Source organism: Cavia porcellus, unplaced genomic scaffold, assembly GCF_034190915.1.
Source record: "Cavia porcellus strain 051 isolate PalLab524CR breed Dunkin Hartley unplaced genomic scaffold, mCavPor4.1 scaffold_21, whole genome shotgun sequence".
NCBI lineage: Eukaryota > Metazoa > Chordata > Mammalia > Rodentia > Caviidae > Cavia > Cavia porcellus.
Window position 1 is genome coordinate 7,476,564 of NW_026947504.1, and position 201,949 is coordinate 7,678,512.

General features: G+C 40.9%; 2 protein-coding genes and 1 long non-coding RNA gene across 3 annotated transcripts; 2 read left to right on the plus strand and 1 right to left on the minus strand.

Moving 5' to 3' along the window:
- The first annotated feature begins 17,669 nt into the window (after positions 1–17,669).
- LOC106025123 (uncharacterized) lies at positions 17,670–20,951 on the plus strand. The gene is made up of 3 exons (XR_010041615.1): positions 17,670–19,078; positions 19,823–20,012; positions 20,132–20,951. It is a non-coding gene; the product is annotated as an uncharacterized LOC106025123 (long non-coding RNA).
- Positions 20,952–30,710: 9,759 nt separating this feature from the next.
- Positions 30,711–97,461, plus strand: Cystm1 (cysteine rich transmembrane module containing 1). The gene is made up of 3 exons (XM_023560468.2): positions 30,711–31,024; positions 47,479–47,666; positions 96,982–97,461. Exons 1-3 carry the CDS (start codon positions 30,855–30,857, stop codon positions 97,086–97,088), a joined length of 465 nt encoding a protein of 154 aa, XP_023416236.1. The 5' UTR covers positions 30,711–30,854; the 3' UTR covers positions 97,089–97,461.
- Positions 97,462–98,946: 1,485 nt separating this feature from the next.
- Pfdn1 (prefoldin subunit 1) lies at positions 98,947–178,418 on the minus strand. Its single transcript, XM_003477145.5, has 4 exons — positions 178,263–178,418; positions 175,448–175,614; positions 136,508–136,592; positions 98,947–99,345 (listed from the first exon to the last, which is right to left on the minus strand). Exons 1-4 carry the CDS (start codon positions 178,416–178,418, stop codon positions 99,262–99,264), a joined length of 492 nt encoding a protein of 163 aa, XP_003477193.3. The 3' UTR covers positions 98,947–99,261.
- Between the last annotated feature and the right edge of the window lie 23,531 nt (positions 178,419–201,949).

Below are 201,949 nucleotides of genomic sequence, written 5' to 3' on the forward strand. Positions count from 1 at the left end.
AGGTTCTTCCTCCTCTTCCTTTCCATCCTCCTTTTTTGAAACAGTCTTACTATGATGTTGAACTCATGATCCTCCTGTCTCAGCCTCCAGAGCACTGGGATTACAGATGTATGCCCTCATGCCCAGCTCTTATTTAACAAGTTCTATTAGGATTTTGATTGGGGTTTTATTGATTATAGTTGATTAAATTGGGAGTTTATTTCTTTACCATATTGAGTCTTCAGAAACATCTCAGCTTCTCATTCAGAAACATGTCTTAAAGCCCCAGGAGGGACATTTTCTTGTCTCCTGATTCCTGTAGTCTCTCAACTTCCCTGACAGAGTGCTCTGAGCTACCACATATTTGTGTCTCTGTGTTCTATTATTCTAGTTTACTCATTCCCTCATTCCATCCAGAGATCGATTAAACAGTTGAGCATTTGGTTTTGCTCAGGAGTTCTGAACTTCGGTTTTCAAACCCCGAAAGAACTCCTAGAGGGAGCGTCTCATCTCTTTTCTCCCCTGCTTATACCTCCCATTCTCAGAATGTCCTTCTTATCTTGCTCCTAAAGGAGTTTCAGTATTTCTAATCTGGAGTAGGTCAGCCTAGTGTTTACTTTAGACTTCCCTGAGAATCTGGTTGAGCTGAAATGCAACCCCTCCTTCAGACCTTCTCTTTCGTCACATTGTCCCATGTCATTCCTGAGCATTGCCCAAGTGAGATGGTATCTTAGAAGAGAAAAGCTCACAAGGCACTTGGGAGAATAGCACTACTATTGGTATTCATAGGCCAATTAGCACCCTAAAAGCAAGTGCTTATGATCCCAGATTTTCCAGCAGCACTGGCCTGTGACACTTGTCACCAGCTTGAACTCCATAGAGTATCTAGAAATTCCTAGGTTTGTTTTCTAGTGCTGAAGGATCAAATCCAGGACTCCTACATGTGAAGTAAGTGTTCAGTCACTGAGCTGCATCCTCAGCCCCATGAATATGTGCACTTATGTGTATTTCAGCAGTACTGGGGATGAAACCCAGAGCCTTTTCCCTGAGCTATTTACCCAACCCTTTTTCAGTTTTTTTAAACAGTCTCACTGAATTGTTCAGGCTGGGCTTGAATTTGGGATCCTCATGTCTCAGCTTCCAGAATGCTAGGATTACAGACATGCACCACCACAACCAGCTTCGGCCCTTTTATTTTTTGATTTTGCAAGATGTTCTTGCTAAATTGTCCAGACAGCCTCAAACTTGTAATCTTCCTGCCTCAGCCTTGTAAGCAGCTGGAATTACTGGAATGTATCTCTGTGTCTCTAGGCATTTTTGGTCCCTGATTCTGTCATATGCATCAGCCTAAGAAGCAGACTGCTTATGTCAGCTGACTGCCAAAGGCCTAGGGATGAAGCAAGAAGTCCAGGCCCTCTAATCGAATCCCTTTCAGGGACAGCAGTATCCCTTGTTTTATTGCCAGTGTGTAAGCTGAAAGGACCAGAACTGAAGTTGTGTGGTTTCTCAGACCAGATATGGCAGCCAAGTAGTAGAAAAGGAGGCCAACCCAGGTTGGGGTCTTGCAGAAGTGTTACATGTGCTATAAGGCTAGATACAGTAACAGTGGGAAGACACAGGGTGTTTATTTGAAGCCTTTTGTATATTCACCTCCGTACCCAGTAGGGCCACAGAGTCCAGACACCAAAACACTTTGCCTGCCTGTGTGTCACTTTCATTTCTTCACTGGCTTGGCTCTCCCTGCACCACCACCTTCTACTCCTAGTCTCCACTGCTACCAGTACCTGTTACCAACAAACTATTCTACCTCACCTCGATGAATTTCCATTGCTACCCATGTAGGGGACAAGACTTTAAGGCAAGAACTGGCGTTTATGACAGTAATTGGAAAGTGACTCTAACATAAAACTATTGCAGAAAATTATTCCTAGACATTTATGTTTCAAAGGACAGAATGATCCACTGTCCCAAGAGTAAAACAATTTCAGGCACAGGAAATCTGCCACTGTGGCTGAAAAGTTCTGGTAATAGGGCTACAGGATGACTCCTTGAGATCTGCCTTCCAAAGACCAGATGCTGTGAAGATTTTTCCACAGTCAGCCCCCTCGCTCCCCGCCATCATTCAAGACCCAGCCAGCCACCCAGTTTTACATGTCTCAATCCGAAATCAAAGTCTCAGGCAGGGAGCAGGGTTGTCACAAGTAATTGTAACATCCCACAAGAATTTGTTTGGGAATTAAAAGGAGCCAAACCTGGGCCTTATCCAAAGCTTGCAAGTCTGAGCTTTTTGAGAACCACATTTGATCCTTTCAGTGAGTTGAATGTAAACGTTTTTCTTATGTCTGGTTGGCAGCTCTAGGGAACTCTGCAGGCCTCCTACTGACCCCCTGTGGTGACAGGTGTATCTTTCCTATGGAGAGAACAGATTGGTAAACTGCTTGTCATGAGCCACTGACCCCAGGGTTGACCTTTACCCTGAGTCCTGTTAGAACACTGCCTAGGGAAGGAGGAAGGATGAAGGCTCTGAGAAGGACTGATCCCTTGATAGCTCTGGGAGGACATGGATGGGAGGAGAAAAGGCACAGCCATCCTGCTTCACTCTTATGTCCTTTCTCAGCAATGCTAAACTCCGCCTTGCCTCACCCTTAACCTTATCCCATTTTATTCCTACATGTCACCATCATAGACATTAAGATGATCCTTTTCTGATTTTACATATGGACAAAAGCTACCTTTAAGCTACACAGTATCTACTTTATGTCTCAAGATAGCTTGAAATTAGTGGAGTTTGGTTGTTATTAACCATAGATCATCCTAACCCTAACCATAACCATAACCATAACCATAGATCATCCTCATCCTCATCAAATAGCAGTCACTTACTAGGCCCTTACTTCATGCAAGACAGCATTGGTCCATTCGTCTCGAACCCTGGCAGCCCCCTCACGAGGCCAATATTGCTGTTTCCTCATTTTACAGAAAAGGAACAAGGCCTCGAAAAGTTAAGTTAAGGCCTGCTGTGTGTCTCCTAGTTGATTAGAAGGCCTGAGTCACTGCTACAGCTCAGTTTCTTCTTGAAGGAGCAGAATGGAAGCAGTGCACACACTACCCCCAACAGTCCAGACCTGTCAGGTGTGGTGGGAGTGGTATTCACACCATGTCTTTCCTGTGCATCTCAGGCCTCCACCAGCATGTAGGAACACGCTGCCTCAAAGATGAGGAGTGAAATAGGAGTGGGGCAGGGAGGCCCGCAGGTCTGTGTTGGTTTCTCAGAAAACTCCATTGTGGTCAGAGGTGTGCAAGATCTGAGGGGCGTCTGAACCCTGCCTCCCTCTGTGCTTTAGGAGCAAGGCTTTCCTCTAAGAAGTAGAATTATTCCGCATCGACACCACTCTAGTCATGTCTTCAAAGAATTGGAATTATCCCCAGCCTAATTTCTTTTCAGCACAGCCTAGTGTCTCTCTCCCCTCTGCCGATGTCCATGGCAGGTTTAATTAGCCAGAGGTGAGTCAAAGTTCCGTCCTCAGAGCCAATTAATATTTACTGGCCACCACATGGTGAGTGATGCCAAGGTTGATTTGTATCAGTTTAGGGGACAAACCACCCTTTCCTGCCTAGCTGGGACTGGGAACCTGAGATTTAGAGGTCCCTGCTGACCCAAACCCCACTCCCACTGACCCCTCAGACAGACACCTACTTTTCGGCTTCCTCCCCAAAAGGCTTCCTGATCTTTCCTTTTTCTCTAATCATCTTCATTCTTTTAATCTTTTCACCTTTGGATCATTCTGCAGGTGGCAGCCCCTGGTGTGTGCAGGCGCCGCCAGGGGGCGAACGACGTACCTGCCAGTTCCTCGGACGCCCGGCGCACCGTTGCCGGCTCAGCAGAGGCCGGCCGGGCCAGGCAAGACCCTTCCTTACACCCGGCTAGCCCAGCCCGGCAGAGGCTTCCAGCCCCACTCTCAGGCCGGCTCGGTGGTGCTGTGCGCCCAAGTCCGAAGTAGAGAAGCAGCCACCACTGGCAGGCACAGGTGGCCGGGCCCCAGCATGCTCGACTCAGCGCGCAGCAGGCACTGCCCGCAAGCCCAGCGATCCCTTCCCGCCGCGCGGGCTCTGCTCATGCGGCTGCCCTCATTTCGGGCGGGGTCGCTGGTTGACTGGGCCGCAGTCAGAGCTCAGCACAGGGAGGACACTGTAAGAAGGGCCGAGGGAATGCGCAACTCTCTTCCCCTCTCTCTCCACCCCTCCTTCCCCGGCCAAACTGGGTCTGCGGGCCATCTGGGTGGTCAGGCCAGCTGACCAGTGTGGAGAGAGAGAGCCCGCGCTGAGCCCGCCTCCACTACACAGCCCACCTAGAAGTCAGACACTTTCTAAAGTGGCCACATGTAGCCTTAAATTCTAAAGTGGGATGGTGAGTTTATACAGTAATTGCATTAATGGGCACCTCCCTCGGTCAGTCCTGGTATGGACCCCGTTTTCCTAAGTCTTGCAGGCTGCTACCTAACACCCCTGCAGCACAAACCAGTGACCCTATCCCAGGCCCTGACATCCCTGGCATCATCCGACTTGGTAAGATGCTGATTCCACTGAGAAATACTCTGTTCCTAGGATCCCAAATCAACTTTGATGAAAGCTATCAGGGTTAGTGATAAGCTAACCGTTTTGTGTTTAAAACAAAAGATCTCTGTGTTCACACACTGACCTGCATCCATTCTAGGCATTGCTACCACTGAAGAAATACTTCCTTACCAGAAAAAAGTCAAATTTATGCTTAATTTCAAAGAAAGTCCTTGAAACAACAGCTTTCTGCTTGCCTGCTAATAGTCATTTACCCTCACTTCACTTTGGTTTAGATTGAGGGAGTTTTGCAATCCCTGGAGTTAAAGATCAAATTAATTCTAAACCTGCACATAGCTGTGGCTTTAAATCCTAAAACATTTAGCAGAGGTTTATGAGCTGGAAGTTGCAGGGCTAAACTCTATGTCCATCCTTGTTCTGATTCACACTGGTCAGCTGGACACTCAGAACCATAGATCTCAAATCTGTTTAGAACCTGGACCTGGACCCCTAGGCATCTCCTCTCCCATTTATCCAGCCAATGATCTCCTGGTCAGAGGTCCCAGGGACCCCACCCCTGAGGAGAGCCTCACCCCCCAGGATACAGCTATGCAACTACTGACTGCTGGCAGTGCAGGGGAGCTCCAAGCCCACCCAGCACAAGACCCTTCTCCTGTTGTCCTCAGTTCCCAGATGGGTCTGAGGCTTCCTAACTGCGAAGACAAGGAGAGCCTCAAGTTCAGAGCCCACGTGACCTCAAGACCTTCCATGTCTCAAGAGTGGCACTTGCGACAGTCCTGGTCCCAGTCCTACAGTCAGGAGGCTCTGGTGAGGTAGGTGGGTAATGACTGTGTGAGCCTGGCCTCTGGCCCTGCTCTGGACTCCTTCTCCGCTGCCGTCCCCAGTCTTCCTCATTTTATCCGAGGTGAGTGCGCTAGGTCTGGCTCCACTAGAGTTTCCACATTCACCCCACAGCAGCCTTCCTGGAAGTGTCTGGGGACAGTCCAGCAAGACCTTCTTCTAGTCAGCCTGCCTTCTTCTGCCTTCTCAGTTCCCAGGAGAGCCACCTGGAGGGGGCCAGATCATGTCTTCCCTGTCTAAGGGTCGGAAGGAATAGATAGGTCTGTAGCACATCCGAAGCGGCTTCCCTGGACTCACCTTTAGCCTGAGTCTTCCATCCCCATAATTTAGCCACTTTGTGCAGGCACTGGGCCAGGTGTTGGGGATATAAAAATAAACCAGAGCCCATCAAGGTGGGTCACGCCTGTCCCAGCACTCAGGAGGCTGAGGCAGGAGGATCGTTGTGAGTTCCAGACCAGCCTGGGCTACAAAGTGAGCTCAAGGCCAGCCTGAACTGCATAGAGAGACCCTGTCTCAAAAAGACAAAATAATAATAAATAAATTAATTAATTAAAAAAATAAAAATAAAACTCGAATCAGTCTTCCCAAAGTTCATTATGTCTGATGGAGGGATTTATTCTTTAATTCACTTATTTATGAAATGCACACTGAGAACCTATTGTGTGCCCAGTCCTGGGGAGGTACAAAGTGCTGGACAGACCATGATGAAAATAAATATAGCCCCTGTCATCCTAATATACCACCCTGTGGACTCTCCTCAGGGGATACAGATATCAAGCAACAACCTAGCAAGTGGAGAATCACTATCTATGATAAAGAGTCACAGAAGCTTCCAGCACAGATAAAGGGAAGTCGGGGAGCCAGACTGGATGAGCAGGGAACTGGGAGCAGACAGGACCTGGATACATGCCTGGAAGCACCTGGTTTGGAACTTCTTCTCCTGAAATGGACCCTGGGGAAGACTGCTGCCCATGCCCTGTGCCCCTCCAGACACACATCCAGGAAACCTGCCAGCCCCTCCTCATGGCCCCTCCCTCTCTGAGGATGCCAGGCGCCTTTCCTTGCCGCCTGTTAATTGGTGGCTGGAGGTTGTACTGCTCCTTGTGGTCACTGACTGAAATTTCCATGCTGCCGAGGGGTGGGGTTTCAGGCTGTGGGGCTGTGGTGACCCAACCTTCTGTGCTCCACTGCCATCAGAGGAGGAGCTAGAAGTGAACAGTTCATGAAAGAATTCCTAGGAGAGGAGTGATGGGGTTTGGCATGTCAACATTGACACACTTCCCCCTCCCTCAGCCCCATTTTCAAGACCTGGCACGGCTACATCCCCAACCCCCATCCCTCAGAAGGGTGGCAGGGCCTGGGCAGCAGAGCTCTGGGTCTGGGGCCCATCCAACAAAACAGCCATTCCAGATGCCTGGTCCTGCCTGGCTTTGGCTTCTCTTACACTCCACAGTCTGCTGGGGACCTAGGCGGGACAGGCTGCCCAGTAGCCAAAGGCCATCCTCAGGAAACACCAGTACCCAGGAGGAAGCAGTTTCTCCAAGGCCCAACCCTGCACAGACTGGCTCAGAGAAGGGTGAGGATCCTTCTGTGGATGGGATACAGGATCCCTCGACAGGGCCAGCTCCTCAGCAGGGTATCAAAGTGCTGGACAGACTGTGAGAGAGGATGCTGTACCATGCTGGCAGCTCGATCTAGGCCAAGGGGCCTTAAGGAGTGACAATGTGGCCACAGTCACCAGCTGGCCTAAATTCTTGTGATTAGCCTCAGGGTGGCCTGTCTGAGACTTCCAGGGTCCCTCAATGAGTATACAAGTACCCATGCCAGTGTCATGAGTATCAGATACGACAGATATGAGGGGAAGTTTAACCCTTGAGTTGTTCCATATGGTGAGGAACTTGCAGAAGTGCTTTCTAAATCCAGTTTCTCCTTCAGCTAGGCCTTTGGGGATATGGGTCTCTCAGCCTCCCCTCCCTGCATCACGCATTCTACACTCAGCATGGCTGCAGAGCTGCATTTGGTTGCCCCTGAGATCCTGTCATAGAGGTAGGGACCCCTTCTACCAGCAGTGTCCTTGCGCATGGGTTGTTTCCATGGAGAGAAAATATTGAGCACTTTCTTTGGAAACCAAAGCACAGCACCAAGCAGATATGGGGTCCTTGTTGTCACTTTTCTGCCCAGGCATCCCTCTTACCCCTACCTCCACTGTTTAGCCCCTAGCTCCACAGCCTCTAGGACAGGAGACTCAGTCCTTGGATGGCACGGCTTCCTACCTGCCTGAGTGTCCCAGGCAGGAAAAAAAATAACAAGGTGTCTGCAAGCTATCAGCCATGGGAGGACTCTGGATAGTCCAAAGAACACTGGGTGTCATGGTAGGTGCAGGGGTGCAGGTGGTGATGGAATCTGGGGATCTGGAACCTGGGGGCTGCCTTTCTCCCCTCATCTGAGTACAGTGAGCTTCTTTTTGAGGTACTGTAAATGTTAAGCAGATTCACTCTGTTAGGTTGGACAGCATTCAAGTATCCTGGGTAGATACTGGGAACACAAGCTAGAGATGGATAACAACAGTATATAGCCATTTTTTGTTCACTTAATATGTACACTCAGAAAAATGAATGAATTTGATTTAAATATTTCAAATTATTAATCCCATTTTATTCTTTAATCCTTGTAACTATCTAAGAAATAAGTGCTATTATTGCAATTTCAGTTTAGGAAACAAAGGTGGGAGAGATGAAGTCTGTCGCGCAGTGCACACATGGTTAGGTACACGGGTGCACACCCTGCTTCCGGGGCTCATACTTTCATCCCTCTTGAACCCACCCCAGGCTTCTGAGTTTGGCAAGAGGGGCACATTGGGGAAAAGGGTGCCCTGCTAGCCTCCACTCTTGCCCAGTTCCTCCTACCCCCATACAGATCATCTTCCTGATCCTGGGTGAAGGGCAGCCTGAAGGTGGCCAGGGAGGCTTCCAGATGTCAGGGCAGGGAGGCGGCAGCTCCCTGGTTCTCAGATTCCCTGTTTCTGGGGCTGAACTCCCCAGGCCCCTAGCCTGTCTGCCTCCATTCCCCACGTTAGGACTAAGTAATGATGCCCACACGCCCCTGGCACCTGACAATCAGCATAAGACCCCCAGAGACATGCAGAGACAGAGGTGCCCTCTGAGGCCACTCATTTGTCTGAGGAGCTTGCCCAACATGCCGAAGCCACATGTCCCAGAGCACCCCCAGAGAGCCTGTCAAGCCACCCTAGGGAAGGGATGGGAGGGAAAGAAGCATACAGAACTGCTGCAAATAGCCTGCCAAGCCAGACCCCAGAGCTGCCCTTCCCACAGCAATCCCAGCTCTGCAGGGTGGAGGTTGAATGGGTCGGTCACAAGGGTCACAAGTCGTTCTCAGCATCCTGAGAGCCTTATGAAGAAGGTGCTAAACTGTTTTACACAAAAGGAAACTTAGGTCAAAGTCCCTTAACAAGCTGTGTCCCCAAGATTTATCCCTCTCCTGTACCAACCAGCTTTTATCAGCTTGGGACAAGGGGCTGGAGTTGAGTACAGGCAAAGGAGACCTAAAATTCAGGGTTTAGAGAGCAGGGATAGCCTCAGGTGTGGTGTGGAAATGGTGGTTTGGTTTGGTTTGGCTTGGCTTGGCTTGGAGACACGGTGTTACTGGGTAGTCTAGGCTGGCCTTGAACTTGCTGTGTACTCTAGACTGGCCTCAAACTCGTGGCAGTCCTCCTACTGGGATTACAGGTGTGCAGCACAACACCTAATTGTGGAAAGCATTTGAGAGAAATCTCCCCTGAACCCCCACTCATCTGTAAACTGTGAGTTCTTTTTTTTTTTTTTTTTTGATAGGGGTTTGATAATTTGCTAAATTGTCCAGATCAGACTTGTGACCCTCCCACTTCTGCCTCCCAGGATGCTGGGATTCAAGGCTGCACCACCATCCCAAGCTAACTGTAGACTGCTAAAGTGTCCAGGCATGAGAAATACTCATAAGTCTGTTTGATTGGGAACCTGTGACTCTCAGGTTCCTGGAGAGAGATGACACTCTCTCCTCCCTTGGCAGTTGCAGTGGTAAGAGGGGCTGATACTTTGCTTTGTGAGGCAATTGCTCTAGAGACAGCGTATTGAATGCCTCATAAAGAAGGCTCTGGAGATGAGAGGACAAGGGAGGGGCAGCCAGCTCAGTGGGAGTAAGGGAGGGGGAGGCTTAGAGAAAGAGTAGAATTATCCGGTCAGAGAGGTGGTGGTAGGGATAGATTTCAGCAGAAAGGAACACGTGAGCCTTGCTGCTGAGAAATGGTGGGTGAAGCAGACACGGGGAAGAGGGGAGCTGTCTGTGCCTCGGGCAGAATGATGGACCCTCAAGGCAGGACCTTTATATGTCCAACCTGAAGAGCCTGTGACAACCAGACCTTTGCACCATCTCTCCTGACCCTGGAACATTCCAGCCTAATCACAGCTCAGATCGGCAGCTCTTGAGGCTCCGTGCCTTGGGACCGTGCCTGGGGAGCTGCTCAGGGCTGGCTACCTGCTGGTGCTAGAGCTGCGGTCCGGATTCCCCAGACCCTGCCCGGGCCTGGGTTTTTTCCTTTCCAGATTCTGAGGGAACTGAGGAGGACTGAAGGGATAAGGGGTCAAAGTGGAGCCAGAGGCCCCACCTGTGGGAGGAGCACAAAGACCCTATCTCTGGAACAACTTAGGAGTGATCTTGGTCCTTAAGGAGGCCCTGCTCAGGCTGCTGTTTCTGGTGAGGGCTGAGGGACAGGATTTCAGCTCCACTCAGACCCAAGCCTGTGCAATGCCCTCTACCAATAGGAGAGGACAACAGCCTCCCAGTCCTGGAAGGAAGAGGCAGAGGGCCAGCTGGACTGAGGACTCTGTTACTCTTCAAAATGTTTTATTTACCTGTTAAAGCTTCCATTCCTCTATTATGCTCTCGAGGAGAGCCCTTTTCCTAAGAGGGTGCCAGGAAGGCAAGGACAGACACCTTAAATGTAGGACCTCAGATGGAAAAGAGAGAGGCCAGACCCTTTTGTCTTACTACATCAGGAAACCTCCTCAGCTCTTCACCCTTTATTTTAGCCCAGCTCCTCTGTCCTCCTGCCACAGGGAAGCAGGTCTCTAAGACCCACAGAGATAAAAGGTAAAGGCATCCCAGCTGCTGGGGAGGCTGAGGAGGAAAGTTCATTGGAGCACAGTTATTTGAGACTAGCTGGAGCCAGGTAGTAAGGCTTGTAGAAAGACAGAAAGAGACAAAACGCTGCCAAATGTGGTGGCACTGGCTTGCAATCTCAGCACTTGAGTCCAAGGCAGGAGGGTCACTGAGTTAAAGACTAGGATAGGTAGTGAGAGTTCAAAGCCAGCCTGATCTACATAGCAAGACCCTGCCTCAAAAGCAAACAAACAAACAAAAAGTTAAAGGCAAAGAAGCAGCGAGTGGAATGGAAAAGAAATTAAGGTGAGGAAGACAGTGGCTCTCCCTTTCAAGATCTCTGAGCTTCTGTCTCAGGCCCAAGGACCAGGTGTCAGCAGCCATAGGACTGGGCCAGGAGGAAAGCCTCCAGGTGACCTCCAGACCTGCTGGAGGCACTCGTCATGACTCAGCCTCCCCACAGCCACAGCCACTGAGATCATTTGCCTGTGCTGCCCAGGTTTTCATTCTTACCTTTCTTAATCCTCTTCCTGAGAGTTAAATAATCCCGTTTAACAGGTAAGGTACCTGAGGCTTGGGGAAGTGAAGTGACTTGTCAGGGTCACACAGTTTAAAAGTGCCAGAAGCAAAAGTCTGCCTCACTGAACCTACAGAGGGGGATAAAACTGGGCCAAAATCACCGCTTCCCCCACTATGCCAGCTCATCCCAAGTCCAAAGCACTGAGTAGCATCGTACGCACAATCCATGTCTCCCAGCCTTGCAAAGCCCTTCCACAGCTGCAGAGGGAGCGGGCTGGCCTCAAGAAGGTTCTACAATCTGACACCCTCATGCTTCCCAACACTGCAGGACTGTTTGATTCCAATGTCTGAAAAATGAGGGCCACTTGTATTTTCATGGGTAAAGGAGCAGGCTGCAGGGCCAGTGTGTTTTGGCATATGGCAAGAGGCTAAGTGCCGCTTGGCACAGTGACTGGGGCACAGACAGGCCAGCCTCAGCGTCTCACAGTCAAGAGTGACCATGGTGGCTTTGATAGTTGGTATTACTCATTCAGGAGGGAGGAAGAGGGAAGGAGGGGTCCCAAAGGAGATACAGAAGGGAGGGGCACTGCCAACTCCTCGGGGTGTGGATGAGTGGAGATTTATAGCTGGAGCTGCTGGAGAAGGTATGCCAGGTCCCTGCAGGTCACCTCAGCATTGCTGCAAGTCCTGGGACTGAGTGCTTACCCGCTCCAGTGGTATTCTCTCCCTTCCCTAGTCCTGCAAGATCTGACCCTGTCATGCCTGAGGCCCCCAGGACCAGCAGGAGCCCTGCGTGACTCCTGCTTTTTGGAAGAAGGATACAAACTCCACTTTTATCCAGAAAGATCTATACCCATCTGTTGAACCAATGAAAACATGATTTAACAGGCAGCTATGGATCTGTTCCCTCCCTCATTTGTAGAGGCAAAGAAACTTGGGTGAATCCCAACTTCTTCACTTTTAGCTATAAGGGGGACCCTAAGCAAATTATTTACCCTTCCTTAGTCTCAAGTTTCTCATTTGCAGGTTGGCAGAGTGTTGTGATACAACACCCAGTGAAAGAATATGTAATAGCAACACCAGTGCCTATCAAGTGCCCAATATGTTCTATGATGTTTTGTGTATTATCTCACTAAATCCTCAAAACCACTCTGCAACACTGATGCTAGTATATTGCCCCCATTTTATAGGCAAAAAAACCAAGACTCGGATTAATTGCCAAAGCTGGCAAAGCTGGCTGGACTCCTTCTCCCAACAGCCTGGCTCTCTGTTCACCCTGCTCTCAGCTGGCCGCACACTCTGGGGGCTGGTGAGGATGGGCACTCACAACCACTGCTGGCTCCCTGCTGCACTCCGCAGCAGCACCCAGGAACACTGCCCTCCAGGGCAGCTCGCTACCTGGGCCCCAGGCTTCCTGGACCCTGTGATAGACATCCTGGCACCTCCCTGAAAGGTTCTGCCTCTCCCCGGGCATAGGGCTGTGCTGGATATCATTCGGGTGTGTGCAGGTGACACAAATGATGGCAGCAGATTCCAGGAGAAAGCTGTGGCCTCCAGGTTCATTTGTTCTCAGTCTCCCTCCTGACCACTTGCCCTGACTAGGAAGAGTCTGCATTCCATTGGTCATGGCAACATTCCCTAGGCGTGGCTGCTTTAGGAGGAGGTCATGGATTAGCTCCCCCTCAACCTCCAATTCCCAGCCCACAAGCAACTTCATCCAGTAATGTCACCCCCACACCTTATCTCCTGCCCCAGTTAAAATGAATGTACCATTTTTCTGTGTTGCTGTGATCATCACTCCCCCCACCCCCTACACATACATGCAGGGCACTTCTTCCAAGCAGGTTCTAGATGGCTCTGCTTATCACTGTCCCTGGGCCTTGGCACAGCACCTGACACATGCAGGTTCAAGGAGTGGGTGAGCTGAAGGATTTTCTAGGGTCCCATGTCCCAGAGAGGCTGAGGGGCAGAAGGTGGGTGTCCCCAACAGTGACTGCAGCAGAGATGGGTCTGATCTTTAACCACAGTGAAAGATCTGTCACCCAGAGAGAGGAACTAACTCCACCAGCTTCAGCTTCCTAGACCAATTCACAGAAGAAAGCAGACCAGGAGGGCTACCAAGCAGCAGGTGTCATCAGCAGAACAGTCACTAGCCCTAGGAGCCCTGGACCTGTCACCATAGTTGGCATCTGCCTTGAACACTTTTAGCCGTAGGGAAATTTCCTTTCTCAGTCACAGCACCAATGGCAATACTAAAAATGACCCATATCAGCTCTTGACACCCTCACAATGGCCTTTGGAGACAGTGGAAGTTTTATTTCCATTTTACAGGTGACTCTAGAGCTCAGAAAGGTATGCAGGTGTGCAGAGTGGCCTGGCATGTGATGGGTGGAGGTAAAACTTTGAAAACAGACAGTCAGAGCCCAGAGCAGATGTCTTAATCCCATCTTTTTTCCTCCTGGACGTGCTTCTCTAATTGGATGGCGAGGCCAGGAGTAGTCTGCTAAATGTGGCTCTGTCCTTGCCCTGTTCACACGTGCTGAATACGTCCACTCCCTTCATGCAAAGGGCAGCATGCACTGTTACCCTGCATATTCACTGAGTGCTAGGCCTTGTACCAGGTGCATTGGTGAACCGAAACAGATTTCACCCAGCGTCTGTTCTACTGGGAAATAAGGAGACTTGACATGTCCAGTTACGAATTGTGATACACGTGCAGAAGACAAACGACAGCCATCTCTAAGAGAGAACAACTGGGAGGACATAATATAGACGGAAGGGTCAGAAGTGATAGTTACACGCACACAAGCCATCCTTCTCCAGTTGCTTAGTCCTCACAGAAAGCCAGTCAGGGCTCCGCCTGCTGGGATTCTGGAATAAAGGAACTTCTCGATTTGCTTACTATCAAGGAAAAATGCCATTTTGCCATGTATGCAAGCAAGACGTTTTGAAATCCCAGGGTCCTGTGACTTCACAGTAAAAGGCAAAGGAAGGCGAATTTGACTTTGTGTTTTGTCGCTCTGGAATAAAACAGGAAGGGCAGGGTCCCCAGCCAGGGTCAGCGACAGAGTTGTGGACCTTGCCTCGCTCCGCGGGCTCGAAAGTGCGGTGCTCTGTCGCCACCTGGTGGAAGGATTAGATAATGCGAGGGGCGGGCCCCTCTGTAGGATCCAGAATGCGGTCCCTCCGGGCGGAGGCTCGTAGAGCTCAGGTTTGGGTGACTTCCTGGCAGAGGGCGGGTGAGAAGAAGGAGCGAGGGTGGAAAGGGAATTGCTGCTTGAAAGTCAACTGACTGGAGACCGACAATGGCCCCATTGTGTCCAGAGCCTTGACCTTGATTTCCAGCCACTCTCATCCCCAGAGTGGCATCACTCACGTCTGATTGGCCGGGAGTCCGCTCGGCGACGGTGGGCGGGCTGCGCGGCTGGACACCCGGCGACGGGCTCCCGAAGGCCGAGACGCCGGGCTGGCCCGGTCCCCCTCCTGCCACCCTCAGAAACGCGGGAATGGCTGTGGGAAGGGACCGACTCTGTCATTTCTTCGCAGCTGTCCGCCAGCAGGAGGCGGGCGTCGCAGCTTCCTTAAGGACTGCGCAGCTCGCTGCTGAAGGCCTGGGACCTGAGGCCCGTGAGATCCGCCCCCAAATTAATTCTGGGATCCTTGGCACCACCCACGTTTTAAAAAATTACACATTCTCTTGTAAAAAGTATTTCGCAAGACAGTAAAACCTGAAGCTTTGTCATAGTCAAACCTCCTGGGACAGCTATTATTGTTCAGTTAATGTGTGTCCTTCCGGGCCTCGTTCAGTATTTGATAAGGGCTATGTGTACATATGAGTATACAGGCTCTGGTGTACTTGCTTTCTGGGTCTCAGTTTCCTAATCTGAAAACAGGGGTGATAACAACAGGAAATTGCGGAGTTACCAAGGTTGCCTGAGGACATTCATGTAGAAAGCTCAGCGCGGTACCTGACCCACTGTCATTCTTGGCATTGTTGCAGCCTTTATTGTCATTGTCATTGGGCCCCCTCCCCAGCTCTGAGATCTCTATTGGTTGCCCTTTCCTCCCTCCACAGCCTGTCCTTCCGTTCCTCCTTCACCCCGCTAATGAAGCAGGCTCCCGTAAGAATCTGTGTTCCCTAATGCCTGTCTGTGTTTTAAGTTAGAAAGAGCACCTGGTGCTCTCTGCGTGTTTTCCCCTTCCCTCCCGTCTCTCTCGTATTTGAACTAGATGGGGCCACTCGCTCCTCCTCGGAGACAACGATCCTATTCTGAGTCAGAGGAAAAGGCACTCACGGGATGGCAGGACCCACGGTGTCTCTCCGCACAGGCTCCCTGAGGTAGAGAAGGATGCGGACTGTGGGAGAGGCCGCCTGAGGCGCAGCAAACTGCGGGATCTGCTGTCCGCGCACAGAGGAAGCCTGCAAACAGATGCGGCAAAAGGCCAGTCGTATCGTATCACGTCTGAGGTTTGGCCTCTTCATCTGGATAGCAAGGTATGACAATAGCTACTGCTTGCAGGTGTGGGGCGGGGGTGGGGCTCCTAATACGTAGTAGTTATTATGTTGTAAAAGGACGTCTTATTTACTTAGCATTTCAACTTTCAAAGGAAATTGATATCTTTCTTCTCTTTAAGCTAGTCCTGGCTGTATGAAAGAAGTCTGGGTTTGATTTATAGGTCTCTGGAGAAAGGTAATTGACTTCACCTGGAGTTTCTGTTGAAGCAGCTGAATACCAGTGTGAACTGTTGCTGGTCCCCTAAGACCACCCACAGAGCTCCCTCCACCCAGAGGTCACTGGGATATCAAAGAACCTCTCTGTTTCAAAAGATGCTACAAAAAGATGACATGGGAAAGAATCAGGACCAAGTCACTCATTCAGCAAGCACCCACTGGATGCCTGCTCCGGGCCGAGCCTGAGCACTATGGTACATCACAGCCAGAGGGCCCTTGGGACACCACACATTGATTTAGTTATATTTGATTGTTAATGTTTATTCAGTGTTTATTAGGTACCCACTGTTTCATAAGACATCAAACAAGTCAAGATGGGGAAGAGTCTTGCCCTGGAGTAATTTATTTTCTAAACATGCCTTGCACATGGTATTTTCTGTTTGGCTTTATTTTTTAAGTATAATTTACACACATTAAAATTCCTTCTTGGCAAACAGTTCTATGAATTTTACCTGCCTTCATTTGTATGTAGAATTCTACATACTTCTGTGAATTCTACATACTTCTTTTTTGGTGGTGGTACTTGACAGGGAAACCAGCATTGCTTTGCCACTGAGTTATATTCCCAGCTCTTGTTTATTTTATTTTGAGACAGTCTAAGTTGCCTAGGCTGGTCTTGAACTTATGATACTGCTTCCTCTGCCTCCCTAGTATCAAGGATATCAGGTGTCTACCACTACACCTGGGGAGTTCCCTGTACTTTTATCTTACATATAGGCTTGTACAGCCACATTAAGAGGTAGCTACTACACCACGGAACGCCTTAGTGCCACCACTTTGCATTCACGTCTACACCCAGTTCGTTCTTCCTGGTTTCCCCAATCATTCCCACCCCTACCCCACTCCCACCTCCCCCCACAAGTGTCTGTTCCCCAGCTCTCCTCCTCGCCTCATTTCCTTCCAGTCACAATGGCTTCCTTCCTTCTCCTCCTCCTTCTCCTCCTCCTCCTCCTTCTTCCTTTTCTTTGATACTGGGAGTCGAATTCAAGACCTTGCGCTTGCCAGGTGGGCACCTGTGCCACTGAGCTATATCCCTGGCCCATGACTTCCTTTCCTATTTCACTCACTAAGCACGTTTCTTCCTCAAGGCTCTTCACTCCTAGTTCCCTCCCCCTGGAACCTTCTTGCCTCGCTATCCCCATAGCTCAGTTTCTCCCCTTGTTTGATCTCCATCTACTGTCAGCTCAGTGGAGGCACATGGACCCCCCAAACCTCACAGCTCACCCTCACAGCTCCCTGTTAATCTTGGTCCTATTTAATCAGAGGTAATTAAGCATTACCTCAGCTTGCAGTGATATGGAAGCAATGGTTGACGTCTTCCTACCTTTCTCCCCTGAGTGAAGTTTGGTTTTTTTGATGTTTCCAATGCTTAACACAGTAGAGGGCACATACCAAGGACCAAGAAGTAGTTGTGGAATAAACGAGTCCAGGAAACTTCCTGTGACCCTCTCCTCATACCTTTGTTCTCCTTTCACCCCGCTGTCATTGTGCCAACCAGGGTGTAGCAAGAGGAAGCTGCTTGGCCCATCTGTCCTTCTCAACTCTCGCCTCTTTCCGGGTCTTTTCACTGGTCTCTTGTACTGGAAGCCTGAGTAAGCCAACCCTCTGCGTCAAAGTCTGACTCACAGCAGCTAGAGCAAGTACGGACGCGCTCCTTTCTGACGCTTGGACAACCCTGAGGGCCACTCCCACTGTTCCTCGGCATACCCCCGTTGGATCCAGCCCTAGTGGTCCCCCAGTGTCGATCATCTCCACAGACACCATTACAGAGACCTTCTTGGCTCCTGTTCCTGGATCATGTTTTGAACTAACTTCCGAGTGAGCCCTTTCTTTGCTTTTTCTCTAACTAGGTAAGTAGCAAGGATGGAGATTAAACTAAAACAAAAACATGGAGCTTTTTAAATGGGAAAGGCCAATAATGATAAAGGAAAAGGAAATAAAATTTAAATAACTACAGTACAAGTGGAGGCATAGATGTATAACCAATAGAATGGGAATAAATGAAATCAATGCAGTTCAAGCCTGAGTTCATAACATGTTTGAAGTGGATCAAAGAACTAAATTATTTTTAAAAATTGAAAACTGGGCTAGGGATTTAGCTCAGCAGTGTAAGCACCTGCCTGGCAAGCGTGAGGTTATGAATTCGATCCCTGGTACCAAAACTAGATAAATAAATAAAATAAAAATTGAGAACTATAAAACATCTGAAGGAAGGAATAAGAGAGAACTTTATGGCCTTGGGGTGGGCAGTAATTTCTTGGCCCATTCCTTTCTATGACCCTATTTCTGTCTTTTGAAATGTGTGAAGGAATCCGACCATTGGCATCCTGGTCTAAGCAGAGACCATTTTAAATCTCTTCCCTGATGTACGTTTGTTTATTTGTTTGTTTGTTTGTTTGAGTCTGGGTCTCACTATGTAGCCCAGACTGGCCTCAAACTCATGGTGATCCTCCTGCCTCAGCCTCCCAAGTTCTGGTATTACAGACATGCACCACCATGGCCAGCCTCTGCCATGCCTTCATACCTGCTACAGATTTATAGTCCTGAGTCAATAAGGCCCAGTAAACACAGCTGCACCATATCATTCCCAATCGTCGTTCAGTCCTGCTCTTGACAAACAACATAAAACTCCTTGTATGTTCCCACCTGTCTTGGGTGGATAACCACAACTATGTCCTGAGCTCTCTGCCTCAAAAGTCCCACTGTGACTCTTCCTTCAACAGCTTCCTCCACCCACACCCCTTTTTTTAAACACTCACAACCCTATAAAAGATCATACAATCTGTCCGTGGCATTGAGAAGCAGAAGAGGGAGAATGGAGGCCAGTAAGCCGCATGCATAGAAATATGCCACTGCCCACACTGACACAGGAAGACTCCATACTTTGCAGGCTGCCAATTCAGCCCTTTGGGGGTTGGCATAGGGAACAGAATGGGTACACTTTCATCTGAACTGTGACTGAAGCAGTCCAGAGATCCATGTGGAGGTGGCATCTAACAAAAGGCTCTGGATGTGATAGCAGCTTTCGTGTCCACTGCCACAGCTGAAGAATTGCAATACAGTGGCCCTGGCCATTGTGTGACACAGTGGCCCCTGATCATCTTTTCAAGAAGCACATGAGTAATGGGAACATAGGTCTGCCTTTTCTCTTTCAGGTTGTGCATGGAGGTGACAGGGACTCACTCACTGGAGATAGTGAACTGGAGAACAAGTTCTACGCAAGACAGCAGCTAACAATAGCTCTCTATGGCTGATCCTATTGTTATTCCCACTTTACAGGTGAGAAACTGAGTCTTAAAAGGGTTCAGTAAATTGTGCGGGGCCCCAAGGTGCGGAAGGAGAACCGAGGCTGGAGCACGTATCTCTGCACACTGATAACCATAACATTGCCCTGCCTCCCTCAGAGTGGCAGAAGTCACTGCATAATCATAAATAACCTTCCAAATAAAAGGAGGGATAAATACAAACTTTCTTTAGCTCATCCATTCCAAAAGGCATCGATAAGTCTTTCTTGGGGATCCTCCAAAAAGGAGATTCCTAAGACCCAGAAGATCTGGAAATTAGAGTCTCATGCTCTAATCAAACTCACAGGGACTTAGCCAGGAGTACTTGCCTGGGTCTTCTAAGAATCTCTCAACAGTGCCACATGCCTCAGTTTTATCTAAGCAACAGAAGGTGGTGGTGGAGGCGGCAGCGGCGGCAGCAGTAACAGCAAATCTGTCCCTGGTGCACTAGAGTGCTGCTTTGCTCTAATGAAACACACATGGCATATGGTTGCAAAGTTACTATCTTGAGAGCAGATAGAAATGGGATTTTTTTTCCTTGTGCCAGATTTCACTTCCTTTTCTGAAACAATTCTTATAGTAAACAGAGGTTTTCTGATCTTGTTAAGAGCCTAAGAATGGGAATTCCTTTACACTTTTTAAGTAAGAATATTGTCTTAGAGTGTTTCAGTCTGGTGATGGTGCAAATGTTTTTTGAAACATGAAAGTTATCTTGTGTCCTTTCCCTTTCCCCATAAAGGCCAGGATGGGAAGGGGAGCTGCCTCTGCCTGGTGACCAAATCCATTCCAGTTACAGACCACCCGGGTGATGAGCCCTCTGAATGTGTGGTTCCGTGGCTGCCATCCCATGGCTGGGGAAAAGCAAGGCTTGTTGAGGGTGGAGGCCAGCGCGTGGGGCCACCGAGGAAGGACCAGGAAGCCAGTGGAATGTGAGTTCCAGGAGGAGAATTATTTTGAACCAAGTCTTGTGCACTGACAGCATAATGATCATTATTAGGGCCTCAGATAAAACACGAAGCCCGCCCTGAAGTTAAATTTTCCCTTTCAGATAAGCGTGGCCTGTCAGCCCAGTGTGAGCCGGTTCTGTGGCAGCCTCCTCCACGACAGGGGGCGGGAATGCTCCAGCTGTTCCCTCCCTGGCACCTTCCATTAAGGCCTTGTTTTGTTTTTTTTTTAGTAAATAAGGGCCCTATTTTTCTACTTTAGTCTTTTAAAATCAACCTGAGAAACACTGCAGAAGCGGATGTATCTGTAGTTCTCTGCCCACATTTAGCTTCAGGGGTATGGTCTGAAATCTTATCTCCCCAGGGACCTTCCTAGACACAGTGAGACCCCTACCAGAGGGAGGCATCTGTGGCCTGAATTATGCCTAGAGGATTTGGGGAGGGGGGTTAGTAGTGTTTTATAAGTTGGTTTTCATATCAAAATCCTGTTTTCTGGCTTCTCCTTAAAAAAAAATTAGAAAACCTAGGCACACTGAGCTGTGCGTGTTCCTTAGGGTAAGTGCCTGGTGCTGAATCATAGTCGCTGTCTTTGCGACTGTTTTGTGGTTCATCACAGTCTCCACCACTCCCCGTCATTTCCCTTATAATCTCTTAAGAGCAGGTATAAACTAAAAGGCAGATATCAGTCTATGGGTTCCAGCCTTGGCCCACTGCTTACTTCCTGTGGCCCCCGACATGTGTTCACCTCTTTTTGAGGCCTGTTTTTAATACTTAGAAAGAAAAGCATAATGAGATGATGTGTGTGGAGCGCTCCAGAGCCTGGCGTAGAAGAAGCCCTTGCTGAGGATTTGCCACGCGAGCTTATTGGTGTACACTCTCATTTCCTGCCAAATAAAGTAAAACTAAATATTTTAGTTATTCATATATCCCTGAACACATTATTAATATAGTCCCTGGCACATGACGCTCAGCAAATATTTGAATGAATATGTGGATTTAATGTTTCTCTGACTTTATTTTTCTTATATGTCAAATTATTATTCACCTATTTTATAAATATAAGTGCAAATGGACTTACAAGTTTATTTTTCTTTCTTTCTTGTTTGCTTTTTTGAGACAGGATCTATCTATGTAGTTCAGACTGCCCTCGAACTCACTATGTAGCCCAGGCTGGCCTTGAACTCGCAGTGATCCTCTTGCCTCAGCCTCCAAAGTGCTGGAATTATGGGCAGGTACCACCCAGCTCAAGCTTTATTTCTAATTTTTAAAAAATTATTTCTAACTTATATGTGCTGATTTTCTTTCTGATTTTTTAGAACATTAAAAAGCAAGAATATGCTTCAGAGTTGATGAGAATTTCATTGCTATAGCCTGGGATAAAAATGTTTTTTCCTCTAGGGCTGGGTTTCTTAAACCATTATCAGAACTCTAGCCCACTTCAGGAATCAGTCCTTCAAAAAGTCACAATTAGAATCGTGCACATTTATGTGGTGCCTCTTGAGCCTTCTGGGTGCTGTCCAAACACATTTGGAGCACTAAGTGCTCCTTGAAGCATCTTTCCTGAAGCAATACGCTCCCAGGAGAGTACACTTAGGTAAAACCTATGGCAGGTCCTGTTCCATCTGCCTATAGGCTTTCTCTCAGAAGTCTGCACCTCTTTGGAGGCTCCTTTCCTGAAAGAAAAAAAAAGAGCCAGTGATGGTAAGTTGGCTCCCAAGTGAATCTGAGCCTCTTGGAACTTTAAACTGAGCCTGCAGGAACTCTCAATAGACTTGTGATTTCAGTACTGGTTGCCTGTCAGGGTCAACTGTGTTTCTTGTTTACTCAGCATCCACTTCTCCTTCTGGGAAGACCTAAACTTCATCCTTTCTGTACTTCTATCTTCAGATTTGGAAAAAACTAAGTTCACTTCCAGCTCCAGGAGAGTATGTGTAATCAGCCACAGTGTCACATCTCCTGACCATAACCAATTCAGAGGAAAGCAAGTTCCCCAAGCCAATCCAAACACTGAAACTCCATTCTGGAGTTTTTCTAAATATCTTATAGGAGAGGAAAAATGTTTATCTTTTCTCTCTCTCTCTCTGTCTCTCTGTCTCTCTCTCTCTGTCTCTGTCTTTCTGTCTCTCTGTCTCTCTCTCTGTCTTTCTGTCTCTCTCTCTGTCTCTGTCTCTCTCTCTGTCTCTGTGTTTCTCTCTTTCTGTCTCTCTGTCTCTGTCTCTCTGTCTCTGTTTCTGTCTCTCTCTCTTTTTTATGGTACCAGGGATCAAACTCATGACCTCGTGCTTGCCAGGCAGGCGCTTATGCTACTGAGCTAAATCCTTAGCCCTGAGAATGAAATTCTTACATGCTCTGAGGGACTGTCTGAGAATGATGTCATGTACTGAAGAGCATAAAACAGAGAGTTCTGTTAATGGCATTTGAGTGCCTGGATCCTGCTATTCCTGAAGCTTAGATTCACTCCTGGATTTTTGGTTTCCTGAACCAATATAGTACCGCTCTGTCTTAGATTTGCTTGAATAGTACTTCAGCACATGCAATGAAGACATTCCTGATTAGCAAGTTGGAATTTTAATTTTTTTTAGCAAGTTGGAATTTTTAAAATGTAGATTGATTTGGACATGGTAGTACATACCTGTGATCCCAACACTTGGGTGGGTAAGGCAGAAGGCTCACTGCAAGTTTGAGGCCAACCTTGGTTACATAGTGAGTTCAAGACCAGCCTGAACTACATAGTGAGGTCCTGCCTCACAAAACCAAAGCATATATATATATATATATATATATATATATATATATATATGGGAGAAAAAAGGCATCAGACTTTTGAGATCCACTGCTTAGAAACAAACTGATGACTTTGCCTCTCCACATGAACCTCAAATTTCATTAGAACAATGTGCTAGGAAGCAGTATGGGCAATGTTATTATTTTTTTATTTCCTTAATACTTCTACATGAAAGAAGATCCACCCATTTTTCTTCATTTCTGTGCACATTCACTAGCTTTCTTTTCCAGATCTGTTTCCACTGAAGTATGGGGAGATATTGAAGTAAGCCAGAGGATGGTTCTTGGCAAATTTCTTCAATGCTCTAAAACTCTCTACGTTTGACTGAGGGGAATTCTGCTAGTATTTGACATTGAGACTGTGAGCACCAATTTGTGTAGATCTTACTAAAGACCTTTATTTAATAGGAGCATAACACTTGGTTCAGTGGATTCATTCCTTACCTTTCTACTGTAAATTTGTACTTTAGCATAATAGTAGCCAGCTGTGTGTCTCAGCACCTCTCTCTGAGGGACACAGGAAGTAATCTATGTGTTTACCCACTTGGTATGATGAACAGCAAGTTGTGTGGACATGTGCAAAATGGAATTTTTATCCACATTATGCTCTGGCTAACTCATTTTGCATATGTTTACCTGAGCATCACAGAGGGTCCAGGAGACCCACACCACTTCAGGATTTGTTTTGTTTTTTAAAGTTTTCTTTTGATTTTTCTGATATAAGTAGTCCAGTTCAGTACAATGCACATGAAACACTTAGATTTTCAAGTTTTGGAGGAGTTCAAAAGTGAATCATCAGTTTGCTCATACATGGATGATGATGATCGATTATGGCAAAATAACATGATCTGTTATGCTTTCATAACAGAAGAGTGTTGTGGGTGGATGATAATGATGACTTTGACATTGGCCATGGGAGCCAAGGTTCCTGTGACAATGTAATGGAGCAAGAATTGGCTGATACAGACAGAAGGAGTTGACGTCTTTGATTCAGACAATGAAAACAGCAATGTGAATACATATTTGACTAGTTGAAATGTTTCAAGAAGGCCTTGCAACCAAATGTAACAATTCTAGTTAGAACTAGATCTGAAAATATAGTGAGGGGTCTTGGCACAGGTGAGATGTATTGGACAAAATGCCAGCATTTCCATTTAGTGTTGGAAATTATAACAGACAATATGCTACAAAATACACAAAAGCTGAAATGCAAATAAAATACTGTGTGTACCAATAGCCAAATACAAAAATGTATTTATTATGACACATTAACTGAACTGAAAGCCTTTATAGGTCTGCTGTACTTAGCAAGGATTTCTCATGATGATCACAGGAATGTAAAAGACTTATGGAAAATCAGCGGATCAAAATATGGCATAAAAATGTATTCCCTTGTAGATGTGAAGACTTATTATGCTTTCAGTTTAGACATTTATCCTGGTACTCAGCCATCAAGTCTTTATTCGTGTAGTAATAATCCAAATGAGGTTGTGAACAGACTGGTTGCTTCCATCTCCCAAACTAATTAGAATGTGACATTTGACAACTAGCTTACCAATTTCCAACTGATGGTACATTTGCTAACAGAGATGTTACATTTGACCAGCACAGGAGTTGTATACAGGAACAAAGCAGAAATTCCAAATGAAATGTTGCAATTTCAAAACCAAGAATTGTATAGTATGATCTTTGAATTTCAGAAAGATATAACATTGGCCTCCTATATGGCAAAGGAAAACAAAATGGCACTGCTGATGTCAACATTTCACTAGGATGAAAATATTGATAGGGAAACCCTGACAAAATGGAAGCCTGAGATAGAAACTTTAAACAACAAAATCAAAGGTAGATTAGATGTTGATGAGTTATGCAACTATGATGTCACTTAAAACACAAAGCATTGACCATTACTTTGTGTTTTACTCAATCCTACACATGTGTGGCATAAATAGTTTGATAGTTTAGAAAGAAAATAACAAATGCAAAATGTCATGGAGAAATTTTCTTAGAGAATTGGAACTGGAGCTCAAAAGAGATCATTTACCACCGGGCGTGGTGGCTCATGCCTGTAATCCCAGCACTAGGGAGGCTGAGGCTGGAGGATCATTGCGAGTTCGAGACTAGCCTGGGCTACAAAGTGAGCCCAAGGCTAGCCTGAACTGCACAGCGAGACCCTGTCTCAAAAAGACAAAAAAAAAGAGAGAGAGAGAGAGATCATTTACAGTGGAGAAAAAATAAAATGTTTCTGCCTACAGAACTACACAAAGAAATTGTGGGACACATTGGTGAGCTGACAGGTAAACAGGCAGGCACAGTATCACAATGACCTACCATGACAATAAGAAAACAAAAAAGGGCTATAGGGCTATAAGAAATGTAGACAAACAAATAAATATACAAGTTATCAGTGTAAGCGATACTTACATATGGAACATGCCATTTTCATATGTTAAGACTGCCTTGGGAATGACAGTTGAAGCAAAGATTATTTCTGTGGTAGATTTTTGTTTGTGTTTACATTGTAGTTCACACAGGCTTTTTGATGTTATCCTTTTAGGTTTTGTAAGCAAGTAAACAGCTGATTTGTAAATGCTGATGTCTATTCTGAGCACTCACTGAATATTTGATATTTTATTTTATTTTATTGATATCTTATTTCCTTGCTAAGTGCATGTTATACAATATAATAGGAACCTCTTAAGAAAACAGTAAGACCACTGAGATGTCAAGTGTGTCCTACAAGAAGGTCAGGAAAGCTAAGCACATTTACTGCCTAGTGTAAGTGAATGTGTGCACAGAACATGCAGTTGTCATGTATGAAGACTGCCTTACATGTGATAATTGAAGATTATTTTTTGTAAAGTGCTATTGTTATTTTCATTGTAGTTCATATAAGGATTTATGTTATTGTTTAGACTTTGTACACTGAAAAATCAGTCGATGTTGAAATTTTGATGCTTTTTTATGAACACTCAGTAAATATTAAAGACCCAATACTTTATTTTTGTGCGTTTTTTCCCCATGAAGTATTCACTGTTTAATTAATAAAACTCATAAAATTAAAACAATGCATCAATAGAAACATACTAAATACTACATGTGGGTCTGACAGACCCATGGTTCTGTGCCTTTCTGACAAAATTTTGTTATGCTTTTACTGATTCCATCTGCATTCAGATTGTAACGCCACACGTGGCCCAGCAAGTGGGTAGGCGTTCTCCTTGTCTCGGGAGGGGCGCGTCTAATCTCCGAGCAGCCCTTCACCGCCATTTAGGGCTGCATTTTGCTGTGCTCCTACTTTCCCTCATGACCCAGCCTGAATACTGCTGCCAAATGATGCTTTACCAAGCACCTCTTTCCATCCCCATTTCTCTGTTGAGGGACCTCAATGATTCATTGTAGTTTTTATATGGAATCTGTTTTCTACTCAGCCCTTGATGAAACTACTACTACTGATAAAAGCTAACACTTTTAGAGCTCTTACTATGTGCCAGGCCATGTAAGTTTCTCAGTTGGCCCTGAAAATGAAACTGTGAAGCTGACATTAATGCAGAGAGAGCTTGATCAAGGTCAGGTGAATGGTAAATGATAGAATCTAAATGTATCCCCTTAATGTGATCACAGGCGGGGCTTTCCAGAGAAGGCTGCCCCTAGGCTGTGTAATGCTGGGATTGAGTATGTGGTGCTAGGATTTATTCACCAGTGCTGGGTTAAAGGTGTGAGTGCTCCCGGTCCTAAGGGGGACAGATAGAAGGGACAGAAAAAGCTGCTGTGGATTGCTTGTCACTTCGTTGCTTCTGCTTGGTTTTTGCTCTGTGATGCCCCTCTGCCATCCTGCTTTGAAGCCAGCCTATTATGGACTGAAATCTCTACAAACTGTGAGCTGAAATAAACTTTTCTTCTTTTAAATTTGGGTATTGGGTATTTTGTCTCAGCAATAAGAAAAGTAACTAAGACAAACTGTCATTTAAGCTCACAGTTCCAGACTCTTAGTAGAATAATTTGCTTTTTGTCTATTTCATTCTTCTCAAATCTCTGGGTTCCACAGTCCCCTTCAGTTAGTCCTGTGGCTATCCCCAGGGTTCTGTGTTTATTTTCTTGGCTTACTTGTTCAGTCACTTAATCATTCATTCAACAAACATTCATCAGGCTGATCTATGCCCAAGTAATTTCATGGTTATCTTCGTTCACTCATTCATTTATTTATTCATCCAACAAATATTTTCTTTTACCCCCAATCCTCCAAATGCTGCCCATCTTTCAAGACTCTGCTTCAAGCCCTTCCTTTCATGCACACTCCCCGCCCCTTCCACGAATGCTGAAGTCACAGAAGAGCATGACATACTTTAGCATTCAATTTCACTGCAGCCTGGCAAGGTCATCTTTGGACTCATCTTCCCATCAGGGGTCAGCACAGGAGCAGCCCAGGACAGACACTCCTTTCATATCTATCACAGTGTTGAGTGCACATTAGGAATCAAAGAACACTATTTCACTTTTGGGGGGGTGGGCTATACCTGAACTATAGCTTCAGAAACACCTCTGCCAGTTGAGTAAACAAATAAGATATAATAAAAATGCAATGGGTTTTTAAATAGCCTTTAAAAAATATTACCAAGGAACTGGAGTGTTCGTAATTCAATGAGGGAGCACATACTTGCCTAACATGCACAAGGCCCTGGATTCAATTCTCAGGACTGAAAAAAAATTGTGAACCTAGGTTCTCTTTCTTTGCCCTAAAATTTACTTGAAGTTTATGATAGTCTTGTAAAGTAGGTATTATTATCCCCATTTACAAATAACGCTGCTGAGACTTGCCCACATTCACAAAATGATAAATCTCAGAGCATTAGCTCTCAACCCCTAGATTGTGCTGCCTCCACAATCCTTGGGTGGGTCTCCTGAGTGAACATATACACTGAGAAGCCTTTATGTTTGTGGCTAATAGATTTTCATGGAAAATAAGCTTTGCTTGTACCCAGACATCTGTCATATTTCCAGACACGGAAATGCCCTACTGTTGTAAAGATACTTTGTGAAATTCCAGCAACTTGGCTTAGCCTACTGCTTAATCTTGGAACTAAGAGCAAAATCCTACAAGAAAGCCATGTGAGATGCATTCCTTGGTCACATCTCTGATTCTTGGATGCTGCCGGTGACATTCTCTGACTTTCTACCCACGTGAAGAGGGACAGAGGTGGCGATGGGGATGAGGAGTGCTCTGTGTTTTCCTCTGATGGTTACACCCTCACCCTACCAACTCAAGAAAAAGGGAGTGGCTAGGGACCTTACTGAAAATGTGCTGAGCATCTTTTCTACTCCAGCAAAGCTCCCATATGTCCCAGCTGCCATATCCAGCCACCGTGAGCCATTTCCCTCCCTTCCAAGGCAATTATGTCCCCTATACATTCATTCTATGTCCACCTTGCTTGCCCCAGATTAGAGGCATGTACCTCGGCCCTGGAAACCCCTCCAGCCTTCATTCAGTCAGTGTAACTACGATTGTGCCTACTTCTGCTTTTCCCTCTGTGTTTGGAAAAGGGGCTCTTACCCTACCCTGGTGATACAAAAGTAGTTTTGGGGTGTACACGGATGCCCTTTATTCCTCACAGGCAAACAAACAATGCCTCTCTTCCCTGCCAGCCCACTGCCTGGTCCTGCAGGGAGTCAGCTGCCTCAAGATCATCACATGTGCTGCTTCCTTTCTCTCAACCCTCATGTCTGCAGCCTCTCAGCCTCCCTCCCGCTAATGCTGTTAAGCACTCCTTTCTAGGACTCTCTTTACTTTGCCCTCCCTTTCCAAACCACTTTGAAATCCCTTCTCCCTTCTCCTGGAGGAACCCCCAAACCTCGTTCTAGCCCACCTGCCCCTCCTCACCCTTCAGCAGGAGTTCTCCTGAGATCTGCCAGGCTCCCATCATCTTGCTGCCCATTCTTTTCCACTCCTTGGGACCTGGGCTCATATTTTTGATCTTTTCTCTCCTTTTAAATTCTGTCTGGAACCATGATTCTTTTTTTTTAAACTGTCCTCTTTCCCATTTATATTCTAATTTAGGTTATCTTTTGCTTTTTTGAGACAAGATCTTGCTATGTAGTTCAGGCTCACCTTGAACTCATATGTAGCCAACACTGGCCTCAAACTCAGTGACCCTCCTGCCTCAGCCTCCTAAGGGCTGGGATTACAGGTATGCACACCACCATGCCTTCTGTATACATTTATTTTTAAAAGAAATTAGAGTAGGGGGCACACACCTATAATCTCAGCACTGGGAAGGCTGAGGCAGGAGGGCCACCAAGAGTTCAAAACCAGTCAGGAGAACATACTAAGTTGAAAGCCAGTCTGAACTGCATAGCAAGACCCTATCTCCAAAAATATCCCCAATAAGTAAATGAATGTAAAAAGATGCCACCAAAATAAAACAAGTAAGTAATAAAGAGTACAAGCCATACTTGGATACAAGAAACATAACCACTGTAGATTAAGGTAAGCAGTGGCTATCAAACTGAACCTTCTATGGGGTGTTTTATTTTCATTTGTTTATATTTTTATGGTCTGGGGAGACAGGAGAGTCACAGAGGTGTACACATACCATTATAGTAAGCAAGAGAAGAAATTTGGACTGAAAATAAGCCTCTCTCTCCCTCCTTCCCTTGTCCCTCTGTGGTACTGGGATGCAACTCGTTCACTGGATCTTAGAAGACCATCAGCCTGGCATCCTAGAATGATTAAAAGTTAATTGTAAAATAACTGCTTGGTCTAAGATAGCATATTCTGAGAGAAAAAGACAATATATAAGAAACCTCCATAGCTATGTAGGTAGTAGAATAAAACTGAAAGTCAGCAAGAACTGCAAGGATGAAATAAGTAGTGGTCTGAACCTAGACCTCCGTGAGGTATTTTATCTTCATTTGATTTGTTTGCATTTTCACGGCCTATTGGGGAATACTGGAATGTCAAAAAGATGTAGGTATTATTATAGCCAGAAAAGTTTGAACAGGAAATCTGTTTCTTTTCTTGTTTTTGTTATTTGCAATGTCGAATATCAGAACATGGGCTTCACACATGCCAAGGTAGTGATCTACTACTGAAATACACCCAAGTTCAGAAAATCAATTTCTAAAATTAAAAGTTAAGAAAATCTCAAGCAGAACTTGCAAGCTGATCTAGGCTTTGCTCCAGGAGCGGTTCAGTGATTTCCCTCCCCGTGGGAATAGGAGACATTCTGTACTGAAGTTCTGGCCTGGACTCAGCCCTTCTCCTTCTCTCTGGCCACGAATGAAGTCTTAATTACATCCTTTAGCACTGGGCACACTATTGGTTTACGGAAGTTTAGAGAAAAAGTTAATCAGCTTCAGTCCTAGTCAGTTCTCTGTGGTGCAGCTCGAGGGTAAACCCTGAGTCCAAATTGATAGTGACAACGCAAGGAGGCAGCAGCCCACAGGAACCCGCAGGGACCTTGGCCCTTCTCCCAAGCGCCAGGGCTTGTGGCGAGGGATTTTGGGCTGGAGTCCCGAAGAAGCGATCCAACCCGTGGGGGGCGCCTGCCGGAGTCTCGGGTGTCAGCTGCAGCGCAGCGGGAGGAGAGACCCTGAAGCCGGCCTAGCCTGCGGGTGGCGCCCGCCGAGCCGGGAGCACTGGCGCCGGCGCCTCGGAGGTAGCGGCCGGACTCGGCTCGCCCTGCGGCTCCGCGTGCAGCCCCGCCCCGCGCGCGTTGCCAGGGAAATCAGGTGACTCGCGGCTCGCAGCGCTCGGGGCGGCTGTGACGTCAGGAGCGCGGCTGCTCTTCACTAACTCGCGGCAGGTGCTTCGCTTTCAGTACTGGCTTGTCCAGTTTCCGTCGGCCCCCACTCGACCAGTGTCCAGACAGTTCGTAGAGAGGAGCGGAGAGGTAAGGCGAGGCAGACCCGGGCCGGGCTCGGCGGGCATCCGGGAAGGGTGAGGCGCGCGCCCTGCGCTCCTCACAGGCGCTCCTCACAGGCGCGCGCGAGGCCGGGCAGTCCGGGGCGCGCCGGGAGAGCGGCCGCCTGCCGCTCGCCCACCGGATGCCCGCGGCTTCCTTGCGGTTCTCCCGCCCGCCTGACTTCCGGGCGGTGGACTGCGAGGCTCCTTGTTTTGCGGTCGCGCGTCGCCCCGCCGTCTGGCTGAGAGCGGGGCTCGCCGCACCCCGTCTCGGGAGACTGCCGCCTCTGGCTGCGAGTTCTGGGGCGCTGCTGTACGTGCTCGGAGCGGCGCCCGCGGGAGGGCGCGGGAGGCCGCTGCGGGTGGGAGCCAAGCCGGGTGCGCTGGACGGAGGGGACGTCGAAACGTTTGGGCGCCGAGTCCCCGCTGCGGCTCGGGAACCTGACCGCTACCCGGGGCGCGGACTTGCGATCTGGGAAGCCCTGTTGGAGACGCGAGGTCTGAAGGGGGAAAATGTGTGTAGGCAGAGAGAGGACCTCCGCGGCTGGGGACCTTGAGCCCTAGCAGAAACTCGGTTTGGTCACTGGGCCAAGTGCTGGGTGTATCTGAGGGGGAAAATGAGTATAGAGAATTATGTCAGAGCCAGTTTTGAGGCCTGATGTTTTACTGTGCTGTGGGAAGCCGTTGACTTCCACCCCCAGCCCCTACTAGTGGTTGAACCCAGGGTCTCGCACAAATACTCGGCAAACGCTACGCAGGGCTATACTCCAGTCAGCCTTTTAAATTTTATTTTGATATCGGTTACCCCAAAATTACTCTGACTGGCTTCGAATTTGAGATTCTTCTGCTCTGGCCACCTGAGTAGCTGGAATTACACACGTGTGCCACCATGTCCAGTTTGAGCCATTGAGATACTGGCTGGATTGGGGTAGGGTTGGTGTGACAGTCCAAAAAGTGACAACACCCAAACTCTTGTCTGATGGGACTCCTGAAGTATTTATTCCAGACGCATGGTGGGGTGCAGGCAAGCAGGTGCCCCTTAACGAACCAGCCATTGTCAGCAGATATTTTAAAAATTTCTTACGCAAAAAAAATTCGTATGTGAGAGGGCACACCCAGCAGCTTATTTTTCTTGTATCTCATTTGAGTACATTAAATAACTGGCTAAGAGCTGTGTTCCCCTCCATATTCATGGAGATTGTAGTTCCACTGCACTTTGCCCCTCAGAGATTTCAGTGTCTGACATCTCTAGGGTGAAATTCAAATGCCAGGTGAGTGGTAAGAGATATAATTAAAAGAGAATCAGAGTGCTGGGGTTGTAGCTCAAAGAGAGAGAGAAAGAAAGAGGGAGATCAGCACCCAAAACATGAATAATGGGACATTGGGTAAATGTAGTTGTAAAACAAAAATTTCTAGCCCAGTTCCTGCCATATTAGCTTCTCTTTGTGGGCTTCTCTGTGAATTGCTTAAATGTTTCTTGGTTTTTTTGTTTGTTCAGGTTGGTTTGGTTTTTTGTTTGTTTGCTTTTTGAGACAGGATTTTGCTATGTACTCTAGTTCAGACTGGCCTTGAACTCACTGCGTAGCCCAAGCTGGCCTCAGGCTACATAGTGAGTTTGCAGCCATCTTCTTGCCTCAGCCTCCTAAGTGCTGGGATTACAGGAACAGTCTCTTACAGCAGGGCAAGATTCGTTAAATGTTTCAGTTTCTTGAGAAACAGGAAGAGATGTTTTTGTTACATAAGGAGGAGTGATTTGGTGATTTATAGTTGTTACCATCCCTGAAATATATTGTTCCGTGAACAAAGATCTACCCAGGTATCCATTTTGTATTCATACTTTAAAAGTTTTGTTTTCTGAGGGGACATGAAATGGCTGAACCTTGCATTAATTTATACTGTATTTATTTGCCTTCAGAAAACAGAATTGGACCTTCAGGAATCATGTACAATAAAAGACAGTTTAGGGAATTGCTAAGAACTTAGGAGAGTGACTACAGCTGGTCTGTGTATAAATGTAGAAATCAGCGCAGCACTCCAGGGAGACCAAGTCCAGAATGGAGAATCCTGGGGAAAGGGAACTTCCAGGCAGGTCAGTGATCATTCGCTATACAAGAATCCCCAAGATAGGTGATTTTAAAAAGTTCCAAAGGATGTAAAGATTCACAGTGGTTTATAAGGGCTTACATAAGCTTCCTAATATTCCCTGGAAATTAGATATCTTTGCCACTTTTTTTAATGTTTTTTTGTTTTTTTGTTTGTAGTCCAAGGTGGCAGGATCACGTAAGCCCACTAGTTTAAAAATAGGATGGCCCACAGAGAAAGGCTCCATCTTAACAAAACAAAACAAAACCAAAAAAACCACCTAATTAAATAAAGAAAAAACTATAAAATAATTTTTATTAACCATTTTCTAAATCTCTTTGATCATGTTTGAATTGGACAACTAATTATACTTCTCTGGAAACATTCCACCCCTTCCTTCCCCAGACACAGTGACTATGTGCTGTCAGAGCAGTTAAGTAGGCCAAGAGTTTTTGGAAATTTTCCCTGCTTTCATTCACCCCCCACAAGTTTTCTCATTAGTAAAAAAGTTAAGGCTTCATTGTCAGAAAAAAAATGTTAGTGTGTTTTCCTAAACGCAAGAGATGATAAACAACAGGGCCTGCAAGGAAATGGTCTCTTGGGCGCAGTTGAAACCAAGTGGGAGGCATTGGTGTGCCAACCTGAACACTCAGAGCCGTCATCTTTGTCACTCGAAGCCATGGACAGGGCACACCTTTCTTGGCACAGAAACATACCTTGACCTTCAACCACATAATGATCAGAAATCTTAATAGGGGTAACAAGGGAATTAATGAGGAAACTGTGTGAAGTCAGCTTTGACTTCCTCGGAAGCAGGCTGTTTTAATTTTGGAGTGAATGGTGTATTTTGAGGTAGAAGTTATAAATTTATAAAAGTCTCATTCAAATTCTAAAGCATTTTTGCAATTTTTTCCCCCTTCGAGTCCATAGAGTCAGCCTATATCTGGATGCCAGGGGTTAAGTGAATATTTGTATTCCTGTATAAATAAGCTCAGTTTGTTCAGTACTTTTTAGTCTGGTCTTGGGTCTTTCAGAGTGCCTACTGTGAACCAGTAATACCATAGGCTGTTAAGTTGGTAGCTTCCCGTCCAGCATCCTTTTAGTAACAGTGTTATCAAAAATTGTCTCAGCCCTGAAAAGTGTTAGTCATGAAGCTTGTCAGAGACAAAAATAAAAATAATGCTCGCTAAATTGGGTAAAGTAGTAGTCAAGCCACCAGTCCTGCTACAAAATTTAGTAGACTTTCAAGTGCTTGTTGAAGTACCAGAGACTATATGGAGCTATGAAACCATCTTTTAGACTTCTTGGTCAGGTGTAGCTCACTCACCTGAGGGAAGTTCAGATGAAGACACTTCCTGTTTTTCTCAAGCTGAACTGAGTAATGTATTCTAGACCTCCAAGCTCCCCAGCTTGAGCAAGGCTACTAATTGGCTTGGCTATAAAATGGGAGTCAGCAATTAAAAAGCAGAATAGAAGCAAGGGAATTGATGTGAGTTGACCCTCCAGTCTTACAACCAAAAAGATTCACACTGCTTTGAACACTGTATATGAAGGGCTCTTCAAAAAGAAATGAATTTGGACTGCTGTCTTTGTAGCTTTTAGGAGACATATGTGAAGTATTAATATCTCTGACTTACAGTGGTTTGACATGGAATTTTTCTACTTTCTGATGATGATGTACGCTTACAGTCATTTGATTTTTTTACTTATTTAACAAATAACAAATATTTAACAAATAAAATACTTACTTTACTATTTAACAAATACTTTTTAATAAAGTACTTTTGTGCTTATTTAACAAATAGCAAATAATTAACAAGTAAAATATTTAGCATTTTATCATAAAATAGGTAAATGTTCTGAGTTAAATAAATATTCTGAGCATGTTGAAGGTAAGTGAGGCTAACCTGTGGTGTTCAGTTGGTTAGGTTAACTACATTTTTTATTTACAATATTTCCAAGTTATGATGAGTTTATCAGGACATAAGTCAAGGAGCCACTGTAGTGAGTCAGGCCTCAAAGGCAGATCTACGGAACTGGTTGGGTCTCATATCTAAAGTTAGAGACAGATGGTATAAATCCAGTCTTTGTAGGCAGCAAGCCCATGGTATGACTTTCCTGCAAACAAAGACTGATTTACGTATTTTTTGTGCTCTCATTAGAAGGTTTATGGGAGTGTTGGTATTTGTAGTGTGAGGTGAGTTACTTTATCTGGATTTACTCAATAGAGAGTAATGCCTTACTCAGTGATGCCTATCAGTAGTTCCCTGGTAATTTATGCTAAAGAATTGTTAACTAGTTCCAAGACTGTTCCAGAAAAAATACATCAAACTGAAAACTAGATACACTAGGTTTTCAAAGAAAGGCAGGGGATTGGTTGAACAGTAAAAGTATTTAAGGAGAAGAGACATGAAAACATGCTAGACTCTTGCTACATTTAATTCCAGTGCTAAACATTTACGAATCAGCCTGAAGTACCAGGGCTTTAGGGGATCAATTGGGGATATTATGTGTGAAGAAGGGGACATCTGTAGAAACACCTAGCGCGTGAGTCCTAAGCCTAGTGCCTGCTGCCACTAGTCTCCTGGACAGTCTGGGGTCTGCCTCCGTGCCAGCCTTTCCTCCCAACACTGTCCTCTCTAAAGCTGATCTAAGCTTCCATCACAGTGTCTGCATCTTTTGTCCCTGCTAATTTTGTGGGATATGATTCTTGTTGTTGTTGCTGTTGTTTGTTTCTGGTTTTGTTCTGGGAGGGGTGTACGAAAATTGAACCAAGAGCCTTTATATTGTGCTACATTTTTAATTTCTGATTTTGAGAAAATTTTGTTAAGTCATTCAGTTACCCAGGCTGGGCTTGAATTTGCATCCCACCTGCCTGAACTTCTCAGAGGGCTGGGATCACAGGACTGCACTGCCAGGCCCAGCTCTGGCTTTGCTAACTATGTTGAACTATTTAGCAATCTTTACTATTTGGTGGTGGCTACATGGAAACTCTAGTGAGAAGTGGTTGTATTTACGGTAAGGAAAGATTCCAAATGTTTCTCACACTTCGTTTATGTTCCATTTGCATGATTTTTGTCTTACCTCTATACTATCTTAAGAAATGCTCTTTTTTTTAAATCCTAAAATTTATTTTAAAAAGAAAGTGCATCCTTGTCTTAAATCGCAAACTACTATATCACCTGTCACAAATAGAAGGTAAATATGAAAAGTTAAAATGAAGTTGTTTGTTAATGCTTCTCAAATCATGCCACATAACCCACATGTAGAAATACTGCCTGCACCTGTAGGTGTGACTCACTAATAGAGAGCAAGCAGCAGTAGCTAGGTGATAGGGATGATGATGGAAGGCAGGCCTTTGGACAGTACCCCTTGAGTCCTGTCCTAGGACTCGGGTTTCTAATACTAGGAAGACCACAGAATCTAGGAGCTAAAAAGAAATGAATACAATGCAAAATCACTGGTGTTTTGATACAGAGTTTACCAAAAGGAGACTGAGGAGTGATGAGGCTGTAGGCTACATTAAATTCAGGGGCCTAGCTTCATTGGTACTGTGATATATTATTCTTTCTTTGCAAATGTGCTCTTAGAAAACTATTTTTTCTTAGAGGCTGGAAGGATGTCATCTTTAAAGAACTCATCAGTTCCCCAAAGTACTTTGAGTCCGTTGTCTTTCACATATAGAGGACTGGAGCCAGGTGTGTGGTGGTGAATGCCTATAATCCCAGCACTTGGGAGGCTGAGGCAGGCTGATGGCTATGAGTTTGAGGCCAGCCTGAACTTCATAGCAAGATCCTGTCTCAAAAAACCACATATAGAAGACTGTCTTTGTGGATGTTAGTTATGACAAGAATCTGAAGTTGTCTCCAGCTTTCCAGCTGTTTTCCATAAAGCCTGTGCCTTTAAAAATTCTATGAAAACAGAAGAAATGGAAAGGGTGAGCTGCCTGGGGGTTGTATGATCTTTTAGGGTGCCATGTTGGGTAGGCAGGAGTGGTACTTGTGCTGTAAAGTGAAAATTTCTGTTGTCTGTTAAGAGTTGCCTGCAGTGTTAACTGGGCTGTAGCTCCCTGCAAGGGTCAGGAGAGTGTGCTTTTGTGCTGGATCAAGGTTGGTAATCATCAGAAACCAGGTGTGCTTAGTTGAATTGCTAGTGCATTAAGCCATGGGGGCCGTTTTCTAAAGCCAGCAAGATTTTAACTTTCCCACAAAGCCTAATCTAATGCCCTGGGGGGGGGAGGCAGAACCTGTCTTTTAGGGGCGATCCTGGTGGGGGACTTTGCCTGAGAAGTGGCCTGGTTGGGCTTGTTGGAAAGGATGGCCTGTTCCTTTCTAGTGTGTGCTCTCAACTTGGCAGGGGGCAGAGTTCTTCCCTTCTCTCTCATGGCCCTAACCTTTCCTTTTATTTCCCCAATTCACTTTTTGTTAATAGCTTCCTCCCTTTTCCATTCCCTTCTGCTCACTGCTGCCCTTTCTTTTGATGTTTCTCTTGCTGGGCCTCATTTTCTCTCCATTCTCGCTTTGAGGGTGGACTATTTGAAGTTCCAGACTTATATTGCTGACATGTATGTCGCACTGACTAAATGTAATTCAGAGGCCCCAGCCTTTTTTCTGAGGAAGAGCCAACCTTCGCTTCTTCACTGACTTTTAGGTAGCACCACTGATGGGGTACTGAGTGAAGACCCTGAGTGGTGGGTAAGATGGGGCATGCCCAGGGGGCCCTAGCAGTATGTTGGGTTGTATGTGTGCATATTTACTGCTGGAGCTGTCAGTAAAGGGGCTGAAGTCCCTTTGGAGACTCCTCCTTTAAGCTGAAAGCAGAAGGGAGTCTGAGTTTAGGCAGTCCTCTGTGCTTTGCTGAGGACCTGATTTATAACTCTGCCTCTGGACCTGTGAAAACCACCTTCAGCATACCTGTGAAATCTGGGGAACTTTGTGCTTTTTCTGATAACAGATTAATGGGATTTTTAAATTAATTATTTTGAGACAGAATATTGCTGTGTAGTTTAGGCTGGCCTTGAATTCATTGTGAGGCCCAGGCTAGCCTTGAACTCCTAGCAGTCTTCCTGTTTCAGCTTCCCAAGTGCTGAGATGACAGACGTATGCCACCATGCCTGGCTAATGGGAGATATTTTTATTTTCATATTTTTCACAAAATAATGTTTAATGTTAAAGTTTGTTCTTAACATATAGTTATTTCATAAATATTGTTGAGTGATTATTTACTAATATTGTCTGACATAGCTTTAGCTTTAGCTATGTGACTGCTTAATAATAACTACAGAAGTAATAACTATAGAAAATAAAAGTGCAATGATTTGAAAACCCACCCACTTATGGGGCTGTGCTGACCATCACCTCATCCATGGCATACTGTTCCATCCTGCAGATGCTCTGCACTTTTGACATTGCTGTTTCTGGTGGAAGCATGAAGATTGAAGTAATCTGAATTTTACCAAAGCTGTCAGTGTGGTCATCATTTTCTCCTAGAAGTTGCCTCTACCTTCCCCAACTAGTCACTTGTGTACTTTGTGTGCTCACAGGACTGTGCTTCTGTCTTAACTTGATTTTGTGATTGCTGATGTTACTGTACACCTGTCTTGATATCTGAATGGGGACTGTCTCTTTCTAGTCCTTGTTCTAGTAGTGTCTGGAACCTCTAATGCTAACATATAGTCAGTGTTCCTGGAAATTTTCATGAAATGAGTAAATGATGTGTGAATGGAATAAACTAGTATATCAATGCTGAAATTTAATGAAAACGATGAACCAGACATGGATGATATGATAGCACAAAGTTAGTAATTCAAATGCAATTTTTTAACCTAACAACCCACATTCAAAATTATGTCTGAGATTCAAGAAAAATTGAGGACCCTACAATATAAAATAATCTATTTATAAAGGCCCTATGTAAAGGCCATTTAAAAGAGGCTGTTTTAGGGCTCTGGGTTTTTAACACATTCACAAGTCCATAATTCCTATGTCTCACTGCAAGTTGGCTTGAACCACTAATTTTATTAGTAAAAAGACCAGGAAACATGATTATATCCATTTCTACCGTCAGTGGTACAAGCTGCTTGAAGGAGCAGCCAGTAGAAACTTGTTAAAATTAAAAAAAAAAAACTTTTATTAGTACATGTTTGCAGTACACGTGTGCATAACACATTTTAACTTTATTTTCCCTGCTGCTGTCCTCTCCCCATCTTTGGTCCTCTTCCCATTGGCTAAAAATAGGTGTTTGTTATTAAAAACAGCTGTGTAAGTAACAGAGCCCGTATTTAAGGGTGGGGGGATATGCATGACTTCATGCTTTGATAGTAAGAAGGGTTGGTCCAAAGTGGGAAAACCTGTGTATAACCAAAATAAACTTTTGTTTCACCCATTATACTCAGCCAAGTGATCGCTTAGTTTGAAACAGAAAGAAAACATTTAAAGACTTTAGAGGACCAATGTTTTCTTGTGAAAAAAAGAATGACAGGTATTAAAAATCACAGCAAAAAATAGATGGAGGCTAGATTAGCAAGAAATTAGTAATAGTAATAAAAATTGGTGTATTGGAAATGGATAAATCTAAGGAAACAATCTAGCCATTAAAAAAAAATGAAGGCAGCATAAAAATAATAGAAAGCATTAGACAACTGCTCCCTTCCCTATACATGGATTCTCCTATTGAAAATTTCAGACACATAGATGGGTGTAAATATTAAAAATTGTCCGTAATTTCAGTACCCAAAGAAAACCACTATAAGTGCTTTTTTCACTGTTAGCTGTGGTAGCACACATCTGTAATCTCAGAACTCTGGGAGCCTGAGGAAGGAGGATTGCAAGTTTGGGTCTAGCCAGAACAACTTGAGACAATCTCATAATTAAAAAAAAAAAAAAAAAAAAAAAAAAGAACCTGTTCAGGTTAGAGTATGAAAATCTTAAATGTCCAACTCTATAAGTTTATAGCCTTTCTGTACACAAACAACAAACACACTGAAGAGAAATTAGGAAAGTCACACCCTTCACAGTAGCATCCAAAAAATGAAATATTTAGGAAACAGTCTAACAAAGGAAATAAATACCTATATATTGAAAATTATAGTACTCTGAAAAAGGAGATTTAAGAGGGTGTCAGAAAATGGAAAGATATTTGTGAGTGAAAATGACCACACTTCCAAAACTGTTAAACAAATTTAATGCAGTCCCGGTAAAAATACCATAAGCATACCTCACAAAGCTAGAGAAAATAATCCTAAAATTCATTTGGAACCAGAAGAGACCTAGAATAAGGGGACAGGGATTTAGCTAGGTAGCTCAAGCACTTGCCTGGTAAGCGTGAGCTTGATCCCTAGTACAAAAAACAAAAGACCTAGAATAGCAAAGGCAATCCTGAACAACAAAGGCAAGGCAGGAGGTATCACAATCCCAGACTTGAAATTATACTGCAAAGTTACTGTGATAAAATCATCATGGTACTGACAAAAAAACAAAGTTAGGACCAGTGGAACAGATTAGGAGATGAGGACACAACTACAAATACACTCAGCCACCTTATTTTTGACAAAGGGTCAAACATGTTCACTGGAAGAAGGCCTCTTTAATAAATGGTGCTGTGAAAACTGGCTCTTTACATGCCAAAGACTAAAACTAGATCCATGTTAAACTAAAGTCAAAGTTAACCAGAGATCTAAGTATTAATAAATCTGCTGGAAGAGAAAGTAGGTAGAAATCTCAAAGACATAGCTGCAAGTGCAGAGTTCATGAACCCAAGACTGCACAGGAAATACTTCAAAGAATCAACAACTGGAATTTCATCGTATTAAAAAGGTTTTGCACAGCAAAAGAAATCTGTGAACAACACAGTGAAAAGACAACCCACAGAATGGGAAAAAATTTTAACCAATTGTCACCTAGATGAAGGACATGTAAAGAATTGAAAAAAAGTCAGACCTCTCCCTCCAAATTCAAAGACTCAGTCAAAAACTGGGCATCTAAGATGAATACACACTTCTTAGATGAGGAAAAATGGCAAATATATGAAAAAATGTTCAACATGACTGGTCATTCAAGAAATGCAAGTTAAAACCAACATTGAGATTCCATCTCACCTCAGAAATAATAGCTGTCATCAAGAAATTAACCAATAACAAGTCCTGGAGGGGCTTTGGGGAAAAAGGAACTCTTCTTCATTGTTGGTGGGAGTGTAGACTGGTGCAACCACTGTAGAACTCAGTATGGAGATTCCTCAAAAAAACTAAGATTAGAGGTCCCATTCTACCCTGTTATTTTCCTTCTATCTTACCAGAAGCATTAAAAATATCATACCACAGTGATATATGTGCACCCATGTTTATAGCAGCACAATTTATAATAGTTAAATCTTGGAAACAACCCAAATGCCCATCAACAAGTAATGGATAAAAATGATAGGGTCTTTTTTTTATACACTAGAATACTACTCAGCCATAAAGAAGAGTAATCTTGCAACTTATAATAAATGAGTGCTATTTGAGACCATACTCATAAGTGAGATAAATCAGACTTACGTGTGTAAACATCATATTGTATCCCTGGTGTGAGAAACTGAAAGAGTAAATAAGATCTAAAATGTACAGTAGATATTGTGAAATGGGAAGAAATTATTCAAAAGGAAAAAGGAACTAGGATGGGTAAAGGGGGTCAGTAGGGGAAAGGGGGAAAATGCAAGTCAGTTATTAGTGTCTCATTAAAAAGAAAGGTTTGTGTTAATATCATTTGGAGAAATTTTTATGCCCATATCTCGTACACAAAGTAACCATTTTCAAGATAACAACATATAATGTATTAGCTATTATTATTCTCTTACTACTTTGTTAAAAAATTTTGTTTTATCTTTTTTCCATAAAAAAGTTAGTTGAGTTTTGTTGTTTGTTTTATTTTTGATACAGAGTCTCTCTATGTAATCTAGGCTGTTCTTGAACTTGCAACAATCCTCCTGGCTCAGCCTCCCAAGCACTGAAGTATGCACCACCATGCCCTGCTCTTGAATTTGGTTTCTTTTGCTTATCTTTGCTTAGGATTTATCCATGTTGTGCGTGTAGTAGTCTTTTATTTATTGTTGGCGGGTAGTTTTCTACTGTATAAATATACTTTTATCTGGCTTGCTGTTGGTGACCATTTGGATGGTTTCCTATTTAGGGCTATTTTAGCTTCAGCTACTTTGAACAGTCTCATTTATGTCATTTGGTAGATCTGTGCTCTCACTTCCCTTCAGTATATCATTCTGTGCTGAATGCACTATGATCCATAGCTCAGGATCCCATAGACTACATTGTCTAGTGACCTGGTACCATCTTAGTTTGTGTAAATATATTCTGTGATGTTTGTACTCAATGAAATCCTCTAATGATACATTTCTCAGAACATATCCCTGTAATTAAGTGAAGAATGTATACCTAAAAGTAGAATTCTGGGGTTATAAGGTAAATTCTGCCAAAGTCATGAATATATGGTATGCATTTTTCTAAAGCTTGATTTTTAGCTTTTATTATAGTCTGTCATACTTTGTGAATTTGTGTGTGTGTGTGTGTATTATAAGGGTAAGGACTAGAATATCCAGTTAACCCAGAATATTTTTTAAAAATACTACCTTTTATATTTTTGAACTGCAGTGATAGATTTCTGTTAAAATAGGTGATTATACTGTATGGGCTTGGTTTAGGACTCTTCTTTCTGTTATATTAATCTGTTTATCAGTATTTGTATTAAAGGAAGTTTGGATCAGGCTGACCATATAGCTCTAAAATTTGTTCAGTGATACTGAAGATTGAACCTTGGGCCTCATAATGTGTTACATCTCTAGCCCGTGCCTCCCCCACACCAACCACTTTTTAATGTGCTGTGTGTGCGTGTTGGTTTTGTTGTTGGTTGATTTTTGAGGCAAGATCTTGCTAAATTGCTCAGGCTGGCCTCAAACTTGCAGTCCTGCTTCCTCAGCCTCCCTAGTAGCTGGAATTACAGGTGGTGTTGAACCTCACTGCTTTCAAAGTTTTCTTGCATAATATTATATTGTACTTCAAAGCATACATTTAAAACAAGAGCTGGGAGCATAGCTCAGTGGTAGACCATTTGTTATGGCATGAGGTCTTGGGTTTAATGCCTAGCTACATACACACAAGTTGTATGCAAAAAAATCCATCAGCTATTAAATGCATGTTACCATAACACCATAATTTTAAGTTTTTAAAAACTTTTTGTACATGTGTTATTTTATTTTTTAATTTTATTTATTTATTTTTTATATATGGTCTAGCTGTGCAGTTCAGGCTAGCATTGAATTCACTGTGTGAGTAAAAGAGTAAGTTGAAAGAGACAGCTATTTGAGCTCACTGTGATAGAGACAGCTATTTGAGCTCACTCTGATTCTGCTGGCCCCAAACTTGTGGCAGTCCTCCTACCTTAGCCTCCCGAGTGGTAGCATTATAGGCGTGCAGCACAGCACACACCAACTGGACATGTAGGATTTTTTTTCCTGTTTTATTTTGGTCTTTTTTGTTGGAGGCTTTCCTCCTATGTCTGATGATTGTTATTCATTAATGTATGAAGCAATAAAATGTTAATTAGAAATTCTGCACACAGTGGCTTTACTTTGGGTAATTGGATGAATCATTTCTTTGGTATTCTCCCAAGCATTAATAGAAGTAAGTTTCTGAAATTTTATTTTTCCACAGGAAAATTTCCATTTTATTGCCATCAGAATCAATGCCACTCTACTAGGTAGATTGTAATTTAACAGTTTTTCCAAGTTATTTTTTATTTCCTGGATCTCTGTTCCAATGAGGACTTCAATAGTGTCCTATCTCCATGAACCGATTTCACAAAGAATTGATTCTGTTTCTCATTGTGTGGTTGAATGACTGCTAATCCTGTGACTTTGACTATGTCTTGAATGGAATCGTGGGATAGCACTGTTCAGTAATCTATTAATGACTTTTGGCTGCTGTGATATTTGAGCTGTTCCTTTCAAAGCTTTGATTTGTCTTTAATGCTACATTCTCCACTGTTTATATTTGATCCTTGATGTAATGCTCCAGTATAGTAGGGTTTGCTTTTTACCTGACCTAATTTATAAGGGAAAATGCTCATGTTACAAAGTTCAGTATCATATCTTAAATTTAAAACTTTTTTGTATTTTGGTTTTGTTATGTAGTTTGCACTATACTGCATCAGTGTTAAGGATTCTTTCATACTTTGATTTGCCTCTTTACTAGCTAGGGAATAATTGATTCACACTGGGTGAGGTTCTGCTTTTCAAATACTAGCCTAAGATCTTTGATCCAGCTCAGATGCCTTTTTCTGTGACTTTTGCTGTTCATTTTCTAGGACTTTTTCCTGCTTAGAAGAAACTGAAAATAGAACCAAGTCTTTATTCCTCTGAGATGACAGTTTTGGGAATGCAAGAAAGGCATATATGTGAGAGGGGGTCATGGTGGCTGGAGCACCTTTGGGGTTTATCCTTTTTATTAGTGTCACTGTGAACAGTGGATGAGGCCTTTCCTCTAGATGTTTCTCAAGTCCTCAGACACAGGGGAAAAAGCACCTAATAAAAATAAGGGGGAGGTGTGATTGAAGAGAAGGATATACACTCTTGAAAGAGATTTTGGGGCCTTCAGGGAGAGAACCACTCAGAATAGTAAGAAATAGATGCAAACATGTGGATCAAGAAAAGTTAGGCAGCTCAGTGTGTTGGCATACCTTATAATCCCAGTAATCAGGAAGGTGAGACAGGAGGATCAGGAGTTCAAACCCAGGCTAGGTTACATACCGAGTCCTTGCCTCAAGAAAAGAAAAAAAAAAGTTGTGAAACATGGAGACCTGAAGTCCTAATTTTAAACCTTTCATTGTTTTTTCTACTCGCTGCTTGCTGTTCTTAGAACATTGTCTTTAGAGAAATGTAGGTCCAGACTTTGTGCAGAATGAGAATGATCATTACTACAAAGTTTTGTTAAACTAAACAAGTTAAACTACATTTTTAATGAAATTAGGTCGCCAACATAATTTTCATGACATAGTAGTTACGAGGGCTGAACTTTATTTCTGTGATTTAAAAGTAAATAATGAAATGGTCAGATGGAAGGTTAATGAGACTGATACCTGTGTTAATCAGGGCTCACTAGGTGTTTCTATAGAGGACAGAAGAAATAAAATGCAGATATGGCTAACATTTACCTATGCCGATTCAGCTGATGATAGTATTAGTCACCGTGAAACTTTGATTAGGAAAAGGGAAAAGGCTTCCTTGATCGCGGTGTGGTGCTGTGTTGGTGCATTGTAGAGATCAGAGAAGGAAAAGACCTCTTATTTCTTTTTTGAGTCCCTTTTAAAGATAAAGAGTCTTGAAAATGGGGGCCAGAATGCATCTATGGTAAAAAGAGAGACTCTAAAACTAGCCTGATTCCATAATACAAACTTTTAATTTCTTCCTTCAAGGGATTCTCTTCACCCCATTGTCTCTTACTGTTTTTAAGGCCTTATCCCAGCAGTCAATTCACCTCCTTTTCTAAAAATCATAGTCCTTTTGGTTATCTTCCCAACCACTTGCTCAAGGGAAGGATTTGAGCCATATTGATACCTTATCCCCACTATGTAGCCTAATGTCAGGACACTGAGTCAGTACTACGTAAGTGCAAGTTCGATTAAGTGTTAGTCATAAGGGCTCATTACTTACCTTGCCATTGGTTCCCACAACTGGGAAACTTTATAGAAGTAGATTGGGTCAGACCGGACTTCAATCTTTGATTTATGAGCAGTTAAAAATGATCTGGAATCCCATTTCTTTGCTTTTTTCTACTGTGCCTTTCTGAAGTGTTCATTTCATCTTAAGGCTGAAAGGACTATAGATTAATTGTCAGGAATTTTGTGGACCATGTCTTTCTAGACTTTGTATGTACCTGTTTTAAGAAGAAAGGAAGATAGTGTTAGAGTTTTTTTACTGATTGAACCATTTCAGAATCAATCCTAGTGGTCAGGGGATGCTGCTCATGTTTGGCTGAGTCCTTTTTCCTTGAATTAGTCATAATGGAAAAGGAGAGATTGTGACCTGGATTGGTTGATACAAACATGGTTTGCTCTAGAGCTGGAGTGTGATGAAGCATGTGAGCCCAGGAAGAATGAATGCATACCTACCTGGAAATCTGACTGCTGTTAGGAAGGGAAGATATGGATATTCTGTGGGTATTCAACAAATTCCACAATTAATTTTCACTTTATGACTATTCTTTCATATGAATTCACTTAGTAATTTATTGATTGTGTGCTGTGAAAAGAATAGTGAAATTAAATGAGTGTGAGACTTTTACTATTTAGCTGGTGATAGAAGACATTTAAATTGGTAAAATGTTACATATGAAGACACATTTATGGCAGCAGTATGACAGACATCATGTTGAGTGAATCGTATGTAGAGTGTATATTTTATATTCCCCAGGATTATTTGTTTGTTTTTAATCTAGCAGTCACTGTGGAGATGAGACAAGTGGTGGAAACAAAATGTTGGCCCTCATCTTCAAGGCCAGTCAAGAGAATGGTTAACAGGCAGGGACTGGAAAGCATTGCCTTCTCACAGAAGCAAGCTGATGAGGACTGGACCCACTGTAAACACAAGTGAGGGTTTCCACTGAGCCCTGCAGAGTCCTGGAAGCCTGGATGGTTGGAGGAGACACTTAGCATTCTCCAGAGGGAGATTTGCCCAGCTGCTCAGAGAAGTAGATCTAGGGAGAGCAACTGGATCACCCTGGTTCCCAAAGCAGTGGATACAGATTTGATTGGTCACAAGTGGGTGTCTGTGAAAATGTAGGTGTACACGTGTGTAGTCCTCTGTCTGTGACCCATCTCAGTTTACTGGAGGGTTTCTAATGCTGGGTCAATTTTGACTGATCAGATTCATAGTACTATTAGACTGTCACCTTAAAGCTCTCCATTCATATTTATGGAATTTCAGGGAATTTAAAAAACAAAATATCTTGTTTTTCATTCAGCATGTCTACTCATGGACCTGCCTTGGTGCAGACACAATGCAAGGCTCTAGGGATAGGATGGTGATTCAGACTGTTTAGTAGAAGAGACAGGTAACAGGCAAGTAAGCCGATGCATAAAATAATTGCCAGTTGTAGTGATGAGAAAAAAACAAAATGAACAGAGCTGGAGATTACAGAACTCTTAAGACACATTGAAGGCATATTTTTAAATGATCACATTCATAGAAAAGTTGTACCTGTACATGATGTAACTTATTTCTTCCCCCAACACTGGTATTTTGTAAATGATCTCATGGGTTGGAAATCTTTTTGCTAATGATTTCCATAAGTTATCATATTCCCACCAGTTTGAACCATCATTGATACATGCAAGACTGTTGTATTAGGTGCTATGGGACAATTCAGTTGCGTGGTACAGGCTGCACAGTGGGCTACTTAGGCATGTATCGCCAATGGTGCTAGCCACTCAGTGGGACAGTCTTACATGTATGGCCCGATAGTGAACATGTTAAATGCAAATAATTTGGGGGCTGGGGGTTTAGCTCAGCGGCATAAGCGCCTGCCTTGAAAGCAGGCAGTCGTGAGTTCGATCCCCGGTACCGGTAAAAAGGAAAAAGACCAAAAAAAAAAAAAAAATGCAAATAATTTTCATTCCTTTTGTCTCTTGTGTATGCCCTTTGCAGGTCCGTGATGAACCCAGAGCATCCTCCACCATATCCGGGCCCAGGCCCAACAGCCCCATACCCTCCTTATCCACAACCAGCAATGGGGCCTGTGGGGGGACCCTACCCACCTCCTCAGGGGTACCCCTACCAAGGATATCCACAGTATGGCTGGCAAGGTGGACCTCAGGAGCCTCCTAAGACCACAGGTGAGTATCTGTGAATATGTAGAAGAGTGTGTGTGTGTGTGTGTGTGTGTGTGTGTGTGTGTATAGCCCTGTGTCACCAAAGAAAATGTTTATATGGTTTCTTTGGCAGAGAAGAAACTGTTTGGCTTGTGGTTAATATTAATGGTGATGGCTGCAGGTGGCTTACCACTAAGAGACCCAAGTCAGTTCTGCTGACTTCTTTCATCCTGCCATCTCTGGGATTGATGACTTCCTGGCCAACAGGTTCGCAGGGGGTCACCCCCTGTAGCATTGGGCAGGGGTTGGAATACTGCCCTGATTCAGCAACCAGTTTTACATTTCACCTTTCACTTGTTGGGGTTATTTTAACTGTCAACTTGTTGACCCTCAAGTCATCCTCTTGCCCTGTTATTGGGGCTGGTTTTCTTTACTAAATGTTTTCATAATTTAACCTGCTACTTGAGTTTTTAGTCATCTCCTGAGTCTTTCTTGTGTGCTAGAGCAGTGCTACTTAGAGTTCAGTCTTGAGAAAAATGCCAGTCTACAAATTGCCTGTTGCTGGATGATGAAAAGTATAGAAAGTAAGCATAAACATTTAGAAACTTATAGAGCAGTTTGACATTTCTGTGATGTTCAAGCATGTAATCTTGCCTTTTACAAAAAGTGAAGGATTAAAAATAAAATATCTCGAGAAGCACTGTGCTAGATGTCTTAGTGACTATTTTGTGGTTTTTGTTTGTTTGTTTGTTTGTTTGTTTTGTCTTTTTCCTTTTTATCGGTACCAGGGATCGAACTCATGACTGCCTGCTTGCAAGGCGGGTGCTTATGCCACTGAAATCCCCAGCCCCTCTTAGTGACTATTTTGTAACCCTTGAGTTTGGATAGTAACTGCTCTCTGCTTTTTAAAATGGCTGATACATTGAGTGCCTATTTTTTTGCTAATCATCTAGTAAGAACCTTATATACATATGCATTTAATCCTTACAACAATCCTCTGAGCTTATTCTCATTTTACAGTGAAGTAACTAAGGAATAATGATTAACACAAGGTTACTTAACTAGAAGCAGCACATACCAGATTAGAATTCTGATGGTTTGCGTTATTAGTGTTTCATTGCTATGACCAAATGCCTGAGAAAATCAATTTAAAGGCAGAAGGGTTTATTTTAACTCAAAGTTTCAGAGGTTTCTGTCCCTGGTTGGCTGACTCCACTGTTTTTAGGCCCATGATGAGGCAGAAACATCATAGTGATAAAATGGCAGGGGAAAGCAGCTCACCTCATGGCAGCCAGGAAGCAAAGAGCAACAGAGAGAGGGAGGAACTGGCCAGGCAAAAGATATAGTAGTTAGTTGTTTTGAAACACAATGTTTGGTAATCAGTGCATTTTGACATAGAAATTTTCCCCATTACTCCTCGTTTATTTGCTCTCTGATGCACAAACTAGAATGTGTGTCAATTGCCTGTGACTTGCTGCCTTCTCCAGCCAAAACAGTTTGTGTAGTACTTGCTGTTGTCTGTACTCATGATTCCCAGAATCAGTTGAGTACCAAGATATCACTATACCTGAGGTCACATTACCATAACCCACTCCCTTCACCTAGGCTACACCTCTCAGTAGCCCATTCAACTATGTTCTTTCATGGCTTAACTCATTCATAGGGTTAGCATTCATAATCCAGTCACTTCCCTAAAGCACATCAGTAACCAAGCCTTCAACAAAATGATTGATTTCACAAAGGCAGTTGAAAGCTGTTCAGCATTCTTTCCCTCAGATATACCCAGGATTTTCTCTGTCATTAGTTTGTGAGTTATTAAATGTCTGGTCCAGAGCCAGGCGTGGTGGTTCATGCCTGTAATCTCAGCACTTGGGAGGCCAAAGCAAGAGAACATTGCAAGTTTGAGCCTGGACTACAAAGTGGACTCAAGGCCAGCCTAAACTGCATAGTGAGACCCTGTCTCAAAAAGAGAAAAATAAATAAGTAAATAAATAAATGTCTGATCCCATTCTGCATCCACACATAGAAGGTGATATCAGATGGCAAATTTTTCTCTCATCTGGGGGGTCCAGATTTTGTGATTAGGTCCCTTTAGGGGTGTAGGCTCACTAAGGAATGAACCCTTTGGGGAAACAACTTTATTCCTTGCTCTTGGGGTTATTTGGGGATCTCCAGTCAGAATCATGTATTCTCATTCAGTGTGTTTGAGCTCTGTTTAGAAATTTAAATTTTTTCTCTTTAGAAGGATGATTTTAAGTTCATGTGCTACAGACTTTTCCCTGCTAAAGTGTAAGTTTATAATACTTTCTGTTAATGGTTACCCAGGTGGGAATGATTTCTTTTTTTAAAAGGAGGATTTCCTTCAACCTTTCATAATGATGTCTGATAATTACTAAGGGCTTACTAAAGTGCATGAATTGGTAGGTGAAGAAGATGGCAGAACCTTTTTTGGTCATCATTTATGACACAGAGTTCATTTTTCAGATATTGTAGCCACAAAAACAAAACTGAGCACTTCTATTTGTCTTGGGTAACCATGTGATTGGACATAATTGATGGTTATGAGAGTAAGATTTGCTAGAGGGCATACCTGGAGGTTATGTCAAGGATATCCTGGACAGTTTGTAATACTAATTATTCAACTAGTGTTTCTTGAGCACAGGGATTAGAATTAGCCTTACATAGTAGTCACAATTTTGTAGCATCAGTCCCATGTTAAAAGCTGAAATTCAGCAAAGTTGTGTTTCACTTTTGTATTGTATAACATGTTACCCCAAAATTTAGTGGCTTAGAACAACAATGATTTATTTCTCTAGATTTTCTGAGTTAACAAGGAAGTTCTTTGGCTTCATGTGATCTCCACTGGGGCCGAGAGTGTGCCAGACCTCAGCCCATAGTATTATAGCTCTGAGATTTGAATGTCTGTGCCTCCTTGGCTCTTAGCATTACAACTCCTGGGGGCTTCCAGACATCTTTAGCTCCTCCATACTCTGGGCTCATAGCCCCTTTGGTAGCTTTCTGAAACTCTTCCAGTAGCTTTCAGTGACCCTCTGAGGCTCTCTGTAGGTCATTGCAAATCTGCACATCACTACTGGTCTCCACCAGTCTCCACTGCTCTTAATTCTTTCTTCCACCACTCTCTGGAGCTCTTCAAGGGTAATAGACTTTAATGTTAGTATCCTGCTTAGCCTGCTCTACCCAAGATAAGAATCTTTAGTAGGCAATAGAATCACTGGAATGAGGCTTTTATTGAGACTACAGCACAGTGAGGAAGTGCATAGGACAGGGTCCTCTGGGACTTATCCTAGGAGTGTGTGAGAATCCGGCATATGTAGAGAATAGTGGGTCATGCATGTGAAACTCTTCATATTTTGCACACTTATTTGGGGACTTCTGAAGTAATGACTGAAGGGAGTAGGACCATCAGACTGCATGGCTGTCATCCAGAGCAGCTGTAGGGCACAGTCATCTGGAGTAGGTCTCTGTTTCAGGCTTGCTGGAGTGAAGGCAAATATCTCCCAGAGCAGCCATGGGGCATACAGGACAGGCTCATCTGTGATGGTAATAGCTTTGCTGAGTTGTGGGAGAAGCAGGCTCCACTGACAGTTTCTGTAAAAATGGCAGGAGCTCTAATTGCATCTTCTGCTTTTGAAGACTCTCTAGGAGGGCTTGGAGTGCTGATCATGGCTCATTGGGATTTGGGGACTTGGAGACACCAACAGTGGTCCCCAGTTACTCGTTGATCTTTGCTTTGTCAGGTGTGATCCTCCATATCTCCTCAGAGAGGCAGCAGGAGTGGTCCAGAGCTGTGGGGAGGGAGTTGTGCGTCAAGACTGTCAGCCACACTGTAGCTCTTGTCAAGGCTGCAGAAAGGCAAGTCACTCCAGCTGTCCTGGGGAGATGAGAGAAAGGGATATTGTCTTGGTTGCTGAGACAAAATACCTGACACCCAAAATTAAGAAAGAAAAGATTTATTTAGCTCACAGTTTTCAGTCCATAATAAGCTGGCTCCAAGGGGCAACATTTCAATGTGGCAGAAGATAGTAAAGGCAACAAGAGGAAAAAAGGGGGAAACGAGCTTTCTTTCCTTCCTTATATTGTAAGCAGACTCCCCCCTCCCTTAAACTTCTAAACTTCTCAAGTTGACACAATGAATCAACCATTACTGTGATGGCAGTTCATCAGATGATGATCCTGATCCCTCGCTGGCCTTCAAAAGGAAAAAGGAAAGGTTGAATTTCATTTTTCTATCTTACTCTCAACAATTCACATCCTTCCCATGTGCAAAATATGTCCACTTCCAAAACGACCGTATGTATCACCCAATAAGTACATCAGCTTAAAATTCATCATTTAAGTAGTTTATATGTAGATCAGGTCACTAACCTGCCATGCTCATGCATGCACCCTACCTGTGCTCTTCTGCTCTTTCATGCCCCACCTCTCCTCATTGCCACTCTGCACCACACATTTCTGGAGACTAAAGTAGCTTCTCCATGAAGCTCACCTGTGGCACACTCCAGTAGAATTTGTCCCTCCCTTTTCCCTACTTACACGTACACAGATTTCATTTGAAGCACCTCCTTTCTCTCCAAATTCAGTTAGTTTCCACTTTAGTTTATGTCTGAATTCAGTCAACCTTGTTGTTATTGGTATGGTTTAGACTTTCATCATTTTAAGGCCACAAGTGACAAAACCTCAGCCTCGAATATTTATTTTTATCTGCAAAATTTCATTTCCTACCATTGATTAATACTGTACTTTTTTTTTTTTTTTTTGGTCTTTTTGAGACAGGGTTTTGCTATGCAGTTCAGGCTGGCCTTGGACTCACTTTGTAGTCTGGGCTGGTCTCAAACTTGCAAATGATTCCCCTGCCCCAGCCTCCCAAATGCTGGGATTACAGGCGTGTGCCACCACTCCCAGCAAATACTGTTCTTTTAAAAACATAAATATGATCTCATAATTTGATACATCATATAACATATTTTAGTCTTATCTGGCCCTCTAATTGCCCTTCTTTCCACCCTTATTTACTTCTTTTTGCCTAATATTAGTATCCCTTCTACTGTCATACTATCTTTGTAATTTTATATTCCATATACTAGAGGAAACACATTTGTGTTTCTAAATTTTTCCTTAATATGATGCCCCTAGTTCCATCCATTTCCCTGCAAATGTCAGAATTTCATTCTTCTTTATGAATAATAATCTGTATTTTATTTACTTTTAATTTTTAAAAAAATTAGTATTTCTCATCCATAATGATCACATCATCATAGGGAATTTGTACCTCTGCATGAAATTTTAATTCTTGCTTTTATTCCATTCTATTTCCCTCCTTTCAACTCTTCTTCACCTTCCAGTTCACAAAAGCTTTGTTTCCATATTTTTCCTTCCATTCTTTTTTTCCCTTTTTCCCTTCCTTCCCTTACCCCTTCCTATTTAGTATGTTCTTCCTACTTCCCAATATCTGTTTCCCATTATGTTCCTTATTTGCCCTTTTAGGTTTCTGATACCAGAGAAACAATGTGATATTTATACTTGTGTGTTGTACTTTTTTCACTTAAGATTCTGGCTTCAGGGTGCATCCATTTACCTAAAAACTACTCAAGTTTATCCTTTATGTCAGAATAGTACCCCGTTGTATATAAATACCACATTTCTTTATCTGTTGATGGGGATATGGGCTGTTTCCAAGATTTAACTATTATAAATTGTGCTGCTATAAACATGGCGTGCATATATCACTGAGTTATGATGCTTTTAACTCTTTCAGGAAGACACCTAGGAGGGGAACTACTGGGTCAAATGAAACCTCTGGTTTTAATATTTTTGAGGAATCTCCATACTGATTTCCAGAATGGTTTTACCAATTTATTTTCCCGTCAGCAATGTAAAAGTGTTCCTTTTTCCCCACAGCCTTGTAAGTACTTGTGGGTTCATTTCTTGATGATAGTCATGCTTTCTGGGGTGAGATGAAATCTCAGTGTAGTTTTAACTTGCATTTCTTGAATAACCAGTGATGTTGAACATTTTTTCATATATTTATTTACTGTTCATACTTTTTGATCATCAACCTTAAATATAACTAGCAACAGAGAATCAAGCACCTGAGTAAAGAAGCTTCTAGAATGAAAGACGGTGGTTCAAATTGCATAAGGGAACTCTCAGACACCCATTTGATACCCAGGTCTTTACCAAACCAGAATTTTAAAATTTTTTGCCAGTAGTAGAAGTTTGATGTATGTTTCAGTTACCTATTGGTACGTCACAAACCACCCCAATTCATAGAAATTGGAGGCTCTAGACTTTAAATAGGGCTTGCAGGAAAGACTGATGAATCTCTTCTCCATGTGACTTGCACTAGGGGTAGGACATAAGTGATACCAATCAGTGTGCTGGCTTGGGTATGTATGTGCCTTTTCTATCCTGCTGTAACAGTCATACACTTTCATGCTGGCTGCTGTTGGGTTAACTTACACCTTCAGTGCAGAGAAAGAAACCTTTTGAATTGGCAGCCTCTTCAAAAGGCGAGGGATGGGAGCCTGAGGGCAGACTGCCTGTTGGGAGTCCTCAGAGGATACCTTGCCAAACTGCTGTTATTCCTGAATGTGTTCCCAACCAGAGTTTGATTTATTTCACTTATGAGTATGGTCTCAAGCTGTGTCCATTTATTTATAAATATCTCAATGTGATCATTCTTTATAGCTGAGTAGTACTCCATTGTATAAAAATACCACAACTTTTTTATCCATTCTTCAGTTGATGGACACTTAGGTTGTTTCCAAGATCTGGCTGTTACAAATTGTGCTGCTATAAACATGGGTGCACATATATCACTGTGGTATGATGCTTTCAGTTTTTCTGGGAATATGCCTAGAAGTGGTCAAATGGGGCTTCCAGTCCCAGCTTTCTGAGAAATCTCCAGACTGACCTCCACAATGGTTGTACCAGTCTACAATCCCACCAACAGTGCAGGAGAGTTCCTTTTTCCCCACAGCCTCTCCAGCATTTGTTGTTGGTGGTTTTCTTGATCTTGGCCATTCTTTCAGGAGTGAGATGAAATCTCAGTGTGGTTTTAATTTGCATTTCTCTAATGACCAGTGATGGTGAACATTTTTTCATGTATTTATTTGCCATTTGTATTTCTTCATCTGAAAATTGTTTATTCATCTCAGATGCCCATTTTTGGATTGGGTCTTTGAATTTTGGGGGTCTGATTTTTTTTCATTCTTTATATGTTTTAGACAGAAGTCCTTTGTCTGAGGGGCAGTTCACTAAGATTTTTTTCCCAGTTTGTGGGTTTTCTTTTAACTATGCTGGAGATTTCTTTTGACATGCAGAAACTTTTTAATAAGAGGCGATCCCAATTATTGACTCTGGGAAATATTTCCCATGCGGTTTGAGTCCTGTTCGCGTCTTCAAGGTTTTTACCCAATTTGTCTTCCAATAAATTTAGTGTTTCTGTTTTAATATTTAGATCTTTGATCCATTTAGATTTTATTTTAGTCCATTTATTAAAGAGATTGTCGTTCTTCCAGTGAACATGTTTGGCTCTTTTATCAAAGATAAGGTGGTTGAGTGTGTTTGTAGTTGTGGTTGTATCTTCTAATCTATTCCACTGATCTTCGGCTCTGTTTTGGTTCCAATACCATGTTGATTTTACTACAGTTGCTTTGTAGTGTAACTTCAAGTCAGGGATTGTGATACCTCCTGCCTTGCCTTTGCTGCTTGGAACTGTCCTTGATATTCTAGGTCTCTTCTCGCTCCAGATGAATTTTAGGAGTGATTGCTCGAGTTCTATGAGGTATATTGATGTATTTTTATCGGGAGTGCATTTAATCTGTATAAAAGTTTTGGGAGAATGCCCATTTTCACAGTATTTATTCTTCCTATCCATGCGCAAGGGATGTCTTTCCATTTTCTGAGATCTTCAATTTCATTTTTCAGTGTATTATAATTTTTCCTGTATAGATCTTTCACTTCTTTCGTGAGAGTAATTCCTAAATATTTCAATTTTTTGATTGTTAGTGTGAAGGGTGTGGTGTCTCTTATTTCTTTCTCTGTGACTTTGTTGTTAGTGTATAGGAATGCTACTGATTTTTGAGTATTGATTCTGTATCTAGCTACATTACTGAATTTATTTATTGTATCTAGGAGTCTTTCAATGGAGTTTTGGGGATCTTCTATATAGAGTTTCATGTTATCTGCAAATAATAATAGCTTTACTTCTTTTTTTCCTATCTTTGTGCCTTTTACTTCTCTCTCTCGTCTAATTGCTCTGGCTAGTATTTCCAGAGCTATATTAAATAAGAGCGGTGATAAGGGACATCCTTGTCTTGTACCTGATTTTAAAGGAAAAGCCTTCAATTTTTGGCCATTTAGTATGATATTGGCTGTTGGTTTGTCATAGACGGCCTTTATAATATTGAGGTAAAGACCATCTATTCCAATTTTCTGCAAGGTTCTTATCATAAATGAATGTTGGACCTTAGCAAAAGCTTTTTCTGCATCTATAGAAATGATCACGTGATTCTTACTTTTGGCTGTATTGATATGGTGTATTACATTTATTGATTTATGTATATTGAACCATCCCTGCATGCCTGGGATGAATCCCACTTGGTCATGGTGTATGATCTTCTTGATGATTTGCTGCATCCTATTTGCCAATATTTTATTGAGGATTTTTGCATCTGTGTTCATTAAGGAGATTGGTCTATAGTTCTCTGTTTCAGTTGGGTCCTTCTCTGGTTTGGGTACTAGAGAAATATTTGCTTCTAGGAACGATTTAGGAAGGATTGCTTCCCTTTCAATTTCGTTGAAGACTTTGAGGAGTGTTGGCATTAGGTCTTCTTTGTATTTCTTGTAGAATTCTGCAGTGAATCCGTCTGGCCTGGACTCTTCTTTGTAGGTAAAGATTTAATTACATTTTCAATTTCATTAATAGAAATTGGGTTATTCAGTAGTTTTACATCTTCATGACCTAGCTTTGGTACTTCGTATGCTTCTAGGAATCTGTCTGTTTCCTCTGTTATCAAACTTTTGAGAGTAGAGGTTTTCAAAATAGGTGTTGATGATCTTCTGTATTTCTGTAGGGTCTGTAGTAATTTTGCCTCTTTTATTCCTTATTGCATGAATTTGAGCTTTTTCTTCCCTTTTTAAAATAAGGTTGGCTAGGGGCTTGTCAATTTTTTTCAAAGAACCAACTCTTTGATTCATTGTTTTTTTTGGATTGTTTTTTTAGTCTCTATTGCATTGACTTCTGCTCTGATTTTTATAATTTCTTCTCTTCTTTTGGCTTTGTGCTTGACTTGCTCTTTTTCTAGATGTTTGAGGTGTAACATCGGGTTATTTATTTGTATTCATTCTATTTTCCTGATGTGGGAACTCAGTGCAATAAATTTTCCTCTGAGGACAGCTTTCATTGCATCCCACAGATAAGTTGTATTTGTGTTTTCATTTGTTTTCAGGTGTTGTTTAATTTCTTCTTTAATTTCCTCTCTGACCCACTGATTACTCAAGAGTGTGTTATTCAGTTTCCATGTGTTTGTGGGATTTTTGCAGTATCTTTTATCATTAATTTCTAATTTCATGGCACTATGGTCTAATAGCATGCAAGGGATAATTTCAACCCTTTTGCATTTATTTAAATATGTTCTGTGAATTAATATATGGTCTATTTTAGAGAATGACCCATGTACTGCTGAGAAGAATGTGTATTCTGTTGTTGGGTGGAATACTCTGTATATGTCTATTAAGTCCATTTGTTCACAGGTGTCATTCAGTTCTTTTATTTCTTTGCTGATTTTCTGTCTGGTTGATCTGTCCATTGGTGTCAATGGTGTGTTAAGATGATCTGTTAGAATTATTTATGTATAATGTAGCGCTATACCGCTATAGCACTAGATTCTAGGGTAGGGAAATTGGCTTTACTCCTGGATCTAGGTAGTCGGTAAAGTCACTTCGCAAGATGGCACACATAATGGGAGATCTTTGGAAACACTACCTCAAGTGTCAGAGTTAGGTTAGTGATTTCCTATTCAGTGAAGCAGTCTGAGAAGCAGCTAGATTCTTATATTTATGTCATAATAACAGGACTAGAAAAGGCAAAGATTTAAATATAATCACTAGTCTTATATCAAAATATAGGCTCTTTAAGGAAAATTGTGTCAGTTGCTTAGAGACTCATAAAAGAAGGGAGGTTGAAATTCTATCACCAAAGTAAAATGACTTTCATTTTTTATTTTTTATTTTTGTACAAGAAATTGAATTCAGGATCTTGCACTTACCGGCCAGCACTGTGCCACTGAGCTATATCCCCAGTCTGTGACTCCTACTTAGATACCTCAAATTATTAAAAATAAAGGACTCTTCAGGTAACCAGCCAGGTTAGTCACCCTTTTAACCCCTTGGCAGACATTGCTAGTCACACTATCTTGTGCTAGGAATGAATATGGTTTCAGAAGCCTTCTTACCAAGCATTCTAGACAGCTGCTAGGAGTAGGTTTGAATTGTTAGACAAGATAAAACAACATGAAGGGTTAAACTACTCTTATTAAGTTAACGTGCTCTTTTTAGTGCTAGAGACTTAGTGACTTGCCAAGCTCAGTGAGATGTGACTAGTATGGAAGGCTCCTGACCCCAAGCTAAGTGCATTTCCAAGACTCTGCAGAAATTCTCAAATATCTACCAAAGTAAAATAGCTGTTTTTCCAGCCTCCTCCCCCTTTTTTGTAACTGGAACCCTTCCCCACACAAAACACTAAGCTACCTACAAGTTAAAGCAGGACTCAGTTTTCTAGAAGACAGAAGTAGAGTATAATATAAAACTAGACTCAGATCTCTTTATTCAGGACTTGGGAAAGTTGCTTATTATCCTGGGTCTTTGAGTGTACCCTGATTCCCCCTGGAAGTCTGATATAGGCAGAGCTTCCTCTGCCCTTCATCTTTCTTTCCATAGTTCCTCAAACAGTGCTGAGCACATGATGTATAGTATATACTCAGTAATTGTGTGTTAGATGAATTGAAATACTACCATAAAGGGTGGTGGTGAAGTCACAGTAGGCATGTGGTTCCCTCATTTGTGTCCCTTTGAGATCCTTCCCTTGCTGTGTAACTCTGGTGAGTCCATAGATTGGGGTTTTATACTTGTCTTTCTGAGTGAGGACTGTGATGTCTGGTAATATATTGACTTAAAGTAAGTTGTGCTAAAGCTCAGTTAGCCTTTGAACCAGTTTCTAAGTTGGAAACTACACAGTGATCCTACTTAGCTCTTTGTAATTGAAGAAAATGGAAAGAGTGTGAATATTCAGAGGGCCTTTCTGGGCTGTGAGGCCTAAAGCCAATAAGCAAGATGTTGGGAGAAGGCTCTTCATCCCACAAGTTAGAGATTGTGAGGAGGTGATAGAATACTTTATTTCTCCTTCTACACAGACAGCATTCTTGGTGTCTCATGCAGCTTTCATCAGTCATTATGAGGATAGATGGGAAGGAAATGTAGTGGTCTGGCATCTCTGGTTAATTGACCTGCGGTGTAGAATTACAGACTGGCTCCTTTGAGGCTTTTATGCCTTCTTTCATCAGAAACTCCACTTAATCATTTGCATTGCCCTGGGCCAGCTTTCCAGCATTTCACAAGACCAGTGCCTCCTTTCTTTGCCAGGTGTCAGGTGTCAGAATGCCCCAGCAAGGACACTGCCACATGCTGTCAAAAGCCATGTTAGCTTAGGAATCTAGAGTTCAGTACTCTGACTTGTAGGTAGAATTCAGTTCTCTGGAATTTTGCTTATTTTTCTGTAAAGGGATTATAGGGCCACAACAAATAAAGGAACATATCTTATATAGCTATGACACCTCTGTGGCCAATGAGGATAAAATTAGTGCTCTCACAAATTGTTACGTTTTTGCTTTGTGGGTAGGTGCAAGTGAAGAATTATAGGAAGCTCTCAGGAAAGGAGAGAAGACTGATTGCTAAGGGTCACTATGCTCTACTCTGAGAGTCCCAGCTGGCCTGAGGCAAAGAGACAACTCCAAAGCCACCTCTCACCTGTAATCATAGCCGTGTAACTAGAATCCCTTCTTCTGCTTATGTCCCTGCTGTGTCTTCTAGCTAGATCTCATAGTAGTCCCTCATTTCACTTGAGTAAAAACCTGAGTCTTTGCAGCGACCAGCAAGGCCCTGTGTGAGCAGAGTACTGCTGTCTCTCTCACTACGCTGCTGGGCCACTTGCTCGCTGTGCTCCACCTTCTCAGGCTGTCTGGGACACTCACTAGGACACTCCAGAGCCTCTGTGATGGCCACTTTCATCCCTCAGGCTTCTACTTCATGGCTGCTTGCTCAGCTGTGACATAGCCTGAGAGGCCTCCCAGCCACTCCCTCTTCTCCTGCCCTTTGAATAAAGCACACAGACTGCACCCTGCATGCCATTCATTCTCTTCTCTCCCTTGCCTAACATGCTGTGTTTCCTTGTTCCTAGGCTGCATTTTTTTCTTCCCACTGGACTGTCAGCTCCTTGAAGGGAGGACATTTTTTTTTTTTTTTTTTTTTTGGTACCAGGGATTGAACTCATGACCTTATGCTTGCCAGGCAAGTGCTTATGCTGCTGAACTAAATCCCCTGCCCCAAAGGGGGGACCTTTTGCCTTTTATTCACTACTGAATTCCAAGTGTTTGACCCATTCTCCTGTTGTATTCTGGCTATGAAAGATATCTTGTGTGGCACTTCCTTTAGGTTCATTTTCATCTCATCTATATGGAATCTGTGAATTATCTTCCTGTGTCAGTCCTGTTGCTGATCACTGTATATCCTTCATCAATTCATTGACATGACAGTTCCATCTTGAGGAAGTGGATCCTCTCAAAGTAGGTAACTTTCCCAAATTCAGAGCCAGTAAGTGACAGAGCAGGTGTTCTGATATCCACGTTTGGCTTGAAAACCTGTTCTCAGGGCCAGTATTGCATCATTGGCCCCCCCTCTAGAGTTCCTTCCAGGTCTGACATTGCTGCTGTTCCCCGTCAGATGTGGCTAAGGGCCATGTTTGGTGTATTTTGTGCCTCTTTGGTGCTTCTTCCTTTTTGGCCTCCTAGTTTATCTAGGTCTCTGCTTTCTTAAGCAAAAGTTGAATATTGTGTAAAATATTCCTCTGTAGCTGATCCTGATTCTTTGTTCAATCCATTTAACTTCTTGGTATATGCGAGATACTGATTTGAATCTTCTAATGGTCAACTGGAGTTTTTCATGGAATGCTTTGAAAAAATGCCCCTCGGTCCCACATGAGTCTGGATCAGTGTCCTTAAGACATTAGCTGGGCCCATCTGTGGTGCAAGAAGCTTGTGGTTTTTGACCCAGCAAGTAGTTCTGGATGCATAAACCTTCCATTAGGTGAGGAGATGGACAAAGCTTTGGTGACCACAGGACCATCTTCTGTGGCTCAACTCAAAGATGACAGACTGCTAATGGGGTCCTGCTGAGGTTTGTGGCTCTTGAAGAGGGCTCTAGCATCAACTGCTGCTCTGTCATCCTAGGGACTTTCTTTCCTTAACCCAAAGAAGGCATGGGGCATAGAACTTGCTGATCCTAGGTGTGGAGTGAAGTCATTTCTCTTTCCTTGTTTTAAATTGGTATGTTTGTGATACATAACAATTACACTCACGATGGCAAGTTGGCACATGGACTTATTACATCTTAATCAGTTTTACTTCCCCTTCTCCTGACCCTCCCCACTTTTTGCCTTCTTTCCTTTTTGCAGTATCCTCTTGGCCTGCATTTCATTTGGAGGCCATACTGAGTTGCTGTGTGATAGGCAAGAGAAACTGTGTATACTACTGAAGGGTTTAAATGTTTTTTTCTGGCCCCCTTAGAGGTTTTCTGTTATTCTTAGAAGAAATGACTAGCATTCCAAAGACCTTGAGGCCCCTCGTAGTCTGGCCCTAATACCAGGTTTCAGATCCTCAACCTCACCAGGCAGTCTCTTCCACATGCCATTTGCAAATGCTGTTCCCTCCATATGAGTTGGGGAATTTTTCATGAATCTCTGAGTCAGTACAGATAACTTCAGTGCATCTTTTCCATTTACTCATGTGTCCCTTTGGTGACACATGTGATACTCCCCACCTCCCAGTCTAGTCAGGTTTCTGTCCTTCATGGTGCTATATTGATTTATAATTTCATAGTTTTGATTCTCATTATTGAATTAAATGATTTGTTTTGTTTGCCAACTGAAAGATCCACGATAGGAGACTTTGGTCTAATTTGACTGACCCAATGAAGAACAGTTTAGACATATTAGGGGACAGGACAGAGTGAGGCTGGCCCTTGCAGAAAACACTGCACTATTTTTCCTCCCTCACCTTAGTCATTTTTTTGGTCTCAGAGTGGAGCATAGTATTCATTGTGTATCACGGGGCTAGCGTATGTCACAGTACTGGCTATCATAGACATCTGAGTAGTGAGAACTGAACAGTGTAATGTGGGGCCACTCTTGCCTCCACTGAGTTCTAGCCCTCTTTCTCTTGTCCATAAACATAATAATAACACACAAACAATTTTTAAAAAATTCCACTGATAATCCAGGTACCCTGTGATTTCAAATCATGTTATTTCCTAGTCAGTTCTTCCTGACATGCACGTGATGTGGTGTATGGCTCATTTTGTATAGATAGCACCACATATCCTGTTGCATCTCCACCCCTAACATATGCTTCATTAAAGGAACCTTTCTGTGGGGCAGTTTCAAGAGTTTCATAGTCTCAACACTGCTGATATCTGGGCCAGAAATTTTTCTGTTATAGGAGTTTATCCTGTGTATTCCAGGATGTTTAGCAGCATCCCTCGCCTTTAGTCACTAAATGCTGGTGGTGTTCTCTCAGTTATGACAGCCAAAACTGTCTCCAGGCATTACCGAATGTCCCATAAGGGCCAGTATCAACCTCTTGAGAACCACTGCCATACAATCTGAATAATTAAAAACTTAAATGGATCATTGCTTTTGAACCTTGTGAAGGAAAAGACAGAGGCCATTCTAATCAGCTTTGTCAGCAACTGAAAAATGCATGGCTTTCTCTGGTGGCCTGCTGAGGGAGCTTCCAGAATTTAGAACTATAAAGAACTCCTTCCTTTGTTTCTGAGTCTCTCTGTAGTCTGGGACTAGAGTCTGGCTCTTCGCTACCAATTCCTCTATAAAATGATCAGAACATAAAGAATATGATGCTGGCGGTTTAAGTCTCTTAATATTAAATATTACATATTTATTAAATAATATACTACCTAAAAGCTAATATTTGCATAGTAGTTACTGTGTGTTGGGCATGTTTATGTATTAACTCACTGAGTCCTCAGAACAACCTTCTAAGGTAGAGCTTGTTATCTGGATAAAGAAACTGAAGTGTAGAGAGCTGACTTGTGTGTGGACACAGGGCCAGGGACTGGTGGAGCTGAGAGCCAGAGCCTGCACCTTGACTTTAGAGCTTGTGCTCTCAGCAGTGACCTTTACTGAACACCTACTGTGATGCCTAGAATTGAGCTGATGACTTTGTAGCTTCCAAATTTTGTAATTGTCATTCAGGATAAGTGATACTATCCCAGATTTTACAGATGTGGAACAAGATGTTTAGAGAAGCTATCACATCTTGCCTGTGGTCCCCCAGGTCTCTGATCCAGAGCCTCATATATTTCCATGTATCATGTAGTCTCCTATGTGTGAGTACACATTTTTTATAACCTTGTTTTCCTTTTCCCTATGAAACTACCACTCAGTCATTCAACAATACCAGTTAAGTGCCTGCTGTAATTTAGTGCCAATCACTAAACAAATGCTACCATTTCTAAACAGACCTTAATTAGGTGCTTTGGATACATTATATTATTTAATCAGTCAGGAGCCTGGTAAGCATCCCATTTTAGAGATTTGGAGACTAAGATTCAGAGATGAAATAACTTCCCTAAGGTCCATTAAAATAGTAATTAGCTGAGACTTTACTTAAACCCAGGTCTGTCTGGTTCCAGATTATATTAACTATTGTGCTCTTTTTGCATTCTATTAGAGAATATTTTTTTGAGACTAGATTTCACTGTGCATTTCAGGCTGGCCTGAAACTCACATCGATCCTCCCACCTCAGCCTTGCAAGTTCTAGGCTTATAGGCTTATGCCACCACACCCAGCTATTAGAGAATATTTTTAAAGTACTTCAAAATGAGTAGTAATATACATTGTTAGCAGTGGTAGAGAAGGAGGACTCGATGTGTTCGCTCTAGCAGCTCTCAATTATAACACCTCACAAAGACAGACAAGGATGGTTTTCAGTGAGTATACTGGGGACTTGATATGAACTTTGGTTGCCTTTCTACTTTAGGAGAAAGTGGGACTTCTGGCCTTAACTTGACCACTCGTTAGCACTTTGATGATGGGCACCCTAATGACTGCACTCAATCTCATGGACCTCTGAGTCATATGAAGACAGTCTGGTCATGAGAACACCAATCTTAAAGATTGCCTCAGCTACTTGCATCTTCTTGAAAATAGAGACAAAATCTGCCTTGGTCAAATACTTTGTACCAGTGATGGTGAACCTTTTAATGCTTTCAGTGATAACAAACAGTCTGCTTTGGCATGCATGCCATAGATTCACAACCACTTCTTTATACAAAACATTCTGTTTTGCCTTTTTAAAGACCTTGGCTTGCCCAGCACTCAGAGGTACTGGAGTATGAAAAGACGGCTGCTGTTTGCAGATCCCATTTCCTTAGCTGGCTGTTGATGCCCAGTAGATGCTGGCTGAAGCAGCTTGGGTTGGCCAGACCTGGCTGGCTTAGAGAAACAGAAGGTGTTTTTAAAATCTTACGCTGCTTCCAGACCAATTTCTCACTGTTCTTTTTAAAAAGTCCCCTTCTACCCAGTGGAGTCTGGGTTTTCTGCTCTAATTCTACATTTCCCAGTCTTGAAAACATGGCACACACATTCCCTTCACCTCTTGTATAACTTTCTTTAGTTAAGCTGATATAAACAATGAGGACATAGATTTGGTGGGCAAGAAAAAAACTGGTTTGGGTAAAAGGCAGCTAAAGAAATTAGAAAGTACAGGTGGGATAGAGTAGGTCAGGATCAAATGATCATGGGTGGGAGGGACCACTCTGAGGATGTTGCTGTGGGGGATACCCAGGGAGGTGAGGATATGTACCTGTGATAACAAAGAGGCATTAGCTATACCCAAAGGGTCCAGTTTCCAGGGTGTTGTGACTGTCACCACTCCAATTGCTTGTGTGGCACAGTGCCTATAGTTACCTAGGGCGGTTCTCCCAGCGGTCAGCATGGTTAGCCACATGGGAAGCCAGAGGAGGAACCTCTTGACAACTGACAACCTATTCATTTTCTGAAGCTTCCCTTGGGTTTTCATGGTAGTCACTCTCAGAAGAACTGGCCATTGTGGTATAAGTCGGTACCTTTTTTAACAGTCTGCAATTCTACTTATAGCACGGCTCCCCAGAGTTGAGATGTTCTAAAAATTAGGATGTGACACAAGATAATTATAATTAGACTATTGACAGTGAGGATGGAAAGAATTGGTATCTGTGCTGTGGATAAGGACACCAGACTATGACAGAGTGTGAGGACCATGTCCAGAGTGATCTGTGGGCAGAATTATTGGTTCATTCCCAACTCCTGCTTAGTTTAGCTCTGCTAGCACTCAAGAGCTTCTGCTTCTGGCTGCACTCAAGTTCCCACTCAGTGGAATCTGGCTACTTTCTAAAAATTACTTTACTTAGGTGGTAATGGGGATCATATCTAGGACCTTGTACATGCTAGGTTAGTGATCTTCCAACCTTAAAAAATGCTCTCCTCAACCCTTAAAAAATTTTTTTAAAATTTTGAGACAAGATCTCCCTAAATTGAGCAATCTGGCCTCAAACTTGTGATCCTCCTGTTCCAGCCTCCCAAGTAGTAATATTGTAGGGTGTGGCAGTGTAGCCCAGTAAAAGTGACTTTTTAAATTACAACAGTGTATTTATTTTCCTGCCGGAAGGCTCGGGGGTAGCCTAGTGGTAGAGCATTTGCCTAACATGTACAAAGCCCTAGATTTGATCTCTATCTAGTACCACAAAGAGAAAGAAAAAGACAGTGTGGAGAAGGACAGATCAAGGAAAGATTTCTTCCTTCTGGAAAATAAGTAATACCCATAGTTTTACTACACAGAAATAGCAGTTAGCATTTTGGCATATATATTTTATGATGCAATCCTTTTTGGAATTCATCTAGCGTGTCAGTCTCTGTCTAGGGGATGTATTTGCAGACAGTATAATGGTACATAAAAGTATTGTTGGGTATTCTGATGTTTTTGTTTTCATTGTTAGTTCTGTTCTCAGCTGCACCTTGGCTCCTGAGGATAGAAGTCTTCAGGAGTGGATATTGGTTTTCACTGAGGCCTCCATTTTAGATGTCAGTTTCACACTGCTGACTTCATGTTGTTTTAAATCCCCAATTTCTTGGAGGTTTTGTTGTTTTGTTTTTGTTTTTGGTGCCAGAAATCAAACTCAGAACTTTGAGCTTGCCAGGCAGGCACTGTTTTGTTTTTTAATCTTAAAACAGTGTAAAGCTCTATAATACAGATTGCTTTTCTTTTTAGCCTTTTATTAATTTAGTTTATAGAATAATAGCAATAATAGCCACAATTTATGGTCTGTTAATTATTGTGCCAGGTACTATGCTAACTACTTTCTGAGGAGTAGCTCTTTATAATCTAAGAGCTTGAGAAAACTGAGTCATGCACACAGAATTTGCTACTTAAATGGATTATACCTGGTGTAATATAACCTGTAAATCCTAGTGCGCCTGCATCGGTAAGAGCTGGACCTTAGGGATACAGAAATGCAGAGGACCCAGCTTCAGCCCCATGAGCTGCCTCATTGGCAGGAGCCAGAGTTCCATGGAGACTGGTCCAGTGAGCAGATCTGGCAGTATTTGAGTCCCCTACCTGGTCTACTGCTATTACAATCTTGCCTTGGCTCCTTGGGCAGGTGGATCTGTTTTCCAGGAAATATTTTCTTACCAACCCTTATAGAAAGTCTTATCAGCTTTTACTAGCAGGCCTGCTGTGTACAGTCAGGATTGCAGCCCTTTGGTTTTGAGAAACTAAAACTGTTCTCCTCCTTTACCTTTTTTGCTGTGTTCAGCAGACTTTTCCTCACTTGATAAAATGATCCTGATTGGGTGTAGTAGCATGTTCCTAGGATTGGTCTGACCCTTGATTTACCTTAGATTATAGAGGTCTTCTGAAGTCAGAGCCCTTTTCTGCCATACACGCACATTCTTGTTTAGGAAGTGGTGTCTGAGCTTTCTCTTGTGGGATGTAGGCACCACTTTTCCCAGGGCACACCAGTTTAAAAATTATGGCAGTAGCCTAAAAAAGATTTTGATGTCTTTGAGTTGTACTTTTCTTAGTGGGTAAAAATCTCCTTTAGGGTTCTCGGTTCTCTCTGAGCTGTAAGGATTGATCTTAGGCCCTCGTGCAGACTAAGCAAGCACTCTAACATTGAGCTGCACCTCCAGCTTGCAAACACTTGCCTAGCTTAGAGGATTTTAGAGAGATGGTGTAAAAGTGTATTGTGACTTGTTCTAGTGAGTTTACTAATGGATATTTGCTTGTAACAATACATGTATTAAGGTTCATTTATAAACAATCATTGTTCTTTCTCCTGAGCCTCCAAAAAGCCTGTCAGCCTGTGAATAACCATGAGCTGTCCAGGGACATGGGAAGGATGTCCAGGGATGAAAATCTGAAGGAAGCATTCAAAAGCAGCACCTGTGGGAATGCATAATTCTGTAACCATAGGACCCACTCTCACTGGGATACTTTGGCTCAGGACTCTGAGCTCCCTTTGCTTGAATTTTCACCCAGGATAATTTCCTTGAAAGGTTCTCAATAGTATAATGATGGCCCTGATGCCAGGACCTTATGTGCCCTTTAAGTTCAAGGTATGCGATTGATTCTCATTTAAAGGATTTGAACTGACAGAAGCAGATTAACTTTTTTCCTTAAGAATTTGAGGCTGATGGATCTTTGTGTTTTCTCAGTTATTTCAGAAACTGGCCAGCTAATCCCATTGTCTGGAGGTTCCTTACAAGACAGGCTCTCAAAATGCCTCTTCCAACAGGAGGTAACCAAAGCAAAGCAGATTATTCATTTGTTTCTTCATTTGGTGTCTCCTTTGTGCCAGGCCTACTAAGTGTCCTGTGCTAAGCAGTGGTAAGTGGTGTTGGAGCCCTTAGCATTTTTTCCAGCTAGAATTAGGAGCTGAAGGTCACTAAGGTTCCTCTTGAAGATCAAAAGGTATTTCTGAGTAATACCATTCCCCCCTTCAGGCATGGGAGATTAGTGAGAGTGGGGTTTGTAGAGGGGCTGTTGGTAACAGCCAGCCTCAGCCTTCTGGTGTGGTGAATATAGGTAAGAAGGATGTCTGTCTGGTTGTGAAAATCACTGGAAGGCTATGTGCCATACCCACACTGCTTCCAGGTGTCTTAGTCATTGAGAACCTCTGTCTTCCATCTTTCAGGTCTCTGCTTTAGAAGTAATAAAAACAAAAACAAAAATAAAAACAGCTAACACAACTGAGTACTTACTCTGTTTTAGAGTAGCCTATGTAACTAATTCAGTCTTTGAAGAATGCAGTGAGAGAACAGGTACATTTTACTAGAGAAGAAATTATACCTGGAAGAGATTGTCACAGCCTCAAGGTGTCAGTGAGACCAAACCCTAGGGTGCCAACTCCAGTGCTTTCTGTGCTGCTGTCTCTGCATTTCTTCCTTGATGGGCTGCTTGGCCAAGAGATTAGTTTTGCTGCTTAATATTGTGATCTGGATAGATGATAACAGCAGCACTATACACAGACTGTCTGAGAGTATACCCTAGTTAGAGTGTGTGGCATACTGGGTTTGTAGAGTCTGCTGAGAGTGGTATATCTGGTTTCTCCAAACTAACTGGTAGTAATGTAAATAAACCCACTACTTTGGGAAGCTGAGATCTCTGCTCAATAGAAATCAGATGCTTTCCGGCCTTCCTCGCATTTTGGAGGCTTTCTATGTATCTCCACCTACAAGGTCAGGCCCACTTAGTTTTTTACCATGGATAGCCTGTTTGCGTAAAAAGATGGTCATGATATTGGAGGCTTTTTCCATCTGCCATCAGTGACAAGCTGTCCAGAACTGATAGAGTTGACCGTGGAAGGAAGTTGTTTCCCAAACTCTGACCTCATCTAGAGTTCTATTCAAGCCAAGCACTTCTCTCTCCCATCTCCACTGGTGGAGTCTCTGACCTTGCATTTTTCCAGAGGGTACAGTGGTGGTTTCTAGGTCCTTTTGCAATTAATTTTTAAGTGGATGTTTGCTTGCTGTAGCAGTGTTGTGAAACAAAAGTAGTTGCCGTAAATGATTCGGCAGAACCCAAGCATCCCACCTGCCTTTCCAATCTACGCAAATAGCCATTCTTTCTCTGAGATGGTGGGCATGTACTCAAGAAGAGGAGGGGAAGCATGGGGACAGGACTTGGACTGTCTTCTCACCACATTCATAAGGAATGTCATCATGTCCCACTTCTGGCCTCAGAATGTACTGTGTCCTGGGCTAAAAACTGCATTGCGTCCAGGAGAAAACAGCTACTTTTGCTGTCATGAAATTAAACCTGGTGGTGGTGGAGGAAGAAAACAGCCTGCAGTGTTTTGCATAAATGTATCTGCTGGAGCTGTTAATCAGTAACACAGGAATCTGGTACGGGTAGAAGCCTGTTGTGGTCTGTATACCTAAGATAAAACACACCTTGTGCTCAGTAAAAGTGATAGGGCAGTATTTGCCTTCTTAGAAAATGCAGTAAGTACTATTTGAATGAGACTCCTGGGGCCTGCACTCAATATGAGTCAGGCTGACATTGCTGATAGCAGAGCAGGCTGTGCCCTTCTGTGCCTGGACACTGATTGGCAAACTCCAGCAGCTTCCTCCTTGGTTATTTCTGCCCATTTGGGTAAGTTTCAAAGGGCCAGCTCTCTAAGTAACCAGTCTGGTTTTTTCCCCTGTAACCCAGTGCTTGATAATCTGTTCAGCCTTCTAATGTCGGGGCATTAATTGTCTTACATTCAGAGCCATTGACATTGGGATTTGCGGTCTCTGAGTCACTTTCTATTTGTGTTCCAGTTTTCTTTTCTTACCTTGCGGTTTCCTTATGTTCCCTGGTCCCAAGCATCTTCCCTGCTACTAGATAAGGTATTATAGTAACAAGTTGCACATTAACCACCCTTACCACCATTCCACTTCTGGGAGAAAGGGGCCACCAGGCCATGTTGGCCTCTGGGTCACAAGAAACCAAGTTATAAAGGCTGGATGTGGCAGCCAGCAACAGTTTAAGGACATGCATATTTCTTGGTGAGCCACTCAGTAACCATTATTTACTTAAATTTTGTTGTAGTTGCGTAGGAGAATAAAAAGGAGAGTGTCACATTTATAGGGCACAGTTTGTAATACCCAAATGTCAGATACTGTCCAAAAGCCCATCAACTGATGAATGGATAAAGATGATGTGGTTTTTTTTATACAATGAAATACTACTCTGCCATAAAGAAAGATAAACTTGAGACATTTCTAGGTAAGTAGATATACCTGAGATCATACTTTTAAGTGAAATACATTAGATACACATGTAAAAACTTCATTGTTGGGCTGGGGATTTAACTCAGCAGCATAAGCGCCTGCCTTGCAAGTGCAGGGCCATTAGTTTAATCCCTGGTACAAAACAAAACTGCATTGTTTCTCTGGTGTGAGAAACTGAAAGTGTAAATAAGGTCCAAAATGTATAGTGGGTATTGTGAAATAGTAAGAAAATGTTCAAATGGGGAGGGGAAAAAGAGGAAAGGGAAGGAAAGAAGGGAAGAAGCAAAGAGTAAAAAAGAAAGACAAAACAAAAATATGGGAACAAAGCTTTTGTAAATGTGGAGGGGAGGAGTTAAAGGGAGAGTAGGAAAATGGGGGAAAAATCAAGTTATATTATGTACAAGTACAAATTCTCTGTGATGAATGTGATCATATGTAAAGTGTACCAATAAAGCCAGGATTAGCTGCATCAGGAAGCAAGAGGGCCCGTGAGGCGGAGGGGGAACAGCAGATATCTGCAGCCTCAGCTTTTCTCCTGTGAGAAGTGTACTGGATGGGAGAGATGGGCGGAGCATCCTCGAAGTCCACGGGCAGCAGGGCAGGTGGGCCCCCAGAGTGGACTTCATTTTTTGTGACCATGACATGTCCCTGACTGGCTGGAATCCCTGCTCGCTCCAGGGTCTGCAGGATTGATCTGTGCTACTGAACTGGAGAGAACTGAGGCGTGTGACTGGATGAGGACGTCCCTGAGTGCAGCTTAGGGTTTTGCCTGCCAGGCAGCTAGTGCTGGTGTTTCTCCTCCCAAGGGTGTCGAGGTACCCTGGAATCCTCATGACTCAGCAGAAGATTAAATTTGTTTTTTTATTTTTGTAGTAGGGATATTGAACTCAGGGTCTTTTTGAGGCAAGATTTTGCTAAGTTACCCATGCTGGGCTTGAACTTCGATCCTCCTGCCTCAGCCTCCCAGACTCTTAGTTGGCATGGTAGCACACAGCTGTAAACCTACAAAGTTATGATGAAGTAAAATAACACAAAATGCCATGCCAACTATAAAGTTATGTATGAAGTAAACTAACATAAAATTTGATATTTTAGCCATTTTTAGTCTATGGTTCTTTGAAATTAAGTATATGTACATTGTTTTTTGGGTTTTTTTTGGTCTTTTTCCTTTTTATCGGTACCGGGGATCAAACTCACGACTGCCTGCTTGCTTGCAAGGCAGGTGCTTATGCCGCTGAGCTAAATCCCCAGCCCCAAGTATATGTACATTGTTGTACAGCCTTCACCACCACTGATTCCAAAACATTTTTGTCTTCCCAAATTGAAACTCTAAACCATAGCTCCTCATGCTCATCTCCCCCAGCCCCTGGCCATCAGTATTCTGTCTGTCTCTATGAATTTGACTATTCTAGGTACTTCCATTTAAGTGGAATCACTCAGTATTTGCCCTTCTCTCACTGGTAGATAATGTCTTTAACATTAATCCAGGTTGTAGCATGTCAGGATTCTCTTCATTTTAAAGGCTGAATAATATTCTATTGTATGTATATATCAGATTTCATTTATCTGTTCATCCCTTGACAGATGATTGGGTTGCTTCTATCTTTTGGCTGTTGTGTATGTTTTAGTGACATGGAAGTACCAACATCTGTTCAAATCCCAACTTTCAGTTTTTTGGGGGATAAGGATCTTAAAACATAAGGAGCAAGTTGTTTTGTTTTATTGATCAGCCTGGGGATAGAAGAATCCAAGAGAATTCTGCCACTGAGTTACGTCCCTGTCCATTTTTATTTGGGGACAGGGTCTTACTAAATTTCCCAGGCTGGCCTTGAATTTGTGATCCTTCTGCCTCCTAGGTAGCTGAATTACAGGCATATACCACTGCACTTGGTTGCAAGGTAAAAGATTAGTTGCTGATGAATCACTTTCTTTGCTGAGAGCTGCGCTATCTAACCAAACACTAGCTTTACTCACCTCTAATTTTAGAGACTAGCATAACAACCACTGGTCACTCATAGCACACTGCATTTGGATATTTGATAGGCTTTCACAACACGTTACACTTTCAGTTTTGTGTATCATCTTTCATTGCACTTTACTCTGCCCCTTTCTTAAGACTGCAGAGGCACCCTTATTGGGATAGTGGGATCCTATTGGCTTTGACCCTCTTTTCCTGACCTGAGTAGGGCTGATATTTTGCCCTTGTCTCCAGATTTGGCTCCATTTTGGAATCTGAAACTATGAGACTGCTGAAGATTGAGGCCACTTGTCTTCCACTCATGGCTGCTTTATGCAGACATGATATTATCCTCCCCTGTTTGGTGGCTCTGATAATCTGCTTTTGTTTTATCCAGTTCTTATACAATGTATAGAGTTACTGAAATTATGTGTGAAGTTTTTTTGGGGGAAAGTAAACTGTATTTCTGATGAAATACCTTGGCATTTGGAATAGCTACTGGACTGAGTTGTCCCGCACTAACTACGGGCACACTTAGGAGATAATAGGCTCTTGATGGATGCAAAGCTGGCTTGTTATGGGTCTCAACCTCTAAGTGAGGCTCCCTTGTACCAGTGTCTCTCTGTATTTGATGGACAATAAGAAAGTAGAGAGGGATGGTTATGAAAACTTGTTACAATGGGCATGCAGTTATTTATTGTGTCAATTTCCTATGAGAAGTTTCTTAAACTGACAAATGGACCAATTTGAACAACTTTTGCATAGCTATGGACACTAAGAACAGCTGTAGTACCCTGATAGACTTTGAGCCCATGGAATGGTAAGGAGCCCAACTTTGGGCCATGCATCCTTTGTGAGTGGTGCAGGGACCCTGACATTGCCTACTTAGTAGCCACCTTTCCCTGGTGCTGTATTTGTAGAGTCACACGATTCCTGCTCACAGTTCCTATCCATCTCATGTTGCCTTTTCCTTGCCTCAGGCCCTGTGGGAAGCAGGTGGTAAAAGTTTGCAGCCAGTATTATTAGGAGGAGCTTAAGAGTCTGATTAGTGGGTGTAGAGATAGTTCTGAGATGGTCCTGTTTGCTTGGTTCTACTCCTGATGACAAGAGTGAATAGGAATACACCACTGACAGTTGAACGCAGTTTGTTCTTACTCCCAGCTCTTTTCTTCTGGATGGTGTACAGCATGGACTGGCCAGGAATCCATCTTTTTCCTCTAGATAATGGCAAACCTTCTAGAGCTTTCAATGAGAAAAATAGCCCACTGCAGCTCACATGCCATAGGTTCACCATCACTGCTCTAGGTACTTGTACCCTCTCTGACTTATTCTTCTATTGGTGATACTGCATTTGAATGATGGCACTCAGAGTATACAGGCAGGAATTCTGAGTCAGAGTTCTGGCAGGCGGGGGAAGATCTGGAAAAGCATCCTGGAGCCCACGGTGGAAGGCAGGATCCTGCAAGGTGAAGAGCAGGAAACAGAATCTGCCCTGCCACTGCTCTGTTCTGCTCTCTCAGGAAGCAGTCCCTTCCCAGCCATTCTGGAAGGGCAGTAAGGGGGAAAGATCGGGTGATACTTTGTTACCAATACATTTTCATCCTTAGGCCCTCATTACAGGGACCACTATCCCACTTTTTACAGGTGAAGACACAAATTTTGAGAGGTGACAAGGATGAACCACATCAGGGCAGAGCTAAAGGAGAGTATGAACAAGAAGGACCGAAGGAGTGTCAGCCAGGTCTGAGTTGGAGGAGCTGAGACAGGGGCCAGCATAGTACCTGCTCAGTCACAGCTACTTTTACTTCCTGCTGGCTGCTTTGTTTGTTTGTTCTGGATATGGGAGGATGAAGGATGAAGCTTGCTTTCAGAGGATCCGGAAATTGGGGCTAGGGGAACCTTTCCCAGCTTTAAGCTGGCCTCAACCTGAGAGGAGCCTAAGAATGAATCAGGTAGCTGTTTTGGAGCTGACACAGAAGGGAAAGGGGTGCTTTCCTGCCCTGGGACAGATAAGCCACTCCTCTGCCACAGAAAGGAAAGAGTTATTGAAAGGGTACGCAGCCAGACCAGTTTTTAGAGGTTTCTGCCATCTCTGCCCACAAAGTGTCACTTCCCATTCAGGATTCGTGGACGGTCAGCAGGAAGTTCAGAAGGCACGGTTAAACCCATGGTGCAGCTTCCTGCTGGGGTGCGCACAGCTCCTGGGTATTCTGGTCTTCAGTGGGTGGATAAGGCGCAAACTGGAATCCAGGTGGAATCTGTGGCCCTCGGCTGTAATCCCTCGCTGCCCTCCTGCTTGTGCCCATGTCGCAGATTTAGTATAGGGTCTCCCTGTCCCCTAACCTTGGAAATCTGCTCTGCCCTGGGCCCTGGGCTTCCCAGAGTCATATTTTCGAACAATAAATCACCTGGCTTCTGATGCCAATGTGTGGTTGGTTGAGGCCAAGAAAAAGTGACAGCAACTTTCTGTGTGCGCATGAGTTTGGGGTGAGAAGTATAAATAGGCAGGGCCTTAAGTTTATGGCAGTCCCTTTTTTAGCATTTTTATATTCTATTGCCGTGGATCTGTTGGTAAAGATACAGACTTGCTCTGGTCAACCTCTCCCTCTCCTCATGGTGGCTTTTGGCATATCTTTCCCTCACACTAGACTCTGTTCCCTTTAATGCAGCCTTCATGCAGTAAAGGGCTAATTGGTCTTTTGCAGGCCCTTTTCTTTTAGAAAAGTCTATGGTGTCCCCTCTTATCCTCTTTGTTTCTTCCCTCCTGTTATCTAGGTCTGTCTAAAGGCACTTTTCCCTGGGTCAGGGGAGTGGTCTGCCTGAAAGGTCATAGTCTATGAATAATAGTAATAATGTCTGTGAACATTCATTCAGTGCTTTTCAGTACTACCCCTATTTTAAAGCAGAGAGGTTATCACCTGGTCAGGGTTACGCGGCCAATATAAGTAGATGATCCTATATTTAAATATAGTTTGACGTGTCTTATTAAAATTCCTATTTTGAAACTGTGGTACTTCCCACTAAACTGGGATAAGATGTCTTTGGGAATTTTAACTTGGCTGAGGATATCACCTGTGTCGGGGGGAAAAAGTGCCTGTTTTTCTTCTGCTCCCTCACCGCAGTCGGCACAGAAATGCTCTGTGACCTCATAAGCTGTGAGAGCTTTTCCCCACCAGTGAGCAAGCAGCAGCAGACACCAACTTGGGTGTCCTCTAATCCAATTCAGTTATGACACTGTCTACTGAAGAGTGCATCCCATGCTACGGAGTCCCCAAGTCTGCCCCTTCTGCTGCCATCTCAAGCCCCCAGTTGTTTTATGTGTACAGTACTTCTGATCGACCTGCGCTTAATCAGTTTGCCTAACTCCCTCCTTGGATTCAGCTAATTTGCTTGAGTGGCTCACAGAACTCAGGCAAACGCTTGTTTATATTTATTTTAAGGAATGTAGATAAAGAGGTCATAGCAGGAGGGATGGAGACAAGGGCACACATGCTTCCCTGCCACCTCCAAACATACCACCTTCTGAGGACCCGTGGGCTTGGCTACCAGAAGCTCTTCAGACCTTGTCCTTGGGGATTTTATAGAGACTTCACGGTGTAAGTGTAACTGAAGCATAAATAGCTGAGTGGAAATATGACTGGTCAAGAGAATCTGATCTGGTGCTAGTAGGCAGAGTGGAAAACCCCAGGGTTCCTGTGTCTGCAGCATTCCTCCATCCAGGGTATGGGACAGGACTATGGAATGAGGAGGGGCTTATGACTATGCTTGGTCAAGAGTTTCTTTATGGCCAGTTTCAAGACAGAAGGGTAGGGGAAGATTAGAGTTTCTATGACCAACTTTAAGACAAATTCTAGCTTCTGTGGCCTGCCTTGAGGGAGAAGTTATGAACCAGGTATCATGGATAAAAAACCAAATATGAGGCCAAGTAGTGTCACATCCTCCTACACAAAGGTAAGGAGGATTCCTTCCCAGTTTTTTCCTGAACTTCCTGGCACCAGAATTGCATGAGAACCTCTGCCTCTTCCACCCACACTCCACCTACTACTTCCTGATGATCTTCAGGTTCCTAGGAAGAGATGAAACATCCCTGTGTTGAGAAGAGCTGTGGAAATAGGGACAGATTTTCTGAGAACAGAGCCATGATTGTCTTTTTTGTGGGTTGCAGGGTGGGGTGGAGGGTTTGGCTGTGTCCAACAGCCTTGACCTTCTGCATGCCGGGAGCTGGTTCTGCTAGGCAGTCCGTGCCCACTGGAGGGAGGTGCAGGTGCACACCTTTCCTGCCACAGCTGTCAACATTGTAACACTTTCTCTGCCCCCTGAGTCCAGCTCCATGTAAGCTCCTACCTTCTCTGGCACAGTTGTCCTCACTCAGTTCTCACTGGGTGAGGCCCCAGAATTCTGTACCCTCCAAGAAGACAGGACTTGGCCCTTGATGGAAAAAGGAATTTTATCACTTATTCTGTTTGGATTATTAGCCAGGTACACTGTCTTCTCACTGTGCATGTGCCTAGAATTCAGTTCCTTGACTTAGGCATTCTCTTCTGCCTTTAGCGGAACTGTTGCCAGCCACCTTAGGTCTGTGCTGTGCTGCGGAACCTGCTTTGTGGGGCAGGAAGGCCTGATCCACACCCTGCATGTGCAAGGGAACTTGGCTCTAGGGAATCTTGAGTTCTTGGTAAGCTGCATATGGTTGTTTACTATGGCCAGAGGGACACCTATGGCCTCCATGGAGTGTGACTTTGAAACCTGAGTGATCCAAGGAAAAATGCTGTACAAAGGAGCCTGGGTATTTTTGAGCAAAAGAGTGTGGAACAGTGGGCCTGTGCTGCCATGGAGCAGGAGACTGATGTATGAATGGTCCCTTTTAGCTGACTTTGGATAGACCATGTCACCCTCTCTGAAGCAGATTCCTCTTCCATAAAATGGGCCCACAGTGTGTTTTCTGCCTGTAAGTGTGTGTGTGTGGGGTCTACAGATGTCAGTCCAGCGGTGAGAAGAGTGATTAAGGGTGAGTCCAGGAGCAGCAGGCAGCTGCTCTGGCTGTGAACATTCAGTCCCATATACTGGATTTCCAGGTGGCACTGGAGGGTCCCAAGGGAACAGGCAGAGGAGACTCCAGCAGAGAATAAGTACAGGTGGGTTACTAGTGTGGTACAACACATCTTTTGGGGGTCGGTCAGGCAAATAGCACTGAGGATGGGCACTGCTGAGGTAATGGATGAGCCTGAGGCTGGAGAGCAGCAGTGTGGAGAGTCGAGGTGTTCTGCTAAGAACTGCCCCCCCCCAAAAGAACGTACAGGTCGTGCTTACTGGGGTGGCAGAGAGGGTGAGGGAGCCAACGACCTAGGATTGGCCCCTGGAGAATCCTGAAAGCCTGGTCATGTGGGCTGCTCACTCCTGACCAAACCCAGAGAAGAGGCTGGGTTGGTTTGGTTGTCAAGGGTGAAGTGCTGCAGGCTAGCACTGCTGGAGAGGGAGGAGGGTGGAAAAGGAGTGTTGGGAAGGAGCTGTTTGGGACACGGCATAGGTGGAGATGCTGCTCATGACCCTTAGGAATGGCACCAGTGTTGTGTTGTGGTGCCATCTGGATTCATTGAAGAAAGGAGTAGTGGTTTGATGACGGCATCTGCTTGCTGGATTTGCCTAACAGGAATCCTGGGAGAGGGCCAGGACCAACAGTACTAGCCAGGCCTGAGCCCAGTTAGAACTGGATTTAAGGCATATCTGAAGGATGGGCAAGTTGGGTAGTATAGGACCCAGGGGGGTGTCTAGGTAACAGTAACTTGGGAGGCAGTCCAGGATGGCCACAGCTGCTTGGCCCAGGAGGCCCCGTACGGGGCACATGTCCCTTACTGGGTCAGCACCAGAGCTGACCTGGAGCTGGCGCTTGCAAGAAGCTAGAGCAGGCCAAAGCATGCTAAAACCAGGCAGCACTCTGGCCAGCGGGACCCAGCAGGTACTGAAGAGGAGCAGCTCTGAGTGTGATTTTAGAATCAGACATGCTTGATTTGAGAAAAATGCAAAATACTAAGTGAAACTACTACTCCCACACTCTGACCTTTACGTTTCTTGTATTGTTTCAGAAACATATATGTGTTTGTGACCTTTTTGTACAAATAATACAAAAGCACTTCCTTGCTTTCATATGTACTTAAATTATGGGCCCCACAGAAGAAGCCACCTAGTTCTAACAGCTGTTTGGTGTCCTGTTGAACCCTGGTGGTGAAACCTGTGGTACGTGTGCTGCAGCAGGCTGTATCATTGAAAGCCCTCAAAGGTTCACCATCACAGGATCTGCCTTAATTTGGCTAACTGGACTCTGGTTGATAGGTACTGGGTTTGTTAGTAGTTTGGGATGATATGGATGTAGCAGCAATCATACGTAATCTTTGAACACTGGGACAATTATTTCTGTAAAATCAACCCTAAATAGATTTTACTTCCTCTCAAATTCTCTTTCAAAGAGTTCTGCAGTTCACATCCTTGTTAACAGCACATGGGAGTTAACACTGGGATGATAGTGATATGGAGCTGTTGAGGGGATTAAATGAGCATTGCAAAACTTCCTTCACACCCAGCTGCTGTGATGGGGTTAGGACAGTTTCCTTGCAGATTGGATCACTCTAGGCAGCATAAGGGAGGCCACAGGTTGGATTTCGCAGCTTGAGGGAGGAGAGGTGGTAGGAAACAGTGAGTACCTACTCTGCCTTTTCGGGGCTGATAGTCTCCAAGTAGCATGGTGAGTGCTGCCAAATCACTTCGCTGCAGGTCCCCTGACTGGGTGTCTCTCTCCCCTGCCTGCCTCTGCCTGTCTCCCAGTGTACGTAATGCAACAGGAAAGGAAGACGGAGCCCGGTTGTGGGTGTCAGGCACTTCTGGCCGCCTGCTGGGCCACCCTGTGCTGCTGCTGCATCCTGGACAGCTTGGACTGAGCAGCCAAGACCAGGTGTTCCCTGCAGTGCTGCTGCCTCCGGTTACTGCAATAAACAACTAGAGTTGCACAAGTTCCATTTTTGTTCTTTCTTTGAAAAAAAAAAAAAAAAACACCTAACCTGGAGACTTTAAAATCTTAGAAATTTATAATGAATGTAAAATATCTCAATTTTAATTTGCCTTTCTGTATCACTAGTGGCCTTAAACATAAATATATAAATTTTGGAGCACTCAAGAAGCAGAGGTTGGAGGATCAGGAGTTCAAGGCCAGCCTGGGCAACATAATAAGTTTGAAGCCAGCCTGAGCTGCATACCAAGGGACCTGTCTTCCATTCATTCATTTATAAATAAATTTGTGCCTATGTGTTAATTGTATATAGTCTCTGCTGATTTATTTTTTTCTTCTTTTGATATGTAAACAATTATATGTTCTGCACACTAATATTTGTCATTATATAGACTTGTAGGTATCTTCATATCAAACCTTAACCTTTTTCATTGTTTTTAATATGCTGTATTGTTTCATGGTACTGGGGAACAATACATCATGGTCTTTTACCCTGAACTATGACATACCATGAGCTATGTCTGCAGTCCTTAGTATGAAATTTTTATTTTATTTTATTTATTTTTATCGGTACCAGGGATCAAACTCACGCCTGCGCGCTTGCAAGGCAGGCGCTTATGCTGCTGAGCTAAATCCCCAGCCCCATTATGAAAAATTTTAAATGTCATGTTTATCAGTCTTTCCCTAATGCTTTTAGTCTTTGAAAAATCATTTATTGCAAGGTGATAAAAATAAGTATATTTTCTTCTAAAAATGTTTCACATAAATCTTTACCTGAATTTACTTTTGATCATGGCATAGGATAGAGGTCCTGGTTTCTTTTGCCATTTTTAATAGTTCCAGTCCTTCAGTATATCACTGTGTAGTTAGACTCTGCTCATTTTCTCTTCTACAGTCTCACAACACAGTCTGCTTCTGACACCAGGTGTGTATGGGTTTGCTGCATGCTCAGCTGGCTCTGCAGCAGGACAGACACCGGTCCAGTGCTCTCCAATTCAGTTCTAATGCTGCCTGTTGGGAGGCGAATGCTACAGGTTGGGAGCTCAGTTCCACAGATGCCAGCCACAAACCTTACACTGCTTTACTTGTGCTTCTAATCCACTGGCTCTAAATCAGATTTCACACACCCTCCGTGGGTTCCACAAATTTTCTCACAGTACTGAGGGAAACATGTTTACTGGCTTATTATAAAGGATATTACAAAGGATACTGATGAAGAGAGACACAAAGTGACATAGAGAAGGAGTGCAGAGCTTCTGTGCCCTCTCTGGGCACCTACTTGGAAGGTCTCCAAACCCTGCCCTTTCAAAGTTTTATGGAAACCTAATTGTAGAGGCATAATTGAAGCTTGGGCAACTGTCCAGAAATGTAAGTGAAAAAAAAAATGATGTGATCTAATGCTAACGGACTAAGTAAGGAAAACTAAGACGCCCTGACCAACATCCTTGTCTTTCTTAAGATCCATCAGGCTGGGGATTTAGCTCAGTGGCACTGCATCTGCCTGGCAAGTGCAAGGCCCTGAGTTCAATTCCCAGTACGCTCCTCAAAAAAAAAAAAAAAAATTTCCCAAACTAGATAGATTTCTTTTTGGCCAGCTCTAAGACAAGGGAATATTGCTATCAATAAACCACCTTAGGGAGGAAGAATGATAATTTCTATGGCCTGCTTTGGGATATATGTTGACAATATCTGTTATTCTTTCCTTACTTATCTGAAATGAGATTTGTCACTCTCCAATTCCACAAATGGCTTAGAATCAGGAATCTGTTGTAGTAAGTATCCTCCCTATCTCTAGCACACACATAAACACATACCCTGTGTTCTTCATAATAGTTTTTTGCTATTCTTGGCCATTTACTCTGGATTTTAGGGTGCATGTTAGTTTCTACAGAAAACCATGTTTGATCTTGATTAGAATGACTTGTATTTATAGAGTGAAAGAAGAGTTGATGTATTTACAATATTGTCTTTATGGTTTATTTTTATCTTATATCTTTAAATTTAATTTTGTAACTTCCTTATGTATCTATCACATTATTTTTTTATCAGTACCAGGGATCAAACTCAGGACCACATGCTTGCACAGCAGCTTATGCTGCTGAGCTAAATCCCCAGCCCCCTATCACATTACTTTTAAAATTAGATTTCTACCAGGCATGGTGGCACATACTTGTAATCTCAACACTCAGGAGGCTGAAGTGGAAGGATTTCTGTGAGTTTGAGACCAACCTGAACCACATAGCAATACCCTGTCTCCTTTATCAAAAAAAAAAAATTCTTCCCAGGTACATTATAATTTTAACATTATTGCAAACTGAGTCCCTGTTTTAATATGTATTACAGTAAAAAACACATTGCCATTAATCCCCACCTCAAAGTCCTTGCTTCAGATACACTTATTTAATTGTTCTTTGCACTTTCCAAAACAATTCTGGAGGTCTTAATTTGTGTCTTTAATTGCATTGTTGTTTGCCTTGATGTCCTCATCATTTCTAAATGTCATGACCATTTTGATTTTGTTTTTTTATTTATAAAAAATGTTTTCTTTTAAAAATACATTTTATTCAAACATAAAAAGAAAATATATTAAAATTTCAGAGCACATCAATCAGAGGTAATAATCATTGCACATTGTCATCCCAAAATTGTTTTGATTTCTTTGGTACCAGGAGTCAGTCTCACGTTTGCCAAGCAGGCGCTTTGCTGCTGAGCTATATCCCAGGACCTTAATTAAACTGTTCCTTAATTAACAATGGGCATACTTTGTTATTGTTGCTGTTGCTGTAGTTTTTGAGAAAGCCAGGTATATTCCCGTCAATGGGAGGCCACCCATGTTTAACTGAATACATAAACTCCTTCTTTAAGACACGGGGATCTTCTCGGTTTCCTGCCCCCCAACACAACCTCTTCTCCAAAAGTCCTAAGAAGTTGTACTTTGTGTGATGCTGTATTTGTTCACTTTTCTTTGGTCTTTCAGCACCTTCCACCTTCGGTAGCTGGTTCTCACACTAGCTTTTTCCATGACACTTTTCCTGCAAAGAGACATAATGCCACTGAGAATGTGTAAAGCTGGGGACACTGGCACAGTCTGGGAGGGCTTCCCAGTGGAAGTACGTGTATGAGCTAAGACTTTAAAAGTGAATGGGTATTGTAGGGGCAGTGGGTGCAAAGGCTGGACAGCAGGAGAAAACAAGGTTCATTTGAGAAACTGGAAGAGGATATTGCTGTGGTGAGAGAGAAGCATTGTGTTAAGAACAAATGAGAAATGGTAGCCATGCCAAGTTTTAGGGATTCTGGTCTTTATCCTGTTAACAGTAGGAAGCTATTGACAGATTTTAGGCAAATAGATTATAATCAAACTGAAGTCTTGATATAAGGAGAGCTCTTTGGTTCTATGTGGAAAGTGGTTTGGGGGGGGTACAGGTACACCTAATGTTAGAGGGAAATAAATAATTTTAAGTATTTGGAATCAACAGGACCTGGTGATGGATCAAGGATGAAAGTTAGGAATTACTCTGGCTTTTTTTTTTTTTTTTTTTTTTTTTTGTCTTTTTCATTTTTATCGGTACCGGGGATCGAACTCACGACCGCCTGCTTGCAAGGCAGGTGCTTATGCCGCTGAGCTAAACCCCCAGCCCCCAGCTAAACCCCCAGCCCCCTACTCTGGCTTTTGACTGGAACCGAACGCTAGCTATCAAGTTGGGTAGCAACAGGGATGGGAAAGAAAAAGTAGCAACATAGGCTTGAGGAATTCTAGATCTGTGTATTATGCAAGAGTTGGTAGAAAGGCAGGAGAATGAGGTTCTGGAAAGCTGACGAAGATGTATTGAGAGGAGTAATCAGTAGCATGTATTGAAGCAGAAGATGTATTGAGAGAAGAAATCAGATATTGTTGAGAGGTTAGGGAAAGTGAGCACTCAGATGTCCGTTGGCCGGTGTGCCAGCACACGCTTGCAATCCCAGCACTCACGCTTGGAGGATGGAAATTCAAACTCTGCCTGAGCAACTTAAGACTGTCTCAAGGTAAAAAAGGTGAAGGATATGTACAGCACACAGGCCTTGGGTCTAATCCTCAGTCACATACGCCCCTACCCTTACTCCCACCCCATCTGTTGGCATTAGTCACACTTTCATTTAGAGCACCTTCTCTCAGAGAAGGACACAGCAGAAGGAAACACAAGACTGCAGGGACCAGAAGCCTGGTTTCCTAGACATTTGAATAGGAATGAAACCGAGCTCAGAGGCATAAAGGCCAGATTTTCTGGAAGGATGCATGCTTTAAAACGCCAAGTTCCAGAAAGGTCAGGCACCAAGCAAGGATTCGGGCCAATGTCACTTAAGCTGAGCTTGGGTGGAGAAATTGTTCCTTTGAGGTAACTGCTGGGGGATACTACACCCATGTGCTAAAGAGCAGCATCCTACATGAACGCCAGTGTAGATTTTGTTGATATAAATCTTTTTAAAAGAAACTACAGACATCTTCATTCTGGTAAATAGACACGGGATTGCTGTGGCTGAGGGAAAGAACTTCTTCCAGATTTTATGGGAGCCCTGGGGATTGAAGAATATGTGTGAAAGCTTTTGGTTTTTTGGAATTTCCCACTACAGCTGGCTGAGGGAGATTTGGAGTGAAGAGGTTTCACTCTGGAAATGTCACACTGGAATCCTGCCTTGCAGGAGACTTATCAGTGTGTAACTGCTGATGTGTTCTGTGAGGCTCGCAGGTGCTTTATTGCTAGGTAGTATTCTATTGTGCAGAGGTTCATTCGTCTGTGGAAGGACCATTTGAATTGTTTACTCCTTTTGGTGGTTATGAATATAGCTGCTGTAAACATCTGTAAGTAAGTTTTCATTTTCTCACTTTTTTTTTTTTTTTCTTTTTTATCGGTACTGGGGATTGAACTCACCACTGCCTGCCTGTAAGGCAGGTGCTTATGCCACTGAGCTAAATCCCCAGCCCCAAGTTTTCATTTTCTAAGGTTAATATCTAGGAGTAGAGTTTCTGGATCATATGATTATATGTTTAAGAAACCACCATTTTTTCGAAATGGCTGTAGCATCTTACATTCTGGTCAGCAATGAATTAGAGCTCCAGTTGCTCTGAGTCCTTGCCAGTACTTGATTTTATTGGTATTTTTTATTCTAGCCATTCTGATGGATGTGTCATGGTATTCATGGTGACTCATTTTTCTTTGTACTAATGATACAATGTGTTCAGTTTGCTCTCATGTCCTCTTTAGTGACATGCTGCATCATCGTTTGGCTTTTTTTTTTTTTTTTTTTTTTTTTGGTGATTCTAGGGATTGAACTCAGGGCCTTGGCATTGAGCTGCATTCCTAGACCTTCCCCTCCTTTTCTTGCTAATTGTACAGGGTAAGCTTGAACTTGCAATCCTCCTGTCTCAGCTTCCCATACTGCTGGGGTTACAGGCATCTGCCTTGATGCCCAACTTGCTCAGACACCTATTTTCTTTTTTGGTACCAGGACTCAAACTCATGACTTCATACTTGCCAGGCAGGCTCTGTGCCACTGAGCTATATCCTTGGCCCTTCAGACACCTACTTTTAAATTATTTTCTTTGAGCTTTGAGGCCCTTCGTATGTTCTAATACAAATGATTTACAATATTTGCTCCAGTTTATAGCCTGTCATTCTCTTAACTGTATCTTTCACAGAGCAAAAGTTTTTAATTTTTATTAAGTCTAGTTTGTCTTTTATATTGAGAGTACTGGAGATTGAACCCAGAGCCTCACACATGCTAGCCATGTCCTTTACCACTGAGCTACATCCCCAGCCCTTTTTTATACTTTGTGATAGTAGGTCACGGATGTAGCTCAGTGGCATAAGCGCTTGCCTGGCAAGCGTAAGGTTGTGAGTTCAATCCCTGGTACAAAAAAAACAAAGACTAATATGTATACTTTGTGACAGTCTTGCTACATTGCCTAATGTGGTTTTAAACTTGCAATCATCTTGTCTCAGCTTCCTGAGTAGCTGGGATTATAGGCATGCACCACTACTCCCAACTTAATTTTTTTTCTTTTATGGATCATATAAAATGAATCCCAGATCCTGAATATTCTGTTTTCTTCTGAAACTTTTGATCTTTTTATAAAATACATTTAGAGCTATGGTCTTGGGTTACTTTTTGTATAAAAGTATAAGATTTTCAATGTTTTTTATTGGGTTGCTATCAATAGGCTGTCCTTTCTCCATGAATCACTTTTATATATTTGTCAAACCAGCTATGCATGCTTGTGTGGGGCTCTTATGTACTGTAAGCCCTGTTAAGTTCCTCTGATCTGTATGTTGGAATACAGATACCACTTGCTAACCATTAACTGTCTTGACTACTATATATTCAATTTTGTTTTAGTTGCTTTAGTTCTGTTACCTTTCCTTGAATTTCATCTCTAGAATTTTTTCTGAGATTTTAATTGTAACTGCATTAATTCTGCAGGCCATCATAGGTCTGATGGGTATTTTAGTGGGGTTCCAAGCTTACTCTTACATGCCATAACCTTTAATGACACAGGCACTCTGCTTTTTCATTTGCTGTGTTGTAATTATTCCAGAATTAAAGCCCCACATTGTGCCTTTCAAAACTTGGCAGTAAATGAGGTGTGGTCTTCATCAGATTGAGTAGGAACAGCCATTACAAGATGGCTAGGATATTGAGGGGCCTGTGAGGCAAGTTATGCCCTGGTCAGTTAGCCTGGACCAGTCATACATAGCCTTAGTCTCTTGTGTCTCACTCCTGAGCGGATTGTGAGCAAGACCAGGCACGGTTTATCAGCCTCTGGAGGATTTTCCCTGCCTCAGGGTTTTTATGTCCTTGTCACATGTTACAAAATTGTGTACTAAGCACAAGGTTTTTTCCCTGTATTCTCCTTGATTTTTTTCTGCCTAGCCTAACAGCTCTTATTTTTCCAAAAGCTGCATTACAATATATTACAATAAATTGCTTCCCTACCTTCTACTGTAGTAACGGTACCCATGACCTTGGGTTTTCAGTACCAGAAAAACATTTTATCCATGTCTCAGAAGCACTTGGGGGAATCTCATATGTGTCGACACCCTTCCTATCATCACATCTTTACAGTGACATCTCTTGAAGCTTATATCTCTGGTGTGGGGTCTGATCTGGTCTGTCTGAGGCATTGGCATAAAAGGGTTTCTAGGGGAGTAGTGGTGTGCAAAGAAATTGCTGTTTTTATCCCATTCCGTGTTCTTTCCCATTATTGCCCTTAATTTCTGTACCAAGTATCCTGGTTGATAAACGGATAAAAGGAAAAGTGCTTTCTGATCCAAAGTAAATATGAAGTTTAGTTTCTAAAGCATCACTCTCCCTTGAGGCTTAGCAAATTGCTTACTAAGGACTTGTGCAAGGGAAATGGACATCAGCCCGGGGAACTGTTTGAGGTTCCATTTGGAAGCTTATTTCATTCTTGTGCCAAGAAATTCTTGTTTATCACCTCAGATTTTAAAAAGTGAAATGAATTGTCTTATAAAAGTATAGGCACGTCTTTCATCTTATGACTCATCTGGACAGAGTTCCAGCTCCACATCCAGCTGTTGAGGTGCCTGTTTTGATGGGCCTGTCCTTGCACTCTGGCCGTGCCCACTGTTGCAGGGCTCACAAGGCTGAGCGAACAGGATGTGTACACTACCCCAGAGCAGGCCCCTCACGCTCTCCACTGATAGTGGAACAGCTATCAAATCATGAAGCATAATTTGTTATCTCACTTTTAAGAAACCCAATGAGGAAACTTTTCTGTGTGTGACCTGAGAGCTTTCATTTTTGACTCATCTTAATATTACCTTTTGTCCCATCAAAACATCTTGCTGTTTGTTACTCCAGGCAGCAGCTTCTACATCAGTTGTCTCATCCTATAGTGGAGAAAGCAGAGGCTTTTTAAAGAGGAAACCCAGCTCACGTGGGGCACTCGGCAGGTCCAGCTCAGGTCTGCTCAGCTCCCTTCGGGATCAGAGAGACCCAGGGAACGTGGGTCCTGGTTTTAACTCTTGTTAGTCACTTAACAAAACAAAAAACAACTTATTTTCTTGAACTGAAAGGGTAAGGTACCTGCTTATCGAATAACATGGTCTTTACTAGAAAATACCAAGCATTTCTGAACCCCCGGCCACTCACAGCACAGCAGTTTGGCCCCACATGAGAACTGGCAGGCGCTCCCTGCTCTCTCACATTCACCCTGCTCGGGTTCCCAGCAGCCCCTCCTCCAGCAGCCCCATCTGGAAGGTGGAAGCCGCCAGACTTGACTTCAGCATTCCGGACTGTGGATAGAAAATGCTATCAGCTCCCTCATCACATTTCTGCAGTTTCCCTTACTGGAAAAACAGACTGTTGGCAGCTGCCTCTGAAGGTGCTCACTCATCCCCAGAGAATTCAGTCCCTTTCTTGAGACTCAGTGAACAAAGCTGCAAGTCTTGACTGGAATTTTTCACATTCATTTGTGCACTAATCACATTTGGCTTTTTGTTTTGGTTTAAAGAGCAAAACCTTTCTCTTTACAATCTTTTAAATGTCTTGTGACTTACCATCCTCTGGTTTCACATTATCTTCTGTGGACCTTATTGACTGTTGTCCTGATGTTAGTGGCAGATTCATCACACCTAGGAAAAGGCTTGCATGTGTCCACATGAGGTGGTTCTTCCTCCCTTTATTAAAGCCAATCAGATGGACGTGCGTAAATATTTTGCCTTCTCAATCTCTGAAGGGTTTTAAACAGCAAAAGCTTTGAGAACTCCCCCACACCCCGTCCCCACCACACACAAGTCACCCTTTGCCACTCCAGTGGTCACACTTCTTCCTTTCCCTCCTCCGGGAGCAGCAGCACCTCACCTGGACAGCTCCTTCCTCCACCCTTTTCATTTTGTACTGATTTAGAGCCATGTAAACTAATAGCAGTTTGGGTGTGGATTGGCAGGAGCCCTCTCCTCATACAGACCCAGAGTAAGAGAACCTAGGCCTTCGTGATCCCTCGGTGGACTTCACCATGTCGTAGCCCATGTGAAGCCCTCCCTCTTTCATCCCTATCAGGTACTGCCAAGCACTTTATCATCTCAGCTTTCTGTCCCAACAGCCCTCTCAAGTATGACATCTTCTTCCATTTTGCGAGTGGGCAGAGTGGAGTACAGGGAAGCTGTGACTTATTCCCTATCACATGGCCTGTCAGCAGCAGTCAGGACTGGAACTTAAGTCCATGTACACAACCATTGTCCCCAAGGGCACCACTCAACCCAAACCCAAAAGGTGGGGTAGCCAAGGCAAGTCTGAAGTAGATCTCTTGAGGGCCCAAGTCCCCACTCCCCCAACCACCCAGTGCCTTGTTCTGAGCCAGTGCCCTCGCTTGCCATGCATGCAGGACTTCAAAATCCACTCCCATCTCCCAGGTGGCTGCTGGACCCAGTCATTCACAGCTGACGAGTTCTGACTCTTCAGGACAGGCTGTGGAACACAGATGTCTATCCTTGACTTCACACATAGACCTTGGCTTTAAAGGGAGCATTAATAGGGGTACAAAAAAAAGAAAGGGGCCTGATACCCTTCTGCACACAGCCACATCTTAGGTTCCAAGCAGCCATGCTGCTGTCTGGTTTGAAATGAGCAACTGTAATGTGCAGAGAGTGGGGTGACACCCTGACCTGCCTTTAATTCACTGTGTGACCTTTTTGAGCTCAGCACCCTCTTCTTATTAGTAAGACTGACCAGTGTGGGCTGGAGATTTAGCTCAGTGGTAAAAGTGCCTGCCTGGCAAGCGCAATGTCCTGACTTCGAGCCCTGGTACCAAAAAAACCCAAACAAACAAAAAACTGAACAGTGTGATCTTGAAGGCAGTTTCTTCTGCAGCTCTAGTTATGAGTGCCCAGTTGTCCCAGTATCTACAACCCACACTGTCCTAGTAGCCCCAGCAGCTCCAATCAAAGGACAGGGATTTAGTAGAGTCCTACTTGTTAGGCTGGTATACTTTGCACAGGTGTAGTAAGGTTTTGTTGTTTATCCAGAAATGATGCTATCAGTCTCTGTTCATAGGGCTGTAGGTAGACAGGACTCAAGAGCAAGATTACCTTGTGGCTGAGCTGGGGCAGAGGTGGTTGGGCCTGGGGCTCATCTAGATGACCCATTCACTTGGGGTTCCCTAGGCCTTATCAGCCTGTCTGACTTGGTCTAAATTGTGGAATAGCTGCTTTCCTCACAGGATGGTGGCAGCTGAACTTCTGGAGACCTAGGAACAGAGATCCACATACAGATCAGCAGGCTGCGTCACCCTTCTCAGACAATCCATTGTAAACACTTATGTGCTCTCTATGTAAGATTACAGGTTGTGTAATCAAAGAGGTGGGAGTAGCCAGCACCCAATCTAGACTGCCTTGGAGTGGGTATCTTGGGACACTGAGGCAGAGAAAACAGGGGCCCGGGAGACCTGGTCTCTTCTGACTCGGCTTCTCGATAAAGACTGAGGCCAGAGCTGGAGGCTGCAGAAGGTGGTTTGAGGAATAGCCACCAGCGGCTGTCGAGGCTGGGGGGCAGCCTGAACTCTGTAGGCAAAGGCAGCTGGCCAAGGCAGGTATAAGGAAAGAAGAAAGTGGAAGAGAAGGTCTCTAACCTCTATTGCCTTAACCTTCCATCTTCAAAGTGTTCAAATTAGAATGCTACTGTGCCCAGATAACCCTGGGAGAATGAAAGTTGGACTAGGTGCCCCCTGCTGTTCCTGGCCATCTCCACACCCTCACCAAATACCTACCTGGTGCCCACCAGACTTAAGCAGATGCCTTTAGGATATTTTAAGCAGTGCAGCCTCTTTGTGCTGGGTAGTAAACAACCCCACTGCATGCAAACATCCAAGGAGGGGTGAACTGAAGGCTTAGCAGGTGTTTGTTCTTTCCACTTCTGCATGAGGGGCAGGCGCCCCCTTGTCTTGAGGTTTTTCTCTGTAAATGCTTGAAGATTTCTCCCTCCTTTCCTCCTCTTGGTTGGTGAAGTAGAAGGCTATTTGGTGTCACCTGAAACCTCCCAGGAGGCTGGCTGGCCGGCCTTCCTCTGGTGGTCTAGAGGCCCAGCGTGGGGTGAGGCAGTTGAGACGAGAGGTCTTCCAGCTCCTGGAAAAGCTGCTATCTCCACCAGTGGCACTTCTCAGGAGATACTATGGCTGTAAATCATCCTAACAGTTCAGGGCCATGAGGTGCAGAGTGCGGCCTGCTTTCGCCTTGAAGCTCCTTGCTGCTGCTTGTTGAAAGCTCTAGGCATTAGGACCCTCTTGGGGGGCACCACTTTCTGAATGTTTGTTTCTCCTCAGCTCTCTTGGGTCAGGACTGTGTACAGATGCACTAAGGAACTAATGAGGCTGTGTTACCACATCAGACATCTGATTAATATTTAAAAGTCCGATCTAAGCAAGTGAGAGTTTTAGATGTCAGACTGATGAAGAACTGGAGCCTTTACCTCTGCTCGTATTTCTTGCAAGTCATCCCTGCCCTGGTCCACTTGCCCACTGCCTGCCCAGAACCTGAGTAGCCAGGTAAATGGTACCTCTGGAGCTGTCCTAGGTCCTGGGAACAAGAGGCCATGTTTGATGTGCCTGGTGGCCAAAGTTGCAGTAGGCACTGGTGGGCCTGTAGAAGATCCCAGGGCGGACTTCCGGGAGAACATGGCGGACAGATAACAGCAACTACCGGAGGCTCTCTGAAAACTAGGCTCAGAAACCAGGTATGGTGCGGACTAAAGAGACATAAGCAGGTGGAGTTATGCTCTGCTGACTCAGGAACGAACTCGGCTGAGAGAAACCAACTTGGAATGCAGTCCTGGTGCTAAAACAGGAACAGAAAAGCCTCGCTGCTGAGGCTGGACCCCACGCCATTTGGGTTTCCCGCCGCGCGGTGGCTGGCTGCCTCTACGTCGGCTCGGCAAGGAGAGAGACGCACGGAAACTCTGAGAACGGGAGTCTGTGAACAGAGTCGAAAACAGGACAGGCAGGGAGGCATGTTCTGACTTGTGGCGAGGTGAGTGAGAGAAACTGACACTCCACCACAGTTTGACTCCAGCGGACTTTCTGGGCCCGGGCAGTCCTGTGGGAGCAGGGCGCGCTGGCGACTCCAGCCACACATTCCCCTGTCGGGCGGGATTGGTGAAAAGTGCCTGGCCTGCGTGACGCTGCCGGCGGACCCCGTAGGCTGGCCCAATCCAGATCCCAGAGCCTGACGGAGGCCGGGAGGCTGCCTGGTGTGCAGCAGTGAGTGGAAACACCTAACCGGCGCAATTCGATCAGGCTGTGGCTGACAGAGAGAGAAGCTAGGCCTCTCATATAAGCTTGCATATATAAGGAACAGAGAATATGGGAAGAGGCAGCAACAAGAAAGGCTCCTCGGCCCCCAATTCTGAGAAACAGGCAATAACAGACACCGCACCATTACACATAAGGCGCCATATAGAGAGCCTCATAGACCAATTCAGGAATGAAGTTATCAACGACCTGAAGCTAGAAGTATGCAAAATAGTTAGAGAAATACTAAGCACCACCCAAGAAAAAACAGATGGTGGAATGGAAGAACAGAAAAAGAGGGGAGAAGTGTTTGATGGAGAAAACAGGGAAAGCATAGAATACGTGAAGCAGGTTCAAAGGGACTACCAAGAAACTAAGAAGTCTATCGAAGACTGGCATAACAGCTTGAAAGAAACTAAGGACAGACTATCTGAACTGGAGGGCAGAATTGTAATATGGGAGAATGAAATGAAAAACTTCTTAAAAATAACAAAGAAACAAACAGCAATAATACAAAGACAAGAAGATGATAAGAGGAGCCATAACTTAAGGATTAAGAACATAAAAGAAGAAGTAGGGACACAAACAAATGAACTACAAAAGCTACTCACAGAAATAATCCAGGAGAATTTTCCTAATTTAGCAAAAGGTAAAGATACTCAGATGTATGAGGCATATAGGACCCCAGCTACCTACAACCCAAACAGAGCAACACCCAGGCATATAATAATAAAAATTCCAGAAATTCAATACAAGAACAGAATATTAAAAGCTGTCAGAGACAAGAAGCAGACCACTTACAAGGGAGCACCCATCAGAATTACAGCAGATTTCTCTGCACAAACCATCAAATCACGAAGAGCGTGGGGGGAAATAATTCAAGCTTTGAAAGATAATAATCTCCAGCCAAGATTGAGATATCCTGCACAACTGTCCCTCGAAATTGATGGAAAAACAAGGTGCTTCCAGGATAAAGAGGAACTGGGGGAATTTGCAACCACCAATTCAACTCTACAGAGAGTATTGCAGGATATTCTAAAAAAAGAAAAATACAAAGAATCCAGAAATAATGGAGGCCACAACGAATGGAGCAGAGAACAAAGTGAAGAAGACAAACTGACAGCTACTGACAGAATAAGAGCTCAACAGAAATGAGGCAGAGAAGATTGGATGATAGGAACAGCTATTTTGGAGAAAATGACATCTTAATAGGTAATACTGATTTAGTATCATCTTGTTTTGAAGTCTCATCTAGCTTTTGTCCTTCTGTCTCCAATGGTCCAAATAGGTTGTATCTTACTGGATTTTATTATGTATGATAGTATAAGCAAAAACCTTTTAAAGACAAGGAGATAATACAGAAACCATTGTTCATTTTCTGTTAGTCGATTCTAAATACTCTGTAATGCTGTCATTCTCTTGAATGGTTTTACATTGTTTTGATATACTTAATGCTACAGTATACGAAGTTGTACTCAAGGATTTCAAGGAAAGAGATAATATGGTAACTACTTTTAGGTCAGGATTATCTGGTGGTGAAACACTATTCTGCTTAAATGGTTATGTTTTGATCTGTGCTGTTTCGTTGTTATGCCCTCTTTTATCTCAATCTCCACTCCATTATTTACTTTTTTATTTTTATCCTTTTAATTAAAGGAAAAAAATAGCAGGATATATTATAGTAACCCACTTTGACTTTCCATTACCTCGATTTAAAGCCCTGTATTACTCTCACCATCTGGTTTTTAACTGATGTTCCCCCATTCTGTTTTGCTGGATAGTATCAGGTTCGAAAATTTAGGCATCAGCTGTGAAGATAATGAGATTCATTATAACGCCCATTCTCATTGACTTTTATCTATTTTTGAAGACCTACAATGTCTCCAATGTTTTGGTTTTGTCGGTTTTATTCTTTACAGTTTTGTTCAATTGTATTGTAACTAACAATATAGGCAATTCTATTAGAGATAGCGGGAGGCATTATGGTAACCATTGTTGATCACCTTGTATTATGTTTTCACATTATCTATTATGTCCACCCTTTTGACTTGACCGATTCTGTTCTGTTATGTCACATTTGGTTTTACTCTCTTCCAAAAAAGTAATAAGAACCATGGGAGCAATGAAACCCAAAATGTGTAATAGTCATTGTACAAAAGAGAGGAAAAGAAAGTGCTCTGTACTATATAACTGCATGTATATTTAAGTGTATAAGATAGAAAATGATATCACAGAGTTCTATTGGATCATTGAACAGAACTGTTTGCAGTATCATTGATGGAATGTCCACGTTACAAGCTTTAATTTTGTGACTTGAACAATTATTTCTAAGATGACAATATGTAATCCATTAACTAGTAATTTCCTACTGTTCATTTTTTTTCTGCAAATCTGTATAACTTGTACCCTTTCTCTGCTTTTTTTTCTTTTCTCCTTAAATAAAATTTAAAAAAAAAATTAAAAAAAAAAATAAATAAATAAATAAATAAATAAATAAATAAATAAAAAAAGAAAGAAGATCCCAGGGCTTTGCAGGTGGGCAAGCAGTTAGCTGATCAAGGAGACTGTATCCCTCTCAGCATCTTCCATCTGTTTTTACTTCTAGCACAAAAAAGCAAGAAGGCAGTAAATGCCACTGCCAGAAACAGCTCAGCTCCTCCCAAAAATGCTCTGCACCTGAGATACAAGGGTTCTCTGGGCTTCTGTGGCCTGGTCTGGGCCTCTAAGTTACCTGTATGATCATCCTGTCTCTCCCTGCATGCTTGCTCTGCCATCCCCGTCCTATCCCTATCCTTTCCCCTCAATTCTTGCATCTTTGTGGCAAAGCTTTGTGTCTGCAGACTCCACACTGGGCTAGAGTTGAGCATACACAGGGTTGTTTCAAATGAGTGTTCTCAAATTAAGAGAGGCAGTAAAAGCACCTCTGGCCCTGACCCTCATCCTGTCTGTAGTCCCCCATGAATACAGTCCTTTCCATCCCTTCCTGCATGGGGGTGAGGGTACAGGCCTCTAAAACTGGTTGAATGGGGTAGTTGAGACACTAGATAGTAATGGGAGGTTAGCCTTTAGCTCATGTGAATAGTAGCAGATCTTGGGCCCTGCATCCTTTGTCTGCAGGCTGGCCACAGGGGGTACTTGATCACTAAGAAGGAGCCAGAGCACTACAGGCAACCAGAGCATCTTCACTGACAAAAGAACTGACCTCTGATCTGCCCAGAAGAACGCTACCTGCATCACCACTACCCACTACTCTTCTGATCCCTTTTTCCCCCTAAAAAGCAAACAAACAAAAACAAAAAAGGCATGGTGACACACATCATAACCCCAGCACTCAGAAGCTGAGCCAAGGGGATCATTGTGTAGTTCAAGGCCAGCCTGCACTACACAATGAGACCTTGTCTCAAATTAAAAAGAAAAAAACCTTATATTTAAAGGTACTATTAGACTTACAAAGATAGTATAGTTTGTGTAGACAGTTTAATATCTTACAAAAGCCATGGCTCTGCCCCGCTTTTAATAATTTTCTGCTTAGCAGTTGAGGAAGCAGCTACCAGGACAGCCGCTCTGGTCTGGATGTGGAACCTCGGTTGGAGCCATTTCTGATCCTGCTCCTGTAAGGGACTATGGCTGCCGGCTGAGTTTCTGCACACTGCACACTGCGTACTCTGATTTTATGTACCCCGGGTGTCAGGGCCCAAGACCCAGACACTCTGAGGTAGATACTGGTTGGTGAGCCATGCAGTGTAGTTTTCAGATTTTCCCACAAAGTAGTGATAAGGGTGGTGGCAGAACAGAAGGCAAGGAGCACTGAAGGCCAGGGCGGATTAGGGTCCTGGGTGGGGACAAGGCCTTGCAACTAAGTGCAGAGGGCACCCTCCAGAGACAAGGCATCTCACTCCCAGGGGTGGACTGGGCACCTAAAAGATGCTAAGATTTGCCATTTCTGGGCCCCACAGCCTAAGGTATGAAAATTTGGCCAGTTACTCTCTGCTTTGGATGACTTGAAAAGCAAGGTAAACCCAGGCTACCCACCCCATCCTCCCAGCAGCTGGGAGGGTCTGTCTCAGCAGATTAAAGGGAGAAGTCACAGTGCTTCCAGGAGTAAGTGGGTTTCCGCGGGGCAGGGCCCTCACCTGTGTTACTGGTGACATAGCTCTCAGGACTGATGTCTGCATTCTGTAGCTGCCCACTATTTCTACCCTGCCAGCATTGTTTGAGAGCAATGAGGTCGAGATCCTAGAGTTCTCAGGTTTCTGAGAATATGATGAGAAACGAGCACCTACAAGAACAACCTTGGCTGAGCTGGAAGAGATAGGTGATGGGTAAAACAGCACTGGGACAATTTGTAGTCTGTTTCCCCATCTCAGCTACTCAGAGTTTAATATTCTAGCAAAAAAGGACATGACTGCTGCCGTGGCCCTGTCCCTGAGAAACAGCAGGGAGATGGTGTCCAGTGCCTGTCACACAGGCTGGTTGTGAGGATTGTGAGGGACCACTCGGAAAACCCCAGGTTGCTCCTGGCACTTCGGTAAACAGCAGTGGACAACATGGGACCTGTCACAGCAGCACAGCCCAGGAAAGCCTGGCTTCTAATCCTGCCGTGCCTCTACCTGGTCTACCTCTACCTGTGTGCTGAACAAGAGATAACCTCTGAGCCTCAGGTTTCCTCCCAGTGCACCCTGTCTCAGCACTCAGGTGAGGGTGAAATTGGGAGCCTACTGAAGCCTCAAAATAAACAGGTCAGCCTCTCCTCTCTGACCAGTCCTCCATGGTGTGGATCATCTCTGAGACCCGGATGCCCCATTTGCCTGGGTTGCTGAATGGGGCCACGTGAAAGTGAGCTGGGTTTAAGCCTCTGCCCCAGACTGAGCGTGGTGGCACAGACCTGTAAATCCAGCTGTTTTAGAGGCCCCGGCAGGAAAATCAGGAGTTTGAGGCAACTAGGCAAGGCCCTATTTCCAAAAAGCAAAACCTATGCCCCAAGAGAAGGAAAACAAAGGACTCTGTAGAGTGAAGGCCAGTGACACAAGGGGTGGAGTTGGGAAAGCTCCATACTAGGCCAGAGCATTCTAGCTACACCACCACCTCCAGAGAGCAGTTGCCAAGAGAGGAGATGTAAAAATAGATACAAAATATAAAAGAACTGCCAAAAGACTGGTCTCATTTGTGATTCATGCATTCATGAGCTCTGAAAAAGTTTGAAATCCTTAATGCTTATGAGTCTGATGATGCTGTTTCCCTAGTGCTCATTCCTGGGAGATATGAATGTCCAGGCTGGGGGCAGGGAGGAGGGGAAAAGCAGTTGATGAGCTAAGCCATTCTTCTATTGCTGTGGAGTAGCAGGAAGAGTAGAGAAGCTGCCCAGGAGCTGCTTAGTGACTGCTGCCTGGAGCCGCACTCCTTTCCCCCAGGGAGGCTGTGTAGGGCCAGGGTTTGCAACAGCTCATTCTCACCCTTGCCCCTCTCTCCTGCAGTGTATGTGGTGGAAGACCAAAGACGAGATGACCTGGGCCCATCCACCTGCCTCACGGCCTGCTGGACTGCTCTCTGTTGCTGCTGCCTTTGGGATATGCTCACCTGATCAGCTCAGCCCACCTGCCCTGCCAGCTCTGCCACCACCTCCCATAGGTGTCCTGCCCCTGACTCTTCTGATTGCTGTAATGAATGACTAGCTCCACACAAGCGCCTCTACCTTCAACACTGGAATTGTAGATTAGGGATGGTTGCTGTTGTTTAATTCAGTGACTTGATCTTTTTAATGTTCAAAATCCATTTCTTATTGATCTGTAACAAATGTGCTAAATGACTTATATTTTTTTGGCCAAAAGCTTCATTATGAAATATATATTTATAATTTTAAAATTATACATTCTAGGTAGTGGCAAGATGTAAGACACCACTGAATGATTTCTTTGCTCACACCCTGTATGTTTCAATAAACCTGTCCAAAATTTCGTAGTCTGAATTCTTTGGGATAATGTAAACATCTTGGGTCTGTGCTTCTTGCCTCCTGAACTCTTACTGCTTCTAACTACTCATCTGCTCACTAAGGCCTGGAAAACACAGGTATCTTAGCTCGTGGCCATGGCTCAGTACATGAGAAGCCTCTAGCTTTTCTACTTGGCTCCTTTACCAACAGTGTGGCTGTCACGAGGAAGGCAGGCTTTGAAGCTGGGTGTCCTTAAGCTTAGCAGTCTTGGCAAGGATTTAGCTCAGTGGTTTAAGTACCTGCCTGGCAAGTGCCAGGTCACAAGTTCAATCCCCAGTATCAGAAAACAAAAAAAAACCCTAAGTAGTCCACCTCAGAGATGAGCACCAGAAAGAGCATTCGTCAGCATAACTCAGACTTGCTTTTTACCAGGACCTCAGAAAGGGGCTCTTGGTGAATGAGGGATATCCCAGGCCTGTTTGGAAACCCAGGCTCCCTCGGTCAGGGAGCTTCCCAGCCCCAATCCAGTTAGTCATGCTGCACACTTCACCTTTGGCCACGGGGTGGCGCTAAGCTGCCACAAGTCTGATTTGCTGCTCAATAGGCCTGTCCAGCAGGCCAGAGGCTGCTGCTGGCAGCTCCCAGCTGACCTCAGCCTGCCACCCTCAAAGCAGTGCTGTATGTCACCTTTTAACCACTAGTCTTCACTCTTTAAAAAGAAAAAGCCATGACTGATAGCATCTCCTATGTCTGTAGTGTTAAGTTCTCTCACATGCCACGACTCAGAAGCGCAACATGAAATGCTCCCACCACCAAGGTACAGTGACTTAATCCTGACCTTTGGTGCACACACAGTGGCCCATATGGGATATTAGGAAAGGATACATTTCTAAGTTTACATATTTGGGCTTTTTGTTTTCTGGTACTGGGAACTGAACCCAGGGCTTTGTGCATACTATGTATTACTTTTTAACAATAGCTGAATTCGCCACGGATGTGCCTCAAGTACACAGCACTTGCCTTGAATAGGCAAGGCCCCAGGTTCAATCCCTGCATGGCTCCAGAAAAACAATGGCTGTGTTCAGCAACTGTCTGGCAACAAAATTCCCCCCAGCTACATTAATCTGTTCTCAGACAAACCAGCTCTAGCACACTACTGCCCCTAAGCCTCCAAGAGACCTCAGGATCTGTAGTACCCATCTTGTGGCACTGGCCAAAGGAGACAGACAACCTTGGAGGTGCTGCTGGCTATTGGTGTGCATGGGAGGAGGCAAGGAAAGGAATCTGGAGGCTGACTGCCACAACAGCTAGCGGGACACTGCAGCTACGAACTTACCTCCTTTCTGCCTCCTCTGTACCACTTGGAGGCCCAGAAGTCAGGGGGCTCAGTCAGAGCAGCAAAGAACACTGCAAGACCCCACTCCCCAAGGAGAGAAAACCTCTAGCACAACGGAGCACTGCCAATCATGCCCTCTCTTCTTGTTCTGGTCTCAATAAAAACAGACAGCAGAACGAGACAGAAATCTTTTATTGGCCTATCTTCTATGGCAGGGTCACCTAGGCCCTGCCCTCTACCCTGGCTCCTATCTTCCCGCTCTGGGAATTTATGGATCACTTCAGAGAGATAAGCATCCAGGACAGCAAAGCTGGGGGAATATACAGAGCAGAACCCGAAAGTGGCTCAGGGCAATACAGAAAATGTAGGGTTGGTTTCTGGCCCAACCAGTTGAAATGTCCACTTGGGTGAAAAGAGGCTGCCAGGCTGCACAGGTCCTTCCACCCTTGCCAAGACGACAGGGGTCTAAAGGGAGAGTGTCTTAGAGGCTCACTGTGCTCTTCGTGCCATCAGCATCTCTCGGATGTTGTCCTCAGCTTCCTTAACACTCCGCTCCAGGTAGGACTTTTTCTGCTGCAATATAAGAACAAAAGGTTAGAACAGGTTAGGTTAGCAATGCAGCTTTTATGTGCAAAGAGTATGGCATCTCTGGTGATCAGTGACTTCCAGGGACATAGTGTCAACTGGAAGCCAGGTACACCCTGCCACCCCTGGGCTGACTACCAGACAAAGGGTCCACTTGTGCAGACAGCAAAAGTCTTTTGTAGAGGACAGCCAGTGGCAGTCTTCTCCCACCAGGAAGTAGCCTTTAAAAACAGGCATCTTGATATATGAAGTTACACCAGACAAAGGCCAGGAAATTCCCAAAGCTCCTTCTCCGTAACAGACTGTCTCTTTTTCAAGGTTTTCCATAGCCTAGGCCAGGCACCCTAGTCCCTGGTACTGCAGAGTGGACAGTATACACTGGTCTGTCCAGCAAGCTGCAGGCTGCCATGAGTGCTATGAGTCTGATCACACGTCTCACTGAGGCAGATGAGTCAGGGCAGAATCTGCTTTTCTAATGAAACCAGTGCTGCCAGGACAGTGACACACCAAGTAAAGTAGACCTTTTCAAAGTTTACTTCCTGCCCCATCTGGGTCCTACATTAAAAATCTCAACTTGGTAAAATTTAAGTACTTTCAGAAGCCACACTGGAACCAGGATTACAAAAGATTAAGTCAAAGGAAATGATGTGTGTGCATAATTTGTCCTTTGCTCACTCTAGAAGTATGGTGGCTTCACCACACTGGTCCCTGCCCTGAGGACATAGTTGTGGCTATATTCCCGCCAAGCAGACATAAAATGAAGGCTCTCTTTTAGAAGAATACTAGTCATGTCTCGAAAGAATACTGAAAAAGATCCTCTCCACAGTGCGCGTAAGTGACTAAACCAGACTGGAGCAGTGCTATGCAGCCTGGCCCAGGGAGCCCAGGTGCCACCAGTGCCCTTCTCTCAGCCCTGTCTCTCTTCACCCAAGTACTGGAAGTGAGCCAGGAAGTGAGGAAAAGATGCTTCAAGTACCTCCACAGCCAGGCAATGACTGCCAGCCCTGAGGCAGGAAAACTGAATCCACCCTCTATGACCTTCACCATTACATCGCTCTGGCGCCTGTGCACGTGCTGCTTTTAACTTCCCCCATTCTCTGTCCATACATTTATTAAATGATACAGTCTCAGGTTTTTCCACACAGGAGCCAAATATCACAAGCAAGATGTAAATCGTCACCGGTTCTTGTAGAAACCTCTGACTCCTCTGTCCTTCCCAAATTTCCTTATGGCTAGAAACAGCTCTATCTCTTTACTCACCTCCCATCTGCCAAGTTGCACAGACTTCCTTACAACACAACAGGAACTCCATAAAACTCATGGTGTCTGTGGTAACACAATTCCATGGCCACAAGTATATACTGTTGCTAAGAAATTTTGTTTAATTACATTTACTAAAGCTGATATAATCCTATCGTCGTAACAGCAGAGTAGGAACTTGAACTTCCTTTGATAAACAACCCTTAGACTTTACTTATGAGCAAAAAAGAGGTGCACACTGACAAACCACTGAAGAATGTACACGCACTGGATGTTGCATAAGAAGGGGGGCAATAGCCAGACAGCACCACACACCTCCGAGGCACCTGCTGGGCCCAGCCCCAGGGGAGGCAGGGCTAGGCTCTGGAGGGAGCAGGTGCTCTCCTGCCGTAGCCAGTGCCTGGGGACGGAGCTCTGCTGCATGCTATCTCTGCCAACTTGCTAACAAACCGTACACTTGGAGCATAAGCAGCAAGGGCCTCTGTGCCCTAATACCCAGGCTACGGGCCAAATTCATGTGTCACTCTCAGTTTTAAAACTTCTTGATCCAATAAAATCTCTTCCTTTACCCTCTACTTCCATAATCTAAAGTCACCTCCATATTCTAAAGTCTTCAACTTTTCAAACAATACAAATGAACAATCTATTTTAAGTCTTTTAATTTAAATGTAATGAATAATTCTTCTTAAAAAATTAGTTCCCACAGATGGAGCAGCCATAACGTAGTGAGATCTGTTTTCTAATAATTTTAATGTTCATCCTCATTTCCAAACACACCTAAGCCCAGAAGACCCCCCGATTCAAACTCAGGCCACTGACTTGGAACTGGTTGAACTGTTCTCTTCACAAAAACATATGTTGAAGATATGTTGAAACCATATGTTTATGGTTTATAAACATGACCTTAGTTGGAAAGGGGCATCTTTGTATATGTAACCAAGTTAAACTGAAATCACCCTGGAAAGGGTGAACACAAATCCAGTGTTTCTATGTTCTTAAAAGAAGGCCATGCAAAGACAGGCCTGTCGTGTTTTCCCTCTGTGTGGCCACACACAGGGAAAACTCTATGAGCTGACCAAGGCAGACTGTTGTGCTTTTATCTATAAGAAACCTAGAAGAGGCAGCTAAGGGAGTTGCCTCTTAAGTTCACTCAGAGGAGTGTGGCCCTTTGAGTTTATACTCTAAGCCTCCAGAACCTGAGAGATGAAATGTTTGTTGACCTGTTTAAGTAACTGTTATGCAGGTAGGAAACTAACACAGCCTCTGAAATGAGGAGTAGCCCCAGTTACAGAATTTATCCCAAGGCTCTTTTGGACCCAAAGGACCCTATCACACTATCCCTCTGACCACAATGAACTGCAGAAGCCTAGGTAAGTATCCCTGAAGTTTATATGCTAGGATCATGCTGATCAAATAAGTAAATAACTCACCCAAGCACAAGTGAGGCTGTTAGGATGAAGGAAATTAAGGAACCAAGATTAAGTTCACCATCTTCTTCACTGACTCTCTAGAGCTTATTTCTACAACTATTAGTCAAGTCAGAAACTCTGAGGACCCCAATCTTCTCCATTTCTGTAAACGACCCTCCATTCCCAGAGCTTTTCCAGACAAAAATCTTTTTCCGTACCCAATATCCAGCTAACCAACAAAATCTATTAACCCAGTCTCAAAATATATCCAGAATATGAACTTAATAAAAAGCCTGTTAAAAAGTCTCTTATGCTTTTGATCCTGTTTCTTTTCCACACAGTGGCCAGTCTTTGTTAACACTTTCTGCCTCCAATGGCTTCCCATCTCAGAATAAAAAGCAAACTATTTCTGTGGGCTACTAAAACAAACTACCATAAACTGGGGAGCTTACAAACAACAGAAACGTATTACTCACAGGCTAAGCCCAAGATCAAGCCACATTGGTGTCCAGTGAAAGTGTGCTTTCTTGTCCATAGGGGGCACCTCCTAGCATGGTGGAAGGGCAAATGAGCATCCTTGGCCTCCTTAACAAGGACACTGATTCCACCTAACAGGCTCTACCCTTATAACTTAATCATTCCTCCAAACGCTATATCTCGTAATACCCTCACCTTTGAAATTACGTGTTTCACAGTCTAAATTTGGGAAGACAAACATTCAGAACATAATGTTTATCAAGTGTCAGGAAGCCAAGCATGGCCCTGGTCTCAGCTAAGTCTCTGACTCAACTTCTTCTCCCTCTTAGCTCTAGCCCACCTAGGCACCTTGACACTGCCCTTTGGCCTTTCTATAGGAACCTACTCCCATGAACACTCACCTTAACTTTCCTCATTCCTTCAGGCCTTTCTCAAGTGTCACCTTATCTAATATACCACCCTATACTCCCTATGCTCCTTACTAAGGTTTTCTCCCCAGCACTTATCATTACCCAAAACACTTGGGTAAGTCTGGCTGGCTTCCCTTATGAGAAAGTACACAAGGGAAGCACTTTTTTCAGTCCCAAGATACAGTCCTAGTATCTAGAAGAATGGCTGCGTCAAAATAGAAACTTGTCACTTCTTGAATACAGTGCATTATGGAAATCACACTTACGACTGCCTTACAGATTTGCTCTACAGACAGTGCTCCTTCTTAGTTTTCCCTCCCAACGGAACTGCCATGCTTCTTCACAGTAGCTCTCAGGTTTTGGCACTCCCCTCTAACACTGTGCTCCTTGATAAACAGATCTGATACTATATCTCACCGATCCTGATGGGGACATCAAAGCCTTGCTAACAGACAAACCCTAAGAGTGAGAGCCTTAGGCTCAGCAAGTGATGCAAAACAAGCCATTTCAGTTTCCTATCTCTCTGACTCTAAATCCTAAGAAACTGCCCCATTCTGGGTTAGCCCCAGGGCTGTGAGCCATGCAGGACAATGAGTGCTTTATGAGCTGGGGGGGGGGGGGGGTGCAGAACCCAACCCTCAGCAGTAGCCCAGGAAGGCGTGTGCCGCCCTCCCTGCAGCCTCTGTCCATCTTGTTGAGCAGCTCTCTCAGAACTCTTGCACTGCTTCCCTAGGAAATTCTCTAGTGGCATCAAACCACAAGGCCCTGAGTACAGGAACATTTTTGTGGAGCTGTGTCCTGATGAGAAATCCGGAGATTTCCTGTGAGGCTCAACATGGCCAGAAGTGACACTCACTGCCAGAGTCATTGCTCATCAGCCCAATGTTCTTTTTCTGGGAGACAGACCGAGAGACTGGCATTTCATTTTCATCTCCTCACAAAGGGAAGAGGCTCAAGGCCCTAGAACTTTAGCGACATGACACAATCTCTCAAATAGACTTCTGAGGTAATTCATCTTATGATGCTACTTCTAGAAGCTTTGTTCTTCTCTTTATGACTTTTACTTCCACTCGCCTCTACATTAGTACTTACTTTCCTATTTGTTATGTCTTGGGATACAGAAAAGATTTTTTCTCTGTCTGAACCTCCACCTTTCCATTTTAAAGTGAGGACTTAGATAATACCAGTGTATCCTGGCCCACTGCACTCTTCTATTTTTATTTAGTCACAGACTCTTTCTTCAAATTATCTCTGTATTAAAGACTAAACAAATTTAAAATGGGTACAGTGAAACTTAGGAGAGACAGGAGGATCAAAGCACCTTTTTTGGCTGATCCCTATCTCCAATCCAGGCGCAGGGGGAACAGACAGGGCAGTCATAGGTTCTTTCCTATGTCTTATATTCTGAGACCTCTGCTCTGAGTCTGACATACCCTGGCCAGACCCTGTTCCCTTAAAAGGAAACCATGCTCAACTTCTGCAGACCTCTATCAACTTTAGGGTTCACTACTGATCAAAAATTCAAAACAAAGGCACCTACCTTTTTCTCATCGTCTCTGCCATGCCTTCTAAATTAAATTAAAAGCCCAACAGCCTCACTGATTCGCACCTTCCCTCAGCTGAAAACTGCAGATGATCAGACTGCCAGCTGCCCACCATGGGTAAATTTCGCAAGAGGCCAGGAATTTGCTGGCAGTCAGGAAGCAAATGTGGAAGGCAGGGAAACAAAAGGGATAAAAGAAAATAGGCAACAGGAGAGCACAAGCAGAAGGAAAGAGAAGAGTCTCAACCAGCAGGAGCAGCGTAGAGCTGAAGCAAGTGATCCTATGACTTGTATAGTGAGGTACATTCAGTAAAGGCAGGAAAGGACCACAGATTTGAAGCTGGAAGAAAGGGTTTAAGAGATCCAAGGGCATGACCACTTGTGAACTCATCCACATACATTTACTTCTCTACTGAGGACACACTAGGCCAGTGTTGGTGAACTAAGGCATGCATGCCACAGTGGGCCATTTGTATTACTGAAAACTCTAGACTAGAAGGTCCACCATCACTGCAGGAGGTAACTCTATCTGTTAAATCACAGTATAGCTGAAAGAGAAAGCAAAAACTTAAGACATGGAACAGGAGGCTAGAGAAAAATCTCAGAAGTCACTGCCTTTCATTTTCCAGAAATTAATTTTAAGAAATAGCCTTCAGAAGTCTCTGCCAAAAGACAAGGGCAAATTACTCAGTTTACCTAAGAACAGATCTCAATCCACTCCCAGGTCTGGTTTACCTGCTGCGATTACTGCACAGGGTCAGGCTCCCAGCCCTCCTGGCTACCACCCCCAACCCAATCTACAGTGCTTAACCAGAGGACATTCAAAGCCCAGGGAAGATATAAAGGAGAAAGATATCTAGTGCAAAGCCAGGAGAGGCAACTGTTCCAACCATATGCCACTGATTAGTCTTCACCCACAGAATCATTACCATTTGGGGTCACCAGGCTTAAAAGATACAATGACAAGCCAGTAAATTATGTCAACTGATAGGTGCTGAAGAAGACCCTTGGTTCAGCCAAGATTAAGGGAACAGGGAACCTGACCACCACCTTAACATGTTCTCACCATATGCATATGACTGTCCCATCAGGCAGCTTGAACTACTGGTGGTTAACAATTTAATAACAGATGATGGAATTCAAATCAGAAGCACCTAGAAATACTACATTTGAATTATAGGCCCCATCATGAACTTAATCCTTTTATGCCTAGTGTTCCATTTTTACAACGCCTATAACAACAGAATACAATAAATTTTTTTCCTTCAAATTGTTGTTTCTTAATGTTTTCTAGGTCCCATATATGAATTACTTGCAAAAATTCAAAAACACAGTCTTCAGCATAAATGGGTTAAATCTCTAAAAATTGACTCTTAAAAGTGTGGTTCCTATTTTAGAAATAGCAGTATCATCTGGAAACTTTGGGCCCCAATCCATACCTGCTGAATCAGAAACTCTGAGGTACAGTCCAGCAATCTGTGTTTTTATAGCCTTTTGGGTGATTCTGAGGCACACTGAAGTGTGAGAAGCATTGTTCTAAATCAGCAGTCAGCAAACTTTCTATAAATGCCCAGATACTAATATTTTAGACCCTGTGGGATTGTTTCTCCTAGTGTCCTTTGACACTGGAGCATAAAAGCAGTCATACTCAAGGGCATAAATCAATAGGGTTAGTATAAATGATGGGTATGATTGCTCAAAACACAAAAACATGCAGCAGGCTGGATCTGGCCAGCAGGCTGCCAGCTGCCAATCTGTCTTCTTTAAAAAGATGGAGTATTAGGCAAGTGAGGCAGCACATAACCACAGGCCCAGCTATTTGGAAGGCTGAGGTGGGAGAGTGGCTTAAACCCAGGAGTTTGAGACCAGGCCAGGCAACAAAGCAAGACCTACTCTTAATTTTTTTTTTTTAAAAGGAGCCTTAACAGGCAAAACTAAGTATACAAGACAGAAATTTCTGAGATTTTTTAACATTCAGTGAAAGCTGTCTATTGAAAGTCTTACTTTCCATCCATCCATCCATCTTTCCATTATATTCATTCAGTTCACTGCCAAACCATTTCTTTTTCCTTCAACATTGGTTCTTGAAAGTCATAGCATCACATTTTTCCAGCTGATTCTCCCTCACCAACCTGAATACTTGCCCTTATTCATCAACAATTCTCCATCATATTCTGTACCACTGCTGTACCAAACCAAGATGACTTCAACCAGAATGCAAAGGATCCATCCAAACCATGCCCTCTTCTCCCCTCATGATATCTACTTTACCCAGTCAGTCCTACTCTAGATCTTGCCAGCAGTACTGACTGCATCATGTCCAAATTTTCACTTTTACCACCACTGCTGCATATTCTTTCAGGTCACGTGTATCTGATATTCTCCTTCCAGCATTTCTTCAATGTCTTCACTCAAGTTTTCATTATCATCATGCTTCCGTGGCCTTTCCCCCTCCTACCCAGCTTAACTTCCCCAAATCTTAACTCATTTTTATTCCCTTTGTATATGCTTCTTCTGTGCTTACCTGGCAAATGCCATCCTAGGTTAAACCACATCATTTACCTATTCATGCCTACACCTAAGTGCTGGATGCCCCTGGAAGAAAACACTTACCTGTGCTGAATGGTCTCACTTGAAATTCAGGGCCATGAACCTCAAATGGGCACTCCACACTGGAAATCCTATTAAACTTCCCTAATGTGTTCACTTGTCTGCTCTCCAAAACAACTATTTCACACTTTGTCATGTCCTCTCAAATCACCTATATTCCTTCTTCCTCTCAGCTCATAAAGAAAAGCAATCTGGTAACTACTCTTTTTCCCACTACCCCATCTACTAACTGGTCCACACCTGTATGGCCTCTTTTCCCTGTTACTGACAGGGATGGTGTATTTATAGGAATCACAACACAACTTTCACTTAGCCAAGAAGTCAATCCCCATGTGTCTTCTCCCATCATTATTCTGTCTCTTTCTTCATAACCTTCTATTAGGTTCACTCAAAGATCTTTTTGGTGAGAAAAATCATTTAAAAGTCCTTGTTTGACCTCACACTCCCTATAGCTACTGCCCTCTTTTCTCCCTTTCCCTTTGCAAAACTTCTTTAACCAAACTTTTAGTGGCTGTGCCAAAAGCTGCAACTGTCCTAAATCATATGGCACTGACAGGTCTTCACTCACAGAATAGTTACCATTTGGGGTCACCAGGTTTAAAAGCTCCTCAGCGCTCTCCAATCACATGTCCATCTGCTCTGCTAAACTGACTGTGCCCCAGACCCAGTGATGTTTACACTGCCAAAAAATAGTGGGTATTTCTCTGTTATCTTCTTACTCAATCTCTCAACAACACTCAACACAATTCTTGAAATAGTTCTTTAGGCGGAGAACATGGCGGACAGATAGCAGCAGCTACGGAAGCTCTCTGAAAGACCCAGCTAGAATTCAGGAATGGTGCGGAGTAAGGAATCATAAGCAAGAGGAGATATGCCCCACTAACCCAAGAACGAACTGGGCTGAGAGAAACCAACTGGGAATGCAATCCTGGTGCTATAACAGGAACAGAAAAGCCTCAGTGTGGAAGCTGGAGCCCGCGCCATTGGAAGCCGCGATTTGGGTTTCCCGCCGCCGCTGCTGCGTCTACATCGGCTCGGCAGGGAGACGCACAGAAGCTCTGAGAACGGGAATCGGTGAATGGAGTTGAAAGCAGGACAGGCAGGGAGCTGTGCATTGACCTGCGGTGAATGAGAGAAACTGGGACTCTTCCACAGTCTAGGAGACTCCAAAAGAGGACATTCTGGGACGGGGCAGACTTGCGGGCACAGGGCGCTGCAGTGACCTCAGTCACATATCCCCCTCTCAAGTGGGATTGGTGAGCAGTGCCTAGCCTACGTGACGCTGCTGGCTGAGACGCAGTAGGCTAGCACAGCCCAGGTCCCAGCGCCTGAAGGTGACCTGGAGGGGCGGGCCTGCATAGGCTGCCTGGTCTGCAACTTCCTGGTGCACTGTGGTGGGCGGGAACACCTAGCCAGCGCAATTCAATCAGACTGTGGCCGACAGGGAAGGAAGCTGGGCCTCCTATATACACTTGCATATATAAGGAACAAAGAATATGGGAAGAGGCAACAACAAGAAAGGCTCCTCGGCCCCCAATCCTGAGAAAGAGGCAATAGCAGACACAGCACCAATAGATACAAAGTGCTATCTCCAGAGCCTCATAGACCAGTTCAGGAATGAAGTTATTAATGACCTGAAGCTAGAAGTAAGCAGAATAGTTAGAGAAATGCTAAGCACCACCCAAGAAAAAACAGATGGTGGAATGGAAGAACAGAAAAAGAGGGGAGAATTGTTTGATGGAGAAAATAGAGAAAGCACAGAATACGTGAAGCAGGTTCAAAGAGACTACCAGGAAACTAAAAACTCTATCGAAAACTGGCATAACAGCTTGAAAGAAGCTAAGGACAGATTATCTGAACTGGAGGGCAGATTTGTAATATGGGAGCATGAAATGAAAAAATTCTTAAAAATAACAAAGAAACATCAGCAATAATACAAACTAGAAGATGATAAGAGGATCTATAGTTTAAGAATTAAGAACATAAAAGAAGTAGGGACACAAACAAATGAACTACAAAAGCTACTCACAGAAATAATCCAGGAGAATTTTCCTAATTTAGCAAAAGGTAAAGATACTCAGTTGTATGAAGCATACAGGACCCCATCCACCTACAACCCAAACAGAGCAACACCCAGGCATATAATAATTAAAATTCCAGAAATCCAATATAAGAACAGAATATTAAAAGCCGTCAGAAACAAGAAACAAATCACTTACAAGGGAACACCCATCAGAATTACAGCAGACTTCTTGGCACAAACCATCAAATCACGAAGAGCATGGGGGGGAAATAATTCAAGCTTTGAAAGATAATAATCTCCAGCCAAAATTGAGATATCCTGCACAACTATCCCTGGAAATTGATGGAAAAACAAGGTGCTTCCAGGATAAAGAGGAACTAGGGGAATATGCAACCACCAATTCAACTCTACAGAGAATACTGCAGAATATTCTAAAAAAGAAAAATATGAAGAATCCAGAAATAGTGGCAGAGAGGCCACAATGAATGGAGAAGAAAACAAAATGAAGAAGACAAGCTGACAACTAATGACAGAAAAAGAGCTCAAGAGAAATGAGGCAGAGAAGGTTGGATGATAGAAACAGCTATTTTGGAGAAAATGACGTCTTAATAGGTAATACTGATTTAGTATCATCTTGTTTTGAAGTCTCATCAAGCTTTTGTTCTTCTGTCTCCATTGGTCTAAACAGGTTGTATCTTACTGGATTTTATTATATATGATAGTATAAGCAAAAACTTTTATAGACAAGGAGATTATACAGAAACCATTGTTCATTTTCTGTTAGTTGATTCTAAATACCCTGTAATACTATCATTCTCTTAAATGGTTTTACATTGTTTTGATATATTTGATGCTACAGTATACGAAGTTATACTCAAAGATTTCAAGGAAAGAGACAATATGGTAACTACTTTTATGTCGGGATTATCTTGTGGTGAAACACTATTTTGCTTAAATGGTTGTGTTTTGATCTGCGCTGTTTTGCTGTTATGCCCTCTTTTATCTGAATCTCCATTTTATTATTTATTTTTATCCTTTTAATTAAGGGAAAAATAAATTTAAAAATAGCAGGATATATTATAGTAACCCACTTTGACTTTCCATTATCTTGATTAGAAGCCCTGTATTGCTCTCACCATCTTGTTTTGACTGATGTTCCTCTATTCTGTTTTGCTTGATAGTACCAGGTTCGAAAGTCTAGGCAACAGCTGTGAAGATAGTGGGATTCATTATGATGCCCATTCTGGTTGAATATTATCTACTTTTGAAGACCTATAATGTCTCCAATGTTTTGGTTTTGTTGGATTTGTTCTTTACTGTTTTGTTCAATTTTATTATAACTGATGATATAGGCAATTCTATTAGAGATAGCGGGAGGCATTATGGTAACCATTGTTGATCACCTTGTATTATGCTTTTACATTATCTATTATGTCCACCCTTTTGATTTGACTGACTGTTCTGTTATGTCTCATTTGGTTCTACTCTCTTCCAATAAAGTAATAAGAACTGTGGGAGCAACAAAACCCAAAATGTGTAATTGTCATTGTACAAAAGAGAGGAAAAGAAAGTGCTCTAAATGATATAACTGCATGTATATCTAAGTGTATAAGATAGATAATGATATTACTGAGTTTTGTTGGATCATTGAACAGAACTGTTTGCAGTCTCACTGTTGGAATGTCCACTTTATAAGCTTTAATTTTGCAACTTGAACAATTATTTCTAAGATGACAATATGTGATCCATTAACTAGTGATTTCCTACTGTTTATTTTTTTCTGTAAATCTGTATAACTTGTACCCTTTCTCTGTTTTTTCTTTTTCTCCTTAAAATTAAAAAAAAAAAGAAATAGTTCTTTATTTCCTCCTACATCACTGGCTATTCTTTCTGAGTTCCCCCTCACTGATGGCCCTACTCTGCTCAGCTCTCAATGTTGGCAGTTTCTAGGAAGCTGCCCTGGAACTGCTCCCCAGCGGCACCAGCACTTGGCCGCCTACTTTAAACTACTATGACTTCCAAATGTGTATCTCCATTCCTTATCTCCTTTTAATTCTAGATTTATGCATCCAATTCTTTACAAAACATGTCCTCTTTTTCTTGTTAAATTCACAGTTAACATGTTTAAAACAAACATAACTGGTTTAGTCACCCAACTCCTCTCCCAGTCTTCCACATCTGTGAGTGGTACAATCCAACCATTCAATTTAAAAAATACAGTTCTGTTCTTTTCCTCGAACCCCATCTCTCCCATCAGAAAATATTAACTTACTTCCAACATTCATCGATTTACTTCCAAATATATTCCCAAACTATACACTCTTCCCATGTAGCTCCACTATTACTATCCTAGCCCCAAGCTTCCTTCACCTCACAGTTAGTTTCTGTTGTGGATATCTTACCATGTAAATCAGGTTAATCTCTGCTCAAAACCCTCTGCAGGGGCTGGGGATTTAGCTCAGCGATGCTTAAAACCTCTGCAGGCCTCCTATCACTCTTAGCATAAAACCCAACTTTCTTTTTTCTTTTTATCAGTGCCGGGGATCAAACTCACAACCATGTGCTTGCAAAGCAGGCACTTATGCTGCTGAGCTAAATCCCCACCCCCAAATCCAACTTTCTTAATCTGGACACTAAGGACCTACATGATCTGGCCCCTGCCCTCTTCATTACCACTCTGTACCCCACTCCCAACTCAAACAACTCCACCATACTTATTCCTATCTTAAGATACTTTATTATGTATGTCTTCCAACCTGGAACATTCGTCCTTGAGACACTTTTAAGAGGCTGATAATTCTTTTTATTTAGATATTGACTGAAATTTATACTTTATAGAGAGGGTTCCTTGAGAATTCAGAACTCAGGCAGTACTCAATAACTCTAAATGGTCGCCTGAACCAGATGCAGTGCTGCACACCTGTAATCCTAGCAGCTGGGAGGCTGAGGTAGGAAGACTGCCTCATTTGAGGCCATCTTGTACAACATAGTCAGTTCTAGGCCAGCCTTGGGCTATAAAGCAAGACCCTGTCTCAAAAAAAGAAAAGAAAAAGTGAGAGAGAATTGACCATCTTCATTATAAGATACTTGCTTACTTTTTATAGTCTGCTATCTCAGTGTTATTTCCTTAGGGTACAGATCTTGTCTGATTTGGTTAATGCCTTACCTTTAGGACCACAGGATTCACTGAATCAAGACTTATTAAGCACCCGGAACATTACAAGTCCTGAAAACATTAGGATTAGAGCATTAAACAAGTCACACATATGCTCACTTTCATAGGGCACAAAGACATTGAATTACCATTGATATCAGGCCTGCAGTTTAAAAGCATAGCCTGATGAAGGAAACACCTGCTATATTCAAGGAAATCACAGAGAGGCTTTTGAACTTTAGGCCCAAAGGATGAGCAAGAATTAACAAAGTGGAGAAGTTTGAGTGTGCACCAATTCCACATCAAAGAACAACATATGCAAAGGGTCAGACAGAATGGCATGTTTGGAGAATTGACTAAAAGCCAGTAAACCTGTAACACAAAGAAGGGAGGGGAATGCATACAGTAAAAGTGGTCACGTCATGCAGGGTTTAAACACATTAAAGTTTTGGTATTTTAGGTAATAGAAAGCCACTAGGTTTTAAGAAAGAGTAACAACAACAAAAAAATCAAATCTCCATTGAAAACAGTCTCACATTAGCTGAAGCATACAGAATGAATCAGAACATAGCTTCCCACAGAAGGCCCTATGGATGAAATTCCTGAAAAAGAACACAACATAAAAGGACTTAGTCTTTAAACAAAAGTCAACATTTTAAGATTGAAAGATGAGGAACCAACAAACCTTTTTAAAAAGGAGCCATTCAGGAAAAATAATGAAATTAACAGAAATGACTACATGTGGTTCAATACAAGTAGTAACAACATGTCAGAAATCGCTGGTGGCTGGAAAGAGAAGTTCTACATTAAGTGGCCTCCCAACCTTAAACCTAACCCTAAAATTCCATAAAGGAAAATCAGCTGATACTTTAATTGTCACAGGTGAGCGTTAAAGGTCATACACATGTAATGCATTACCAGGATAAATTAACTGTCTCCTACTTTCAACGAGACAATGGGCTTTGTGCAGTTCCTGTCCAAAGGTTGTAGAAACATCAGTATAGTTACACTCAGGGAAATACTAAGACGGGCTGAAATACTGTGTTAAAGAACTAAAAGAGATGAAAGAATGTCCTTCAGAAGCCACACAATGCCACCAGCAGAGAATTCTGTACAGTACGCTGCACTATACTAACAATCCACTAAACATAACACATACATGTTTTAAGAACTCAGCAAAAAGATGCGGAAACAGAAGCACAGAGAATACTACAGTATCATCATCTATAAACCCAACTTTGAGGTCTCTGGTTCCTTTCTCAAACAAATGAACTACATGTCACAGTCTACACAGTCTCTTCTTACGAGAACAACAAATGTACTCAGAACACAAACATGAAAACAAGTTTTACAAAATTAAGAAGTTTCTCAATATAATTATAGTATTTTTCTTGTATTTTTCCAGGATCAAACAGTCAAATATTTAACAGTAAGGACTAGCAGGACTATTAAAAACTGAGCCAAATGGACAAACAATAATAACACAAAGCCTCACTGTTTGTTTTTTGAGATAGTGTCTCACTATGTCCAGGGTGGCCTTGTACTCACTATTTAGCAAGGGTGGGCTTCAATTCCTAGCAATCCTCCTGCCTCAGCCTTCCGAGTGCTGGGTATAGGTAATGTGCCACCATGCCCAGCTTGCCCCACTACTTCAGCTTGTCTTTAAACTGTCCCAGTCTTGGAGGAAGGAGAAGAGGATGAAGTCAACAATGCTTGAAGTGGAGTTTGGCCTGCAGACATGGTAAAAGGGTAGGGGAGTTAGGGTGTGCCTACTGCTTGAGAGGAAGTGAGAGCAACACACTGCCTTACAAAGCAGTAGAGGTGTAACCGACTAAACTCAGGGGTTGGACTAACATGAAACTATATGTGGCAAAAACCTGGAATCAATCTGACTCTGCTTTTTGCTCCAAGCAATCTAGAATTCATGTTTTCTTATGAATCAGCAACAAAAAGACAACCCAATGAAAAGGTAAACAAAGGACTTGAACCGACATTTCTCCAAAGAAGATTAATGGCCAATAAACACATGAAAAAATGTTCAACACCACTAGTCATTAGAGAAATGCAAATACAAATACCCACCAGGATGGCTTCAATAAAATACAGAAAATAGGGCTGTGGATATAACTCAGTGGCACAAGTGCCTGTCTGGCAAGTACAAGGTCCTGAGTTCGAATCACAGTGTTACAGGCAACTACGTTAGATAGAAATATTGCAGCAGAGAAAACAGCCTCTCTGAGAGTCACCATCCAGATGCAGAAATATAATATCGTGAGGAAGACAAGAAGGAACGGAGACGCAGGAAGAAAGAATCTGAAGTGCAAACTGAAGCTCACAGAGAGTAAAAAAGAAAAATTTCAATGAAGAAGGCAGTAGCTGGCAGCGCCTTCTCCCTGAGCTGCACTCACCGCACCAGAGGAACTGTTCAAACCTGGGGACATACAGTCACAGTGACATTGATGGCTGGCAAGCAACCCCGGAGGCCTCTGCAGAGACATGGCAGTGGAAAGGAGCAGCAGACCTGGAGGGAGCCATTATGGAGAAGGGCTGATAAGCCCAGAACCAGAACTGCTGCTGGCTTCCTCTAGCAATTCCTAGTTGGGCACAGACCTGTGGAAATTGCTTGGACTGCAGCGAACCCACTGAGTCTGGTCTCAGGGCAGGCCTGCTGAGGTTACTCACTAATCTGCCATGAAGGAACTGCTGGCTTCCTGGGATAGAGTGGCACGATTTGGGGCTCTGTCTCCCCAAACTCTCACTACTAGTGAAATCAGAAAGAATCCTGGAAATGGACTTTTGATTTTTCTGTTTCATTTTGTTTTAGTTTTTTTTCTTTTTTTTTTCTCCTTCATTTTTTAAAGAGTGTGAGAGTGGTACCTAATGTCTCTGTGGGTGTGGTTCTGTTACAGTCTTCCTTTTATCTCTTCCATCTCTATTTTAGTCTTCTGCATCAGTTTCCCCAAGTTGGCATGATCCATCTTTGTCCTCCAACCTCACTTGTAATCTCTTTCTCTTCTTCCACTTCTCTATTTTCTCCTTAATCCATTTTAAATTTTAACCCAAGGACAAAATTAACACATTATGGACTTATATACTGCATATAATTATCTGGTTTTGTTACAGGCAACTGAGTTAGACAAAAATATTATAGGCAGTAAGAGAGGGTTAGGTCCTCAAAGGAGCCAGTGCAGAAGCCCAGACACCTTACAACTGTGGGGGAGACAGACACCTCCTGCTGTGGGCCAGGCCTTAAGACAAAAATATACCCTATGGGTTGATATTCTAAATAGGTCTCTACCTCCCTGAGAAAGCCAGGAGTCACCATTCCAACCCCTTAAGGGAACAGTCATTGCTCTTTAAGCATGCCGCTTGCTATGTGACTCACTTCCTCATTTGTTCCCGATTTAAGCAATTAATCTTACTGGTTAACTATAGTTCTGTCCCGCCTTATGCTCACCTTAGACCCATCTCATCTTGTACTTTTGCAATATAAAAGTCCCTAGAAAACACAGAATTTTTTGTAACCCTCTTGGGACCCCTTTTGTCTGTTTGTCTGTCTGTCTCTCTCTTCTCTCTCTCTGACTGAAGTGCTCTCTCAATAAATACATTCTGCTCCTAACTTTTGTTGTTCCTAAAATTCATTCTTCAATTTTAGAGAACATAAACTTATACCAGACATCTAGTAGGTTGGGAGTTTCTTCGCCTATATCACCAGTATAAATAAATAAATAAATAACAAATATTGGCAAAGATGAGGGAAACTGGAACCTTCATATTATTGGTGGAAATATAAAACGGTGCAGTTGGCTGTAGGAAGTAGTTTGATAGTTACCTAAGAAATTAAAATATAAAATTATCCTATGAAGCAGCAATTCCACTCTGAAGTATATAGCCAAAGAAATGAAAAATAGTGTTCACACAGTGAAAATAAAGCCAAAAGTGAAAACCAAGCAGATGTCTATTAACTGATGAAAAGGTGAAGAAATGTAAAGATCCATACAATGGAATATTAGTCAAACAAAAGAAGGAATGAAGTAATCATTCATGCTACAACATGGAAAAAATAAGTGAAAGAAGCTAAGTTAAAGAAGCTAGATGCAAAGAATTGCGTATTATTGAATATCCAGAAGAGGCAACCTATAGACACAGAAAATAGGTTCTCGAGAGCCACGTGTTGGGGGGAAGGTAGGACAGACAGTAAACGCCAAGTGGGTAAGGAGATGCTTTCTGGAGAGATAAAAATGCATACTCAAACAGTGGTTATAGTTACTGTGAATTTTATGTGGATTTTACGTCAAATTTTTAAAAAAAGAGGAGCTTTTTCAAAATGCTATATACCTACCACCTTCTGGGTAAAAACAGGATAGTAAAGCTCTGCATCTGAAAACAGGCATGGCAAAACAAGTTCCTAATGAATTATTCTCATCAGCAAATCAATCTATACTACTCCACCCAAAGACTTAGGGCAGTACATACACAAACTGGCCCAAGTAAAATATACTGGCATATTAATTCCCGAAAATTAACTTTAATGCTGAAGTAGATGCACCATTTAGATCAGTGAGCTATTAAGGTAACCTGGGAAAGGCAATGGATACACAAAGGCAAGGATCATATGTGACTGTATTATTACATTTCAATCAAGTAACATATTTATACAACTAAAAAAATAGAGATACAGTAACCGGAAATCCATAAAAGGTCCTGGAGACAGTGAAAACAAGCAAGAGCTCAAAGCCCCAGCAAGCACAGATGCATGACTCATGGGCACCGCCTGGGCTGATTTGCAGGGGTCAGCAGAGGGCATAATTGGAGAACTACAAATACCCTCCAATATCAAAGGGCTATTTATAACGCTTTCCCAAAACTTTGGCTTTCTCTTCACTAAGAAAGAGAAAAAGGAAACTCATAGTTCTACCTGTCCATATCACTCAAGCAAAACGCTGTTCTCTGTGAGCTAAACTCCTAGGTCAGACAAGCTATCCATGATCTTTGTTCATAGCAATATTCTGAGGGGCACTGAGAGGTCAGGTCTGTATCACCCACTTTTTTATCTCATGAACTTGGTGGACTCTGCCCATGTTTGCAGGGCTGATGCAGGACTCAGACCATGATGAAATCACTTTACAGACAAAACGTCACAGTTGTCACTTGTCCCTAACTCCACCAAGTAACCATGCAACTGATGTAAACAGAATGGGGTTTAATATGCTATTAGCTCTAAGTAGCTGACATAATACCAATTAAATGGGTAATGACACTGGGGTAATAAAGAGCCCTTGGCACAATTCTATTTTGCAAGCATGATTCAAGGGGTGGTTTTCTTTTTGCCCTCTCTTCAACTGCCAGATGCCAGACTACTTAGAAACTACTCATAATCTCCTCTTTACATAGATTGGTTTTTAAGGGATTTATCATTTTATTAGAAAAGGACCAGAAATACTAGAAGGCCCAGCTATGCGGAATAGTTAATTGCATGAGAATCCCCATTTCTTACAGAGTCAAAGTAAATAATACAGGGTCAGAGTCCAGAACCCAAAATCCTAGGATCCTATTTTTCTGACCTCCCTCTCTCTGATTATGATTCTGATTCTGACGCTGATTCAGATTCAAAAAAGAGCATGTGATCTCCATTTCCAAAACACGGGCAAAGGCCACCAAGTTCATGAGACGTCTCGCCACAAAATTCACAACTATTGGGAAATGAGAAAAGCAAATTATCACTAACCAGCTGGCACATCTGCAAGCCCATCAACCAGCCCTACCAATGGCCATATTTTCGCTCCAGAGAAGACATCAGGCAGGCCCTCTGATCATACTTAATATAATGTACAACTGAAGCTATCAAGAGTGGATCCTTCAAATGACATACAGAAAGTTACATGTTCTTGTGGAATATCCAGCAGTTAAAATGAGCTACATAAAGCCAGGCATGGTGGCTCACGCCTGTCATCCCAGCAGGTGGGAGGCTGAAGTGGGAGGATCGTTGCAAGTTTGAGGCCAGCTTGGGCTACAAAGTGAGCTGAAGGCCAGCCTGAACTGCATAGAGACACTGTCTCAAAAAGACAATAAATAAATAAATTTTAAAAATGAGCTAGATAGACATTATTATAGATGCAGCTCGAAAACCTACTATTCAATGAAAAAAGCAAGTTGTTAAAAGAAATGAACAATAATCACTGCTGAATGTAAGATATATATGTAACATGAAATAGGAAAATAAGAGACCAAACTCTTGATAGTTGTTTCTAGTCAGTGGCAAGAAGACTGGCATGAGGGCAGAAAGAATGTTACAAAGACTTCAATTTTATCAGTACTATTTTATTTTCATTTTTAAAAAATGACCAAAGTAACATGCTAACATTTGTTAATTCTGGGTGGTATGCAGGAGCTTGTTAATTTAACTTTCATATACTTGGGTATCCTTTTTCTTCAGGAAAAAAAACTTTTATAAGCATATGCAAATAATAAAATCCTGCATTTGTTATTTACTGTGTGCCAGACATACCAGTAAATTATTTACATGTATGAAGTTACAAGGAAGGACTTTTCACAAGGGAGAAATACTTTTATCTTATTCATTTTCATTATAGTCTTGACCTCCTAGATCTGGTCTAATTAGCATGGAAAAGAAATTACAGCTCAGCCACTTTACCTCTGCCATGAATTGGTTGTCTGCAGAAGGGGCATATTTTCCTTGTAAATTTGAAAACAGCCTCTACCTGCCTTGCAGAGTCCTCCTATAGTTGTGCCCCTTTCCAGAGATTACTGGATAAAGTTTATCTATTTTATATGTCTAACTGTGGATCAGTATTAGAAATTCATTATTGTGCACTAACCCACATCCTTCAACCTAATCTTTATCATTAATAAAGTGTTTTAAAAGGATAAAATTTTTATATCCATTTGTCTTTTTTTTTTTTGTCTTTTTCCTTTTTATCAGTACCAGGGATAGAACTCACGACTGCCTGCTTGTAAGGCAGGCGCTTATGCCACTGAGCTAAATCCCCAACCCCAATCCATTTGTCTTTTAATCTGTTCCATTCTTGGGTAGGAGATTAATGTTCTCTCCACCCCCATACCATTGCCATCGGCACTTTACAGAAGGAGTTTTAGGGTTAGAAACACTAAACAAAGTACCTAAGTAAGTGCTAGAGTCAGAGTTCATATTCATCTCATTCCAGAGCTCATATTCTCACTTAATATCCCAAGACATGCTATGCAGAGCACAGGAAAAAAAAGGAATTATCTATTGCTAAAAATCTTCAAGATGAATTAAAAAAATATCATAAAGGCTGAAGATTTTCTTAGTACATATTTGGAGCTCAAAAATAGTAGAAAACTATGTAGCATATTCAGAGAAGAGTAAGTTATTAGCTCACTTAATTAGGAGAGAGGAAACCCTGATGCATATCCATGATATCTTGACTAAAATTTGGATATTTCCATGGGCAAAAAAAAAAAAAAGCCTAGTTATTCTGAACTGGATTTGAAAGCTGAAAGGTTCCTAAAGGAATCTGATAATGTTACTGATCACTGCATCCCACAGTGTGGTCCACAGAGAGAGCATTCAGCTCTAAGCCTACTTTACTGTCAATCTCTACATTCTGCATTCATTCCCAGGGAGAACAAATCTGCTTCCCTCAACCAGCCAGCCTGTCCAGGTCTGGTATGAGTGCTACTCAAAGGTCACAAAACACCTGCACCTCAGGTACCTGTGCAGCTGCCACAAAACCATGGGCCTGGACAGCCCATGAAAAAGCAGCCCCCTAATCATGAAAGGAGCTGGATCTAACCCTTTAACTTGGGCCCTTCCAGCAGAAGGTTGCCCATGTGGACAGTAACTCAGTCTTCTGGACTCACAATGTACACATCTATGTAGGGCACTTTCCATGTGCCACAGTGACCTAGGGCTCAGGCCATGAATCTTGTCCCTTTTCTAGCTACATTCTTCCCTTGGCTGACTTAATTTAGTTCTTGATTTTAAATGTCACAATCAATTGATAATTTACAAACAATTCTTAATTTCAGCAGCCCACAGTTCTACTTGGGTGTCTAACAGTATCTCAGACAACATGGCCCAAACTGAACTTTGGATGGGTGTAGGGGCCTTTGCCCGAGTCTTTGCACTTAGCTATATCCCCAGTCCTTTATTTTTTATTTGGAGACAGCCTAAGTCAGTGTGGGCTTGATTTTGGAATTCTCCTGCCTCAGCCTCTCAGCCTGCTGAGATTACAGGCATATACCATCATGATTTGATGGTGATTTTAATTTGATTTTAAATTTAGTTTTGAAACGTGACTAGAAAACATTGATTTATGAATTAGGAATAGCACATATGCTCCTACACACGTGGAATGTCTGCAGCAGGATAATCTCTGGAGCCCTGTAGACAGGGAATACTGTATATAAACTAATAAATGAGTCGTATTGGCACTGGGAATAGCTACTTGCCCAGAGTAAGCAACAGCTAGACAAAGTGAGTAGAAGCAATGCTGATTTCACTCATTTTAGCTTCAACTCCTTCTTCACTTAGACTTTTCCCATCTCATTTCTCGTCCCAACCCTCTAGGTTCAACCACCTTTCTACTGCTTGAAATTCCTCCCTTCTCTGCTTTGGGCTATATAACAAAATTCCAATTGCTCTTTAAAGCCCAAAGGAATTCCCCCAGTTTTCTCGAACCTATCCCAGATCTCTGCAATAGGACTACAAATGTTATACGCAAGAGGAAGAGATTCTTTAATAACAAGTCTAAACTTCAGGAGTTTTTGGTTTGGGTTTTGTTTTTTTTACTCCTATCTTTCACCCCTACACCCAAGCATCTTATCTCTCTCTACCTTAAATATCTACCCCAGTCTGATTACTTTCCTTGACACCATCCTGGTCCAAGCCACCAATATAAATCATCTGGACGATACAAATAGCTTTTCCTCAAATGGGGATGTGAGGCAGGATGATGATTTAAGAAATATCTAAAAGTAAACATTTCCAAACCTACAAGATCAGATCCCAAAACTTCAGATAAATACCAAAATCCAGATCAATGTAGGTTTTTTTCAAGTATTTCCATATCCTCCATGAAAAAAAATATCTAATAAAAATCCATTTTGTAGCCAAGTGTGGTGGTACACACCTGTAATCCAAGCACTTAGGAGGCTGAGGCAGGAGGATTGTTGCAAGTTTGAGACCAGCCTGCCTTAAAAAGTGAGCTCAGAGCTAGCCTGAACTGCCTAGAGACTCTTTCTCAAAAGATTTTTTAAAAATTATTTATTTTTTTTTGTCTATGATATTAAAAGTGCTCAGGTTCAGACATTTTCACACACACCCCACCACCACCACCACGAACTGCACTTCTAAAGAAAAAGATTTTTTATTTTTGTTTGGAAACTGGAGATTGAACTCAGGGCCTTCAAACAGAGCTACATACCCAGCCCTTTTATTTACTTTTTAATTTTGAGACAGGATCTTGTTGGGTCATTAAATTGCCTAGGCCGGGCTTAACTTGCAGTTCTCCTGCCTCAACCTCCTAGAGTGCTGGGATTATAGGTGTGCACCATCGCACCTTGCTAGGAAAGAATTCCAGGTAAGACTTGAGTATACAAAAATTAGTAAGTAACTTCAGAATATAAAAATCAGTAAGCAATCAGGTGAGTCAACAAAGAACACAGAACATCAGAACTAAAACTGCAAATCTGACCCTGGTTTTCCCAAACTCCATCACTCCTAAATACATAGCAATATAGAAATGGTATTTAAACTATTTCTTCAATGATCTTCAACAGTTTTACATATAAGAACTAGACTGCCATCTCTGCTTTACAGAATTATTTCTATTATTAGGATAAAGTCAAGCCACAAAAAGGTCTAGAGTCAAATCAAAATAGTTTTTAGGCTGACAGTGTGAGTTAAAATTAAATGTACATATATGAGTTATATTTGTGATTTTGTCAAAGATTCTAAACATCGAGTTAGAAGAGATTACAGAAAGTTATTATTTTTTTTTATTCACACACTAACTCCCTCATTTTTTACCATGGCCCTCTATCTCATTCTCTTACAGGCTAACTACACATTTCCACCCTCAAAAGTCACCTTAAAAGACAAACAATAGGCCACAATTGCCTGGTTAATCTCTAGCATAACTACTGAATCAGAGCATGCTCTTTTGAGCCCCCACATTCTGGCCCCACACTCTAAGTTAAGTGGATACATGAGCCCTAAGGAGTTTAAACAAAAAATCCACTGAATGACAACGGTACCATGTTCTTTTTGCTCTTTTTTCCTAGGAACTAAACTAAACAGATTACAGACAGTGGCAAGATCTGGCCTTACAACAGCCTCCCCCTTATTTGTTATTTTTAGCAATTTACTCTGACAACGCCTGACAACTAAATATGCCTAGAATAGCTAAAGGGAGGGGAATTATCAGATACCATCAGCAAAAAACCCACTAGTCATCACTTCCTCCAAACCTAAGAAAGAATCATTTTCCATGCCTTTACAGCATCACAGCATGAACCTTTAGTCACATATAAAAACAAAGTAGGCATAAAATACCAATGGAAACTGAGAAGTTTTTGACCTCCAGTATTATTCCACCCACTACATGAGTTTTCTTAAAAACAAAGGCAGCAGCAAATGAACTAAACTGTTTTATACGAAAGTTTGAAATATAGCGTATCTGTGTCCAAAATTCCCTTATATGATGATTATGCACCCAAAAGAATGGCTTCATGAATAATCGTGGAATGCAAGTATTTTTATTATGCTGGTGGCAGGTGAGAGGTCTGTTTGAAAGCAAGTCAAAGTGATTTGACAGACTTCCAACTAATCACAATGAGTAATCCCTAGACATTCTATTTATAAAGAAATATTACAGCAAAAGTTCTTTCAAAAAAGAAAAGACCACACACAATGGCGCACATCTATAACCCTAAGTACTCGGGAGGCTGAAGCAAGAAGACTGCAAGTTCAAGGCCAACCTAGGTTACAAAGTAAGTTCAAGGGTAGCCTGAACTACTTAGTGGGACCTGTCTCAAAAAAACAAAAGCAAGGGTAAATTTGGTAACACTCTTAAGAACACATCAAAACTGTATCAGTAGATTAAAATTCCTAAAACTTTTTAAAGTATTATAAAAGTAATGGCCCATGTACTTAAAAAAAATAAATCACTTATCAACATTTTATGAACATAGGGACATGCATGTCAGTATTTTAAGTGTCATATATCTTATGAGACAATATAAGATAAAAACACTACAAATGAAAAAAACTTCTTCCTCAGCATTTTAACTTAGGCATGTGAGCTTTACCCAAAAGTCTGTTATCTTTAAACAAGATGATGCCAAAAATAAACTACATATAAACCATTGTTAGCTATTTCTATTCCTTAAGTGACTACTACAAAGACTTCAAAAATAGAACTTCATGTTCTATTATACTTTGGATGTGAAAGATATAGGTAGCACACTAGTTTTATTATATGTAGCTTCAAAAATAGGATTCAAATGAACTTTTATAGTAAAGTAATGGCCAGGGATGTAGCTCAACAGCACACAGCCTGCCTGGCAAGCATGAGGCCCAAAGTTCAAGTCCCAGTACCAAAAAAATAAAGTAAGGTAATGGTCAGGTGGTGGTGGTATACACTTGTAATCCCAGCAGCATGGGAAAATGAGGAAAAACAATTGCAATTTCCAGTCAGCCTGGGCAACTTAATAACTTAGGGAGATCCTGTGTCCCAAAATAAAAATAATAAAAATAAAAAGGGCTGGGGCTGTAGATCGGCACAAAGGCCTTGGGTTCAATCCTTAATATTGTTAAATAATAGTAATAATGATGATGATATAAGCTAATAAGCTGAAAATGGAAAGAAACTTTTATTTTGCTTCTTTGCATCTTTCCATTTTAAGGAGGTATTTTTGCTTCTAAAATGGCAATTGAGAAAAAGATCAAGGTACAATGATAAACTTAGTAGAAGTGACTAGAGATCTTCTGACCTAAACCTCTTATTTTGGAGACAAGGAAAATGAAGGGTTATGGTTCAGCATGGGCTAGAATCAAAAACTCCTAAATCTACATAAAGTTTTTAAATTAGGAATTTAGGGTAAATAAATGTTTTGCTGTAAATTGAGTGGAAGTGGAGATCACTACGGCTCCCACGTCAGCGCTTTGGAATTTGTTCTTTCGAGTAATGTGTACTACACTCATTAAGACAGGTGTGGCTTCCCTCACAGTGAACCCTGACCAAGGCTGCTTTTCCTGGCCAGTATGTATTACTTTAGGTTGGAGGATATCTGTGAGGTGAGAAGAGAAACTGACAGATCGGAGTTAAGAATTTAGGGTAAAGAAAGTACACAAATTTACAAGAGCAGGGACATACAAACTAATAGAAAAGAAAATTCAAAGTCTTTACTCATAAAAAGAAATCATTCTCTAAGCAGCCTGAAAAATGACTTGAGTAACTTTCAGGTATGGGAAGGAGGAAGCTAAGACACATATTTATGGTCAGACAAAGAGAAAAGTATATACCATGGAAAGCTGAGGTCCATAACTCTTAAAGCCAGGCGTAGTGGCGCACCCCTATAATCCCAGCACTTAGGCCAAGGCAGGAGGATTTTTGTGACCTTGAGACCAGACTCAGCTACAAAAGGAGCTCAAGGCCAGCCTGAACAACATATCAAAAAAAAAAACCTCTCAGAAACATTTCAGGGAATAATGTGGTATGCACACAGACAAGTACTCTAAGGGAATAAAGAAGACACCCTGGAAATGTATACAAGAAGAAAATAACTGACTCAAGATGCAAAATGTTGAACTCTGGCGTAATGAGAATGCAAATCCCCAGATGCAAATTTTTCACTTTAGTCATTAAAACAAAATGTACTATCAGGGAATAGATCAAATCAGAGTTGTAGGTATGGCTGTATATAAAGTATCTGTGCTGCTGGATGTGATGGTACATGTCTGAAATCCCAGAATTCTAGAAGCTGAGGCAAGAGGACTGCCATGAGTTCAAGGCCAGTCTGCACTACATAGTGAGACCTTGTCTCAAAACATAAATACAATACAATACAAAAGAAGGATCAGTCTACTTGAACTGTTTACATTTAAGTTCTCAGGCCAAAAATATTGCAACTGAAAGAAGAAATGAAACATACCACAAATAGTTCACACTTGGTCAACTTTTAGCACTCAGATTACAACATACACATGCAGATCAAGAGACTGACAATAAAGAATGCCCAACCAGAAAAAAAGAGTATATACATGGGCTTTGGGGGACCTATGGCTACTTTTCTCTGAAAGCCATAAAGGACAATTCTGTAGCTACATAAAGCTCTAAGACATCAGGATAGAGAAAGATTATATATAGATCACTATGAATTCTGGGGTTTCCAACCACTAGGCTCTTTTAGACTTGTCTTAAATAACTAAAAACTATTTTAAAACAAACATTCATTTTTATAAATGTTGAGAATGTAAATGAACTCTATAAAGAGATGAGTGTTCATTTCTGAAATTTTAATATATGCAATAACAAGAGAAATCATTTGACCCAAAAGTCCCCACAACAAAACAACACAGAAAATAGATTAGGGCAAGGATATATAGCTCAGTGACACAGCACGTGCCTGACAAGCACAAGGTCTTGAGTTTGATCCTTGGTACCAAAAAAAAGAAAGAAAAAGAAAAAAGAGAAAAGGAAACAAAGAAAGAAAGAGATTAGGCTGATAACTTTTATATTTACTTTAAAATAAAATCCCTCAATGCCTAGCTATTTTGCAACTACTGATGGTAGGAAATCACTAAGTTAATTTTTAGAGCAGAGACATTTTGTACTTCCTTCCAAGACACAAACTCTCCTGGGGTGGAGTGGTCTCTGAAAATAACACCCCCAACAAGAAGTAAAGGTACAAGTAAAGATAAGAACATATTAATTTTTTAAGAGTAAACATGCACTGTCTGCCTGGTACTTCTATATAATGGCATATAAGATAGCAGTGAAAATGAATAGAATATCAAGTAACACACTTCAAAATATGTGTTGAGCAAAAGCAGAAAGGTCAAAAAAGAATATAGAGTGATTTTGTTCACTAAGTCTATATAGGCAAAATTCACATTTTTACAGATAAATTTAAAGACAATAAGACTATATGTTGTAAAAAGGAAATAATCATCACAAAAGTTAGCCAGTAGTTACACGCAGCAAGTAAGCTGGCAGGAATGGCAGTATAATCAAGGAGTGGGAAAATAACACACGATGAGGCAGCTCTGGTGTCTGGCCCATGATTTCTTAGCCTGGTGGTACTTTAACACACACACACACACACACACACACACACACACACACACACACACACACAGTTTTGCACATACTTTTATAAATGTTACATTTTACTATGAAATAGTGACAAATAATTTTAATTCTAAACTCTGAGTTATGTAAGCAGTGGAACCATTAGGCATACTTAATATTTTTAAAACATACTACCACTGGCTCTACTCGAAATCTGCCCTCTTTTCTTCACTGAAAACACAAAAGAATCACATATACGTATATATCAGTGTCCACCTCATACTACCTCCAACACACCAGGATACCCAGCTCAAAAATGAAAAACCTAGAACAAAATTGGACATCCATCCAAGTGTAACCTATGCAACAGACGGAAAAAAATCACCCTCAACCTGCAGAGTAAAATTTCTTCCATCATGGGAATTCCTCCAAAACAAGTTCTCACCACAGTATTAGAACTTAGCCAACTATAGAGTGTCACAGGCACTTCCTATCCAGTTCTCTCATCACTTTCCTTCCTACTTATTTCAAGAATCAGTGTATGACCAAAATTGTCATTTTTGTGGGTGAGTCAGGACACTGAGATAGGACTGCACATAACTGTTTCAATTTCAATGATAGCCTGAGCTACAAAGCTATTTCAACACCCCTGGAATTGCAACCCTTTGCATCAGCAGTGGCACTAAGCCAGGATCCAGAAAGCCTGGGTTTCCTTATTATTCTGTCATGGCTGAGCTAATCATCAGGGTGGCGGAAAGGGTGGGAACCCTGCGGAAGATAAATAAAGGGGAAGGAAGGTGGTTAACCAGTATATGCCTGGGCCGAAAATATGATAGAGACTTCAGGTTGAAAACAAATGACCTGAAACAGTAACTGGTTGGTCCCCAACTAAAACAAAAGAGAACATAAGGAAATGATGGTCAAAATATGTTCAAACATATCACTGCCAGTTTATGGCTACCTCCAGGATTCTCAAAATTTAAGATTTATAAGGTCATCCAAACAGGGAACCTAAGTTTTTGAAATTATAAGAAAGGTTAACACTTACTGTAATAATTCCCTTCCTATGGCTGAAAAGATGAGGAAAGCTACAAGACCAGCCTGGACTACACAGCCAGACCCTGTCTCAAAAAACCAAAGACTGATGACATTCATAAAAATCATGATTCCAACCAAAACAATTATATTCCTGTTATTTTTTTTTTTTTTAAACTTTGCTTCTCCAAACTAGGTGTGGTGGTATACTAATCCCAGCATTTGGGAGGCTGAAATGGGATTGCCTCAAGTTTAAGGCCAGCCTGGAATACAGAGTGAATTTGAGGTCAAATGAAATACATAGGAAGGCCCTGTCTCCAAAACAACCCCCAACACCAAATTTTTTTCTTTGCTTCTTCCACCTGGCATTGTGGAGCACAGCTGTGATACCAGGGAGGCAGAAGGATTGGGAGTTTGAGGTCAATCTGAACTACAATGCAAGACTCCATCTAAAAAAAATTTTTTTTTGGTTTTGCACTTTTACAATAACAATGTATGTTACATTATGTATATATCTTCTTTAAAAAGTTACTGTCAATATTTTTAAGTCCTCCCAGATTTAAAAACGCAACCCAAAAATAGGCATTTGAGATAAACACACATTTCTCAGATGAAGAAGTACAAACAGCAAATAAATACATGCAAAAATGTTCAACAGCACTGGTCATTCAAGAGATGCAAATTAAAACAACACTGAGATTCCATCTCACTCCAGAAAGAATGGCTATTACTAAGAAATCAACCAATAACAAATGCTGTAGGAGCTATGGGGAAAAAGGAACCCTCCTCCACTGCTAGTGGGAAGGCAGACTGGTGCAACCACTATGGAAATCTGTGTGGAGAGTCCTCAAAAAACTAGGACTACAGATCCCATTTGACTCAGCTAATCCTCTTTTGGGTAGCTTCCCCCCAAAATTAAAAACATCTCATACCACAGTGATAAATGTATGTGCACCCATGTTTATAGCAGCACAGTTTATAATAGCCAAATTTTGGAAACAACCTAAATGCCTATCACTGAAGGAATGGATTAAAAAGATGTGATATTTCTATACAATGGAATGATAAATGACACTTTCGTAGGTAAATGGATGTACCTTGAGAACATACTTATTAGAGAAATAAACAAAACACATGCATAGTCTATTGCTTCATCAGTGTGACAAGCTGAAAGAAAAAACATGTATATGTGTATGTACATGTATATAAAAAAGTTAAGACAGTTACAAAAAAAAAAAAAAAAAGCAGCAGCAGCATAATGGCCTCCTTTGTCATCAGCATGGCCTGTTCAAAAGCAAATTCAATGCTTCCCTTCACTGAACACCTCTGTAGATTCTGCCTTCCTTTCTATTCCTTGTCCCAGTCTTTTTGTCCCAGAGAGAATGAACTCGCCCAAAACAATGACTCAGGTCACCACTGCCTTTACTTTAACTAACCCACTGTGAGCCATTTTGAGTTGACTTTTGGATGTCTTAAGAAATTTTTGATGAGCTATAAGGTTTAAGGGGTTTTTCTGCATGTGGATAGCCAGTTGTTCCGGTATATTTATTGAAGTCCCTTCTATCCCTTCTCCACTTAACTGCTTTCGCATCTTTGCCAGAAATCAATTGTCTGTTACGTGGGTATTTATTGTACCTTGGTGGTTTGTCTATCTTGATATCAATGTCATTTTGTCATGATTGGGGTATAAATTTGTGATAAGTCATGGGATTGGGAAGGGCTGGAGCTCTAATTTTGTTCCTTTATCAAAACTGAATAGACTATTCTGAGTCTTCTGTATGTCTATAGAAAAGTAAGAATCAAAATGTCAATCTTTATGAAAAATGATGACATTTTGATAAGGGATTGTATTTTCTGAAAAAAAATTTTTTAAATACAGAATTTCTTCAAGTAATGACACAAGTAATATGGTTACTCTGTCTCCCAAAGCCAATGTTTTATATTTTCTCACAAACAGAAACAGCATCTTTGATCCATCATTTGGATAAAACAGTGGTGTCCCTTCCCAAAATTTGACCTATCATTTTGAGGAAAGGAAAAATGAAAGAAAGATAAAAATCTACAAAACATTATCATATTGTCAGCCTATTATGAAAATGCTCCCCAATAAGTTCCATTAAAATGATTATAGGCTGAAAACACAACATAGGAATATTTCAATGTAATTATCAAATTTTAGGGAAAAAAACAGACTAAACTCCCACTGCTGAGTGCTTGTCTTTACCTTTCTAGTAAAAAATACCACTCCTTATCAAGAGGACCTCCACACGTACCTTGCAAGAGAAAGAGCACAGTAGCCAAAGCCACCAGGTTGACTGACAAGGCACCCAGCATGAGAGTACTATGAACAGTTAAACAGATTCAAAGACCAAATGAAAAGGGAACCTCAGGAGTAAACAAACAAGAAAAGCTGAGTTAAGTAAAAGAGAGTCTAAGAAATACCAGGAAGATGAGCTCTTAGGTCAAACAATTTGAGTCAGAACACTTTCGTCACAGAAAACGTTTGTCCATAGTGCTGCTCCTGTAGACTTTGGTAGAGGGTAAGGAAGCATACACAAACCAATCTAATAAAACAAGAACACATGCCCACCAGCTTGAATCTACTGGTGGTACATGAATGACTGTCTCATCTGACAGCTTAAACTATCAGTAGCAAATATATCACTGTCTCACTGGGCTGCCTGTACTGCTGCTCACAAAATCTATTGTTATAATAACGCAAAAAAAAGTGTTGATTTAGCAGACCAGGTGCTACCATTTTACAGGTTAAAGAAAACATTAAAATGGTACCAAAAAAACCATAATGCAACTAATTTGTGGTTCAACAATTATAAATGCATACTATATATACCAACAGTGGGGTATTTGTAAAATTTCCATATTAAAATTTAGAGAACTAATTATTGATAAACTATTAACCCGTGAAGAAATAACACAGAGGCAAATTAGTCAAAAAACATTTGCTTTATAAAAGCTTTTTTAAGATCAACAAGAAACATACACAAGTAACATCAAGAATGTTACTGAAAATTATCTAAAAGAACAGGTGCTAACTTGAAACCATACTTGTAAGTGAAATAAATTAGATACACATGTGTAAATATCATATTGTCTCATTAGTGTGAGAAGTTGAAAAAAATACATATATAGTTATACTACTGATTTCTCTGAGTTCACTGAAGAGAAAGGTTTGCACTGGTACTTTTTTAGACAACAGAATGCAGATGTTTTGTGCTCTGGGTGACTGATTTGGGAATGGCAATATGTGCAATGTATGTACAATTGCTGTCCCCTGATTGTTGTGTTTCAAGTTTGTTTTTTAAATAAAATGGATTTTAAAAAAAGGAAGAAAGAAAAGATCAGATCAGATCAGGTGCTGGATGGGTGAGATGGTGCATGCCTGTAATCCCAGCACTTGGGAGGTTGTAGCAGGAGGATTGCCATGAATTCCAGGCCAGCCTGGGCTATCTAGGCAGACCCTGTCTAAAAAAAAAACAAACAAAAAAATCCACGTGCTACTATGGCCACAAAATAAGCCAAACACATTACGATGTTTTGCACACTGTGCAAATCAGTTACCTCTATGTATAAAATGTTTTAAAGAAATTAACAAATGTAAATAAATTTCTTTTAATTTAATGAAACAAATGTGACACTATAATAATTTTAACTTTTATTAAGTTAAGTATTAAAATAAGCATTAATATTTAATATATATATTAATATTTGTATTTGGGCAGTAATTACTCAAATTCAAGCAAATAACTAGATTCTGTCCAATTATTCACTTTTTATTAATTTTACCAGTAAAAATTCTAATAAAAGTGATTAGACCCATTTGTACCACCGTCAATGGAACAGTCGTGCATATACCACTATTGGTTCAAACTGGCAGGAACACATTAATTACAAACTGGACCTGTGAGGCAGAGTAAAAGAAATGTATCCTTTATAACTGCATGTATATTTAAGTGTATAAGATAGATAACCGTATTACTGAGTTTTGTTGGATCATTGAACAGAACTGTTTGCAGTCTCACTGTTTGAATATCCACTTTGTATGCTTTAATTTTATAACTTGACACAACTATTTCTAAGATGACAATATGTAATCTATCAACTAGTGATTTCCTACTGTTTATTTTTTTAAAATTCTGTATAACTTGTACCCTTTTTCTGTTTTTTTCTTTTTCTCCTTAAATAAAATTAAAAAAAGAAATGTATCCTTTCAGAGATGAAAACTTGCAAAAAGGAAGTAACTTGTCCTTTTTCTGTAGGATTTTGTACAAACTGTGTCTTTCCCATTTCATTGCAAGGTATATAAAGATAGAAACTGATGATGATAATGACAACAACAAGAACAATGACTGAAGATAAAGACAAAATGTGTTGGACTGGCAAGAAATACTAGGGTTCAGAAGAAGACACTGAATTTGAAAAGAGAAGCAATTATAGGAGGCCTTGGGAAAACCCATTTAGAATTTTGAATCTGTATCAAGCTTTGCAAACAATAGGAAACCATATTTGGTTTTTGTTTGTTTGTTTTGTTTTATTTTTGGTTGGAATCAAACTCAAGGACCTTGTGCTTACCAAGCAGGCACTGTGCCACTGAACTATATATACCTGGTTCCATATTTGTGATTTACTTCAACTAGTGATAGTGTATTCCAAATTTCCACATTGTGCTAAGAAGCTGATAGAGTAATCTGGGAGCTCAAGGAAACAGCACATAATTTTAAGAGTGAAAAGGAGAAAATGCTTCTCATGAGAAGCAGCTCTGTACTAAGATCTGAAGGATTAGCAGACAAAGCAGGAGAAAGCAGATAGTGGGAGATTCTTTCCAAAGATCTAGTGAAAACAAAGTACAAAAAGCTTTAAAGTAGAATATTTCTGCATGGCTGGAACTTATAGCACCAAGTGAAAGCAGAGGAAATGAGGAAGAAAAATAGGAATCATCTCATACATAGCCTTGAAGGTATGTTAAGAAGTCTGAGCTTCATCCTAGGAAGAATGATGGTTTTACACAGAGTAACATAGCCAGGTTTAACATTTTAGAAAGGCCATTTTAACTTAAATATGCATAAAGGATAAAAGGGAGAAAGCTAGAGATTAAAAAAAAAACTGAAAATGCTACTAAAGACAGTGGTAACAGCCAGTTGAAAGAGGGAGTAAATTCCAAAAGGAAATACCATTATTAAAAAAAATAAGAAGCCACACATGATAGTACATGACTATAAGCCACACTCAGGACAGGTTGAGGTAGGAGAATTGTCATGAGTTGAGACCATCTGGGCTATATGACCAGCCTGAACTGCACAGCGAAACCCTCAAAATAAAGTATTAGAAGATAAGAATTTTCTGGAACTGATGAAATACACTATTCTTAGATTCAGGAAATTCAACAAATTCCAAGTGGGGTTAAGAAAAAGTTAAAATCACACCAAAACACATTCCAGATAAAACTTTAAAGATGAGAGAATACTAAAAGAAAGAGAAATCAACAATTGACTGACAGATGACTTTTCATACCAACAATAAAAACCAGAATTCAACAGAATGATATCTTTAAAAGAGCTGAGACATTCCTAAAACTATAAAACAAAATAAAAGCTCTGAGCTGGGTACACTGAACAATGAGCACTTGCACAGTAAACATAGCCTCCAAATACTACTGTCCAGGAAACTGAAAGACTAAAAAGAATTTATAAATACTCTCTTAAAGGGAGGTCTCCATCTTCCTCATCAACAAACTGAATAAGCAGCAGAAAAATCAGAAACAGAAAACTTGACCACTGTAATTTAATGTATGTGTATGTATGAATGCACAGTGAATGTGTACACATGCATAGATCTCAGGCTGAAGTAACAAAACCCCAAAGGTGTAGCTGTATAAAACTAAAAGACTGCTAGCCATAATCCCAGCACTCTGGGATCTGAGACAAGAAAGATCACAAACCCAGAACCAGCCTAGGAAACTTAGTGAGATTTTGTCTTAAAACAAAAAATTTTAAAAAGGGCTAGGAATGTTTATCAGTGTGAAAGTCCTGGGCTGAGTTCCAAGTACAGTATTGGAAAGAAAAAGTGAAAGACTGCTTGAAAGAGAATGAAGTATACAGTGGCTCACACTTTTAAAAATACAGGTCAGGGCAGTATTGAAAATTAGACACATTGGGGCTAGGGATTTAGTTCCGCGGCATAAGAGCCTGCCTTGCAAGTGTATGGTCGTGAGTTCGATCCCCAGTGCCAATAAAAAAAGAAGAAAGAAAGAAACAAAATTAGACATACTTCACATTGTGCTTTGCATACATTTCATTTCTAACAAATTCAAGGCCTGTGGGAATCCTATGTTGCAAAGTCTTTTGGCACCATTTTCCAACAAAATATGCCCATTTTATGTCTCTGTGTCACGCTTTAGTCATTACCATAATCTTATAAACTTTTCCATTACTATTACATTACTTAAGGTGACTTGTACTAAGTTATCTTAGATGTTACTATTTTAATTGTTCTGCAGTGCCACAAACCACATCCACAGAAGACAGCAGATTTAATTGTTAAGTATACATTCCACCAACCAGCTCTTCTCACAGCTCTCCCCCTCTCTTCAGGTGACATTATTCCCTGAGAACTAATATTGTAGTTAGAGTAAAGAATGACCCTACAATAGCCTCTAAGTGTTAAGGGAAATGACAAGTCCAAAGCCTCTCACTTTAAATCAAACTTCAGACATGATTAAGCTTAGTGAAAAAGGCATAGCAGCATGGGATTTAGCTCAGTGGCTCAAGTGCTTGCTTGGTAAATACAAAGTCAAGAGTTTGATCCCCAGTATCTTAAAAAAACAAAGAAAGAGAGAGAGAGAGACAGAGACAGAGACAGAGAGACAGAGACAGAGAGAGAAATAGAGAGACAGTGAGAGAAAGAGAGACAAAGAGAGAGACTCAGAGAAAGAGAGAGACAGAGAGAGAAGGCATAGTAAAAACCAAAAGCTTTCAGTGATAAGCTGAAAGCTAAACCTCTTCCTTTCCTTACCAAACTGTGAATGCAAAAGAAAAGTCCTTGAAGGAGTTGAAAAGTGCTACTCTTATGAACACATGAATAAGAAAATAGAACAGCCTTACTGCTGATATGGAGGACATTTTAATCATCTGCACAGAAGATCAAATTTACCACAAATTCCCTTCAGCTAAAGCCAAAAACCAAAGCAAGTCTCTAACTCTCTAATTTGTGAAGGCTGAAAGTGATGAGAAAATTGCAGAAAAAATGTTTGAAATAGCCACGGTTGGCTCATAAGGAAATAAATTAGCTCCATAACACAAAGTGCAAGGTGAAGCACCAAGTGATGATACAGAAGCTAGAGAAAGCTGTCCAGCAGGCGTGGCTAAGATAAGTGATACAAGTAGCCAAACTAAACAACACTTTTTATTTTTTATTTTTTTGAGGGGGATAGATGAGACAGGCTCTCACTCTATAGTCCATGCTAGCCCTGAACTCATTATGTAGCCAGGCTGGCCTTGAACTCGTGATCCTTCTGCCTCAGCCTTCCAAGTGCTGTGATTACAAGTAGGCACCACCATGCCTTTCAATGCAGACTTTCAACGCAGACAAAATAGCTTTCTATTAGAAGATGCCACCTAGGACTTTCATAGAGAAGTCAATGCTTGGCTTCAAAGGATAGGCTGACTCATGATAGGGGCTAATACAGCTTGTGCATTGATAACAAAGTCAATGCTCATTAGCCATTCTGAAAATCCCACAGTCCTTACAATTGATCTCCTCTTCCTGTGCCCTATGGAACAACAAGGCTGGGTGACAGCAACTTGCTTAAAAGAGATTAGTAGGGCTGGAGACTAGTTCAGTGGTAAAGGACTTGCCTAGCATACAAAAAGCCTGGGCTTAATCTCCAGCACAGAGAGAGAGATAGAGACAGAGTCAGAAAGAGATTACCTAACATTTTAAACCTACCTTTGAGATCAACTGCTCACTCAGGAAAAAAGATATATTTTCAAATGATTGCTGTTCAATATATCTGGCTATATAAAAGCTCAATAAAATAAGATGAATTCTTTTCTCACACTTGATAACACAATATCTATTCTGCAGTCTACTGTTCAAGCAGTAATTTCAATTTTTCAAATTTTATACAAGAAATATGCTTCATAAGGCTATAGGTGTCACAGATGATGATTCTTCTAATGGATCTTGGCAAAGTAAATTGAAAGCCTGAAAAGGATTCACCACAAGAACACCATCCTACAGATAGTTAACTAGTTATAGCTCATAATTTAATCCTTATTTAGAATTTAATCTAGGTTAAAGAATTTACAACATGTAAAAGAGAAACCAAGATCCTCTAACAACTGTTACTATTCCACTCTCCTGCCCATCCACCACTTTCCAGTACACCTATGTAGTATACTGATCTTTTGTCCATGGTTTTAAGAAATGTGTATGTCCATTCAAAGGCAAAGAAGAAAATGTATTAAGATTACTGTCATCATACCTTTCTTTTTTTTTATTTAAGGAGAAAAAGAAAAAAGGAGAAACAGAAAAAGGGTACAAGTAATACAAAATTTAAATAAACAGTAAGAAACCACTAGCTAATAGATTACATATTCTCATCTTAGAAATAGTTGTTCAAGTTACAAAATTGAAGCATATAAAGTGGACTTTCAAACAGTGAGAGTGCAAACAGTTTTGTTCAATGATCCAAAAAAACTCAGTAATACTATCATCATATCTTTAAAACTGCCCCAGTAGACTGGTTTTTGTTTTGTCTTATATACTACCACAAATATCACTGCTACATAGCTCAAATACAATTAGATTTTTTTAAAAAAGACATAAGCCATAGTAATTAATAACACACTTTAATGACTTTGAGATTTACTTTTTCCTGAAAATTGACTATTATCAATAGTCACTAAAAACTTACCTCTAGTTCTTTAATTTTTTCTTCTGCTATCTTCTGTTTCTCCAACAGCTGATTATGAATTACCTCCTTGGACTGAAGAATAAACCTACAAAATACAAAAAAGTTGAAAACTAAACCATATGACCACTATATTCATCAAAACCAATAGCCTAGACTACAGATGTTAAACTAAGAAAGCTAAAAGGATGGTTTCCCAATTCAGAACTAGTAAAAATGTCATGTTAATGCGATAAACTGAAGAAATCACCCCTGGTTTTAAGTCTTGTTAACTGAAAAAAAATAAAGGCTGAAAAGTACATTTTGCTTTTATTTAAAGAAAGAACTCTAGTTTTGAGTAGATTCATATATCAAAAAAATATGTAAAGGGGATAAGTATCACAGACTAAGAGAAAAAGTCAACAAACAATAAAACCATCTTGTAACTTTTATTTTTAGTTTATATAATTTTTATCTAGATTTTTTAAAACAATATTTGTAAACTGGAGCTTCTCTCCATCCTTTCTTTTCTTGCTTTCTTCCTTTCTTTCTTTTTCATAACAGCAGTAACTCATGACCTTTTAAAGTCACAATCAAGTACTGTGTTAGGATCAATGCATTAGTGTTTATACGAGCTTCTCACACAAAACGCACTGTATAAGCCCCAGTATCATTTATTATTATTTCCAGAGTGTATAATACCTCTGAAAAGCTCAAAATACACAAGTGGAAAGTTCCAACTTTTTCCGTTTTATAATCAGACACATTATTTACTACTGATGAGGGTGGAAACATGGGACAGTTAAAAATTAACACTGAATCTGTTTATGGCTTTATGTTCATAATTCTAGCTGCAGGGAAAGGAAGAACAAAATGTTGTACTGCCTCAAGTGAACTGAAGTATTTCCTTTTCACTGAAACTAAAGCAAAATCTCAGTTATTCAAACCTCCTTCAAGATTGTCTAACTAAGCTAAACAGACTTCAATTAAAGATCACAATAAATTAAGCAGACTATTTATTCTCTTTGTACTTAAAATTCAGCAACAAAGAACTAAATCTCACTTCTAAACAAAAAAGCCAAACAAGAAGACACATGAAGGTAGCAATATACAATTTTCTCTGCTGATCCCACCAAAACAATATTGCACCTACATGGGCTCTCACCACAAGAGTCTTTTATTATCGATATAAGACCCATAAAAAGTATAACTGACTGCTGACAGGAAACTTCCTTTTTTCTTATCTTCGTGAACACAGTCTGCCCCATATTAATACAAACTGAGGAACTTTTTTCACTCTACTGATTGTTAAGTCACACTCTTAATTTGATAAGCCCAACATGATTCCACTAATGATCTCTTTTTTTTTTTTTTTGAGACACTGTATAGAGTCACAAAATGGCTAATGAGACACTATATTAAGATACAGTATAGTTTAAGCTGGTCTTGAATTCACAATGTAACCCAGATTGGCCTAAAATACACAGCAAGCCACCCACCTCAACTTTCTGAATGTTGGGAGATTATAGGCACATGCCACCTCAGGTGGCAATCTTTACTAACTTGATCCTCTATAAAAATTACTCATGTATATTCTAGAAAGACTGCCCACATTCATAGGAAACAATGATTAATATTCAGCTCTCTTCCTATAGAGTCCTTTATGTCTAAAATATTCGTATTTACTAGATTCAATAGACAGGTACTATTTCAGGTAAGACTATAATGCACAGAGTATTTTTTTCAGAATTAAGTGCTAGTGTTTTAGAAGAGTTGTTTGGAACTGCACTGTCTCAGGGACACAATGCAGAAAACATTACAAAACAAGGTTGATGAGAGTCCAAATTATGTCATCACATGCACAATTTTAAACTCTTTCAGCCATGGAAATAATTCTCAAAGTAAAATATACATTTTAAAACAGCACTGATTGCTGGCCAATTAGTCTATTCTCAAATAAGTCTTCAGAAATCTCCTTTATTAGACAGAGTGCTATGGACAAATTTCAGAGTTAAGATTAGAAATCAAGTCATTACTTATGTGGCCTTTAAAAAGAAAGTATATGAACAGGTACTAAATCCCTTAAACAGAAAATAGAATAACTAGAAAGCATGAACACTGGACAACAAAAACATGTTTTTCCTCGACCCCACATCCCTAAAGTAGCTATACTGGACTACGCCAACTTCAAAGCCAGAGGCTGGCCGATATACTACTATATGCCCAAGACATCTCAGACATAAAAATTTTAAATGAAGGTAAGTGTTGTGTAAATCCAAATGTTTACCTTATGGAGTAAATAGTACATTGTCAAAATTCAAACAAAATAATTTGGCTTAGTCCTTAATTCAAAGAATGGCATATGTACAGACACTGGAAAGGGCTCCAAGAAATACCTATATTTCTGAAGAAATTCTTTAGAAAATACCTCACCTCTGTTGCTTTATAAAAGGTAGTGAATTACCAAATGCTATTTGTAGAAAACATATCATGATAATGAGTCTTGACATCATAAACAAATCTGAATAGCTTCTACAAAGTGAATCTCACAGAGATCCTGCCTGTTTATGGAAAGCCAAATATGAGATAAAAGATTCTGAAGTTCAAAGATGTTACAAAGAACAACTATGAAGAGGGAAAGTATTTTCATATGACAAATGATATGGAGATAATGTGGTTATAATACAAGGATTATATAACCTGGAAAAGAGTCACTGTTTTGTAAAAAGTCTCTGTTTTCACCAGGAAATCAAACCCATGTGTCTCTGTACTGTCAACTATTTTACTTCCTCAATTATCTGCAATTATGCCACCTGGAAAGTATACTTTGCTGATGGCTTTTGGTTTTGATTACATGAGGAACCAGAGGCAGTGGAACAGATTAGTAGATGCACAAACAATTCAACATACTCAATCACCTTATCTTTGAAATAGAGGCAAACACCTTCAGTGAAAGAAAGATAGCCTCTTTAATAAATGGTGCTGGAAAAACTGGCCTTCCACATGCCAGAGACTAAAACTAGACCCATGTCTTTCACATGCACTAAACTTGAAAGGGATAAAAAATCTAAATATTAAAACAGAAATACTAAATCTGTTGAAAGAGAGACTAGGAGTCACCAAAATATATCATGTACAGGTACAAATTCTCTATGATGAACATCATTATGTATATCTAAAATGTACCAATAAAATTAACTTTTTAAAAATAAGCAAAATTAAATTATATTCAAAAAGAAACAAAATGTTAGGGACTGTGGATTTAGCTTGGCGGCATAAGTACCTGCCTGGCAAGTGTGAAGTCATGAGTTTGATCCCTAGTACTAAAAAAGAAAAAGAAACAAAATGTTTACTATGGTATACTTTATTTGGAAAGGAAACTTTTACAGGATATCTGAAACTTACTTAACAGCAATTAGGTTTCAGGGCATCCACAAATTTATAAGCACAGAAAAGACTAAGAAAGAATGACTCTAACCAGGTGTAGTAGTACACGTCTATAATGCTAGCACTCTGGGAGACACAGACAGGAGAACTGCTTTGAGTTCAAGTATAGCCTGGGTTACATATGAATTCAAGACCAGTCGAGACTACACAACAAGACTCTGTATCCAAAAAAAAAAAAAAAAGAGGAAGAACCTCTGGTGATAAAAATTACTTGTAAAAAAACTACTTGTACATGAACACAAAGATTTATATACTAAAAATTTTTTACTTTGTAAGTTTTTATAAAGAAAAAAGTATGATTTAAAAATTATGACATATCCATAGTATGAAATGCTCAAGGGCATACATAATAGAGAAGACACCCTAAACACTTCTGATTAAAAACAAAGCAAAAAAAGTCAATGTTTCTCTGAATTAACCTAAAGGAAAGATTATAAGAAGGTTTAAAATGAAGTGAAATAAGGAAAGCAAAAATATAAAAAAGCAGAAAACAGGCTTTTACCTTTACTTTCTACTAAATGCTGGAAACCATGAGCAACCTCACTGGCAAAATAACACAATTTAAAATGAGATAAAACAAAGGGCATCCAAAATGAGGATGCTCTCAGGAAAATCCTCTATTAAAGCCAAGTTTCCTCCCAAGGGTTCCACTTTTTTTTTTTTAATTTAAGGAGAAAAAAGAAAAAAAGCAGAAAAAGGGCACACGTTATACAGATTTACAGAAAAAAAATAAACAGTAGGAAATCATTAGTTAATGGATTACATATTGTCATCTTAGAAATATTTGTTCAAGTTACAAGATTAAAGCTTATAAAGTGGACATTCAAACAGTGAGACTGCAAACAGTTCTGTTCAATGATCCAACAAAACTCAGTAATATCATTGTCTATCTTATACACTTAAATTTACATGCAGTTATACCATTTAGAGCACTTTCTTTTCCTCTCTTTTGTACAATGACTATTACACATTTTGGGTTTTATTGCTCCCACAGTTCTTATTGCTTTTTTTGGAAGAGAGTAAAACCAAATGTGACTTAACAGAACAGAATCGGTTAAATCAAAAGGGTGGACCTAATAGATAATGTAAAAACATAATACAAGGTGATCAACAATGGCTACCATAATGCCTCCCGCTATCTCAAATAGAACTGCCTACATCATCAGTTATAATAAAATTGAACAAAACAGTAAAGGACGAAACCAACAAAACCAAAACATTGGAGACATTACAGGTCTTCAAAAGTAGATAATAGTCAACCAGTATGGGCGTCATAATGAATCCCACTATCTTCACAGCTGTTGCCTAAACTTTTGAACCTGGTACTATCAAGCAAAGCAGAATAGAGGAACATCAGTCAAAACAAGATGGTGAGAGCAATACAGGGCTTCTAATCAAGTTAATAGAATATCAAAGTGGGTTACTATAATATATCCTGCCTTTTTTAAAATTTATTTTTCCTTTAATTAAAAGGATAAAAATAAAAAAGTAAATAATAAAATGGAGATTGAGATAAAAGAGGGCATAACAACTAAACAGTGCAGATCAATACATAACCATTTAAGCAAATTAGTGTTTCACCACAAGATAATCCGAACATAAAAGTAGTTACCATATTGTCTCTCTCCTTGAGATCTTTGAGTATAACTTCGTATACTGTAGCATCAAATATATCAACACAATGTATAACCATTCAAGAGAATGACAGTATTACAGGTATTTAGAATCAACTAACAGATAATGAACTATGGTTTCTGTATAATCTCCTTGTCTATAAAAGTTTTTTGTTTATACTATCACATATAATAAAATCCAATAAGATACAACATGTTAAGACCTATGGAGACAGAAGAACAAAAGCTTGATGGGACTTCAAAATAAGATGATACCAAATCAGCACTACCTATTATGATGTCATTTTCTCCAAGATAGCTGTTCCTATCATCCAATCTTCTCTGCCTCATTTCTCTTGAGCTCTTTTTCTGTCATTAGTTGTCAGCTTGTCTTCTTCATTTTGTTTTCTTCTCCATTCATTGTGGCCTCTCTGCCACTATTTCTGGACTCTTCATATTTTTCTTTTTTAGAATATCCTGCAATATTCTCTGTAGAGTTGAATTGGTGGTTGCATATTCCACTAGTTCCTCTTTATCCTGAAAGAACCTTGTTTTTCCATCAATTTCCAGGGATAGTTGTGCAGGATATCTCAATCTTGGCTGGAGGTTATTATCTTTCAAAGCTTGAACTATTTCCCTCCACGCTTTTCATGATTTGATGGTTTGTGCCAAGAAGTCTGCTGTAATTCTCATAATATTCTGTTCTTGTATTGGATTTCTGGAATTTTGATTATTATATGCCTGGGTGTAGTTCTATTTGGGTTGTAGGTAGCTGGAGTCCTGTATGCCTCATATATCTGAGTATCTTTACCGTTTGCTAAATTAGGGAAATTCTCTTGGATTATTTCTGTGAATAGCTTTTGTAGTCCATTTGTTTATGTCCCCACTTCTTCTCTTATACTCTTAATTCTTAAGCTATAGATCCTCTTATCATCTTCTAGTTTTTATATTGTTGCTGTTTATTTTTAAGAAGTTTTTCATTTCATGCTCCCATATTACAAATCTGCCCTCCAGTTCAGATAATCTGTCCTTAGTTTCTTTCAAGCTGTTAATGCCAGTTTTCGATAGTTTTTAGTTTCCTGTAATCTCTTTGAACCTGCTTCACGTATTCTACGTGTTCTCTATTTTCTCCATCAAATAATTCTCCCCTCTTTTTCTGTTCTTCCATTCCACCATCTGCTTTTTCTTGGGTGGTGCTTAGCATTTCTCTGACTATTCTGCTTATGTCTTGCTTCAGGTCATTAATAACTTCATTCCTGAACTATGAGGCTCTGGAGATAGCCTTTTATGTCTACTGATGGCATATCTGCTATTGCCTGTTTCTCAGGATTGGGGGCCGAGGAGCCTTTCTTGTTGCTCCCTCTTCCCATATTCTTTGTTCCTTATATATGCAAGCGTATATAGGAGGCCCAGCTTCCTTCCCTGTAGGCTACAGTCTGACTGAATTGTGCCAGCTAGGTGTTCCCGCCCACCGCAGTGCACCAGGGAGTTATGGACCAGGCAGTCTATGCTGGGCCCACTCCTCCAGGTCAACCTAGGAAAGGCCTCGCTGCTAGGGTGCACCTTCAGGCACTGGGATCTGGGTTGTGCTAGCCTACTGGGTCTCAGCCAGCAGCGTCACGTAGGCTACGCACTGCTCACCAATCCCGCTTGAGAGGGGGATATGTGGCTGAAGTCACTACAGCTCCCTGTTCCAGCAAGTCTGCCAGGTCCCAGAATGTCCTCTGTTGGCGCCTCCTAGACCGTGGGAGAGTCTCAGTTTCCCTCACTCACCAGAGGTCGATGCATGGCTCCCCGCCCGCCCAGCTCTTAACTCCGTTCACCGATTGTCTGTCTCCCTGCCGAGCTGATTCAGACACAGGAAACCCAAATCGCGGCTTTCAATGGTGCGGGCTCCAGCTTCCACACTCAGGCTTTATCTGTTCCTGTTATAGCACCAGGATTGCATTCCCAATTGGTATCTCTCAGCCCAGTTCGTTCTTGGGTCAGCAGGGTATATCTCCTCTTGGTTAGGATTCCTCCCTCCGCACCATTCCTGGATTCTAAGCTGAATCTCCAAGAGAGCCTGCATAGCTGCTGCTATCTGTCTACCATGTCGAAACTAACTCAAGGGTTCCACTTTCAGTCTAGGAGTGCTGAAGAAATAAAATTTATCTCTCAAGTAGGACACAATAAAACTTTACTGATATTTTAGTAATGAACAGAATGCAAAACAAAACTGTCCCCTGAGAATGTATAACCAGCTGACCTACTTGTGGGTTGTGATCCAAATTCAACCAATATATGGGCCAGAAAAATCTTAAGCTCAAAACTCAATTTATAGCTGAGGCAGGAGGATCGTTGCAAGTTCGAGACCAGTCTGGGCTACAAAGTGAGCTCAAGGCTAGCCTGAACTGCATGGCAAGACCCTGTCTCAAAAAGACAAGAAAACAAAAAACTCAATTTATAGAACTCCTTGTTTGATAAGTGGCAAAGTTCAAGTAAACTGAAAGATAGTTAACAAAGATCAGTCAAGGCTAAGTGTAGTGACACATATCTAAAATCCCAACACTTCGGGAGACAAAGGCTAAAGGATCACAAGTTCAAACTCAGCCTGAGCAACTTAACTTAGCAAGATCCTGTATCCAAAAAAAAAAAAAAAAAAAAAAAAAAGACAGACAGACAGACAAAAAGAAAAAGAAAAAGAAGGGACAGGGATTTAGCTTAGCAGCACAGCTCCTGCCTGGCAAGCTCAAGGCTGTGAGTTTGATTCCCAGTACCAAAAAAGTAAGAAAAAGGACTAGTGATGTAGCTCTGGGCAAAAGCCCTGGGTTTAGCACCCAGTACCACAAATAATAATAATATTTATAATAATAATACACAAAGAGAAGGGTAAAAAAAATTAGATGCAGCATTAAGACTTCTGAGACAATATCAAACAGTCTAAGGTGTATAATTATAGACCCAAAAGAAAAAGAGAAGAGAATGAGGCTGAAGAAATATTTATAGAGACAATGGACAAAAAAATAATGAAAACAAAACAATCTCAAACACAACATTCAAAAAGGAAAACACACAAAACCTAGATAGAGCATATTCAAACTCCTGAAATTCAAAAACCATGTGAAAATCTTGACAGCAGGCAGAGAAATGATACATTATAATCTGAGAAACAAAAAATTACACAAACCATGTGAAGCAGAACACAATGGTATGGCATTTTAAAAGTATGACAGAAAAAGCTATTAATCTGGTCTTAAAAAGAATGAAAATATCAAAAATGGAGAATTTAAAATAGAAGCTGAGATAGTATAACCTGGCAAACATACACCACAACAAATGTTAAAAAAGTAGCTCTTAAAAGAAAAATTAAATGCAATATTTCACATCAATAGAATGAAGGATTAAAATCATTATCAACTCAGTAGATGTAAAAACAGCATTTGATAAAATCCAACATTTCTTCACAAATTAGGTATAGAAAAGTCATTAAGGGCTGGGGGTTTAGCTCAGCGGCATAAGCACCTACCTAGCAAGTGTGAGGTCATGAGTTTGATCCCCAGTACCAAAAGAAAAAAAAGGTGATTAATAAAGGCCACATATGAAAAACTAATAACCAACATCACACTGAATGGAGAAACATTGAAAGCATTTCCTCCAAGATGAAGAACAAGATAGAGTATCCACATTCACTATTCTTATGCAATATATAATGGGAGTTTTGGCAAAAACGGGCAAGAGAAAAGTATACAAAATGTGATGAAGTTAAATTATTCTTGTTTACAGATGGTAAGTTCTACAGAAAAATCTACAAGGCTCCCCCAAGACCATTAGAACTGCTATTGATAAATTAACAAGTAGCTAGACACAAAATCAACCTACAGAAAGCAATAGCAATTTTGTTAAGAAAAACATCTGAAAGCAATCCTATTCACAAAAGCTGCAAAATATAAAATATATTGGAATAAATGAAAATATAAAATATATTAGAATAAAAGATCTCTATAATAAAAATTACAAAACACAAATAAAACACACTGAAGACACACCTACACACAAAAAAATGGAAAGACCTCTTTTGCTCAACAATTGGAAGAATTAATATTAAAACATCTATACTAAGCCAGGGTGGTGGCGCATATCTGTAATCCATAAGAGAGGACTGCCGTGAGTTTAGGTCAGCCTGAACTGCATAAAGAGACTCCTCTCTCTCTCTCTCTCTCTCAAAAAAACAAAAACAAAAACAAAACCTACTCAAAGTGATCTACAAATTCAATGCAATCCCCACCAAAATACCAATTACATTCTTTACAAAACTAGAAAAAACAATCCTAAAATTCATATTGACGTACAAACCAGGCATGGTGACACATGCCTGTAATCCTAGCACTGAGGAGGCTGAGGCAGAAGGATCATCATGAGTTTGAGGCCAACCTGTACTACAGTTCAAGACCAGCCTGAACTACATAGTGTTACTGTGTCTCAGAAAATCAAAACAAACTGAAGTACAAAGGATTCTAACTAGCCAAATAATTCTGACAAAAATAAAGGTCAAATCATACATATTGTATGGGTCTACTTACAAAGTACTCTTAAAAAAAAAAACTACAAGGACAGAAAATAAATTAATGGATAGCAGAGGATGGGGGTAAAGGGTAAAGACTAACCACACTTTCAGTTTCAAGACATATCACAAAGCCATAGTAACCAAATAGTATGGCATTGGCATTTTTTTTAAAAAGGTCAATAACAGAGATTCCAGAAATAAACCTACAACCAATTGATTCTCAACAGATTCATGTTCACTGTGAATGTGAAGGCCAAGTACCAGATCAAATAAGCTATGAAAAGGTTCTATGACATTGATATAGGCAAGGTCAATATCCTGATCAGGCCTAATGGAAAGAAGAAGGCGTATGTTTGGCCCTGATTATGATGCTCTGGACACTATCAACAAAATTGGGATCATCTGGACTGAGTCCAGCTGCTTAATTCTAATACACATTTTTCCCCATAAAAAGAATCTATATATCAAGTGTTTATGAGGATACAAGTCAACTAGAACTCTCATATACTGCTGGTTGGTTGGCATGCAAAGTAGTGCAGCCATTTGGAAGAGTTTGCTGATTTCTTCTAAAGACACTTCCATCCAACCCAGCAATTCCACTCAATCCCACAATTTCATTTAAAAGTAATTATGGTACAGCTATACAGCGCAATGTTATTTAGCAATAAAAAGAAAGAAACTACTGTTACATGCAGTATATGGAAAAAAATTTCAAAACTGTTATGTTAAATCACAGATGACCAGACACAATTTGGGCATGGTGTCATATACCTATAATCCAGGAAGCTGGGATGATTAGGCAGGAGTATTATAGGTTCAAAGCCAGAGTGGGCTACATAACTGTGTTAAAGGTCAGCCTGAAGTGCTTGGGCAAGTCAAAGAAGAAAGAGAAGAGGATAAGGGAGGGGAAGGAGAGAACAGGAGAAAGAGGCAGAAGTAGAAAGTCTGGGAAAGGGAAAGGAAAGGAGAAGAGGAAAAAAAAAGAAGAGACAGGAGGAGGACAACTGCAGCTACAAAGAGGTTATTGTATGATTCTATTTACAAAGTACTCTAAAAAAAAAACTACAAGAACAAAAAATGAATTAATGGATGCCAGGGTAAAGACTAACCACAAATGGGCATGACTGAACGATCTAATGTAATGTAACTTCATACTAAGTAATTAAATAACAGCATAAGAGTATGTATGTGTAAAAGCTTACAAATTAAAACAAATGAATTTACTGCATATAAATTATACCTTAAAAAATTAAAAAGCCAAAAGTCAGGCACAGCAGAATACACTCACAGTCTCAATAACTTAGGAGGTTGAAGCAAAAGGATCAACTTCACCCAGGAGTTCAGAGGCAGTCTGGACATTTTAATGAGACCCTGTCTCATTAAAATAAGAAAAATAATTTTTAACTTAAAAAAATAAGACAACAAACCATTCAGGAAACAAATTCATTTTCAACAGAACATAAATACATTAACCATAAAATAACTTCAACATAAGTACAGTTAAGATTCTCATCATAAGAAAAAAACTATACTTTTGTAAAATTAGAAATAAAACTGAGTTGATTTAAATCAAGAATGAGTAGTAATAAAAGAATTTTTAAATAAGGATCAAATTCTGAAAAACAGAATTGGGGGGGTGGTTTAAGTGAAGGTCTCACTGTAAAGTATATGCTGGCCTTGAGCTTGCTCATGTAGCCCAGGCTAACTCGAAGTCACAGAAACTTCCTGCCTTAGCCTCCCAAGTTGCTGGGATTATGGGCATGTGCCACCATGCCCAGCCTGAAAAAAATTTAAATGAGAGTATTTTTATTGAAATGTAAAAAGGTCAACACATTAAATAAAAACTCAAGTTTTAAAAAGTCAGCATGTCTTATGCCATTTTCAATGTAAAAAAATAAGTAAAATACAGAAGAATTTAAACAAAGCAGTTATAATTGTTAACTCTGGGTTAACTAATTGGTTAACTCTGAACACAGGAAGTCAGAAAAACAATACTGAAATTTCTTCATACATATACTGAGAAAAATAAGTTAAGTGAATAGGGTAATGGTGGATGAAAAAAACACCCGGATGAACTCTATGGTATTGAACAAGAGTCAGAGATGTCAGCCTAGGGATACAGCTCAGAACTGAGTGCTTTACCTAGTATTCATACAATCCTAGTACAGATAAAAAAAAAAAAAAGAGTTGAATACTTCAATAGGAACTTATAGTTTAACATACTTATATTGGCCTAGCTTGGTGATATACACACCAGAAGGATAACTGCAAGTTCAAGGCCAGCCTGAACTACAAAGTGAATGAATGAATGAATGAATGCTGGGCATGGTGGCACATACCTGTAATCCCAGCACTCATGAGGCTGAGGCAGGAGGATCACTGCAAGTTTGAGGCCAGCCTGGGCTTACAACGTAAACTCAAGGTCAGCCAGAACTACACAGTGAGACCCTGTCTCAATATAGAAAAACATCTATATATGGATATAGATATGGATATTATATATACATGTGAGTTAGTACATATACATATATTATCTCTATATTCACTGAGAGGGCAGGGAAAATACAAGATAAACTTGGAGCATCTTTCAGTATGGGAAAGTATGAAATATTCTAAAAAGGCTAAAAATGATTTTTAAAAAATTTGATGAGAGTCTTAGATGGGAGAAAATATTTTCAAAACATCTATGTGATAAAGATCTTACACCCAGAATCCTCTCCCCCCCCCCCCCATAACTGGAGAGTGAGTACAGGGCCTTTGCCCTGGGCTATATTCCTATCCTTTTTCTCATGCTGAGACAAGGTCTTACTAAGTCATTAAGTTGTTGAGGCTGGGTTCAAACTTGTGATCCTCTTCCCTCAATTCCCCACCCCCACCCCCAGAGTACACCAAAGAACTCATAAAAAATCAACAATAAGAAAACAAGAGAAAAAAATAATCTGATGGCTAAACCCAAGATGAATTTAATATTTAGAAATGTTAAATAAAAGTAAACAGTAAAGGAGACTACGAAGAAATGAAGAGTGAGAAAAAAAAGAAAACCAAGAGGTTGCATCATGAAGCCATTTCAGAAAGGAAGGTACTTCCAAGAAAGGAAGAAAGATCAACTGAACTAAAAGCTTCCTGTCAATTAAGAAGTCATTTCAAGATTCATTGAAAATACTAGAGAATCACAGTCTCTTCAGGAACTTAATCCATATAAACATTCCATGTTCTTGATAAGTAATACATATTGCTAGGTTCAATTTGTACTAATTAAAAAAAAATCCCTGTTTTAAAATCAAAACTAGTCCTCCTGAAATAAAAGCAGTAGGATGTTAATCTACTTTAAACATGGTGTTTATTTTGGGGTACTATTTGGCATTTTAAATATTCTGACAAATAATCTCTTATGCTTATCATTTTTACTTTTGCCTCATCAAACTCCAACATTTCCAATATAACCAATGAGCTATTTTACAACTGTTTAAAGATGTAATCTTTCAACAACAGATAAAACATAGCCACTGGATAATAACAGCAGCAACATCATTGTCCCATTTATACTAAAGGAAATATACAGGACAGAAAACTGGTACCAAAGCAGGAGAATTCTGTTAGAGAATTATAAATATACTTTGGCACAAATACAAAAGTCTCAGAGAGCCACATACACACAGGATACATATTGTGTTCCATACCTTTTTGCGCTGACCCAATGTAAAAGACTGGGCTTAGGGCAGTCATGTTTTTCTTCAAAGATACCTTTTTATTTTTAATACTAGTCTCCAACTACTGTATAAATTTTGTTATCACGACATTTCAACTCCCCTTGAAAGCCAAAAAGATAATGTCTTCCAAGGAATCTGATCCATTTCAAGGTAACGGATCATCTTCGAAACAAGAATTGGTTAAGAGTTCCTGACCAGGGGCCAGGGATTTGGCTCAGCGGCGTAAATGCCTGTCTGGCAAGTACTAGGTTCCGAGTTTGATCCCTGGAACCAAAAAAAAAAAAAAGAGTTAATATTCTCCCAGACACATCCATTCACACTTAAATTCTAAAAATAAAATGAGGTCTTCCAGGAAGATGGCAAAGTGGTGAAGAGCACAAAACTAGCCTCTCAGAGATTTGGTGTTCAAACACTAGAATATAGCAATGGGAGCAAAAGGAGGGAAGGTGGGTCCCTGGGATCCAGCAAGGATCTGAAGTGAGAATTAGACCCCATCAGGAGAGAAAAAGATACTACAACAAAGAAGGTGGTGGGAGGCAGCAGTATTTCCAAGGACTGACTGACTCTGTAGGATCCATGGTAACTACTGGCAACCCCAGAGCCCTCCACAAGAAATGCACCAGTGGACTGGAGCAGTGGACACAGTGAACTGCAGTGGCTGGTGAGTTATTTGGGTTCAAATATCTCAAGGAGAGAGTGAAAAGCCAGTAGCCATCTGCATAGAGGCCAAGAGAGCTCAGAACTCAACGCAGCCATGGACTGACTCCATCTAGTGGTCCACAGGGTCAGGGTGAGGCAGAAATGAATTCAACTCAGCAGGAGGTCAGGGAGCTGAGTTAAAGCCAGCAGGAGGCACATGGAGTGTTGTAGGATGAACAAATCAGTTTCCAGCCTCACAGCCTGAAACTAACCTGAACTTCAGCGGAACTAAAGGTGCAGGGCTGGTGGCTCGATTGCTGAGATTGATCAACTTGGATCTGCACTTTGTCTGCCCACTTTGTCTACCAGACAGCAGAGATATGCCTTGAAGTAGACCTTTTTTATTCTCTTTTTCCTCTTATTTGTTTTGATTTCATTTGTTCTTGTTTTTATGAATGTGAACATTGTCTCTATAGTTTTTTGTTGTTGTTCTGCTGTTCTTGTTTTTATTTCATTTTCTCATTCCTACCTGTCTTTACCAGTTTCCCAAAGTTTGCATAATCTCCCTTTGTCCACAAGCCTTGCTTCCAGTCTCCTCTTCTTCATTTCTCTATTTTTTTCCACTTAACCCCTTTAAAATTTTCTTCCACAGCTAAAATTGCCATACTAAGGGCAGATTTACTGTGTACAATTTTCTGCTTTTAGATTTTGTTGTATAACCTCAAATCTAGTTCATATAGTTAAAGGCAGTAAATTGATACTACAGTTTGTCATTTTCTAGGTTGTCAAGTACTTGATGATACTGTTACTGCTGACTTTAATCAAAGTGACATAATTATGTTCTAATCAGTTGTTTCTCCTGATTTGCCAAGACTGAGACTGCCTAAGGTCATAAATAATACTTACTATAGGTCAGGCCAAAGAACCAGGGGCTAGCTCAAATAGGCAGCAACTTCCCTTCCCCAATGAATAAGAGATAAAACATTGTAACAGACTCAAATTCCAAAAGCCAGCTACATCTGGAAGACATCTCTGAGAAGCAGTCATTTCCTAAGGGTTCTAAATACTAGCAATAAAGTTACTTGTCCATGGGAGTAAAAATAAATCAAGTTGGGCTGAGGATATAGCTCAGCAGGCATAAGCACCTGCCTGGCAAGCACAAGGTCATGATTTTGATCCCTGGTACCAAAAAATAAAATAAATCAACTTATATCATGAATAAGTAGAAATTCCCTAACTCCCTATGACGAATGTGATCATTATGTATATCCAAAATGTACCGATAAACCCAATTTTAAAAAAAAATGCTACTTACCATAAGCAATTTTCAAGCATCAACACAGGAATTGAGAAAAAAAATTAAAAATGAGAATACATTTAAGCAAGATGCAAAACCAGACTTCCCACTCATCAAAAGCAAACCCAAGGAACAATGAGAAGGAACAATTCAATTTTTCTGAAGTAGTAACAGCAGAAGTAACAAAGCAGATGGATGAGGCTCTAGAAAAAACTTAACTAGAAATAATTTCTCAGAGAACTACAGAGATAATGTCCATAATGATAGACATGGTTAGTGGTTAGCATGTACAGCTAAAAACAAAGAGGAGCTCAAGAAAACAATGGAAACCATAAACACCCAACACAGGAAACAAATGGAATCCATGAAACAGATTCAAACAGATATTCAGGAGATTTTAAAATTCCATTAAGCCAGGCATGGTGGCGCTCATTGGAATCTCAGTACTCAGGAAGCAGAGGCAGGAGGATTACTGCAAGTTCAAGGCCAGTCTGGGCTAAATACTGAGTTTAAGGCCACCTTGAACTGCCCAGAGAGACATGTTTCAAAAAAGAAAGAAAGAAAGAAAGAAAGAAAACACAACAGAATGATCAAATATGAGGCCAGAATATCAGATATAGAAGAGAAAAGGGGCTAAACACATTTACTGTAAAAAAAAATAGCCTCTTTAATAAACAATGCTGGAAGAATTGTCTCTCTACATGCTGAAGACTAAAACTAGACCTATGTCTATTACCATGCAATAAAATCAAAATGGATCAAAGATCCAAATATTAAAACAGAAATCTACTGGAAGAGAATTTAGGTAAAAGACAAGGGTAGGTAAAGACTTCATGAACAAAACCTAAACAGCGCAGAAACACTTCAAAGGATTGACAACAGAGATCTCATTTTATTATAATCTTTTTTTTTTTAAATCTTTTTATCGGTACCGGGGCTCGAACTCACGACCACCTGCTTGCAAGGCAGGTGCTTAGGCCGCTGAGCTAAATCCCCAGCCCCTGAGATCTCATTATATTAAAAAGCTTCTGCACATCAAAAGAAATCACCAGGCCATGGATATAGCTCAGTGGCACAAGCATCTCCCTAGCAATCCCAAGGTCCTGAGTTCAATTCCTGGTAGCTCCCTCACACTGCCACCCAAAATCACCAACACAGTAAAAAGACAACCCACAGAGTGGAAAAACTTTCAGCAAACTGTCCCTCAGACAAAGGACTTCTATCTAGAACATATAAAGAATTGAAAAAAAATCAGATCCCTCAAACTCAAGGACTCAATCCAAAAACAGATAATGAAGATCAATATACACTTTTCAAATGAAGAAATATGAATGGCAAATAAATATATGAAAAAATGCTTGACATCACTGGTCATCCAAGAGATGCAAATTAAAACAACACTGATACTGCATCTTACCCCAGAAACAATGGTTATCATCAAGAAATCAAACAATAACAAATGCTAGAGGGGCTGTGGGAAAAAGGAGTCTTCCTCCACTGCTGGTAGGAATGCAGACTAGTGCAACCTCCATGGAAATCAGTGTGCAGATTCCTCTAAAAACTAGGACTAGAGGTCCCATTCAACCCAGCTATTTCCCTTCTGAGTATCTTCCCAAAAGAATTAAAAGCATCATACCATAGTGATATATGGGTACCCAAGTTTACAGCAGCACAATTTGTTTTTTGTTTTTTTTGTCTTTTTCCTTTTTATCGGTACCAGGGATCAAACTCACAACTGCCTGCTTGCAAGGCAGGCGCTTATGCCGCTGAGCTAAATCCCCAGCCCCCAGCAGCACAATTTGTAATAGCCAGATCTTGGAACAACCTAAATGTCCATCAACTGAGAAATGGATAAAAAAGATGTAGTATTTTTATACAATGGAGTACTACCCAGCTATAAAGAAGGATAAACTCGAGACATTTATAGGGAAATGGATGCAACTTGAGACCATACTCGTAAGTCAAATACATCAAACTCATATGTGTAAACATTGTATTGTCTCACTAGTGTAAGAAGCTGAAATATTAAATAGGACCAAGAATATACAATACATACTGTGAAGTGGAAGCAAACTGTTCAAAAGAAAAGAGAAATTGAGATGGAGAAAGGAGAAAATAAAGAAAAGGAAAATAAATTTTATATATATATAAAGTTAAGATGGTTATACTACCAATTGATATTAGTTCATTAAAAAAAAAGATGTATGCCTCCATGGCTTGATCAATTTTTCATGCATATAGCTTATAATAGGAGCTACTACTTTGAAAATAACAATGTACGATATATTACTGTTACTCTCCTACAATCTCGTTTTGAAATTTTGTAACATTCTTTTTTTCTTTAAAATAAAAAAAAGACAGGACTACATGTAATAATCATGAAAATAAAGATTTCTTAAAAATAGCAAGCGATAGGGGCTAGGTATATAGCTCAGAGGGCCTGGGTATATAGCTCATCGGCTTAAGCACCTGCCTGGCAAGCATGAGGTTGTGAGTTTGATCCTCAGTACAAGAAAAAAAAAGCAAAGGACCATGAAAAATCAATCCAACAGCTACTATATAATGCAAAGAAGAATAATAAAAGACTAATCTGAGTCAATGAAAAAACAGGATAGTGTAAAAATGTTAAAAATCTGTTCACTGAAGTAATAATAGAAAACGCTTTAAGCGTGGAAAAAGAATTTAACATACAAATAGGTGAGGCACATAGAACTCTAATTAGTCATGATAAAAAAAAAAATCTACACCACAGCATATAATACTCAAGATTCTAGAAATTCAACACACAAACAGGATAGTAAAAGCTGTTAGAGAAAAGAAACAGGTCACCTATAAGGGAAGCCTATCAGAATCAGAGCATAGTTTTCAACATAAACCCATAAGTCAAATAGAGCTTGGACTGAAGTATTTCAAACCCTCAAAGAAAACAACCATCAACCCATAAAACTATCTTTCAAAACTGATCAACAAGAGCTAGTGGTGCACCCCTGTAATCCCAGCACATAGAAGGCTAAGACAAGAGGACTGTTGCGAGCTCGAGACCAGCCTGAGCTACAAAGTGAGCTCAAAGCCAGTCTGAACTGTATGGTGAGACCATGTCTCAAAGACAAAAAAAAAAAAAACCTGATGGACAAATAAGGTATTTCCATGACAAAGAAGACCTGCAGAAACTCATGACCACCAAACCAGCACTCCAAAATGTTCTCAAGGACACTCAAGAGAGATAACAAAAACTACAACTCTATGAACCCCAACAGAACGAATCTACTAGTCAAGGCAAGTAATTAAACAGAAGGGAAAGATAGAAAACCAACAATAGGAAAATAACATAAACAAGGATCAGTCCATACATATCACTTATAACCATCAATGTAAATGATCTCCATTCACCAATCAAAAGACACAGACTGGCAGAATGGATCAAGCAAAAAGATCCGACGATGGACTACATCTAACAAACAGAAATTCACAGACTGAAAGTCAAAACAGGGAAAGCAATACTCCATGCTACTGGAACCACAACAACAAAAAGCAGGGGTAGCTATTCTATCTGCACACAAAGTAGATTTCAAGTCAACACTGATCAAGAGTCACAAAGGTCACTACATCCTTGTTAAGGGAAAATCCAAGAGGAAGAGATAACAATCATAATATATAGGCACCAAATACCAGCACATCCAACTATATAGAACAAATATAAAGACAGGAAAAATCAAATAAGCACTAATACAATTGTAATGGGCGACCTCAATACCCTACTATCACAAACAGATCAACCAGACAAATATCAACAAGAAATGTTAGAATTGCAGGGGATTTACCTCAGCAGCATAAGTGCTTGCCTGGCAGTGCAACGTCATGAGTTCAATCTCTGGTACCAAAAAAAAAAAAAAAAAGAAAGAATGAAATGTTGGAATTGAACCAAACTTTAAAATAAAGTAACTTAGTAGGTGTCTATTGTTGCAGTAAAGGTTTCCAAAAGAAAAGGACACATATTTATATTACAAGACAATAACTTACAAGACTACTTTATAAAATTCACCCAAAGAGTCAAATGCCAAAGAGTGAGGGATATCTGTCCACACACTAGAGACCCAAAAAAATCCAGCTGAGGACCTAGATTCCACAGCAGTGTTCTGCATGAATCCAGCTGAAGACCTACAGCCCATGGCAATGTCCTCCCCAAGTCCAGTTGGAGGCCGAGGTCCCACAATAATCTCTCATACAAGTCTGTCTCAAGGACCTGCACTGAGAAAGCCCAAAGATCAGTGATGGAAGGTAGAACGTCTGTACCAGCAGTTGCAGGATTTCTGCCACCAAGCTCAGGGATCTACACCGGAGACAAGAAGCAATGTTCAAAGTAAAGACCAGAGCTCCCCAAAAAGAACTACAGCCATCCTCAGCAAAACTAAGGACCCAAGCTCCTTGTTGATGAGAACAGCTGAGTTCATGTCATGAGAGCCATATCAGGAGTGTGACAACCTTCTCCAGAAGACTCAACAGCACACCATCATCCTCTCCAGTTCTGCTTTTATGCTGTTGGCAACAATCCTCAGGTGGGCCTTGCACTCCAGCCCCACACTAATTCAGTTCAACTGTGTGTTACAAGTTGACCATTAGTCCACAACATCTATATAGTGTTCCACCCCACAACATCAGAATACATATTCTTCCCAGCTGAATGTGCACAAGATGGTCTCCAAAACAGACGACATACTAGCTCATAGAACATGCTTAAGTAAATGCAAAGGAACTGAAATTATGCCATGCATATTATCAGACTACAATGCATTGAAATTGGAAGTCAATGGCAAAAGAAACCACAAGAACTTCATAAACCTTCCTGAATAACATCCTCCTGAAAAACCAATGTCACAGATAAAATTAAATAAGAAATTAGACAGTTATCAAAATTAAATGATAATGTCAATATGAATCAGTGAATCAAAGAGTTGGTTCTTTGAAAGATTAAATAAAACTGTTGAACCCTTAGCCAACCTTATCAAAAAGGAAAAGTCTCAAATCCAGGCAATTAGGAATGAAAAGGGAAAATAAATCCTGCAGAAATTGAGAAGAGCAATACCTAACTTCAAGAATTCATATACTAATAAGATGGAAAATACAGAAAAAATGGATAGATTCTTAGAAATATATGAATTACCAAAGCTGAATAGAAAAGAAACTAGTTTATTTAGTTTATTTAGTTGTTTCTAAATAAACAACTATCAGCCAATGAAATTGAAGATGTAAATACCAACAAAGAAAAGCTCAGGTCCTGATGGATTCACTGCTTAATTCTACAAAAAACTTAGAGAAGATCTAATGTCACTACTTCTAAATGCAATCAAAAGGGAAGCAATACTCCAAATTCATTTCTGGAAGCAAATATACTCTGCTACCAAACCAGAGAAGGCTCCAACCAAGAGAGCTATAAGCCAATCCCTCAATGACCATAGATGCAAAAACCCTCAATAAGATACTGGCAAAGAGAATATAGCAAGTCTTGGATTTCCGAGAAGATGGAACAGTAAGCAGCAGAGAAAACAGTCTCTCTTGAGAGCCACCGCCCAAGCACTGGAATACAACACTGTGAGGAAGACAAGAAGGAAAGGAGTCCTCTGGACCCAGGAAGAATCTAAAGTGCAAACTGAAGCCCAAAGAAAGTAAAAAGAAGAACATAAAGAACATGGTAGCTGACAGCACCTTCACTCTAAGAAGGGACTTACTGCCCAAGAGGAGCTATTCAAACATAGGGACATGTGGTCACAGTGACAGTGACAGCTGGCAACCCCAGATGCCTCTGCAGAGAAATTCAGCAGTGAAGAACAGCAGGGACATGGAGAACTGCACTGGCTGGCAGTGAGTACAGAGGACTTGGTCCTGCCAGAGGGAGAGCAATTAGCCAGGAGCCATTTTGGAGATGCCTGATTAAGCTCAGAACCCAAAACTGCTGCTGGCTTCCACTAGCAGCTCCCAGCTGGGCACAGACCCATGGAAACTGCTTGCACTGCAGCAAGCCCAAAGTCTAGTCTCAGGGCAAGCCTGCTGAGATTATCCACTACTCCACCATAAAGCAACTGCTGGCTTGCTGGGACAGAGTGGCATGATTCAAGACTGTTTCCACAGGTTGTCCACTAGTGAACCCAGAAAAAATCCTAGAAGTGGACTGTTTTTTTTTTTCTTTTTTTCTTTCTCCTTCATTGTTTTTATAGGAGTGTGAAAGTGGTTCCTAACCTCTTTGTGGGTGTGGTTCTGTTCTGTTCTTCCTTTTATCTCTTCTATCTCTCTTTTCCTGTAGTCTTTTGCACCAGTTTCCTCTCCTCAAGTTGACAGGATTGCCCTTTGTCTCCAACCTTACTTCTAATCTCTTTCTCTTCTTCCACTTCTCTATTTTCTCTTAATTTGAATCCTTAAGAGCAAAACTGACACATTATGGACTTATATATTGCATATAATTATTTGGTTTGTTTTATACCTTACTATATGTGGGAGACAATTTGGGTCACTCAAATGCAGAACAATTGGGGCAGCTTTGATTATATGGAGACATTCCTTTATACTGATATGTACAGAGCTGACTATGGTATTTCCTTTTCTCTTCAATTGGCTCTAAGCGGTAAGTAAAACTAGCTGAGATACTGTTATGCAGTCTCTAAAGCGATCAGACAGCCTCCTGTTTCCTCGCATAGTGTTTCCTCGCAAAATATGTAAGCACAGCAGGATGGTAGAGCCAGTCAGCTCCAGGAACCTCAACTTGGTATGAGCCTCAAGATAAAGAAGCTATGGCTCCCCAGAGCACAGAAGTTTACATATCAGAAACTGAAGCAACAGTCTCCAAAAACAATTCAGTTGCTACCTTAATTGAATTATACAAATTGATCCTTCTGCATATATTTATCTCTGCATTTTGCAGAGATGCTTTTCTCACTACCTGACTAGCCAGCTCAAGGTACATAGTTTCCACCATCCTCACTGTCACTCATCCTCGAGTCACACCCACTTCATAAGATAATAAATTCTGGGAGAGGCCTAGGATCAAGGCTTGTCTGCCTATTCTCACAGGGATTGGATTTAGGACCCCTGGCTCCCCTTAACTTGGAATATGTCTTGGTATCATTACTCTCACTGTGGGTTGCACTGGAAGTGGTAGATTGGAATTAACTTGCTGGGATTCCAATAATGTCTCAGTGGCATTATAAATATAACTTTTTAGATTGTGAGGAAGATTAGAAAAGGGATTATCATACTTGGATAACTGTACTCAATATTTGAGATTACAGTAGCTATATAATCACAAAGCTACTTAATATGGTTAAAAGTTGCAAATTAAGGATTAGTTCAGTTTTTTGTTTTCTAGGCTGTTTGATGCTACTGGTAACAGTATAGCCAAAACTGACATAACTGTTCTAAACAGCTGTTGGTCTTGATAATCCATGACTAACATTAACTAAGGGTCACAGAAAATACTGTGGCACAGTACCAAAGAACCAGGGACTAGGCCAAATAAGCAATAACCTCTCATCTTCAACAACCTGAACCAGAAAGATCTTCCAACTGACTCAAAACCCAAAATACAACTACACCATGAAGATACTTCAGAGACATAATCATCCCCTAAGGATTCTAAATACTACTAATAAAGCAACCCACAATGGGCAACCTACAAGCATTACCCCAGGAATTAAACTAAAAAAAAAAAAAAAAAAAAAAAAGACAGAAAATAAAATGAGAAGACACTTAAAGCAAAATGCAACCCCAGACATCCAGTTTGCCAAAGGGAAACCCAAGGGGCAATGAGGTGGGACAATCCAGAAGCCCCCACCAGGTCTCTCTGAAATGTAAACAACAAAACAACTGAATGAGGCTCTGGAAAAAAATGAAATCAGAAATAATCTCTCAGATAACTACAGACATTAGCAAAATACACACCACGCTTAGTGATGTCAGAGCAGACACAGACAAAAAGATAGATAAGCTTAAGAAAATTATGAATGATCGGCATAGCAAAAAATTGGAATCCATAAAGCAGATTCAAGCAGACATCCAGGAGAATAAAAACTCCACTGAAAGTATTCAAACCAGATTCTGCCAATGTGAACACAGAATCTCAGACACTGAAGACAGGCTTGCAGTTATCAACCAGGACAAGAAATATTTCTCAAAAATAGCAAGGAACCATGAGAAATCAATCCAACAGCTACTGGATGAGATAAAGAATAATGTAAGATTAACTGGAAGCAATGAACAAGCAGGAAATACTATAAACGACATTTTTTAAATGTTCATAGACATCATGACAGAAAACTTTCCTGGTAAAGAAAAAGAATTTGACATTCAGATAAATGAGGTATATACTACTCCAATTAGCAATGATTAAAAAAAAAAAAATCTACAGCCAGGCTTATCGTAGTCAAGATTCCAGAAATTCAATACAAGACCAGGATATAAAAGCTGTTAAGAGATGCCTAAAAAGAAAAGCCCATCAGAATCACAGCTGACTTCTCAGCATATACTCTCAAGTCAAGGAGAGCTTGGAGTGAAACAAGTTCTAAAGGAAAACAACTTTCAAATCAGATTGATGTATCCCACAAAACTATCTTTCAAAATCGATGGAGAAGATACTTCCATGATAAAGAACATCTGAGGAAATTTATGATCACTAAACCCATACTGCAAAATGTTCTGAAGGACATTCTAGAAAGAGATAATAAGGACTATAGCTCCATGAACCGTAACAGAAGGAATTCACCAGGGAAGGCAAACAATTAGAGGGGGAAGGAAAAAATGGGGAAGCCAACAACAGGAAAATAACGTGACAAATATAAGTCACATACATATCAGTTATAACCATCAATGTTAATGGTCTCAATTCACCCACCAAAAGACACAGACTGGCACAACAGATCAAGAAGCAAGAAACCCATTAGCTGTATACAAGAAACACATTTAATTCAAACAGAAAGTCATAGACTGAAAATCAAACGATGGACAACAATACTCCATGTGACAGGAACCAAAAATTTTTAAAAAAGCAGGGGTAGCTATTCTATTTACAACCAAAGTGAATTTCAAGCCAAGACTGATTACGATGGATAAAGAAGGTCACCATATCCTCGTAAAGGGAACAATTCAAAAGGAAGAGATAAAACAATCATAAATGTATGTGCCATAAATAACAGTGTACCCAACTATATAAAACAAGTACTAATGATCAGGAAAAAAAATCAAATAAGCCCTAATACAATTGTATTGGAAGACCTCAGTACCTCATTTTCACAAAAAGATCAACTAGACAAAAAATCAATAATGAAATATTAGAACTAAACCAAACTTTGAACAAATGGACTTAGTGTATGTCTATAAAGTGTTCTACCTCACAGCATCAAAATACATTCTTCTCAGCTGCAAATGGGACATTCTCCGAAACAGACCATATGCTGGCTCACAGAACATGCTTAAGTAAATGCAAAGGAATTCAAATTATCCCATGCATACCATCAGACCACAGTGCAATGAAATTGGAAATCTATGCCAAAGGAAACCATAAGAACTTCATTAACACATGGAAATTAAATAGCACCCTACTGAACAACCAATGGTCACAGATGAAATTAAAGAAGAAATTAGACAGTTTTTACAGTTGAATGATAATGACAATACAATATACCAGAACATGTGGGACATAATGAAAGCAGTCTTAAGAGAAATTTATAGCAATAAATACCCATAGTAGGAAAACAAAGCAAGCACATATAAACAACTTAATGTTGAACCCCAAACTTCTAGAAAAACGAACAGGCTAAACCAAAAGCTCATACAAGGGAGGAAATTATAAAGATCAGAACAAAAATTAATACACTGGAGACAAAAAAGCAATACAAAGAATCAATGAATGGAACAGTTCATTCTTTATAAGATCAAATAGAATGACAAACCTTTAGCCAACCTTACCAAAAATAGGAAAGAAAAAACTCAAAGCCATGCAATTAGGAATGAGAAGGGCAAAATCACAACAGACCCTGAACAAATCCAGAAAACCATCTACACCTATTTGTAGGAAAACCTGTATTTCAGTAAGATGGAAAATACAGAAGAAATGGACAGATTCCTAGATACATATGAATTACTAAAGCTGAATCAAGAAGGGATAAAAATCATAAATAACCTAATATCAATAAATGCAAAGATATAATTAAAAACGTATCAACCAAGAAAAGCCCAGTCCCTGACGAAGTCACTGTTGAATCCTACAAGAAACTGAGAGAAGATCTAGCAACACTACTTCTCAAACTCTTCAATGAAACTGAAAGGGAAGCAGTACTTTCAAGCATTAATCTGATACCAAAACCAGAAAACTTAACTAAGAAAGAGCATTACAGGTCAATCTCCCTAATGAACACTGATGCAAAAATCCTCAATAAGAAATCTGGTGAACAGACTGCAGCAAATTATCAAACAGTGTACACCATGATCACATGGAATTCACCCCAGGGATGCAGGGATGGTTCAACATTTGTAAATCCATAAATGTAATACACCATATTAACAGAACCACAGACAAAAATCATATGAGCATCTCAATAGATAGAGAAAAAGGCACCTACTCGGCTTGGTGACACATTCCTATAATCCCAGCACTCAGGAGGCTGAGGTAAGAAGTTCATTGCAAGTTTGAGACTAGCCTGGGTTACAAAGCCCAAGGTAAAAGTAATAAGAACTGTGGGAGTAATAAAACCCAAAATGTGTAATTGTCATTGTACAAAAGAAAGGAAAAGAAAGTTCTCTAAAAGATATAACTGCATATATATTTAAGTGTATAAGATAGACAACCATATTACTGAGTTTTGTTGGATCATTGAACAAAACTGTTTGCAGTCTCACTGTTTGAAAGTCCCCTCTATATGCTTTAATTCTGTAACTTCAACAACTATTTCTAAGATGACAATATGTAATTAACTAGTGATTTCCTACTGTTTATTTTTTCTGAAATTCTGTATAACTTGTACCCTTTTTCTGTTTTTTCTTTTTTCTCCTTAAATAAAATTAAAAAAAAAAAAAAGTAAGCCTAAGGCCAGCCTGAACCACTTAGCGAGAGCCTGTCTCAAAAAGACTAAATAAGCTGGGGATTTAGCTCAGTGGCACAAGCACCTGCCTGGCAAGCGCGAGGTCATGAGTTTGATCCCCAGTACCAAAAAAAAAAAAAAAGACTAAATAAAGTCGAGCATCCATTCATGATACCACAGAAAATTGGAACAGTCTTTATCTAAATCTGATAAAAGGCATCTAAGATGAACCAACAGCCAACATCATACTAAACGGACAAAAACTGAAAGCTTCTTCTCTAAAATCAGGAACTAGGCAAGGATGTCAACTGTTTCCATTCTTATTAACACAGTCGTCAAAATTTTAGCTGGAGCAATTAGACAAGAGAAAGAAATAAAGATAGGAAAGTTAATCTATCATTATTTGCAGATGACATAATACTCTACTTAGAAGACCCCAAAAACTCCACCAAAAGGCAATAAGCAAATTCAGTAATGCAATTTGTTACAAAGTCAACACTCAAAAATCAACAGCCTTCTTGTATAGAAATAAACTCAGTGAGAAATAAGGGAAACAATACCTTTTACTAAATAGCATCCAAAAAAATGAAATACCTAGGAATCAACCTAACAAAGGAGGCAAAAGATCTCTATATTGAAAACTACAGTACTCTGAAAAAGAAGATTGAAGAGGGATATTAGAAAATGGACAGATATCTTATGCTCTTGGGTAGGAAGACTGAATACAGTGAAAATGGTCATACTTCCAAAACTGTTATACAGGTTTGATGCAATCCAAATCAAAATTCCAATAGCATATCTCACAGAATTAGAGAAGACAATCCTAAAATTCATCTGGAATCAGAAGAAATCTACAATAGCAAAGGCAATCCTGGGTAACAAAGACAAGACAGGGGACATCACAATCCCTGACTTGAAATTATACTATAAAGCTACTATGATAAAAACAGTATGGTACTGAAAAAAAAAAAAAGACAGATTCAAAGATCAATGGAACAGATTAGAGGACGCAGAAACAACTCCAGACACACTAAACCACCTTATCTTTCACAAAGGTGCCAAACACATTCACTGGAAAAAAGGCTCTTTAATAAATAGTGCTGGAAAAACTGACTCTAACATGCTAAAGATTAAAACTGGACCCATATCTTTTACCATGTAGTAATCTAAAACCAGAACAGACCAAAGATCTTAATACTAAAACAAAAACGTTAAATCTGCTGGAAGATAGAGTATGAAAAACTCCTGAAGACATTGGTGCAGGCAAAGACTTTATGAACAAAACCCTGACTGCGCAGGAACTATCACAAAGAATCAACAACTGGAATCTCATCCTACTGAAAAGCTTTTGCATAGCAAGAGAAACCACTAACAGAGTGAAGCAATAACACACAATGTGGGAGAAAATGTTTGCCAGCTGTTCCTCAAAGGATTACTATCAAGAATATATAAAGAGAGGCTGGGGATTTAGCTCAGTGGCATAAGCGCCTGCCTTGCAAGCAGGCAGTTGTGAGTTCGATCCCTGGTACCGATAAAAAATGAAAAACACACACCAAAAAAAAAACAATATATAAAAGAACTCAAAAAAAGCAGTCTTCCCGGATTTAAAGATCCAATCCAAAATGGCCACCTGGGATGAATACACACTTCTTAGATGAAGAAAAATGACAAATAAATATATGAAAAAATGTTCAACATCACTGGTCATTCAAAAAATGCAAGTTAAAACAACACTAAGATTTCATCTCACTCCAGAAACAATGGTTATCATCAAGAAATCAAGCAATAATAAATGCTATAAGGACTGTGGGGAAAAAGGAACCCTCAAAAAGCAACATGCCCTCCTTCCTGGTAAGTGGCCCTGGTACGAGAGATTGGTGGGTGGGCCAAGAAGAAAACCAATCAGCACCTTCGGAGATCCAGCCATGTTGGAACTTAGGGCGGTGAGCAAGAAACCAACCCACCCTCCTTCCTGGTAAGTGGCCGTGGCTGGAGTAAGCAGCACTCGTACCAGGAAGAGAACCAGTCAGTGTCTCCTGTGAGCCTACTGGCATTGTGGGCTGAGAATCAAACATCCCATCCTCCACCCCACCCTCCCCATCTTTAACAACTGGGGACCAAGGGTCTGAGCTTCCTTGGGAGGATGACCGTATACAATATAGCAAATATGGGGGATTTCCTTCTATGTTCTTTTCAAAGGCAAATATTGTTTTCACTGTTTTGTTTTGTTTTGATTAATTGTTTTCTCTATTCAATATTCTGTTTTGATAGGTTTTATAATGTTCTGTTTTTGGTTTGATTTTGCTATACCTGACTGAATGGACAACTACTGTGAAGATAACAAGATAAACTATGGCACCTATTATTGTTATCCTGGTAACCTGGAGTGAAGTTCTGTACCAATTTTACTGCACTGTCTCAATTAGCTTTGTTCTGTCTTGTTCTGTTGTATTTTACTACCTTCAAAAAAAAGGAACCCTCCTCCACTGTTGGTGAGAATGCAGACTGATGCAACCTCCATGAAAATCTGTGTGGAGATTCCTCAAAAAACTAGGACTAGAGGTCCCATTCAACCCAGCTATTTCCCTTCTGAGTGTCTTCCCAAAAGAATTAAAAGCATCATACCACAGTGATATATGTGCATCCATGTTTATAGCAACACAATTTGTAACAGCCAGATCGTGGAAACAACCTAAATGTTCATCAATTGAGGAATGGATAAAAACGATGTGGTATTTTTATACAATGGAGTACTATTCAGCTATAAAGAAGGATAATCTGGAGACTTTTATAGGTAAATGGATGCAACTTGAGAACATACTCATTAGTGAAATAAGATACACGTGTATACATCATATTAGCTCATTAGTGTGAGAAGCTGAAAGAAACAACATATATCAGTTAAGATTAAAAAAAGAATGCAGCACACCTTTAGGATTATACACCATGATCAAATAGAACCCATCCCAGGGATGCAGGGATGGTTTGACATATGTAAATCAATAAATGTAATATACCATATTAACAGAGTCAGAGACAAAAACCAGATAACCAGTTCAACAGATGCAGAAAAAGCAAATGATAGAGTCCAACATACACTCATAATAAAAACCCTACAGAAAATTGGAATAGACAGGCCTTTATCTCAATCTGATAACAGCCATCTATGACAACATCATAATAAAAACAAAAAATGAAAGCTTTTACTCTAAAATAAGAAACAAGACAAGAATGTCCTCTGTCAGCACTTTTTTTTTCTCACAACCTTGTACTTGCCAGACAGGTGCTTATGCCACTGAGCCAAATCTTCGGCCCCTCTGTCACCACTCTTGTTCAATACAGTTCTAGAAACATTAGACAGAACAATCAGACAAGAAAAAGAAATAAAAGGAATAAAGATAGGAAAGGAAGATATTAAACTGTCGTTATTTGGAGATGACATTATACTCTACATAGAAAACCCTAAAAACTCTACTGAAAGACTTACAGATTTAATAAGCAAATTAATTAATATAGCTGGATACAAGGTCAACACTCAAAAATCAGTAGTATTCATGTACACAAATAACAAACTCACTGAGAGAAAAATAAAGGAAACCACACCTTTCACAATGTCAAAAAAAAAAACGAATTACCTAGGAATTGAATTAATGAAAAAAATAAAAGACCTTTACATTGGAAACCACAGTACTCTGAAAAAGGAGATCAAAGAGGATAACAGAAAATGAAAAGACAGAAGAACCTATATAGGGAAAATGGCCATACTCCCAAAATTGTTATACAGATTTAATACAATCTAATTAAAATATCAATAGCATATCTCATAGAATTAAGCCAAAAGAATCCTAAAATTCATTTAGACTCCGAAGAGATCTAGGATGGCAAAGGCAAGTTTGGGTAACAAAGTCAAGGCAGGGGGCATTACAATCCCTGACTTGAAATTATACTACAAAGCTACTGTGATAAAAATAGAACAGCACTGGTGGGGGAAAAAAACCCAGTCCTGAGGCTCAATACAGACTAGAAGATGCACAAACAACTCCAAATATACTCAGTTACCTTATGTTAAAAAAAGGGGCCAAACACCTTCAGTGGAAGAAAGAGATCCTCTTTAAAAAAATGGTGCTGGAAAACCGGCTTTCCACACACCAAAAACTAAAACTAGACCCATGTCTCTCACCATGCACTAAATTAACCTCAAAATGGATCAGAGATCTAAATATTAAAACAGAAACACTAGGACTAGGGATGTGGCTCAGGGATAGAGCTCTTGCCTTGCATACACAAAGCCCTGAGTTCGATCCACAGCATCACAAAAAAAAAAAAAAAAAGTAAAACAGGAACACTAAATTTGCTGAAAGGGAGCATAGGTACAATTCTTGAAGACACTGGTGTAGGCAAAGACTTTACGAACAAAACCCAATCATACAGGAAACAATAACAAAAAATCAACTGCTGGGTTAGGGTTAGGGTTAGGGTTAGGGTTGCTTTTGCACAGCAAAAGAAACCACTGCAGGAAAAAATTTTTGCTACCTGCTTCTCATACAAAGCACTAATATGTAGACTATACAAAAAACTTTTAAAAAATCAGACACCCCAAATGTAAAGAACCAATCCAAAACTGGGCATCTGAAATGAACAGATACTTCTCAGATAAGAAACAGAAATAGCAAATAAATATATGAAAAAAAAATTCAACATCACTTGTCATTCTAGAGATGCAAATTAAAACAATGCTAAGATCCCATCACACTTCTGAAGTGTGCTATCATCAAGAAATCAACCATATAGCTATCATCAAGAAATCAACCATAACAAATGCTGACGAGGCTTTGGGGAAAAAGGAACCCTTCTCCACAGTTGGTGGGAGTACAATCACTGTGAAAATCAGTGTGAAGAGTCCTCAGAAAACTAAAATTAGTTTGGGCATGGTGGCACATATCTGTAATCCCAGCACTTGGGAGGCTGAAGCAGGAGGATCACTCCAAGTCTAAGGTCAGCCTAAACTACATAATGAGTCCAAAGCCAATCTGAGCTATACAATGAGGCCTCATCTTAAAAAAAAAAAAAAAAAAAAAAAAAAAAAAAAAAAAAACACCTAAAACTAGAGGTTATATTCCACCTAGCTTTTTTTTTTTTTTTTTTTTTTGGTGGTACTGGGGATCAAATTTACGATCTTGCACTTGCCAGGCAGGCACTTATGCCACTGAGCTAATTAATCCCCAGCCCCCAACCTAGCTTTTTCATAAAAGAATTAAGTGCACCATACCACAGCGATATATACACACACGTTTACACTGGCTCAGTTTGTAATAGCTAAATCTTGGAAATAGCTCAAATACTCCTCAACCAACAAATGGATATAGAAAATGGGTTTTTTATAATACAATAGGTTACTACTCTGCTCTGCTATAAAGGATAAGCTTCAGACATTTCTAGCTAAATGAATGCACTTTCAGACCATAATTTTAAATGAAATAAATCACACATATGTTTAAATATCACATTGTTTTCTGGTGTAAGAAACCAGAAATAAGGTAAATAAGGACCAAAATATAAGAGGTTACTGGAAAATGTGAAGAAAATGTTCAAACCAGAAAGGGAACAAGGGAGGGAGAAGAGGGAAAGAAAGAACAATAGTATAAAGTGGAAACAAAGCTTTTCTAAATGAGAATGGGAAGGGGTTAAAGGAAAGGAAGGAGAATGGGAAAAAAAGCTGCAGCAAGATATATTACATATAAGTACAAATCATTATGTGTATCTAAAATGTACCAATAACCACAAAAAAAATAAAATGAGCATACAGTTTACACAAATGTAAAAACATGAACTGTGTAAGAGCACACAATCCTAATTATTTTCTCACATAAAAAATTATTTGCAGTTCCCAACAATTCTTGATGCAAAACAAAACAAAAAAAATACTAACAAGTTATTACCAAGTATGTCTCATATATATGGACTGACTTCTAGGTCAACATTTTTCTGAGTTCTTTTTGGATATCTGATTAAGCAAATTATATTCTGTAACATGAACTTTTCAATTATCTCATTCAAACACTAGATGGCAAGTTGTTCCTGAATTTGTCACAATGAGATAAGTGGCAACTAAAATCAGAAAATTCTTCGTACAGGTTAAATTTGACTTTTGTTTTCAGAGAAATTCAGCTAGAGTTAAGTCAGTTGCAGCACACAATTCCTCAGTGATAAAGCAACACAGTTCAAGACTGCTACAGTTCAAGACTGGGAACAGCAAGTAAATGGTACTTTTCGTCGTTCCCTCAGTTAACTACATTGATTCTTATTTATTACCAATTGGGACACATGGAAGTATGCTGTCATGTTGCTAAATAACCCTACTTTCACACAACACAAGGCAGATTTTGTTTAATCCTTTGTGTTTAAAAAAAAAAAGAAAAGAAAAGAAAGCCAAGTCTTTTGATGTCAGGATATGCAGAATCAAAGTGAATGAATGGCTTACATTTGTTTTCTAACAAGTTCAAAGCCTAAAATAATCTATAACAAGGACAAACTAAATAAAATTTAATTTTAGCACATTTGTATTCTTCAAGATAAGACTTCTTTTTCCTTTTTTAACAATAGACTTCTAATTAGCACAACACTGGCAAAATTACTTTCCTGTTTGAGTGAGAATGTTTAGGTTTTAGGGGACAAGGGAGGGAAGAAGGGAAAGAATTACTAGAAGTGCTCTGCTGCAGAAGCAACAAGGCTACGTAACTCTTACACAAACGTTTGCTAACCTCCCCAGCATAAAAACAGTGATGTCATTCTAAACAGCAGAGCAGACTTCTAATGAAATCAAGTTTTTAAATCACTGACAACTTAAGGAAATTAAGACTATTACTCAAAATCTCCTTTCCCCAGAGTGCTACATCTGTGAATGAGGAGAGTACACCCATCTGGAGTTATATACATATTTGACATCAACGTTTTTCCCAGCACAACAGGAAAAGTTGGGTTTTTTCCCCTTAGAACTCTGAGCAATAAAAGCCATGACTTTAAATAAATAGTTCTGTATAAAAGCATAAGAAGGGTGGGTCATATTCTATTAGTGAAAGCAGCTGAACACCAAGAACTTCTCCTCTTTGAAAATAAAATCCAAAAAATAAAAAACTTAAAACACCTCTTCTTACTCTTAAAATTATTTTATCTTTATTTTCTCTATTCTAAAATAGGTCAATACTTTTTTTTTTTTTTGGAGACAGGTCTTGCTAGCCTCAAACTCATAGTGATCCTCCTTTCTCAACCTCCTGAGTGCTAGGATTACAGGAACATACTACCACACCCAGCAGATTAATACATTTAAATACAGCATAAAAAGAATTTATAAATTTGTACTTGTAATGTGGGTCTCATACCAAAAACAATCTATACATTTTTCTCCTTCCACAGAAAGCACCAAATAAAATACAGAAACTTGATTCTGGTGAGGGCAATAACATAAGTATTTTTACTACACCATTAACAACATTCACCAACAATTTTTTTTGGCAGGGGGAGTATCAGGGATCCAACTCACTGCCTCACACTTGCCAGGCAGGCACTTGTACTGCTGAGCTATCTCCCTGACTCTCAACTATATTTAATACACCAAGACTTAAATTTTATTTCCTAATTTTTTAGGGATAACATATCTATGACTATTTCTTCAGCTTTAAAATTACCTCAAATTGATGGAAGAACAACTCTATAGTATATGAAAACATAGAAAGACTCCAAAACCTGAGGCAGCATGAAATACTGCAAATTACTCCTCCTGCATTTAATGAATACCACAATTCACGTAATAGGTCAACATCTACACAAAAAATAAGATCACCACAAAACCCACGTGATTTTAAACAAAGGACAGTTCAAATGAGCTACTACAAAGAGTCTGTACCTCAATACCTAATTAGTCAAAATACTGCTTAATGTTTTAAGATTTTTTTTTTGAAGTATTACTTATTAGGAATACACTTAATGTTTGACATTCTACCTGTGTTGACACTTTATATTTCTGGCTCTTTCAACCATCAGATCAACCATTAAATTACTTCAACAAGCAGAAATAGCAACAGTGCTTCCAAACAGCAATTTCTGCATTGCTAGACACTTATCTAGTTGGTAGATTTATACCATTGTTCATTCTTAGTTCCTTAAATGTAAAAAATACTCACAGAATGGTAGCATATCTCTAAATTAGTTTAAATATGGTACAAAGTTATTTTTAGTTAGGTTCAAGTTTTAAACGGCACTTACTCTTCTCAAAGCTAATCTTAAATTACACCTATATTAAAAAAAAAAGGCTAATTTGTTTCTTTTGGAAAATAGAAATGTTATTTATGTAATACTCAAGGGAAAGGTATTAGAATAACAAATAGTCTCACATCAAATCATATCTGTCATTAATAAAAATAAGTTTGACATTTATTCTAATGATGGTGTTTTGAAACACATGGCTAAACGTCATTTATGTGCACTTTCAAATATAATTCTTATAAAAATTAAGAAAGTTAAAAATTTTATTCTCTACTATCCAAAATAAAAAAAAATCTCCATAAGAAATTATAAACTGGTTCTTACTCATTAAAGATACCAGAAGTACTCACACATTTATATGAAATTTGTATGCTCTCTTTGCACGCTAGAAAGATGCAAAGACAAACACTTCCAAATATTCAGACAGATTATCCCACAGTTGTAACTTTCATCATAGTTCTCAAAGCAGTATGGTGAGGTCAGCTCACAAACAGCTTAAGTAGCAAAACTAGAAATTGGTAGTAGTAGTATCAGGCTACATAACAGCCTCTCCAAAGAGTATGAAGTAAGAGAACTAAAATGTTCTGGCAACATGCCAAAAAACTGGATGGAATATAGCTTTGAGCAATGAACACTCACAGCTTACAGTATGTAGCAATTCATCTTCTCTGACCCTATAGCTTGACTTTCCTTGTTTTAAACCAAAATAACAATGTATAAGAGGTATTTAACACTGCCATACCTCTACTTATGAGCTGAAAGGCACATAGGCCTGCAATGATTTGTGAAAACTAAACGTAAGTGGCTGCCTGGCAAGCCTGAAGACATGAGTTTGAGCCTGGTACCAAAAAAAAAAAAAAAAAAAAAAAAAAAAAAAAGAACCACAACAAAAATGCAGATATTTTACTTAGGCAACAGAAGAAATCACATTCAGATCAACACACATTTATTGAACACATATTTTGCAGATATGCATTTTGTGCTAGACATTACACCAAGAAATGAGGAAACTGATGATGTGTATGCCTAGTCTCAGAGTTGATGATCTGGTTGGGGAGATCACATGACACAGTCAATGAGCTCCACTACCTGCAGGAACAAAATCCCAAGGCATCACCAAGGAAAGAATAAGTCTGCCTATAGCAGTGTTGGCAAACCTACAGCACGCATGCCACACTGGGCTGTTTGTATCACTGAAAGCTCTAAAATGTTCACTATTACTGGCCTAGAAGCTGGGCAAATCTTCAAAATCATTATAAGCTTTGAGCAACACTTTGAAGGACAAGAATTTCAAAGGGAAGAGAGATATTGCCATCGAAAGACAGAATGAGCAAAAGCAAAAAAAAAAAGTGTAAAAACACAGCAGATATGAGAAAATACATGTGGCAATGTGTTATTCTTAGGGATAACAATCTCTGGCATCTGTGCAAGTATTTTTCTACCCTAATCCTATTACTGACATCATTACTCAAACTAGAGTTTGTTTAAAGCCCACATAAAACCTCACAACCCTTCTCAACCAGCAACAGATAATCAGTATAAGGAAACAAGTTCATATGATAAAATGTACATATGATCCCAAGCCTAGGAACAGAAAATGGTAGGACATGACGTTGGGTAGGTAAATTAAGAGCCATAAATGTCCAGGAATGCTAAGCTAACAAATTTAGGTTTTTATCCTGTGTACAATACAGAAAAGATTCTATAAAAATATTGTTATGATCAATTCTGGCAGATATGCGAAAACTGAGTATGGACAGACAGAATGAATGCAGAATGCAAAAAAAATGCAGGTAGGCAAAAAATAATAGGCCTGAATTTCAGCAATGAAAAAATTACTGCAGGTTCTCAAATAAAAATAGAGTTTTGGATTTTATAATCTGTAGTTTCAAAACACAAATTTGGAAAAAATTAACTGTGTAATAAGAATTCTCAAACAGTACATGAAAATTTAAGATAAAGACTAGAATTGAAGAAGTGAATCACAATGATACTCAAGATTACTCAAGACTAAAATTCAGAAATAGATATTTCAGGTTTAGCATCAAGAAAGAGAACATCCTCATGACCAGACTAATACTCAGCAATTCTTTTCTTCCTCACAGGGCATTAATACTTACACAAACAACAAACACTATTCACCTTACATGCCCCTACGATGAAGGATCAAATTCACACTTCCAGTGAAACACAGAAAGCACAAAAGTCAAATTTGAAACCAAAAATGTACCCAAACATTTAAAATTACATTTTTAAGAAACATTTATATGAAATAAACTCTTTTTGAAGATAATTCTATTATAAGTAATTCATACCAAGCCCTTTAAACTCAAATTCTTTGCATAGAATACAACCTAGCTGTAGCACTTTGAACAGTATGTAAAAAAAATCGACTCTTCCATCATTTCTGCAGAATATTTAATAAATGCAATTATTCTAATAAAAAATAGAAACTTCATTGTAGTTCAAAAGGCCAAAGATAGTGAGTCTTTCTATGTTCAAAAAGGATTCTTTAGCTGTTGGAAACAAAGGCTAGTATAATGATGTGAAATGTACATACAACATGTTAACAGGCATGCTAGAAAAGTTAGCATTCCTGTTTTAAGGCCTGGGCTAACGCTATTCATATTAAGGCTATTATTACCCTGTAATGAATGCCAATGATGCACTTCATACTACAAAGACATATAATCAAAGGTTCTACTTTGTTCTCATCCCATTAACAAACTCTCAAATTATAATTTTCATTCTCTTAAGCCAAAATGAAAAATATGAGTACAGATATAATTTATATATGGTACACTGTTCATTCAGGGAATCAAATCAGATAAAATTTACCATAATCTATCTCTTGTTCAGAAAGACAATGATTAGTCAGTTACAAGCAGGGGCTTCTTCTCATGATGTCATTCTAAAGTCATTACTAAATTTTACACATGGCAGGCTTCCTTCAAATCAATCACAAAATAAGTCAACCAAACAGTGGGGTCAAATTCCATTCTAACAAAAAAGTCCTCCAAACTCGAAGGTACACTTACTAAGTAATATTCAAAGACCGAATTCCAGAAAAACCCTCCTCCCCAACCTCCCACAATTAAAAAAAAAAAATCAGTCTTGTCCTTTTAGATCACTGTAATGGAATGCAACCTCTTACTTAAGGTCTTATCTATTTCTCATTTTCTGCTTAGACAACATGATGCAGATCTAGTCTCTCTGACATGTTTTTTAAGAAAAAAAGGGGTAAAATGTGGATGGTTAAATATATAACTGAAACAAGTAAAAAGTAAATTGTTTTACTAGATTTCTCACATTGCATTTTCCTATTTGAGCAATGTATGGCATGTAGAATGTGTATATTTATTTTGTTTGTTTGGTTAGTTTTTTGAGACAGGGCTCAGTATGTAATTCAAGCTAGCCTCAACATTCTGAGTGCTGGGATTACAAACACTATGACACCCGGCTGAACACGTGTATTTAAACAGTGTGAATATTTTTATTTTACAACTCTGGTCAGACATTTAAAAGATCTGCATGTGTGTGTGTCTGGTGTTGGGTATTAAATCCAGGGTACCTCACACATGCTAGGCAAACACCCTTTTTTGAGACAAGCTTTCAAGTTTTCCAAGTGAATATTAGCCTGGAACTTATAATCTCCTGTCCCATTCTCCCAAGTAGTTAGATTGCAGACATGTGCCACCATAGCAGTTTCTAATAACAGATTTATGATTTGGATGCCTGCTAATAAATTTTAGACAAGAGATTCAAATTACTATCAAAACAAATCTTCCCATATGAAATTACTATAAACATATTCTCATAACAAATTGTATTTTGATCACTGAAGTTACATATTTAAGTAACTAATCATAGAGATCAAGGAATTGTTTAGGAAATATACTTCAAAGAATAAATTTAACCACTTAACACCTATCTAGGGTATAGTTCCTTATTTTTTGTTTTTGGTTTTTTTCAAAATAGTACTGCGGATTGAACCCAGGACCTTTACACTGAGATACATCCCTAGTCCATTTTATTTTATTTTTTTACTTCTGAGACAAGAACTCACTAAGTTATAAAACTGCCCACACTTTCTGCCTCAACCTCCCACAGTGCTGAGATTACAGGCCTGCACAAGTTCAAATTCTTCATTTTTTTTTAAAAGGTATCTGACAATTACCCTTTACACCCAGTTTTAAAATGAATAAATTCTGGGGCTGGAGATTTAGCTCAGCGGCATAAGCTCCTGCCTTGCAAGCAGGCAGTCGTGAGTTCGATCCCTGGTACCGATAAAAAAGGAAAAAGACAAAAAAAAAAAGAATAAATTCTATGGCTTAAAGCAGACAAAAACACTCCCAAGATAATAACATTAAGGATATACTTTACTTACATTCTTCCTACACCTTCATACATGTTAGTCTCATCTACCAAAGTCATAATTTCTGTATCTGTAAGATGCGCATGCTTTTTCGTTCTGTTCAGTTGTTCAATCTGGATATCTGCAAGCTTCACTTTCTGTTGAGTGTCAATAACCTTAGCTTGAAGCTCTGTGAAGGCCTGATAAAAACAAACCCTTGATTTAGTAGGCAAAACATTTCACAGAAAACATTTAGGTCAAACCCAAATTTATTAAAGCAGAAAATGCTAAGCAGAGACAAAGCTGTGAAACTTACCAGGTCAAACATAAATGAGTTAATACAATTAGCTATATTAATTACTGAATTTACCTTGTCCTCAGATGAGATCAATTTGAAAAAGCAAAATAAATGTACATTAAATAACCAGTATCAAGTAACCAGAGTAATACAAACAATGAATGCAAACAAATGATGAAACTCAGAAATTCAAAACAAGAACCATAAAACTAACAACTCAGAGGGTCAGAGATTTAGCTCAGTGGCAAGACCACCTGCCTGGCAAGCGCTAGGTCGTGAGTTCAGTCCCCAGTACCAAAAAATAAAAATAAAAAATAAAAATAACAACCCATTACACTACACATATTATGCAAATAAATTTCAAAGCACTCTCCAGTGCTGTTTCAAACTAATCACACAGGAATATTACAGACAGTATTAAATACAATATATATCTCATTTACTCCTGCTGATAAGCCTGAGATGGCAGTTTTATCTTTCACAAGTTACAAATCAAATAAGTAAGTTCAGAAATAAAAGTGGCTTATACAGGGGAGTACGAGGTAGATAGGCAGGTACTTAAAACCATTTCTTCTGACCTTCCTTAGTTCAAGAATCTTTACATCCTAAATAGTAAAATTCAGAATACAAATATTTTTAAGAGAAAGTCTAAAAGAAAATTCTAAACAGCGGCAGAATTGCATCACGATCTTCATCTGCACATACCAGGCCAAATTTGATCCCTGTGTACACTTACTTAACTTGGGGATAAACACAGTTCTTGGGCACTCTTGTTGAAGGTCTAGAATGACTTTCACATGTTGTCAAATTTATGCCTTACTAACATTTGGTAAATGAAATGCATAGCAAAGGCTACTATTTAACTTTTATTCTGACTTCATTGTGTCACCTACTAAGGTTTCAAGGTTTCAAGAGATTTACTTTGGGGGAAGAGGATAACCTGAAATTTCCCATTAAGTCTTCACCCCCACGCCCCAAAAAACACCTTTGTAAAAACATTAGATGAAGCCAGAGATACTGGCACATGCTTGTAATCCCAGTACTCAGAAGGCTGAGGCAGGAGGACTGCCATGAGTTCAAGGCCAGCCTGGGCTACAAAAGTGAGTTCAAGGCCAACCTGAACTGCATAGTGAGATACTGCTTCAAAAAAACCAAAGCAAACAAACAAAAAAAATTAGACAATAAAATCTTTATACGTTTGTTTTTTATTCAACTGTTGTCCAACTGTTCGATTTAAGTCTGTAATTATTTTTGGTTTGCATTCGTTGTCCACATTTCTTAGCAACAAAATCCACTGGTAAGTATTCCACAGTTGTACTCCCATTGGCTCTTATACTAAACTATGATTTAAATTTGAACTTTTAACAGAAAAAAAGGGTAAATTTTCAGAATAAGCAACTTTGCTCTGAAATGTAAAATATCCACCTACGGCTAAATAAACAAGCACATGCAGAGAAGTTACAACACCAAAGAACACAAGGTAAAGCCTTCAAGAACAGCAAAAACGAACAAAATGCGGCACAAATACCTAATGTTCTTAGCAATTATAGGTTTATTCATTAGTAGCAAGAAGTCCTATTGAATTTGGGGACAAGGGGTGTAATGGGGATCGAACTAACGAACTTGCCCTTGACAGGCAGGCGCTAAAGGCGCTAAAAACCCCAACCCCTAGGCTGTCCTATTTCTTATGCAAAAGTTAAGCAGAGGCAGTCACCAAAGAAGTTGCTCACCTAAACTAAACTAATGACCAAAATACTGGACGCTAGTCTCAATTTTTATTACTTTCCTAAACCTGCTTGCTCTTATAGAAAAGTACACTTAAACTGGATGAATTTCCAAGGTCCTTTCCTATTCCTATCCTGAAAAGCAGTTTGGGGTTGGTAGTGGGGTTAAGCATCTTGATCACTCTTCACTGACAAAAAATGTTTCTGAGTAACAACTCATTTAAGCAGTGGTTTGGACAAGGTCAGAAATACAATTTCTCCTGATACCAATCGTTATCGTTTTGGGTTTTTTGTTTTGTTTTGTTTTGTTTTTTGTGTAGGGGGCAAGTCCTTCGAAAAAGGAACAGGGAGAGGCCTTAAACGAAACAAACATTACTGTGACAATATATGGCTTTTTAAACTGTCCATACTGAGGCCTTTCGGGGTGCGCAATGGACTCTACGTGACCTAAAAATACAAAAAACAGGACCGAATTACACAGGCCCCGTTCCGGCAAGTGACCCGAAGGTGTTTCCATTTGAAACGCTCTCTTCAGTTCCCACTCCGGAACGAAAGGGTTCCGGAGTTCAAAGTACGGAGGCAGGCCGGAGACAGCCCTGCGAAGGTTCCCAGACTACCTGTCTAACCGGCTCCCACCTAGCAAAAGCCTCTCGCCCCCACCCCAGCTTAAGGAGACTCGACCCAGCTTTACGTCTCCAGGAAATCATTCTTCACTTCTTTATAGCCTCTTTTCTTCTGCGAGACTCGAATTTCCCCTCGATATTATTGTGCAAGGTACCCTCGTCCGCCAAAGAGACTACTACGCTTGGTCAAGACCCCGTTTTACCTTCTTCAACTCCAGATCCACGGGGGCCGCCATGTTGGTACACTCTATGCGCCTGCGCATTGGAAGAAGGCCGGAAAGGGAGGGGGTAAGGGGTGAAGGGCGCGCCCTGAGGATGGAGCGACAGATTCCTTCTGCGCCTGCGCATGAGCCAGGCATACTAGGATTTATTTATTTATTTATTGGTCTTTTTTCCTTTTTATCGGTACTGGGGATCGAACTCACGACTGCCTGCTTGCAAGGCAGGCGCTTATGCCGCTGAGCTAAATCCCCAGCCCCAATTTTTACACAGCTGGGTGGTTTACCCTTGAGCTGTTGGGGTTCCATTTCAATATTCCTTGCTTTTGTAAATAGTCAAGTGTAGCTTGCTTCTCCATGTCTTCCAGTCACAACTCAAAGCAAATTTACTGTGTAGCTGTTGTAATAAGGGTTTCCAAGGGAAAAGATTTAATAAAACCAGATGTGCTGTTGGTAATGGATGCAGGTTTTTATTTTAGCAGCAATAAACTTTAGTCTTAAAATTCTATTTCGTTGATGTGCACACCTGTTATCCGAACACTCAGGGAGCCTGAGGCAGGATGATTGCAAGTTGAAGCCCTCATGGGCAACTTCATGACTTAGTAAGACTGTCTCAAAATCTAAAAAAAAAAAAAAAAAATTAACAGAGGACACAGCTCAGTGCAAAGGCCCTGGGTTCAAACTCAAGTACTGAAAAAAAATTATGTGGTCATTTTTAATACCCATCTGCTCTTTCCTGCAATGGTTTAATCTTACCTAAAAGAGAATATAATTAGAACATTATTAGAAATTGTTTTAAACTTCCTTTATAATGTCCCATCACCTGAAATATATTTGGATGTCAATTCTTTTGTTGGATACATCTTCTGTGTCTCTCTTGTGAACACTGATTTCCTCGTGTGAGACTCACAGTCTTTCTTCTTTCTAAAAATCTCAACTATCGGGGCTGGGGATTTAGCTCAGCGGCATAAGCGCCTGCCTTGCAAGCAGGCAGTCATGAGTTCCATCCCTGGTACCGATAAAAACGAAAAAGACAAAAAAAAAATCTCAACTATCGTAGTCACATTCCTTCTCACTGGGACAAAATACCCAACGCCTGCAACTTACAGGAAAAAAAGCTTGCTTTGACTCACTTTTCAGTCCATAGTTGGCTGATTCCAAAGCAGGATGGAATGGCAGAGGAACAGCTGCACATTTCATGGCAGCCAAGAAGCCAAAAGTGAAGGGAGGAGCTGGGGAATGAAATAAACCTCTCTAGGCCCTGCCCCTACTAACCTGCCTCTTCTAACCAGGCCCCACCTCCTAACAACCAATCAGCTATTATACAAAGTCCCCATAATCCAACGATCTTCCAGACCCACAGCTCTCAGCACATGAGGCCTTGGGGGACATTTAGGTCTAAACTGCAACACTCTTTAGTGTCTAGGATGCTCTGGAATGTGAAAACATCTCTGCAGTTGGCTTCATATTTATGTCTATCAAAGCTTTATGAAATTTATGGGTTCCAGACCAGTTTTTACCTTTGTGCATGTATGTGTAGATGTGATACAGGGGATCAAACTTAGGGCCTCGTGTATGCTAGATAAGCACTCTTCTACTGAGTTACATCCCAAGCTAGCTCTACTTTCATTCTTGACGTCACATGAGTGAAACAAATGAGGGGTGGGTTGATAATAGTCATCATAAGCATGAAGTTGACAGTTTGTGATATACATTAATGGCCTGGTTATGACTGAAATATGTTTCAATACAACCATTTCATTTGGAACTTCCTTTCTGGAGCTTCTAAAATGACAGGAAAAGACTATGACTGAAATCTCTAAAGAGTTTACTATCCTTGAACACTTTTCCAGAGAATATTTACGAAATTAAACTGGGCATGATAGCACATGCCTGTAATCCCAGCTTTTGAAACTGAGGCAGGAGGATCACCATGAGTTTGAGGCCAGACTGAGCTACATAGTGAGTTAAAGCCCAGCCTGAACTGCATAGGGAGATTCTGTCTCAAAAAAAAAAAAAAAAAAAAAAAAAAAACAAGAAAAATCATGAAGTACCTATCTCTTTTACTTTGTAGAAGAAAAAAAAAGAACAAAACAGATTTTCTGTTCAAGGCTTTACTAGTATAAGGGTATACTCCTGAGGTTCAATCCACCCTCAGAGAATGTAACTCTCAGATCTGCTTACCAATGCTCAATAATTTTTTTGGTTTATTCAACAAATACTTATTAATATCTGCCACACATTGCTCTAGGCTTTTGCAGTATACCAATAACAAGATAAAAAGTCTTTGATTTCACACACTCCACTGAAAAAACACAAGTAATAAATAAGCATGGCTTATTTAGAAGCACCCCAGCGTGGGCCAGGAGAAGAACCAGCACTCCCGAGTTCTGGCCCTGGAGGGACTTAGGCAGTTTATTCATCCACCCTCTTAATAAAGCGCCCCTGATGCGGGCCAGGAGAATCATCGGCTCCCTTGAGCCTACCAGCACACAGGCTGAGAATCAAACATCAAACCCCACCCCAAGCAACTGGGGATAGATGTCTCAGCATCTCTTGGGAGGATGGCCATATGCAATATAGCAAATACAGCAGATTTCCTTCTATTTTCTGTTTGAAGGCAAAGGTTGTTTTCACTGTTTTTGTTTTATGTTTGTTTTGCTCTATTCAATACTCTTTCAAATGGTTTTATAATGTTATGCTTTTGGTTTGGTTTCGCTATACCTAATTGGCTGGACAACTATTGTGAAGATAATGAGATATACTATAGCACCTATTGCTACTATCCTACTATCCTGCTGTGAAGTTCTGTACCAATTTCACTGCCACGTTTCAATTGGCTTTGTTCCGTCTTGTTCCGTCTGTTTCTGAGAAGGAAAAGTAGTTTTTACTACTTTCAAAATAAAATTTTTAAAAAATTAGCATACAACCAGGAGTGGTAACACATGCCTATATTTCTAGCACTCAAGAGGCTGAGGCAGGAGGGTTGCTGTGAGTTCAAGGCAGTCCAGGGCTCCATAGTACAGGTCAGCCTACACTACATAGCAAGACCATGTCTCAAAAAGCCAAAATAATAGTAATAATCACAGATACTAAAATAAGTACTATTAAGAAAGAAAACAGTAACGTGCTTAGAGCTTGACTGGGTAGAGGCCACGTAGCTGTGAGAAATTTTCAGGAGGACATAGAATTTGAGATGAGAACTAGAAAATGGAAATAATGAACCAAGCTAAGAACTTGGGATAGAGCATTCCAGACAGAGGGAATCTCAAGAGCAGAGAGTTTAAATTGGACAGGCTTGGCATATTTGAAAACTAAAAAAGGAAGAAGCCAGTGTGGTTGGATTGGGAAAATAGTAGAAGATGACATTAGAGAGGTGATCAGGGACTAGATCATGGAAGGATTTTTAAGCAACAGTCAGGGTTTAGAATGTCACTGAGTGTGATCAGAAACCACTGAATGATTTGAAGCAGAAGCTTCCCCTGATCCTATTTTCAGGGGAACATTGTGGGTTCTAATAGGAAAGGGATTGGAGGGACATTAGTGGAAGCAGAGAGTTCTGGTTAGGAGACTACTGCAGTAGCCAAAAGAGAGATGATGATGGCTACAGGAGATCACGGCAGCGGAGAAGGAAGTGCGTGGGTGCAAGCAAAGGCTACTGAACTTGATGAAGTGTTGGGGAGGAAGAGACAATAAAAAAAGAAAGAATCAAAGATGATCCCTCCAGGATGAACATAACCATCATATAGTGCAGCCATTACTAATAATCACTAAACTTTAAATAATATGCTGAGTCAAGGAGGCCTGGTAAAAACACAACAAATGCTGGGCATGGTAGCACACACCTGTAACCCCAGCATTCGGGAGGCAGAAGCAGGAGGATCACCATGAGTTTGAGGTCAGCATGGGCTACATAGTGAGTTCAAGGCCAGCCTGAACTACACAACAACAGAAAGGAAATAAATCTAAAATGTTAAAAGGCCAATGATTGTATGATAGGAGAGCAGGGGGCTGGGAAAGAGGCAGAAGGCAAAGTTTACAAAGGAGTGTGAGGTAATGTGTTTATTGTATTACTTGTGGAGCTAGATTCCTGAATGGGAACTCAGCAAACTCTATATTCTTTATATTCAACTCACTATATATCAAAAGTATTTCAAATCTGTTTAAAATAAAAAAGCATTTTTTTTAAAGCCAGTCAAATTTAGCAGTGGGGAGGGTGGTATACCAACTTTAGTGACACTAATGTTAATAAGTTCTGATAACCCACTGCCATCGGACCAGCCCAAAAAAGCATTCTTAAGGTGATTTTTGTTTGTTTGTTTGTTTTCTGGGGTGTTTTTGTTTTTGTTTTTGTTTTGAGACAAGGTCTGGCTTTGTAGTTCAGGCTGACCTTGAACTCACTATGTAGCCTAGGCTGGCCTTCAACTCTCAGAGATCCTCCTGCCTCAGCCTCTCGAGTGCTGGGATTACAGGCATGTGCCATTATGTCCAGCTGAACTCCTAAGTTTTTTTTATCTGCTCAGATTAGTTTAATGGTAATGTCTTGAACTGAGAAGGAAAAGTAATTTTTGTGGTATAGCTTGTGTGTAGTCTTAGGACTGCTTCATAAGAATAATGAAAAAATACTTCTCCTTGTGAATAGACTGTGTACGTTAGATTATAAATTGAGCTGCTACAATACAGATCCAAAATAGCAATGACTAAAGCAGGTTAGAAGCATGTTTCTTTGCATTGCAATCATCGAGGCTTAAAAAAAAATTGAGAGCAAAAAATAAGTCCCAAAGTGCCAGGGTTCCCAGGCTCCTTCTCTCTTATCCACAAGATCCAAGGCCATTTGTCACTATCATAGTCTAACTTAAAGAAGGAGAAAAGAAGGGGGAGGCTTACCTCTTCCCTTTAAAGGCTTTTCCCACAAGCTGCAAGTGTGGCTCTATTCCTATTGCAATAGCCATAACACTGTTCCTGGCTGCAAAAGAGGCAGGGATGTTTTGTTATTATTATGCACAACTTTGTGCCTAATTAAATACTAAGAATTCTGTTATTTTAAAAGAGAAATAGAATACAGATATTAAGAGGAAATGAGCAGCTTTTTATATAAGTTTTCAGTTGACAAAGCTACTTCCACTCATCATGTCATTTGATCTTTATACTTTGTGAGATAGATAGATCCTAAAGGATTCACTCAGTTTGAGAGGAAGTTTAGCAGAGTAGTTGAAAGTGTGAACTGTGGAATCTGAAATCCTCATTTCACATCTCATTTTCACTATTACTAGCTGAAAGATTCAAGAAAAATTGTTTAATTTCTCAGAGTTTCAGTCTCTTCTACTGTAAAATGAGGCTAATGTTAGAATCTATCTCATAGTTTTTGTGAGGAATGAGCTAACATATGCAAAGTTATTGGCATATAGTTGCATCACTCAACATTAATTGTTGTCATGTGTAAGTGTTGCAGACCTACAGATCAATAAAAGATCAGTTCAGAGTAAAATGAGGAAAACTCTGCTGTAAAGGGCGCAGATTCCAGGAACTGGAACTGCATGGGGGTAAAGGCTTATGACCCAAGACTCTTTCTTCCTGCCTCCCTCCCTTCCTTCTTTACTTTCTTGTTTATTTTTTGTGCTAGAGCTCAAGCTCAGAGCCTGGCTCATCCCTAGACCAACCCAGGAATCTTATATAAATATAAAACATTTGTGGCAGACAAAGGAGAAAGGGTATTCCTAAAAAAGATACCAAGGCAAAGGCAAAAGAAAGACGGGTGCTTTCAGAGAAGTGCAAGCCGTGTGGTACGGCAAGAGCAAAGGAGCACACTGTAGAAGACCGTGTGAATACAGAACAGTCACCTCTGCGTTAGTTAACCCAAGCCCTGTCTCCATGTACTGATTTGTACAGGGCTGGCTAAGCTATTTTTTCTCCCTTCAATTAGCTCTAAGCATTGTAAATAGGGCTTAACTGAAGTACTGATATAATCTTTGAAGCTGACAGTTTCCTCTTTCCTCACATGCTGTCTCCCTATAAGTAGTTGAACACAATGAGATGACAGAGCCACATAGCTCCAAAATGTCACTTGGATTTGAGCCTCAAGATGAGAGGTTATAACTTCCCAGGGCACAAAAGTTTACATGTCAGAAACTAAAGTAGCAGCCTCCTAAACATTTAAATGCTACTCCAATTGAGTTATGCAGACTACTCTTTCTGCATTCTCTTTCTTCAGCATATTGCAGAAGTGCTTTCCAACATCGTAGTTAAGCCTAGCTCACAGACTCACATAATTCCTGCCATAGTTTTGAAATTTAGTTTTAGGGTTTTTTTCTTCTGGAAATAAAACGGATTGGAAAACAATATTTCTGCTATACTCACTGTCACTCATCCTCAGGCCACTAGCTTCTTCACAAGTTAATAAATGTTGGGTGATGCCTTGGCTCAAGGCCTTTATTCCATAAATCCTCACCTAAATCACACTTAAAACCCCTTGGCTGCCATAATTATAAATATGTCTTAGTGTCTTTATTCTCACCATGGGTTACACTAGAGGTGACAGATTAAAATTAATTCACTAGAATTATAAGAACATTTCAATGGGACTGCAAATATAATCTTAGATCACAAGAAAGATGGAAAAAAAGACTTCAATATTCGGATTACAATATCCACTGAGAAAAGTGGAGGGGGCTGTAAATATAGGAATGGCCAATCATATTCAAACTCTATAACACTAACATAGATTCTTTGTAGAGCATGATTTCCAGAAGACAGATGAGAAACAAGGTCAGAGGCTAGAGCAGCCATCCACATACCAAGGGGCTAGAATTAGGGTAGGTGAAGAAGAGACAGGTTCATCTGTTCTTCATAAATCCTCTTCTTTCTTAAGTTGGTTCTCTCTTAATTCTATGTTAGCTCTCCTAGTTTTACATCATTTAAATTAAATAGAAAAACAGCTTCTTTGCTTTTTTTTCATTACTGATAGTTGAAGCTTAGGCTTTCAAACTGAGGGATCTTCATACCTTTATTATTTTGAGACAAGGTCTCACTAATTCACTAAATTGCCCAAGCTGGACTTATGATCTATGTTTCCACCTCCCATAGTACTGAGGTTACAGGCATACACCATCATGCCTGGCTCTTCTTTGCAGATATTTCCATTTGAAGGTGATTAATCATCACAGTTTGTCCAAGACTGTTTCTATGCTTCCATGGAAAGCATGGCTCTCCAGGAAAGCCTTCAGTCTTGGGCAGAACAAAATGACTGATTACCCACTCCCTAGGGCCTTGGAGAGAGGCAATATGAGGTGGTAATAAAAAGCAAATTCTAGAATCAGATTGCCTGGATTCAAATCTTAGCCATATTGGAAATAGGAAATAGGACCTTGAACAAGTTAATTTATCTCTCTGTACCTCAATTTCCCCACTTGAAAGATGGGTTTGAGGCAGTGTGGTAACTGTCTCCCAAGGTCACTGTGAGGATTAAACAAATTGATATATGGTGAGTGTTTACAATGGTGTTAGTACTTACTATGAGATTTTTAAAATAATAGTCATTATGAGCTGGATATTTAGCTCAGTGGCATACGCATCTGCCTGGCAAGCACGACGTTGTGAGTTCAATCCCCCCAAAATAATAATAATAATAATAATAATAATAATAGTAATAATAATAGTCATTATGAACATTTGCCCCTTGGTTTATTTCACTTTTGTCTCATACATCTCCTGGCTTTGTCATTCTGTTTGAACATCTCCAGACCTTTTACTTATAAGCTCTCTGTCACCCAGTGCCAAGGATAGTAAGAAAAATGGCTCAGTAGCACTGTAGACTTTCCAGCCTGTGAGAAGCCTCAGAGTACCGGATTGAATTAAACAGAACTGAGGCTTTTAGGATGCTCTACTAAATGGGCCACTTTGTAATATCATAAATGGAACAAGGAATGGTATATCCACTGTGGAAATCAGTATGGAGATTGCTCAAAAAACTAGGACTAGAGGTCCCATTTGACCCAGATATTTCCCTTTTTGATATTTTCTCAAAAGAAGAAAAAACATCGTACCACAGCAGTATATGCAAACCCATGTGTATAGCAGCACATTTTGTAATACCTAAGTTTTGAAATGTCATTCAAACAGAGAATGGGTAGAAAAGATGTGGGGTTCTTTTATATAATGGAGTACTACTCAGCCATAAAGAAGGGTAAACTTGAGACATTTGTAGCTAAATGAATGAACCTTGAGATTATATTCTTAAATGAAATAAATTGGACACACATGTGTAAATATCACATTATCTCTCTGCTGTGAGAAACTGAAGGTGTAAATAAGAAATGAAATGTGTAATAGAAATTGTGTACCAAAAAAATTGTGAAGTAGGAAGACATTGTTTAAAAGGCAAGGGGAACTAAGGAGGAGATATAGGGAAAGGAAGGAAGGCAAAAGAAAAAAATGAGAAAAGAAAGATAAAATGGAAACAAAGCTTTGTAAATAAAGAGGGAAAGGGATTGAAGGGAGGGGAGGGGAACGGGAAAAAAAGTGGAATCAAGATGTTGTATGTACAAGTACAAATTCTCTATGATGAACGTGGTCATTATGTACACCTAAATTGTACCAATAAAGTCAGTTTTTAAAAAATGGCCAAGGAGATACAGGTATATATAGCTCAGTGGTGGAGCACATGGTTAGCATACCCAAAACCCAGGGTTTGATACCTGTATTCCCCCACTGCCACCAAGTTTAAAAAAAAAAAAAAAAAGACCAAAAAATAAAAACCAGGAAAAAAGGGAGGAATTTTCACTTATTTGTTATGAAGGCAAATCTGTATAAAAGTCTGCCTGTGAGTAGGAAGGTACAGGGTGGGGGAACTTGTACAGTAGCCCTGTGGTGGCCTAAGGAATGGGGATGAAAAAGAAATCTTCCCAAGTGACACATTTGCTGAGCAGCTCTGAGTAGCCTTCCAGCTGACAGTATGTTTGGAGCTGGGACTTGCCCAGGCAGGAAAAGTGCTTTTACTATGCCTAGCAAATGAAATAGTCATAGGAAACTCTGCAAGGAAAGGAAGTGAATCGTCATTAGCAGGAACTGATGGTGGCTTTCCCAGGCACCCGGCCACCTCTGATTCAATCTGTTTATGAAAAATCTTAAGAAAGTTATTATTTGAAATCAGTCCTGATGATTTAAACCTACATAAGAGACGAAGCTTGAAAAGAGAGGATAGTAAAGCCTGAGTTATTTATCCCAGTGCTCACCAGACAAAGTAAAAGTGTAAGACCTGCAAGAGGAGGCAGCCAAGCACCAAGACATTTCCAAGTACAGGAAAGGAATAAAATCAAGGAAACTGAAAGTCCAGAGGGAATCTATGCCTCTGTCTCCACAGTTCATCAAGCAGAAAAATTCATTTTCCTTTAGAACAGGAAGAGGAGTACAATAGGGTTGTGCTGAAATCTGGATAAAACTCTACGCACGCTTTATAAATAGCCACCAAAAGTACAGCACAGGGCAATGTTACTCCACTCTTGGAGGCAGACCGAGGACAAATGGTTAATGCTTTCCTTCCGAACACCCACTTTAACACTCTAAAAGTTTTCAAATGAAAGATTTTTTTAATTAAAGAAGCTTAAAAAATTAATATTGTTCCTTTTGTAAATTAGAACATAAGTGAATATAACGCCTAGTAAGTAAAACAGGTGTTACTTAAAATAGGAAGCTCCATTTCCGTCCACTAGAAAGAGTCCCAGGATTGGCTCTTCTTGGCCTGACTTGAGTCACACGCTTGTCCCTGAACCTGGCACATTGGTCAGAGATGTGGAATGCCCTGATTAGCCAGGTGCAGGTCACATAGCCATTCCTGGAAGGTTAGGAATATCATTGTCTATCCAGAAAGTTCATAGAGTTAAAGAGAGAGGCCTTCCTTCCCAAAGAGTGACATATACCTACCAAGAAGTACTGCATTTACCAAAGGAGAAAAAAGACATCTACTGCAATTAGCCCAATTTTCAACTTTCCAATCTCTTCTAATGGACAAGTCAGTTCCATTTTAGTGGGTAAATAAATTTCATGATGGTGGTTCCTATCCTCTCTCAGACAGCAATATCAGGGACCTCAAGGAAACAGTATTGCTTTGCAATAGAATCCTTGGGTCATTGGACATGGAGAGTCCCATTCAAAGTTGCTAAATGTAAGATAAAATACTCTCTCTCTGTGTTTCACTAAAGACAAATCAATCGTAGCAGCTACAGGGGAGGAGAAGTGGAAGTTTCTACTTCCTTTTGTCCCTTCAGCTGAGGTCAAATGCCTCTGTGTGGGTTTGGAAAGGTGGTAAATTTGGCTAGTTGTGGGAGAGTACCCTCAACAGCCTTATAAATTCTTGTCTTTTCTAACCACAGTGATTAATAGAGAATATGGAACATCAGATCTGAGTGTAGAAGGGCATATAGAACAAAGGGTAAATTTTCCAAGGGACCTTGCTAATTGATTTATTTACATATGTCTCCATTGTGTTCTACTATCTGAAGTGTAGGATCCTGTATAAATTTCTAAAAAAGAATCCTAGATTCAAAGAACTGAAAGAGGCTTTTGAGTTCCAGCCCACCCAGTCCCTTTGAGGAAAATGAGAGTTACCGAGCAACAGTGGTTTGCCACAATCCCAACAAACTGGTGTCTAAGGTATGATTAGAATCCGAAAGATGATGGGCCGGGAGTTTAGCTCAGTGCTGTTAAGTTTAGCTCAGTTTAGTTAAGTGCCTGCCTGGCAAACTCAAGGTTGTTAGTTTGATCCCTGAACAAAAGAATCAAAAAGATGAATTCGCTTCCAGGGTTTCTTCTTTCTGTCATCTCTTTTTCAGTTTTAATTTTTATTTATTTATTTATTTACTTACTTTTTGTCTTTTTCCTTTTTATTGGTACCAGGGATCGAACTCACGACTGCCTGCTTGCAAGGCAGGCGCTTATGCCGCTGAGCTAAATCCCCAGCTCCAGTTTTAATTTTTATTAATACACGTTTGCAGTACACAGTGATTGCATTCAATGTAGGGAGTTGGTACACATAAATAACATATTTAAAATTTTCCTTTGGTAGTCCTCTCTCTTCTTCCTCCCTTCATCCCTTGGTCTTCTTCCCATTTGAAGAAGACCTCTCTCTTTGTTTCTTATTTTCTTTTATTCTACTCTTTACTTCATTTATACTTTGAGTTTCTCATATAAGAAAAAACCATGCCATATTTACTCTTGTATGTCTGATTTATTTCATTTAACATTATGGTCTCAAGTTGAATCCATTTTCCTACATATGATTCGACTTTATCCTTCTTTATGGCACAGTAGTATCTATTGTGTCTAAAAACTACACTTTTTTTTTTTTTTTTGGTCTTTTTCCTTTTTACCAGTACTGGGGATCGAACTCACGACTGCCTGCTTTCAAGGCAAGCGCTTATGCCGCTGAGCTAAACCCCCAGCCCCTACATTTTCTTTATCCATTCATCTTGTGATGGATATATAGCCTAATGCCAGAATTTAGCTGTTATGAATTATTCTGCTATAAACATGAGTATGCGTATATCACTGTAATATGATGTCTTTGACACTTTTGGGGAAAATACCTAGTAGTGGAGTAGCTGGGTCAATGGAATTTTCAGTTTAAGTTTTTTGAGGAATCTCCATACTGATTCCGTAGTGGTTGCACTAGTTAACTTCCCCACCAACAGTATACTGTGGAAGGATTCCACTTTCCCTATATCCTCACTACCATTGTTATAATTTGATTTCTTGAAGATAGTCATTCTTCCTGGAGTCAGATGGATTCTCAGTGTTGCTTTAATTTGTATCTCTGTAATAGTCAAAGATGTTGAACATGTTTTTATTGGCCATTTATAGTTCTTAAGAGAAATATTTATTCATTTCAGTTGTCCATTATTTGACTGTCTTTTGTGTTGTGTTGTTTTGTTGTGTTTTTGAGACAGGATCTTGTTATTTGATTTGAGCTGGCCTTGAACTCACTATGTAGCACAGGCTGGTTTTATGTTTGCAAGAATCCTTCTGCCACAACCTCCTAAGTGTTGGAAATACACGTATGCACCACCACATCTAACTTGATTGAGTCTTTTATTTTGGGGGGAGAGGTCTAATTTTTTTGAGTGCTTTATATATCCTGGCTATTAGTCTTCTATTTGAAGCTGGCAAAACATTTTCCCCATTCTTGTAGGTTGTCTCTTCACCCTGTTGCTTATTTTCTTTGCTGAGCAGAAGCTTTTTAATTTGATATAATCCCATTTATCATTGGTGTGTGTGTGTGTGTGTGTGTGTGTGTGTGTCTGTGTAATAAGGGTTTCAAGACACTATTCAGTTTAGGTTGGTTTAAACTTACAGTGTAGTCCAGGCTAACTTTGAACTAGCAATGATCCTCCTGTCTCAGCCTCCCAACTGCTGGGATTACAAGCATGCAATACCATGCCAGGCCCCACTTGTTGATTCTTGGTGTTATTTCTTATGCAATTGAGATTCTGCTTGGAAAGTCCTTACTTATGCATATGTTTTCACAAGTTTTCTCTATTTGGTTTTCCAGCAGGTTAAATGTTTTTGTTTTAAGATTTAGGTCTGGGGATTTAGCTCAATGGCACAAGCGCCTGCCTGGCAAGCATGAAGTCATGAGTTTGATCCCTAGGACTTAAAAAAAAAAAAAAAAAGATTTAGCCCTTTGGGCCCAGGATTTAGCTCAGTGGCATAAGAGCCTGCCTGGCAAGTGCAAGGTTGTGAGTTCAATCTCCAGTATCAAAAAAAAAAAAAAAGATTTAGGCCTTTGACCCAGTTTTATTTTAGTTTGGTACATGGTGAGAGATATGGGTCTAGATTCAGTCTTCTGCATGTACATAGTCAATTTTCCCAGCATCATTTGCTAAAGAGACCATCTTTCATCCAACATATGTTTTTAGCCCCTTCATCAAAAATCAGATGGCTGATTGTGTCTCAGGTTGTTTCTGCATCCTTTATGTTGCTCCATTGATCCATAGGTCTGTTTTGGTTTCAGTACGTTTCTTGTATGCTCTCTTAGGTGCATTCTGGCAAAACTACTAAGTCTCAAACAGAAAAAATGTTTAGAGTCATAAATCGCCATTTGTATTAGCAATATGAGACTCCTTTTTGTAGCTTTTTTATCTTTAATTTCACTTAAGCATGTACATTTTGAAAAGAGCCCCAGTCCCAGAGTACCAGAAGAGAAAAGGATGAAAAAACTCCAGAGCTTAGCACCCTAGAAGACATGTTCCTTTGGACTGAATCTATCTGCAGAAATTCTGGGTTTCTGCAGAATTTGAACAAACACCAGGATAACTAGGATATCCTTGCCAGTGTATCTTAAACATGACCTGCAACAGTTTTTCTGAATTTGTGCGGACACAGTTTCCTTAGCATCTCAAAAATGCCCGGCCAAGCATGGTGGCACACACCTGTAATCCTAGCACTTGGGAGGCTGAGACAGGAGGATCACTATGAGTTTGAGGCCACCCTGGGCTATATAGTGAGCTCAAGACCAGCCTAAACTGTATATTGATACCCTGTCACACACCAAAAAAGTAGAATTTAGAAGGCGGCCATAGTTCTGTTACACTACATTGTGACTACAGCCTCTATTCAGGCAAATCAACTCATTCACTGACTTGCTTAGTGCAAACTTGATTTCCCTGGCTGCCTGTCAGATTTTGTAAATCTACAACCTTCTGGGCAGCAGAACATTAGTACAAATCCAATACTGGCATTTTTAGTTTTTAACAAAGAAACTATTCATGTGTTGAATTTGTTTACCTATACATACAATAAGACTTTGTGTTTACAGAATTCCAGGTGTTGTTCGAGCAGTAAACAAAACACTGTATTATCACCCTTGCTGGCTAGCTCAGATGCTGGACTTTATAGACTGGACAAGAGGATTACAGAGATCTTTGTCTTCATGTTAGCAGTTCCATAAAATTGTTTCCCTTGGATTTCTACAACATACCAAGAATATTCTTGTTTTGCATGAATGTGTGTGTCTTTGGGATTTTTGTTTTTGTTTTTGTTTTTTTGTCATGTTTTTGAGATAGGGTCTTGCTATGTAGTTAAGGGTGGCCCAGGCTAGTCTCAAAAGTGTTCTACCTCAGCTACACAATGTTGGAACACACCAAAAATATTCTTACTTAAAAAAAAAATATGGCCAGGTGTGGTAGAGCATTTCTGTAATCCCAGCACTCAGTAAGCTGAGGCAAGAAGGTTGCCATGTGTTCCAGGCCAATCTGGGCTATGTGGTGGGTTCAAGGCCAGCTTCACTAAAAAATGAGACTCTGTCTCTAAAAGTAAAAACAAACAGACAAACAAAACCCTAGAGCATTTCTAGTGATTGAAACTCCCATGGCTTCTTTCTTTGGCTGTCTTTACTCACTCTTTGAAGCTTTCCTTAGAGACAATTCATGCTCCTGGCTTCTCAAACCTTTGGGGGTCTCAGTGAACCTTCAGCTTCGCATTTACAGTTTCATACACTGTCCTCACAAGGCCACACTGCCTGGACTCCTAGGCTTTCTTCTGAAATCTGGATGGAAGCCTTCCCAACTCCACAACTCTTCCATTCTGCACGTACCTAAAAGCAGCACCATGTGGATGATGCTAAAGTCTGCCACCAGCTGGGCTGGTGGCCAAGTTTCTTTTCTCTGGGCTGTAGGGATCAAGTGCCTGGATTACTGAGCACTCTGAACCCAATCCTGAGGAAGAAATTCCCTAGGCTGCCATCACTCTGCAATGTGGTACTCTGGGTCTCCCTTCCCAAAGAAAGTCTTTCACTTTTGCAACTTTGAGACTGCAAAGGGTGGAATCTTGTGATGACCTCAGGCCATCGTTTCAATGTCCTGTTCCTTCTCAACAACCAAATTCTTTGCTGCTCTCTGTCTTTGAATTTCCATTCTGGCCAAACTCATATTACTTATTGATTTGTTTGTTTGTTTTTGTCTTTTTGATACAGGGAGCTATGTGATTCAAGTGGCCTTGAACTCATTTTGTAGCCCAAATTGGCCTCCAACTCACGGTGGTCCTTGTGCCTCAGCCCCCTGAGTGCTGGGATAACAGACATGCACTACCACTCCCAGCCTTCAAAATGTTTTAAATAATTCTTCTGGGCTCTTTGATTGATTCTCAACAACATACATCTGGGTAAAAACCCTGAACAGTAGCCATGCCACCACCTCAACATAAAACTGCCTTGAAATTTCTTCCACAACATTAATTAGTCCATGGTCTTTAATCTTAGCTCAGGCAAAGTTTCTGGACATAAGCAAAATGCAGACAAATTTTCTGTCAAAGGATAACACACATGTTCTTGAAATCGAAGAGCCAATGCACTCCTTCTTCCCAGCAAAATCCTCCTGAGTCTGGTCTTTACTGGCAGGATTTCTATCAGCATTCTGGTCTTCTGAGCTCTGACCAGAATCTTCCATAAAATACATCTTAAAGCATTCCAAGACCACTTCAGCCAGTATCTGCAAACCTTTCCAAAGTCTTTTTACAAGCCAGTTCCAAAGGCTCCTGAACCACATGGTCAGGTACAGTTATAGCAACAATCCCATTTCTGTGATACTATAATCTGTTTCAGTTACTTTTCCTGTTGATGAGACAAAATGTTGCAGGCAGCTGAGTTAGAAATATTATAGGCAGTCAGACAGGGCTGGATCCTCAAAAAAGGCAGTGCATAAGCCCAGATATCCTACAACTGTGGGGGAGATGGATACCCCTGCTGCGGGCCAAGCCTCAAGACAAAGGATCAAACAAATGCATCCACATCCTAAGGACTAATATTCTAATTAGTTCCCTATCACCCCGAGGAAGCCTGGAGTCACCCTCCCATCACCCTAGGGAAGAGTCACTGCTACTTAAGAATGCCCGCTTCCTATGTGACTTGCTTCCCCATTTGTCCCTAATGTAATCAATTTTACCTGAACTACTAATCTTATTGGCTAACTATAGTTATATGTCTCACTTTAGGCCCATCTGCTTTGTAAATTCCCAGCCTTCCCCCATCTTGAACCCATCTCGCCCCATGATTTTGCTCTATAAAAGTCCCTGGAAAAGACAGAGTCCTTGGCAACATTCTTGGGACCCCTTCTGTCTCTCTTCAGACAGAAACTTTCTTCTCTCAATAAATATATTCTACTTTTAACCTCTGTGGCTCCTAAAATTCATTCTTTGATTTTAGAGAACACGAACATAGTAGGTTGGGAGTTTCATTCCCCTATATCAAAAATACCCAACACCCAAAGTTAAAGTAGAAGAGGTTTGTTTCAGCTCACAGTTTGTAGAGGTTTCAATCCATAGTCAGCTGGCTCCAAGGCAAAGTGGCAGGCAAAAGGGCATCACAGAGGAAAAACAATTCATGGCATGGCATGCAGAAGGCAGCAAAATGGCAAAGTCACGAAGCAACAGCAGCAGCTTCTTTTTGTCCCTTTATATTCTGTCCAAGCCATACACCTGTGGGTTAGTGCTACTCATATCCAGGGTCGAGAGGCACCCTCAATCCCAGCATCACACCCTAACCCAGCCCCCTCCAAAAAGCCCTGCCTACGACCAGAGAAAGCTTGAGGGAACATCTAGATACAAGCCATAACAACTGGTACCCTAGGAAAAGAAATTAACTTCTTACCTTTAGTCCTCTGATTTTCAGTTTGTCTTTCCAGAAGCACCCATAGTGCCTTAACAGCGAGCTACACATCCCCCGTCTTTTTTTTTTTAATGATTTTGAGACAAGAGCTCCCTAAATTTCCCAGGTGCAACTTGAATTTGAGATTCTCTTGCGTTAGCCTCTCTCAACATTGGAATTCCAGTGTGTGCCATCTACATCTGGTTTATCATGTTTATATTCTCCCAGAGGAGTTCTACTTGTTTTTGTAGGTCTCTGTAGTCATTTATGAAGTGGTTATCTACTCTAGTAGACTAAGGCAGGATGCTGTCTATTTTTTCATTACTTTATCTCTCGTGCTTGCACATGATTAGCAATTTATAGGTGTTGGTGAAATGATTACATTAAGAGAACAGAGATTGGGTCAATATCTAGACTGCTGGTTTTTGTGCATCCTTCATGCTTCCACTCAGCATGGTACACACACAAAGCTTCACTGATTTTCCTATGCTCCCCTAACTCTCAGTCCATACCGTCGTGAAACAGCTTTCACTCTGCAATAAAACTACTGGTCTCTTACCTATAGGCTGTGAGCCCCTAAAATGCAGGGATCTTATTTTGCTCCTCTGGAATGCTGTGTCAGTACTCTAGAAGGCCGCAGTAAACACTCCCTGACTGCTTTTCATCTCACCTGACCCATGTGACTTGACACTTTTGTAATTCTGATCTCATACCCTACCAATCTGTACCTTTGCAGAGTGGTTCCAAATTGTTATTTTTCCATAAAAAGAGCATCAGCCTCAAAACCTATAATTAAATAGATGCACTTCACTTGAGCCTAACTGCAGTTCTTATTTCTTTCAACACTCAGCTTCTTCACCTACCAATGGAGATAATAGTGCCAACCTCCAGGCCTGTTGTGATAATTAAATAAGGCCATATATAAGTTGAGTCATTTTCCCATTCACTTGAGCAAGAAGGAATGTCTCAGTGTGTTTTGCTAAAAAGGAGAACTACTCTCTAAGAAGTACAGTCAGGCAGATGGGATCCTTTTAATTTTGAGCTCCTGGGTCCTAAAATGCCGTTTAAACAGTATTTAAGTATGAGACAAGAATCACTAACAAAATTTTTAAAAATCTTCTTTGAACAATAATGTGAAATATAATGGCTGCATGTCAAAGAAGCTCCTGAGCGATGCATTTTCAGGATGACCTACAGAAGTTTAAGGGTCCTCCTGGTCAGACCCTATGCAGTCTGGTGCCTGCCTGCCCTTTGTGTCTCCTCTTGCATTACTCGTGCGAGCCTTACACTCCAGCCACAATGAACATCCTTTGCTCACCCTTTTGGTTTTTTTTATACCTGGCCTTCGTGTATGCTCTTCCCTCTGCCTTATTTGGTAACTCAGAGAGTGAAAATTTCTTCCCAGTCAGTTATGGTGACATACATTTGTTGTCCCAGAATTCTGAGAGGTTGAAACAGGAAGATCACAAGTTCGAGCCCAGCACAGGCAACTTGGAGACTTGGTACGACCTTGTGTCTAAGTTTAAAAAATAATTTTTTAAAAGGCCAGGGTGTAGCTCTGTGCAAGGCACTGGGTTTATACTCCTAGGTGAAATAAATGTATGTTTTAATATCACATGGTTTCTCTGGTGTTAAATACCAAAAGTATAAATAAGGACCTAAATGTATAATAGGTATTGGGAAACAGGAAGAAATCGTTCAAGAAAAGGGGAACAAGAGAGGGGAGAGGGAAAAGGAAAGAAGGAACAAGAGAAACAGGTAACAGTTTGTAAACAAAGAGGGGAGGAGGGATTGAAGGGAGAGGAGGGGAATGAGAAAAAAGAAGAAACAAGATATATCATGTACAGGTACAAATTCCCTGCGATGAATGTTATTGCTATGTATATCTAAAACATAAATGAAAAGTGAAAAATTAAAAAAGGACTTGAGATATAGATCAATGTGAAGGTCCAATAGCACACACATGCACACACACCCCAGAAATGAAAACAAAACTCTCCCCTAGAAAGACCTCTCGACCTTCTATCTAGAGGAGGTCACTTTGCCTAAGGGTATTCTCTTACTACTGTGTTCCTTCCCTTTCATAGGACTCAGGACAGATGCATAATCCCCAAAGGCTTTCATTCAACCATTCATTTATCTGACAATCCTTCCTCTGACAGGTCCTCCTTTGTTCTAGTTGATCTGAGTGCTAGGGATACAATGGTAGGCGAGATAAGAGACAGACTCTATTTTTGAAATTTAACTCTAATTTTGAAACTTACTTCCAAGAGAGTCAGACAATAAACAATAGTATAGGGACCTCTGACTTGTTCTTTGTGGCATTTGTAGTAGCCACCATTGTAGACATCATACCCAACACATAGCAGATAGACAGTTAGAAAAGGGAAATGAAGGACCAGGGATTTAGCTCAGCAGCGTAAGTGCCTGCCTGGCAAGCGCAAGGTACCCAGGTTCGATTCCTGGTACCAAAAAAAAAAAAGAAAGAAAAGGGAAGTGAAGAGAGGGTGAATGACAGCCAGCCTGAGGGAAGAGCACAAGTGACTAGTGTCAGTGAGTGTAATTAATTACTTCTGAATCACCTCCAAAGGGTCTGCTCAACTTATAGAAGGCACTAAAGTGGCTTGGGCCCCTTTCCTTTCCAGTTGGTCTCTAAGAAGGAAAGAGAAACAAGGGGGAAGTTAAAAGCACCTGCCTGCCTAGCAAGTGCGAGGTCTTACAAAAAAAGAAAGAAAGAAAGAAAGAAAGAGAAGACGTGGTTTATCTTCCCTTCTTTTTGCCTTGTGTGTGTAGGTACCTAAGAATGGGTAAGTGGATTTTCTTCTTCACTCTTGTGCCTTCTATAACAGAAGTGGGCTAGCTTGTTGCCAAACTCATTCCTTGTCCTCATGGACACTGAGCTACATGCATTTTTCCACTTTTCTTGTAGTTAGGTAGGACTCCATGGTGAGATTTTCAGTAGACTGGGGACAGAAGTGAGAATTCCCAAAGGTGTGACCCTCTGTACCCTTCTCCCATCACAGTGACCTTGTGAGCTTTAGATTAAAGTTGGAAGAGACATAGGTAAAAGACTTGAGTCCCTGAGCAACTATTTGGAGAAGTCTCTCACTTATTAGGAGCACATTTTGGACTTTGCTTGAGTATGATAGGCCACTAAAGCTGAGAGCTTTCTTTTACAGCAGCCAGTAGTATTATAACTATTTCCTTCCTTATCCTCCACAAGCCAGTGACACCTCTCCAGCAAAGAGCCCAGACTCAGTTCTTACTGTGGTGCCTTGACATCCCCAGTGGCATGGTGGTCATCTCTTCAGACCAAACTGGCCTGCTATTTTTAGTTGCACAGCTTCTCCTTCTGCCATGTGGCGACCTCTGTGGATGGCATCATTTTCCACCCAGTCATGCAGCTTAAACTCAGGGTGATTCTTGACTCATTGTCCTTTCTCTCATCTTGCACATTAGCTCTTGAATTCATGTGCTTCTCTTCTCCACTGCTACGACTACTCGTCCAGTCCATTCTCCAATCTGAATCAGGTACCTAAAGGTAGGTCTGCTCATGCCACCTCCTCCCGTGCTCACGCTGGGCTGGCTGCCCATTGCTCTGACAATTCAACCAAACTCTCTGGCACAGCCAAGAGGGCCTCGTGTGATCTGGCCCAGCCTCCTTTTGCATCTTCTTCTGCTGACCCTCACCTAGATGTTTACATCTGGTCACACCAGTCACATCAAGCCCATTGTTCCTCATTCACATCATCCTTTCTCTGACTCTGGCAGTTCCCTCAGTGTAGACTACTTCCTACTTCTTCACTTGGACCACAGCTGATGATCAAATCTCAGGTTGAATTTCACTTCCTCAGAAAACTGAGCTCTCTGACCTCTGGGTCTGAAGCCTTCTACTGCCCATCACAACTCTCGAAACTTGATTGCTGTGGGTTTTTTCTGTCTTTCCTGTTAGAGAACAGAGCATAGATCCTGTTCAAGATAGTGTTCTTAGCTTCTATAACAAGGCAAGAATCAGTGGCCACTTGTTAAATGACCATGTATGAACAATAAACTAGTTCAGTAATTACCAACTTATAGTTGTGATGCAACCTGGGTGTAGTGGCCTATACCCTCTGGGAGGCTGATGCAGGAAAAGCACAAATTCAAGTCCAGCTTGGAAAATTTATAATTTAGCAAGATCCTGCTTCAAACTAAATATATATATATATATATATATGCTGGCCTTGGATTCAATCCCCAGTGCCACATAAATAAATGAATGAATGAATGAGCAATGTAGCATTCCTTGGCACTTCTAGGAGTATCAGTGCTCTTTATACTCCTGGTTAATTTTCAGTGCTCTGCAGTCTGAGTCAGTGTAATTCACCCCGACTTATTAATGAGGAAACATAACCCTGAGGGAGCAGGTGATCTGCCCCAGGGAGGTACGGAGGTGATACTCACAAAGTTCTGGCTATGACCACATTACTTCTGCCACCCCCGCCACCCTCAGGGTAGGGGGGTGCACTTTTCTTGTTTCTGAACACCCAGGCGGAAACGGAATATCATGACACATTGGGGGATTTCTTTCTGCCCTTGCATTTTTCTGATGTGACTCCAGCCTGGGGACGGAGGGAGTACAAGCCCTGGAAGGAGGAGGGAGGCAGGGAGGGTAGTTGCCACATTCCTCAGCAGCCTCCGTTTGCATAGCTCAAAGAAAGAAGAAAGAAGTTAGCAAGCTTTGGCAGACGGCTGGGCATTCAGCTCCTGTTCTGGCAGCTGCAGAGGTTGGTCTGAATAAATGCTCTGCCAAGGTCCAGGAGGCAAGCACTCTGTCCCTGCCCTGGCTGCCAAAGATGAGGTAGAGGGGGTCAGGGGCCTCTGCCTAAGAGCAGGGTGCACAGAAAGAGGCCCCTTCTTTCTACCCAGACTGGCAGCTAATTGGCCACAAGTCATTATGTGTGTGCGTGTGTGCGTGTGTGTGTGTGTGTGTGTATACGTGTGTGTGTACACGCGCACACACACGCATATGCGATAGAAGTGAAGTGGACAGTGTCAGGCCTCTACGCAGCTCCTTCCCAGTTGGAGGGCAAGTATGGCATCAGACAGCCTATGGGGCTATCTCAGCCCCTCCTCCATCCTGGAGATGTTAAAAGGGGCAGCCCATGGGCAGATGTCCCCACCCAGCTGCTGGGGCCACTGCCATCACATTCCAGGGCAGACTGAGAGTCACAGAGTGTGGCTTGATAAAGAGGGTAAAGCCTTGCTCACCATGGAAACCAGGCTTCCCAGGAAAAGGTCACATATTTGATGGGTCTGTCATCTGAGTACCTTAAATGCAGCACTGTTCCTATTTTCCTAAAGCCATTGCCAGCTGAGAAGGCCTGAGACAATGGGGGTGGCAACTGACCTGTTTAGGCAGGGCCCTGTCATATTTCCCCTTGTCAGAAAAGCTCATGCTATGCTCACTTATATATCCTGACCCCAGCTTGTGCCCACTGGGACAGCCTTGCAGGCGAAGTCTTAAGTCTAGAAAGGACTCAACTGAGCAATGAATCTAGAAATAGAGGTTTGAGAACAAGACCATGAGAGGAAAAATTGGCACCAGATTAGATGTCAGAGCTTGTTAACAATAGTAATAGCTATTGTGTATTGAGTATTGACTTCATCAGGCTCTGTGGCACACTGTAATCACCACAAAAACCCTAGTTAAAAAAAATTAGGCTTGGAGAGGTTAGATAATTTGTCCAACATTATTAAATAACTAGCAAATGGCATAGTAAAGATTTAAACACAGGCCTGTCTGATCCAGAAACTGAATTCTTAGCCAGTCTTTTCATTCATTAATTTATTCATGCATTCATTCAGTTATTCAATTGTCTGTTCATTCATGTATGCAACAAAGATTTAGTGAGCACCTGTCATGTCTTACAGACTAGATTGGATGTGGGAATGCATAGCAGCAGAAAGATGTGCACCACGACCTCCAAGAATGTGTGACAGAAGATATGAATGAGCAGACAATGACAGTGCACAGTGGGATTGAAGTGATAGGAGAGGAGCACCAAAGCTGCTGCGGGAACAGCACCGATCTTCCTTACACTCTCCAGGAATAGACGATGTGGGAATAAGAGGGAGAGTGACCAGTCCGGTTAAGATTGGAGATAGGTGGTAGACATTCCCTAAAGGTGTCAAAGGATACAGCTGGAGAAGGATGCCCACCTCCAGAATTGAGCTTAGGTCAGATTTCTCAGGTAAGCGCTTGCTTCTTAAATGCACCTGATCTGGCCCCCTTTACCAAGCATGGTGTTTTCCAAAGCCCAGCACATCAAGGAACACAGGGAAAAGAGAAGCCAGGCCTTCCTAGAGAACCTTGGATGTGTGTATGGTTTCCATAGCCATCCTTAGCCCACTCACTAGAGGCATGAAGAAAGAGCCAGCTGGTAGCTTCTTCCTTCTGTTGCACTCTCATTGAAGTCAATCAATTTAGCATTAAAAGCAGAGGGGTAGAAAATAAAACTAGCTCCTCTTCATAAGCAAACCACCCCAGTGACTTCTAGGTTGGGCAAGGAAATACGGAGGGAGGGGGGGCTTAACTCCTCCCATCTGCCGGGTTCCTACACTCACATCATGTCTTTGCAAGCCTCCCACACACACTCTGATCCGCTAACTGCAGCCTGAAAGAAGCCCTTTTCCTGAAATGAGAGAGAGAGTCAGGGAGGGAGACAGGGAGAGAGAGAGTAAAGAGGAAGAAGGGGTGTTCTCTGAAAAGCAAGAGGGCAGCTGGCTTGTTCACAGCTGTGTGGGTGGCAATGAGCTAAGAAGTCCCTGTTCTCCATCAATCAAGAGGGCAATCATGAAAAAATGTGCAATGTTAAAAGTTCAAAAACAGAAACCAAACCACAGCAACCTCCAAATTATATTAATTTGGTGGTGGCTGGACTCTCCGGAAACCAACCATGGGAAGGGGCAATTCTAACTTCCTCCTCTGGTCTTAGATGAAGTTGCCTGTTCCCTGGAGACCTGGCTTGAGCACCTTACCACAGCACGTAGGAAATCACAG

Excerpts from the sequence above, each read along its gene's own strand:
- Pfdn1 (XM_003477145.5), bottom strand. The coding sequence starts at position 178,418 with ATGCCTGGCTCATGCGCAGGCGCAGAAGGAATCTGTCGCTCCATCCTC. Across the intron at positions 175,615-178,262 it reads TGGATCTGGAGTTGAAGAAG|GCCTTCACAGAGCTTCAAGC; the intron begins GTAAAACGGGGT and ends TGTTTTTATCAG. Across the intron at positions 136,593-175,447 it reads TATGAAGGTGTAGGAAGAAT|GTTTATTCTTCAGTCCAAGG; the intron begins GTAAGTAAAGTA and ends TGTATTTTGTAG.
- Cystm1 (XM_023560468.2), top strand. The coding sequence starts at position 30,855 with ATGCCCGCGGCTTCCTTGCGGTTCTCCCGCCCGCCTGACTTCCGGGCG. Across the intron at positions 31,025-47,478 it reads GCGAGTTCTGGGGCGCTGCT|GTCCGTGATGAACCCAGAGC; the intron begins GTACGTGCTCGG and ends TGCCCTTTGCAG. Across the intron at positions 47,667-96,981 it reads GGAGCCTCCTAAGACCACAG|TGTATGTGGTGGAAGACCAA; the intron begins GTGAGTATCTGT and ends TCTCTCCTGCAG.